The sequence below is a fragment of the Peromyscus maniculatus genome, chromosome 20 (assembly GCF_049852395.1).
Source record: "Peromyscus maniculatus bairdii isolate BWxNUB_F1_BW_parent chromosome 20, HU_Pman_BW_mat_3.1, whole genome shotgun sequence".
In the NCBI taxonomy this organism is placed as follows: Eukaryota; Metazoa; Chordata; class Mammalia; order Rodentia; family Cricetidae; genus Peromyscus; species Peromyscus maniculatus.
Window position 1 is genome coordinate 45843172 of NC_134871.1, and position 276262 is coordinate 46119433.

Below are 276262 nucleotides of genomic sequence, written 5' to 3' on the forward strand. Positions count from 1 at the left end.
ATAAAATCTTAGCCGCTTAATGGTGGCTGTAAATATAACTCTTTACCTATACTTCTGTAAGTAGCACGCCTTTAATCCCAGCACTCAGGAGGCAGAGGAAGGAGGATCTCTGAGTTCGAGGACAGCCTGGTTTACTGAGTGAGTTCCAAGACAGCCAGGGCTACACAGAGAAATCCTGTTTCATAAATCAGAATAAAATACAACCTTACAACCTTAAACTGAGCGTCGGTGGCGCACGCCTTTAATCCCAGCACTCAGGAGGCAGAGCCAGGCGGATCTCTGTGACTTCGAGGCTGAGGCTAACCTGGTCTACAGAGCGAGATCCAGGAGAGGCACCAAAACTACACAAAGAAACCCTGTCTTGAAAAACAAAAAAAAACAAAAACAAAACAACAACAAAAAGAAAAACTTAAAAACAAGTCTTGAAGACCTCTCACATGGTACCTCACATTTATAATCCACTCTCAAGAACTGTGTACATTTGAGACCAATCTGGTGACCTAGTGAGAGCCCCTGTGTTAAGTAGCAATTCAAACAATCCTCCAAATTGAAACATTCTGTTCTGGAGAGAGGTTGTTAGGACTCCAGAAGTAAACAGCATTTATAAGGTTCAAGGGTTCCTGAAACTCCCAGAGTGGACTTTCCAATACCTGGAGCTCCAGGGTGAGAATGGTGGTGCAGCCAGGGTGAGCTTTTTGTGTGTTTTGTTTGTTTGTTTGGTTGGTTGGCTTTTCAAGACCACGTTTCTAGCTGTCCTGGCTAGAAGGCTGGCCAGGAAGTCAGAGTCAGCCTGCATCTGACTCCCTAGCACTGGGTTTAAAGACCAGGCCTGACGCTAGGTGAGCTTTTTGGTGATGCAGCTGCTTATGAATCATCCTCATTCCTGTAAATATAACTCTTTACCTATACTTCTGTAAGTAGCCCCAATAAACTCATTAAACTAGTTTGCCAAGTTGAACTTTAGTGAAGTAATTTCTTTCCTCTGTTGTGATAGCCTATCTGGGGTAAAGACAAATTTGTTCATATATCCCCAGGAAGCCACACAACACATTTTCTTTTTTTTTTCTTTTTTTGGTTTTTCAAGACAGGGTTTCTCTGTGTAGCTTTGTGCCTTTCCTGGAACTCACTTGGTAGCCCAGGCTGGCCTCGAACTCACAAAGATCCACCTGCCTCTGCCTCCGAGTGCTGGGATTAAAGGTGTGCACCACCACCGCCCGGCTTTTTTTTATTTTTTTTAAAGATTTATTTATTTATTATGTATACAGAAGAGGGTGCCAGATCTCATTACAGATGGTTGTGAGCCACCATGTGGGTGCTGGGAATTGAACTCAGGAACTCTGGAAGAGGAGTCAGTGCTCTTTACCTCTAAGCCATCTCTCCAGCCCCCGGCTTCTTTTTTTGTTAAACTAAATAAATCTTTAATTTTTAAAGAAAAATTAGCAGGCGTGGTGGTGCATGCCTTTAATCCTAGCACTTGGGAGGCAGAGCCAGGCGGATCTCTGTCAGTTCGAGGCTACCCTGGTCTACAAAGCGAGTTCCAGGAAAGGCACAAAGTTACACAGAGAAACCCTATTTCGAAAAAGAAAAAAAAAAAGAAGAAAAGAAAAATTAGCAACAGTAAAGTACACAGGGTCTTTTTTATTATTTATTTATTTATTTTTCTATTATCAACTTGATACAGTATAAATTCTTATCCTAATAGTGAAATGTTTCATTGAGGCTTGCCCAGTGATTGAGTAAAACCAAAACTTATTATAATCCACAGTCATCCTAGGGTCCCCCCTGCTATGTAGCCTCCCTGGTTCTGTGGGTTGCAGTCTGATTGTTCTTTGCTTTATATCTAGAATCCACTTATGAGTGAGTACATACCATGTTTGTCCTTCTGGGTTTGGGTTACCTCACTCAGAATGATATTTTCTAGTTCCATCCATTTGCCTGCAAATTTCATGCTTTCATTGTTTTTCTCTGCTGAGTAGTACTCCACTGTGTATATGTACCACCTTTTCTTAATCCATTCTTCAGTTGACGGGCATCTAGGTTGTTTCCAGGTTCTGGCTATTACAAAGAGTGTTGCTATGAACATAATTGAGCATGTATCTTTGTGTATGATTGAGCATTCCTTGGGTCTATGCCCAAGAATGGTATGGCTGGGTCTTGAGGTAGATCGATTCCCAATTTTCTGAGAAACCGCCATACTGATTTCCACAGTGGTTGTACAAGTTTACATTCCCACCAACAGTGGAGGAGTGTTCCCTTTGCTCCACATCCTCTCCAACATAGACTGTCATTAGTGTTTTTGATCATAGCCATTCTGACAGGTGTAAGGTGGTATCTCAGAGTCGTTTTGATTTGCATTTCTCTGATGATTAAGGATGTTGAGCATTTCTTTAAATGTCTTTTATCCATTTGCGATTCTTGTTTTGAGAATTCTCTGTTTAGTTCTTTAGCCCATTTTTTAATTGGATTATTCAATATTTTGATGTCTAGTTTCTTGAGTTCTTTATATACTTTGGAGATCAGTCCTCTGTCAGATGTGGGGTTGGTGAAGATCTTTTCCCATTCTGTAGACTGTCTGTCTTATTGACCGTGTCTTTTGCCCTACAAAAGCTTCTCCGTTTCGAGAGGTCCCATTTATTAATTGTTGTGCTCAGTGTCTGTGCTGCTGGTGTTATATTTAGGAAGTGATCTCCTGTGCCAGTGCGTTCAAGAGTGCTTCCTACTTTCTCTTCTATTAAGTTTAGTGTAACTCAATTTATGTTGAGGTCTTTGATCCACTTGGACTTGAGTTTTGTGCATGGTGACAGATATGGATCTATTTTTAATCTTTTACATATTGACATCCAGTTATGCCAGCACCATTTGTTGAAGATACTTTCTTTTTTCCATTGTATAGTTTTGGCTTCTTTGTCAAAAATCAGGTGTTCATATGTGTGTGGATTAATGTCAGGATCTTCAATTCTATTCCATTGGTCTGTATGTCGGTTTTTATGCAAGTACCAAGCTGTTTTTATTACTATAGCTCTATAGTAGAGCTTGAGGTAAGGGATGGTGATGCCTCCAGAGGTTGCTTTATTATACAGGATTCTTTTAGCTATCCTGGGTCTTTTGTTTTTCCATGTGAAGTTGAGTATTTTTCTTTCCAAGTCTGTGAAGAATTGACAACACCCTTTCTAAAAAACAAAAAACCAAAGTTCTTTGTAGTGTGCACAACTTTAACCCCAGCACTCAGGAGGCAGAGGCAAGCAGATCTCTGAGAGTTTAAAGCCCTGGTCTTTGTATGAAGTTCCAAACCAATCAAGAATAATGAGACCCTTCCAAAATTAAATAAATAAAACATAACATTTATGTTATATAAATATGTAATTTACATATAACTGTATATAATATAAAGCATATTTATATAAGTTTATAAGTTCATATAAATTTATATGCAGATATCTAAATTATGTATGTTTTATGTAAATTACTTACAAACTATATTATATACACTTATATAATTTTACTTTTTTACTTATTTAATTTTGGTTCTTCAAGACAGTTTCTCTGTGTAGCCCTGGCTGTCCTGGAACTCACCAGTAGACCAGGGGTAAACGTGTGCACCACCACTACCCATTTATTGATTTTTTTGAGACAGATCTCTCTACATAGCCCTGGCTGTCCTGAATTTTTAATTTCTTTTTTTTTTTTTTTTTTTTTTTTTTTGGTTTTTCGAGACAGGGTTTCTCTGTGTAGCTTTGTGTCTTTCCTGGAACTCGCTTTGTAGACCAGGCTGGCCTCGAACTCACAGAGATCCGCCTGCCTCTGCCTCCCGAGTGCTGGGATTAAAGGCGTGCGCCACCACCGCCTGGCTAATTTCTTAAAATTATTTTTGACACAGTCACACTATGTAGCCCCAAGTGGCTTGGAACTCACACTATAAACCATGCAGGCCTGAACTCATAGAAATCCACCTACCTTCTGAGTGCTAAGATTAAAGGCATGCATCTCTATGCCTGGCCTAAGGGTCAACACTTTTTGAAATCAAAACATGTTCAAATTTAGTTTCTCCCTAGAACCTGCCTGGTTCTGGATTAGCCAATCATACAGGAATAAGAAGAGGCTGAGTGCTAACTATTCACGTGAGACACTGGACCCTTTATTAGCTATGAAAACCCATCAATATGCCACTGGACATGCTTGCTTGAACACAGCTACATACCCTTGCAGAAGTAAAATTTTTGGTCTTGGAGGCTGGAGAGATGGCTCAGCAGTTAAGAGCATAGCAACTCTTTTTTTTATTGTTGTTTTTGTTTTTCGAGACGGTTTCTCTGTGTAGCTTTGTGCCTTTCCTAGATCTTGCTCTGTAGACCAAGCTGGCCTTGAACTCACAGAAATCCGCCTGCCTCTGCCTCCCAAGTGCTGGGATTAAAGGCGTGCGCCACCACCCAGCACATTGGCAGCTCTTCCAGATGTCCTGAGTTCAATTCCCAGCAACCACGTGGTGGCTTACAGCCATCTATAATGGAATCTGATGCCCTCTCTGGCATGCAGATAGAACACCATATACATAAAATAAATCTTAAAACAACAACTTTTGGTCTTGCTGAAATGCTTTGGAATGTGTTCGTGAGAACCCAGACCCATTTCATGTGCCCAATGACAACTTGTCTTTGGTCTTCTGGCCTCCAAAACTATGAGGGAATACATTTCAGTTGTTTTAAGCACCTAGTCTTAGGCAGACGTCTATGTCAACCTCAGAAGACTAATGCAGCGGGATTTGAGACAGCGGATTCTGCCAAGAGCCGAGGAGCAGCCCCATATCAACGGGTTGTCCTTTGCACACCTCTAGGCTGGTGTTCATGACAGAAAGGAACCCTCATATATGTGAGCAATACTGGTGATGTTAGTTTTGACTGGAGACAGGAACTCACCAGATCCTGGAGAACACTGACCATTCCCCAGGCTTAATTATAGAAAAGACAAGCTGGCTATCCATAGCAAATAAAAGTAGCAAGGAAGGAGGCGGTGCCCTGCCCTAGAGCTTTCGGCGGGAGGCGCTACAAGAAGAGAATGCATTCGGTTCTAATGGACAAGAGGTCTTTATTGAAGTCAGAGCAGGGAAGTGCGAGCTGGACCCTCTGGCTACCCAGAGGATCCAAAAGTTAAAGTCTCAAGCAGGTGAAGCAGCTTAGACAGGGACGAGGACTGGGAAGGGGTAGAGCCATCAGAAGGTGATGCTGTCTTCGTACATCGAAAGCAGCAGCAGGACGGTCCAGCCGCCCAGCAGACCCACATTGTGCAGCAGGAAGAGAAGCCAGGGCCGCTGGTCCCGCACATTCATCATGGCTGGGAGCTGAGGAGAAGTGGGGCGCCAGTTCAGCAGCCAGCTGGGTGGACCCCCCCCCCCCCCCCGGTTAGTTCCCCACCCCGGCATAGGCTCTCCACCATCCTAACCATGTCACAAAGCGCCACATAAAGGAAGAGGCCGGTGGCTACCGCCAGAATCCAAGCTTCGCCCTCCTCCCCTACTCCGACTGCCAGAGCCACGTAGAGGCCAATGAATGCTGTGAGCGCTGAGGCCAGGTTCAGCAAAAGCGCATGCTTCACAGTCAGCCCAGCATGCAGCAAGGCAGCGAAGTCCCCTAGGACAGAACAAGTCTTAGTAAGAGCTCTGCCCGCCCACACGTCAGGTACAGCCCATCAGACCAGTTAACACTCTCATCCCAGACAGACACACCCATTCAAAGGCCAGGCCAGCTCAGGTCCCCCTCCCATCTCCCTGCAACCCACCCTAGCTCTAGCCACGCCCACCGACGACTGGGTGGCTCCCTTCGAAAGGCCTTGTTTCTCTCCTTCCATTGTCTTGCTCACCTCCAGAATAGATCACTCCCACTAAGCCCCGCCCATTCACGCCACGCCCCCACCGCTCACCCAGTTCGTGGGGCAGCTCATGGCAGAACACGGCCAAAGAGGTGGCCAGCCCGGTCTTCCAGGAGGATGCGAAGGCTGCGCCCACAGCGAGGCCATCAGCGAAATTGTGTACCGCATCGCCCAGGGTGATCAGATAGGGCAGCAGCCTCAGTTCTGTGGGCACGTCAAAAGTGAGTCCTGGAGGCCAGGTTCTGCACACGTGCCTAAGGGCAAACCCCAGATCTACAGCCCTCCCTCCCTTGGGGCTCACCGGTTTTCAGTCGCTGGGACTCTGGGAACAATAATTCTGGGCTCTCCTCTGTCACCTGCGGGGGAGCGAGAATGAACCCAGCCTCAAACAGGGCAGAACTAAAAAGGGGCTCCACCTTGGGTAGGATTCACCACTTACCAAATCTGAGCGGGAGCTGTCGTGGGGCTGTTTGGACTGCCAGAGATTGCTGGGTGTCAGCTGCATCGACACTCCATGGCTGTGGCCCCCATGGCTGACAGGCCCATCCTTCTCAGGATCCTGTGGGGGGGGGGAACTGTTCAGAACCTATCGAGCCCTCCCTCACCCAGCCCACCTCCTGGTTCTCCAGAGCCTGACCTGGTCCCTGGGCAAAATGAGGTTGAAGAAACTCTCAAACAGGAAGAAGATGTAGAGGCCCCCAAGGACGGCCAGCAGGCGCCAAGTAGACTGTGCACCGATGCCCACCTCCTCATGGGAATGGCCTTCCCCACCGTGTGTGTGCAGTCCCAGCACCTGAGGAGGAAGGGGGGGGTGCTGACCGGGGACTTCAGGGCCACAAGGGGCTGGGGCTGGGGCTGGGGCTGGGAAAGGGCAGGAAGGGAGGTGAGGACCCTGTTGAGTGAGGGCTGACCTTGGGTGTCAGGTGCAGAAGGGCATCGCCTGTGAGGGCCCCCACAGCCAAGCTTAGGAAGGTCTGCATGACGTAGTGGGTGACTGTGCTGCATCTGGTACAAGTCAGCAGCAGAAGGCCGAACACAGCGCAGAGGCAGATGATGAGTGTGGCCAGAGAGCCATACAGATACCCTGGGGGGGAAAACCACACTGAGAATCCCCAGCTTCCCAGAGAGGCACCCGAGGCCAGCCCAGGAGTGAGCCCAGGGGTGAGCAGGTGCTCAACACATCTGTGGGCTGTCCATTGGGGCCCTCTTGCCCCGTAAATCCACGATCCTTCCCTTCCTTACTGGCTTCTCAGTCCTCACTGCCCATTCTCCGCTCCCCCCTGGAGCCCAGTGACATGACGCCAGCCAGCACCCAGGGACTGAGCTAGCCGGGCACACCTCGGGGTAGGCACTCACTCTCGGCTTGGCTGAGCTGGTCGTGAACATGGACAGTGGGGTGGAGGCTGCAGGCCCCACTTAGCTGCTGCTGGACTAAGGCAGGGCTCAGCTGGGCCCAGGCCTGAGGGCTCACCCCAGCCTGTTCAGACAGCCCATACACAGCCATCACATCTTTGGCACTCAGGCACACCTGGAGGCAGGGGGGTAAGGCAGGAGTCAGGTGTCAGAACAGACCCGGGGAAACCCACTCTTTCTCCATAACGGCAAGAGGCTCACCGTGTCCCAGACACTGGAGCTACTGTTGTGGGTGGTGTGGTGTTCGGAGTCTTGGTGACTCGCTTCCCTGGCCAGATGATCGTGGTCATCGTGGTCACCGTGATCCTCTTCTCTCCCCACCCCAAGTCGATGCATCAAAACCTCCAGTTCTGGCAGGAAGAACAGTCAGTGAACAGTCTTATGGGCTCCGGCCTTGTCCCCTCCTCCCAGGAGCAGAGGCTGAGGATCTCAGCCTAGGCCTCACCAGCCATCGTGATATTGGGAGCCTCGCTGCCACGTTGCCGGAACACAAAGTCCACAAAGTACTGAGGGCTAGGCAGGCCTTGGAAGCAGGACCCATTAATGGCATGGTCCAGCAAGGCAGTGAGGACCAGGCCGGGGCTTCTGGAAGCTCCTGCTTCCTCAGCCTCCTCCAGCAGTTGGGGAACATCTACACAGGTCTGGAGAAGAAACTGGCCTCAGTTTCTAACCTCAGCGTCAACCTCTGGAGTCCATCCTAGAGCAGCCCACTGGATGGATTGCGCATCAAACCCCCGCAACTCACACACACACCCCTTCCCCTTATACCATAACCTAGTCCTGCCCCAGCTAGTCACAGCCTTCACTCTGGCCTCCTCTGGGCCTCAGAGCTTTCCTGACCAACACTTCCCCACTCAACAGAGGAACACCCAATTTTGATGCCCCAGACACTCCAGCCTCCCAAGTATCAGCTCGGATGCCAAGGAGGCTTCGCATGGGACATATGCCCTGCTGGAGCACCCCCCCCCCCTTGGGTCCTTCTCACTACTCCCAGGAGCCCCCTGGGCCCTCACCTCCTCCCCGGTGGGCTGGTTGGCATCATGGGCCTCAATCTTCTGCAGTAGCTGGCTCAGACCCAAGGTCATGGCCTCTGGACTCTCCAGTAGGGTCAGGTAGTTGTCCACACGGGAGGCCAAAAGGCCATTTTGGATGTCCTCACATGTTTCCTCTGGGTTGCTGAGGTAGAGGGCCGCGGCAGTACTGAGGTGGCTAATGTATCTGGACTCCAGGACTGGTTCTGGGGCAAGCCCTGGCTTGTCAGGTCTGCCTAGGGCCAAGACATCCTCCACAGTCAGGCACTACGGGCAGAGAGGTAAACAGAGTCTGGGCTGGACTGGGCCTACCAGGCACAGCCAGGGAATGGATTCTATCAGCTATCTTTTTTTTTTTTTTTTTTTTTTTGGTTTTTCGAGACAGGGTTTCTCTGTGTAGCTTTGCGCCTTTTCCTGGAACTCACTTGGTAGTCCTGGTTGGCCTCGAACTCACAGAGATCTGCCTGGCTGGGATTAAAGGCGTGCGCCACCACCGCCCGGCTCTATCAGCTATCTTAAGCCCCCGTTCTGCCCCTTGTATGGTTATCTTGACTAGGAACCTACACAGAGGGGGCCCCAGCAGTTACTCCCCCATCCTGAAGAGGGGAGGGTGGGTGGTCCTGGATTCACTGCAAATCTTGACAGCCTAGGAAGGGGAACTGTGTGTCCCAAGAGGGAGGCCAGGCCTGTACAAGCCCCCAAGAGGCCGGGGAGGCTCGGCTCCAGCCTGCAAGTAGGCTCAGACAACCAGACTCCAGACCCGCCTCCTGGAGTTTGCCCAGTTCCCTTTGCCGTCGGCCACAGGGTGGAGCGGGCAGGAAGGGGCCGGGGCTGGGGGACCCGTCGGGTGGGGCTGTTACCTTTCCACACGGCCCGTTGGTGCAGTGCACACGGTCCGCCAGCGTATTTAACAGGCGGTCCAGTGCCTGCCGATCCAGAGCACCCTGACCCGAGATGAGCAGGTTCAGCAGGCGATTGGGCTGGACCACTGCTGCTGTGACCACCAGCATGGCCAACAGGAGCCCCGGTGTGAGCCGGGCTGGGAACACCATGCCTCAGGCTCCCAAAGTGCTCCTGGCTTGTGGTGCTGTGTGGAGATCCTGGCTTGTGGTGCTGTGCGGAGACCGCTGGCGTCGGGGCTGGCTGTAGACTTGCTGGGGCGTCCTGAGGCCAGACTGGGGCTGGGCTCAACTTGCGTGGCCCTAACTCCAGGACCTCTCCCAGGTATTTCCTGCACGGCTCTGTGATTGGCTGCTGGGTTAACCATTCCAGTGGCAGATCCTCCCTGAAAGTCTGGGGGCAAGGAGCTGCTGCCTCCAGGGGCTGGAGCTAGAGCTGGGTCCCTTCCCTTGGGTGGGCGGCTTGAGCATCCCCTCCCCTGCCTGTCGCACCCAGATCGGCCACGCAGAGCCTTCCTTGCTCCGTGAAGAGCCCAGGTCACTCCCTCCTATGACCTTGCCTGTGGAGCTCAAGCTAGGGGACCAGGGGCAGATCTGCATAGACGTTACCAAGTCAAACATGGGTGTTCTGTTTGACATTTTCAGGAGAGCCCTTAGGCCCTACCTCCACCCTTCCTCAGCTGCCTCTCAGCTCAAGCAGCTCAGACAAATCCCAAGTCTTGCGATCTGGGTGGGGGTGGGGGTGGTGTTCCCGGCTCCTGGGCTATGGCCTCAGGGCCCAGCGTGAGATTTCTGAAAGGTGCTTGCTGAGTCATCGTCCCCACCCCCAGCCCTCAGGGGGAAAATCCCCAGGAAATGGCTAAAGCCCCAACCCAGACAAACAGGAAGAGAAGATGTGACCTCGGTCCTAGCCAACATCTGGCCAGCCTTTGGGGTCAGGAGGAGGTTGAGGACCTCCTGTGAGCTCTAGGCCTATGCACAGGAAGATTGGGGTAGAGCTGGGGTTTCCAGCTTTGACCCTCCCTGATCGATCCCTTTAGCCTTTGACCCAAGAGCCTTATCTCTACCCAGGTGGCAGGCTGGAGGAGGAGTTGGATCACCGGGGAGCTGACAATCCCCAGGTCACAAGGCCTTCTGAAAGGGGTATTGGGCCCTCTTCTACCTAGGTTCATAGCACTCCAGACCCTAGCCCTCTGGGGTGTGGTTTGGGTGTGGAGCTGGCAGCCTAATGCCTAGAGGACTCTGTCCCCTAGTATTCTGGAGGGTAGGGCAGGGTGGGGGAAAGTGTCTGGCTGAGTATCCTGAGCCCAGGGGTCAACTGCTTTGGACCTGCTCCTAACACACACACACACACACACACACACACACACACACACACACACACACACACACGTCAATGATTCTTAGGGCTAGGGTCCCCACAATGTAGCTTCTAATCCTGGTCCTGCGGAGGCACTATACTTGAGAACTGGGAGTGTCAGTGTGAAGACAATGAAGAGAACATTCCCACATGTCGCTTTTCTATTTCCACTGCTGGGCTGCTGGGGGTTGAGCCTGGACTGGTTTCCTTCCCCTGCAGATTGGCTGCCCACTGTTTAAGCACTCAGCTGTGTGGGACCCAAAACAGCTTGACCACACAGCTGCCATGACAGGCTTACTGGCAGGTACTACTTGGGTCCCCAGGAAAAGCCTAAGCTGATCCCACCCAGGGAGGACCAGCATCTAAGGGGAAAGTACCTGACATCCCAAACATTCTAATCCTTAGATAAGATTAGATAAGATTGCCAGATGTTGGCTGGGCAGTGGTGGCACACACCTTTAATCACAGCACTCAGGAGGCAGAGGCAGGCGGATCTCTGTGAGTTTGAGGTCAGCCTGGTCTACAGAGAGAGTTCCAGGACAGGCTTCAAAGCTACACAGAGAAATCCTGTCTTGAAAAACAAAAACCAAACAAACAAACAAAAATGGCCAGATGTCCCTGAGCCTAGCACACATCCATTTCCCCTTTTTGCCAAGACACCTCTAGACAAATGTCAGCCCATCAGGGTCCTGAACCCTGGAAATTCCTTCACCTCAACCTCTACTATGGTAACCCCCTCATCCTCTGCCCAAGCTCGGAGCTCTCTGCTCTCACTGCTGCATCAGATAGACAGAGAGTCCAAGCTTGAGTTTGAAATAAAGGCTCTTTGCTTTTGCATATGGATTTGATGTCTCCATGGTGGTCTTTGAGGGGTCCCTGTGATCTGGCCACAACATCAGCCTCTAGGGAGAAATCTTCGTGTAGGCTTGGCAGTCCAGGCTTCCCTAGATTTCTCCTTCAAAGTGGGGACCTGCCCAAGTCCTGGAAGGCCAGCATAGCCATGTACCCATGTCACTGTCCCGGTCTCGTTTCCAGCACGCTCACAGCCACTGCCACCCTTCTATAGAAAAATATAAGACCAATGTCTGGAGTAGGTGAGATGGCTCACGTGGTAAAGGTGCTTGCCGCCAAGCCTGATGAACTGAATTCTACCCTTAGGACCTCACATGATTCAAGGAGAATTCCAACTCCTGAAAGTTGCCCCCTCACTTCTGTTGTATGCCATAGCAATTGCTCCCGCAGGCAAATAAACAGCAAATGGGAGCCTTACTACATGCAAAGGTTCAGCTTGGGGAGATGAAATTGTAGAGATGAGCATCGTGTGGATGGGCTTAATGCCACTAACTGTGATCAAAATGATTATAATGGCAACTTCGATGTTTTATCACAGTAAAAATTAAAATAGAGCAAAACAACTCTACTTGGTTATCAATTCCTTGTGATCATTGCAAGCCTTAATTCAGCAGCTACATGTAATATAAAAAGAAGTGAAAACCAGGCTTCATGGCATACATCCCTAATGCCAGCACTGGGGAGGCAGAGGCAGGCAGATCTCTTTGAGTTAGAGGCTAGCCTGGTCTACCCAAGTTTCAGGCCAGCCAGAGCTACATAGTGAGATCCTGTCTCAGAAAACAATGAAAGTAGCCTGCATTTAATCCCAGCACTGGGACTGGGAAGGCAGAGGCAGGCCGATCTGAGTTCCAGGTCAGCCAGGCCTACACAGAGAAACGCTGTTTTGGAAGAAAACAAAAAAACAAAACTAAGAAAATGACAAAAGTGAAGTGGGTCAGAGCAGGCCTGATGTGGGCTTGGTGGCATACACCTGTTTCTCCAGCACCAGGAATCCAGAAGGCAGGAAGGAAACCAGGAAGGCAGACTCAGGATTGTATTTGAGGCCAGTGTGGGCTACATAGGGAGACCATTTCAAACAAAACAAAACAGAAAGACAAAGAGGGGTTGGAGAGATGGCTCAGCAGTTTTAACTCGTGTTCCAGAGGACCTGGGTTCTGAGCACCAACATAGTAGCTTATAACTACCTATAACTAGTTCCAGGGGATCCAGCGCTTTCTCTGGCCTCCATGGCATCAGTCATGCATGTGGGGCATAGACACATATGCAGGCAAAATACTCCTATTTCATAAGATTAAAAACCAAAAACCAAGAGCTGTGAATGTAGCTCAGTGGTAAAGCATTGCCTAGCAACATGCACAGGCCTTGGGTTTAATCCTTAGCACCAAAAATACCATTTGACTAGCCACTGAAGGCAGGTGCTTCAGTTAAACCCTGCCATAAGGTTGGTATTGGTGGCAAACACCAGCAATCTCAGAATTGAGGAGGTTGAGGCAGGGGTATAACCTTAAATTCAAGGACAGTCATAGCTACATCATAGCAAAACCATGTCTCACAAAAACCAAAGGCCAGGTGTGGTGGTACACGCCTTTAATCCCAGCACTCAGGAGGCAGAGCCAGGTGGATCTCTGTGAGTTCAAGGCCAGCCTGGTCTACAGCGGGAGATCCAGGAAAGGCTCCAAAACTACACAGAGAAACCCTGTCTTGAACACCCCCCTCAAATAAAAAAAAAAAAAAAAACAGAAAAACAAACAAACAAAACAAAAAACAAACAAAAACCAACCACCCCAAAGTGAATGGGCTCCTTGTTCTGACAACACAGATGCCACCACAATGGACCTTGGAGGACTACATATCACATGGCAGGGTCACAGTGCCTAACTCAGCATAGTAGAGCAGAGGTGAGCTGCCTGGGGTCTGGACTGGATTTATGGAGCCTGCAAACTGCCTAGGGCTCTCAGGTGGAAGGCAGTGATGGCAGGCAAGGAGGCAGCCACCAAGGTTGTCAGATTCCAGTCACATCTGGCCCAGTGGAGGGTCTATGCCCGTCCCACTCTCGGAGCTGTGAGGACTCACCTTGCCGCTATAATTGACCAGCTAGCATCTCCTATGGAGGCAACTCTATGTGTGAGCTGAGCAACAGGGCCACAACACCTTGTTGGTTTAGGGGCAGTGGCTTCGGGGGCAGGGCTCTGTTCCAAGGTCAGGAGAGTAGATAGAAAAAGCAGGGCAGGCTCAACATGACTACCCATGGCAGGAAGGTCAGACAGATCTTTATTGGGGGTAACGACAATATAGACATCTAGGACAGGCGTAGATACTGGGGGGCTGGGGCGGTACATCTCCGTGAGTCTCACTTCTGCCTCGGTCAGGCTCAGGCATGTAGGAAGCGGTTAAAGGCATTGTAAGCTGACTCCAGATCGAAGAGCATCTGGCGGACCTGGGAGTCATCCAGCTCATCAGAGGCCGACATACCACTCAGGGTCTGCAGCCTAGGGACACAGGCACAAGTGTGTATGAGCAGTCGGACTGTAACGTCACCACGAGGCTCCCCCTGCTCAGGAAAGCCACTCACCATTGGCTGACTGTTTGGCGGCCCTCAAAGTCTGCAGGCAGGTGGCTCATCCGGTGCATGGTCTCCATTAGCTCCCGGAGGTCTGGTTGAATCTACAGATACAGGTGCCAAGCTGAGACCCCACCTACCTTGCTTCTGTTCCCCTCCACCCAGGCCCAGGTCCCCTGCCCAACTCCTGCACCTCGTCCATGGCGCGGATCTCCAGGCGCAGCTTGTCCATGATTGTAATGAAGAGCTGGGGGGGAGCATATGCATTAGGCATCTCCTATTCAGTTGGGGTGCAGAGACCCTTTGCAGCTTATAGGCCCTTATGACAACAAGGGCCGGGGTCCCATCCATTTTCCTCCCCACACCCTGTACTCGGGGCTCCTTTCTGTCTGAGAGGACTGAAGACCTGCCTAGATTGACCTTTTGGGTCTACAGACATTTGGGGGTCACAACGGTGAGAGCAATGTGGGAATCTACGGTACAGTTCCACACAGCCCCTCAATCCATGGCTCTGCCAGAGTAGGTCCTGTGTTGTTTCCCTCCACAGCACGGAACTCAGTCAGGTGGAGCTCAGGCTCCATGGATGCTTCTCCCCTCACTCACAGCTGAGGTGATCCCTCCCAGGTTACTGCTTAGCTCCAGAAACTCCACGAACACACACTCATGGCTGACCCAGGCTGGTAGTCCCTTCCCCCCAATCCCACGGGGCCCTCCCAGGAGCTGTGGGACACACCGAGACTACGTCTGCGATGCATCGGTTAAGGTTGCCCTTGTCATCCTTGATAGTGATGGGTCGGTCTTCCTTGATCCGCTCCATGGCGAGTGGGCAGTCCAGCTAAGGAGAACAGGCATGGGTTTGGGGCATCATCAGGCCTCCAGGAGGCCAGGGTATCATCCCCACGTTCCACCACACCTTTCCTGCAGGATGGAGGGAAGGTTTGGCTCACTCACTCTGAACTTCCGGCAAAACTCGTCAATGGAGCTGATCTCTGAGCCTTGGACCTGTCGAAAGGCAGCTTTGTACTGGACCAGGAGCCTGGAGCATGCTGCAGTGTACCTAGGGAGAGGAGCAGTTGCCGCTGGAGACTGAGACCAGTCTAGCTTGGCTCACTGTGCTCTCCCTCAGCAAGTCTCAATGCAGCAGCTTTCACGGCAGGCTGGGAGGGCCAAAGGGCTCCTGATGGGTCTGTACATGAAGAGAGCTCTGGTCAAAAGCAGGGAGGTATGCCCTGTTACGGGGAATCTGTGTGGGCTGACCGGGAACTCAGCACAAGAGCCCAGATGTCTACTCTGTTTGCCCTAGGCCAAGGTGTCCGACCTCCCTTACCACCGGGCAGCTCCTGGTCCAGTCAACTGGCTTGTTATCTCTGAACAAAGCACCAGCATCCGTGCTGGCTACCTAGACTGGACAGCGATACCTTAGACTATGCTGTCCCCAGGCTGCAGCTCACTTTCTGAGGTCAGAACCATACTCACCCTTACAGAGTAGCCCTGGCTGATATGGCCCTGAAGCTGGTAGCCACCAGGAGCATAGACTGAGCTCCAGACCTACCCTTGTGCAGCCTACTGAACCCACAAGCTTCACAGAAGGGAGAAACATGCTTCTGAGGATTGGTGGCCATCAACAGCTGAAGCCACAGGCTTGCTCACTCGTTCGGGGTGACGCAGTCCTTGATGTATGCTTTCTCCAGGGCCTGCATTGTCTTCACCACCGCAAACAGCTCTGCCATGTTGTCATACCTGCGACAAAGGCATCCGTCAGGCCACAGCTCCGAGGCAGGGAAGCCTAGGCACCTGGAACCTAGGGCAGCCAACTGTTGCTCTGCAGCCATGGCATAATTCAGCCCACCTCTCATGCCATCCCTGGTAGATAATCCTCAGGCACCATCTCCCTAGCCCGACCTCATTTCCTCCCCAAACATTGGTGTGGCGGTGGGTTTGGGAGGAGACGGTTGGGCCTGCCACAGAGGCTCAGTGGGCGTGTGTGTGTGTGTGTGTGTGTGTGTGTGTGTGTGTGTGTGTGTGTGTGTGTGTGCTGGTGGCAGCTCAGATATTTGACTTACTTCTCCCGTTCCCGAGCATTCTTGTACAACTTTACTTCCTGTTGGAAAAGTGGGCAAGTCAGTCAGCATCATCAATAGGTGGTTAGAGAACCAGTGCCCGCCACGTGGTCTTTGCAGGGGCCATGGCCAGTTAAGTGTCTAGTACTCACCTCGTACAGCTCCGGCTTGTTCCCAGGGGCTGCAACAGAGCAGGCAGGGGCTGACAGGCGGTCCCAAGATGGCCCCGGGGTGGTCCCACTTTAGCTACGTCCCTGAGAATGTCTCCCATGTCATGTCCCAAAGAGCTCAGAGGAAGCGACAGAACAGAGGGTCTAGCTTCTCCTCCTACCAGCATTGCCTCCAAGAGGTTGCAAACTGAATGCTGGGGTTAACTCTCCACCCACAACAAGGTGGTCATACTTTGTCTACAGAACCACGATATGGTACAAATATAAAAAGTCTGTCACACACTTCATAACCTAGGGTTGGAGACCCAGAGATGCTCAGGACGCCAGAGGTTCTGGCCACATTGAAGTCCATTATCTTTATTCAGCAGGGTACAGCTAGGCCCTCCGAATTCCACCATAAATGGCTCTGGCACTAGTCACTCCCCAAGGCCTATGAATATGCGATGGAGGTGGCAGTGTGGTCCTTTCCCAACAGCCCTTCCCCTGCAGCAGGGAAAGCCTGGGCCCCTCCATTTCCTTCCAGCTTAGGCTCCACTCACCTCCAATGCCAGGAGTAGCTGGGATCCCGTGAAACATCCTTCAGGCCCTGGCAGCTACAGCACAGAGACCTGGGAAGCAAAGCCAACACTAACTCAAAGGGTCCCTTACACCTCAAGAACTGGACTTTGTGGGCTCAGAGCCTTGTGAATAGCTTTCCTGCTCTCTATAGAAACAACACAGGATGCTATAGGACTGTCATGGGGAAGCCAGGCTTGGAGGATAAAAACTGAGAGAGAAGGTGCCAGGGAAGTCCTGCCTAGAAGCTTGGTTAAGGTCGGGAAGAGCAGCTGATAGAAGAGTTGGGGCAGCATCTTGAGCTTGGAGGAAAATCCAGTGTTGCAACACCTTTCAATGGAAATGATCTTGGAGTGTCTAGGGCTCTGGGAGTGGGAGGAGAGGACGGTTTTACCCTAATTCTGTGGGAGCTACTGGAGGAATGAATAAAGGCAAGCTTGTTGGTTGATGCAGTCTAGAGAGGGTGGAAGCAGGGCCCAGGGAAGGTCCTGTCTAACAAGGAAGTTGATGTCAGCGGCTTAGCCAGTTAAAAACCCGCCTCAGGATTTGAAATGGAGCGAAAAGCAAACAGAAAGCTCAATGAAGGCAGGCAAACTGAGATGGGGTGGCCTGATGAGGAGCCTGAGCTACTGAGGTCGCAGGAGTTAGGGACAGCCAGCGGAGTCCCCAAAGAGAGGTGGATACCCTCACAGCCAGGGCAACCTGAGCTAGGAGCCGCCTGACAGCGCCCACTGCCGACTGAGACACGGACCGCGCGGCAAGGGCCGCTGAGCCCCAAAGGAGTCGGGATCGGGACACTGAGCCCAAAGGATTCCCTTGCTGCGGGACCTGGCCATAGCCCACTGCGTACCTGGGGCGTTTGCAGTCCCGGAGATGGCGACAGCAGCTCGGCGCTCGCTTTTTCCGCCTGTGCCTGCCGGGAAGCCCGATCGGCAGCTCGGCGCTCACTCCTGCGACTTAAGCCTACGCACGGAGCAAGCCCGATCAGTGGGTCGGCGCTCGTCCTCTCTGCCTGAGCCTGCGCTCTGAGGCCGCCACGGCTGTCTAGCATCTAAGTCTCACGTCGTCCACCCCTTCCCCAGACAGCCACACGAAGGGGACATCAGCTTAATTTATTAAGGTTTTTTTTTGGGGGGGGCGGGGGCAGAAACGACAGGGTCAGAGGCATTTAAAGAAGAGCTTGGGACCTTGGTCCAGTGAGCACGCGCCGGCCGGCAGCTTGTGACACACGGCGTCGCGGTCCCTTGGGCTCAGGTGTCTGCTGCACAGCCGCAGCTCCTGCAGCTGCACGAAGATCTTGTCCCAGAGGTCGGAGTTCAGGGGCCCCTGGATGGAGCAGCCTGGGGGGGGGGGGTGGAGGGCAGGGAGAGGTAGGTTTAACTTGCAGGCAGGCTTTTCCGCCTCGCACACAGGAGGCGTGGTGCTCAAGATCTACCGCAGCGCCTACATTTTGGCTTGACCCGACAGAAAAGGTACTCAACAGGGCTTTGAACACCTGTACATTGTGGGCCCGAGGCTCTCTGGAGGATACTGACTTGACCAGGACTTGATCATTAGCCCAGAGATCTCAGCGGGCTTAGGATATCAGGGAGCTGTCTGAAAGGGCACAGGTGCCAGAAACACCGGCGTGTAGGAAGCAGCGGGTAAGGCACAGGACGACCACAGGCGCTCCCCTGTGCTCAGGTTTTCTCAGATTTCAGCTGAGCAAGGCAATGTCTGGCCAGTCTACTTGTAAGGGGGAGAATGCCTTGGTGTAGCAAAACAAGCTCCCTCCCCTACCAGTAGGCAGGGCTTGAGTAATTCCCTCCTGCCAGGAAGGAGGAAAGAGAGAGAGCCCTTTAGTGGAGCTTGTACCACCCTGGATTCCATCCATCTTCCTACCGACAAGAATGAGGAAATAACTCTTGCTGTAAGTGACCATGGTTTGCTACTCTCCTGACCCAGAAAACCCTACATAATCATGCAAATCAAGAGGTTCACATCTTCCTGTTCGTTTTAAGAACACCTGTGAAACTGTCTAGGCCTTCAAGAGTATGCACGCACATCTGAAAAGCCACCGAGTATCTGGAAGATGGCACTTTAAAAAAGCAATGTGGCTTGGGGGTGGCGGCACAAGACTTTAATTCCAGCATTCGGGAGGCAGAGGCAGGTGGATCTCTGTGAGTTCGAGGCCAGCCTGGTCTACAGAGTGAGTTCCAGGAAAGGCACCAAAGCTACACAGAGAAACCCTGTCTCGAGGAAAAAAAAAGCAGCAAGTACTCTTAACCATTGAGCTCTCTCTCCAGTCCCCCATTCACATTTATTTTATGCTGAATTTACTCTTGTGTCATCAATTTTTCTTTCGTCTTTTTCTGTGTTATCTTTCTGTCTGTGCAGCCTCCTGGCTAGGAACAGTTTGTTCCTTTTCAGTGAGGATCATGTCATTGAGGCAGGCTCTGTCTCCCGAACGCTGGGATTAAAGGTGTGCGCCACCACTGCCTGGAGAGTGCTTGCTACCTTTGCAGAGGGTCTCCGTTGGGTTCCCTGGCGCCCCATGGTCAATTACATTCATCATTAACTCCAGTTCCAGGGTTACCAGACGCGAACATGGTGCACATGCGTACATACAGGCAAAACACTCACACAAATACAAGAAAAATAAGCAAATCTTTTTCTTATTTGTTTTGAGACAGGGTGTCTATGTAGCCCTAGCTGTCAGCTAGTCTAAATTCTGAGATTAATGGCACAAACCACTGTGTCTCACACAAAGTAAGTAAATCTTTTTTTTTTTTTTTTTTTTTTAAGTTTTTAAAAATAAATGCAATCAGGGCTGGAGAGGTGGCTCAGAGGTTAAGAGCATTGGCTGCTCTTCCAGAGGTCTTGAGTTCAATTCTCAGCAACCACATGGTGGCTCACAACCATCTATGAGATCCGATGCCCTCTTCTGGCCTGGAGGCATACATGCAGGCAGACCACTGTATACATAATAAATAAATAAATCTTTTTTAAAAATGCAAACAAGGGCTGGAGAGATGGATGGCTCAGGGGTTAAGAGCACTGGCTGCTCTTCCAGAGGTCCTGAGTTCAATTCCCAGCATCCACATGATGGCTCACAACCATCTATAATGAGATCTGGTGCCTTCTTCTGGTGTACAGGTATACTATATACATGGTAAATAAATAAATCTTAAAAAAAAAAATGCAAGCAAAAGTTTTAAAAAGAAATGAAGAAATATACCTATGGAAAAGGCCCTTAATGCTTTTTTTGGGTAATTTATGTAACTTTATTTTATGTGCATTGGTGTAAAGGTGTCAGATCCCTAGGAACTGGAGTTACAGACAGTTGTGAGCTGCCATGTGGGTGCTGGGAAATGAACCAGTGTTCTTAACCATTGAGCCATCTCTCCAGCCCCGGGTCCTTAATGCTTTTTGTTGTTGTTGTTTTGTTTTTCCAAGACAGGTTTTCTCTGTGCAACAGCACTGGCTGTTCCAGAACTCACTCTGTAGACCAGGCTGTCCTCGAATTCACAGAGATTCACCTGCCTCTGCCTCCTGAGTGCTGGGATTAAAGGAGTACACCACGACTACTTTTATTTTCATTAATTTTTTTTTTTTTAGCCAAGCAGTGGTGGCCAAGCAGTGGTGGCGCACGCCTTGAATCCCAGCACTCGACAGGCAGAGGCAGGCAAATCTCTGAGTTTGAGGCCAGCCTGGTCTACAGAGTTGGTTCCAGTATAGCCAGGGCTACACAGAGAAACCCTGTCTGGAAAAATCAATGTAAGTAAATAATAAATAAACAAACAAACAAATGAAGTCTGTTTGTATGTATACTGGTGTTTTATCTGCATGTACACCTGTGTGCCGTGTGAAATCAGTCTGCCTGCAGAGGCCAGAAGGCAGCTTCAGGTCCCCTGGAACTGGAGTTACAGCGATTGTGAGCTACCATGTGGGCCTGAGAACGGGGGTCCTCTGGAAGAGTGGTCCTTCACTGCCGACCATCTCTCCAGAGTCTCTCTCTCTCTTTTTTTTTTTTTTTTTTTTTTTTTTTGAGACAGGGCTTCAGTATGTAGCTCAGGACATGTTTGAGGGAGTCTGCCTTAGCCTCCCTAGTGCTGGGTTACAGGTATGAGCCATACCTGGTTCCTTCCCGCCGTATTCTGAGCAATAGGACAGAGGCAGTCTCACCTTGCCCCCGTCACACCACAAGGTGCCTTTCACCACGACAGTCTCACAGAGCCTGGCTGGCGGCAGTGTCTGTCTCTTCCTCTGGCAGGTCCCTGGCAAGTAAGTCCTGCGTGAGGTGAGGCATGGCAGGAGCCGCTGGGGCTTCCAGCTCTTACCTGACAAGCCAAGGAAGCTGAGGCCTTGGGGCCGCTCTTGGAGGGCAGATAAGAGCTCCTCTAGACTGGCACCGCTGACCTCAGGGTTGGCAGACAAGTCCAGAGAGACAAGTGAGGGGCAGTACGGGAGACATCTGGAATAACATGGGAAGCGAAGGGATGAGCTTCCGGGAAATAAAACCGGAGTTTTATTACCAGGGAAGGCTGACCCAGACAAACCCACAGGTCTGCTCCAGCTTGGTGCAGGTACGACCTCAACAGCACCTGTCTGGGGCAAGACTGCAATGGCCAGCTCTGGACAACTCCTGACACTGCCCTGAAGGAGAGCCGAGGCTCTAGGAGCATGATGGGAGGAGGGGGAAGGGACATTTTACCAAGGAAAACAAAGGGTAGACCAGAGAGAAAAGTTCTCGAACGACAGAGACTTAGGAGGGTTACTATGCCTGCCAGAGCCATCCCTGGAGACACTACCTGACCCGCCTCCCCTGGCCCTGGGTTGTTCCCATCAGGCTCCCTCACAGGACTGTCAGTGGCTGAGGGGTGGTATGTTACCTGCTCAGGTCTTTCACGGCCTTGTCACTCAGGTAGTTTGCAGACAGGGTTAGGTGGGTCAGAGCACAGCCTTCCTGGACATAAGCACAGAGCAGAAGGCCATGCCTAGTGGGCACCTCCCTGCCTTCCTCCCGGCAGAGACCCACACCCAAGAAGGCTGTTTGGAGATGGGAAGGGAACACCTCTCTTCTAGGCTATGGGTTATAGATGCTTTGTAAAGATCACAGGGGTGGGCTGGAGAGATGGCTCAGCGGTTAAGAGCACTGGCTGCTCTTCCAGAGGTCCTGAATTCAATTCCCGGCACCCACATGGCAGCTCATAACTGTAATTCCAGTTCCTGGGAATCTGACACCTTCACACCAATGCAAATAAAGTTAAAATAATTAAAAAAAAAAAAAAAAGGATCACAGGGGCCTGGTGTGTCCCTTCGAACTTGTCTGAAAGAACAACGGTCTGCTCCCAGAAGTCTATGGGTGTTTCCTCCCAACCCTCTAGACCTTTCCGCAGACTGCACACCACTGCATGGTTTCAGCTGTAGGGCCTGGGGTTTGGGGCCTATAATGAACAGAACATTGCATTCTGGTCTGGCAGTCCCCTCCGTACCTCATACCTTGGTCAAGTATCTGACAACTGGCTCCACAAGACTCAAGTCGCTCTTGCTGGCTGCCACGGAGCTAAGCTCCAGACGCAGGAGGGCACGGGCCGGTAAGCTCTGCAGCACCCTGGCCAGGGCGGGAGCGCCGAGCGCATTGTAAGACAAGGACAAGGCCTTCAGGTGTTCAGCATCTGCACAGTGCAAGAACTTTCGTCAAGCCATGCAGCTGCCCGCTGCCCTGTCCCTACCCTAGAGTTCTGACCCCAGAAGCCCCGTGAACCCTTTAAAGAAACTGTGTTACCCCTGAATTTTGTGTGGGGAGATTGAGAAGCAAAGCTTGTGTCCAGTCTCCTGAACCCAGTTTCCCCCATTTCCCATGTCTGGCTGCTGGGGATGAAGCTCTGGGCCAGGACATCTGTGAATGGAGGTCAGGACAGTGCTCTGACCATGGCCACCTAATCCCAGGCCCCTCCCTCTTCTGGGTGGCCCCGGTTCCCAGCCCTCTGGACTGGGGCAATGTCACTGAATCTGGGGGCTCATGAGGAAATTGCCTCAGGAAAGTAGAAAGCTTAAGCCACAGGTGTCAAGGGACTTTGAGGGCAGACATGGCCTCTCTGAGACTCTATGTGTGGTGTGTGGGGACTGGGATGAGTCCTGAGAATGGCCAAAGCTGGTTAAGAACCAATTCCTGGGGTTGGGGATTTAGCTCAGTGGTAGAGCGCTTGCCTAGCAAGCGCAAGGCCCTGGGTTCGGTCCTCAGCTCCAGAAAAAAAAAAAAAAAAAATTTCTGCTGGAGCCCCAGCTAAACACACATGTATACCTGGGTGCCAAGAGGAACTGGTCCTTCCCTCAGAAGCCAGGTCCTTGTATCCTGGGGGCCCCTCTGCTCAAGGTCCTAATTGCTGTCAACACTGGGCTCAGGGACTACACTTAACTTCTCATCTTACCTTGGAAGGCGCTACCCAGAGCAGCCTGGTGGCTCTGGAAGAAGCTGGAGCTGAAGCCACAGGCTTGTAGGCGCAGGGTGCTGAGCATGGGGCAGGCCCGCAGAAGGGAGGCCAGGGCCTGGCCACAGCCATCTCCTAGTGGATTCATGCTTAGGTCCATTTCCTCCAAGTTCTACAGAAGATAAGGGTTGGGCACCGAGTTCCCAGATACCCGTGGGCCCACCTCCCCACAAAGAGTCTGGTACCTATATGGGTCCCACTCAGGGGTCAAGGACTGCCCAGCTCTCCCAGCCGCACCGTATCACCTATGAGTGGCTCAATGGGAATACCAATGCCTTGCAGTTGATGGGCCCTCTGTACCCTGCGTCTTTACCTGTAAAGCAGCTTGGCCCGAGGAGCCTTCAACAAGCTGGCGCAGACCTTCCTGGCCCAAGTGATTGGAAGAGAGATCAAGGAGGACCAGGTTAGGCATGGTGCCCAGGGTAGCCAGCAGCTCAGGAGCACACCCATCGCCCAGTCGGTTCCCAGCAAGGCGCAGCTCCCGGAGCGCTGTGTGTAACTTGAGGGCCCGTAGCAGGGGTGTGAGCTGGGCTTGGCACAAGGCCAGGGAACAGGCACTAAAGGAAGGGCTTGAACTCTGGTGCTCCATGGCCTGCAGTACTTGCTGGTGCTCCCCTGAGAAGAGAGAGAACAGGGTTGCCAGGGGCAGGGCTTGAACCTGCCCTCGAACCCTGCAGGCAAAGCCAGTGGCCCCGGAGGTAATATTGAGGACTGAGCCCATTCCCACAAGCCTTGGATTTAGTGCAAGGAGCTTGCACATAAATCTGGGGGGCTCTGATCTCCCTCAGCCATACTCACACCTTCCAGTCTTGGAAACAAGCTTCCTGGTGACCTCCAGCCCCTCCCTAGGCTTTACCTGTGACTTAGGTGGCTTCAGGAATTCTCATTCCAAGAGCCCACGATCTTAGAATTGTCTGCTCCTACCCGTCCCCCACATGCGCGCGTGTAACAGGTATAATGCTTGGAGGAGAGTTGAGTTTCTCCAGACATGGGTATGTGCAGGGTAGATGGAGAGACTACTTGCCCAGCTCCTCTTGCCTAGGCCTCCAAATCCGAGGCAGGGCTTGCTCACCTTGCCCCAGGCTCTGGCAGGCTCTGCGGTAGCGGTCAGTTAGCGGGGGAAGGTCCCACGAAGTGACTTCAGCCAGCACCTAGGATGTGTATCTGGTGAGCGGCCCTGAAGAAGCCAGTACCAGGGGTAGCCTGTGCCCACGGCCCTGGCCCTGCTGTAGCCGTCATCACCTCATCGTTGCTCTGCAGCACATCGGGGATGGGGTCCTGTGGAGCCAACAGTGCTCCATCCTTCCGTAGGGTGAGCCTTGGAAGTAGGCCACAGGTTTGGTAGTAGCGCTGGGCAGCTTGCTCTGCTAGCCAAGCCACAGAGTGGACATCACTGCTACAGAGAAGAACGACATGCTGAGCTCAGAGGCCCTGGGGTCCTCCTCTGGGGCCTAGGACCTTCAGCTCATTCACCTGGCACTTCCATCCCTCCTCCGGATAACTAGCCTCTTATCTGGGCAGCCCAGCAGACTACCTGCTCTTCTGGCCATTTCTAAGGCCCACAGAACCTTCCTAGGCTGTGCTGAGGATCCCCGGGGCGCAAAGGAGCAGGGTGCCAACTCAGGAGTCTCTCTCACACATCCCCTCCTGATACACACACAAGGGTGCTATGTACCCACCCTACTGCTGAGAGCCCAGGCAGAGCTGCATGGCAGACAGAAGAGTCTGGGAATAGGAGAGGGCAGATGCCTTACCTGTGTGGGACAGGGATGAGGAAAAGGTTATCCTGAATTTGAACTCGAACCCGGATGGGAGGAGGCTGGACCAGAAGCTAGCAGGTAAGGACAGAGGGGAGGGGATGGTCAGAAGACAGTTTTCTACCCCGACCTGTCTCAAGCTGGAAAGACAATGCTTATGCACCCACCAAAGGCTGGCCTGCTGCACAATTTTCCCTGTTGGGTCCCGAGGTCCTAGGCATGCTGAGGTTCTCTGGAGAAGACTCTGCAGCCAAGCTGCCATCTCCCGCTTTAGTCTGTGTACCCCAACCATCAAGACACGTCAGGCGACTCTGCTTGGCACGATTCCGGCGCCTGACAGGGCATCGCTCGTGGTCTGACCCTGAGGTACTGGGCCTGTTGCTATGGGTCAGAGGTGTATCTAACTCCAGCCATTCCCCAGCCAGGTATTCCTCCTCGGGAATGAGCGCTGCCTTGGGGACAGGGACTTCATCTGAGCCCCGAGGCAGGCTAGGTACCAACCGACGGCTCTGGGCACTACCCACTCCTCGGATGGCTGCTTGGTAGGCAGCCCGGCACGCACTCGATGTGGCTGTCTCTCTGCTTTTGGACGACGGGTCAGCTGTCTGGGCTTCATCCTGCTGTGCTCTGGTAGAATGTCTCGGTCTTTTCTGAGATGGCCTGCAGGGACCCATGCTGTCCTCGTCCTCTGAGCTGCTACTGCTACTGGTTGGCCTGTGCCTATTCCTTCGAGGTCTGGACCCGGCAGACACAGCTTCCTCCAGAAAGTCCTCAGCAGGGCCTGGAGAGGCCTCTGGAGGTCTAGGGGTACCCCGGGAGGGTTCTGGACAGGGGCTTGAGCGGGGAGAGGTCTCAGGGTCAAAGAGATGGTTACGTGGAATGGTCTGGAGTCCAGGGGAGCCATGGAGGGCTGAGGAAGAGAGAAAAGATCATGAGACAGGACCCCACCTCTAGGGCTAGAGACAAGGAGAGCAAGAGGAGGCCCTGCTTACCTTGGCCTGAGGAGGCCATCTGGAGCCTCCTCTCCATGGAGGCCGCCTTCTGTCTTGTCTCAAGGTCAAGGTCCCTGAAGTACAGCTTCACCCACTGTTGCAGTGTCTCCAGGGGGCTGAGGCCCTACGTGGCACTCAGTTGAGCAAGGTAACAAGACTCCATTACAGTCCCTGCTCCCCCTGCCCATGCCCTGGCTCACCTTCCTGGTACGGAGAGTTACAGATGCTCCTCGCTCAATGAGTAGTTCAGCTACCTCAAAGTGGCCACAGGTGAGGGCATCATGCAGCGGGGTGATGCCATCACACCCCTGGCCACCTGGGTCATCCACGGCTGCTCCGTGGTCCAGAAGGAAGCGGACGATCTCTGGGGGCCAAGAACACATGGACTCAGTTCCCAGTACCATTCCCACTTACCTGCGGACTCACGTGTCCGCCGCGTGCTTGGCCTGACCGTGCTTACCAAGATGGCCATAGTTGCATGCTTCGTGTAGAGGTGTCCAGCCGCAGTAGTCTCGGGGATTCAGAGGATGGCCCTAGGATCAAGGAAAAGTGGGTCCTGGCCCGGGTCCCAGCAGAGATGGCTTCATGGTTGGGACCTGTCCCAGAACCCAGAGTGGGCCTCAAAGGTCTACCTTGGCATACCTCTCTCTTTCCCTCTTTAGGTATTACCAAAGAAAAAGGGGAGGATGTGCCTGCCCCTCCCAGTGCCTCGCTGGCCTCACTATCGTAGTAGACTCCTAGGCCGTGTGCCATCCTGTGCCTTGGTACAGATAATGCCTGACTACAGGCCTTGGGACAGGAGGGAGGATGCCAGAGGTCTCAGCCTGTCAGCCATTCCTGTCCTGGCTTGACCAGCCCACTCACGCACAGCAGGGATGCTACATGGGTACTTGGCATCTTGTCTCTCTTAAAACCAAGCAATAAAGGAGATATTGCCTGGGCCCACCGCTCCCTGAGGAAGCCAGGGCTCAACGGTCTCTCTAGTGATTTTGACTCACCTGCCTCACAAGGTCCTGGACGCGGCGCAGTTGGCCTTCGATGCAGGCTCGGTGCAGCAGGGTCTCTCCCATGTCGTTACGCCGGTTCCACTGTAAGAGGGACAGCAGTGTGAGGGGCGGGAGTGCTGCTGGGTACGGTGCTGCCAGACAACAGGGAGGGTAGGGCAGGAGGGTAGGGCAGGTCGTCCTCACCTTGTTTACCTTCCGCCGGCCCAGGCAGCCCCGAAGCTCCTCATCTTCCTCCCTGTCAGCATCGTCCTCTGGAAGAGCAAGTCCACCGACCCTCAGCCTAGAGCACACTATCTCCCCTGACCTCTAGGGCAGAGAGAGCAGCCAGAAGCTGGAAGGTAGAACTCTGGGGTCTGTGAACTCTGAAGCCAGGTAAAGCAAAGCAGACTCCCAGCCCAGCCCAACTCCACCAACAGCCCGCTCATGCATCATTTGTTTGTTTATTGATTTTATGGTTTTTCGAGACAGTGCTACCCTGGGTAGCCCCTGGCTGGCCTCGAACTCACAGAGACCCGCCCACCTCTGCCTCCCGAGTGCTGGGATTAAAGGCGTGCTCCGCCGCCGCCCCAGCCCACGTCTATCTCGCTACCCCACCACACACAGGGGCTGAAGAAAGCGCGTTACCGTTCTGCCCCATCATCAGAGCGACCGTTCACTCAACTCCTGTCTATTATGTGCGAGTCTGAAACCAGACCTGCCCTGCAGATGAGTCTCCATTATAGACTTTCTCTCTGAGGAAGCACCCTTGTCGGGCAGGGTAAGTCACCTGCTTCGGCCTGCTGCCTTGTGTGTTACTGGCCTCTTGGCTTCCCCGTTTCTAGCTATTCTTGCCAGATGCACCTCGCTAAGCATCCCTCCTGGCATCCCCTGGCCCTTTTTCTAACTCTTCTCTGCTCACTCTTGTGCCTGTGGCTACCAGCTGAACAACACTCCCTAAAGTTGAAGTACTTGACATGTACCAATCTTCAACCTGACTCATCCTCTTTAAGACATGGCCCCAATACCCAAGTACTGAGGCGCTGGACCTGTAAGTTCACACCTGAAGTCAGGCTTCCCTACAAATCAAATCCCCAAACCACTCGGCTGGAAATCAGCCCTCAGCTCCATGGCCTCCTTCCTGCTTTGTTCCATATAGCCAAGACACTCTCCCTGCTAGCACTGTACCACCAGACCCCCTCGACACACAGGCCTGGAGCTCCAGGAACAGGAGGCAGCAGCTGGATCATTGCCAACACTGCTGGAAAGTCTCATGAGGGAGCACAGCACGGCGCACCAAGCACGGTCTACCACCCATAAGGCCATCCACACACCATCTCACAGCCCCTGACACGGGCTTCTCCTAGGACCATCGTCCCAGGCTTTGACCCCAAGCAGCCTTTCCTGTCCTGATGCCCACTCTGCCTCTGAGCAGTAATTTCCTCAGAGAGCCTCTGACTACTGTGTCCCATGTCCCACAGAAGCTGCCAGCCTCCTCCATTCACTCCCGCAGATGAACTGATTGGCCTCCCTCACTTGGGCAGGCTCCATGGAGGCACATCTCCAGTACACACCAGTCCATCCCAGCCGGCATCTCAGAGCACAGCTGGCAGAAAAGGCAAGTGTAGCACACGGGGGCAGCATCTGGCCCTCACCGCTCTCTGAGAGCTCCAGGTCACTGGTCTCCAGGGCCTCACTGGCTTCTTCTTCCTCTTCCTCCTCCTCCTCCTCTTCCTCTGCACCTTTTGCCATACTCAATTCCTGCAGTTTAATTTCGGTGCCAGGGGCTTCTTGGGGCTGCAGCTTTAGTTGCACGGTATAAAGGTGCTGTAAGATCTGCCTCTGAGGAGCAGAGATGTCCAGTTCAGGAACAAGCAGGACCACAGAGAGCGATGAATGCAAGGAAAGACAGGCTTGAGGCAGGAGGATTCTAAGTTCAAGGCCAGCTTGAGCATCTTAGTGAGACCGTCTCGAAATGAAAATACAAAAAGAGCTGGGGATATACAGATCACCAGCAAGGTCCTAGGTTCAAAAGCCAGAAAAAGAGAAAAAAAAGCTGGACTTATTTTGGGATCCAGTGGTGGTGGGGTGGGCCCTTATACCTGCAGCTGGAACCGCTGGGCCCGCTGGGCACAGCTAAAAGCCTTCTGGAAGCATGGTGCTAGCAGTTCATACGCGTCCCCAGCTTCCTCACGTGACAGTGCAATATTGAACCAAGTCTTAGCTTCCTGGAGCAGAGAAAGAAAGGCAAGGTTGGTGGCTGCCTGGCCCACGCAGCTGGCCAGCCCTAAGCTGGTTCCCCTTCACTGGTCACATGAAACTGGAAGACGTGCTTTGTTCCTGTCCTGGGTCCAACGGGCAGCCCGTGACAGTCCTTGGACGGAACAGCCTTTCTAGGGGAAGCATCCGCTCACACCCACCGCTGGAGAATGGTGGGCTCAAGGCAGAGCCACAGAAATACACCCGGGGACAAGGGCATGTCACCTCCAGGGCATTGCCCTTGCGTAGCCTCAGCTCCTCTTCATAATGGTGCACTGCCTTGCGGTGATCCTTCATGTCTCCCAGTGTGGTGGCCAGGGATACATGGATGACAGCCAGCTCGACATCTGGCCTGTTCAGCAGCTCAGCAAAGTGCAACTAGGAGGCCAGCAGTCACAGTAAGGCTCAGAACCACGTTATATGTTGCTGGCACTTTTCCTCCCATCCCATGAGGGGGCGTGGCGCTCACCTGCTTCTGGTAAGCCTCTAATGCCTTTGGAAAGTCACCCGCCTTGGAGAAAAGGTCCCCCAGTTGTTCACAGGTAGCCATGGCACGTTGAGGATCCCTGCCCTCGGCCTCTTCCAGCTGCTGCTGCAGCTGGATCACGGCCAATACTGATGGAAAAAGTCTCGTGTGAGGGGTAACACAGCGCAGGGCCCCAACCACAGCCTACCACCCAACAGCCATACTCCCTTAGGCAGGGAGCCTGGGAGCCGGGGCAAGTGCCTCCATGTGACTATTGGTAAAAGGGGAAGTGGGGGAACTGACTGACCACTTGGGACTTTTGAAGGTTAGAAGAGCAAGTATGCTTAACAGCCTAGAGCAGTGCTTGGTTTGAAGATCTGAACATACTGGCCACCACTGCCAGTTTCTGGGCTACAGCATGCCATCTCTGTGCCCATTTGCTAATGTTGCTTTATGACAAAGTCACAGTCAGCTTCCCACACACCTTCTAGTGCCCTAGACACGCTGTGCAGTAGGCTTGGACAAAAGCAAGGGTCTTCAATTGGCAGAAGTCTACCCTTGCTGTCAGAGGCCCATGTTCAAGTAGCCACTTTCCCCAAGAACATAGCTTGGGTCTCTCCTGCTGGGAGAACAGAGCCCTTTTCCCACCCCTGGGGCTCAGTTCCAGGCCTCCACGCAGCCTCACCATACTTGAGACTCTGACAGACAGCCGCTCTCTGGACAGGCTTCTGGGAGCCCAACCTATAGGCCTTCTTCAGGGATCGTTTGGCAGCCAGGAAGTCCCCCAGATCTTGGAGAACCTGGGAAGAGAAAAAAAGTGAGACCCATAGACTCCCTCAGGCCCATGCCCGAAGGAGGTGAAAACAGGAGAGAGACCTGGGACACCACCATGCAGCATTCACTCTCCATGAACCTCATCTTCATAGCACGCGCACACTCCCGGGCTCCCTCCAGGCAGCGCATGGCCTGAGAATGCTGCCCTCCGCGCCAGTGGATGGCACCCAGGTTGTATCGGGCCCGGAACAGATCTTCATAGAGATGGTTCTGCCTGTGGAGGATGCAGTGACAGGAGCTCAGAGTGTGCCGTGTCCACCAGCTTTGGAACAGTGGACACTGAAGTACCTAGGATGCTACTGATGCTCAGCTAGTTATGGCTATTACCACCACCTAGGCCACAGCCTGACTGTGCTGTGGTTTCAGGCCTAAACCTGCTTCCCTCAGCCTGCAGCATAGATGTGAATGGGAAAGGAACAACTTAGACAAGCTGTCCTCTTGGAAGGATCCCAGGGGACCACTTGTCCCCTCTTGGGACGGAGATGGTGCCTCACTCAGCAAGGAAGATGCTCTTCTTGAAGTAGTCATTGCACAGGGCTGTCTGCTGTAGACTCTCAAAGGTGAGGCCCAGGTTGAGGTAGAGCCGAGTCCTCATCTCGCTCAGTTCTCGCTGGGTCAGTATCCCTGGAAGAAAACAGCTCTGGAAACTCAGCTGCCTCCTCTGGATAGGGGGTTTTCAGGTTCCCCCATTCTTTCTCCCAACTTGTACTGAGGGGACCAATAGTCTGCTGCAGACAGTATACTACACGGAAATAACAGATCCCTGATGAGTTCAAGTTGGTAATCAACACAGACCTTGGGAAGGGAGGGCCCAGGAAGCAGGATATGGGAAGAGTCCGGAGAAAGGGCACTTACCCTCTAGTTTCTCATCCACAATAGCTAAGCTCTTCTCAAAGGCAGCCTGGGCCTGCAGTAAGGCATCTCTTGACTGGCAGTGATCATACACATCTAGATGGGTGCGGCCAATGGTGGCCCAGGCTCTCTGCAGCTCGGTGTGGTTGGAAAGGGAACCAGCCAGATCCAGGTAGAGATGCTGGTGCTAGGGTGGGCGAGAGCAGCTTTTGAAAAGATCCCACTTCCAGCAAACCCAGAGGTCGGACCCCAGGGGGAGCTACCCTTGTACAAGAGAACCTTCTGTTTCCCAGATTTCGACAGAGTGGCCTATGCACATGTCGTGGTATCTTTTCTGTGCCAAGGACTGTCTATGGGGACAGCTGTTCTGCCGTGCCTGTAGCCAGCCAGGGCTGTCAGGCCAGACCACTAAGGGCTGCCTGAAGTGTTGCTCCCAACAGCAGTGGGGCCTGAGTCTCCCTCTTTCCACAGAGCAAAAGCCATAGTTCCCTAGTAGTTCCTTCCGGTTGTCACATTCATGTTCCCAATCCCCTACCGAGAGCCACCAGGCAAAGCACCCAGACCAGGCATAAGGGTGTGGCTGACTGTCAGCTATTGTGGGATTCTTATTTGCACACTGACCCTCTCTCCTCAACAAGGAGAGCCCAGAAGTGCAGGCCCTGTACCTTCAGAGCCTCCGAGTAATTCTCCATCTCGGCCAGCCGTTCTCCGATCTTGCGGTGGGCCACTGCGCAGCCCAGGGTGTCCTGGACGCTCTCAAGCAGATGTAGCTCCTGCTGGTGCTCCTCCAGAGCTTCCGTGAAGCGGCCTGCCGGAAGAGGGGAATGGAGTGCCCAAGGTGCGACAGCACCCAACCCGTCCCCAGCCGCCAGTCCGCCCTCTCGCCGCCCCGGCTCACCGTGGCCAGCCAGCAGCTCCCCCAGCTGGTGGCAGTAGACCGCCTCCTCGCGCAGCTGCCCATTCCTCTGGGCCCTGGCTTTGGCTTTGCTCAGCTCTGCCGGGAGGAAGGGAGAATCAGGGCTGACCCGAGAACCGATCCGCGCCCTGCGCTCCCGACACGCACGCCCCAAAGCACTCACGGCGAAGCTCCTGCTCCAGGGTCATAGTTACGCAGCCACTACCGCCGGGAAAATCTAGACTTCCCGCGCTTCACTGGGACCACGCCCATTTACCTCGCCCCACCCCCAACGCGCAGGCCCCACCCAGTCTTCTGAACGTATGTCTAACTCCGCCCCTTCGGTGAGAGACGTGCAGCTGCGCTTGATGGAACCGGTAGTTCTACCCGAGGCCTCCTGGGAGCTGTTGTCCGACTGGCTCAAGCGAAGTGCCATCAGGGAGCGGAATTTGTGTAGGGTTTTCCTGGCGGCAGGCAGTGTTGGCACCCAGGTAGGCGGTGTCCTTATTTAGAGACCCCTTCGGGTGGGTTCCCAGGACTACAGCCAACCTGTGAGCGGCAGGACCCTGCGGTCCTGGAGTCTACCTACCTTTTTTTTTTTTTTTTTTTTTAAATAATTTACTTAACTTATTTATTTTGTGTGCATTGGTGTGAAGGTGTCAGATTCCCCCAGAACTGGAGTTACAGACAGTTGTGAGCTGCCATGTGGGGGCTGGGAATTGAACCCGGGTCCTCTGCAAGAGCAGTCAGTGCTCTTAACCGCTGAGCCATCTCTCCAGGCCCCCTCCCTCTTCCCCTCCCCCCTCCTCTCCTCTGTCTCTCTGTCTCTGTCCCTGTCTCTGTCTCTGTCTCTGTTTCTCTCTGTCTTTCTCTCTCTCTAAGATTTATTAGCTGGAGCCGGGCAGCGGTGCCTTTAATCCCAGCATTCAGGAGGCATAAGCAGGTGGGTCTCTGAGTTCGAGGCCAACCTGGTCTATGGAGTGAATTCCAGGACAGCCAGGGCTACACAGGGAAACCTCGTCTTGAAAAAAACAAGAAGAGATTTATTTTCTGTATGTGTTTTACTTACATGTATGATGTGCACTTCCAAGTGTGCTGGGTGCCAGCAGAAGCATGAAGAAGGCGTCTGATCGCTTGGGACAGGAGTTACAATGGCTTGCAAGTCACCATGTAGGTGCTAGGAACCAAACTTCTACAAGAGAAGTACATGCTCTTAAACTAACTAGCCAGCTTTCCAACCTGCCTTTTTACTACAATTGTTCTGTAATGAGACTCCCACTTTCTCTAGAAATTAAAGCATACACCACCTATTTATATTTGTAAAAAAAAAAAATTTTTTTATGGACAGGTGCTTACTATGTAGTCCTGGCTGGACTCTGAGGTCCTCCTGCCTCTGCTTCCTGCATCCTGGGATCAAAGGCCTGTGCCACCACACCTAGCTTGTAAGTTTTACCTTTAAATTTTTTGATTATTATTTTATCCGTATGGATATTTTGCCTGTATGTGTGTCTGTGCACCATGTGTATCTAGTGCCCATTGAGGCCAAAAGAAGGCATCCCCTAGAACAGGTGGTACGGGGGCTGGAGAAGATGGCTCAGCACTGGCTGCTCTTCCAGGGGACCCAGGTTCAATTCCCAGCACTCACATGGCAGCTCACAACTGTAACTCCAATTCCAGGGGATTAGACACCCTCATACAGACATACATGCAAGTAAAACACCAATGCACATAAATTAAAAGAAAAATAATTAAAAATAAAATAAAAAAGTCGGGGGGCTGGAGTGATGGCTCAGCAGTTAAGAACAGTGTCTGCTTCCAGAGGACCCAGGTTTAATTCTCGGCACTCATATGGCAGCTCACAACTGTCTGTATTAAAAAAAAAAAATTTATTTATTATGTATACAGTGTTCTGCCTGCATACCAGAAGATGGCGCCAGATCTCATTGCAGATGGTTGTGAGCCACCATGTGGTTGCTGGGTATTGAACTCAGGACCTCTGGAAGAACAGCCAGTGCTCTTAACCACTGAGCCATCTCTCCAGCCCCAACTGTCTATATTTGTAACTCCAGTTCCAGGGGATTGGACACCCTGACACAGACATACATGCAAGCAAAACATTGATACACAGAGTAAAAACAAAATAAATCATTGAAAAACAAAATCCAACTAGTGGTGGCGCATGCCTTTAATTCCAGCACCCAAGAGGCAGAGGCAGGCGGATCTCTTAAGTTCCAGGCCAGGTCTACAGAGTGAGTTCCAGGTAGCTAGGGCTGTACAGGGCTACAGAGTGAGTTCTTGGAAAACAAACAAACTAACAAACAAACAAACACAAAAAAGGCAAGGCAATACAAATAAATAAATAGTTGGGCATGAGGACTTACCGGAGCTGTCAGATGCCCTGGGGGACAGCCGCTTGTAAAGGACACAGAAGGTCTCTGGATGTAAGAAGGAGAGTGTGCTTTCTGAACTAAACAGAACAAAGTTTCTTTTATGTGGGTATCGGTATTCCCAGAAGATGCAGTAAAGACACTTGAAAACTGTACAGCTTTGTACTGAAAGGCAAGTGAGTTACAGTCTTGGCTGGAGAACTGAAACTAATACAGATTCCTCATCTGCAAAAGGCCTGGAACTGTCCTGGGAATCCTGTGATTTGGGGCATTCTCTTCCCCATTACCTTGAAGACCAAACACTTGCCATGACTTGGAGCTCTCACCCCTGGCTATGAAGCAAGCTCACACTCAGCATCTATTGGACTGTGTACTGAGGGTCCCAGTGGAAATAATGCAGGACCCCACAAAGCCAGAGAAGTGGGACTTAGAGGAGTCTTTCTCTTTTTGAGTCAGGGTCTCTCCCCACCGCCGCCCCCGTCCCTTGGTTTTTTTGAGACAGGTTTCCCCAATCAGCCCTAGCTGTCCAGGAACTCACCTTGTAGACCAGGCTGTCCTTGAACTCAGAGATCCTCCTTCGTTTGCCTCCAAAGTACTGGGATTAAAGGCATGAGCCATCACCACCACCATTAGACCTTGAGTCAGGGTCTTATGGAGCCCAGGCTGGCCTCACGCTTAACATGTGGCTGAGGATGACCTTGAGTTCCTGATCTTTCTGATTTCACTTCCCAAGTGCTGGGATTACAGGCATGTGTCCACCACACTTGTTGGCAGACAAGTTTATTTTCTATTGTAATCAAAACAGTGGGAGCTGGGAGCACACCTTTAATACCAGCATTCGGGAGAGGCAGGTGGATGGATCTCTCAGTTCAAGGTCCTCCTGATCTACATAGTGAGTTCTAGGACAACCAGGGCTCTCTAGAGAGACCCTGTCTCAAAAAACAAAAACAAAAATAAATAAACCAACCAACCAAACCCCGCAAACCATGGAGTAGAACACCCAGCTAGATGGTAACATCTGCTGAGAAGAGTGATATGGAAGGCAGATAGGCCTAAGAAGGGCCTCCTGATCCAGCTGACTCTGTTAGCCTCCTGCTGTGGTAGGCTGGGACTGGGCAGGTTTGGGTCTTGCTACCCGAAGGCTGCAAGCGTGTGGTAAGATCTTTCTTGTGGAGTTGTGCAGGGTGAAAAAGAAATTCAGACACAGACAGGCCTCCTATGAACGGCAGCTGTTAGACTAGGTCCTGACGAGTCTCAGGATATCAGAGTAGCTAGAGGCCTGTATTGCCAGCCCTTTGTCCATCTGCCTCTGAAATCAAGTCGACTACCTAGAAGGCAGGCTGGTGAGGTGTGTGAGAGACACTGTGAGGGAAGAAGGGTGGATGGGAGGAAGGTACAGAATCAAGAGGCTTGAGACATGGAGCAGGCCCCCGGGGCTGATGGGGAGACCATAAATTCTTTCCCTCTAGCCTCAGGGTTCATAAAATAGGAACCTGATGAGATCCGGCAGCTCCACTACACTCGGTATTGTGTTGTATGAAAGTGTGTTCTCAGACTGTGCCTTGCCCTGGAAGACTGGATTTTACAAGCATTAAAAATTATTATTATTATTTTATTTATTATTATTATTATTATTATTATTATTATTATTATTATTATTATTATTATTTGGGGGCCACACATGCCATGGTAATGCGTGTTAAGTCAGAGACAACTTTGTGGAGTCAGGTTCCCTTTTGAGGCAATCCAGCTTCTCTATCCAAGTGCTTCACAGGACTGGCGGCCTGGGATGGGGCACAGGCTCATCAGCCAGAGAGTCTAGCAGAGCAGAGGACGCCCCACTCTGAGGCTGTCTTCTGGTAAGGAAACACAGACAAGACATGGTTTGGAATATTTTTTTAACTACAGGTACATACAGAAAATACTCAAAATTCAAACCACAAAACTGACATGTAAGTCATTTCCAACAACCATAAAAACACTTCTTGCTCTGCTCTTTTAGAAAATTATTTTTATTGTTTTGTAAATGTCTCACTTTGGGCCAACGGAGGGATGTGGTGCTGACAGGAAGTGGGGATGAGTCAGGTGGAAGGAAGGGGGGAAGAGGCCTGGCTTGGCCTATGCAACCCCCTCTGGCAGCCTCTCCAACACCTGCTGAGGCTGAACCCCTCTCCCATCCTCAGAGACAACAGATAAAGAGCCAGGTTAGGACAGCAAGATAACAAGATTCTGGACACAAGCCAGGAGACATGGTGTGTGCCCCCCCCCCCCCCCCATAAAGGTCCCACAGTGACGATGCTGAAAGGTTTGTACGCCAGTCCCTCGCCTAGCCAAGAGACAGACTAGTCTCCTCCCTGTCTGCTTCCTCTAGGCTGGAAGGCTCGCATGACACTGTCACTGCTGCACGTGACAGTCACAGTGCAGGGGCCCGCACTGAGCATGTCACTGAGAGTCCTTAGCAGTTCTCCTGGGTACCGTTAGACGCACCTCACCCCTACGTGGGTCTCACCTGGGCCCTGCCCCCACCCTCTGTGTGCCTCGGGGTATGTCTCTGAGCCCCTGCCACCGAGCTGGCTTGTGCCCATGGGGAGTAAGCCTCCTTTCCTGTTTCTCCCCTCCGGAGACCTTCAGGCTGCCTTCTGCGAGTGAGTCTCTCGCACATCCAGACACAGGTTATTAGGGCAAGCTGGCTCTGCCCTGCCTTTTCACACCATCACCGTGGGATCTAGAGGGTCTTCCAGGGGGGGCCTCCTCTGTTTCCCAAAGATCCTCTGCACCTGCCAGGTGAGCACACTTGAGAGGCTGTCCCTAAAGGCACTGCTCCCACGGATGTGCTGGAATCGGGCATGGGGTCCTTGGTAGTAGGCAGAAGCCAAATAGGGGCCTTCTCAACCCTCCCGGCCAGGTCACATTAGTAGAAGAGAACTCCCACAAGCCCCACGCAGTAAGCCAAACAAAGTGCTGAAAAACTTCTAAGCCCGTGAGAAGAGGAGGGCCACCCTGGCCTATTCCTGACCGTGCTCAGGAAAGCAGCTGAGGCCTGTACCCACGTCACAGTTCCTTCTCTCCATTCCTCAGCCCTCTGCCCTCTGAAAGGTCAGTGTGGGTGGAACATTAGCACTTGAGCCCACGTGGTCAGGACTACCCTGTCCCTTAGCTTGGAAAGCACAGAGCAGCTCAGGCCCAGGCAGTTTGCATGGGGTGGTAGGAACTACTGTGAGGCATGTGGAGGTCTGGTTAGGGCAGAGGAAACCGGTTCTTTGGTATTAAAGCAACAAAAAGCTATGATAGAAGAGCCTCATCTCCTAAGCAAAGACGACGGAGGCAAGTCCTCCCCTTCTCAGTATCTATCTCTGAGGAACCCAAGGAAGTGAGCGCCGGGGCCTCACCCTATCAAGCATGGCTGCTTCATATTCTGTGAGGCCCTAATACTTGTCCTGCTTACAACCACCACTCAGCATCTGTGGATGGCCCAGCAAGGGGAAGGCCTACCTTGCCTAGGCAATAAACCATGCTGCTCTGCCTTGGTCCTGCGGTGCCCCCACCTCCATTAAATGCAGGTCTCACAGACAGTGGCTACCTCCTTGGCACCCTGAGGACACCTGGCCCTCTATGCTGAGTTAAGCGAATGGACTATATCTCACTAAAATCGTATCACTTAAAAGAGCCTGTAGAGTTTAATTTTTTCCTGGAAGAGACAGAATTTCACCCTGCATTCCGAAAACATTTGCTGAGTCCTACTAGCCAAGTCCTGCTTCCTCTGAGTGGTCAACGGCTGGGGAGCCCAACCCTCTCTGGCTCACGGGCCAGGCTTTAGTCCCCACCTCTGATAAGACTGTGGGGGAGGCAGTGTCTCTTAAGTCTCTCCTGGGGGACACACATAGGAGCAGGATCGGGGACAGGCCAGGCTCAGACCACCAGGCCAAACCAAATCTCCCATGAAGTCCGTTCACGGCCACGCCTTCCCCTCCAACAAAACAGAAAGTAGGAAACAAGGCTGCCTTTTTAATTGCAATCAAATATGCTGTCTGAAGTCAGCCAGGGCCCCTGAGCCCGGCCAGGGAACCACCGTGCCACCTCCATGTGAGGATGGGAGCTGGGGTGAGGGTGGTTGGCTCCTTGCCCTCCTCACCACCTGTACCTGAGGAGCCCAGAGTACTGTTTCCACTGTGGTCAGCCCAGCCTCTGGCTGCCTGCAGGAGGTGGGAGGCAATGGGGAGGAAGGTGAGCCAGAGGCAGGGACCCCGTTGCACACGCATGCAGACTTTCTCAGTGTTAGATTTTCTTGGTTCGCCTCCTTTGCTAAAATGATCAGATAGCTGTGTGAAGCTGCTGCCAAGCTGGGGAGGGGTGGGACAGCACTACTGGACTGCAGCCCTCTGCTCCTCAGGTGTCCCGGGCCCGTCCTACTTCTGTATCTGGAACAGGAAGAGCCGCAGGTTAATGTTCTTGGCGGCCAGCAGCTTGTTGCACTCCACCGAGTCGATGATGGGCAGCGGCACGTAGTCCGTCTCGTTGCTCTCGTTGGTGAAGACGAAGTGGTAGATGACGGGGCTGATCCTCACGTCGTCGTAGGGGCCCTTGAGCAGAAGGAAAGAGCACTCCAGGGGCGCCGTGACCTTGCTCTTGAGGAGCAGCTGGAAGGAGAGCGTGCGCTTGCACGACAGGTTGGGGTTGCGCTCCGAGTCATTCACGCGGGCCTTCAGGACCCACGTCTGGTTCAGCACTGTGAACCGGGGCGTCTCATAGTACAGGCGCGTGATGAAGTCGTCAGTGCGGTAAGGCCGGAACTGAACCTCTGTGGAGACAGACAGGGCCAGACAGCCAACTGTTAGTGCTGGGGAGGGCCAGGGGGTGGCGCCTTCCCCAACAGGCCAAGGACAGGCTCAGCCAGGGAGGAAGGCAACTTACCCAGATAGCGCGTTCTACTTGTCACAAGGTAAGTCAAACGCAATTATGGCAAATGGAAGTGCACAAGCTTTGGGGAACAACTACAAACAGAATTAACACCAATTAGCTGGAGAGTCCTGGGGCTGGGGGACATTAGGCCATGTGGCCCAGGTGTGGCCAACCCACAGAGCCACCCTCCTTACCCTCAGCCCCCTGTCCCCGAAGGGGCGGGGTAAGCAGACACACAGACAGGATACAGTTCTGAGAACAAGTGCACTTTATTGGTTCTGATACAAAGCTGCCAGAAAAGCCGGCAGGTGGGCATACGGTATCTGGTCCTGCCCAAGGGGAGTGCCAAGTCCTTGAGGTTGCACTGTGGTGTGGGTTCTGCCCGCTGTCTGTGGGGCTGTCGCTCAGCAGGCAGAGCTGCCTTTGCAGTCCTGTGGCTGGCACGTCCTGCTGTGGATGTGTGGGCTCTGAGGCAGCCAGCCAGTCCTTCTTTCGTGGACAGGGCTTCCCACCCAGCCTCTGCTGTAGCCACATGGCCTGGCCCACCCAGACCCCACAGGCCACGAGATCAGCCAAGGCTACCGTTAACCAAGAGCCCGAGTTTTCTGCTGATGCAGGCCCCTGGGCCCTCTGCATCTCAGGCCTGTTTGGGCTAGTCTAGGCAGCATAGCATGACTGACTGTCCAAGACTGCCCTGGGTGCTCTGAGCTGGCCACCTGCTGTAGGCTGAGCAGTAGAGGGAATGAAGTTTCCCTGAGTGGCCCCAGTATCAGCAGGTGCTTCTTGTTCTCTGGCCCAAGTTGTGGCCTGGCTCCTGCTCCCCGACATGTTCAGAGCTGGTAGCAGATGCCTGGGGGCCATGAGATCCAGTGAGCATAGACCCAGTCCATTCTACTCCTGTGTGGGCAATCCACTCCCAGTTCTACAGTTTGAGCTGAGACCCTCAGCTTGTTCTGGAGCCCTGTCCAAGCTTCTTGCCAGCCTCAGGAGGCCCTGTGGCTTTCAGTGAACATCTGCAGACAGGACCTGACTTGATGGAATGTTCTTCTTGTTCTGTGCTCCAAAGGTAAGGCCCCAAGCCCCCAGACCGCCCCAAACACACCCCATTTTCTAGTTGGACCCAACATCCCAAATCTGTGGAGCCCCATACAATGAGGGGGAGGTCATCTTGCTGGGGAGGTGGGCAGAGACAGGGGGACAGGTGGGAAGGACCTCTGTAAGAGCCATGCAGGTGCATCCCTCTTTCTGCTCACTCTCCAACCTATCTTCTTCCCCAAGGCATCTTCCTGTCCACCTGGAGCTTGTCCAGAGCCTAGCCTTCGGCGCAGCCTGTGCCCACTGCCCAGAGCCTCCTGCCCCCCTGGCTCTTGGCTGTCAGCCCTCTAGCCCCAAACAGCAGCTGTGTGGCATGCAGGGGAATGTGGGGCGCCTCACCTGTGTAGCCAATCTTCTCAAAGCTGAGCAGGCTGAAGATGCTGTTGTAGAGCTGCATCTCCTTGCGGTGGCTCTGGTCCATCTCGTCTAGGATCTCCATCAGTTCATTGCCTGTCTTGGTTGGGTGAGCACATGCAGCTTCATGCACTGTCAGCTCATGGAAAGGGCCATGCCATGGGCAGCCAATACGCTTGTACTTGCACTGTGTCACCCTGGAAGGAGTTGAGGAGAGTGGTCAACTCTGTGGCTGGGGTAAATGGCCATGCCCAGTAGTCTTTCAGAGGCTACTTCTGCCCAACCACAAACCCTTCCCTATATGTAGGACATAATGAACTGAGAACCCAGCCCCTTAGAGCACATGTAGGCATGTATGTGAAAGACGCAGGGGAGAGTGAAGGAGAGAGAAGCACTATGCTGTTAGCCAACATGCCTCCTGTGCCCTGTACTGCTGTCCCTCTGCCTAGAGCTGTGGCTGCTGACCGTGATACCAGACCCCACACAGCCTCATTCCAGGAAACAAGTTCTTGGTGCCAGGGCCTTGCCAGGCAAGTAGCTGTTTCTATGAGCCGGGACTGGGTTGCCAAACAAAAGAGGACTCCCTCTCAAACTTTCCAGAACTTTCAAACTGATCCTGCTGTACTGGACTTTCTAAGGGCCTACCCAACAGCCACAGAGAATCCTAGAGGGCCACCATCATATCCAGAGAGCAACTAGTGGAGACCCTAGCTGTCTTTTGTGGAAAGGCATGCTCTCACCACCTGGGCCTACAGGGTTATCACTGGGCTGCCTATGTGGTCCCCAGGGCCAGCCATCAAGGCCACACCTTCACCGTGGTTACCTGTCCTGGCATTCCTCTTTCTGGTGCCTCTCTAGGAGGGAGCGAGGGAACTGGCGTAGACAGAAGCCACACTCTGAAGGCAGCTCGCTCACAGCTTTCTCCACAGCCAGGTTCCGGCAGCAGAGGCTCTTACTGATCTCACAACGACAGTTGGGACATGTGGCCTGCTCCTCCTTCAGCCGGGCATCTGCTAGTAGGTGGATAAAACAGCCAGCGCACATCAAGTGACCGTTAGTACACTGCGAAGAAGGAGAGGGAGGTGAAGCTCACAGGCCTGTGGGATGCCTGCACGCACGCACACGTGCTCACCCACACTTGCTGGCTTCAGCCAGACCAGCTGTCCTCAGGGAGTTTAGGTGGAGAGAGTAGAGGAGTACCCACTGGTTCCCAAGTCTTGCTGGTACCTAGGAAACACTGAGAGCTGCTTGGAGGGTCATGCTAGACACGGGGATAGAGCTAGCTCTGGTTTTGGGAAGAGCAGGGCCTTATCAGGTCATGGGGGTCCTGGCCACATCTAAAGCAGACCTTGATGGCAACTGACTCAATCACATCTGGGCTTGGAACCTGGCTTTTCCACTTTCCCTATCATAGAAGCCTGGTTTTTTGCCTGACCTGGAAAAGGTACCCAGCAAGCAGCTGCTCCTGGGGTCATGGTTGCTGCTGAGGCAGGCATTTCCCCTCTTGGCTTTCAAAAGGCTGTTCATGTGGGGACTAGAAATGGCTGAGGCTGGTCAACCCCGGCCCCTCCATAGCAGCCCCTGCTGATAACATAGGCAACAACTAGCAGCTGCTAACACCCAGGGAGGGCCACGACCTCCTGGGGTTGCTCCAGAGCCTATGGCAGGCAGGAGGCTAAGCTGGCTCAGGTTAAAGGTAGGTCAGACCTGGTACTGAGTTAGGCTGATATAGATGGGATCAGCAGGAGCAGACCTGCCAGCTGGAGGTCCTTGCTCACAGAGACAAAACTATTAGAACCTGGGTCTCTTATTGAGTCAATATACAGAGTACCATTAGGTGCCACAAAAGATACTGGATGGGCTGAGAACCCTATACCAGGGTGGGCTTCCACTAGGAGAGAGCCCTCTCACACCGAGAGGGACTCAGTTTTAAAGGGGAGACCAATAGCCAGGTGTGGTGGCGCACATCTTTAATCCTAGCACTTGGGAGGCAGAGGTAGGCAGATCTCTGTAAGTTTGAGGCCAGCCTTTTCTACAGAGGGAGTTCCAGGACAGCCAGGTCTATACAGAGGAACCCTGTCTCAAAAACAAAAACAAAAAATTAGAAAGAGAAAGAATGAGAGAGAGAGAGAGAGAGAGAGAGAGAGAGAGAGAGAGAGAGAGAGAGAGAGAGAGAAAGAGAGAACAATATATCATGCCTACCATTCTGAGGCTGCCCTGTACAGTGTAGTGTGCATTAGGGAAAGAGACATATGTAGCCACTACCTGGCCATGCCAGAACTGCCATGCTTAATAAACCTTAGCTGCCAACTTATTGCTTTAACAGGCTCTCTGAGCCCTCAGTGAATGATGGAATTTACATGCTGGAGACTGATGGTGATAGAAGCTGAATGCAGAATCCAGGCCTACAGGGACACCACATGATTATCTACAAACAACCCTAAGTTTGGCTGAAAAATTAAAACATGCACTATGAGGAGAGTAGCCTGGCTGAGCTGGGTCTGGATGAAGAGGACATGGTAGGGGCCAGCCAGAATGTGGGCTACCTGAAGTGGAGATGGACAACCCATCTGCTCTGTCCACCCCTAGAAGTCAATGGGAATGGGCTCAGGACTGGAGCTGGGTATAGGTATGGCAGGTGCTGACCAAGGGCTCAAGTCACAGTCCTTTAAACACCATCTGCCCAGGGACTTCCTGGGACAATGACTACTGCTCCTTCTGGAAGGCAGAAAGGACTACAACACAAAATTAAATGTTCATGTGTTTCAGAGAGGCAGTCTCGGGATGCCCCCATAGAAGAAGGGCGTGACCCCATAGCAACCTCCAAGAACTCTACCCAGACCTGAGAGTGGTGTAAGCTCAGAACTCAGGAGGCAGAGGCAGGACTGTTTGAGGCCAAGACTGGAATACAAAGTGATTTCTGGGCCAGCCCGGGTTACCTGAGACCCTGTCTTAAAAAGAAAAATAAAAAGTTCACCCAGCAAGACACCGGCACTAAGATACCCAAGGACCTTGTGGCCCACCACTCATGTGCACAGCTTTAGTCACGTTCCGGTAAGAAGCTGCCTGAGACTTAGATGAAGCTCTGGCTCAGGTCTGCAGTCACTTTTAGGGTTTAGCAGCCTGAGCAGAGGTGCAGCAGGATTTTTCCTGGCTGCAGCCTGATCCTCTCAAGGCTTCTAAGCCAGGCTGCAGATACTTGCTTCGAATCTCAGCCCAGGCAGACTTGGAAAGGAATCTGAGGTCCTCCTAATGGGAAGCTGAGGCTGCCAATCCTATCACTAACTCAGTATCACTCCTGCTCCCAACCTTGGAAGCCACCTACGTCTGGGCGGGGTCTGACCACAGGGCCTATCCTCCTGGGAATTCCAGACTCAAATCAAATTCCACACCACAGGGAAGTGGTGCCTACCCTGCTTTTCTCTGGGTCCCTCTGGGCCTCTGGGGAAGTCTACAAGGTCTGGGAAGAAAGAGTGAGGTGTCAAAGCCGTGACAGTTGGGCTCCCAATGGCAGAATGAACCCCAAGATGTTCTGTGGCACACTGGCCCAGCCAAGGGCCAAGGCGTACCTCTTGGAGCCCCTCACCAGCCATTCAAGGGATGGTTTCTAGGTAAGCACTACATAAACAATGCACAAGTCTAGCACCCTCCCATAACTTCCTGAGCAAGACCTAACTTCAAATGTAGGTCCCAGGCAGCCATATTTAGCCTTAGCTGGACACACTGCCTATCCCCTAACTTGTGCCCATTGCCTATTCAGAAGCTTAGCCACAGATGACTCCACAGTGCCAGCTCCAGTGCCTAGGCATCTCCAGAAACTGCTCCTGCAATGGCCAGGCCATGCTGCCATCCCACCATCAACCAGGCAAACTACGGACTTATATCCAAGGTAACACTGTAGGCCCTCTTGTGACAGACACTGACTTGGAGCTCACAGGGTTGAGCTCCGCCCTCAGCCTATAGGTCACCAACAGCATGATCTTGGACTTATCGTCTCTCTGCTGGTCTCAGTTTCTTCCCGGGCACAGGATGAGGTAGGAGAGGCAATGTGTCGCAGCAAAGTTTGACACTTGGATTACAGCAGCCTCGGAACAAATGCTACCCTTGAGTTATCCATGTCAAAGCCTGTAGAGCTGCATCCCCATGGGGCTGAGGTCCTAGGCTCCTCTAAATTGTCCAGAAAACAGTCATTTGCTCCTATACTTCCAGGCAAGCACCTAGCCCTTTCATCTACCAATCTATGGGCAGCTCACGTGTACTCAGACATACCCAGGGCAGGAGTGTTCTATTTGAGGTAGGCTCTCCTTTTGGGTGAGAAGAGGTAGATGGAATAGCTATGCTCATGGAGAAGCCCTAGGGACCCCTGACCCATAAGCAGGTTTTAGAAATGGGTCCTTCACAACTTATAGTTGGTTACATGTTCCCTGTGGTCAGTCGGCCTCTTTCAAGCCTGGAACATAGTCCCCGCAAATACAGGGGTACCTAGACCCATATGAACGCCTCCCGCTCAGGGTATCACAGACTCCCAGACTCTTGACAGAAGCCACTGGTACCCAAATGCACTAATACCCAAGTGCACTAATACCCAAGTGCTGCTTGGCCGCCTGAGCCTCTTTCTTTTTAGCCTTCCATGGTGTCCTGGACACAGGTAAGGTCCATCAGGCCTAGTGGCACCTTGAGGCTTGACCCAGCTTCTTGAACTTCCAGGGTCAAGCACGGGCCTGAGCAGAACTGGCTCCTTGTCCATGGGTACACAACCAGTACCGTGGAAGCGAGAACAGCACAAGAGCCTTCTGCTCAGGCTGGAGGTGAAGTCCTAGGCTAGCCACATCCAGGACTCGGGCAGGGCCCAGCAATCTCCCAGAATGAGGCTTTTACTCAGAATCGAACACTGGTTAGATTTAAAAAGGAACTCAAAATCACCAACACACACACACACCCACACACACCAAAAACCAAAACAAAAAGCCAGTAGTCCTTCCTTGGATACCTAAGCAGACCTTTTCTCAAGGCTCTTTTCTGCCTCAAAGAACTAATAAGGGACCAAAGAGTTGGCCCAGCAGTTAACAGCACCTGCTGTGTCTCATAATCATCCATAACTCCTGTTTCAGAGGATTTGAAGCCTTGTCTGACCTCCGCAAGCACCAGGCACATACATGGTCCACATACATACATGTGGGCAAAACACGCATGCACATACAAGTAAAAAGGAGGAGGAGGAGAAGAAAGAACCATCATTATTGTCAGTGCCAGGGACCCCAGGCCATGTGTGTGATGGAGCCCCTGGACACCAACCAATCTCAGAAGGGTCTTGGGGAGAGATGGAGCAAATGTTTTCTGGGCTTTTTCTCAACCGGATAGCCAGTTTCCCCTGTTCAGAGGCAAAAGCAGAACACAGCCATCTTCTGGGGCCTGGGGGTAGAGTAGGAAAGGACAGGAATCCTTGTCAAAGGGAGAACAGATGGGCCCGGATGGGTTTTGTTGCAGTCAGGCCCAAGAGGAAGCAAAGAGGCAGGCAGGGACGCGGAGAGGGCAGCACAAGTGAAAACATGTCCGACAGTGGAGTAGTGACGGGGGGCCCTGGTCACAGAGTGTCTGCGCTCCTATCAGATATAGCTGGATTCACTGTGTGCCATGACAGAGGCCCATTGAACTGATCCCTGAACTCAAAAGCCTGGGAAGGGTGGAAGAAGGGGCAGAATCCTTGCCAGATGCAGTGCTAAGAGGCTGGGCCTGGCTGACACTCAAGGAAAGGGTCAAGGCTGGGTCTATCTTACAAAAGTCCATACTGGACTACACGTGAAGGATTATAGCAGGAAAGCTAGGGCAAGTAGGTCAGGGCTCAGGCTACAGCTGCAACACTGCAGGCTGGGACTCCCCCAGACAAGGCACCACCATGTGTAGCTACTGACTGGTTACATTGCCCTCTGGCCTCACGAAAACATCCAGAACAGGGAGCCAGCACAAACTGCCTGTCCATCTGCCCAGTCTGGACTAGCTAGTTCTTGTGTGGGTTCCCTGCGGCCTTCATGCCACCCACCAGGCACCTGCCATAGGGCCTGGTTGACTTGGGAAGGGCCCACCCTAGACTCAGGAGGGTGGCTACACACCTTGCTGGGCCAGTTGCCCAGGATATACCTAGCGCCCACACAGAGAACATCAAAGCAGGCACCTGCAGTTCCTGCTGCAGCACTGACACAGGCCCCGGGCATCAGAGCTCCTTGGCTGACGGCCTCGGTCAGACAACCTGAGCAAATTTCCTAGTCTGTGACATGTCAGGGTATGAGTATGGCCCACGGGAATTGGGCCTGCAGGTCCGAAGGCTGTCTCAGGACCAGGAGGATGAGCCCACACGTACAGCCTGAGTCTGTCCCTGTCCGCTTCCCTGGCAGCACAGGTGGCGTCCGGATAATACACTCTCAAGTTACCACACACCCAGCCAACTCCAGCAGCCCATGGAGTTCTCCCCACAGTTCATGGCAGGCACAGCACGGTTACCCACTCCTTTCCACCCCAGCAGAGCATCTGAGTCAGTTCCCAGAATGCACGGCGTGGCCGGGGCCACCTGGAGCCACGTGCTCTGCTGAGGTCAGGCAAATCTTGCCAGCGAAAGCTGAAGGTGGAAACAGCCCATCACATGGGTGAGACAAGAAGGTGAGCGGAAGACAGAAGAGCTGAGCTCAGGCAGAGGTGGTGACTGGCAGCGGATCCTGGCCGGGGATAGTGACATCTGTGCTCAGATCCTGAGAAGACCAGGAAGAACCCTGAAGAGGCCTGTCCGGTACCTTGGTGGGGACAGCAACAAGACCCTCCAGAGCTACACTGCATATGGTAGGACACTGCCACAGGTGTTTCTGGCAGTATTCTAAGACACTAGGAAACTTCCTCTCTTCTTCTTCTCGTTGCACTCCCATTTTACATGGTATCTGTGCACAGGCAAAGCTAATTTGCCCAAGGGCTCTTCCAAAAATCACATGTTCTAAAGAATTCTCCCAGTCTCTGCAGGTGACAGGGAAACAGAAGAGAGATGGGAAGGGGCCTAGTGGCAGAGCCTAGAGATCAGTGTCAATGCCCATAGCTCCTCTGGGTCACCAAGTGTGCTCCAGGAATACCCTGGTACCTTCAGCCTGGGACAGGACCTGGGAAGGCAGTCCTCCATTCACACCACTCCATTACACTTCCTCAGCTGCCTAACTCCAGCTGCCCAAGCCAGAGCAATTCCTAACACAGTGTAGACTGGTTTGAACCTGCTAGTCTCATTAGTCACTCTGGACAGACGCAGGACGGCGGCTCTCTGTGTAGACCAGGAGCCAATATCATGTGGCCTATCACCATGCCAGGAACAACCAAGAACCTCCTGAAAGCCCTGGGACCCCCTTCTATGGCCTTGTCTTGCTAGACTCTCACTCAATCCTAGGAAGGGAAGAGCTCTTCCACGAAGAAGAACCAAGAAGCCAAGCCAAGACAAAGGGTTGTGAGCAGATTCTGATGCTGGATCAGAGGTAGATACTGGAGCTAGAGCCGGGCGGTGGTGGCGCACGCCTTTAGTCCCAGCACTCGGGAGGCAGAGGCAGGCGGATCTCTGTCAGTTCGAGGCCAGCCTGGTCTCCAAAGCGAGTTCCAGGAACAGTGCAAAACTGCACAGAAAAACCCTGTCTCAAAAAACCAAAGGAAAAAAAAAAAAAAGAACCAGCAGCTGTAGGAAATGTACCTCCAGTTGGCCCCAGCATAACACCTAGGAGGGTGAATGTCCCATTCAGGTCACTGGAATCTCCCCCTGCCCCAACACCCCAACACACACACACACACACACACACACACACACACACACACACACACACACACACCACCAACCTCAGGACAAGGCAAGAACAGAGATCTAAAGGGTGGGAAAATAGCCACAAACTAGACCTATGCTGGCCCTCAGCCAGGTCCTCAGTCTACAGAAAAACAGGGAAACGGCCTCACCAGCCACTTTCAGCTGCTTGAAGTACAAAGAAAGCGGACAGAGGCCGGGAACCGAGGTGGAAAGAGACCAGGGAAAGGCGGACAGACAATTCCCACTGAACCGGAGGTCTGCTCTCTTCTACCTGGGAGAGGGCATGGTAGGCCCACCCAGACAAGTATGCTGAGAACTCCTGGCACACTGGGTCTTCAGATGGGAAGGGTTAGGACCAAGTTCCTATGCCCTGACAACTTTGAAAGCCAGCTTGGCATGGGTGAGATGGGCCTGAGTAGGAAAACTGGCCAGGTGGGGGCAGGAGAAAGTACCCAAAAAGTAGGATTTGATGCAGCTGGCTTCATCCAGATTAGGACTGGGAAGGGATGAGAGACCCTTCCTTCTTCCAGTTCTTCAGAAGGAAACTGTGCTTCATAGGGCAGAAAAGGGGGTATACTTAATGTTCAGGCACGGAAGGGCACTCTTGGGGGGGGGGTGTGGCTGCCAGAATTGGAGCCCTATCTCCAGTGAAGAAGCGTCTTCATCCAGGGAGTCTAGGAGTGAGGGGCAGTGTTGATGAGCAGTAGAAAAGGTGGGAGGACACCTGTTCACAGATCTCTGCGAGGTCAGCTGAAAGGGATCTGGAATATGTCAAGGAGAGCACCCTGGGGGGAACCAGAAGACGTAGACAAGAGATCTAAAGAGGAGAGAAGAAATTCAGAGGGAGAAGTAAAGGGTAACGCAGAACACGGAAAATGAGATTCGAAGCAAGAAAAGACAAGGAGCATCGAGACAGGAGCAGGGTTTCGCAGGCCTGGAAGGTGGATGTTTGGATAGGAAAGGGTTCCCGGCCACCGGCCCCCGGCCTCCAGGCGACGCGGCGCCGGGTCGGGCCGGCGGCCCTACCTGGTACACGGAAGCCTTGGGCAGGTCCAGGCACACGGTGCAGCACAGCACCGAGTACAGCCGCTCCTCCAGCTTCCCGCTGCCCGCTGCCACCGCCGCCGCCGCCGCCTCGGCCGCCTCGGCCGCCCGCAGCCGCTTCTTGGGCGGCGCGTCAGGGTCGCCGGCCGCCTCTTGCAGCTGCCGAGCGCCGGCCAGGCCCGCCTCGTCCGGGAGCCCGGGCCCCGCCGCCTCGCCCAGCGCCGCCGCAGCTGGCCCCGCGGCAGCCCCAGGCCCGGCCCCTACCCCGACCCCGGCCGGCACGGCACCCGCGGGCCCCGCAGCCGGGCCACCCCCGCCGGCCTCCTCGGCGCCGGACATCGCGGCCGGCCGGCCCGGCGGGCGGATGCCGGCGCGCTCGCCGGCTGGAAGTTAGGGTCGCCGCGCGCCCCTGCCGGCTTCTCGCTGCCGCGGCGACCCTGCAACCTGCCCACCGCGCCGCTGCCTCAGTGGGCCTGGCCCGCGCGTCGGCCCGCAGCCGCCCCGGCCACCAACCCCGGCGCGGCCGCCATCTTTGTTTTCGCTGCGGACCCCCCCCCACGCCACCGCCCCCTCGCCCTGCTGGTCACGTGCGCCCTGCGCGAGCCAATGGGAGCGCCGCGAGGGTCCAGACGATGCGGTGGCCACGGCCAATGGACGGGCGAGAATGCCGGAGGGCCCACCCACTGTGGAAGGTGAGCAGAAGTGGGGTCCAGGAGGCTGGAGGGGCGGGGGGTAGGGGGCCGCGTGGGGGCGTGTGCGCCCCTGGAGAGGTGCAACCTGCTCCGGGGTCGGGAGAAACACCCAGACTTCGACTCCTGGCGCGTGCAAAGCGCCCCCAAGGCTCCCATGTCGGGGCGTGCCTGTGCCTTTGTCCACGGAAATTCGGGCTTGCGTGCGCCAGGCTCTGGCCTAGCTGACTATAGTGAAACACCCAGTGACTACCACTCTTGCGCGGCGGGATAAACGTCGACGGGACAGCGAGAACAGGAACAGCGAAGGGCTGGGTACACTAACCCACCCCTCGGCCCAGCCCCAGGATTGATTGGAGGCTGAAAAAAAAAAAACGAGTCCATAGAGGAAGGTGAGGGTCTTAAGTTGTAAGACGTGGCTTGTACAGACAAGAGGGTGTCAAAAGCAGGGATGTGCAGTTCCTGGGAATCACTGAGGTACAGACCTCTTCTGCCCTTTACTAACTCGGCCATCAGCTTGTGAAGGTCACTGCCCCAGAGGGCCACCTGCCAGGTCCACCAAGGATATATGCAAATCTACTTTGTCCCAGGAAACCAAGACCCAAAAACTGTCTTTTCAGCATGGAGTGTCTGTTTTTCTTCCTTTCTCTCTCTCTCTCTCTCTCTCTCTCTCTCTCTCTCTCTCTCTCTCTCTTAATACAGGATCTCACTATATGTAGCACTGGCCATTATGGAATTCAACCTATGCAGGCTAGCCTGGCCCAGAACTCACAGAGATCCGCTTGTCTCTGCCTCCCAACTGGGATTGAAGGCCTGCACCACCAAGCCCAGCACACTGGGGTTGTCTTGGCAACTCTGCCAGAATGCCAAGGTGAATAATGCCTTCTACTAGTTAAAGCACATCACCCCTTCTTTACTCAGGGAAATCAGCTGACACCCTTGGAGGCCTTAGGGAAGCTAGCTCAAGAAGAAGCAGATTCCGTACTCCCATATATTCCTAAGGTTTATTGGAAATCCGGCCTCTGACTCACAACCATGTTCCTCCCAGAATCGGGCCCCCAAGTATGCTGAAGACCTGTTGCATTCTGGTTTAGGCAAGCTTCCACACATGCACAACCAGAGAAGGGACAGCGCATCCACGCTCTGCCCCAGATTAGTGAGTCCACAGCAGCCTCACTTCCAGAGGAAAGAAATCCTATCCCTAATGGAGGCCAGGAGCAGGGAAGTGGTACCTGGAACAGAAGCCCCATCTTGCTGTGTGAGGCCCACCATCACTCCCACTGTGGGCGCTGTGTCTGCAGGGCCCTGCAATAGGCCCAACTGCCCGCAGCCAGGGCCCAGCGACAGACATCCTCCTTGGGCAGCAACAGCAGCCTGTCCTCTTCCAGGCGGCTCAGGAGCCCGGCCACGCCCAGTATGGCACCCCCCCACATCCCGTAAGTGTTGGCTGTGAAAACAGCTACAATAAGGATGGTCACGGCCACCACCAGCAGCACTGCCTGCCCAGCCACAGAGCACCCTTCAGGGCCAAGGTGGTCACCAGCCACCGCCAACACCATGCCGCCTCCCAGGAGCAGGTTGGCAGAAGAGCGGTCCCCATTCACCCAGTGAAAGTCGAAGGCCAGAAGAGGCAGACCGATGACCGTGGCAACCCAAGCTCCAGCGAGACAGTCTTCGTGTGTGTTCAGCCCCGGGGCCAACATAGCGATGGCTGCAAAGGTCTGGAGCAGGAAGCCCGCAGCAGCTCCTCGGCTGGACTGTTGACACAGAGAAGAGAGACATGTTAAGGAGTCACCGTTCTAAAGAGTTTGGGGCTGTCAAGGAGACCCTGCCTCATCCATGCCTCCTGCCACCCTCTTTCTAGTGCAGGGATCTACATGGTTTGTCAAAGTAAGAATATTCACCTGTACCGAGCTCACCGCCGCATGCAGAGACACGGCTGCCAGCACCAGGTGGGACAGGAGGGTACTCCATTCGCTCCTGGGTTTGGAGACCATGGCACCTTCAACAGTCTAGTGAGTCTGGGGAGGCAGGGAAGGGATCTTCGAATCTGGAGAGAAGAAAGCCCAGAGGCCGGCGATTTTGGAGTCCTTAGTGCCGCTCTTCAGGAATCTCAAGCTCCAGAGACCTTTGAGTAGACGTGAGACTAGATTCAAGCCCCCAAACTCTTCGGAGCTCTGAGGTCCCTGGACTCACCTACAGGGGAGAAAGACTAATTTATTGGGGAAGGGGACTGGGATTGGAATCTTGGCACCCAAGCGAGGTCCTCGGGACAGTAAGACGCGCAGTCCCTTGCTGTGGCCTGGGCCCGAGTCCTAGCACTTGGAGAGAAATGGTCTTGCACGCCCCGGTAGGGAAGGAGCGGCAGCGCTGGCCGGCGGGAACCAGCCGGCGCGCCGCACTCACCTGGCGACACCGAGCAGAAGGCCCGAACCCGCCCACAACAGTCAGCCCCGCCTCCTGGCCCGCCCTCCGGTGGCGCTGACCACAGCCGCCCGCTTACCTCCACCAACGAGAGGAGCTCCGGCTAGAGCGGCGGGGCGGGGCCTGCGGGAGGCTCTAGAGGGGTGGGGCTGGAAGGGTGGAGGTCAAGGCCAGAGGATGGTTGGTACGGGTTTGTGTGTTAGATCGGATCTCCCTGTGGAGCCCCGACTGTCCTGGATCTCGCTCTGTAGCCCAGGCTGGCCTCAAACTCACAGAGATCCGCCTGCCTCTGCCTCCCGAGTGCTGGGATGAGAGGCGTGCGCACCGGCTTCAGCACGGGTTTGCTCGTGCACCGGGCTGCTGAAGGGTCCGGGATCCGAGTCGGGGATGTAGGCGGGGTTTCCGAGGAATAGGCTCGGACTAAGAGAAGAGAGGCGGCGCTTCGAGGGGTCCAAGGCGGAGCTGTGCGGCGGGGCGGGGGTGAGGCTTTCCAAGGAGTGTTGCTGGGCTGTGGGAGGGGCGAGGATGTGACCGAAGGGGAGAGCTGGGCTGGACTGGGTCGGGCTCCGGGGCAGGGGTGGGGCCTGGGCTGGGCTACCGGGGGAGGAGAGGTTGGACACCTGTGCACCGAAGGCTGTTAAGCGTGTGCGCGTACCTTGGCGGGGGATTCTCCGCGGAGCGCGGGCCAGGATTCCCAAAAGAGGCTAGACAGCCGTTGGAGCTCTTTGCATCCACTCTTTGCAAAATAGGGACTGAAGAAAAAAAAAAAGACGCTTGACAGGGCAATAAGGACAGCTTTTGCGGCTCCCCGCGGTCGCCCCTTAGCGTGCGCCCTCCGCCCGCGGAAGATCGTCCGTGGGGGCGGCCGCCGCGAGCATGCGCATGGGCACTGCGGCGGGCGGGTGCAGAGTCCTGGTGCGGGGACGCGGGGCGGCGCGAAGCGGTGCTCTCTGCCGCCCCGCGCCCCCATGTACGCCTTTTACTCTCTGCTCATCTACATCTTCTACAGTCTTTTTCGCAGGGATGGCGGGGCTGCGGCGGCCACGGACCCCGGCGACCCCACCCAGGTGAGCGGAGTGGGCCTGCATCCCGGTCGGTTACCACCATCACCCTGAGATCTGGTCGTGGCCGACCTGTGCAGCTTATGTATGTCCTTAGGTGCCGGCTCTGGGGAATAGGGCTGTTCCGAGACCAGTTTTGTCTCTGCAGGTGTTGGGGTCATAGACCTCAGCCCAACCCCCTTGGCCCGTTTCAGAAGGGAAAGACACCCCCCCCCCATGCTGCCAGCACCCTCACTGTCGCCCCATACTCTCTTCTCAGAGAAGCGGTGGCAAACCGAGGGGTCGTCGCCGCCCCGATCAGTTCACATCAGAGCTGTGGACCGAGCTGAACAGCCTAGCGGGTAGGTGCATGCCAAGGAGCTCCAGGACAAGGGTCTTGAGGGAGCCCAGCAGTTGGAGTACTGTGACCTCCCTGGGAGGGAGAAAGGTCTAGCCTCCAACTGGTGATACACGGAATGCCTCTTCCTTCCACTACTTGGCCTCGAAGGCTGCTCAGAATCTGAGGATGGTCAGAAAGGAGCCGAGGGTGGAGCACCTGAGGTGTCTCTGGAAGAGGCGCTCATGCGCCTTGCTGAGTTCCTCTCCGTCCAGTTGGGGGCAGAAGAGAGCTGCGGGACTCCTGACCCGAGCAAGGTGAGCACACCGCCAAGAGCAGTTATTCCGTTCCCGGGCCTCTGTGCTTCTCACGCCCCCAACTCCTCTGCTCCGCTTATTTCCTTCACAGCCTGGTGAGGTCCCCCCACTGTTGACAGTAACAAGTCAGCTCTTGGCCCTTCTGGCGTGGACACGGAGCCCTAGGGGGAGGCAGGCCCTGCTCCAGGGGACACTGCCAGCCTGCCCAGGGCAGCCCTCCACTCCAGATGGTTTGTAAAGGGCACCACTGTGTGGTGGTGGTGGTGGTGGTGGGGAGCAGGGTCTATCAGAATCGTCTCTGCTCTCTAGGCCAGACATTTCCTTACTTGTAACTGGGCTCACCTCTCTTTAGGGTCTCTGTCCCAAGAAGAAAGCGCCTCTCAACCCACTCCCATCCTGGATGAGGTACCAGGGGATGAGACCCAGGAACATCAGCCTCCCCAGCTGGAGGAGGAACAGAGGGCCTGGCAGAGGCTGGAACAGCTTATTCTTGGACAGGTAAGGAGAATCAGGAGCACCGGGGACTGGACGGGTGCGAGACCCAAAAAAGGAATCCCATCCTGTCCCTGACTCCTCCGCAGCTGGAAGAGCTGAGACAGCAGCTGCAGCAGCAGGAAGAAGAGCTGAGCAGACTGCGCCTGGGAGCGGTGAGGCTTTTGGGGAACAGGGGCCCAGGGAACAGACTGAAAATCAAGGGAATTGCAGGTGAACCCTGATGGCATCCCTCTCTGTCAGGGGGTGACAGATTCAGAGAAAAGAGTTCAGCACCTCACACTGGAGAATGAAGCCTTGAAGCAGAGCTTGAGCCTGACTCAGGACCTCCTGCTGCACTGGGGCCCTGGCTCCCTCACCAGAGCTCCACAGGTACTCCATTTGGCTGTTGTGGTGTCCGAAGTCCAGGCTCCTGGTATAGTACTTACACCTCCCCGGGACTCTGTGTTTGCTTTGGTAGGGGGCCATCTCTAACGAGGGAGAAACTCTTTGCAGGGTAGCTCCGTCAGTGAGGCTGATGCTCATAGAAGACCCCCCTCTACACACACCCCACCACAATTCTTGGTCTCTTTGAGTAACCTTAGGAGAACAGAGAGACTGGACAGGGAGCCCCGCACAGAGTCGGGTACCAGGGGTCTCGTCACTTGCCACCCTTGATTTGATCTTCCGTCTGTGAAATGGAATTATATATATATTATAAGATCCCCTTTCCTGAGTTCCCGTTTGGCTCGATGGCCCACCTGGCTCCCACTCTCCTCCAGGAGGAGGCAGGGGCTCTGTTGGAGCTGCAGGGCCAGCTTCAAGAGGCCCAAGACACCACAGAAGCCCTGCGGGTCCAGGTAGGCGAGGGGACCTAGGGGTAAGGAGGGCTGGGATGCCGGGGGCGGGGTGAAGTCTGGGCAGGGCCTGGTGCCTGTTTCCTCAGTGACTGAAGTGGGCTTGGGAGGGACAGCTGGGGGTGCAGGAGAAGCAGCTGCAGGGCCTTCGAGGGGCCCTCCAGCAGCTCCAGCAGGAGACAGAGCAGAACTGCAGACAGGAGCTGCAGCAAGTTCACGGACAGCTGGCAGGTAAGGGCTGGGAGGAAACGGTCTCTGGGAAAGCTCTGGAATCTGTGCTTTTCCTCTCAATGGCCTTCCTCCTCTAGGACTTCGGGCACGGATGGCCAGCCTTCGCCAGGGCTGTGGGGACCTCCGAGGACTGGTCAGCACCTTTACTCAGAGTTGTCAGGGCTCGCTGAGTGAGGCCCAGGGCCAGGTCAGGACCGCTCCTCTCCTAGTTCCTTCGCTGTGAGCAGCCTGTTTGCTGTTCTTCCTAGGGGAGGGAGCCTCTGTCATTGTTTCTTTCTTTCTGTCCCTCACGAGCTGCCTGTACCAGCCGGTCAGTTGTAGGCACTTGGATCAGAATGATTTCTGAGTGGCCCAAAGTGTCCTCATTTCTTTCTTTTTTTGGGGGTGGGAGGAGGGGAGCAGTGGTTTTGAGACAGGGTTTCTCTGTGTAGCCCTGACTGTCCTGGAACTCACTCTGTAGACCAGGGTGGTCTTGAACTCAGAGACCTTCTGAGTGCTGGGATTAACTGTGCGCCACCACCACCTGGCTGAGTCCTCATTTCTGAGCTGTGAAAACTGGCGATTGCTGAGAAGCCCAGAAGGACAGACCATAGAATGAATATTTTTGCCTGTGATTCCTAGGTTCTGTCTCAGACTCACTGAATGATGCCCTCAGGGGTCTGTACCCATCGAAAAGTTGTGTGCCACCACAGCTGGTCCTGGTGCTCTCGGTACCCCGCTTCCCTTGGAGTTGCCTGAGGGCTTGTCTTTGTCTTTCTCACAGGTATCCTGGGCCCTTGGGGCTCTGTCAGCTGGAGGGGCTAGGACTCAGCTCCCAGAGGGGCAGCAGGGCCCCCCAGCTGGATGCTCAGGGCGGCTTTTGGAACTCAAGGGTAAGATCGGCTTTGGGAGTGGAGCAGCAGAGACTACAGGGTGGAAGAGGAGGAGCTTTCTATGTTTCAGGGCTGAGACAATCTGCTGATGTGGTCCCCACTGCAGGCAATATCCGTGTGCTCTGTCGACTGAGACCAGCTGAAGGGATACCTTCCAGCCTGGTGAGCGTAGAGCCTGGGCAAGGGGGGACCATCACCACCTGCCACCGAGGACGCCAGCACCGCTTTCGCCTGGACTGGGTCTTTCCTCCAGATGCCAGCCAGGAGGAGGTGACAGCCACCTTTGCATCTGTCCTGACCCTTCCTTAAGAGTCCCCGGGGTCCAGGAGAGGCCCATTCCCTCTTCCATGACCATCTGAGTACCTAGAAGGTGGGAGGGAGGCTGGGCCGCATCAGGGAAGGGAGCCACTGAAAGCCCTGGGAGGCAGGATTGGCTGCCCAGCTGAGTGCTAAGGAAAACGAACCTGTCCAAGGCGAGTTACTGTTTGTGCGGAACTGGCTGCAGAGCATGGATGGGAACCGCAATGGTAAAGACAGGGCTGTGATCCTAGGGACGATGGCCCGGAGCCTTTTCCACCCAGGCTTCACCGACACACCCTTCTTATGATCCAGGCTCCGCCCATCAGGGAAGGCAGAACCTCTGCTTGCTCTGTGACCCTAAGGCAGGTTAGGTGGGAACGTAGCTGATAAGTGAGCCGAGCAGCTGCCAACCCTCCTGCCTGCTCCAGTAAATCCCCCTCTTCCCTCTTCTCTGGCCAGACACCCGTGGGAAAGCCGTCTAACCCAGCTTATTTCACACACGGTCTCCATTGGCACATTAACTGTGTCCCTGGAGTCTCTGTGCCTGAGGTGGAGGCTCAGAGCTGAGAAGGGATTCGGTAAGGGACAGAGCTGGCAAAGAAGCCCCAGGCTACCTGCTGGTCTCAGAAACGGTCTAATGTGTGGCCAGCAGGGATAGATCCACCACTGACTGACTTCCCATCTATCTCCGTCTGTCCTGTACACTGTCCTGGCCTCATCTCCCGCCCCAAACTGCAGCCACGCACGGCTCCCTACACTTTTCTCCTGTACTCTGGGCAGCCTGGACCGGGTCCTCAGTCTAACAAACTGGACCAAAGGTATCTCTCATGAAGTTCCTCACCAGTATGCCTCATCTTTGTACCACCCAGTCCTGAACTTTCATCCTCACTCTGGTAATCCTAGACTTTGTTTATCTGATCATCCATCAAGACATCAGTCAGAAATGACAGCCACTCAATCTCTAGGGACCTTCTGATATGAGAGCTGGCCATGTAGATACTCAAAAGGCTATTAATTGTGTCCACAACAGTTCTGGCCGACATTATGAATGTTTCAGCCCCAGGTCTCACTCAGCTGTTTCTCAGAGCCAGAGTTCCTGTGGTCTTCCCAGGTGACTAACCCTGTACTCACAGAGGCCCTCTTGGATTTTTTTTGACCTTTTTGTTTTTAGATAGGGTCTCACTCTGGCTGGTCTGGAACTAGCTATGAGACAGGCTGGCCTCGAGCTCAGAGCTCTGCCTGCCTCTGTTTCTTGAGGGTTAAGGTGTGAACCCCCACTTCCTGCTTTGGTTTATTCTTTTCTTGTCCCGTACCACTCAGGTTCTCCAGCACACATTTCTATTAGTTGCCCTAGAGGAATGACCCGGAAAAACATAGAAAGGATGATTGATATCTGGCTTAACCTGGAAGTCCAGCCCTGGCATCTAAGCTCTTGACCACTCCCCCAGGACCTCCTAACTGGTCCCTAGGACTCTGCATTTTCTCCCAGACTGCTATCTTTTTGTGATGCCCCCTCCCCACCAATTCTTAGAGCCACTTTCCAGGGTAATTACACTTGGCCTACATTTTGTTGATTGCACTTACCTCCGGGTCTTGACTAGGGAACAGGGAAGAGCTGAAGACACTTTTCCCACCGTTTTTTTTGTCCCCAGGTCTTCAGGCAGCTAGAGTCAGCTGTGCTGTCTTGCCTGCAGGGCTACAGCGTCTGCATCTTCACTTATGGTCAGACTGGGACTGGGAAAACCTACAGCATGGAGGTGGGTTGGAGTTCACACTTGGGGGTGGGAGGTGGGGAGCCTCAGGGGTTTGTATGAGAGTCCAATGTGGCACTGCACACTGTCCTCAGGGCCCACCTGAGGACCCTGGCATAGCTCCTAGGGCACTGCAGTTGCTGTTCCGGGAGATGGGGACTGGAGGGCACCACCATGTGACCCTCAGCATGGTGGAGATCTACAACGAGGCAGTCAGGTCAGGGATGCGTGGGCGGCTCTCTCCTTGCCCCAGGGTTCTGCAGCCACCTGTAGACCCATAGATCAAAGCCCACCCTTTCTCACCAGGGACCTCCTAGCTACAGGGCCTCCAGAGCGCCTGGTTGTGAGGCAGGGGCCTGCAGGGCAAGGGGGAATTCAAGTGGCTGGCCTCACACACTGGGATGTGCCTAACCTGGAAACCCTGCACCAGGTAAGGATGCCCTCTTCAGGGCCCCTGTCGGCTTCCACCTGGGGGGCAGGGACTGTGTGTGTATATATATATATATATACATATATATATATATATATGGTATATATGTATATATCAGGTATATATATATACACACACACACATATATCCAGATGCTGAGTCTGGGGAGGAGCAACCGAGCTACAGCAGCCACGGTCATGAACCAGCACAGCTCACGCTCCCACGCCCTAGTTACGCTGACTTTGCGTGCAGCATCTCCACCTCGCGCCCAGGGTATCACAGGTATCACTGATGGTGCTTAAGTCCCCCTGCTGGGTTTCGAGATCACTAGAGGGCTCCCTCCACATGGGTTTCTTTGCACCTGCAGGCACACTGCACCTGGTGGACCTGGCAGGATCCGAGCGTGTGTGGAAAGCGGGGGTGGCCAGCACGCTACAGAGGGATCCGAATGGCGCCCGGCGCCTGCGGGAGGCCCAGGCCATCAACCGCTCTTTGCTGGCCCTAGGGGGAGTGATGGCGGCCCTCCGAGCTCGGCGGCCGCACGTACCGTTCCGAGACTCCCAGCTTACACGCCTGCTACAGCCCGCGCTTGGCGCAGGCACCACCGCAGTGCTGCTGCTGCAGGTGGGGCCCGGGGCCGGTGCAAGCCTGAAGCACTGCGCACCGGAACTATGTCTGAGTGGCCCCTCTCTTGCAGATCTCCACGAGGACCGAAGATCTTGGCGAGACCATCTGCTCGCTCAAGTTCGCGGAGCGAGTGGGTCAAGTGGAACTGGGGCCAGCCCGGCGCCGGAGGGCCCCACGCTCTGGAACCCCTTCTTCTCTCAGTACCGACACCCCACTCACTGGGACTTCCTGCACCCCTACACCATCTCCTGGCACCCCTCCAAGTCCCAGCCCCAACAGCTGTCCTGGCTTGATTCTTGAGCCTCCAGGGGACCTGCCTCCGTAGATCTGGGTCAGAGCCCCTAGGACTGGGCTTGAGCGCGAACCTCTGCTGGCAGAGGGCCAGTGAAGTTCCTATACCCCGTCTCCCAGGTCAACCTTTTTTTTTTTCTTTTCTTTTTACACTCAGGCCCTCGCTGCCCCCCAGAGTCCCACAATTTCCCCCTTGCCCTTCTGGATCTGGCCAGGGAATGTTGTGCTTGGAGAAATGATTGCCTCCACCCTTCCACCCCCAAGTGGGCCACAGGCCCTCAGCTCTCACCTTATCACCATTTGCCCTTATCACAGCACACAGCAGGGAACCCAGAGCTGCAGGAACCAGACCCCGGACCAAGTGGTTTCCCAAGTCACCACCCTGCCCCCAATATCAGACTTGGAATTAAAGTGTTGTAAATTCCTTTACTGTTGACCTCTCCCCTACTTCCATCCCCCACAAATCATGTAGGGTCCAGTCTTTCATTTCCTAACCCTCCCCCCCCAAAAGGTGCTACCTCCTACCCAGGCAGCTGAGGTGGGGGGGGGGGGCAAGACTTCAGATTGGACCCGCTTTTGGCTCTCCCTCCCCCAGCCTGGAGCCAGGAAGGCGTGGTGACAGAGGGCTGGATAGATGGATGGCATGAAGGCCTGAGAAGGTGGGATCAAGAAAAGAAGCACTACTCTAGCCTGAGCACTTTCTCCAGACCCGGTCCCTGTGTGGGGGAGAGTCGAAGGCATGATTGGCCAGATCATGTCATATCTAGCAGAGGCAACCTTTCTGGAGTAACCCAATTAAAGTTGTGGGTTTTCAGCAAGGCCTGATGTGCCTGGTGTTTTAAAGCTGTTGCTGTGGACATGCTCCTGACTCTGGTTCTCCCATCAAAATGGTATCCAGGGGTGGAAGGGAGAAGCAGCCCCTGCCTGCCTTGAACTGTTACAGGCTGTACCAGGAGAGCAGCCAGCCCGGGGCAGGAGCAGCCAGGTCCCGAGGGTGGCTGACCCACACGTCATAGATGCTCTTGTTGGGTGGTACTCCCTGGAAGAGGGAATCGAGATCACTGAGCAGGTCCTGGGACTCTTGGGATTTAGTGCCTACACTCCAGTAGGCTGGACTGCTTGAAGATGGGCACTGGGAACAAGAAGTAGGAGGTAGTGTGGCCAAGGGCATTACTACATTGGGAGTGTAGACGGGCAAGTAAGAAGTGGGGAGCTGTCCCCACAAGGGAGCCCTGCACCCCCTGTTGGACATTCCCATGGGATCTGGGGAACCCTGAAGTAAGTGGACAGGCCAGGTGCCTTGCTCTGGGGAAAGGGGGGAGGGCCTGATGACGTCCCCTTGGGAAGATTCACCCTCTATTCTCGTGGGCCCAGGAAGGGAGCACAGGGGCCACAGAGGCTTCTCAGAGGAGTTAGGGGGTACAGTGCACATCCCTTCTCCCCCCTTGGACCAGGTGCCTGCCTGAGCTGCGCTGCTCTGTCCAGCTAGTGTAGGCTGCTGGGGCCATGTTGATCTTTTCCCAGGGTCCCCTAACAGGGACTTGATGCTGAAACCTTCCCTGGATGGTGGTGGGGGACTGAGTGGCTGATAAGGCTGGCCATGGAGCACGTAGGGGCTCAGGTCCTTGACGAAAGTTCTGTGTTTGCCCCGGGTCTGCCATCGCCGGCACAGGGCAGTGTTCTGAAGGCGCAGCGCCTCTGCTGGGATCAGGCTCACATCCACCGCCCAGAAGTTGCCCTTGGCCTGGGGCTTTGCAGGGTCCCTGGGCACCTAGAGAGTGATTGGATTGGGTGTGGCTATCCCACCCAGAGGTTCAGAGTTCCCTCCCTCGCCCACACCGTCCCCAGGGTTTGACCATAGACCACCCTACCTTACGGAAGCATGGATTGGAGGACAGGTTGTGGCGAATGGAGTCCTTCCAGCCTTCATAGTCGTCCCTGAAGAAGGGGAACACTGCCTGGACCTGACGGATGATCTGAAACCAGGCAGCGTTTGCCACAGTGAGACAGGGATGAGGGCAGCGCCCTCTCCCTCCCCTACAGCTGGCCCCAGGGCACCCCTTCACAGAGAGACAGACCTCTGTGCCTGAGGGCAGAGTGGGCAGGGGTTGTGGAAGAAGAGGGGTCTTGAAGAGAGTCCCTGAGCTCTCAGGACTGGTCTCACAGGCAAGGAGGAGTGGGCTAGGTAGAGGCCGAGCGAGCCTGGGCCTCCAGTAAGTGGGGAGAGGGTCTGGGATAGGTATGACCCACAACCATGGGGGACCCTCTCACCTGGGCCAGCTTCAGCCTGCGGAAGGGTGAGGCCTGGATTACCAAGGCGATCATGGCCAAGTAGGTGTAGGGGGGCTTGTCATGCCGCAGGTATCTCTTCTTCCTCCTCTTGGGGGGAGACTCTGCCGTTGGAGGTCTCAGTTGAGAGTTGCTGCAAGGCTCCATGCAAGGAAGGCAGCCCTGGGCCGGAGTCTGGCCTAACAGGGGGCTCAAGGCAGACGGACCAGACCCTGTGTGTCGAGGTTGGGTCCCAGCCTGAAGCCATGCTGGGACAGGCAGGCCAGTCCCTCCTTTCTTTATCATTCTGATGGAAGGGGGAGGGGTGAGAGGAAGAGGCTGTGGGGGAGGGGAACATGTGAGGGCTGCCACAATTAGCAGGTTTCGGTTAATCTTGGAGGGAAGGGCAGAGAAGATTCCAGTAGGGACTTTTGGTGACCTCCTGAAATCAGTCTCCACGCCCAGGCTGGCTTTGGGTACCTGGGCATCCCTCTATAACCTGGAAGGAAAAGCCCTTGAAAAAGGTCTACCCCAGGATACCTTATCTGCCTGGGTCAGGTCCCTAGCTCCCATTTAACAGATGGGAAGTGACTTCCCCAGCCAAATTACCCCAAGAGAGATAGGGGAATTCCCAGGAATTCAAGACAAAGTAGTCAAAAGAAGTCATACCTTAGGTTGGGGGTCTGCAGCCCAGGACTTGGCTAGGGGTGGAGGGTGGACAGATGGGCAGATGGAGTGAGGGACAACTTCCTGGACCAAAAAGGCATACAGCATGTCCCCATTAACAAGGGACGGACAGAGACTTGTTATTTTTCCAGGTGTATGCTACAGGAGCCCATGTGGGCCCTACCTCTTCTCTGGCCATCTAACCGGTAGCTCTACCCTTGAGCTCAGTCACCATTTATGTTCCAAATGTTACCCAAGTTCTCCCTGGGCAGGTTTGCAATGAGGGTCTAAATCCTGGCACTGACAGCAGAGGTTGGTGCCAGAGTCAATGTAGGTCCCAGACCTACATCAGCATTAGCCACTTTGAGAATTCACCTTTTCCTGTGCAACCTCCCAGTATACCATCAAAGGACTGGACCGGGCCCCTTGCTGGTACCAAGGAAGGCACAGTCATGAGAGCAGGAGGGAAGCAGTGTGTGTGTGTGTGTGTGTGTGTGTGTGTGTGTGTGTGTGTGTGTGTGTGTGTGTGTGTGTGCGTGTGTGTGTATGGGGGGGAGGGGGAGAGGGAGGGGCACACATGAAGGATGGATGTAGTAGGACTTCCCTTCTCCTGACTCTCATACTCCTGGCTGAGTTGGGATCTTATCCCAGACTTTTTTTTTTTCAGCCCTCATCTGCCTTCCCCTGGAATCCTATCACCTCCTGCCCCTCTGCTTTCCGTTCTCAGGGCTCTAGCTGAGGGTTCCTGTGCCGTCTCGCCAGGCAAATACCGCTGGCCTCAGCCCTATCAGCAGACAAGTCATTCTCTCCTACAAGTCTGAGATCTCCCCTTTCCACTGGTCCTTCCTTGCTTCCAGGCTAAAGCCTGGCTTCTGGGTCCGACATCCAAAGGTCCACATCCTGGCTGCTTCTCCCTGACCATAGTGTCCTAGGGCCCAACCATCATGCAAACTGCTGCCCATCTCCTGGGATACGCTGTTCCCTCCTTTGAACAACGATGCTTCTGCTTTGAAGGAAAGACTCCAACCTGTCTTTCAAAGACCAGGACAGAGATCACCCTTCCGGGAACACCTGAACACGTGCCCTTCCTGCCCCACCCGAGATGCCAGTGTATATTCATGCCACAGAACAGAGCACGAAAAGCCTTCCACAGTTATCAACCAATCTACCAGGGCTGGCCCCGCCCCTTGAGGGCGCTCTTTAGGCCCCGCCCTTGTAGACTGGCTCTGCCCAGGACTCCCACCCAGCACCGCGGCTTCCGCTCCGGACACCTCGGGCCGGAAGTGTCGCGTTGCCATGGCGAGGATGGGCGCGGGGCCCGCCCCCCGCGGCGCCTGGAGCAGCGCCGGGACCCAGGGTCGGCCGGGCCGGGTCCAGGAAGCGGTTAGCCGGGCTCCAGGTGAGACGGCCGGCGGTCGTAGGTGAGGGTCGGTCCTGTGTGGGGACGTAGGAGCCGTCGGGGCGAGGCCCGGCGCGGCGCGGCGGGGCGGGGCACGGCGGGTGAGCCGGCGCTGCTGTCTGTGCGGCCCGGAGCTGGCCCTGCGGGGCAGTGGAACGGGTCGTGAGGGGCCTGCAGAAGGGGCGCCAGCGAGGCGGCCAGCGGAGGGTGTTTGGTGAAACCCAACAGCGAAGGTAGTTCTTGCAACCTGTTGGTCAGGTAGGTCGACCGACGGTCTTCATTCTGACATGAGGGCAGCGAAGGGACTTGGCTCTGCTTCGTGTGGGCTTTGGAGTTCAGTAAAGCGCACGCTAGAGCCTCTTAAGGCTTCGAGTGCCCTCGCCTGGAGGCTGTGCCTCATGGATTGTGGTTAGGAGAGGAATGTAGACCAGCCTGTGAAAAGTGTTTGGGCTTCTTTGGGTGCCTGGCTGTGCCAGTCCCGGAGGCTTGAGGCAAGGAGGATTAATTATGACGGGTGCCGAAGAGAGGTGAGTATTGGCTTGCCCCAGACTCGGGAGACAGAACAAAGCTAGCTGACCCCTAAGCATGCCTTTCTTCCTGGTCTTTCCTTGGGAGGTGCAGGTGGAGGCAAGGACATCAATACCTCAGTTAGCTCTCTTGGGTGTCTTTGCTGCCCAGGAATTCCCTTATAAGATTGGGGTTTACTTTGAAGGCTTTGCCTGGCTGCAAGCAACCTAGCTCTCTAGAAGGGCGCCTGGTTCACTTCAGGGAAACCAGAGCTGCCACTGGCCCCGCATGGGAACTGAGTTGGTTCAGGGACTGTTGGCCTGGGGAGACCTGCCCTGACGCTGGCTTCGTGTTGTCATGATGATGGGACATTTAGTGCTCTGAGGGGCCACTTGTCTGCCTTTGCTCCAAGTTTTGCTCAAGGAGGCCATTTCTTTTTCTTTTCTTTGCACTTCCCTCTCCAAATGCCTGGGTTAGGTTTCTTCCCTATTGGCTCTGGCCCTCCTGCCCCCGCTTCCCCCTTTCTTTCTTTCTTTTTTTTTTTTTGAAAGAATAATTCTTTTAAATATTATTTATTTATTATAGTTTGGGACGGTTGCAGGCCATGGCACTCATGTGGAGGTTAAGGACAACTGTGTGGAGTCCATTCTCTCTCTGTGTCTTTTTATTTATTTATTTTTGAGTCAAGATCTCTCTACCTAGCCCTGGTTGTCCTGGAATTCACTGTGTAGGCCAGACTAGCCTTGAACTCATAGAGTTCCACCTGTTTCTGCCTCCCACCTGTTTCTGCTGGTGGCTACAGGCCTGGGCCACTGCCTCTCTTCTCCATTAGTTGGTCCCCCTGCTTCTTCATGACCAGGGTTGGGTATTACTGGACGCTGTTCTGGGCTAGCAGGCGTCTTGCAGCAGGACTTCTATACTCCGAACTCCGTTTGGGAACTGAACTGTCTGAGGGATTCTGTGCTGTGGTCTGTTTCGCCAGCTGGTTAAAGCAATGGCTTCACTACAGGCGGCTGAAGTGTCTCGGTCACAGACAACAGACTCCCAGCCCTGAGGTTCCACACTTTCTCTGTCCCAACTGTGTCCCACTCCAGTGCCTGTTCCACATCCACCTACTGGTCAAAACGAGATATCCGAGGCAGCCACAGGCTCCTCCCCACCTAGGCTCTCTTGGAACTTCCTCTTATATGTCCCTTGAGCAGTAACATGCACACCAGAGTGATGTCCACTCTGTGGTGTACTCACACTCAGTGCTGACATATTGAGGGATTGTTTGTCTGTTTGTTCCTCATTTACTGAAAGCTTCCTGTAAGTCAGGCACTGGGCTAAACTCTAAGGAAACTGCAGTAAGTGAAGTGTAAGTGACATGTCAAAGAAAACATGATGACATAAGAGAGTTATAAGGTAGCCATGAGAGACTACTAAAGAGGTAATATTTAAGATTAAGGTATGACCTAGGTGGTTCTGAGATATAATGGGGGAACTTTCCAGACAGAAGCAACAGTGATTTTGAGGTGGGATAAGGGATAACGGTGGTAGTACCAGATAAATGTGACAGGCTTGGGCTCAGAAAACCTCAAAATGTTTCAGATTTGCCAGCCACATGATTCCCTTCAAGACACTTCGGCGGTTTTGTAGAAAATCAGCCCCAGACCACACACAACTAAAGAGCTCTTTCAATAAAATTTGTATTTCCTATCATATATTGAATGGTATTTTTGAATTGAATGCTACCTTATTATTATTTCTAAAATAAATTTTTAAAAGATTTATTTTATGGTCACTGGGTTTGGTGGCACACACCTTTAATCCCAGCACTCAGGAGGCAGAGGTAGGTGGATCTCTGTGAGTTTGAGGCCAGCCTGGGCTACAGAGCCAGTTCCACGACAGCCAGAGCTATATAGAGAAACCCTGAAAAATCAGGAAAAAATTGTTTGAAGTGGTCCTGTTTTTATCCTTTAATGGCCTATAGTTGTTGTAGTATGTTCCTGTGTGTGTGTGTGTGTGTGTCAGGCGAGGATGGTGGTGTTGGTTTGGTTTGGTTTTGGTGATGCTGTGGATTGAATCCTGGGCAAGAATCCCAGGGCATCTCACATGCTAGGCAAGTACTCTATTACCTACTACATCAGCCTTTCTTCTTTGTTTAACTATATAACAAGGGTGGCCTTGAACTTGTCATCCTTCTACCTCTGCTTCCTTGTTGGGATTACATACCTATGCCATTATACCCTGCCCCAGCACTCAGATTTTTATTTTGAGATGGGATCTTGCTATGTATAGCCCAGGCAAGCCTGGAACTCAGTTTCTCAAATTCTTTGGTTATAGGAGTAGATCACTATGTCTGGCTTCATTTCCAAACTCTTTGAGACAGAAACTTTCTGTTTATTAAACAAGAACTCCTGTTCCCCTCCTCCAGTGCTGGAGGGTTGTGCTGTACTCTGTTTCCTCGTATAAGTGCTCACAGAGGCTGAATCATAATAATGTGGCCTTTTATGTCTTACACCTTTGAAGCATGTGTCAGGATTCCATTCCTGTTTATAGGTGGGTAATATTCTACTGCATGACTGTGCCGAGTCTTGTTTGTTCCTGTGTTGAAGGTAGTTGGATGGTTCCCGTTCTTTTCTAGTGTGAATGCTGCTGCTGTGAATATGACCGCGTAGGTAAGCAGCCTGTAGTTTCTCTTTCGGGAATGTACCCACAAAGTAGTGTTGTTGTTCCTTTTTTTTTTTTTTTGCTGGGTTGTTAAAGCTACATTTCATTCTTTGAGGTTCGAAGTCCTGTAGTGCTAAAATGGGAACAACATCGATCTTTCTTTAGAACTAGGTGTGCAAATTAGATCATTTTTGTCTGTGGATCTTGAGTAGAAGCCATGTTCAGGGGGAAGCTGCTTTCTCATTCATCCCCAGGCCCTTGTGATATCCTGTGTAAGTTTGTTTGAGATAGGCTCTCACTCTGTAGTCCAGGCTGGTCTTGAACTCAGTATGTAGAGCAGGCTACCAGAATTACACCACATTTGACAATCTTGAGGGATTTTGTTTGTATGGATGTTTGTTTGTTTGTTTGTTGTTTTTTCCAAGTCAGGGTTTCTCAGTGTAACAGCCCTAGCTGTCCTGGAACTCACAGAGATCCGCTTGCCTCTGCCTCCCAAGTGCTGGGATTACAGACTTGCGCCACCACGCCCTGCCTGTGTTTTGTTTTGAGACAAGGTCTGTATCGTCTCGGTTGGCTTCAGACTTCCGAGGCTGACTTTGATCCTCTCTGAAGTACCCATCTGTGTGCCACCATGACCGACTTCTTTGAGATAGCTGAACTTCATCATGCTCTGTTCCTTAGTGACTTTAGGGCTAGATCAGTGTCTTGCCAGCTCCCACTTGTTTTTTTCTCCCATCTCATTTCCAGGAGTTTGCTAACTAAATATAAATGGTTTTTGTTGTTGTTGTTGGTGGTGGTGGTGGTTTTTTTGTGGGGGGGATGTCTCCGTGGATCACGTCCTGTGTATAAAGTGTATACGGGGAGTATCAGAAGCATGACCATTGTTCACTGTAGGACCCTACACTCCTTGTTCGAAGTCTGGAACCCTTAGGACTGTGCTGCTTCTGTCCACAGCTCCAAAACGCTGCCATAGCCGGCAGCTTGGCCCCCAGGGTGTTTGACCTGCCCGTGTGTATTTGAGTCACGGTCTCTCTGGGCCAAAGTTTGAGTCAGAACAATCTATTGTTTGCTCTTCAAAGCTCCCTTTTGTCACCTGTGTTGCTTTTGTGCCTGGCAGACTTTAGTTTCCAGTTTACAGGGGGTCCCAGCTCAGTGGAGAATAAGCAGGACAGTACATGGGAAGCAGTCCCTGGGGGTACTAGATTCTTCTCTGTCTGCTTCCTTCTTTCCCGCCTCATCCTCACGGAGTGTCAGTGCAGATGTCTGCGGCTAGCCTTTGACATGTCGCTTTGAGTTAATTAGATCTAGTTTGGAGCCAGATGGCAAAAGGAAGGAAGTTGACGAGGAAGATTGAAGAGCCTCCTTTGCTGTCTGGGAGGGACCTTTCCAGATTCTCTACTCAGCCCTGGGTCCTGAGCTGGCTGGAAGTATTATATGTGCATTTATATGGGTCCTTCCCATGGGACAATCAGCCCTGTCGTTACTGAGCTAAATAATGTGTCATCTCCACCCCCCCAACCCCGACAGGGTTTCTCTGTGTGTGGCACTGGCTGTCCTGGAACTCACTCTGCAGACCAGGGTAGCCCTGAACTCATAGAGATCCACCTGCCTCTGTCTCCCAAGCACTTGGACGAAAGGTGTGCGACACCACTGACCAGCAATAATGTTCATTTTTGTAGATCAAAAAATAGGGGAACATTGAATTTCGTATAGTTCTCCTGCTTATGTCAGGGGAGTGGGGACACTGAAAAAGAACACAGAGCCCTAGATGAGAACAGAAGAGCAGCTGAGACCAGAGCACGAGCAGGCTGAGAGGCGTGTGCAGCAGGATCAGAGAAGAGACTTAAAAGTCTTTTTTGGGACGGAGTCTCCCATGATCCAGCCTGGCCTCCAGTGGCTGTATGATTCAGGGGTGACCTTGAACTACTTAGCCTCCTATTTCAGCTTGGAGTGCTAGGATTGTTCCTGAAGGTAATCTCCGAGCCTGGACCCTAACAGTCCCAATAAACTGGGTTTGGTCACTCCTCCTTAAGCCAATTCAAACAAACTAGTAGTAAAACGCTGAAGGGGATGTACGCAGTGTGGCTCACTGAGAAGCAGACTCCCTTGGGAGGGGATTATCTCTGGATCTCCCTGTCCCTCTTCCCAGTGTGGCCACAAGTGAATACATCATTTTTTGCTCTTCATTTGGTTCTTTTAGTTGTTTTATTGAGTGTGGTCAAGATGGTAAAGGTGCTTGCTGCCCCGCTGATGGCCTGAGTTCCATCCCTGGGTCCTCTGTGGTGGAAGGGGAGAACCAACTCCTGTAAGCTGTCCTCTGACTTCCACATGCGCTGCATGGCATGCACACTCCTCAGGAGATAGATAGATTCAGTGATTGGCTTATTGAGGGTAGGTGGTCATGTGTGGTTTGTTAGGGCAGCCGGGCCTTAGGCTCTAACTTTGACTCCAGCAAGAGGGTTTTAGGCATGTGCCACCCTGGTACGGTTTTTTTTTTTTTTTTTGAGACAGGGTTTCTCTGGCTGTCCTAGAACTTGCTCTGTAACCAGGGTGGCCTTGAACTCAGAGTTCCACATGCCTCTTTCTGAGTGTTGGGACTAGAGGTGTGCGCCACATGGCCAGCCCCTATTTGGATTATACAATGCTGGGTATTGAACTCACCCATGTTCATGCATATCAGACAAGCACTCTACCAACTGAGATATGTCCCCAGAGAGGAAACTCTTCTTTCCTCTTTTCTTTTTCCCTGAGACGGGCTTTCTGTGTAACAGCTCTGGCTGTCTGGGAGCTCGCTCTGTAGACTAGGCTGGCCTTGAACTCATAGAGATCTACCTACCTCTGCCTCCATAGTGCTAATATTAAAGACATGTACCACCACATGGTTGTTTTGTTTTGTTTTGTTTTTTGAGACAGGGTCTCATTACATTCCACTGGCTGGCCTGGAATTTGCTACAGCTATGTAGACCAACCTTTCCTTGAACTCACAGAGCTCCACCTCCCCAGAGAGGAGACTTTTTTTTGTTGTTGTTTTTTTGAGACAGGGTTTCTCTTTGTAGTTTTGGTGCCTGTCCTAGGTCTCACTCTGTAGACCAGGCTAGCCTTGAACTCACAGAGATCCATCCACCTGGCTCTGCCTCCCGAGTGCTGGGACTAAAGGTGTGCACCACCACTGCCCCCGGCGGAGAGGCACAGGCGACTCTTGATAATGCACAGCACACAGGTGGGCTGAGGTTCAGGCTGGTCCCTGACTGTGAGCCAAAGGGAAACTGGAGCCTGGAGTGGACTCACATGGAGATGGGAACGTCACAGCCACCTGAGTGGCTACGGTTGGGTTGCAGAGATGGACAGAGTGCTTTGAAGTCTGGTGTACTCTGGCTAGACACAGATCACTCCCAAATGTAGTGTTTTTAAATCAACATTGAGCTGGGTGTGGTGGCTCAAGCCTGTAATCCCATCGTGTAGGAGGGTCAGACAGGAAGATTCCTGTAAATTTGGGGTCATCCTGGCTTCCATAGTTATAGGCTAGCCTGGGCTACAGTGAAGGGACCCTGTCTCAAAATATTGGGGGTGAGTTGGAAGCTGGACATGGTGGTTCATGCCTTTAATTCCACTACTCTGGAGGCAGAGGTGGAGGCAGGATCTCTGTGAGTTTGAGGCCAGCCTGGGCTACAAAGTAAGACCCTGTCTGAAACAACAACAAACAGAAATTTGATTATTCTGAGGACTTTGTGGTCAGGGATGTGAGAAATGCTCAGTTGGCTGGTCTGGCTCTCTTCCAGGATTGTGGTCATGCTGCCAGCTAGGACTGTGTCATCTAGAGGCTCACCTGGGGCTGAGGGTTTGCTCTTAGGGCTGTGAGACAAGGTCAGTGCCTCCAGTGGACCTCCCTAGGACTAGGGGTGTCTCTAGGCCAGTTGGCCTCTTGCAGAGTGAGTGGTCTGCAGGAGTGTAGGGAAGAAGCCATAGGCTTTTGCTGGCCAGACACACTGGGTTCTTTACATGATGGGCACATTTGAGCTCTGTGCTGGTCCCTTAAATGATTCGGGGGCCCAGAAAAAACCCACATCTCAGAGGAAGAGGTCTGCCTTAGGAAAAGGTTGAGCTCAGAAAGCACTTAGGGAGTGAATGAGTGATGGAATGAATGAAATAGGAAGAGCAGAGGACCACCCAGGTGGTGGTCACAGTGATGGAGTTGCAGAGATAGAGTGGAGGGACTCGTGGCAAGGACCCTGATACTGAGGACACTTCAGCTGTGAGCTCAAGTCCATTGCCTGGTGAGTGGTTGAGGCTGAACATGGGGAGCCACAGGAGCTATTGCTCACGAGTTACACATCAGAACTTCTGCAGGGGTCTAGAGACAGGCAGGCAGAAGTGGAGCCCTACTGAAGAAATCGGGGGGGGGGGGGGCAGCGGTGTCAGACAGCAGGTGTCTTAGGGTGTGGGGGAAGGGTCCTAATGGGGCTGCTAACCAGCCTCCTTTGCTGGCTTGACATACCTGTTGGCTTGCGGCCGTGGTTGTGAAGTTGCCTGGACTCTACAGGGTGAGCCCAGAAACCTAAGCCTCTCTCTTGTGGATTCTCAGCTTTCTCTGGCTTGAAACTGGGATACTTATTCTGACGTCCCAGGGCTTCCTTCAGGTGCCTTCTGATGGCAGTTCTGTTCACTTGGGGTTCCATGACAACTAATTCTTTTCCACAGTTCTGCTGCTCAGACTATCCTGTTGGTCCTTATTTCTGGTGAGACCAGGCACTCTGGAGGTTATTTATGTGTAGACGGAGGCAGAGTTTTCTGTCCCTACTGCCTGTTCCCAAATACCCAGCAGCTGCTTCCCAAATTACCACACAGAGGCTTATATTAATTATAAATGTTCGGCTCATGCTTAGACTTATTACTAACTGGCTCTTACATTTAAATTAACCCATTTTTATTAATCTATGTTTTGTCACATGACTGTGGCTTTACTAGTCCTCTTGAACCTTGCTTCTTGACTCCTCCCCTCCTCATCCTCCCCCTCCTCATCCAAGTCATCAGTTTGATTGTTCTGCCAGTTTGATTGATCTTATCCTGCCTTGCCATTGGCCAAACAGTTGTATTATCAACCAGTGAGAGCAACACATATTCACAGTGTAGAGAAGGATCATCCCACAGCACTTATCCTTGTGACTTATGTATGTGAGAGGAGCTTTCCACATCCTCTGTGACGACACACTATGGAGCTTCAGTGAGCCTTGTGTGGGAAGCCTGGACCTGTGATTCTGTAGAGCAGCACCTGTGTGGATGGCTAGGCCATGCCTCTGTCCCACAGATACCTGTGTGGATGGCTAGGACATGTCTGTGTCCCACAGACACCTGTGTGGATGGCTAGGCCATGCCTCTGTCCCACAGACACCTGTGTGGATGACTAGGCCATGCCTCTGTCCCACAGACACCTGTGTGGATGGCTAGGCCATGCCTCTGTCCCACAGACACCTGTGTGGATGACTAGGCCATGCCTCTGTCCCGCAGGCACCTGTGTGGATGGCTAGGCCATGCCTCTGTCCCACAGACACCTGTGTGGATGACTAGGACATGCCTCTGTCCCACAGACACCTGTGTGGATGGCTAGGCCATGCCTCTGTCCCACTGGCACCTGTGTGGATGGCTAGGACATGCCTCTGTCCCACAGACACCTGTGGTGGCATGAGAAGTCTACAGTCATTCATAGCTCCCATGGTCTAGTCTTTGTTGTTTGTAGAGACAAGGTCTTAGTATGTAGTTTTTGCTGGCCTGGCGCTTGGTATGTACACTAGGCTGGCCTGGAACTCACACAGATCCACCTGCCTCCAGAGTGCTTGGATTAAAGGTGTACACCACAGGGTCTGGCCTAATCATTTGGTCTTTTAAGTATTTGGTGTTGCTTTTTCTTTTTCTTTTCTTTTTCTCTTCTTTTCTTTCCGCCCTCCCTCCCTCCCTCCCTCTCTCCCTCTCTTTTTTTTTCTCGAGATAGGGTATCACCCTATAGCCCAGGGTGTGAGGGTGAACCTGGAACTTACTATGCAGCTGAGACTGAGGTTGGGCTTGAACTCCTGATCCTTACTTCAGCCTCCTGGGTTCTGTTCTGTGATTACAAGCTTTAGCCATCACAACAGCAAGAACTTCTTTTTTTCTTTCTTTCTCTTCTTTCTTTCTCTTCTTTCTTTCTCTTCTTTCTTTCTTTCTTTCTTTCTTTCTTTCTTTCTTTCTTTCTTTCTTTCTTTCTTTCTTTCTTTCTTTCTTTCTTTCTTTCTTTCTTTCTTTCCTTCCTTCCTTCCTTCCTTCCTTCCTTCCTTCCTTCCTTCCTTCCTTCCTTCTTTCTTTTCTCTCTCTCTCTCTCTCTCTCTCTCTCTCTCTCTCTCTCTCTCTCTCTCTCTCTCTCTCTCTCCCTCCCTCCCTCCCTCCCTCCCTCCCTCTCTTTCTTTTTTGTAAAGTCTTGTTTGTGGCCCAGGCTGACCTTGAACTCCTGCCTAAGCCTCCCAAGATGTTGGCATTACATGTGTCTTTTTAGATTTTTTATCTTATGTATTTTGCCTACCTGTACATCACATATGTACCTGCAAAGGCCAGAAGAGGGTACTGGATCACCTGGAACTGGAGTTAAAGATGTTTGTGAGTTGCTGTGTGGGTGCTGGGAATTGAACCCGGGTCTTGTGGGAGAACAGCACTGGGTATGTGCCGTGTTAGGACTACTCTACCAACAGTCTCTTTTTTTTTAGAGACAGGGTGTCTCTTGTAGTTCCAACTGCCATGCAACTCGCTCTGTAGACCAGGCTGGCCTTGAACTCAGAGAGATCCACCTGCCTCTGCCTCCCGAGTGCAGGGATTAAAGGTGTGCGCCGCCGCCGCCGCCGCCGCCGCCGCCGCCGCCGCCGCCACCACCACCACCGCCCTGGCCTTCCACCAACCATCTTACAGCATACCACCTTTTTGCTGCCAGCATCCATCTAGACCATACTTGACAGCTGGAACAGACCACAGTTTCTGTAGCTGTCCACCTCTTCCGGACAGGCTGTTTTCAATTCTAGCTGTTAGAAATAGAGCTCTTGTGAACGTTCGTGTATAGATTGGAGTTTTTAAAGTTTTACTATTATTATTTATTTATGCATGTGGTGTGTGTGTGTGTGTGTGTGTGTGTGTGTGTGTGTGTGTGTGTGTACATGCATGCCCAAGAAAGTCCAATGGGGGTTGCATCTCCTGGAACTCAGGTTAGCTGCCCAATGTGGGAATGGAAGAAAAGTGTGTGTGCTCTTAACTGCTGAGCCACCTCCCCTGCCCCGGATTGTTTTATTTCTTTGAGATTAATATCAAGTATAGTTTTGTTCCTGTGGTGGCTGCATGTTTAGGTCTTTTTTTTTCTTCTTTCTGGTTTTTCGAGACAAGGCTTCTCTATGTAACAGCCCTGGCTGTCCTGGAACTCACATTATAGTCCAGGCTGGCCTCAAACTAGCAGAGATCCTCCTGCCTCTGCTTACCGAGTGCTAGGATTAAAGGTGTGTGCCACCACCGCCCAACCTACCTGTTTTTATAGGCAAGATCTTGATGTGTAATCTTGGCTGGTCTAGAACTCTATGTAGATCAGGCTGTCTTCAAATTTATGGTGATACCCCTGCCTCTGTTTCCAGGATACTGGGAATACTGATATGAGCCACCGTGCCTAGTTCTCACTGGTTTGTTTAATTTATTATTATTATTATTCATTGCTTCCCCCCCCACCCCCCTGAGACAGGGTTTCTCTGTGTAGCCTTGGCTGTCCTAGAACTCACTCTGTAGACCAGGCTGGACTTGAATTCACAGAGATCCTCCCGCTTCTGCCTCCTTAAATGCTGGGATTAAAGGCCTTTGCAGCTACCACCTGGCTTTGTTTATTATTTTTTTGAGACAGGGTCTTATGTGGCCTCTGATGGCCTCAAACTTACTGTATAGCCCAGGATGACTTTTAACTTCTGATCCTCCTTCCTCTACCTCCCACATGCTGAGATTAATAGGCATGCACTACTTCACTTGATTTTATGACATGCTGGGGGTTGAACTCAGGGCTTTGTACATGCTGGCCAAGCACTCTACCAGCTGTGCTACATTCCAGCCCAGGTTCACTTTGTGTGTGTGTGTGTGTGTGTGTGTGTGTGTGTGTGTGTGTGTGTGTGTACAGTGGTGTGTGCACGTGTACAGTGGTATGTGTACACACGTGTGCATATGCATGGAGAGGCCAGAGGTTGGCATTATCCTTAATTGTTCTCCTTTATTTATTTATTTATTTATTTGTTTGTTTATTTATTTATTTATTTATTGACACAAGGTCTCACTGTGTAGCCCTAGGTGGCCTGGAACTCACTATGTAGACCAGGCTGGCCTCAGAATTCACAGCAATCTATTTGCCTCTACCTCCTGAGTGCTGGGATCAAAGGTGTCCACCGTCATGCCACCTCTACCCTATTTTTTGAGACAGGGTCTTTAACTAAAGCTGAGCTCAGTAGCCTGGTGTTGGTGGCACACATCTTTGATCCCAGCACTTGGGAGGCGGAGGCAGATCTCCGAGTTCAAGGCCAGCCTGGTCCACAGAGCAAGTTCCAGGACAGCCAGGGCTACACAGAGAAACCCTGTCTCGAAGAACAACAACAAAAACCTGGAGCTCTGTGATTTGGTTAAACTGGCTGGCCAGGGAGCTACAAGATCTGCTTGTCGCCCGACTCCACTCCGCTGGGGTTGCAGACACACACCTCTGGCTTTATGTGGATGTTGTGGATCGTAACTCAGATCCTTACGCTTGCACAACAAGCACTTGGCTGACCGAACCCCCTCCCCAGCTCCCCAGCTCCCCGCTTTGTTTCTTTATCCTTCAGCAGACACTCAGGGGCTCAGTTACTGAGTTCATAATAAACTGTAATATGTAATAGCATAGGTGGATCAGACTCGCTTGTTCAGGATTGTCCTGCTTGTTCCATGCACATTTGCATTGTAAGTTTCAAATGCACTGTTGGAACTGCACAGACTCAGACGAACTCGGGGAGCACTCACTTTACAATTCTGAGTCTTCTGACCACAAATGAGGTGTCTCCCTGTTTACTTAGGTCTTGTCTCTTATCTGTCAGTATTGTTTTATGATTCTCTGTGCAGGCCTTTTGTTAAGTTTCTTAGTAAGTATTTGTGTTGCGGATACTCTGGTGATAGCAGACTGAGGGTTCCTCTGATGCTGTCTTTTCGAGATGCACGTTTCAGTTGAGGGCAGGGAAGCAGTGAGATTTCTATAGCATCTAGGCTGTGACACTCAGGACCAGACAGCTCTGTCCGTGTTAGGAGCTCTGTTGGTTCCCTCAGTGATGCAAGAGGGTCAGAGAGCTCAGAACTGAGGCTGGTCTGGGTGCAGGGAAGGAAGTGGGATAAAAGCAGAACTGTGTGTGTGAATGCTGGAGTGTTGGGGTTGGGTTAGGGGCACAGGAATGGGAAGGAATGGGGATTTGCATTGAGACTATGGGGGGGGGGGCATGTACTCTGGTGACTAGGTGGAGGATACAGTTGGGACAGAGGCATTAGCAGGAAGAGGTCACGACTGCAACTGTGAGGTGGCAGAGACCTGCAGGATTATCCATGACAATACTCAGACCATCAAGAATTCAGCTACAGTATGGGACAAGACTCCATGGAGAGGAGACAGTGTTTTGCAGGTATAGTAAGGAACAAAGCGTCCATGTGGGTGAGTTAGTAACCCACTGAGAGGGTGGTGGCTGGGATGGGAGTAGCACTAAGAAACTGCAGTCCCCAAGAGAGGGTGTGGCCCACCGGCAACCATTAAATCAGCCCGGAGGTGGTGGTGGTGGTGGTGGTGGTGGTGGTGGTGGTGGTGGTGGTGGTGGTGGTGGTGCACACCTTTAATCCCAGCACTTAGGAGGCATATCATTGCTTAGGTAGAGGCCAGCCTGGTCTACAAAGGACAGCCAGGGCTACATAATGAGAACCTGTTTGGGAAACATAACAGAACACATTCAAAAACTTATTGTTGGGTTTTAGGCCTTGGGGACATGTGGGGCATAGGTCAAAGCTTCCTTCCCATTTAGGCTAATGCTGTGGTGAGGGATTCCCTCTGCAAGGCTGCTGCTGAGCTGCAGGGATCTACCTCAGCATGCTGAGAGCTGTGAGGGTCTCTGTGCTGCCTGTGCCTAAGTCCAATGGGTCAGGATCTGAGAGTGCATGCTATATAATGTTATGTAGTAGATATAATGTTCTGGCTGGCCTTGAACTCACTGGGATCCTCATCTGAGCCTCCTGAGTTCTGGATTTACAGGTGTGAGTCACCTTACCTAGTGTGCCATATAGGTTTTATTTTGTCTCCTTTTTATAATGCAGACATGTGAAAACTAAGGGTAATCCGATTTGTGGGATTTCCTTTCAGTTTCTGGGTTTTGTGTCATGTTAGAAAGCTCTGTGGTGTGTGTGTGTGTTAAGCTTATGAAACATTTTCTTCCTTCATCCTTTACTCTTTTGGTTTTTTTTTTTTTTTTTAATGTTTTTGTTTTTCAAGACAGGGTCTCACTATGTAGTCCTGGAATTCACTCTGGAGATCAGGTTGGCCTCGAATTCCCAGAGATCCGCCTGCCAATGCCTCCTGAGTGCTGTGATTAAAGGCGTGCGCCACCACCCCCTGGCTGGCTTTCTTTTTCTTAAGGTCATGTGTATGCTGTCTGGAGTTAGTTTGGTGTGAAGAGCGTCTTGTTTCCCAGGCAGCTTCCACTGCCAGCACTTGAAGCCTTCCCCAATTTGGGTCTGTGTGGACCTCGTGTGTCTGTAGGGGGGCCATGGGCTCTGTCTATACCCCTGATGATCACTGCCATTTGGGCACTTTTCTAGACTTGGAAATGCCAGCAGTCTGTCTCTGAGGGCTCCTCCATCTGCCCTCTTGGCCCCTTCCTCCCATGTAGCTCTCTATTGTTCCCAGTCCTGTTCCTCCTAATGTGTACTGTTCCCCTGGAATGTCTTCCTGCCCACTTCCTGTGTGATGGCTCCTTGCCTTACCACCTCACGTCCCTCAGTCTCTGCCATCTCACTGTGTCTCTCATTGGTTCGAGAAGTCGAGATGCTACATGATGGCTTGGCTGTCCAGGTGGCCTTACCGCATTTCCTGACCTTTCCTTGCCCAGTGCCTGTGGGCTTTCTTCCTCCAGGTGCTAAAGTAGACCTGTGCAGGGGCGGTTGACACTCACCTTGCCCAGTACAGAGCTCTCAACATAGTTTCTACAGAGAGTAATCTTCATGTGGTCTAAGGTCAGCTACTCTGTACCAAGCACAAGTACTTCCCCATACCTGTTCCCACTTCTACTTATTCTTGTGGCTGTTTCTCATGTTTCCCATTATAAATGCACAGACTGTTGCTGTGTGTGTGTGTGTGTGTGTGTGTGTGTGTGTGTGTGTGTGTGTGTGTGTGTGTGTGTATGTGTATGTGTCTATAACAGTGGGGATTGGACCCAGGATCTTGTGACTACTAGACAAGTACTCTACTATAGAGCTGCACCTCCAGCCCTTACACCGTCTTTGAGATGGCATCTCAGTATGTTTCCAAGGATGGGCTGAGATGCTTGGCCTCAAGCAGTCTTTCTGCCTCAGTCCCTCAAGTTCTGGAGGTCACAGGTTCACTGCTGTGCTCCACCCTGAACTTTTATGAAAGCTTGCTTTTGTACAATGTATTTTTGTGTGTTTGGGTATTTTGCCTGCATGTTTATATGTGTACCACATGCATGCAGTGCTTTCAGAGGCCAGAAGAAGGTGTCAGTCCCTGGTACTGGAGTTATGAATGGTTCTGAGCCACCATATGGTTCTGGGAATTGAACCTAGGTCTTATGGAAGAGCAGCCATAACTGCTGTTCACTACTGAAAAATACCGATCCATCTCTCCAGCCTTTATTTTTTAATATATCTTTAAAAAATAGATTTTTTTTTTTAATTTTTGGGGACAGGTCTCACTATGTAGGTTTGGCTGACCCAGAACTCACTATGTAGACCAGGCTAGCCTCAAACTCACAGAGATCCGCCCGCCTCCTGAGTGCTGGGATTAAAGTTGTGTATCATACCCGGCAGATTTATTTTTAGTTATGTGTGAGTGTGTTTGTGTATGTGTGTGCCGTGTCTTTAGAGGGCAGAAGAGGGCTTCAGATCCCCTGGAGCTGGAGTCACAGGCTGTTGTGAGCTGCCTGAAGTGGGTGCTGGGAACTGAACTCGGGTCCTCTGCAAGAGCAGCCAATGCTCTGAACCACTGAGACATCTCTCCCGTGCCTCTCTCTCTCTCTTTTTTAAAATTTATTTATTATGTATACAGTGTTCTGCCTGTGTGCCAGATCCCATTACAGATGGTTGTGAGCCACCATGTGGGTGCTGGGAATTGAACCCAGGACCTCTGGAAGAACAGCCAGTGCTCTTAACCGCTGAGCCATCTCTCCAGCCCCTCTCTGTATATTCTTCTCTCTCTCTCTCTCTCATTCATTCATTCATTCATTCATTTTTTTTTTTTTTTCAAGACATGGTTTCTCTGTGTAGTCTTGGCTATCCTGGAACTCGCTTTGTAGACCAAGCTGGCCTTGAACTCTGGGATCCACCTGCCTCTGTCTCCTGAGTGCTGGGATTGAAGGTGTGCATTACCACTGCCTGGCCTCTGTGTGTGTGTGTGTGTGTGTGTGTGTGTGTGTGTGTGTGTGTGTGTGTGTGTATTTGGCTTTTCAAGACAGGGTTTCTCTGTGTAGCTTTGGAGCCTATCCTGGAACTCATTCTGTAACCCAGGCTGGCCTCAGACTCACAGAGATCTGCCTGGCTCTGCCTCCCAAAGTGCTGGGATTAAAGGTGTGCACCATTTATTCTTTTTATTTATGTGTATATGTGTGTAGGTCCCCACAGAAGCCAGTTGGTGTCAGATTTCCTAGAATTAGAATCACAGGTGGTTGTGACCTGCCTGATGGCTGCTGGGAACTGAGCTTAGGTCCTGAACCAAGTAAGTTCTCTTAACACTGAGCCATCCCTCCAGCCTGATCTTATATCTTTTCTGTTTGTTTGTTTTGTTTTTCAAGACAGGGTTTCTCTGTGTAGTCCTGGCTGTCTTGGAACTAGCTCTGTAGACCAGGCTGGCCTCGAAATCAGAGATCCACCTGCCTCTGCCTCCCAAGTGCTGGGATTAAAGATACACACCACTGCCTGGCATATCTTTTTTTTTATTTTTTATTTTTAAATAACTGAGTAAGCGCTGTTTCTTAGAGCTCTCTTCATCATAGTTAGGTTTTATCTAGTTAGGTTCCTGTTGCTGTGATAAAACACTGAGCAGAAACAACTTGAGAGAGGATACAGTCCATCATCTAGAGAACCCTCAGAGGAACACTGCTCACTGGCTTGATCTTTATGGCTTACGTAGCTTGCTTGCTTATGTAACCCAGGACCACCTGCCCAGGGGTGCCACTGCCCACAGTGGGCTGGGCCCTCCCATATCTGTCATCTGGATAAGCAAATCCACTTTCTTTTTTTTTTTTTTTTCTGGTTTTTCGAGACAGGGTTTCTCTGTGTAGCTTTGCACCTTTCGTGGGACTCACTTGGTAGTCCAGGCTGGCCTCGAACTCACAGAGATCCACCTGGCTCTGCCTGGATTAAAGGCGTGCGCCACCACCGCCCGGCGCAAATCCACTTTCATTTCACACCCAGGAGTGCTGTCTGGGAGTAGAAATGGTACAAGGAAGTCTCAGGGGGCTGCTGGCCGTACGGAGGGCACAGGTGGGGTCATCACTGTACTGCTTGGCTTTACCATCAACACCACACAGACGAGTCGCCTGGGAACTCCAAGCGGGAACTCCCACCTGAGAAAATGCCTGTGCACACGCCTGCGGGCCATTTTCTTGACTGCTGATATTTGTCTATCCAGAGTCTTGTCAGCTTCTGCATCCATGCAGCATCTTGCAGCCATCTCCGCAGACACTGATCTGCACAGACTTGCGACAGAAATGAACATATAGGTATTATTCTACAGAACGGTGTAACCTTACGGCTTCTGGCTTGCCCATAAGTATGGATTTCTAAGGGGGCACCTTTCTTGCTATGGACCAAATAAACTCTGCTGGTTGACTTCATCTTGTCACAGGCAGGGACTCGTTCATCAGCTGCCACATTGCTGCCCCGTGTCTTAAGGTGCCAGCTTCCCCTGTGATGTGCAGCCAGAGGCATGAGGTCTCTCTCTCTGCCTCCGTGACTTGCTGAATGGGCTTTAGTGATAGGGGGTCCTAATAGACGGTGTCAGAGAGAAACATTCCAGGTGTGCACTGTGTGGTCCATCTGAGCATTGGAGCCTGCAGCAGGTGCACTGGGTTGCTGCCCCACTCTCTAGCTGAACTCTGAACGTTTCCCTCCTTTTCTCTCATCTCGTCTGTCCTTTCTCTGGACACCTGTCCTTCGTCCCCATTTCTGGGTCGTCTGCCCCCACCCATACCATTCCTCGTTCCCCATGTTTAGGCTCCTTGCAGCTGCCAGGCCGTGGGCTCACTGCAGACACATGTGGCGGGTCAGAAGGCGCTGTGCTGTGGTGATTAACAGGGCCGTGCTGGCTGCACATGGGATGGGAACTGTCAGTGCAGGACAGTGGGCCACATTTGGACAGCTGATAAAGGATTCTTGGTGGGACAGGGCTATCTCAGCAGCCCGTCCGTCCGTCCCTCGGGTCTGGAGTGCTTAGACCTACCGGAGTCAGTTCCTGTAGCTTTCTCAGCCAGTGGAATTGTGGTTTTTTGGTTTTTTTTTTCTTCCGAGACAGGGTTTCTGTGTAGCTTTGCGCCTTTCCTGGGACTCACTTGGTAGCCCAGGCTGGCCTCGAACTCACAGAGATCCGCCTGGCTCTGCCTCCCGAGTGCTGGGATTAAAGGCGTGCACCACCACCGCCTGGCCTGGAATTGGTTTTGTCTGTAGCTAAGGCTATAATAGCTTGGTTTTCCTGAGTACAAATTGGGGGTGATAGTAAGTGCTTCCTGAAGGGCTGTACAGTTGGGAAGGGTAGGGAAGGTGAGAGCCCCCAGAGATTGGCTGTGTTCTCGTTGGAGCTGTGGAGAATGGGTTGGGGCTAGGGTGCTGGCCTTGTGTGATGAAGGCCAGCTGCTCCATGGGGCACTCTGTAGACTGGGTCAGGCTGAAGGGTGGGGATTGGGGTCAAAGTCCTTGTAGGAGGCTTCCCTGTGCTGGGTCCCACATTCCTGGTTCAGATCAGCCAGGCTTGAAGCCCAGATCTGGAGTAAGTCAACCAAATTATCTCTGTTTGACATTCCAGAGAGGCTCTGGGAAGGACTTGTGAGGTCGGGCAGGAGCTGCCCAGCTCAGCCGGCGTTGGGCCTGGGTGTGGTGTTGTGGCCATTTGGTAGAGCTGCTGGACTGGCCGTCAAGCCTTATAGGTTAGCTGTCTTCATGACCTTGGCAGGCTAGGAAGAGGAACCACACCGTAGTCAGGGTCAGCGGGGTCAGACAAGACTCAGCTAGGAGTGGGTAGCTTTCCTCCTAGAACTTGAGAAGAGCCCACTGGCTTTCAGCTGCCCTGTTCCCTTTGAGGCTAGCTTCTGGAGGAAAGCCAGCTAGACAGCTCCTGGAGTCAGGGGACTGAAAGCTTAGAGCTCAGCATGTGCTGGAGCTGGGCTGGACTGCCCTTGGAGTAAGGACTCTTTCGGTGGGCTCTATGTGTGGTATGCCCGGACTCCCTGGGCTCCCCTGTGGTCCCATCCCAGCTCACACAGTCTGTCTTCAGACACGTTCCAGAAAGATCAGAAAGGTGGGTCCACAGGAATTCCCCTATGTAGTGGGGAGACGGCCTTGGGGCAGTCTGGGGCAGCTCCCTGCTTATCTCCCCACTGCACCCGGCTGGCCCGAGAGCTGTCTGCACATGGGGCTAGACCAGAGACCCAAAAGCCAGCGTGCTTTCTACTTGAAAAGCTGTTGTTGGCCGCGGAGGTTTTCTCTTCTTCAGGACAAGGGCGTCAGGACATCTCCCCTTTTGTGTAGCGATGGGGGCAGGGAGATAGCTCGTAGTTCCTCTTCCGTGTGGATGCCGGTGTCCCCATGACTTCAGCTGAGTGCCACTCAGGATGGCAGAAATACTGACTGGCCTGAACTGGCTCCGGGACGGGAGCAGGGCAGATGCCAGGCCACAGTGGGGGGAGGCAGTCTGTCAAGCCCATTTGCTATCTATCATGGAAGAACCCTTGCCCAGCCCAGCCAGGACTCTGAGTTTGGCCCTGGGAAGGCCTTGGACAGCCTAGTAGGCAAGCCTCCTGGTTCTTTTTCACTGTGTAGCCTGCACAGCCTTTCTGGAAAGGATGGATAGGGGTCTGAGATCCCCCTTGTCCTACTCTTCCCTGAGTGTGTGGGGAGGAAAGGGTAGAGGGTAGAGCACCCCAGGATACATTGTTGACTCTCGGTGTGCTGTGGGCAGAAGGTGGGTCCCGCGCAGGACTCCTGGAGCCCCCTCACCTCTTGCCGTGACTGACCTCGCTGTGTTTCCTTATTCGTATTTATTCCTCAGGTGTGTGTGACGTCTGGAAGGGGAGGCTCCCTTGAGAAAACATTGACAGGTCTCCTGTCTCCTAGCTGCCTAGAGACTGTCACCCTTGGACACCGGAAGCTGGGACCCCAGGACTGACCATACGCCTGGCCTTTGCTGCCCGCCTCCTTAGACTAGCTGTGCGGACTGGAAATGAGCCAGAGGACTGAGGGCAGCCAGCATGGAGGAAGAGCAGGGGCTGCCAGGGGCTGCCAGGGGCCTGCTGCTGATTGGCCCTGCCCTCCATTCTCCTAGGCAGGGTGCCAGGAAGCTGGAACTTTGTTATCTGGGTAATTAGCTTCAGACCCTGGACTGAGGCCGGCCGGGTCTTAGGGCTACTTCCCACAGGCTGTGTGCACCCTGACCCCAGAGGGAGGCGAGGCGCTGTGTGTCAGCTGAGGTGTCAGAGCGGCCTGGGGAACGGCGGCAGGCTCCCCCCCCACCCCCCCACCTTCCACCCCACCCCTGCCACGCTGCCCTCCCTGCCTGGGCTCTGCCCCGTAGGGCAGCTGGGCCTGGTCATAGTGTGGGGCCTCCCATCTCAGCCTTGTCAGGGAGAGAGGGCACCAAGTCTTGGGAAGGGGATGCCCCCAAGGGTGCCAGTCCAGCCAGCTGCCCCACCCTTCAGGCTTGGCCTGGCCCCCCAAACCCGAATCGTGGTGCCCCAATCAGCCCTGTGGGCAGACATCCACCACCATGGCCGAGCACCTGGAGCTGCTGGCAGAGATGCCCATGGTAGGCAGGATGAGCACCCAGGAGCGGCTGAAGCATGCCCAGAAGCGACGTGCCCAGCAGGTAAAGATGTGGGCCCAGGCTGAGAAGGAGGCCCATGGCAAGAAGGGCCGCAGGGAACAACCATGGAAGGAGGTGTCTGGCCTCGGGCCTCGGAAGCAGGTCTTCTTCCCTCCCAGCGTGGCACTTCTGGAGGCGGCTGCCCGAAACGACCTGGAGGAAGGTGAGTGAGTCCCAGGGCAGGGCACACACAACAGGCACTCCCCTCCGCCTGGGTGTGGCCTGCTGGGTGTTACTCAACCTGGCCTCGAACTGTCGGTAGCCCCTGGACTCTAGTCCCAGCTCTGCTACCAGTAGTCCACTGTCCTTAATAGGGGTGCATGCAAGGGGTCTTTGTGTGAGGAAAGCCAGTTATGGGATGGCTGGAGCACAGGGTAGACATGGGGTTACAGAGTAGTGCTTGGGCTGACAGCCATCACTACCTCCGAACAGTGCAGGGCTGCCGTGAATCCATCCGTTCTCTCCATGCACGGCGCCCACGCCCTTCTCTGCAGAGTGGGATGGCATTGCTCACCTCTGGTTAGAGGTGGGGAGCAGATGTCGGCCAGGTCCAGTGTGGGTCCGAGAGAGAGCACACGTGGCCTGGCACTGCAGCACACTCACCCAGGCCCTGCTTTGACTGCAATCTCCCTAGTGTGAAGACAAGCCTAACCTTAGCAGGCCCCTTTCTCCTCCTGTGCCCCGTGCTTGTAACTCCTGGGGCCTGGAGGGAGAGGCAGCTGCTAGCTCTTGAGGACCCCTCCTGCCTTCCCCTTCTTGCAGTCCGCCAGTTCCTTAGTAGTGGGGTTAGCCCCAACCTGGCCAACGAGGACGGCCTGACTGCACTGCACCAGGTGAGCCCCGCAGGAGTCGGGGGTGGGGGGTGTTGGTGTGGCTCGGGGTCAGGGGGTGGGGCTCAGGTTGCCTGTTTGCAGTGCTGCATCGATGACTTCCAAGAGATGGCCCAGCAGCTCCTGGAGGCTGGGGCTGACGTCAATGCTCGGGACAGTGAGGGCTGGACGCCGCTGCACGCTGCAGCTACCTGCGGCCATCTGCATCTGGTGGAACTCCTCATTTCACGGTAGGCCTGCTGGGTGTCCAGGTGGTGGTCAGGTGACCCCTCTGGTTTGCTTCCTGTCTTTACCTCCTCTGTCAACCTCCCTGGGATCCAGGGGAAGAGTGTGTTCACTGTGCTCCTTGACCTGCTCGGCAGGCTAGACCTCCAAGGGGCTCTCCACAGCTTACATAGGAAGGTGCCATTTGGTCAGTGTTGGGAAGGAGGGGAGGGGAATGGAGAGACCATCCACCGAGGAGGAAGTGCCAGGGTGCAAGTGAGGCCTTCACCCCTAACAAGGAAGGGGGAACAGAGGAGGCTTCTCTAGATTCAAGAGCTTCTCTCGTGGGTCAGAGTATAGAAGCGTGGTCACTCTTGTGTGAGCAGAGAGTCTCTGTCACACACAGGTACCCCAGTAATGCATCAGGGGTGTGTCGCTAGCAGGTTCCCTGGGCTGCTCTTGGAGCTGGTGATGAACTGCAGGCATCCCGGTTCTGCTCTTCCACCAGGCATAGGCACCCCTTCTGTGTTCTGGGGGCCCCAGAGTCCTCGCACATCTGCGGTTGCCTCTACTATGTTTATGGGGTGGATGGGTGTCATAAACCTGACGCCTCGGTGGATAGAGACTGCTTAGTCCAGCTTGGAGTCAGGATCTAGGGCTGAGGGCTAGCAGCCAGGCCCGAGGCCAGCGTTTCTAGCAGGAGCTGGAGCTTGGATTTCCTCTTGCCTGCCCTCTCTTCCTGAGGACAGTCCCAGACTGAGGGCCTCTGTTGAGTGGAACTTGCTCTGGGGACTGAGGACTCCTTGAGTGAGGAGCTGTTGTCTGGAAGTACCGAGGCGGTGGCTTGTCAATCTTCTTGTAGTGGTGCAGATCTCCTGGCAGTCAACACCGATGGGAACATGCCCTACGACCTGTGTGAGGATGAACAGACACTGGATTGCCTCGAGACGGCCATGGCCAATCGTGGTGAGTGTGCGGTGCCTGCCCACAAGGGGTGATGCCCTAGGTCATGCTTTCTCTGAGCCAGCTTGCCCCTCAGGTATCACCCAGGACAGCATTGAGGAGGCCCGGGCAGTGCCAGAGCTGTGTATGCTGAACGACCTCCAGAGCCTACTGCATGCTGGGGCCAACCTCAGTGACCCTTTGGACCATGGGGCCACTCTGGTGAGGACTCAGTCACTTGGGGGTGTCTGTCCTGGGCAGGTACTTGGAAGGGGGGTGGGGCTGGGGGCTGGGATGCAGGGCTGAGTGGTCTGCCTGCAGCTGCACATCGCCGCTGCTAATGGGTTCAGTGAGGTGGCTGGCCTGCTGCTGGAGCAAGGAGCCAGCCTGAGCGCTAAGGACCAGGATGGCTGGGAGCCTCTGCACGCTGCAGCCTACTGGGGCCAGGTGAGTGTGCGCAGGAGCAGGGAGAGGGTCGGCTCCTGCCTCCAGTGGAGCCCTCAGCCAAGCAGCTGCTGCTGGCTGCCTGCAGGTGCACCTGGTAGAATTGCTTGTGGCCCATGGGGCTGATCTGAATGGAAAATCTCTGGTGGACGAGACGCCCCTCGGTGAGTGTGGAGTTGCCTACATCTGGCAGAAGGGATAGGCCATGGAGACGCCTGTGACACCTCTGTCCATCTCTTCCCAGATGTGTGTGGTGATGAGGAAGTGAGAGCCAAACTGCTGGAGCTCAAACACAAACAAGATGCACTCCTGCGGGCCCAGGGCCGACAGCGCTCCCTGCTTCGCCGGCGGACCTCTAGTGCGGGCAGCCGTGGGTAAGCCTCCCTGCCTCCCTCCCTCCCTCCCTCCCTCCCTCCCTCCCTCCCTCCCTCCCTCCCTCCCTCCCTCCCTCCCGCTGCAGGTCACTGGGGTCTACCTGCCAGACCCAGGCTTTGCCCCGGGGGATGTCAGCTGGCCGCAGAACCCCATAGGACGTGTGGGCAGAGGTTGTGAGCTGGGTGACGATGTCTCAGCTTCCTCTCTCTCCAGGAAGGTGGTGAGACGAGTGAGCCTGACACACCGCACCAACCTGTATCGCAAGGAGCATGCGCAAGAGGCCATCGTGTGGCAGCAGTCACCACTCACCAGTCCAGAACCTCCAGAGGATGAGGACAGGCAGACAGATGCTGAGCTCCGGCTGCAGCCCCCGGAGGTGAGCATGCAGCCTCTGTCCTGTCCCAGATTTGGAGCCGTCTGGGCATGCGGTCTTGTTATTTAGTACCCAGTCCTCTAGCCTCGCTAGCCCCCTATGGAGGTGATAGGCCCGGTGACCCCTGCTCCTCATGGGCTAGTGCCTCAGGTTTTCGTCGGCTGCTGACCTTCCCACTTTCAAGTCCATCTGCCCCCACTTCACATAACCTGAAGCCCAAGGCCGCTGTAGGTGAGAAAACCACCTCCTGACGGCCTCTGGGCTCCCGGCTCTGCCCACAGGAAGACAGCTCTGAGGTGGCCAGACCACACAATGGCCAAGCAGGGGCCCTCCCGGGGAAGCACCTGTACTCTAAGCGTCTGGACCGGAGTGTCTCCTATCAGCTGAGTCCTGCGGAGAGCGCTGCCCCTGAAGCCCTGGTCCGGGACAAGGCACACCACACACTGGCAGAGCTTAAACGTCAGCGGGCAGCTGCAAAGCTCCAGCGACCTGGCCCGGAAGGGCCCGAGACCTTTGAACCTGGCCTGCCTGTTGACACTGAGACCTCCCAGCCTGACTGTGGCTTCAGGACAACTGGGGACCCACCCCTGCTCAAGCTCACCGCCCCCTCGGAGGAGGCTCCTGTGGAGAAGAGGCCATGCTGTTTGCTCATGTGAAATGTGATTCCTCAGTATGGCAGGGTTCAACCCCATGCCCAGCCAGAGGCTTCCTCATGATCTCTGGCCTGGTGGCCCACTCCAGCACGTGCCCAGTGCTGTAGGGGAGCCAGCACAGAGCCTGTACCCGCTTCCAGCCCAGGACACTGGCCACCTTGCTCAGGGATGGACTATGCAGAGCTGTACCTGTGGGCCTCGGGCCACAGACTGCTTATCCTGTGACTCTTGATAAAGGCGGTTTGCCACTGAGTCTCCCCGCGTGTCTCACTGGGGAAGGGGCAGGTCATGCTGCTGGGTTAGGAGCCACCCATGCCCAGGAGCACCCAAACTTGTAGGTGCATGCTGGCATCTTGCAGATGGCAGCCCCAGCTTTTGTGGGAGGGAAGCTGAAGGCCCCAGGCAAGGAGCCCAGCCTTTACCTCCACCTCTGCTAGCTGGTTCAGCGTCTTGGAGGCTTCTCTGTAACCCTTTGCTTTCCTGAAGGCAGCAGGAGAGTTTGGAAGAAGACTCTTCATGGGGAGTGTGGAGGGTAACCATGCAGAGATGGCAGGGACCCTGACTAGTAGGGACACAGTGTTTTCCATAGGATTGGGCCAGAGCCAGCAGGACGAGACAGGCAGAAGGCTGGCGTAGGCTCTTCCCAGGGTCATGGTCTCAGTTCCTGGCACGTAGCCCCGATCTTGGGGCATATCTGCCAGCTTCCGCCTGGGCTGGTATAGGTGACAAGCACTTGGCCACTCAGGCTGTGCTGGCTAGGCACAATGCATCAGAGAGGGGCCCTTTAGGGGCCTCAGGCTGGAGGGAAGGAGGCAGTTCTAGATCATGCCCATTGCATTTGGCTTGGCTTGGGCACTGACCTGGCCAGCCCCGTGCCCATCTCCAGGGCCTGTCCTTCCTCTAGCACCTGTGGTTGGAGGGTTAGTGTCCTTGGGAGGGCCTGGGGGAGGGCTGGTGGTGGCTGCTGGTTAAATTTAGAGTGACTCTGTGCTGCTGCCTGCCGTCCAGCTGCCAGCATTACTGCTCCTTGGGCCCTGCGGGAGGCAGGCAGGGCCAGGCTCTGTCAGGGCCAGGCCTGTAGTCATCTGTGCTCTGGTCTGAGGGCCAGGGAGAGGCCAGTGAGCCGGGAGGCCACTGTGGCACCAGAGCCAAGAGATCAGAGGTGAGTGTGTCCCCACAGGGCCTCATGTGGTGTTCCTTTCAGCCTGCAGGATCAGAGGGATCAAGGCTCACCTCAGGCCTTCCTATTTGCCTGCTGCCCAGCTTAGAAGTCAGGCTCCCCAGCCCTCAGCCTGAGCCATAGATGGGGGGGTGGAGAGCAGTGGGGGGACACTTAGATGACCAGTGCTGAGCGTGGCCTATAGGCTTCCTGCGAGGCCAGTGGGAGTGGGGTTCTCTGGGCTTATCAGAGCTCACTTCCTGCTCTCTACCAATCAGGAGCAAGAAGGAAGGGGACTTAGTTACTTTTGGCCTGGGCTGTGGCCCTAAGGGCAACCTTAGGCTGATATGTATTGAAAGGACACGAGGGTAGTCCAGGGGTGAGGTGTCCAGGACTCTGTGTCCTGTCTCTAGTCTCTTCCCCTCCCCCCAAACCCTTGCAGAGCTCATCAGGGACCAAGGTCCACCCATAGCACTCGGGCAGTCCCCATGGAACCCTCCCCTCCCCCAGTGCTCCCCAGATTCCTAAGGCCCGGCCTAGTTACCTAGGCGACAAGTCCACTTAAGTAAAGATGGGGTATGTATGTGTCAGGTCTGAGAGAGCTAGACCTCAGCTGGGCCTGGCTGGGGTCAGTCTCCAGTGGTCCTCACTAGGCCCATGTGCCGAGTGCCCTCTTTGCCCAATATCCAGGGTGTCAGATGTCAAACCGTCCGTCTGTCCCTACTCCCCAAGTGGGTCTCCTGCTCCCTCATGGGGACACTAGGCGGCACTGGGCCTCGCCCCAAGCCCCGCCTGCCGCCTTACCAACTCCCTCCGGCTCCCTGGGGCAGATCTGTGCCCAGACTGGTGGGGCGGGGCCCACGGCACGGCACTCCGGCTCCTTCAGTCCTTTCTGCCCCTTTCAGTAGGGCCAGGAGGCTGTGGTGAAGAGGGTGGTGTCTTACCTCGGCAGACTTCCCCATTCCCAGCCCCGATTCCCCATCTGGACCCTTCTACTTCCTGAGCCAGTGTCCTGCCCCGGGCTGAGCAGTCATGGCCTCAAGAGTGAACGATCAAAGCCAGGCTTCAAGGAATGGACTCAAGGGGAAGGTGTTAACTCTGGATACCATGAACCCATGTGTGCGGAGGGTGGAGTACGCGGTTCGAGGACCCATAGTGCAGCGTGCCTTGGAGCTGGAGCAGGAGCTGCGGCAGGTACTCCTTTGGGCCACCTGCTGCCCTTCTCTACACTCGGGTTGCTGAGTTGGTCCCCAGCCCAGTGGAATGTGGGCCAGCGGCAGTACGGTGGTGGTGCCACATCTCACTGCCTGCTCCCCTTCTTCCCCAGGGAGTCAAGAAGCCCTTTACTGAAGTCATCCATGCCAACATTGGAGATGCACAGGCCATGGGGCAGAGACCCATTACCTTCTTCCGCCAGGTTAGGCTGCTGCCCTGCCTGTGGTCACCCCCCTTCCCCCCTCCCCAAATGCCCTGGCCTCAGTATTGGGTTCCCCCAGGTCCTGGCCCTCTGTGTCTACCCCAGTCTTCTGAGCAGCCCTGACTTCCCAGATGATGTCAAGAGAAGGGCAGAACGTATCTTGAAGGCATGCGGGGGTCACAGCCTGGGTAAGCGCCTGCTCCAGATGGAGCCCAAGCCTTAGGGAGGGGCAGAGAGAGACGGGTCCCTTAGGAGGGTTGCAGGACTTGCCCGGCCCCCTCACTAGCTTGTCCTCTTTCAGGTGCCTATACCATTAGCTCTGGCATCCAGATGATCCGGGAAGATGTGGCACAGTACATAGAGAGGCGAGATGGAGGCATCCCTGCAGACCCGAACAACATATTTCTGTCCACCGGCGCCAGCAACGCCATCGTGGTAGAGTAGCCCCTATGTGTTGGCTAGATCAGGCTCAGTCTGGTGCAGCGGCAGCGGCAGCGGCTCAGGGCAGCGGTGGGGTGGGGGCGGGGTGGGGCGTGCAACCCTGGTTGCACTAACGCCGTGCTCCCTATCCCGCCCCCAGACAGTGCTCAAGCTGCTGGTGGCCGGCGAAGGCCGTGCCCGCACGGGCGTGCTCATTCCCATTCCTCAGTACCCACTGTACTCGGCTGCGCTGGCGGAGCTGGACGCCGTGCAAGTGGACTACTACCTGGACGAAGAGCGTGCCTGGGCTCTAGACATCGCCGAGCTGCGGCGCGCTCTGTGCCAAGCACGTGACCGCTGCTGCCCTCGCGTACTGTGTGTCATCAACCCTGGCAACCCCACCGGTATGCCCCCCTATCTGCCCCGCCCCATTCAGTCTCAACCCTTCCCTGCTAGCCCCGCCTCCTCGCGCCCCTCCCCCCAGCCCCGCCTCTTCCTCTGAGACCTGGCCCTAGCTCTCCTGACCCAAGTGCGCCCCCGGGCTGAGCCACAAGTGAGCTTGGTTCTCTGCTGCCCATGGCTGCCCCTGTCAGTGCTGCATCTCCACACTGCAGGGCAGGTGCAGACCCGCGAGTGCGTCGAAGCCGTGATCCGCTTTGCTTTCGAAGAGGGGCTCTTCCTGATGGCTGATGAGGTACATTCGCCGGGGTGGGGGGTGGGGAGTAGGGGGGGGGTGAGGACTCCTGGCCGCGGACAGCAGGTCAGCAGCCAGCCTGAACAACGCCGCCGCCCCTGCAGGTCTACCAGGACAATGTGTACGCCGAGGGCTCTCAGTTCCATTCATTCAAGAAGGTGCTCACGGAGATGGGGCCACCGTACTCCACTCAGCAGGAGCTCGCCTCTTTCCACTCGGTCTCTAAGGGCTACATGGGCGAGTGCGTACAGGCGCAGGTGGTGGTAGCGGTGAGGCTGGACGGGCAGAGGGCTTTTTCGGGCCAATGCCACGGCTCAACACCCTCTTCCCGGGCCAGCCTGAACTCATGTTGTCCCCGGCAGATGCGGGTTCCGTGGTGGTTATGTGGAGGTGGTGAACATGGATGCTGACGTGCAGAAACAGATGGCGAAACTGATGAGCGTACGGCTGTGCCCACCAGTGGCGGGCCAGGCCCTGATGGACATGGTGGTCAGTCCGCCGGCACCCTCTGATCCGTCCTTCAAGCAGTTTCAAGCAGTGAGCAGACCAGACCAGGCCGAAGACGCCTGGTGATCCAGCTTTGGGTGGAACTGTAGGGGGGGGCACATTGAAACCCTCTCCCATAATTCCCTCCTGTGGTTGCAGGAGAGGCAGGAGGTGCTGGCTGAGTTGGCAGCCAAGGCTAAACTCACGGAGCAGGTCTTCAACGAGGCTCCTGGAATCCGCTGCAACCCAGTGCAGGGTGCCATGTATTCCTTCCCCCGAGTGCAGCTGCCGCCACGAGCAGTGCAGCGTGCTCAGGTGGGGAATGCAGGGTCATGGGGGGCTGAGCGGGGTGTTGGCCTGGGTGCTGTGACCTGACCACCCTGCTGATCCCCAGGAACTGGGCCTGGCCCCTGACATGTTCTTCTGCCTGCGTCTCCTGGAGGAGACTGGCATCTGCGTGGTACCTGGGAGTGGCTTTGGCCAGCAGGAAGGCACTTATCACTTCCGGTGAGACCTGGTATGTGTTGACCCCACCACACACAGGCCTGTGTCCCAGGCTTACTGTCTGTCCTTTTCAGGATGACCATTCTGCCCCCTCTGGAGAAGCTGCGGCTGCTGCTGGAAAAACTGAGGCATTTCCATGCCAAGTTCACCCAAGAGTATTCCTGAAGCCACTGCTGGGACCACACTGGACGGCCTCTGACTGAACAAACTGAGGGGCCTTGGGAGCTTCAGTATTTGCTGCTTTTGCCTAGGGCCTGGGTACCTGTCCCTGCAGGTCCCTAATAAAGCTGGGTGTCAGCCTGACTTGAAGTGGCTGCCTGGGGGACCCCAGCTTTTGATTTACCTGATTGGCTTTGAATAGGCACATGGACCCCACTCGAGGGACACTGGACACCTCATCTAAAGGAGTCGTTAGGGACGGCTCCCAGGAAAGGGCCCTTCAGACTGTCACTCATCCATTTGTCTTAAGAGACAGGTGCATCTGTAGGCTAGGTCTTCATTATGGTTTTAAATGTGGGGCACGTGATGACCCGTGAAAATCAACTAACATATAAGTAAAGAGTGTGAAGGCAGGTGTGGATCACATCTGCCTTTTGGGGCCACTCCAGAGGCACTTGGGAGGGGATGAGTTGCAGGGAATCCCAGGGGAGAGAGATCTTAGAGGTTGCGTCAGAAATAGTAACTTCCCTAGGATACACAAATGTGCGCCTTGTTCTGGGCACTTCCTGTGCCAACCACAGGGTGGAGCTGTTAAGCAGGGTTACAACCAAGTTAAGGGTGACAAGGGCTAGGGGAGACTGGTGCCCAGCAATGCAGGGGAGGGTCTTTGCAAACCACCTCTCGGAACCCTAGGGGCAGATGGGTGCTAACGGGAGGAAACATCCTGGGGTGGAGGCTCAGGAAAGTATGCGCCCCTGTGCACAGCAGGTACTGCTGTATTCACTTGTGGGGCCTGCGGTGGTCCTCTGAGGGAGGCAACAGCAGGCATCCCTCACCCCAAGTTATTTGTGGTGCTAGGGACTGAATGTAGACCATTGAACTATTTCCTGCCCACCACCCTTCTTCAGTTTTAAGACATGGTCTTGCTAAGTTAATCCAGTCAACCTTAAATGCATGATGCTCTTGCCTCAGCCTGAGTAGCTGAAATGATAGGTGCTCACAACCATGCCCAAAAGTAGAACCCATTTTATGGATAGGAAAACCCGGACCCTGAGACTATCTGGAAGCGACAGGACAGCCTCTCAGTGGAAGCAAGGCAATGCCGGGATGCTCAGACTTGGACACAAAGGCAGTACCCAGTTGTCCTCCAGGGAGTCAGTTCTTAACCCAAGGTCTCATTGAACAGCCTTATTGTGGCCTTGGGAGGGCACAGCTCTGGGAAGGGGGAAGAGATTGGGCATGAGCCTTCCTTGCAGGGCCGGAATCATGTGTGCCCGATGAGCTACCCTCACTAAACACTGTAAGGGAAGCAGGAGTCATGGGCAGAAGCTGATTGGGTCCTGACCTTTCCCACAAAACTCTAGCATCTGAGGTAGCACTGCCTTGGGGAGGAGGCTCTGACGCCACAGTCATAGCAAGGTATGGGGAGCCGAGTATTAGAAATGCACACGCCGGGGTTGGGGATTTAGCTCAGTGGTAGAGCACTTGCCTAGCAAGTGCAAGGCCCTGGGTTCGGTCCTCAGCTCCGGAGAAAGAAAAGAAAAGAAAAAAGAAGGAAGGAAGGAAGGAATGCCCACGCCTTTAATCCCAGCACACAGGAGGCAGAGGCAGGCAGATCTCTGTGAGTTTGAGGCCAGCCTGGTCTACAGAGTGAGTTCCAGGACAACAGGGCTACACAGAGAAACCCTGTCTCCCATAAATAAACAATCAAACAAACAAACAAATAATTTTAGAAAGTGCTTCTGGAACGAATCTGGCAACCACTGAGCAGAATGGAAGATCCCTGTACCTCAGCTTCCTTCCCAGGTACTCACTCCTACCGGCGGGGAGCACGAGAAGCAGGCGTCTGTGTTCCGGTTTGTCACCAGGGGCGCCAGAGCAGATGTTCTTGGTCTGCGAAGGTTATCTGTAGGGAGTTGGCTCCACCCTCAGCCAGAGGAGCCCCGCCTCTCCCTTAGCCTGACCCCTGCGCAAAGCATGCTGGTAGCCAATGGCTGCGCGCAGGCCCATCGCGCTCAGATCTGTTCCTCTGCGTTTTCTCCCAACTTCGGTACTTCCGGGACATTGGGGGCCCCCGGTGCGCACTCGGGATCCCGGCCTGATTGTTCCTGACCCTATGTAGACGGACTAGACCGTGACTTCCCACCCTGAGCCATCTGAACCACGATCTGGCCATGCATGGGAAGCTGCTGCTGCTGGCCGGCCTCTATCTTGTGCAGGGTCTGCCCTATGGACTGCAGTCCAGCTTGCTGCCCATTTTACTGAGGGGCCATGGTCTCTCCCTGACGCGTGTGGGTCTGACCAAGGGGTTGTATGTTCCATGGCTGTTAAAACTGGCGTGGGCGCCACTGGTGGACAGGCGGGGCTCCCCTCGGGTCTGGTTAACACTCAGCACAGTGGCCCTGGGCCTGGTGTGTGGACTGCTGGCCGTGTTCCCGCCCCCACAAGCTGGCCAGGCAGGGCTGCCCATCATCATGATGGGGCTGCTGCTGCTGCTTAATCTGGGTGCAGCGGTGCAGGACGTGGCCCTGGACACAGTCGCTGTGCAGCTGCTGGAGCCAAAGGAGCTGGGAGCTGGGAACACTGTACAGGTGGTGGCTTACAAGCTGGGGTCAGCACTGGCTGGGGGTGGGCTGCTGGTCCTCTTCCCGACCCTGTCCTGGCCATGGCTTTTTCTGCTCCTAGCTGCCACCTACTGGCTGGCTGCTGCCTTAGCCTGGGCTGCACCAGCCTTGGGACAGCTGCCTTGGCCTCAGGTCTCCGAGCAAACCACCCCCACGTCCTATCTCCTACAAGATTTGCTGGCTGTGCCTGGGACCCTCTGGACAGCAGGCTTTGTGCTCACCTACAAGCTGGGTGAGTGTGGCTTTGAGTCAGGCAACACCAAGCAGGAGCCCTAACTTCCCTGGGGCCCTGAAGCCCACTTAGGGTTCTGCCCTACTCTGGGGTATCAGCGCAGCACTCCCCAGAGCTCTGCCGCTCAGTCTTGCCTCACCTCCCGACTTCCTCGGCTTCAGCCACAGCCCACTGGTAACCTGGATGGTGCCTCAAACTAACTGGGCTGGAAGGCCCGGCTTTTTCTAACACCTGGGGCCCGTGAAAATGAAGGCGAGCAGGGGCCTGGGGGTTAGAGCCCGCCCCAGGAAGGGAGAAAGGAGGGGGGACCATCCTTGCTTATGGTCTCCTGCAGGTGAGCAGGGAGCTGGCAGCTTGTTCCCACTTCTCCTGATGGACCACGGTGCTTCTGCCTCAGACCTGGGGCTATGGAGTGGCTTGGGCGCTATGACCTGCTCCATTGCTGGCTCCTCTTTAGGTGGGGCTCTGCTGGCCAGGCACTGGTAAGCACTCCCCAACCCTAATCCGACCCTCATCTCCACCCGTCTCCTAGGGAATCTTACCATATCCAATTCCCACCCCAGGCAGCCTCTCCCCCTCCTGAGGTCAGTGCTGCAGCTACGCCTTGGGAGTCTGGCCTGCCAGATGGCTCTGCTTTTCTACCTCAGTACCCCAGGGGCCAGTCTGGACCCTGGCACAATCACGAGAGGTGAGAGGTTAGCCTCGAGGAAGGAGGGAGGGGCCAAGAGCCTGGGGCCCCACTGACCTTTGCTCCCCCAGGGACAGCTTTCCTGAGCCTGTGTCTACAGCAGTTTCTGGGCGGTGTGGTCACCACCGCCACCTTCACCGTGATGATGCACTGCAGCCAGCTGGCACCCAGAGCCCTGCAGGTAAGAAGGCGGGGCAGGGATGCCCGGGGGCCACAGGGCGAGGGAGCCACTTAGGCCCTGATCTGTATTACCACCCCCAGGCCACGCATTACAGCCTCCTGGCCACTCTGGAACTGCTGGGCAAGCTGCTACCAGGCACCCTGGCTGGCGTGCTGGCTGATGGCCTGGGCCCGCACCTCTGCTTTGCTGCCTTCCTTGTCCTCTCAGGGTTGCCCATTCTGGATCTCAGCCTGGCACCCAGCAACCTGACCTGAGCTGTCCGTAAAGCCAATAAAGCTATGGACGGCCGGGCTGTCTGAAACATAGAGATGTAGCTATCCTCAAACTGAGGACCGTGTTCCCAGAAAGGACAGAAAATTCCTGAATGCTTTTTATTTGGCACTTTGGATCTTCTTGTTCCCTGCCTGTAGCTGGGAGGTTTTTGCCTACTGGTCAGTCATGGCTACATCATCGCCTTGATGAGCAGGTGAACCCGACACCCTCTCTGTAGTGGCCACAGTCTGGCTTGCCTCATGTCTCCATCATGGAGCCCTCTCCCATGGAGGGTGGTTATCGGCCTATCAGCAGGAGCTCCTCTGTAGCCAGGCGCATCAGGGTGTGGAAGTTCAGATGTAGATACTTTCTCCAGAAGCGCCGGTCCTGCCCATATACCTGGGCTGGGTAGCACGGACTCGCTATGATGGAGAAGAAACAGAGGCTTGAGGAGTCAGCTCGACTCTACTGCCCAGCTCCTGCCCACATCAGGCAGCCCCCTGGCCCTCACCAATGCCATGGAAGATGCGGGCCACAGCCCGTCCTGAAAACCTTTCCTCTGGCCTCACGGACAGGAGCTGACGGACATCACGACGAATATGGTCCTCCCAGTCCTGAAGCTGTGGGAGGATGGCATGTGACCTCCCCTCAGCCCTCATGGCATCTGTCACATAAAACCACACCCCAAGCAGCCCAAGAAACCTTGGGCCAGGCAGGGGTTGGAGCGTGGGATTGGGTTGTGTGCTGGTATGTCATTCTTCTTGGCTTTGGGAATCGTCCTCAGGGGGGTGGCACTTACCTCATTCTGCCCGGGCTCTGGACCCTGCTCATCCGCCACCGATTCCTCTTCCTCAAAGTAGTGGCTGAGCAAGGTCTTCAACCGGTTGCTGCGCTCCTCATCGGACTGCTCGAGACAGGGTCCACAGCTGGGGAAGGCCACACTGGGGAGGGGCAGATCTGTCAAGAGCGCCCATGGGGTCGGAGTGGGCGGCCTAGGCCCTGCCTCCCTCCTTCCCACCTGCGAAAGGCCTTGGATATGTGGCGCAGGTGGGCCAGGGCCTTGCGTTCACGAGCCTGCACGCGGCTGTACAGAAAGTCACAGATCTGGTCCTTCTCCTCATCTGTCAGGTCTCCAGGACTGAGCAGGGAGAAGGCCAACTCGCTGAACTCCACATGCACCCCTGTGCCGCGCGGTGCACCTGTGAGCGAGTGTGCCGGTCGGAGGCGGCCAGGCGGCTCGCACCAGCCCGGCTGGGGAGGGACGGGCATACCTCTCTTTGGCTGTTGGTCCGATTGCAGCTGGTGCAGAGCCCGCCGTACGGAGGCCAGCTCCCAGCCCATCGAGTCGGCCAGCTCCACCATGTCAAACTCCAGGGAGCTGCTGCCCTGACGGGTCTCTTTGGGTGGCCACTTGGCCCAGCCTGCGGCCAGAGGGGGACACCTGTGCCCGAGGGGACAAAGGAGTATGTGGCCGGCAGCCCGGGTTCTCGGCTTTAGCCTTGGCCCGAGGGGAGGTATGCTCACCTGTGGGCCAGAGCTTGCAGCTGGGCACAGCCCCCGGGGCAGCGCAGATGGCAATGGGCATAGGTGCATGGCAGCAGCTGCAGCCAGCGGCGAGGGTGGAGTTCCAGGTAGCACAGCAGAGTCTCGATAGCTAGAGACAGAGGGAGGCTCAGGCGCTGGGGGGGGGGGTAGCCTCTAGCCCTCCCACCCCCGCATCTTCGCGGCTCCTTACCCTCCTCTGTCATGTCCAGAGCCTGTACTGTGGACTGCACTGGGAGCACCCGCTTGTGGCCCGGGCAGGCCGGTCCCACTCCAGGGGTTGCTGGCTGGCCATTGTGCTCTCTGGCCTCCCCCAGCAGGGAGTTGGTCACGGGCCTCGAGGCGCACATGCAGGGCGGGAACACACGCTGCACCAGTCTCTTCACAGCCCAGAAGTCGGTGCCATCAGCATGGGCATGTCTGCGCAGTTCCCAGAGGTCTTCACCCTGCACCGAGACAGTCACAGGCACACGGCTGTAGCCCTCGGGGCTGGAGTGGCGGCTGCCGGTAACACAGGACGGCAGCTGCGACTGAAGCGGCAGGGCGCAGGAGCGGCGGAACCCCTGGGTCTAGCCTCGCCTGGGGGAGATGCGGGTGCCGACCTGGGGCTGCAGGAACAGGTGGCAGTGGGCAGGCTTCCCATCACGTCCCGCGCGGCCGATCGCTTGCACGTAGCTCTCGAAGCTTGGGGGCAGCCCCAGGTGTAGCACAGCCCGAACATCTGGCCGGTCCAGCCCCATCCCGAAGGCTACGGTGGCCACCACCACCCGCAGGTGGCCCTGCATGAAGGCCTGCTGCACTCGTCGCCGTTCCTGGCCGCACATGCCAGCATGGTATGCTTCGGCCACAGCCTCAGGGCCACAACCTTTAGAGGAAGGTGTACAAGCGGTTGAGGGGACCACAGCAGGCATGCAGAGGAAAGGGCCTCTGGGGGCCAGACCCCACACACGCCTACCTTTAGGCCTTGGATGCGTCACCACAGACAGGCAGGTCCGGAGGAGGGCAGCCACCCGTTCTGTGTCCTTCCGCCGAGTGCAGTAAACGATGATAGAATCCAGGGCGCAAAAACGGTCACCCCGCAGCAAGGTCACCAGAGCCTGGCAGGAAGGAGTGATTGACGTGGCGGGGGTGGGGTGGGGTGGGGTGGCTCCTGACGGGGTCCCTGGTATGTACACACCTACCTGGTCTGAGTCTCTGTCCATGGACACGGAGAGGTGCAGATTGGCAGGGATGGTGGCCAGCCCACTGAGCTCAAGCTCTTCGGTTATGCCCAGGTGCTGGGCCACATCGCGCGCAGTGCTTCGCGTGGCTGTGGCTGTGAGACCCAAAAAGCAGCGCACGCCCATGTGCTCCCGGAGTACCTGAAGCAGGGACAGGATCGAGTCACGTAGCCCACCCGGGTCCCGGTCCACCTCCATCTCGACCCCGACGAAGGCTCACTTTGCAGACTCGCAGGTAGCAGGGCCGGAAGTTGTGGGACCACTGAGAGAGGCAGTGGACCTCATCAATGCAGGCGAAGGCAACTGGAGGCAGCTGAGTGGCCTGGGGGAAGTTGGCCCCACACCCGACCAAGGCCTCGGGGGACACAATCAGCACATGCACCTGGGCTGCCTTCACCTGAAGGGAAGAGGGTTGTGGACACTGCCCGGGTGGATGCCCGCTACCACCCGTCCACGAGGGCCCTCCTGACCTTTTTCAAGACAGATTCTCGTTGTTTCTTGGTCATACCTGAGTGGAGGCAAGCTGCCTTCAGACACAAAGGCAGGTCAGACACCTGGAAATGCAATGTTGTCATAGCCTAGCACAGCTCAAGCTGCTACTACCTTCTCTCAGAGCTACTCGACCCACAGGAAGGAAAAGCATCAGACGCCGGGTCTTAGGGGGAAAAATTCAGTGCCAGACAGCCACCTATGGGCCTGGGTACCCCAGAGATAAGGAACTAGATGGTAAACACTGGGCACTCGGCTGTGCTAGCCTTAGGAAGGTCAGCTGGCCACTGGTGTGTTCAAAGAACGAGAAGCCCCGAAGGGTACCAGAAGTGTCAGTTTTCAAACTTTTCAGGTACCTGGTCATCCATGAGTGACAGGAGAGGAGAGACCACCAGGGTGAGGCAGGGGCTTCGCCGGGCATAGAGCAGCGCAGGAAGTTGGTAACAGAGAGACTTGCCAGCACCCGTGGGCAACACTAACAGAGTGGAGATGCCTGGACAGGACAAAAGGCAGCTATGAGGCCCGATGGACCAGACACAGCCTGGTGCGGTTCCTAGGCAGCCACACCTACCAGAAAGAATCCGCATGACTGCACGTTCTTGGCCGGGGCGGAAGGCTTGGTGCCCCAGCTGCTGTAGGGCCTGGAACACCTCAGCAGGGCTTTCTGTGGACACAGTTGTGGTGGTTTGGTGAGAATGGGCCCTATAGGTGCATCTATTTGCAGGCTTAGTCCCCATGTGGTGAACTGTTTGGGAAGGATCAGGAGGTGTGGCTTTGTTAGAAGTGTGTCACTAGGGGTGGGCTGTGAGGGTTTCAAAGGTCCAGGCCAGGTCCAGTGTGTCTCTCTGCCTGTCGATCAGGATGTAAAGCTCTCAGCTACTTCTCTGGCACCATGCCTGCCTTTCTGCTTCCCACCATGATCATGGACTAAGTTGCTGAAACGGTATGCAAGCCCCAATTAAATGTTTTATAAGCGCTGTCGTGGTCATGGTGTCTTTACAGCAATAGAACACTAAGACATGTATTGGTAAAGACTCTGGACCAGCCGGGCGGTGGTGGCGCACGCCTTTAATCCCAGCACTCGGGAGGCAGAGCCAGGTGGCTCTCTTGTGAGTTCCAGGCCAGCCTGGGCTACAGAGTGAGTTCCAGGAAAGGCTCCAAAGCTAAACAGAGAAACCCTGTCTCAAAAAAACCAAAAACAAACAAAAGACTCTGGACCATTAAGTTTCACTCACCTGCTACCTGCCCCAAGGGCCCTGGTGGGTAGAGGGGCAACATTGGGCGGGGCGGACAGGGTACTTGTAGCTTTGGCCCATCAGGTTCTGTGTCCTCACCTGCTTAGATAGGCAAGAGAGGGTGATGTGGGAGCACCAGAATAGACAGAGCCATCCGGGCATGATGGCCTCCCCTTCACCCATTCCCCCCTCACTCACCAGAGAGGTGACAGGAAGTAGCGCCTGTCATCTGTGCCACTTCTTCCAAAGCGGAAACGGGCTGTTTGTCATCCCTGCCGCCTTCCTCCTGGAAGGTCTGGGTGGAGCCTGGACCAGGGTTAAGAGCTGGTAGAACCTTTTCGTAAGTAGTTCCCCCCATCCCCACCCCAAGTGGTTAAATGATCCAATACTCATGGCAGAGGCTCACCTGGCTGGGAGCACTGGGATGCCCAGTGACCAGACTGTCCACACCGGAAACAAGTGTCCTTGACTGTGGCTCTGGGTCCACTTCCCCCAAACTGCTCTCTTTTCTTCTTCCACTTTTGCTTCCATACCTGGGGGAGGTCCCCAGGGAGTCTTTAAGAGGGAGATGGGGGGAGAGGAAAGGTTGGCTTGTTCCACTCAACCCTGTCTCACCTGCTTTCGGAGAAGCCTGCCTCGATTGGCCCCAACTCGTACATAACACTTCTGTTTCATGTTGAGCCGAACGTAGTTCCCTCTGTCCAGGAGAGCTGGTCGCGGGGAGCTGTGGAGCTGGGCTGTGCCCTTGGCCTTCTCTGTCCTGGCCTGATTTGAGGACTCTCGGGGCTGAGATGCATTCCCTTGTGCATGCTCTCCCGGAGGGTCTTTCTCATGGGCTGCAGCCCTGGCTCCCTCAGATAGCAGTTCTGCTTGGCTGCTGTCCTGGGCTTGTGCAAAGTCCTCGGAATTCTCACTCCATTTCCGTTTCCTGTCTTTATTGTTGCTGGATTTGGGGCTCTGTGGCTGCAGGGCTAGGGCCTCTGAGCTCTGTGAAGATCCTTCTGAATGGATCCCAGGATCAGGGACATTCACCTTGCCTGGTATCTGCGGTTGTGACTCCTTTGCATCCAGGTCAAGCCCACAGGCACTGGGAGCCTCTGAAAACCCGTCCTGACACCGCTCCAACCAGCCAGGGTCTAGGGAACTCAGCCTCAGGCTCAGGGAGGCCTGAAGCTGTTGGAGCTGGCCTAGCCTTGGCTGGGGCTCAGGAAGCCGAGGAAGTTCATCATTAGTTTCATCTGGACAGGTCCCTGGGTCTGGCGGCCTTAGGGTGGGCACCGTGGACAAGGATCTCTTCTGAGGCTGGAGTTTGGGGCTCAGGGTTGGCCTAGTCTAGGTTGGGAAAGACAGAACAGCAAGTAGGGTCTCAGGACCCCGGGGCTACTGCAGAAGTTTGGGACAGACAAGAAGCGGAGAGTGAGGTACCTGTGAGCACCTTAGGAGCCTAGCCCCACTTAATACAGGAGTCTCTCTCTCTCTCTGTGTCTCCCTCTCTCTCTCTCTCTCTCTGTGTGTGTGTGTGTGTGTGTGTGTGTGTGTGTAAGGAAGGGTGGACACAGAGGGGCCCTGGCAAACCACCCCAGAGCCAAAGGCAGTTCTGGGTTCCCCTCCACTTCTTACCTGCAGCTTTGTTTTTTTCAGATTGGCTTTGAGCCTCTTCCCATAGTCTTGTACTGAACTCAGTGGTCTCTGCCTGGGCATAGGCTGTGTATTCTGGGTTGCAGCTCGATTCAGGTGGGGACCCCAGCAGCTTGGCTCCCGCGCCTGCAAGTGGACAGTAGCGGCCTAGACCAGGTTAAAAGATGGAATGGGCACAGACGTGCCTCCAGAGCTTTCCTTTAACCCCCCATGGGAGGGCCTGGCCACCCAACTTTTGTGCCCCGTGGAGGCGTGGCCGCAACAGCCCTTGGCTCCTGCCATTTGACCATACCGAACGCTGACAGGGATCAAGGGCCAGTATACCTCCTCAGCTGCCTCGGCGGCAAGAGACTGCTCTGGGATGCGGCGGCGTCCGTCCTGAGCCTGGCGCACTGCCTGTTTTAGGTTCCGGTACTCACGGTAGAGCGCTGAGAAGGCAGGGGTCGGGGGTCAGGGCACACCTACCACCATCAGCCCTGTCCCAGGCCCGCCAGCCCAGCGCTCACCGCGGGTCTCCTCGGGTGCCGCCTCCACATCCTCCTGGGAGAGAAGAAGCTGGTCAGCCACAGGCTGCACTTGGGTCCCCACGCCCAGCCCTGTCCGGCCCCCAACCCCCACCTCACCTGCGCTGGCCGTCTCCCGTGCAGCCGTGCGAAAGCGCGTTCCCACTGCTGCAGCCGGGCGCGGACGCTCGCCAGCCGGTCCATGGCAGCCGGAGCCTGAGTCTCGGGAAATCTCCCGCCGTCGTGGGAAGAGTCTCGTTCTTAGCCAATGGGAGCTGGCGCCGGGCGGCGCCGGGCAGCCAATTCGCTGGGCCCTCGAGGGGCGGGCCATGCGGGGTGCTGCGTCATCGCGGCGCGCCACGCTGCTGCGCGGCGCTGGGCGAGGCTTAGCGGTGGGGCTGGAGGGTTTGGTGCTGTCGGGGCGGTGCGGATGAGTTGGGGCTGCCCGGCAGGGATCCGAGCGGGGCGAAGAGTCGGCAGCCGTAAGGGGCACGGCGCTTGGACGGCCGCATCGACGGGGGCTGGCGCTTGAAGGCCGGGGCTGCCGCGGATTTTCGGGAGGTGCCGCTGCGCGGGGATGGGCCCGGGTGAGCCCCGCAAGAGCTGGGCGACCTAGGGGCGGGTGAGGATGTTCTCCACCTGCAAGGAACATGCTCACCTGGGTTAGTTGAGGTTCCGGGCTTGATTCTTGAAGGATCTGGGCGTGCGGCATTACCCCCAGAAGCAATCCTTGCTTGGAGGCCAGGCCGGCTGCTTTCTTCTTTTGACAGCGAGGCAGTCCTGGCGAGATTACAGTAAGGTAGAGGCCAGATCGAGGATAGTCATGCGGGGTTTCCCAGGGACCTGTCCCTGAAGGACTTTTTCAAGATGTGAGAAGCAAGCAGACCCCGGAGTTCTACAGCCTTTCTGCACCCCACCCCTTGTCCGGTGCGCTAACTTTGGACAAGGTGTAGTAGGTCTTAGTTTTCCAATCCGTTACAGGGTGAGGGGCTGTAATGTGGTTCTGATGGTAAGGTGTTTGGCCCACAGGAAGTATAATGACCCTGTGTATCAGGAATCCTTCGGCCTTAGGGGTGTTTTGCATGTGGCTTCTCATCTGGAATGCTTCGACAGTCTCCGGCATGAATCTTTCTGAATTCCATGCATTTAAGACTTGGTGGTCTCTCTGTACAATGGTTTCTCAGTGAAGAGAGGATTCCCAAATAGGAGGCAAAGACCATAGAGGGTGAGAGTTACTTTTCCTCGGGGATTTCTGGGCCTACTTATCCTGGAAAACTTGTTATCTCTGGAGTTCACACTTAATGGCCTAATCTCATAGGCTGCACGGCATCTGTGCTGGGGATCTTTTTAGAAAATCTAATCCCAGCACTTGTAAGCTGTGCTTTGATTTCCTTAAATCCCAGGGCACATCTATATGGAGGGTTAGGCTGTGGCCACTGGCTCTGTGGAAATCCTCCATCCGTTCTTGTGCTGATGGGAAGAGAGGCCTGGGCTCTATTTTACTTTAAAAGTATTTACTTCCCTTTAGTTGTGTATGTATGTCCATGTCGGAGTGTATGTGCACACGCCATGTGCATACAGGAGCCCTCTGAGGTCAGGCAAGGGCACCTGCATCGGACCCTTGGAACTGGAGCTTCAGGAGGCTGTGACACACTATGTGTGTCCTGGAAACCAAACCTGGGCCTTTTGGAAGATCAGTAAATGCTCTTAACCACTGAGCCGTTTCTCAACCCCTTGTCTAACAAACAAACAAACAAACAAACAAACACCCAAAGCTGTTAGAACTCAAGTACAAGATCTTCCTGTTTTATGCTGACTCCAATGCTGGATTTCCAGAGGTGTGTTACCCAAACCCTGATTTTACATAGGCTCTAGGATCTGAAGTCAGGTCCTCACTTTTGTTTGGTAAGCACTATACTGAAAGGAATCCCCAGTCCCTTATTTTCCTTTTTTTTTTTTTTTTTTTTTTGATAGGATGCTACTATGTATGGATAAATAGATTAGGCGGGCCTTGAACTCACCAAGATCCACCTGCCTCTTGCCTCCCCTGGTGCTGAAATTGAAGGTGTACAACTTCATGCCTAGCCCTTCTTTTTTTTTTTTTTTTTTTTTCCCTTTTCTGTCTAATCAAAAAGAAGGTTTTTATTTTAACATAGTAAAATTACATATAACAAAATAGTTATCAAGCAAGAATTACAGTTATAATACCTAATCTATTTGTATTTGGCACAATTAAAGAAAATATTCTATCACCTATCCTATTTTTATGAGTTTAAAGTTTTATATCTAATTTATCTTTTTTTTTTGTGATATATATTTTTTATTTTACAATACCATTCAGTTCTACATATCAGCCATGGGTTCCCCTATTCTCCCCCCTCCCACGCCCTCCCCTTACCCCCAGCCCACCCTCCATTCCCATCTCCTCCAGGACAAGTCCTCCCCCGAGGACTGTGATCGACTTGGTAGACTCAGTCCAGGGAGGTCCAGTCCCTTCCTCCCAGACTGAGCCAAGTGTCCCTGCATAAGTTCCTGGTTTCAAACAGCCAACTCATGGAATGAGCACAGGACTTGGTCCCACTGCCTAAATGCCTCCCAAACTGATCAAGCCAATCAACTGTCTCACCTATTCAGAGGGCCTGATCCAGCTGGGAGCCCCTCAGTCTTTGGTTCATAGTTCATGTGTTTCCATTCATTTGGCTATTTTTTTTTTTCAATAATTGAGTAAAACTGAAATTTATTATATGCCACAGTCGTCCTACGGACCTCCATGCTATATATATATAGCCTCTATGGTTCTATGGGTTGTGGTCTGATTGTTCATTTTATATCTAGAATCCACCAATGAGTGAGTACATACCATAACTGTCTTTCTGGGTTTGGGTTACCTCACTCAGGATGATATTTTCTAGTTCCATCCATTTGCCTGCAAATTTCATGCTTTCATTGTTTTTCTCTGCTGAGTAGTACTCCATTGTGTATATGTACCACATTTTTTTCATCCATTCTTCCGTTGATGGGCATCTAGGTTGTTTCCAGGTTCTGGATATTACAAATAGTGCTGCTATGAACATAGCTGAGCATGTATCTTTATGGTATGTATCAGCATTCTTTGGGTATATGCCCAAGAGTGGGATGGCTGGGTCTTGAGGTAGTTTGATTCCTAATTTTCTGAGAAACCGCCATACTGATTTCCATAGTGGTTGTACAAGTTTACATTCCCACCAACAGTGGAGGAGTGTTCCCTTTGCTCCACATCCTCTCCAACATTGGTTGTCATTGGTGTTTTTGATCTTAGCCATTCTAACAGGTGTAAGGTGGTATCTCAGAGTCGTTTTGATTTGCATTTCTCTGATGATTAAGGATGTTGAGCATTTCTTTAAATGTCTTTCAGCCATTTGTAGTTCTTGGCCTAGCCCTTCTTTTACTTTTGAGAAAGGATTTCTGAGTCCTAGTTGTGACTTGGGCGGCCTAAAGTATCCCTGTTGGGCCCCGCAGGGCAACAACTGTTCATCAGAAGGCCACACACCAGCAGGTTATTGACAGTGCTCTACTGTTCATGTTCTGCTGGACGGCTGCTTTTCCCGGGCTTCTGCGGTATGGACTCGTCTTCTGTCCACTCTGCACGGCTCTAAGAACGTCCTAGGGATTACTCCTGCCAGGAGTGATGGCACCGGCTTGTAATCCCAGAAGAGGCAGGAGATTTGCTTCAAGTCCAAGATAAGCTTGGGCTACACAGAGAGACCCTGCCTCGAACCAAAGAAGTGTTCCTTCGTGCAACTCTCCTCCCCTGTCAACTCCATGTCAGACACCGTGGTGGGCTTCTGTAGCACGGATAATGTGGAGAGGGTGTGGCCCGGTACCGTCTTCCCTAATGAAGATCCCTCTCCTGCAGGTGGCTGTCTGCCCAGTCCAGCACCATGCACACGCTTGTGTTCCTCAGCACACGGCAGGTGCTCCAGTGCCAGCCGGCTGCCTGCCAGGCCCTGCCGCTGCTGCCCCGGGAACTCTTCCCCCTGCTCTTCAAGGTGGCCTTCATGGACAAGAAGACGGTTGTACTTCAAGAGCTGGTGCACACATGGCCCTTCCCGCTCCTTAGCTTCCAGCAGCTGCTGCAAGAGTGTGTCCATTGCAGCCGAGCCCTGCTGCAGGAGCGGCTCAGCACAGAGAGCATGCAGGCTGTGATCCTGGGCCTGACTGCCCGGCTTCACACTCCAGAAAAGGAGGCTGGCACGCAACCCCTTTGCAGGTATGCATTTATCCGAGGGGCCCACGGGCTAGGGGTACAGAGAGGATTCACTGAGTTGGCGCCAGGCTGTGGTCCTGAGGTGAGAAAGAGCGTAGGATGGGAATTGTCATATTGGTTGCTTTTGTATAAGGTGGCTGGGAGGGATGTGGGCCTTGCCCCCTCATTCCCCGCTTCTGGCCGTCCTTGTTCCCAGGAAGCATGCATTGCGGGTACTGGACATGACTGGTCTTCTGGATGACGGTGTGGAGCAGGATCCTGCAACCATGAGCATGTGGGACTGCACAGCAGCTGTAGCCAGAACGTGTATTGCCCAGCAGCAGGGTGGGACTGCTGAGCCAGGGCTGTCACCGGCCCCTGTGGAAGTTCGCGTAGACCTCCGGGTAAACCGGGCCTCCTACACGTTCCTTCGTGAGGCCCTCCAGAGTAGTGTGGACAGCCCGCTTCGGCTCTGTTGCCGGGACCTCTGGGCTGAGGATCTGCCCATGCGCAACACTGTGGCCCTGCTGCAGCTTCTAGACGCAGGCTGTCTACGCCGCATAGACCTGCGCTTCAATAACCTGGGCTTGCGTGGCCTGTCCGTCATCATCCCACACGTGGCCCGCTTTCAGCACCTAGCTAGCCTGAGGCTGCACTATGTGCATGGGGACTCGAGGCAGCCCTCTGTGGACGGCGAGGACAACTTCCGCTACTTCCTGGCCCAGATGGGCCGCTTTATCTGTCTCCGGGAGCTCAGCATGGGCTCTTCTCTCCTTTCAGGCAGGCTGGATCAACTGCTCAGGTGAGTGGTTTCTGCCATTGCTCTGCCCCTCCTCTCTGTGAGGACACTCCCCTTGGCCTACCTGCCCACGACCCCTGTGTCTGTCACCCCTTTGTCCCTGCAGCACCCTGCAGAGCCCCCTGGAAAGCCTCGAGCTGGCCTTCTGTGCCCTGCTGCCTGAGGACCTCCGCTTCTTGGCCCAGAGCTCCCATGCGGCCCACCTCAAGAAGCTGGATCTGAGTGGCAACGACCTGTCAGGGAACCAGCTGACACCCTTCCAGGGTCTGTTGCAGGCTGCCGCGGCCACGCTGCTGCACCTTGAGCTGACGGAGTGCCAGCTTGCTGATGCCCAGCTGTTGGCCACACTGCCCACCCTGACTCGATGTGCCAGTCTCCGCTACCTTGGTCTCTATGGCAACCCTTTGTCTATGGCAGGCCTTAAAGAGCTGCTTCGGGACTCTGTGGTGCAGGCCGAGCTACGCACTGTGGTGCACCCCTTCCCCGTGGATTGTTACGAGGGCCTGCCTTGGCCACCACCTGCCTCGGTGCTTCTGGAAGCCTCCATCAATGAGGAGAAGTTTGCCCGAGTAGAAGCTGAGTTGCATCAGCTGCTGTTAGCTTCAGGCCGTGCCCACGTGCTCTGGACCACAGACATCTATGGGCGCCTGGCTGCGGACTATTTCAGCCTCTGATCTCCAGGGTCCTGATGAGGGCTAGGACAAGAGCCTTGGGGACTCTGCTGGAGGCCCGACACAAGGCTTTCTGAGGTTCTCTGCAGTTTGCCTTGCTCCTGGGTGTACCTTGAGTCACCCAGGTTTTGCAGTATCCTTCACCTGCTCCCACCTGTCTGGCCGACTGTTGGTCTCTTAGGACGCTACTCCCTCACCCTGTGTGGCTGCACTTGATGGCTCTTCTGGGTGGCAGCCTCTCTGCAGAAAAGAGTCCCTGGGCACATCCCAGGCCCTTAGAAGGAGTGCAGTAGATGAGGTAGAGATTAGGATGATCTGCTTTATGGAGTTTTGGGAGTACCCCATGCAGTCTGGGGCCTCATGCTGTGTATCCTGTCTGGCACCTGAGACACTCCATTACCCGACTCTGTGGGGTGTGAGCAAGGTACAAATGTGCAGTATCTGGAACGTGAATCTATGGGCTTTTTGTGGTGTGTGTGTGTCCTAACTGGATAGGAAAGACTTGCCTACATTGCTGGTGTTGCCTCATCATGGCAAGTTGCCAAGCATCACCCAAGCTACTGGCCCCACTTTGTTATCACGCTAGTCCTAGTGTCCAGAGCCAGCGTGGACTGCCGGAGCTGGCGGCTGGGGACACCTTATCCACGGCCCCGGTCACCCACAGACCCCCGGTTCCCGACCTGACAACCCCAGCACACACACCTCTGCAGCGCGATTCCCGACCTGAAGCCCCCCCAACACACAGCGCTGTAGCGCGGCTTCAACTTTACTAATGAGCATGTGCAGGGCTGCACCGGCCAATCCCCAGTGCCCACGTCACTGACCCGCGCGGCAGGCTTAGCAATGGATCTCATAGGCGACGCGTGGAGGGAGGCGTAGCCCAGACATGAGCCCCTCGGGAGGAGGGTTTTGTTCGGGCGGCTCCTCGGGCGGCACCTCTGCGAACAGGGGCTTGGAACGGTCAATGACGAACATCTCGTGTCCACGTTCATCGCGGAATTCCTCGAGCTGCGCAAAGGTGCAAGGCCCGTCTGAATAGTCGTTGACGAATAGTGTGCCTTCCCCCGGCGGCGCAGGCACCTTTTTCCGCCGGCGCCGGCGCCGGCAGATCATAGCAGCCAAGAGCAGCGCCGTGAGCGCCAGCAGCGCGATGGCCGCTGCGATCGCCGTCTGCGTTGCTAGGCCCAGGGCACGGAAGGCCATGCTGCCCGTCTCGTGCCGGGGCTCGTGTCCCACGGGGCGTGTAGCCGGGGCCTGCGGGGCGGGTGGCTGCGGTGACTGCTGCCGGGACGCGTTGACCAGGAGATGGAAGGGCACACGCGCTCTGCCCCCAGCATTGGCGGCCTCGCATTCGTACTTGCCGGCGTGAGCCAGTGTGATGTTGGTGAGGAAGAGCATGCCGCTGCCGGTGTCACGGGTCGCATGCCCACCCAGGCCCGATGTCCCACCTTCCAGCTGGGCTTGCGCTTGAGGTTTGCCATCGCGAGGCTGGGGCACCTTTCTCCAGACCACCAGGGGCTGTGGGTATCCTGATGCCTGACAGGCTACCTGCAGGTCTTCCCCCAGGTTAGCTGTGAGCTCCGGGGGCTCCACGTTCACAGAGGGAGGGATGCAGATGAGGCTACCACCAGATACTTCTAGTAGACTCTGTAGCGCCAGGCGAGGGGGCTCTGCACATGTGATCTTCTTGTCTCTGGAGCTCAGCAGCCGGCGGCCCCCCTCTTTGATCCAAGAGCCCAGCCAGTGAAGGGCACAATCACAACGCCATGGGTTCTCTGTGTAGGGCAGAATACAACCTAGGTAGATGGGGTCCTGCTGATCCAGACAGAAGCCCTTTTCCACCTCTTACAGATGCCTATGGAGTCCCAGAACCCTTACCACCTCTTCCCTCAGTCCAAGTTCCTAGGAGTGTGTGTGATCCCAGATCCCAGTTCCTGAAAGAGCATCAGCTTCTCTGAAGTCCCATTTTGCAAGCCTCCACGTCCTTGCATATTCCAGCCGCACTGAAACCCTGTTGTCAAATCCACTCTCAGGTTTTTGCCTGCCTGACCTCTGATGACGAGTTGCAGGAGCCTCAGTTCTGTTAAGTTACTCTGTGGAACTGGTACTTGTCTTCCTTACACGGTAGGGTGCATGAGCACTCTACCAGCACCCCCTGGTGGTCATTTACCAAGGCTGCAGGTTCTGGTGTGACCCTGCAGAGTAATGCCCATGGACTGCCATAGTGAGGCAAGACAGAAGGGGGAAATTATAGGGACACAGGAAGTCTCCATAGAATCCGGTTGAAGATTCTCACCAAGTGAGACTCAAGGATTACGGCACAATTAACATTTGCTTTGAAGATTGCCAACGTAATAATATTCCTTTTAAATATAGAATGTTCAAGTAGCAGTGAACCATACTTAAGGCCCAAGCATATATAAATATGATCTTCAAGAATGACCTCACTCCTTTTGTAGGTAATTTCTGGGGGAATCACAAGACTAAACCTTTGTTTACAGTAAGGGCATCTTCCCCCCGCAACCCCTGTTTCCTGGGGAGTTGCACTATCATCTGTAACACCATCCAAGGCAGAGGAACCACCCTATGGTCTCACTTAAGTTTTGTTTGTTTTATTTTCCAGACAGGGTTTCTCTGTGTAACCCTGCCTGTCCAGGATCTCGATTTGTATACCAGAGTAACCTTGAGCCCAGAGATCCTCCTGCCTCTGCCTCCCGAGTGCTGGAAGGAAAGGCTTGCACCACCGTACCCAACTCACTTACGTTCTTTAACCATCCTTAGAGATGTAACTTCTGAAGCCATCAAAACCAGTGTATGTGGCTGCTGTCAAGGCGCTCGTGACTGTAAACTCCACACCAGTGCCCTTGTGTGTCTTTCGTCCACAGCACCTGTCTTAACCCTCTGTTAATGTCCCCTTTAATAAACCCCAACTCTGTTACATCTTGGCTTATTCTGAAATTCTTTTCTGCAGTGAAGTGAAGAACCTGGCTCCGCCTGAGTCAGGGTCTGTAAAAAACTGAGAGAACTCCCCAGGTCGATGTGGCCACAGTGTGGAGTGGTCTCTGTTCCTACCACATCTGACAACAGGGACCCCCTGTGTACCTGAGCCTGCTTCTTCCTACTGGTGCAAGAAGAGACCCTTGGCCAAAGGAAGTTACCTGTGAGGCGCAGGACTTGTAGGCTGCTCAGAGGCTGCAGGGCCTCTCTGCTGATGGTGCCCAGTTGGTTCCGGCTGAGGTCCAGCAGGGCCAAGGAGGAAAGCCCAGCCAAGGCCTGGTCCTCCAGTAATTCAATGCTGTTTTCTTGAAGATGCAGCTCCTGCAGTCGCTGAAGTAGGGACAGCAGAGCATCAGGAAAAGGGACCCCGAGAAGCTAGACAATATTGACCCCCCCCCCCATTGACATCACAGCAAGATCCCGCACTTTTGGCATTTGTCGCTCACCGGCAGGTGCAGGAAGGTGAAATCCAGCAGCTTCGCCAGCTGGTTTCCAGCCAGGTAAAGCACGCGTAGCTGGACCAAGCCCACAAATGCCCCGCCGCGCAGTCCCCGAAGCCGGTTGCCGGTGAGCGCCAGTTCCAGCAGGCGTGGCTGTGCGCGGAAGGCGCCGGACTCCAGCGCCCGAAGGGTATTGTTGTGCAGGTAGAGGTGGCGCAGGGCAGCGAGAGGCGCCAGGGCGCCCTGCTCCAGGTGCGCGATGCTGTTGTCTTGCAGGAACAGCGTCTGAAGGTTGTGGGGACGAGAGGATTACTTCACTGTGGGGCATGCCCCATTCCCGTGGAGCTCACCATTCCACATGCCTACCTCTGCACCCTAGTGACCTTCCACCACCCCTCTGATGCCCACACAATCTCCTCCATTGCGGTGGGCACTTGTAGCCCACTACTCCAACCCAAGACCCTCCAGTCCCACATAGTGCCCACCTGCGTCCCTGGGGGGATGCCCGGTGGTACGACACGCAGCCGTAGGGCGCCGCACTCCACTGTGGCGCTGTAGCAGCGGCAGGCGGCGGGACAGCCAGTGGCGCGGGGCGGGAGTCCGGGCAGCAGCGGCAGCAACAGCAACCCCAGAAGTAGCAGCAGCAGCGGGGGAACCCCTGAGGCCATTTCCGAAGAGCCCCACCGGGAAGTTGTGGCTTCCCGCAGGGACTGGACCCAGAATGGGATGTGTCTCCTGAAACAGGTTAGCAGGCCAGTGCTAACATCAGCCAGCCAGCGCATGGGCAGGAATGAAATGCCAGGCATGGGTGGGTCACGCTTTTCATCTCAACACTGGGAAGGCTGAGGTAGCAGGCCTGGTGTGAATTCAAGGTTAGACCTAGACAGAGTGTTCCAGGCCAGTCTGGCTGGACTGCAGTGAGACTTTGTCTCAAAATATAAAACAAAAGTAAGAAACAACTAATTAACACGGATGGAAGTCTACAAACAACCCCCGTGTGACTTCTGAGAAGTTAAGAACAGCACTCAGGAGGCAGAGGAAGGCAGATATCTATGAGATGAGGCCAGACTGGTTTACACAGTTAAGGCTCCATATTTTTTTTTTTTTATTTATTTATTTTTTTAAAGCCTGATTTCTTCCCTTGGTAAAATTTGTATGAAGGCAGGCAAGATGGCTGCACAAGTGAAGGCCCTTGCCTGGTAAGCCTGATGGAAGAGAATTGATTCCACAAAGGTGTCTTTTGACCTCCATGACCCCCCCCCCCCATGCGGGAAAACAATATTTTGAAAAAGGGAAACAAAACAAAACTCTTTCTCTGAGGTCCCTACCTAGCCCTGGCTTTCCTCCTGTGCCCCGAGAGCCTCCTGCTCCTCACCGGCAGGACACCGCCTGGCTCACCTGCACCTGTTCCCAGATGCAACAGCACATACTATAGGCCTGGGGACTGCCTGGGCTGGCCAAGTCCAGGGCCCAAACCCAGGCCTGGGCCAAAAAGAGCAGGATCTGGGCAGGCATGTCCCCTTGGTCTCACTTTGTGGGTACTGGCATCAGCATCAAGTTCAGTTCTGAGCAGAAAACTCTGTGCCCCGTCACAAGAGCAAGGAGCCCCACTTGACCTTGACCCACATAACCCCACCTTATGGTCCATCTGTCATGATTTGAGGGGCTGCTCGGTGCAGTCCGTGATCCTCCTGTTGTAGGGATGGAGGTGAGTGGACAGCTTACTTAAGAGTTAGGCTTCTTCCTCAGGTAACTCATACTTTTTATTTCCTTTTAAATGGGGTCTACTGTGTTTCGGGGGGTGGCCTGGAATTTATTATGTGGACCGCAACAGCCTCAAGACCCAGAGCTCTTAATGTCTTCGCCTCTGAGCGCTGACACTAATGGCCCGTGTCAACTATGCCCAGCTTCCTTCTAATTCTTTTTTCCAAAAAAACTTTCATTTAGATTTTTTTTAATTTATTTTTATTTTATGTGCATGGTGTTTTTTGCCATGGATGTTGGGTCCCTTGGAACTGGAGTTACAGACAGTTGTGATCTGCCATGTGGTTGCTGGGAATTGAACCCGGGTCCTCTGGAAGAGCGGCCATTGCTCGTAACCCCTGAGCCATCTCTCCAGTCCCTAGATTTATTTTATGCATATGAGTGTTTTGCCTGCATGTATGTATGTGCATCTCATGCATGCCTGGTGCCCTCATGTCAGAAGGACATCAGATTTCCTGGAACTGGAGTTAGGATGGTTGTAAGCCACCATGTGGGTGCTAGGAATCAAAGCTGGATCCTCTGGAAGAGCAGCCAGTGTTCTTAACCATCAAGACCCCCTTGAGACAGGGTCTTTCTCTATGTGGCCCTGACTGTTTTGGAACTCGCTCTGTAAATCAGGCTGGTCTTGAACTCACAGAGACCCACCAGCCTCTGCCTCTCTAGTACTGGGATTAAAGACCTAAACCATCACACCTGGCTGTCACTTCTAGCTTTTTTGAGTCAGGGTCTTGCTATATAGCCTGTGCTATACTTGAACTTGAGATGCTATTGCTCATGCTCCCAAGTGGCAAGGTTACAGGTGTGCACCATCACACCTAGCTTTCTCGGGTCTTTGTTTAGAGAACAGAGGGGTAAGACAGAGAAACCAGTTCATAGGCCAAGAGCCTGTCCCCCAGCCCCACAAGCTGGTTCCCAAGGAGCCTCTATCTTTGGAGTAAATGGTGTGTGTCCTGGCTGGGGTGTGGGAGGAAGCCTTAGGCCACCATCTGCCCACCCCTTTCCCCCTTCCTTCTGGGAACTGACCTCAGTGTCTCCTGCCATGATACACTCCTGAATTTCACTCCTATCATGCCTACTGGGTATCTAGCTTCCTAAGTACAATACAGGAGCAGTGACCTCTGAAACTATCAAGAAATGCATTCTACAGTAGTTTATTGCATGTGCCTGTGACCCTAGGGACAGGAGGACTAGGGTCTGGTTCTAGGCACAATGCTGTTTTTAATGGTGGTACCAAGGCAGAGAAGCGTGCTTTCCTAAAGTTAAGGAGGATAAGAGAGAGGGTGCACCGTTTTCCTCACTGGCACGGTCTGCCGCGTTTAGCACCTGCTCATTCACTAGGTCTCCTTCCTTGCCGTGTGTCAAGTTGAACTGCACTAGGTGGCCTTGGTGTTTGTTTCAGTTTTGCACCAATTGTAAGTTACATCTATGCCATTTAGAGTCAATAGAGATGAGGCAGCAGAACAGTAAAGTTTTAATGGAATAGCTTTGGCGCAGGCAAAGGCAGTTCCTAGATATCTCAGGACATGTGGAGCCCCAAGAAGCTGGGATGTTTGCTAGGCTTCTGGGTTTAATCTCCCGGAGCACGAATCACGGCTTGGTCCCTGGCTCCAGACCTTGCGCATCTGTCCAGCCTTCATTTGCAAAGCCTTGATCTGTGCACTAGGGATCAGAGCTGCTGCTCATGCAGTCGCCCAGATGTGCATCAGTGCAAGACAGCCATGACAGGAACGAGGGCCCCTTACTAGAGGAGCCCAGAAATCCTTTCATCGGAACGTGAACCCCCTAATCCTAGGCAGGAGCGGGGCGTCAGTCTCCTGGGTGCTCATCTAGGCGGGAAGAGGATGAGTGGAGAGGAGCCCTGTGTCCTCCCTCGGGCGCAGCACGAAGCCCCAGCTGAGGTCTCTGGCAGCCCTTGCAACCAGACGCCTGGAACCAGCACTACCTCCCCTAACCTCCCCCTCCCGCCCCAGTGAGTCCGAGCCTGCTCGTAGAGGGCGTGGCTTCCATCCCCTCCCCGCAGCCAGATCGCCTGACCTTTCCTTGGTGCTGCAGTCAGAACCTAAAGGGCCCCGATCCCGCCCCCAATCCTGGTGACCTTGGGCCAGGATCCCCCTCACCTGCTCCAGGGGCGAGCGACTCCCCGCGGTGCTTGCGGCGGCAAGACTGGAGAAGCGGCGGCGGGGGGTGGGCGCGGGCGCGCACGCGCGCACCGGCCCACGCGCGCCTGCCGCCCCGCCTGACGTGACCAGCGCAGGCCAATCCGTGGGATGCAAGGCCGGTGTAAGGGTTAGAGGTGGCGGAGAGAGGACCTCGGTAGGGACCGAGGATAGCAGGGCCGCGCCAGAACCTTGGACAGCGCCAGCCTAAGGAAGCCCAAAGCGCCTCTTGCGCGCACGCGCACTCAGTCACCGGCAGGTGACAGGGGACATCTGGGTCGACCTGGAGCCGTGGGACCGGGGGGTAACCTGCGAGTACTACAAAGCCCAGTATTTGCCTTAACCCTCCCCACCCAGTCTCAGCCGGAGGCTCAGGGCGGCGGGGCAGTGGGCAGCAGCGGGGCCAGATCCATAGTGAGGGCGATGCGGCTACCTTGCCAGTGCACGTGAGAGGGGACCGCGGGGGAGCCAGACCCATACTCGAAGCAGGCACTGAGCTCGAAGGCCAGGGCCGAGCGCACTAGGCCCACGCCGCCCGCGCGCGCCGGGGCCGGGTGGTACAGGCGCCCGTTGGCCGCCAGGGGTAGCAAGCGAGCCGGCTCGAAGGGTACGGCCAGGGCCTCGCCGCCGCCGCAGAAGGAGAGGCGAGGGGCCGCGCTGTCGGGGGCCAGCAGGTGCGTGAAGACCACCGGGCGGTCTTCACAGCGCAGGAAGTTACGCTCTCGGCCGCAGAGAGAGAGGAAGGGGAAGGATGCCTCGTAGCGCCCGCTCTGGTTAGGTCTCAGACGGGAGAAGAAAGTGACCAGGAACTGCAGGTCTGCGGGAACAAAAGGCGCGACTGTGCACGCTCGGTGGGCACGCTTCCCAGGCGGGCTGCTCTTCCTGGGCACGCCAGCAGTGGCACGGGGCTGCCGGCCCCCCCACCCCCCGAGGGTGGGAGCTGCCTGCGGAGAGGGGGAGCTGGAGGCTTTGAAGGGCGGAGGGAGAGCGGCATGAGGGAGCAGTGCCGCCAGCGGTACCTTTGAAGCAGGTGACAAAGTTCTTCATTTTGGAGTCATCCAGGAAAAGCTGCAGACAGAAGGGACAGTGGACAGTCAGTCCCGGAAAGCAAGCCCTGAGCCCAGTGCTGTGTCGCTGTTCTTGCTTTCCTGTATACCGTGTTCAAGGGGCATGTGGAAGGGCCCTGCAGACTTAGCTCACGCCTACTTACAGGTTTCCAGCGCTGCACCCCCTTTTCCCCCCCTTTTAAAGCCCGCCTGACCGCCGCTGCCCTCCAGCGACCGCGAGCGTTCAGCTCAGGGATTGGTGCTAGGAAGCCGGCGTGGGGCGGGGCTGCGATGCCGTGCAAGCGGCGGCCTCTGGGCTTTCGGCTCCAGCCTGGGCTTTGAAAGTCGGGTTCACCACCACGCGCAGCACCTATTCCTTCCTAGGTTTCGGCCCTAGAACTCTTCCCCGCCCCAGGCCGACTCTCCAGCTCCCTCGGGACCCCTCCCTCTGTCGGGCGCCAGGCACACCTGGCCCTGGTGATCCACGTAGTAGAAATACTCGCGGGTTCTGGGCTCCGGGCTTTGGCCCTGTGTGTAGGAGACACGTTCGTCCCCACTGCAGGCCCGAGCTCCCCGCGACCTCGCCAAGGCTACAGCCAAGTTGCGCAGTGACCTGCAAGGAGGCCACATCCTTCCACACCGGAAACAGGTCACACAGACGATCCAGCGCCTGGTGCTTTGGGTTCCGGCGGCAGCACGTGTTCGGCGGGGCGGGGCGCGGAGCCCCGCCCCCGGGGAGGAGCCACACTGTGTGGACCACGCCCCCACCCCCCCTTCCCCGCGTCGAAGTAACCAGGCACAGGCAGTTGAGTGTGCATTTGAACTTTATTCACACCGAGCGCTGTCACCTCTGTCCACACGTCGGAGGGAGCGCCTGCGGCAGGGACGCCGGAGAGGTCCAGGATCCGCCCCAGGGGGCTACGGGCCTCGCCAAGGCGGGACTTTTGTTTTTAATAAATAAAAACAACTCTAAAAATATATATATATATATAAACGGGAGAAATTAAGTTTGACAACTGTTGGAACTCAGATTCCAGGATGGAAAAGGCGGACGAGTCCAGGTCCCATCCGCAGGCCGCCCGCCCGGGTGTGGAGTTTGGTCAGAGGCCGTGAGGTCAAAGGGTGGTGGTAACTTGCTCAGCGAGAGGACGGCAATGGCAGTTCAAGAGATAAATAGCATCTGGTTAAAACTATGTCCTTAGCAAACTTAATTCTGACATCTGTCGTTCTATTTATATCTTTATACACAAGTAGGCTGGGTGCGGGTTAGATTCTGGACTCACACCAAAAACAAAAACCCAAAACAAAAACAAAAAACCTCTCACCCTCCCCCACCCGCCCCAAGAACGCCTGCCTAGCCCTGGCCCCACCCCAGAGGGCTTTGGTGTGGGGCCTCCCCTTGCACAAAGACCTATTAGGCATTAGGTCGACGGGACTGCGTCCGAGTGGTGGCCAGCACAGCTCTCTAGAGCGCCTCTAAGCCTCCTTCAGGCCCGGGCCAGAGGCCTCTAGACTAGGGTAGGAGGGGTCAGGGCTAGAGTGCCTGGGTGGCAGACTGCCCTGGAGAGGGGACGAGGTCGTGTTGCCCTGAGCAACGCGGCATGTGCTTCGGCCGACCAGGAGGGCAGTGTCGCTCGGCTCCGGCAAACAGAAGGCACTTCTCGGGGCTGGCCTGCGGCCGGCGGGGCGAGCCGGTGCCCGCAGGAACTGGCCGCGAGATATGGCGCGGCTGCTTTGCCCAGGAGGGTCTGGGGCGGGGCAGGGCGGGCGTCTGGCGGGGCTTGGCATGCTGCCTCGCGCTGGGGCCTTCCCTCCCACCTCCCCGGGTGTCACCCTAGCTGGTGTCCGTAGCCCGCGTGCTATAGAACGCCTTCCATGAAGCTGGTATCTAGATGCTGAATGAGCACTCGCAGAAAGGACATCTCCTTTCGCGTGTTCTCAAAGATGACGCGTGGGTCATCCGACTGGCAGCGCAGGCAGTTGGGTGCCATCACCATGGCCAAGTTGCTGACGTCCATTTTGGTGATGGCTACGTTGGCTGGCTGCACGAACACCTAAGTGGGGGGAGCGGAGAAGGGAGAGGAGGAGAGCAGAGTGGAGGGTGGGCGTGGATATTAAGGGGTTAGCAGGGAAGGCAGGTTGGGTAGGGTGAAAGGTGGGCACTGGCGTGGCATTGGGGGCAGAGCATGCATACCTGGAGGAAGCGAATGAGGTAGCACAGCACCATACGGTTGATGCGCGGTAGCGAGTGCACCACGGCCACTGCAGCCTCCGGGCTCTCGTAGTGCGCAATGCATTGTTCGTAGAATTCGTGAGGAATCAAGGGCTCCTCCAGCTCCCGATACCACAGCTTCAGCAGCGATGCTGAGGATAGGAGTGGCTTAGATGGTTATGGTCTGAGGGCCCCTAAGCCAAGCATCCACCAGAGGCCACATCCAGAGATGCAGGGGGAGTGTAGTGTGTGCCAGGGTATAGAGCAGGCTGGAAAGGGGCCCCTTGGCCAAAGCTGTTGAGACGGAGCCCAGATCCCAGAGACACTAGCTGCTGGAGGACCTGGGATCAATCTTGGTGGTTTAGGTGTATGTAGGTCCACAATGACTACAAATAGACTTTGTCAGAAGGGCTGTGCAGCTGCTGAAGTAGCTGGATGAAAATGCCCCAAGAGCTGGGGGCCGGGCTGCTCTGGAGGGGCAGAGCCCGGGGTGCGTCAACAACACTGGCATGTCCAGTGGGGGGATGTCTGAAAGCGATGGGGAGACATCACTTCACTAAGAGAATGCTTCTGGAGGTAGGTTCCAGGGTGGAAGAGGATGGTGAGATGCAGCCACAGAAGGACAGAGGGACAAGGCCATAGGGTGATCCAGAGGTGGATGACTAGACAGGGATCCTGGCCTGAATGGTGATCTACTTTCTGGGATATGCATGCAGACCAACACCCACCCAGCTGTTAAGTATGTTTGGGGCTCACCAGGGACGTGGGGGTCCTCCAGGCCTGTGGGCACCTTCCACTGGTCCACCTGCAACTTCAGGGCATTCACCTCATCAATGTCACCAGGGACCCTAGAGCATAGGGCAAGTGTCAGACCAGAGGAGATCATCTTGCCCCAGTGCTCAAGTCTGGAGGGGCAGAAAGCTTTAAGGTCCCACCAACCTGACTAATTCTCTCATGGAGGGTGGGATGAGTCAGGACTTGGTTGCTCTTTTGGGGGCATCCTGCCCCGTGCACTTGGGTCAGTGGTGTGGGATTCTCCTGGGGCCTTCTCCCTTCAGGGACTCTGCTGGTTTCTCTGTGCAGCTGTCTCCCTCTGTCGGCCACTAAAGCCCAAACCTAGGCCCTTGGCTTCCCTACTTATCCTTTGGGGGCTTGAACATCCCTGGTCCTGACAGGCAAGTCATTACAGTGGCTGATACTGCAAAGGCAAGTGCCACCCCAGGGGACGGTCTGTCACATCCTGTCCACACAGGGTGAAGAACTGGGGATGATGAGCTGCCTGGCCAGCTTCAATGCCATCTTTGAGGCTCTTATCAAAGGTGATGTCCTTGCTGGTATCCGGGTCACTCTGGACCCCTATTGGCTGTCTCTCGTTGGCCATGTTGCTATTTTGGGCAGTGACACAGGCACCTTGCCCCCTATGGATGGGACATCGTCTTGTCTCTTGGGGTGCATGGCCTCTAGGCTTTATGGTCCCTGATAGTCGAGATCTATAGTGAACCCACCACTGTGCTCTTTCCCCACCCAGTCTGGGATTGGCAAGGCACCTGAAGATGCCCTCTGTCTGGTCACCGTTGAGCGCCAGCACCTCCTCGGAGAGGCGCGTCTGGACCCAGGGCAGCTGCCTGTCAGGGTAGCGCTCTTTCTGCATGCTCATGACCTCCTGCAGTGCACTGCCGAACATGGACGGGCTGAACACTGCGTTCTTGGCATGCCGTATTTCCTCCACGTTGGGTTTCTTCAAGCCCTGTGAAAACAGCCCAGCCATCAGGTCCTGCTGTAGTCCAGCCTCCTCCTTTCATCTCTTCTCCCTAACTCTGGGCCTTGGCCCAACAAGAACCAGGGACAACCCAGACCCTAATCCAAGTCACTAAGGTGGGGTGTCTCCCATCAGGCCATCTGCAATACCCCCAACCATGGCTATGTAGAAGGTGGAGGTGAGGATCCCCACCACAGGCTTGCATGTGGCAGTGCCTGACTGCTGCATTTCACCATGCCAGGAGTTCTTAGGGAGCAGTGCAGCCAGGATGCTAACCCAGGCTCTGGGAGGCTGAGTATGGCCAGATGGATGGAGTACCTTACTCAGGGCGGCTACCTGACGCCCTGTCTAGGATGTGTACCCGTTTGCACTGCTCCTCAGCTGGAGGCCCAGGCATGGGTCCGGGGCCCTCGAAGGGAAAGAGACTGTGGCAAGTGCAGGTGTAAGCCTTCCTAGCCAGCCACTACCACGGGCTTGGGCACTCTGCCAGCCAGTGCTCTCCTGAGTCTCACTCTCCCTCCATCAGGCTTCTGTGTGGTCTGCAGGGGAGCCATGTGCCCCAGCCTGCTTCTCCCAGAAGCATCTGTACCTTCTTGGCCCCAGTCAGCGCCGCCTTCTGCAGTTTGTGGTAACAGTACTTCGCATAGGTGCTTATTGCCACCCCTGGAAGAGAGAGGGTGGCAGTCAGCCAGTGTGGACATGTGGGGTACAGGGGATGAGAACAGCAACTGTAGGGGTTCGGGGACGTGGCCAGCCTCTCGCCCACCCCTGAGCTACACAGTAGCCCATACTCTCTCACAGGCAGTCCGTCAGAGCAGAGACCCAAGAGGAGAGGCAAGAGGCACTTCCTCCACCTCTAGGAGCTAGGGTAGGGTAGGAGAAATCCCTCTGCCAGCCTTCCTACAGCCACCTAGGGAAAACAGGTTGGGAACCAAGCTGCTTCCCTAAAGGAGTCATAGGTAAAAAAGAGCACACCCTGGGTCTAAGGCCTTCAAACCCTACTTCCTTTCCTCCTTAGGTGACCCTAGCAAGACCTTTGGGCATCCCTGGACCCAGGGGAAGAGGCTTCTGGATGTAGCATTTGGTGCTTTTGGCCAGCAGCCCTGGCTTCCTCAGGGAGGGAGTGAAGTTGGAGGCAGAGTGTCAGGGAGAGAGTGGCCAAGGCTTGGCTCTTAGAGAAAGACAGCTTGTAGAAGACGCCAGTGTTGTGTGCCAGCACGCGATCTAACAGGAGGGTAAGATGATGGCGGCCCGAAGCCTGGCCTCCTCTCTAAAGGTAGGAAGCGTTCTGGGTCTCGTGCCCTGCAGGAGCTGGTGCCACTGGAGTGTTGGGAGGTGATAGACTAGAACGGAAGATGATGTCATGTGTCATCCACCTGGTCCCAGCAAATAAGGAGGGAGGCAGGCGACAGACAAGGAGTCATGGACAGACCAGCCACCAGCTGCGTGCTTCCGGAAGGTCCTGCCTCTACAATCCCCAGCTTACTACCTGCTGGGGCCCATGAAGCCTGTGATTGGGAGTACCTTTGCCTTTGAAAGGAGACAGTTTCGTAGGGACATCTGGGGTCCTTAGATCCCCCAACTTATAGAGGGATATAAACATATACTTATTATATATGATATATATATATATATATATATATATATAAAAGTATATTTATCCCATAAGTATATATTTTGGCCCATGAGAACCCTTTATCACAAAAGTTTTATTCACATCTGTAAAGTGGTTCTTTTCTAACCAAAAGAATTATAAATTTCTCAGACATGTAAGTTTTGGACAATCTGCCCCAGGTCAAGTGATCCACAACCTTGGCAGATCACCTTGGTTTTTGCCTCAGCTACCTGGATAGTGTATCCTGCCCTTCATGACTGCTGTGAGGCTGCCCTGTTTCAAAGGATGGAGAGTGCTGAAGAGCTTCCCCTGCCCTGACCGCTCAGCAGATGAGGTCTGAGAGCAGCGGAAGGGAAGGGTCGTAAGCTTACCCACCCCTGTCTGCCCACAGTGCCGCCCTGAGGAAGAACGCAAAGGCCCTCATCTGATACTTGCTCAGGACAGAAGAACCTCTACTCAGATCACCTCTCAGCTGGTAGTGGGTGTGAAGAAAGCTCTCTGGGCTTGCCTCTCTGTAGGCTAGCCTGAGATACCGCCTGTCTCACGGAAGCCTGGGAGCCAGTGGAAAGCTGACAGTTGCTGGCATTCTGGCGCTAGCAGGCAGACCAGGACTGTGGCTGTGCACGTGTGGCTGGAGTCGAGGAAGCTGTCCATGATTTCTGCTCTGTGTCAGCCAGTGTCACTGCATCATCTCATAGAACTTGTAAGAGGAGGTCTGCTCTGGGCCCCCAGTCTAGCCTTGTTGAGCCCTGGCAAGAACCCACCAGGCTGCAGGTCAACAGTTTTATGTGTGAGAACGGCTTACCACAGACTTAGGAGCAGCACTCCAGAGATTTACCATTGTAGCGGGAGTCTGGGTAGGCTAAAGCCTCAAACACTGCTGGGTGTGCCCAGGGCTTGTGTGTCTGCTGTTGCTACCCGGCATGGTCCAGGGAGAGTGCGCTCTGGTTCTCTACCTGACACAGTCTGAGCTTCAGGGCTCTGCCCAGTTCCGCTCCAAGTTCCACAAGAACTTGACCCCACCTTGTTGCCCACAGCTCACAAATGGTTGCCATCCATGCAGCTCCCATGCCCCTGGTGGTTAGGCAAGCAGGCTCTCATAACTTCCCACTACTATCCCCATGAGCAGTCTGAGCACAGGCTGCTAGGGCTATGGAGGCCCCAAGCAAGGACAAATTCCCAGCCCTACAGATGCCATCCTGGCCTAGGCTGCAAGGGTCATCATGCTCTCTCTGCAGCTTCCGGCTGGCCCCGTTTGTCCTAACAGACCTCACCTACAGAAAGCTCCTGGCCTTGTCCCTGGGCTCCAGTGGGTGGCATACAGTAGGCAAGAGCTTCATGAAGAGAGAAGGGCAAAGGACAGGAGACAAGGGTTCCAGACACTGCGCCCCGGGCCTGGCGTTGGCAGCTCTACACAGAGGTGGTGCAGGACGGCCAGAGCTGCCTTGAAGCCTCGTGAAGAATGGCAGTGCGGAACTGAGAGCTCTAGACAGGGAGGCACAGCCTGCCCTGGAGTTCAGCTGAGCAGAGTGGTCCTGAGACAGGGCTCACGGGAAGAGCAAGGATGCTGGTGGAAGACAGCAGGCAGAGAAACTGTGGACTTGAGAAGGCTTTGCTGGGGCCACCATGGGAGAGGGAAGATTCTCTGACCATACTAGGGTGGGCTTCCCTGTCCCCAAGAGGTACTAGGCTAGAGGACAGGACTAGGGAGGCACTTGCCACAAGACAACCAGCTCCTCCACCTGTGGGCCTCACCCCAGTGACAGGCCCACTCACTCACCTGGGGGTGATTCCAGGCCTTCACAGGTTAGTCCACCAAGAAGCAAGTTGTGGATTGTCGTGGGTACTGCCAGAAGAGGTGCGGGGGGCACGCACCGTTTCTCTAGGGTCATTTTGGCACCCTAGACCTCCGGCTTTTGCTTGCTTGGGAGGCCCCAAGCCTGAGGTTAGTGTCCCTCCCCCAGCCCAGAAGCGGTTAGAGAAGGCCAGGCGGCCATGGCTGGAGAGCGGAGCGGTGCAGAGCAGCGCCCAGGCTGCAGAGGCCCTACCATCTGGCTCTTCAACATAAGGCTTGGCTTTCTTTCTCAGTTTGGACTTCTTCTTACTGTTCCTTTCCAGAAGCTCTTTTATGTGCTGTGTCACTGGGGAGCAAACAGAACCGTGAGGACCACAGGACACAAGCCAGAAACCACTGCCCATGTGGTTCCTACACTCGGTGGCAAGAAGGCCCCTGGGCCTGCAGGGGTCTGTCCCATCAAGCCGATGGCCCCGTGTCTCTGGGGCCAGGAGGCTGGGGCATCTCTGGAGTTGGATGAGCAGAGGGCGGAGGGACGCACTGATCGGGGAGATGAGGCGCTGATAAAGCCTGGGTTCCTGAGCTTGCGTCTGCTCCACAGACCCACCTACTACAAAGTCAACAGAAATGGGTGAACGGCGGTGACAGGATTGCCACTGGGCTCAGGTCATGCCTGTCAGCTTTCTGCGCTGGGAAATTACCTTATCCCCTTCTCCCTTCATGTACTCTTTGGAATATAGTCATGAGGGAGGAATGTGTTAAGGATATTTATTTCATACTTTTGTTTACGCTTTACCACTGGGAAGTGTTCATCAGGCTCATGTTCCTCAAGAGCTCCCTTTCTCTCCCTCCCCAGGCCTCCATTGTCAATACTGGTGACTGAACACAGAGGTTCAGTGCAGGCACTGGACACTGAGGGACAGGTCTAGCCCTCTTTTACTTTTTTTAATTTTTATTTTTTCAAGACAGGGTTTCTCTGTGTAACAGCCCTGGTTGTCCTGGAACTCACTCTGTAGACCAGGCTGGCCTTGAACTCGCAGAGATCCACCTGCCTCTGCTGGGATTAAAGGGGTTGCCACCACCCCCCGGCCTCTCTGGGCCTCTTTTACCTTCTTGTATGCTTGTTTTGTTTTTTGAGACAGGTTTTTTCCCCCTTTTGGCTTTTAAGAGTTTATTTATTTTTATTTTATGTGCATTGGTGTTTTGTCTGCATGTATGTCTGTGTGAGGGTGTCAGATCCCCTGGAACTGGAGCTACAAACAGTTGTGAGCTGCCAAGAGGGTGCTGGGAATTGAACCCCAGTCCCCTAGAAGAACAGCCAATGCTCTTAACAGCTGAGCCATCTCTCCAGTCCCTTGGTTTTGGTTTTTCAAGACAGGGTTTCTTTGTGTAACTCTGGCTGTCCTGGAACTCTCTCTGTAGACCAGGCTGGCCTTGAACTCAGAAATCCCCCTGCCTCTGCCTCCTGAGTGCTAGGATTAAAGGTGTGTGCTACCACCACCTGGCCTCTTTACTTTTTTGAGACAAGATCTTATTTAAATTGGTACAGTTGGCCTTGAACTCTTGATTTTGCCTTAGCATCCTGAGTAACTTGATCTAAGACTACACTACCAAGCATGGCTGTACATATTTCCTTTTTATTAACTTTGGGTGCTAGGGACAGAACCCACAGCCTTGTGAATACCAGGCAAGTGTTTTGCACTGAGCTATAACTTCAGCCCTTGAATTTTTTTTTTTTTTTTTTTCCGAGACAGGGTTTCTCTGTGTAGCTTTGCGCCTTTCCTGGAACTCACTTGGTAGCCCAGGCTGGCCTCGAACTCACAGAGATCCACCTGCTTCTGCCTCCCGAGTGCTGGGATTAAAGGTGTGTGCCACCACCGCCCGGCCAATTTTTTTTTTTCTGACCACAAAAGTAATAATTTGTTGGAGCCTCTGGTTACAGAGTTTTAGAATCCAGGTGAAATAGCAAAGCCATGGTGGCAGGAACAGAACACAAACGTAAATAAGCCCAACCCACAGACATACTTCCTCCAGCAAGGCCATACCTCTTAAGCTCCCCCAAACAATACTATCTACTGAGCACCAAGTATTCTCATTCAAATCACAGGTATTTCCATTTTCTAGTATTTTAAATTCTGAAATACTAAACTTCAGAATCCTAAAGTTTTCATATGAGAGCTCATCGTGGTTTGAATGCGAACATGCCCTTGAATATTTGAGGTCTTGAATTTTTGAGCCCTTGCTGTATAGCTCTGGGCTGACCTCAAACTCAAGATCCTCCAGCCTCAAGCCGTCTCTGTGCTGAGATTTACAGACTTGTGCCGGCACCCCAGCCACCTTCCATATCCTCCACACTAGGATGAAAGCAACCATTTCTCAAAAGGACTATTCTTTTCTTCCTTTTTCTTTTAAAGTACCAGTTATTTTTCTTTTCCTTTTTTTTTCTTAAATTTACTTTTTTAATGTATGAGTGCTGTCTGTACAGTTGCAGGTCAGAAGAGAGACCCAGATCCCATTATAGATGGCTGTGAGCCACCAGGTGGTTGCTGTGAATTGAACTCAGGACCTCTAGATCAGCCAGCCAGTGCTCTTAACCTCTGAGCCATCTCTCCAGCCCCAGAACTATGGTTTCTTAGAATGAAAAATTATAGTTAGAAACCAGAAAAATGGGTGTAATGTTTGCTTGTTGCCATTACTTTATCCTTGCTTCTAAGGGTCTCTCAGCCGACAGAGCAGCAAATACATGTCCCTATGTGCACATACGTCTCTCTAAACCCTTCTGCAGTTATTGAGCTGTGTCTTTTCAGAGTACATATGAGTTCATACTAATGATTACACTTTAACCCATAACCACATACATCAGTCTACACGGCTTCTGCTCTCTGTCTGCAGCCTGTATAACTGGCTGTATTCCCCACTCTCTTAGGGGCAAGATGCTGAGGACTGAGCTCAGAGACTCACATGCTCTACCACCGAGCTACACTTAAGCTCCTTATTCTCTTAACAATATCTCATTGGACATCTAATTTTGATAGTTCAATTTTCCAATGGACAGTGTTTTTGGTATTATGTAAAAGTTACTGCCTAATCCAGGAAGACAAAGACTTTCTCCTATGTTGGAAGTTTTATAGTTTGGAGTTTTATGCTTTGGTTCATGACTTTTTTTTTTTTTTTTTTTTTTAATTTCTTGAGACAGGGTGTCTCTATGTAGTCTTAGCTATCCTGGAAATCCCTCTGTAGACCAGGCTGGCCTAGAGATCCATTTCCCTCTGCCCCTGAGTGCTAGGATTAAATGAGTGTGCCACATGCCTGTCTGGTTTATGACCCATTTTGAGCTAATTTTTTGTATAATGCAAAATGAAGGTTGGGATTAATTTCTTCCATGTTTGAAAGTCCAGTTCTTCTCAGCACTATTCAAGAAAGACCTCCCTTTCTTCAATGACTAGCTCTTCCACCTCTGAGGAAAATTGACCTGCTTTTGAGTGGGACGGTTTCTGGGACCTCTGTGATGTTCATAGATTACCATCTACCTCACATAGACCAGACCTGTAACAAGCTAGTGGTGGGAGGCCCTCCAACACGCTCCTCTTCTTCTTCTTCTTCTTCTTCTTCTTCTTCTTCTTCTTCTTCTTCTTCTTCTTCTTCTTCTTCTTCTTCTTCCTCTTCCTCTTCCTCTTCTTCTTCCTCTTCCTCCTCCTCCTCCTCTTCTTCTTCACTAATTAGTTTCAGAGGTTTAGTTATTATCAGTGTGACAGGGAGCACAGAAATGCTTTCCTTTGGAGAGTTGTCTTAGGGGCTGGAGAAATGGCTCAGAGGTTAGGAGCACTGGCTGCTCTTCCAGAGGTCCTGAGTTTAATTCCCAGCACCCACATGGTGGCTCACAACCACCTATAATGAGATCTGGTGTTCACTTCTGGCACGAAGGTGTGCATGCAGGCAGAACACATAATGAATAAAGAAATCTTAAAAAAAAAAAAAGTTGCCTTGGTCATGATGTCTCTTCACAGCAGAATAAGGTCTAATTTCAAGGACTTTTTAAAAAAAAGGTGTGTGTGTGTGTGTGTGTGTGTGTGTGTGTGTGTGTGTGTGTTGTATGTTCATGTAGGTGCGCGTATCCACAAAGGCCAGAGGCCAGAAGCATCAGGTCCCCTAGAACTGGAGTTATAGTTGGTTAGGAGCCACCAAATGTGGATGTAAGGAATTGAACTTGGGAACTCTGCAAGAACACTATACACTTTTAACCACTGAGCCACCTTTCCAGACCCTGCTCATGTCTTGTTTTTGGGATTGTGTCTTGCCATGTAGCTTTTAACTATGTTAGAGTTATTATGTTGACTTTAAATTTATGATTGTCCTGCCTCAGTCTTCCAAGAGCTGAAATTACAGTCGTGCACCACCACAGACATCTTTTCACCATCTTTAGCTAGACACTGGAAATTCATTCATTCATTCTTTATCCGCCCCCCCCCCCCCAGCTGAGGACTGAACCCAGAGCCTTACGCTTGCTAGGCAAGCACTCTACCACTGAGCTAAATCCCCAATCCCATCTTTCTTAAAACTATGGAGTAACAAGGGCTGGAAAGATGGCTCAGAGTTTAGAAGAGCTGGCTGCTCTTTCAGAGGGCCCAGGTTTAATTCCCAGTACCCATATGGCAGCTCACAACTGTCTGTAACTCCAGTTCTAGGAGATCCAGCATAGATCACACAGACATACACATAGGCAAAATACCAATGCACATAAAATAAAAATAAACAAATTACTTAAAAACATATGGAGTAGCAGCCTGGCAGTGGTGGTGCATACCTTTAATCCCAGCACTCGGGAGGCACAGGCAGGCAAATCTTTGAGTTCAAGGCCAGCTTGGTCTACATAGTGAGTTCCAGGATGGTAGGGCTACACAGAGAAACCCTGTCTCAAACACACAAACAAACAAGAAAACAATTCAATTCTGTCTCTGCCTCCTGAGTGCTGGCATTAAAAGTGCCTGGCTAGGACCCATGTTCTTGAACAATGCTGTTTAGGCCTGTTGAAAAAGGGCTGACCAGCTTGTATGTAGAGGCCTCTTCTGGGCTCCAGGCCAAGCAAAGCTCTACATAGGCTAACTTGAGGCAACCCAGGGATGGAGATGAGGGTTTTGACGGTGAGAGCAGCCCAGGCCCCACAGCCTAGATGCAAGCCGCCTGTTGGTTGCTTATCATTTAAGAGTCCAGAGGTAAGGCTTTATGAGCCTTAAATGGGGTGCTGTCAAGCCACAGACCCCAGGCTAAATCCATTTCCTTCTTTTGTGTAAGCCGGGACAGTACGGGTCTAACACACTGGGAAAGAGGCGTCTGTGTGAAGGGCAGCATCCCAGAAAGTCCTACAGAAATGGCCCAGTTACATTCTTCCTGGCCAGCTGACCCAGGGATTCCTAGGCCTCTGACCATCTCCCAATCTTCATTTGCTCACTCTCTCACTCAAGTTCCCTCTTTGGTGTGTGTGGGCCTCATACTGCACTAGGAAGTGAAGACACATCTTCATAGCCTAGAGCTCAAACTGACAGGCCCTTGGAAGAGGACAAGGAAGCGACCAATGAGGTCAACAAAACACAGCTCCCAGGAGTCCCCCTACTTCTAGAAAGGCTTAAGAGGACCAAAGACTGGGGTTCTTGAGTTCCCCACTAAAGCCTATGGTAGTCCCAAGCTGCTTGGAACCTGATTTTAGTCCTCCGTGTAAGTATGGGAACATAGACCACATGCCAAGCTACACATCTGCCAGGACCTATTCCAAAAAGAGCGTGCCTGGGGCAGAAATCACATGGATTCTGAAATGTCACTCACAACTGGCTGAGGTACTGCACCGTACCAATGCTTTGCACACCTTCTCCAGGAGGCTGCTCAAGCCATGAGGTTTCTGCCCTGTCCTCCTGTGTACACATTAACCCCACAGCATTATGAAAACGGCTTTCCCCATACCTGCTGGGGACAAGGCCTAGAGGCCCTGAACAGTAAGTACCTCAGTTTCTAGTCCAAGATGGACTCTTTTCCTCCCAGGGAGCAATGTAGAGCACTGTGTGATCTAGCTTGCAAGCATGTGTGTGTTTGAGCCTGTGGGTGTACATCTAGACATCAGTTCTGTGGCTATATTACACCGGTACTTAACAACTGCTGAGGTGGAAGACGACCACACAGCTACCTATGTTCTGCCGTGTGGCCACTCCAGCTAGCCCAGGGCTCAGAGCAACTACCCAGCTGATACAACTATGGCATATCTCTGGGGACCTTGTACTTGGCCCCAGGCAGCCATGGGATCTGTGATAGTACCACCTTCTGCCCTCACAGGGCAACTCAGCTCATAATGGCCACTAGCTGGGAACTCCCAGACTTAAGTGATGGGCATGTGGGCTGGAGCTTGGTGGCACATCCTGGCCACTATGCTCTTCCTTGCTTAGGCCAGTGGCCCAGACCCTACACAGAAGATGGCCTGAGCCTCTCCAGGCATCTTCTCTAACAACAGGGTAACAAAACCGAGTGCAGTAAGGGTACAGGAGCTTGACAATGCCTGCCCCTAGCCATGGTAGGTTTGGAGCAGAGTGGATACACAAGGCTCTACGTCTTATCTCTGCCAGGCCTGCCTGGGCTCTTCTCAGAGTTCAGGTAGGATTCTCTGAGGATGCCCACAAAGCAGAGGATAAGGGGTCTGGGGTCTTCCAGGGGACTGTATATCTTCTTGGAACTGGCCGGTGTTACCCAGCATGGCTAGGAGCCCTCTCCATAGCCCTTAACCTCAACAGCAGCAAAGCTGGGGTGCTGAGGGTCCCACATGCTGGGCCTTACCTTTGGTGTCATTAACGGGGTCCATATGCCGGTAGATATAGCCCTCTAGGTAGGAGTGGAACTTGGGGGTAGGTGGGAAGAAGGCCAGGCAGATGGCCATGAGCTCCCAGCCACGGGCCAGGCTCTCCAGGCGGAAGTTCTCTGTGGTTTGCCGGCATAGCTGGATGTACAGCTCATCCCGTAGGCCCTGTGCGCTCCAGCCTTTGGTGGCAATCTCCAGGGCCACGTGCAGGGGGTCTGCCTTGGCCCGTCTGTCGCCCATGTACATTTGGATTAGCTTGAAGATTTCACAGGCCTCTTTCTTCACATGCCGGTCACTGGTCACGATCATGGGTTTCTTGATGGATTCGCTGCTCCAGGCCAGCATGTTGGCTATGGACACCTTTCGCCGGAAGAGACCCTGGGTGTGCTTGTTGAAGTGCTTGGAGGCCCAGTTTTCGATGTCCGTCTCGGAGGAGGGCTTCCGCAGGGTGAATGTGGGGAAGACACAGCTGGAGCTGGGCACTGCACTCCGGTTCTGCCGGCTGCTCTCAAACTGCGCGCAGGCACCGAGGTCCTCAGACTGGGAAGGACAAATGGACTGGGCCATCAGAGGGTGGGCTGGGCAGGCAAACAGGCCCAGCACGACTAGAGCCCTAAGAGGTGTGAGCCAGCCAGGTGAGTCTCAGCTTGCCCAGGAGACATGACCAAGAGGCTGAGGATAGAGTAACAGCCTTGGTCTTTGTTCTCAGGAAACCTGACTGTGGGTGAGGGTGGTACATGACATCTTAGATGGGGATGCCATCTCGACACCTTTAAGGACGGCTAGCATCCACCTCCTATAGGCAAAGCTACTAACTACCAGCCCCATTCCTACCTCTGCATGACCCTGTGACCCTAGTGCTGGAGGACCTGGCTCTTTTATCACTTGTCTGGGGCTTGACCCTGCAGGTCCCTCCCTCTGCCTATATAACCAGAGCCCATCCTCTTATTAAGGGAAGCATTGTCCCTGATTATTCTGTTTCCCACAGCCTAGAGCAGGTCTCAGAAGCCATATGGGGACCCAAGACAGCTGCTGCTCAGAAATTACTGAAGCCGTCCCCAGTGGGTAGAGATAAACCTGTCACACCATCTTGAGGAGGCCCCTGGGTTCTAACTCGACCCTCTGTAGGCTCTGGTGCTGCTGGGCAGGAGCAGAAGACCAGCATGGATAATGGAGTCAGTCTGAAGCAAGACCGAGAATATCAGTGCCAGGATTCCAGAGGGCAGAGCCGTGGAACTATGCCCTCAAGCCTTGTGTGGCATCCTACAGTGGTACCTCACTGACAGCCGGTCACGGGGCCTTAGACTCAGGCTCTAAAACCCCCAAAGGTCACACCCATGCCATGGGTTCTGCCCTGTGATGACCTGATGTCTGGTGGGCCCAGAGATCCCATCCACCCTACCCTGTGCCCTCACCTGTGAGGGGTGGAGGTAAGGCTCCGGCGAGGCCAGGTTGGTCTGCACAGAGATGCTTTTTTCCAGCAGGATCTGGGGGAAGCCCAGCTTCTCAAAGGTGCTCCGCTTCCAGTGTTTGCTGTCCTGTTGAGCCAGTGCCTCGTCCTCACTGAATGCTCGCACCACGGGCCCAGGCATGGGCAGGGGGACAGCGCCGTCACTCTCGTACCCGGAGCCATCTTGCTGGGAGTCCCAGCTGCCCCTCTGCTTCATGTGGAAATGGGCCTGCTGTGCTTCCCAGGCCAGCCGGGCCTGCGCCAGGAAGGGCTCGGGTGTGCCTCGCACTAGGTCTGCCTCAGCCTTTACTGGGGTAAGGCTGGACCTGCATGGAGAACGCTCTTCAGTCAGAGGCTGCTCTCCTAGCAGGTCGCCAGGACCATCAGTGGAAGAGGTGCTAGGGACCTGGCACAGAGAGGGCTTTCTGTTCTTCCTCTTACGAGTGCCTGGGGAGTAGCCTGTGGAAGACATGGTGTCCTGCTGACTGGACCAGGACATGGCATCCTCCTGGGCTTGGGGCAGTGGTGTGGGTGGTTGGCTTGGGCGAGACTCGGGCCCTTCCATGGTGCTATAGTCTCCAGACCTGACCCCCAGGCGCTGGTCTCTCAGCAGGCAGGGGCTAGGCTGCAGGGAGTAGGTGCCACCACCTGGGTTGGGTGCATACTTGTGCCTGGGCCCAGCTCTAAGCTTGGGGCTGGAGCCTGCCTGCTCCACATACACCAGCTGCCGTACATACTCCTTGCCTACAGGACTATATTCCAGGCTCAGAAAGCGCTCTGGGCACTTCTGCTTGGTGCGCATCAGCTGTTGGCAGGGTGACGTTGGGGTCTGTTTAGTAGTTTGCAGGAATGGGTGGGGCTTTCGGCCTGGTGACCTCTGTGGTGAGCCAGTCTGGTAGGGGCTGTTGGCTTCAAACTGCACATCCATGGGGGGTTCATCATAAATGGGGGCCTGGTACTCCACTGGAGGCTCCTCATAGAGTGGGGGCTCGTAGCCATAGCGTGGGGAGGAGGGCTGTGAGTCACTGGAGGGCTTTCGGGGTTGTATCAGCAGTGGTGAACAGTTTCCAGAGGGCTCAGCCCTCCTTAGAAAAGGTGACGGCCGCCTCTCCGGAAAGAAGACAGTGCCATCAGTGTCGGGGACAAAGGTCTGCAGGCTAGGGGAGGGCTGGCTGCCAGAGGGTCTGCGGTGGTGCCCCCCCAGCTGGCTGTCTGAGGGATAGCCATTGCCTTGGGGAGTGAGGAAGCTGGGTTCACGGTCAGCAACCTTGATGAGCATGCGTTCCTTGTTACCAGAGTTCCATCGCAGTGAGGAGGTCCTGCGTGGAGAGCGACACCCAGTTATTGGCAGAGTTAAGTCCAGCCCCACCATCCAGCCTGAGTTTCCCAGCATCTTCCTCCTTTCGGAATGATCTTGTGCTCTGTTTAGAGGTCTTCCACCTCAGAGCTGTTTCTTGCTCAGTCTAATACCAGGCAGACAGCGGCTTCTGGAGCTGCCAGTCAATGGCTCAGGTATCAGAAGAGCCCAGCTCCGTACCATACGAGCACCACAGGGCCCGGTTTCGATAGAAGGCTCCTGTGATTCTCCCTTGCTTTGGTCCCCCAATCACCACTTTTACTTTGACAGAAACATACTTGTTTTTCCCTCATCTCTTTACGAATACCTAGGTCAAGGGCACTCACAAAAGTCATAATGCTTCAATTCTGGTCCCTTACCAGCAAGGTCACAGTGGGTATCTGGCATCTTCTGCTTACTGATGAAGTAGGTGTCACTGCCCCTAGGGACATCAGACACAACGCTCACCTATGTCCTGTCCCACAGGCCTGAGGTCAGGAAGGGCCCTGCACCTCATGGCTATGCTTGAAGTAGCAAGAAGCTGGACCTAGAACAGTGTTCCATGAAAGAGGTTCCTGTTCTCCCCCCAGACCGCGGAGTGTGACCCTCTGACCAGGAGTTCTGCACCTTTTGATTGTCACTGGATAATCTTGCATGGCTTTTTGAAAACTAGCTATTGTGATTTCAAATATCACATTTACTTTGTTTCTCTTCTTCTGGAACTCGAGTTACAATGTACTATGCACCACACAGTTTTCACAAGATCTAATCTCTCACCTCTCCATCCTTCAGAGTTCCTTCTCCTCTGTCTTCTATTTATCAGTGCTTTACTCAACAATGCTGTCTGCTTGTTTAGAAAGGCTGGGTGGCTATGTCTGTTGGAATTTGAGATCCTCTGCCTCAAGTGCTGAGATTAGCGGTGTATGCTACTACACTCATCTCAATCTATTTTTTTTTTATGTGTATGGGTGTTTTGTCTGCATACTTAGCTGTACAATATGCACATGCAGTGCCTGTTGGGGCCAAAAGAGGGCAGCAAATCCCTAGTACTGGAGTTAAAGACCCTTGTTAGCCACCATATAGGCACTGAGAATTGAACCCAGATCCTTAGGAATAGCAGCAGTCTCAAGATTAACCTGCTTAAAAACCATTTTGGAGCTGGAGAAATGGTTCAGTGGTTAAGAGCAGTGTCTGCACTGCCAAAGGACCTGGGTTCAATTCCTATCACCCATATGGCAGCTCACAACTAACTGTAACTCCAGTTTCAGGGGATTCACTGCTTTCTTCTGGTCTCTGCAGGCACTAACCATATATATGGTACAGATACTTGCATGCAGGCAAAACACTAATATAGAAAAGCAAAAAAAAAACTATTTTTGTCCATTCAGGGTACTATAACAAAGTGCTGAAGGCTGGGTGGATTAAAAACATATTTAGGCTGGGTGTGGGAGTGCACATAATATCCATCCATTCACCAGCCAAATCCCAGCACTTGGAAGCAAGCCTGTTCTACACAGTGAGGTTCTGTCTTGAAATATAAAGGAAAATGCATGGAGATGTGACCAATGAAAAGTGCTTGCTTACATGCGTATAGTTCTAGGGGTGACTCCCAGCAACCCTCCCCCAACAAATGCAGCAAACGAAATCTGTGACACCAGACATGCATCTCTACACCTGAAACTTTTTTTAAATTTTTATTTCATGTGCACGGGTGTTTTGCCTGCATGTATATCTGTACACATGTGCATTCATGCCCGAGGAGGCAGAAGAGGGAATTAGAACTGAAGGTCCTCTGGAAAAAGAGCAAGTGTTCTCAACCACTGAGTTACCTCTTCAGCCCCTGATGGTTTTTTTAGACTGGCTTAAATCTTAGTAATTCACCATCATCATCATTTGATACCCAGGATAAGTTGACTTCTTGCTGAAGTGTGCTATATGAACACCCTGACGACAGTCAAGGGTGGGTGAGGAAACTTACACAGTGAGGTGACCCTGTCGCTTTCTGTTCTGACACAATCTTCTCCCCTCCTTCCTCCTCACCTTCCTTTTTTTGAGACAAGATCTCACGTAGCCCAGGCTGGCCCCAAACTTGTTATGTAGCTGAAGTAACACGGAACTCTTGATCATCCTGCTTCCACCTCCTAGGTGCTGAGATTACTGGCCTGTGCCACTGTACCCAACTTATTATTACAATTTAAGAAGTGGTTAAGGACCTTGAAAGCAGGATAGTCCCACATATAATATCCATCCACTCACCTGCCAGATACACATGACCCTGATCTCCTTCAAATTGTTTAAGTGTTCATCACTCTCAGATGACAAAATGTCTGAAGAGTGACAATAAGTGGGCCCCTTTCTCCCACAGTCACTTCTTCAACCACCTCATCAACAGCTCTTCATTTCTTGAGCGACTTTCCTTTTCCAAAGAGTTAATGCAGCTCAGTCACAAACAATTTCTGAGAAAGGTGGCTTACATTTCTAGGTCTGTTCAGTTTATTACAGGTGAACTGACACGTGCCAATGAAGAACTCAGCGCTGTCACACAAATCAGGCCTGGGTGAGACTGCCCTGCTTTGGCCCACACCTGTCCATGCACATTTCCTCAGGATGCTCAGTCACCTGCTGTATCAGCTGCAGGAGGTGCTGCCCCCCCCCCTCAGTGAAGTGGTGTGAACGTGGTGTTTGCCTCCCCTTTCCCTCTCCCCGTTTCAGGAAAGAAAAGGAGAATCACACATAGTGTTCATTAAAGTGATTTTCTGGTAACTCTAAAATGTATACATGATGATCTGTTTATATTTATTATTTTAAGTATTGTATTTGTTTTTGAGTGTTTTGCCTGCATGTACGTATACATGTGCATCATGTGTGGGCAGTCCCTGTGGAGGTCAGACAAGGTTGTCAGATTCCCCTATAACTGGAGTTCTGAGCTGCCATATGGGTTCGGATTCTCTGCAAGAGCAGCAAGTACTCTGAAGTGCTAAGACATCTCTCCAGCCTCTTTTGTTTTATTCTAAATATTTTTTCTATTTTATTTTTGAGATTTTCATCTGAGTACTGTATTTACATGATTTCACTCCTCACTCTCCCCTTACCAACCTGCGCTCCTAGATTCATCCCCTGTTTTTCAATTATTGTTACACACACATATACACACACCCTGCTAAGTCCATTTAGTGTTGTTCATATGTACATGTCTTTAGGGCTGACCATTTGGGATTGGAGAACCTATCAGGGAGCTTGCTTAGAAGACTAATTCTCCCTTTCCCAGCAGCAATCAATTGCCTGTAGTTCTTTGTGCTGGTTGTTTTTTTGGTTGTTGTTGTTGTTTGTTTGTTTGTTTGTCATTTTGTCACAAACTAGGTTCATATGGGAAGAGGGAACATCAATTGAGAAAATGTCTCCATTAGACTGGCTGGTAGGCAAGTCTGTGAAGACATTTCTTGATTAATGACTGATGTCATATGGAACCATAGGCAGGTTCCTTCTCTGCAGACCTCAGTGCTTCTCCTGCTTCTCACCTGTAATTAGAGTTTCTCTACCCCAAAGGCTGAACTCCCTGTGTTCCCATCTTTTCAATGCCCATCCTTGAATGGCCGCCCATGTTGTAAATGGGCATTGGCTTGCAAGATGCCATTCCGTCACACTGCCCCCACATTCTGCTACCTTTCCTTTCCTTTCCAGAACTGCTGTTCCTCTCTCCCTGTGTTCCCCTCTCTGCGACTTCTCGTCATAAGAAACCCAAAGCTGGGGCCAAGATGAGGATCAGAAAGACAAGAACCACAGACTGAGGTGCTAAGCAGTAGGACAATGGCACACATTGGGCACTTCTAACTGCAAATGCTATTCTTGGGCCAGGAGCAAGTTAGCAAGCTTTCTGCACCCAGGAAGCAGAAAACACTGTATTCACTTTCTCTTGAACTGTGGGCAGCTTCACTGCCTGGGGGTTGGTCAGCTCTGACTCCTTCATAATTTGTTTCACAAGTGCCTGGATTTCTTGCCATTGCAGGTCGTGCTGATCTGTGCTGTGCAGGACAGCTTGTGAGACGAAGTACTGGGCTCCCTCAGGCACAAGGTAGGGATTCTAAGGCCAGAGTGCAGTCCGCCGGCTCCTGTCTTCTGCAGCAACCCTTGCTGCAGGTCATCAGGTTTGGTGCCAGCCGGGTCACTGGCTCTACTCTCTCATGCCCAGCCATGTGGGGTGATACCTTGGCCTGGAGGAAGCCTTTCTCGGGGGCACTCGCTATTCAAGAATCATTTGGAACTTCTAGAACTGAGTGACTCTGCCCATACCTGTGTGTTGTACAGGCTCTAAGGACAGCAAATTCCCCTTCTCTGGAGCCAAGATGATCAGATGAGGATGCATTCTCAGCAGAGAGGATCAAGTGCATCTCTGGGTGAGGTCTGACCCTTTTTCTAGCCTTCTCAAGAGGTATTCAGTCACCCAAGTCACAGAGATCCCACTAAAGCAAACCTCTGGCTCTAGGGCTCTTGCAAAAGCACCAATATCCTCTTGTGATCCTACCTCTTCTCCAGATGTCACTGGTGTTTGTGCCAAGGTCTCAGTGACGGGGCAACAATAACAGAATGGGTGTTGAGTGTGGCTTTTCCTTGTTGGCATTCATGGTTATTCCGTCATGGTCTTGGAGTAGAGTAACAATGGCTTGGTAGTCAAAGCAATGGAATAAGTAGAACAATACAGTGATAGGCTGATATATGGGAATGGTACCCTTTTCTTGGGGGGGATAGGGTCTCATGTCCATAATAGGACTATTAAGAATCCCTAGTAGGAGGAAAGGGGAGGGTCATAGGACTCTGTCCTGGAATCCCAACCATCCCTCCCATTGCTCTTTTCTGTTTGCCCTCCTACTGCAAGGGATCTTAGGAAATGTGAGAATATATAGGATGTGTGTGGGGCTCAATGACGCAGCTTCCATGAAGTCATCATTCATGACGTGGTAGACTTTGCAGTGATGCACATGTTCTGGGTATCTTATACTCCTGTAAGTAAGCCCATAAACTCACATATTCACTCAGTTAGATTTGGGTGGACTCCTTCCCGAGGTCGGACAGACAGAAAAGCAATACAACAGGGGGAAGGTCGGGCTGCCTTATGTGAAGCAGCCTCCAGCCCGAACCTGAGATCAAACCATCTCCCTGCTGAGGGACAGCACACTTGCCAGGCTGAATCAGACATCAGTAGCCTGGGCTGGTCATTGGAATGCAGCAGAGCCCAGAGAGTCTCCTGGTTTAGAAATGTAGCTGTTGGCTCTGTGCTGTCCAGGTCTACCTGGGAGACCATATGGGGTTCTAAAAGGAATTTCCAATGATATCACTGTAAGCAGGGAAAAGGAAGTGACTGCCAAAGATGATGAAAAATGCAACACAGATAGTAGCTAACAGGGCTGGAGACCTGGGGGCAAACAGCTGGAGGACTTTGAGGAGGGCCTTTAGGCCTTTAAAGTGAGGCTGGTCATGTCAGCTGGGGTGGCTGATGTGTTTTTTAGGGCTGAGAGTAGTTGAACTGCTATCGTGGGGACTGATGGGTGGAAGGACCCCTGAGTGGCTTGCTTCTCCCATCTGCCACCCATACCTAAGGGATCCAGAAAGGCCTAGAGAGCCTCTTCCATCTCCTGGGACTTGTGGCTGTAAGGGGCCCTGCTTCCCTGAAAATGCTACAGGTATTTATTTGCAGATGGTGATGGGCACGTTACTAATGAGGCAGCCCCCTGATTTTGAGGGGTAATAGCTCCCTGGGGGTGGCAGGATTGTGGCAGTGCTTGCCAACCAAAGGCTCGATGGGCACATCTGCCATAAAGAGTGCAGCTCTCTGGCCCACTGCCGTGTTTGAAGGGTCGTGGAGAGTCTCAAGCCTTGTGGCCAGAGCTGAGATTTGATCTGTCCCCATGTAGGTAAGTATCTACCAGACCGTACTGCTGATGGGGTAATGAAGCCCAGGGAAACCTGGGACACACCTGTAGTTACATGGCCACATGAAGGACCAGGGCAGACTGATTCTCTTCCACATCTGTCTCTACTTAGGAAACGAATCAATGGGCTAAACTCTCAAGGCCTGTCAAGTTGTTCAACTTCTTCCCCAGGACCCACGCTGTTCCTGGTGCTCTGTGATAAGGACCCTGACCACCCTCAGGGATAATACGCTGCTTTATGCCCTAGAAGTGTCCCACAGGAAAACAGTCACCAACAAAGAAGGCTATAGGGGTCTGCTACATTTCTGTCTGAGGACTTGGGGCCGAGAAGCCAGAAGCTGCTTCCTCCCTATGACTACCTTGGGTCTCCTGACTGGGCCTGGCAAGTGTTCTCAAGGACGTGACCAGTATTGCACAGGGGTGGAACACACATTAAGGATCCCTCACATGCTGTGGGATGTTCTGTATGTTAAATGTGCTGCTCTGATTGGTTAATAAATAAAACACTAATTGGCCAATAGCTAGGCAGGAAGTACAGGCGGGACAAAGAGAGAGGAGAATTCTGGGAATTGGAAGGCTGAGGCAGAGAGACGCCATGAAAAGTGAGATGTAAGGTACCGGTAAGCCATGAGCCACGTGGCAACTTATAGACTAATAGATATGGGTTAATTTAAGATATAAGAACTAGATAACAAGAAGCCTGCCACGGCCATACAGTTGTAAGCAATATAAGTCTCTGTGTGTTTACTTGGTTGGGTCTAAGTGGCTGTGGGACTGGCGGGTGAGAGAGATTTGTCCTGGTGGCGTGGGCCAGGCAGGACTGAAAAATCTCCAGCTACACTCACACCTCATCCTTCTGCCACAGGCTGAGGAGAGCACCAAGGTTCTTCCAAAATGGAATTCCCAGTGAAGTTAGGGCAATTCTGAGTGTCCTCTGCCCACACCCATGGTGCCGGTGGTCTTTACAGCCTCTCCTGGTGCTCCTATTACATCTTGCTCAATCAGACTCTGCTCCAGCTATTTCATCACCAGCCCACCCAGGAACACTCGGCGGATCAGCGGACAGGTGTGTCCACCATCAGGCAGGTCTACCTGTAGTGCAGCAGCTGGCCGTCAGCACTGTAGTCCCGGTAAACTTCATAGTCCTTCTCCAGGAGCACACCCGGCGGCGGGGAACAACTAAACACAGCAGAACGAAACAGAGCTGAGTGTAAGTGCAGGACTTCAAGCACACAGAGCTGCCCCCCCCTCCCCACTCCCGAGACGAGCTGAGTGGCACTTCATGCATTCCTTCCCTTCTTCTCTTAGTTACAGACAGGGTCTCACGCTGCAGCCTAGCACTCACGGAGATCCATCTGCTTCTGCCTTCTGAGTGCTGGGATTACAAGTCTGCATCACATGCTCCTATGTTCCTTTCTATGGTCTAAGCAAGAATTTCCTTCTGTCCTATATCCATCTCTTCTGAGTAAGAACGGCCACAGCATCCTGCCTAGAGGCCACTGAACAGGCAGGCCAGGGCACCAGCCCTGTCCTAGAATGGGACTAATCCCAGAGATAGGATTAGTGAGAGTTTCAACCAGGAATGACAGACAACCAGGGGAGACATGCTACAGAGACTTTGCAGGGTACTATGATTGTCTGACAGCAGACATGAAGACACTGGAGAGAGATCTGAGGCCACACCTAAACAGGTGATTATCCCTGTCAGCTATCCAAAGGCAGGTGATCAAACTAATACCCACTTGTGATTAAGATGAGGCTTTAGTAGTCTAGAAGAAGGAACTTATTTATTCTGATCAAGATTATCTATACTAGGGCTGGAGAGATGGCTCAGTGGTTAAGAGCACTCACTGACTGCTCTTCCGGAGGTCCTGAGTTCAATTCCCAGCAACCACATGGTGGCTCACAACCACCCGTAATGAGATCTGGTGCCCTCTTCTGGCCTGCAAGGACACATGCATGCAGAACACTGTATACATAATAAATAAATAAATCTTAAAAAAAAAAAAAAGATTATCTATACTAAACTCCAGGCTTTCATAACCCTCAGGCTGAAAGCAGACCCACGAGAGTCAACATGGTAACGTGGATTCTTGCCACCAGTATGTAATACGGTTTTGGAAGGCTAGCCAGCGCAGTAAGTAGAGGGGGGATTAGCTGAGTTGGTGTTTGGACGAAAGATAAAATTCATCAAGTGTCAGTCTTTATTATTTTTTGAGACACGGCCTCCCCATGTAGCCCTGACTTGTTTGGAACTTGCTATGTGGCCCAGGCTGACCTCAAACTCACTGAGCTCCCTTTGCCTTTGCCTCCCCAGTGCTGGAATGAAGTGTGTGCACTACCACACCCAGTTCAGGTGTCAGACACAGAGTATAGAGACCTCACGGGCACACTTCATAAAGATGGACACAGAGTATAGAGACCTCATGGGCACACTTCATAAAGATGGACACAGAGTATAGAGACCTCACGGGCACACTACATAAAGATGGACACAGAGTATAGAGACCTCACGGGCACACTACATAAAGATGGACACAGAGTATAGAGACCTCACGGGCACACTTCATAAAGATGGACACAGAGTATAGAGACCTCACGGGCACACTTCATAAAGATGGACACAGAGTATAGAGACCTCACGGGCACACTTCATAAAGATGGACACAGAGCTCCCTGTCTCAAGAATGCAGCACAGGGAGCTCACAGATGCTGAAACTCACCAATACACATGCTATGTTTTGTTCACACCAACTCACACAGCACATGCTATGTTTTGTTCACACCAACTCACACAGAAATTTGGTTCCAACCTAAGGAAAGGCAAAGTCTTGAAGAGGGATGAGGTAATGTGACCCCTGCCATGAGGGCGCTGCTGAGTGTCTGTCGGGGTAGAGTGCTCTTAAGAGACCTGTGAGAGCAAGGCCTTGCAGGCTAGGGCAGCTCCTTTGTCTCTCATGCCTTCACTTTACCATGAACCAAAATAAGCCAGTCTCCTCTATGAATCACCCTGCTAAAAATACCTTACTATGGGAGTGGAAAATGGCCTGAGGCAACATACAAGAATTTAGTCAACAGCAATAGAAAATTAGGAAGACAGCAAATATTCTAGAAAGAAGTCCTATGTCTAAAAGCCAAGAAAGCACACTGTTTACAGTGAGAATGCAATGGCTAAATGTCATACAAAGCATGCTCTCCGCCTCTGCCTCCTCCGCCTACCCTTCGGATGTGTGCCATTACATCTGGCAGAATGCTGTACAATATTTCAAAAACTGCAAGAATATGTACCTGAAAATCATATTCAGTAAGAGATGACACTAGGGTGTTTTATTTTTGCTTCTGGATGGTCATGTATTTCAAAAGACTGAATGAATGAGTGGCAATTATTAACAAAAGCTAGCAGTCAATATCTTCAAATATAGAATTATGATATATAGTAGAAAGCTAGAAAATAATAAATGAAATATGTAAACATAACTCTAGGATACCTATGTCCATATCTGTTTCAGGCAGGGTATCCATCCTGTTATGTCTGGCTGGTCACTAAATGTCACAAGACCTTTTAGAGCATGGGACTCCGTCATCAGGCACCCTGCAGGTCCCCCGTGCTCACTGCTGTGTCACAGCAGCAGGGCACACGGGCACAGCACACTGTGTGCTTCCTCCTCCTTAGGCTCATGCCCCTCTTCTCCCAGGAAACACATGGAAAAGCCATTCCACCTGCCCGCTACTCTAGTCAGTACTCCAGGACTCCATGTTTCTGAAGGCTGCTTCTAACATTGGCTCATACATTAAGGGCACTCGGGACCTTCAGGGCTGATGCTCCTTCTACATCCCTCCTCCAGCCACCAGGGCCTAGGTAGGAGGAGTCAATATCGACCTGGCCTCTACCCTTTTGCCAAAGGTTGGAACACATCTCATATCCTCATTAATCACCGATGCCAGGTTAGCCCTGAGTTGGGGTAGGAACAGAACAGTTCCTACTCCATGGGGAGTCTGCTAGATAACAAACCAGATCCTCAGGCATCCACGGGGTGAAGACAGGGAGCAGCAAAGGTCAGGAGCGAGGGAGGTTTCAGCGGAGAGTAGAATAGGAGTGGGAGGGGCCTGTCATAGCCTAGGAAATGAGCCTTCAGGTGAGGCTGACAGGAGGTCAAGCCACATCTGGGGGCTCTCTGGGTTGGCTGTTAAAAAAAATGGCTGCAGTTTAAATCAGGGGTCAAGAATTACAGCCAATTTTAGTCTGCTTCCTATTTTTATAAGGCCGTGAGCTAAGAATGGGTTTTGTATGTTTTAAATGATGGAAAATACTTTATGGTGTGGAAATTGCATGGCATTCAAATTTCTTAGCACAATGACTTCCTCCTATACTGTATGTGGATGCATCTGTACTGAACAGCAGAGCTGAGCAGTCAAGAGAGAGACTCAACATGGTTCTTATAACTCATGTATTGCCCAATGGCAGAAAATCACAATGATGCTTAACAGCATTAGTATCTCATCATGATGTTTTATTATCAGAAATAATTATAACATCAAAACAGTCAAAGAAAAATGGACCCTAAACGTCATGTTCTTGAGCACAGTAAACTGGGTTGGATGGTTAACACCATGTTCATGACAGTGATATGCCGCAGCACTAAGAGAACACGTTAGCATTACTGAGCACATGTCACAACATTCTCAACTTATATAATGATCCCAGGGGTTTTAAATGGAAAGAGAAACCTTAAGATGGATGATCTCATTATAGCACATTTACTGGACAAAAAAGAAGATCACCATTAGAAAAAAGAAAATTCTCAGTTTCTCTGTCTTTCATGGGTACATGTATATAAGACCAGAAGTTGACATTGTGTCTTGCTGGATTGCCTTCCACCTTATAGTCTGAGACAGGGTTTCTCACGAAGCCAGTGTGCATCACTTAGATAGAATGACTGATCAGAGAGTTCTACCATCTTCATCTCCATAGCACCAGGGGATAGGTGTATTTGACCATGCCCATAGTTTTTATATAGGTGCTAAGAATCTGAATTCAGGTCCTCATGCCTGGAAGGCAGGCACTTACCGACTAAGCCATCTCCCCAGCCTGAGGGGCTCACTTCTTAGGTAAGCAAGGAAAGCTGATTCACTAATGATGAATTAATTAAATTGTATTGATTGCAGTGGCCCAAACAGTATGTCCAGATATAATAAATTTGCCCAAGACCGTTAGCCTTTGGCACAGTTTCTTCTATAGGTGAGGTCCACAAGGGACATATAGCAGTCATGTAATTCAATGGCTTTCTTTGGCTCCTGATGGCATAACATGTTACTGACACTGATCAATTTATCATGAGTCAGAGCTAAGCTTAAATAATAAGGAACTGCCCCCTATAAACTGTTCATGTAGAGAACTGCAGCAGAGACTATGTTCAAATGAGCCCAGTCCACCAGTTATCAATGTGATAAAATAGCAGACGTAACAGGAGGAGAGGGTTATTGGCTCATGATGTGGAGTTCTGTCCGTGATGAGCTAGGTCCACTGTGTCTGGGTTCTGGAGAGACAGAGCACTACACCCGAAAGGAGGTAGAGAGCAGAGTTGTTCAGCTCTTGGCAAGGGATGGAAGGAGACACGTGCAAGGACCAGGAACAAGATATACAATACAAAGCTGGTGGATGGTGGCGCACACCTTTAATCCCAGCACTCTCGTGAGTTTGAGGCCAACCTGGGCTACAGAGCGAGTTCCAGGAAAGGTGCAAAGCTACACAGGGAAACCCTGTCTTGAAAAAAACAAAAAAGAAAAAAGAAAAGATATCTGCTTCAAGGAGAGACTCGCAGTGACCTAGGTCTTTAAACAGGCGCGCCTCCATTACTTCATTAAGTTGTGACTTCGTTCCTGGACTGATGCCCTCAGTGCCCTTGTAATCTAATTATCTGTCAACACCACCACTAGGTGGGGACAAAGCCTTCAACACATGAGCCTTTGAGGAGAAACACGTCATACCCCAAAACAACACAGATAAACCACTAATTAAGCACAACCTCAAGTAAAAACTGCCAAAATGTGTTGCAAATAATAATGCTAAGGTTAAGAGTGCATTAGAGACTTAGGAGACCAGTTAATAAAACTTGAGAAAATGTAAGCTCATGTAGAAATATAAGCCCAAGGTTATTATACTTTTCAGCAGAAGGACTCTGCAGAAAAACAAACAAAACTGAATCTATCATGAACCTATGGAAATAACAGTGTCAACAACAAATTTCACTCATGCTCATGGACCTAGCTTTAAATATTTAAAAATTCCACTAAGATTTTCTTTTTTGTTAGAAATAAGAGCTAAGTATTCTTGACATGCCCTACCACACAGCATGCTAAAAGCTTGGAAGTAGTAAAATTATGATTTCTTTTTAGACTAAGAGAAAACATTGAAATTTTCTAAATGAGAAAAAGTTTTCAGTTATATAGCCTAGGCTAGCCTCAAACTTGTGATTCTCCTGCCTCAGACTCTCGAATGCTGATTTTAGAGATGTGTACCATCACACCCAGCATTGCTGATATTTCTTTCTTTCCTCTTTTTTGGTTTTTTGAGAGAGAGTTTCTCCGTGTAGTTTTGGTGCCTGTCCCAGATCTTGCTCTGTAGACCAGGCTGGCCTCGAACTCACAGAGATCCACCTGCTTCTGCCTCGCTGAGTGCTGGGATTAAAGGCGTGCATTACCACCACCCAGCTTTCTTTTGCCACTTTATGGGTATCTCTGTGTGTATGTATGTGTGCATGTGTGTGGAGACCAGAGGGTGACATCTGATGCTGTTCTTGACCAGTGTTCACACCTTAACTTTTGAGAGAAGGTCTTTCACTGAAATGGGCTAGACATACTAGCCAGCAGGCTCTGGAGACATCTGTCTCCATGACCATGCTAGGTTACACTTATGCTAACTTATATATGCATGCCCATGCCTGATTTTGTTTTGTATCTTGAGATAAGATCTCTCTATGTAGGCTTGGTTGGCCTGGAAACCACTCTATAGACCAGATTGGCCTTGAACTCATAGGAATTCTCCTGTCTCTGCCTCCTGAGTGCTGGAATTAAAGGCATATGCCACCATGCCTGGCTTTTTTATGGGTGCTGGTCTCCAAACACAGATCCCCATATTTTCGTGGCAGGCAGCTTGCTATCTGAGCCATCAACCAGGCCCTACCATTGGTTTTGATGTCAGAGAATGTCAATGCTTCTGTTCCTTGGAGCAGCCACACTGGCTACCTGCTGCTCGCATGGTGCCTTTGGAGCTCTCTCAGAACACGGCCCGAAGTGCCCTCTGCTGGGGCAGATGCCCTGCTTCATGTGTGGCATGCCTGTCCTCCTAGGGTAGCACTCTGCTTACACAGTGTTCTGCAAAGAGAACACCCAGTCAGCTGAACCTGGCCCAGAATGAACACAGATGGTGAAATTAGCAAGGGAAGGCACTAACGAGTAATTCAAAGTGCATTCCATATGCTGAAAAGGTTAGAAGGGAAAAAAAGCCGAATAGATTAAGATGACTCAGCAGATAGAGACACTCACCTGATGACCCGAGTTTGATTCCCAGAACCCAAGTAAAGATGGAAGGAGAGCATCCACTCCACAAGATTGCTTCTGACATCCACATGCACAATGTAGCACATGTATGCTACTCTTACATACACACACACACACACACACTCCAAAATAATAATAAATAAAGTTTAAAGAGACAAAGTGTGACTGCACATGCCTACAATCTTAGGACTTGGGAAGCTGAGACGGAGGACCGCAAGTCCAAGGTCATCTTCTGGCTACATAATAAGTTCAAGACCAGTCTGGGTTACGTGAGACCCTGTCTCAATCAATCAATCAATCATTGAATGTTGGGCTGGAGAGATGGTTCATCAGTTAAGAGTGCTTCCTGCTCCTGTAGTTAAGTTCCTAGCTTCCTTTTAGCAGCTCACAAGGGTCTGCAGCTCCAGTTCAAGGGAATCTGGTGCCCTCTTCTGGTCTCTGAGAATACTACACACACACACACACACACACACACACACACACACACTGCACACATGCAGACAAAACATCCGTACACATACAAATAGTTTTAAAGCAAAAACACTTCTTTAAGAAGTTATAGAGACGAACGTTCCAATTTACAAAGTAGAAGATGTCCTGGGAGGGCTGCAGAGATGGCTCAGTGGGAAAGAGTTGAGTGGAGCTGGTAAAGGGGAGCTAGAGGAGGTGGCGCACACCTTTAGTACCAGCACTCAAGAGGCAGAGGTAGGCAGATCTCCGCAAGTTTGAGACTAGCCTGGTCTAAATAGTGAGACCCTGCTTTTAAAAAGAAGTATGTACTGCTTTTATAGAGAACACAAGTTCAGTTCCCAGTACCCACACTGGGTGGCTCACTATTACATGTAACTCTGACTCCAAGGGGATCCTATACTTGGTGCCTCCAGAGGCACTTGCATTCATATGCACATATTCAAACACAGTCGCTAATTAATAATAATAACAATAGGAGCTGGAGAGATGGCTCAGTGGTTAAGAGCACTTGTTGTTCTTTTAGAGAACCTAACACCAACACAGTGGGTCAAAACCATCTGTAACTTTAGTTCTAGGAAATCTGACACCCTCTTCTCATCTAAACAGAAGGAGAAATCTGGGAGGTGAGATCTAGGAAAGAAGAAGTAGCCAGAGAAGGAGGAGGACTCCAGGGTTTAGCCACCCAGCTACACAGCAAGCCACAGAGTAAGAGTAAGATTTACAGAAGTAAGAGAATGAGAAAAGCCCAGAGGCAAAGGGTAGATGGGATAATTTAAGAAAAGCTGGCAAGAAACAAGCCAAGCTAAGGCCGGGCATTCATAAGTAAGAAAAGGCCTCTGCATATTAATTTGGGAGCTGGGTGGTGGGCCCTCAAAAGAGTAAAAAACAACAAATGACAAGAGTAGTCTTTGCCTAGCATGTGCGAGGATAGCTCTAAGTTCATTTCATTCTAAGCATCACAAAAACTGGATGTGTTGGCCCATAGTATAATTCCAGTACTCCAGAGGTGGAGGCAGGAGGATCATTCAAAGAAGAGTTGGTTCAGCAGTTAGAAGCACTTGCTGACCAGGCATGGGGGCACATACCTTTAATCCCAGTACTACAGAGACATAGGCAGGAGGATCTCTGTGAGTTCAAGGCCATCATGGTCTACATAGTGAATTCCAGTTCAGCTAGAGGCATACAATGAGACCCTGTCTCCAACAACAACCAAAAGAAGTAAAGTGGGTTGGAGCAGGCCCAATCTGAGCATCACAGTGCATACCTGTTATTTCAGCACTGGGGAGGCAGCAGGATCAGGACTGTGTTTGAGGTCATAGTGGGTTACATAGCAAGACTATCTAAAAACCTACACTAAGGGATATCATTCAGAAGTGCTGATACATAGAACATGTTAAATAATAAAAAGGAAGAGAAGACAGACAAAGGGAGTACACAGGGTTTAAGTTCAGGTGAAATTCCCCACAATAAATTAACTTCTGTAACAGAAGCAGATCCACAGTCTCAAATGTGGTGGTGAAGAAGGAGGGACATGAAGATCAAGGGAACCGGGTGATAGAGGCACCCATCCCTCCCCCGTTGTGATATTCATGGTGCACACATATGCATGAGAATTTACCATAATGTATACACTAAATATGTGGGCCTCTTCCTCTGGATTTTCTCTCCATACAGAGGTTTCACATGGGAAGGAAGGATTCAAGCAGGACCCGAGGGCAGATGGTCATCGGATGTTAATCCTTGCCAAAAAATTTATTTCTTCTTTTTTTTAAAGATTTATTTTACTTTATGTGTATGAGTGCATTTATATGTATGTGTACCACATGTGTGCTTGGTGTTCAGCAAGGGCAGAAAAGGGTGTTGGATGCCCTAGAGCTGGAGTGATGGATGGTTATGAACTACCACATGGGTACTGAGAATTGAACCTGGGTCCCCTGCAAAAGTAACAAGTGTTCTTACTCTATCCAGCCTCAAGATTTCGTTTCTTTATACCCTCTTGCTGGATCTTATTTGTGAATGTCTGTAAGGTTTTTTTTGTTTTTTGTTTTTTTTTTGGTCTGTTTTTTAGGAGAGGATCTCACTAGGCTGACCTTGAACTCCTGGACTTACTTCAGCTTCTCAAGTGCGGGACTATACATAGGTCATAAACCTAACTTGTAGGAAGTCTGAATCCTACGTCTCTGCCATGTCATCTCTTCTGGAAATTTCTGCTGGAGAACAAGGACTTCTGGCTGTCTTGCTCTGGATGTTCCATTGGGATGTTTCACAAACCCACTTGCCTGGCCCACACGGAGTTCTTTCATGTGTCAAACACACATGGATACCACTGGGGTGATTAAACACAAGCTCAAGGATGTTTCAGTGTAAGAAAATTAGGTTCAATGGAAGAAATATACCACATTAATAGACTGATGAAAGCCCACACCATCATATCAGAGAACCACACCCTTTCCTGATAAGATCCCTGGAGAACAGAAACCAGAGGAAATTCCCTAACACGATGATCCTTATGAAAAGCCCAGTTATCTTCAGCAGAAAACTACTTGCTGGAGGGAGGCAGAATATAATCCTTGTGGACAGTCTGGTCCTCTTGGTCTCTAACTTCTTCACTGCCTGCCAGGCCATGCTATGCCCTACACCACAGTCTAGCTTCCACAGGCTACACCAGCTCCTTCATAGTGTCCCCCTTCCCCGGCTGAGGCTCCAGACCTGACCTCTCTCTGGACTGGTCCTGGAGGGCCTAAAGTAGCACTCTCTGTGGTCAGCACCTCATGTCTTACACTTCAAATGAGCCCAGACTCTGAGAAAATCCAGCCTGCCCTGTCCCTTCTTTCCAGTACTCTACTGTCCCCGAGATACAGCAGCTCCTGGAGGAAGTCCCATGCCTCAGTAGCTCCTTGCAAACCCAGGTTCTGTTAAGGACTGTTTTATTGCTATTTCTGGGGAAATCCTCCACTGAAACAGCAAAAAATATGACAGCAACATCTCAAAAAGACCCCCAATGCTCTTCAAGGCCAACTAGTATACCATAGCCTTATTTCCACCAGAAGAAAAAAGGTTACAATGGCACCCACACACACACACCAGCAGAGTCACACCTGGTGTGCTCCACAGCTGGAGACAGCTGGCTCAAGGGCTCCATTGCAGCCCTGTGCTTCCCCTGTTTGACCATGCAGACTCGGGCCGCTGCCTGAGCCACAGTCTCTTCACCTGCTCAAGCAATGAACAGAAGGACTTCCTTCCTGGGGGAGCTGATTCCAGGAGAATCAGTTTGGCTCAGATACAGGCAGTGCCAGGAATATCATGGTCCTCCCCGGCTCCAGACGGGCTTTTCCAAAGGAAGGCAGCCCCTCCATCCCTCCTGCTGCAGGAATCAGAGGCCGTCCCTTCATTCTCCGTAAGTTACTCAGTACCCAAAGACACAACCATTAGCAGGAGTGTCCCCACTGAAGGTACACCCACAGCCTCTGGAAAGGAGTGCAGGGGCTCCAAGGGTCTGCTCTTCCTCCTCCGTGCCTTTCTCCCTCCCTCCCTCTCCTGTTTGAATCAGGCTCTCACTTATCATAGGCTCACCTCATATCCTGATCCTTGGCTGCCTCTGCCTCCCAAACGCTGGGCTAACACATGTGCAACACCACACCTGGCCTCACTTGACCTTCCCTTCCTCCAAGGCTTGGTTCACTTCCACAGGTGACTAATGACAGTCAATAAACCACAGAGGAAGTGGCTGGCTGGCCTGCCTAATAATCTGGGCCCAGCAAAGACTTTAGAATCCCGTTACTGGACAACTAACAGTCTTGCAAGCTACACGCAGTCCTCAGCCACCTCAGCCCTTCTCTTCTCAGAACCCTCCCCAGCCCATTTCCCCGCCCTGCCTCCTCACCTGCTGCTCTCTTCCTTGGAGGTGACCAAGGCTGTCGCCCGCCCGCTGCGAACCGGGAGCTCCTGTGCCCTTTCCTCGGGCTCGGGCTCCAGCGAGGAGCCGGTGCTCCCATCGCGGCTGCCCCTTCCCGGGCTGCTGTCTGCAGAGGCGCGCGGGGACTCGGTGTTCTGCTTCAGCGTCTGCAGTTTGGCCAGAGGGATGATGTCGCAGTTCTGTGGGCGATGCCACACGGTGCGCTGCGAGGCGGCGCTGTAGTAGTAGAAGCGCGACGTGTTGGGGTCGAAGAGCTCCCACCACTGGTCCTCGCTGGTGCGCTTGATGCGCACTCCGGCCGGGGGGTCCCACACACACTCCCCGGTGACCAGGTTGGCGTACATCCGCTCTCGAGTGCGCGGTTCGATGATCTCCACCCACTCCAACCTGCAGGGGACACGGGAATCAGCCAAGACCCCAGCTCTCACCTATCTACTGGACGGGGGCTGCCACCAGCTGCCGAGTGCTCCTGCACCTGGTGCTATTTCCTAGGAACCCTCAGGGCAGGAGGACCACAAACCACTGCCCCTGTCTGGTCCTCAGCCTGCAGCCCTGTAATCCTTTTTCTTTCTAAAAATGTAAAGCACTCCAAACAAGGCCATGTTATCGAATACGAGTATGTTTGATATCAGGCTGTAAATGTTTAAAGACTGCTTCCAAGTTTTTGTTTATTTAAGGTTCATTTTATTTTTATTTATGGGTGTGCATGAGCATATATGTGCAGTGCTCTAACAGGCCAGAAGGGGGCGGAAGCTCTCCCAGAGCTGGAACTACAGTCTGGAAGCCACTCAACATGAGTGCTGGGAGCCAATTCTAGAAGAACATCACTCACTCTTAACCACTGAACCGTCTCTTCAGCCTCCAGATTTCAAAGTTTTAAAGATGCAGTGGCCATGCTTCCACAATGCAGCTGCACTTGCATTAGGGCTGTGCGGCACATCACTAGAGCAGTGTTCTGGGGAAGGCCCTCCCTCTTTGATATAGGTCTGATTCTGTGGCCCAGAATGGCCTAAAATCTTGTAGCGATCCTCCTGCCTAAGCTTCCCAAGTGGTGAGATTACAGACATGAGCCACCATGCCTGGCTCTGAAAGTGTCTGAATGTAAATACAAAGAGAGTGTCAGGGAAGGCCTGCCACAATCCGTTATAAATAAAGCTGTACAGCCTTGTTTGCAAGCGATACATCCTCATAATCTGTGACTTCTGTAGGAAGTCACCAGACAGGAAAGCAAAAAGACAAGAGGTTGGAGGCTGGAGAGATGGCTCAGTAGTTAAGAGCACTTGTTGATCTTGTAGAGGACCCAGCCCTGTTCCCGAGCACCCACATGACAGCTCACATCTGTCTGTCCAGTTCCAGGGGATCTGATACCCCTTTCTGACCTCCGTGGGTACCAGGCATGTATATAGTGCACAGACATACATGCAGGTAAAACACACATACACATAAATAAATTTAAAAAAGGGGGGGGGTCGTACAGGAATAGTGGAATTGGTGCAGATTTCCCACTCCTCCTCCTCCTGCTGTGTGTGTGTGTGTGTGTGTGTGTGTGTGTGTGTGTGTGTGTGTGGTTACAACTGTATGTATGTATGTATGTATGCTCACACACCCCCAGCATATTTGAGATAGAGTATCTCCCTGAACCTGGAGTTGGCTGTTCTGACTAGACTGTCCGGTCAGCCCTGGGGAATCCATTTATCTCCATCTACAGTGTTGGGTTAGAAGCACACATGCTGCGTCCAGCTTTTACGTGGGGTGTAGAGGATCTGAACTCAGGTCCTCGCTTCACCACAGAGCCAGCTTCTCAGTCCACGACCTCTGTCTCTCTTTGAAGTGATCTGCTTTTTTTCAGACTTTGTAATAAAAAATTTCAAACGTGAAAATACAGCAAATGTAACAATGATTTCTACATATGTGGTTTTAATTTTTTGTGATTACTAATGTAGTCAAATACTTTTCTCAAACTCCTGAAAACCTCATAAGGAGCTGATATGTAAAATTAAATGAAATTATATAAAAAAAAAAAAAAACCCTCACAAGGAGCCTAGTTTTTTCTTTGTTCCTTACTGATCCACAGGAGCTTCCTTTGAAATGCGTGTTCTAGACAGACACTCTGTCAATGACATGTCACGAGGGTCTACTTTGTGATTTGTCTTTTTATTCTCTTTTGAAGAAAACAAATTTTAATCTTAACGAATTGACTTTATAAATCCTTCATGGTTGCTCCCTCTTCTTTCTGGTTTAAGAAATCTGCTGTACTTTAGATCAAGCATATCCTCTTATAAACTGGCTACTTGAAGTTTTATAACGTTGCCATTTATACTGAAGTCTTGGCTCTGCCTGAAGTGATTTTGTTTCTTGCGACATTTCATCTTGCTAAACAGTATCATTTCTTCCATGATGAATAAGAGCAACTCTGCCGGGTCCAGGTTTACAAGTGAATATTTCTGTCTGTCTGCAATCCTGTCTGGCTTTTCCAATCAGTCCAGCTGTGGCTCAGCAAGTACCTTTATTAGGGGAGCATAATAAAATCAACAACCTTGGGGGCTGGAGAGATGGCTCAGAGGTTAAGAGCACTGGTTGCTCTTCCAGAGGTCCTGAGTTCAATTCCCAGCAACCACATGGTGGCTCATAACCATTTGTAATAAGATCTACATACATAATAATATATATTATTTATTATATATAATAAAAATATCATTAAAAAATCAACAACCTTGTCGTGCTTTGGTTAGTATCTTTCTTCTGTGTGAGAGATGAACCTGGGGTTTTGCATGCAGTAAGCATGCATTTGCTCTGTCACTGAGCTATGTCTCGGTTTCTATTTCCCCTTTTCAAAGACAGACTTACTATGCAGTCCAAGCTAGCCTTAAATTCATAATCCTCTTGCTTCAACCTCTCAAACAGCTGGTGTTACAGATTTGTGCCACTGTACCTAGCTCTAGGCTATTCTTTTTTAGACTACATTCATATTTATTTGTGTGCATGTGTTTATTTGGGTGTTTGTTTGGAAGTCAGAGGACAACTTGTAGGAACTGGTTCTCTCCTTCCACCTTGTGAGTCCCTGGGATCAAACTCAGGTCGCTAGGCTTGGCAGTAGGCACCTTTACCTACTGAGATATCCTGATAGTCCTACTTCTCAGCTATTCTTAACCTGTTTTTAATTCCTCATGAATTTTAGAATTGGCCTGCCAACTTCCATACACAACCCTGTTGGGATCTTTGTGACACCTGAATTGATACTACTGACTGACTCACAGAGAACAAAGACATCTCTATGGCACTGACATCATCCAAAGTCCAAGAGCCTGAGTGCTGCGGCTCTCATACACTCTTCTCTGGCTGTGTCCGACTGCTGATGCCTGTTCAACTCTCTGCAGTTCCTCTTTGAAGCCCTTGTCCTCCAGCTCCCACATTCTTCGACTCTGGGGTTTCACACCTAGCATTCCAATGCTTGCACTGTAATTCACTTGAAAAGCCTCTTTCCTTGTGTCCTGGGTCACCACACTGGCCTAGCTCTCTCTCTTCTCCTACTAAAGGTCCTACCCTCCTGATACAATGCAGAACTCTCATGTTCTTAGCCAAGAGCAGTATACATACATCACTGTGAAGGTTTGAACCCCATAGGCTCATGTTTGAATAATTGGTCTCCAGTTGGTGGAACTATTTGGGAAAGATTAGGAGTGTGGACTTGTATCCTCGTAGGTGGAATCTGAGGTTTCAAAATTCCCAGTTAGCACCCCCCTTCCCTGCTTCATATCTGTGGATCAAGGTATAAGATCCTAAGACCTCGCCGGGCGGTGGTGGTGCACGCCTTTAATCCCAGCACTCGGGAGGCAGAGCCAGGCGGATCTCTGTGAGTTCGAGGCCAGCCTGGGCTACCAAGTGAGCTCCAGGAAAGGCGCAAAGCTACGCAGAGAAACCCTGTCTCGAAAAACCCATAAAAAAAAAAAAAGATCCTAAGACCTCCCAAATATGTCTTCTAGTCTGTCTAGTCTGCCCCTCCTCTACAGTGTGGGGATGACATTAATGACACAGGCTTAGGGCCCAAGCAGTGGTCACAGTCCCGCTGCTTGGTGATTGAACTGGGGCTACCTTACAAAGCATAGTTCTTCAATATTGGGCAATGGCTATAAAAATGTAGCTAATGAATGTTAAAGTTTCTCTCCCTCTTTTGTTTTTTGAGACAGGGTTCTCCTGTGTAGTTCTGGCTATCTTGGAACTTGCTCCATAGACCAACCTGGCCTCAAACTCAAAGATCCACTTGCCTCTGCCTCCCAAGTGCTGGGGTTAAAGTTGTACACCACCACCGCCCAGCTGGATGTTCAAGTCTTACAGTGAGTTTGTTCCAGATGCCTGGCAGTTCCTGACCCACAGGCTGGAGGAGTATAATGCAGGGCCTGCCATGGCACAGGGCAACAGCTACAAGACAGGAACAAGGTAAGCAAAACAAAAGGACATTCTACATAATGCCTAGCTAGTCCTCAAAACTGTTACTGCTCAATGTATCCAAAGGGACACAGTGTCATGTGGGTTCTCGAGACACAAGGGACATCAGGTGAGATGGCCTCAGGTGAACAGACTGACAGAGAGACAGTGTTGACACTACTCAGGACACCTGTGAAGACACTGGTACAAATGCCACATCATCGAAAAAAGCTTTAGCTGGGTGGCGGCGCACGCCTTTAATCCCAGCACTCGGGAGGCAGAGGCAGGTGGATCTCTGTGAGTTCAAGGCCAGTCTGGTCTACAAAGTTCCAGGACAGCCAGGGCTACACAGAAAAACCCAGTCTTGAAAATCCAAACCAACCCCCCCCCCAAAAAAAAAGGCCAGGCTGTGGTGGCGCATGCCTTTAATTCCAGCACTTAGGAGGCAGAGCCAGGCGGATCTCTGTGAGTTTGAGGCCCGCCTGGTCTACAGAGTGAGATGCAGGAAAGACACAAAGCTACACAGAGAAACTTTGTCTCCACAAAAACAAAAACAAAAAAACAAAAAAAAAAAACCTTTAAATGTTCAGTTTATATCTTATGAGTTTATGTGGTGAAGACAATCTACCTCCTCCCACAGCTGGAGCAGGGTCTGTTTGACCTGGGTTCTCTGGGTCAGGCACAGGAATAGAGGGCAGCAGGGAACCCATAAACGAGCCCCTCCAACACTGATGGGTGGCACAGGAGCTCAGCACTCCAAACCCAATCTCCTGCCAACCCCAACCCAGCGGATAGCTGGGTACTGGAGGTCTGGAGTGCAGGGTGAGGGTATCTTACAGGTACAGATGCAGGGCTGTGGTGATTCCCCTCATTGGCTTAAAGCTGCATCATTTCTGTAGCCTTTGGCGGAGATATCTCAGGGTGGCCCCAAGTATGTCTAGATGTCTGTACACTGGGGGGCTCATTCAAGAGTCTTAGGACAGTGGGAGGAACAGATGATGTGGATAAAGGCTCAGCATGAGTCGAAGAAGGTACAACATACCCATATACCAGGAGGAATATGTGCACTACCCTACCTTAGGGCCAAGACCCTCTGAGGCCACCCAGCTACAGGTCACTCACTTCTCTGCCCTGACTGTAAGGCTGCATTTACTCCATGTTCACCCCACATGTGGTCATCATTCAGAAGATCCCAACTGGGCTTGGCAGTGGTGGCACATGCCTTTAATCCCAGCGCTCAGGCAAACAGACACAGTAGGATCTCTGTGAGTTCGGGGCCAGCCTGGCCTACAAGGAAAAGTTACACAGAGAAAGCCTGTCTCAAAAAACAACAAACAAACAAACATACAAAACCAAACCAAAACAAAAAAGAAGGTCCTGACCTTACGTAACATGAGCCCCTTTGGGGTCCCCAACTCTAAACCGAGGCTCCTGGCCCTCCTAACACAAGGACGGGGTCAGAGCAGAGATGCCAGCGACAATGCCAGCAATAGGCGACTAGTTCCTGTGTGAAGCCACTCCATGTTTCCCATCACCAGTGACCCCCACGCCACTGTGACCCCCAGCACGTGCAGACAAGCTGTACCGTGAGTCCAGCTGGCTCGCCGACGGCCAGGTCACCTCTAGTCTCCTGTGCTCTCTGCCCAGCTAGTCTCTGATTAAAGCTGGAGACAACTTTTAGGATTGGAATTGGGTCATCTTCATCTTAGACCCCTTCATGGCTGGCTGACGCCAGAGTGAACTCCCAGCAGAAATCACAACATTTAATTCCTAGACCTGACGGCTCACGTTCTCTTCTTCAATCTGAAGCCCATGACACAGGCAGTGTACTTTGGATGGACACAAGCACATGTTCATGGCAGAAAGAATATTCTCCACAGAGGTCATACCCTGGAACCATCACCCTCTGTTCTTGTAGGCATGGACCCCAGTTTTGCAGTGACAATCTTGGCCAACAAATAGCTCAGGACTTGGTTGGAGCAGACAGAACACTGAAAAGGAAAATCGAGCACAGATCGGAAGACAGATGTGCACAGGGGACTCCATAGAGCTCCTGAAGTAGCGCCCTGAAGGTAATTGTCTTGGGCCTAGTATTCTCATGGAAGGTTGATAGGGAACAGGGTTGTAGCTTCTAGATATGGAGATGTTAAAGTAGAGAACCTGACAGGTAAGAGGGGGCAGGGAACTGGGGAAGTAAGTAAGAAACAGGGCCACATAGATCCGGGGGCCGAACTTGCTATACACACTGACAAGGGCTAAGACAACCCAGCGGGTAAACTTGTCCCACCCTGTCAGCATAGCCTTTCTACAGTGATGATGTGGCAGGGAGCTGCCTACAGTGCTTTGGGAGACCTTAAGGCACCTCCTTCCTCTGGGTGACCTCTCCCCACCAACCTTCTCCCTCACCTATATTAGATTTTATCAAAGAATCTTTTTGGGTGACAAAAGAGAGCTATCAAGCACAGAATAATCTCTTAATCCCTAAAAGAAACAATTGTAAGTCTTAGTTTTGTTTAAAAAGCCCTTTCAAATGAATGCAATTCAATAATGCTCCCTCCACAAAGAATGGGGTTTTATTCCCTTTGTACTGCACTCCTGTGCGTGTGGGCAGAAGCCCGGCCCTTTAGGAACATTCTTGGCATCTCCTGGGGGGTGACATTCAATCAAGATACCCAGAGAATAAAAGGTAGATGAGGGTGGGGAGCCCAGGAACTGACATCCAAAGCCAGGCGTGGGTGGGATCTAAAGATGTCCACAGTGAGTGGCTTCAGAAAAAAGGAGAGCCCAGTCTGGGAAACCCCATGGACTATGCGGACCCTGAGGAAAGGGAGGGACCCAGCAAGTGGTCACAGATATGTATAGGCCTTATGGGCAAGTTGCGGGGTGGGAGTGGGGGGACCATGAACTAAGGAAAGCAGCCTGTTCACAGGGTTGGAGTCGGGTGTGTAACAGACATTCTGTAGCAAGTGAAGTAGATAAGAAAACTGGTTAGCTGTTTCGGAACTGCTCACAGCGCTTCCCAGCTAGCTAGGACTCAACCTCATAAGCTACAGGGAGGCACCAATGCTTAGCAGACTCCTACTGACTCAACTGGAGATATAGTGGGCAATGTTGATTGGGTAATAATGTTTAAAATCGGTTTTGATGGAAAATAAGCCATATGGTATCTAAGGAGGAATGATAAAGATGATAATCACAAGTTGGGAAAAGGGGCATGGACACTTAAGGCCTTGATGGCACAGCGGGAAACAGGCCCTTCTGAGCCGCCCCAGGTATTGGATGGGAAGCATTCTGGCTCTGTGGAGGCAGCATGCCTCTGTTCTTGCCCTAGAGAGGCTCCAAACAAGTCTCCCCAGATGAATATGAGGGCCAAGTACACAGAAGGTGAAGTGTACCAGGTGAAGGTTATATTCCCTGTTCTCCAGATTCTAATTGCGACAATTACATGGGAAAAGGATAGTTTTTCAGTGACTTTGCTGTGACAGATACCCACATGCAGAAGAATGAGGCTGGTTTCTACTTTAGGCCAGACATAAACATTAATTCTATAGACAGATCAAAGACCTCACTATAAGAGCTAAAATTACAAAATGCTTAGAAGAAAAGATAGGGGTAAATTTTCATGATCTTGGAGAGGGGCTTGGTCCTTCCTCAACTGAATGTACCAGGCTTTGCTGACTCCCTATGGGAGGCTTTACCCTTTTGGAGGAGGGGATGCGGGGTGAGCTGGAGGGAAAGGGAGAAGGGATAAGATGGGGATCTGTGGTTGGTATGTAAAATGAATAAAAATTCAAGGTCTTGAATCTGCAGTATGTTCTTAAACATCACATCAAAGTGTGAGCTATAAGAAGCAACAGATAAGTTGGATTTCATCAAAGGTAAAGCTTCTGTGCCAAAAACAATTAAACTAAAAAGTGAAAACAAAACCACATAATGTGAGAATACATTTGCAAAACATATATATGTGATAAGAAACTTAAATCCAGAACATAAAAAGAACACATAATTCATAATAAAAAATAATTAAAATATGGGCAATAAAGCTGGGCAGTGGTGCCACATGCCCTTAATCCTGGCACACAGAGGAGGCAGAGACAGGTAGATTTCTGAGACTGAGGCTGGCCTGGTCTACAGAGTGAGCCAGGGGTACACTGAGAAACCCTGTCTCGAAAAACAAAACATACAAAGAGAGAAAGTATATTTTTTAGCTGGGTGTGGTGGTGAATATCTTTAATCCTAGCACTTGGGAGGCAGAAGAGGGTGAATATCTGTGAGTTCCAAGCCAGCCTGGTCTAGAAAGCAAGTTCCAGGACAGCCAGGGCTGTTACACAGAGAAACCCTGTCTAGAAAAAACAAAGAAAAAAAGAAAAAAGTGTGGGCAATAACGATGGGACTTAGTTTAACAGAAGTCCATGTAGCACATGCCAGGCCAACAGCCCGACCTCTAGCACCAAGCTGAGCGTGGTGGAAGACGCCTGTGATTCCAGCTCCTCAGGCAGGAGAACTGCAAGTTCAAGGGCAGCCTGAGCTATGGAGTGAAAATGTCCCCAAAACAACAAAAAACAACTCACAACAAACAAAGGTCCAAAAGACCAAACCCAACAATGAGATAAGCAGCCAGGAGATACCATGACTTCCATAAGGCTGAAGTGACCGAGAGGCTAAGGTAAACGGCACCTTCTGGAACAGAACGAGTTCCAGGACAGCCAGTCTTGAAAAAAATCCAAAGGAGAAAAGGAAACCAAACCAAACCAGTAACAACAAAGAAGAATTGCATTTCAGTCTACTTCCAGCTAAAATCCCCAACAGACTACCTGTCCATGGGGTCCATTTCACTGGGATTGGAGCAGATGGATTAATGGACAGGAAGCCTTTGTTGTCCCTGACAGAGCTGCAGGCTGGAGCGATGGGAGGTTCACAGATTACTGAGGCAAGACTCCAGCCAGGATTGCTGGATGCTAGTGAAAAAACATGTAGATCCACACAGATTGATGAGGAACGTAAAAACCTAAAAGCCTACAAAGAACAGCCATGAAGCAGGAGAGGGCTTCTTCATCAGCACACAAAACTCCAGGGGAAAAGTGACATGTATCTAACTTATCTGCCAAGAAAACCCACCAAACCAACACCAGCTGCGTGGGAACACAGCCCAGACAGAGGCAAACCCTATGGTATCTCTAACAGGCACTGCTCTCCATAGTGAGCAGGAGCCTACACACCAGAAAAGCCAAAGCAGCCTACCTAAGGGAAGACATTTCCAGCAGAGCAGACGGAGGAGCTGGAAGCTCAGTTCCATCAGGAGTGTGAAGACGACACTAAATCCACAGGCAATGAACCACTTGGCTGGGAGGAGTCCTCTGGCCAGAGCAGGGTGTCAGTGAGAAGGAATCAATAGAGAGCACAACCAAGAATGTCTGCCTCCACAGGCAAGCTGGATACACAGACAATGGAGCCACAGCAGCCGTGAGAGGAATGAGCGCGTCCACACTGCATGGCCCAGGTACGGGCTCAGTGGTTTACCTGTAGGGCCTGTGTACACTATGTGCAATAGGGAAACTTGGGACACTGCTATGGGGGTGACCGACTACCCAGACTGAGCCATGTGAGGAAGAGCGGACAGCGAGGACCAGAGGAAGGCCTGGAAGCCGCACAACAGCCACCATCGTGACATCATCGAGTGTAGCCGGACCGTGTCAGCGGTGGTGCACACCTTTAATTCCAGCTCCCAGGAGGTATGGGCAGGTGGATGTCTGAGTGCAGGGCCAACCAGGACTACACAAAGAGAGTCTGTTTCAAAAACCCAACTCAACAACCAAATGAAGAGGCCAATGGAAGTACATGGGTTAACTAAAGTACCCCCAGTGCCATAAAACTCTCAGAATATAATCAGACAGTGTGAAGTCTCAGAAAGGGGAAAGGCAGTCTTTAATAAGGTACCAAGAAATTGGGTCACAGCTGGTCATAGTGGCGTACATCTTTAATCCCAGCACTTGGGAGGCAGAGCCAGGCCTGATTTTGAGGCCAGCATAGTCTACAGAGTGAGTTCCAGGAAAGCCAGGGATACACAGAGAAACTCTGGCTCAAAAAAACCAAAACAAAGGGAAAAATGGGGTCATATTTGGAGTCCAAAAGTCAGGTCTACACTTCATGCCATACTTGAGAACAGACTCTAAACTGATGCGCTCTATGGGCTGGGCAGGACTCAGTGCTGGAGCACCTCAGTGGTGGAGCATTTGTGGAGCATCCATGAGGCCCTGCATTTAACTCACAGAAGAAAAGAAAACAATAAAAGCTGGTACTGGAAAACTAAGTAAAAGATAAAAGAAAGTCTTAAAATCAACCGTGACATATATAGGAGGGTATATTGGTCTCCTGTCAGAGGCCTAAAATCTAAGCTGCACAAAGACCCAGCCCTCTCAGCAGGCGCTTGACTGAATCCTCTAAGGGGCTGTTAGACTGTGGTGGGTATACACATAAGCCCTGGTTTTATTATTGTTGTTTATTAATTTTATTTTATTTTTATGTGTATGGGTATTTTGTTTAAATATGCTTGTGTACCATGTATGTGCAGGACCTGCAGAGGCCAGAAGACAGTTTTGCATCCCCTGGAACGGGAGTTATAGATGGTTGTGAGGAGACATGTGGGTGCTAGGAATCGACCTTGGTCCTCTGGAAGAGTAGCCAGTGTTCTTAACTGCTAAGCCATTTCCCATCCACTTTTTTTTGTCTTTTGAGACAGAGTCTTATGTATCCCAGGCTGGCCTCAAACTTGCCATGCAGTTGAAGATGACCTTGACTTTCTGACCCTCCTGTCTCCGATTCCCCATCCTAAATAACAGGCTTGCACCACTAGCCCACTCTGTGCAACACTGGCGATCCAACCCAGGGTTCTGTGTGTCAGGTAAGTAACTCTAACCAGACGAGTCCAAGATACTTTTATGTTGGTTAAGGGCACAAAAGCCACGGGAAGGCTATAGAAACCACCTAAATTAGAAAAGGCTAGGGAGAGTCAGAAGGCAGAGGCTGGTAGAACTGGCAGAATTCTATACTATACAGGTGTAGAAAGTGCTATAAAAACAATAGGGAATTGGCTGGCACTATGGTTCAGGGTGGCAGGGGTGATCAAAGCCTTGGGTCAACATCAGATCTGATCTGTGATATGTGTCCTGGCTATATGAATCACTTGACAGACACAGAGTCAAGGATTAGAGGCCTAAGGCACAACACATGTGGCCTGTCCAGAAGTAACTGAGAAAGGACAGGTGACTGACTAACAACTCAGGGCAGGAACTCATGAACATTCCTGGGACTGCTCTTATCTTTTTTTTCCCTGTAAGTGTGGAATTATTTCCAGATAAAAAGCTTGAAAATTAGAAAAATAAAAATGAGGTGTGACTACTGATATCTATGTGGATTGATGCCCGGAGTGCCTGAGGAATTGGGCCCAGTTCATCAGTCCAGCCGAAACATCAAAGTTCCTGAACAGGGATGCACTGGCCTCTAGCCAGTGTGCAGGTTTGACTGCAATGAGTGCCTGTGCTGAGCACACTGGACCACAGAGACAGAAGCAGGAGTAAACACTGGCGAGTGCTGTGGATATCGCTCTATATAAATAAAACACTGGCCAGTGACCAGGCAGGAAGTGTAGGCGGGACAAGGAGAGAGGAGAATTGAGGGAACAGGAAGAAGGAGGGGAGACACTGCAGCCACCCCCAGGACAAGCAGCATGTAAAGACGCCGGTAAGCCACAAACGACATGGCAAAGTATAGGTTTATAGAAATGGGTTAATTTAAGATATAAGAACAGTTAGAAAGAAGCCTGCCACGGCCATACAGTTTATAAGTAATATAAGCGTCTGAGTGATTATTTTATACTTGGATTGTTGGACTGCGGGGCTTGGTGGAACCTGGAGAGAAGCTCTCCAGCAACAGGCGAGGCCCTCTGAGAAGGCATGTGTAAGTGGGCAGCCACATACACATGACTGGGAGAACTACCAGGGGTGTGCCAAGAGCCCTGGAACCCACTGCCTTTTCTGTGAAGGGTTGTTCTCTCCCACTGCCCCAGGGCCTGGACCACTCGTCAGGAGTGGACACTGCCTCCTTACCTGGTGCTCGACCCTGGAATCCTGGGCTCCTGCTCATCAACATGGTGGCTTCTGCATTCATAATCCTGTGTCTGTGACATTGCCATCTGCTTCTTAGTGCTGAGGTGAATAGTTGTCAGAGGACCATCAGGTTGCCTCCTCCAGCATCAGACAGGAAGAAGACACACTAGAGAGAAAAGAAGTGGCTAAGTGCTGATGGAAAATCCGGGTATCAGCTGATAGATAGCCCACACCACAAACAAGAATTACAGCAGGCAGCTGGCTCAAATGGAAAGCAATCTCCAATCCTCAAAACTCCCCAGGGAGGCCACTCCCAGGGAAGTGCTCTTAGCACCCAGCCATCTTCTTATACATAGGGAGTACCTGCTGGCTAACTCCCACTGCTGAGACTCCATTTGGGCCAGGGCAGTGCACATGACCCCAAGAACTGCGAAGCTAGAGGATGCACTGGACTACCCAGGCTCACTTGGACCCCCAGCTCAGGATGCCACCCCATACAGGGAAGTTGTTGTGGAGATGAAAGGTGAGCATAATACACACAAAACACAGGCTATGCCCCATGCAGAGCAGGGCTTGGACATGTGAGGCACACACAGATTTCCTGAGACATACTGTGCTGACTAGAGATGCACTTGGAAAGGGACCCTTGACCCTATGCTCATTCAAGATCTAAAGCAGTCCATGCTGTAAATGCGAATGCTGAAAAAACCCGAGCTTTTAGGAGAAAACTTGGTTTTACAGAGAGGACAATCTCTGAGACAGTCACAAAGCCAGTTCACAAAGACTATAATAAAGTTGAGACTGAGAATACCTATTTATCAAGAAACTAAGAGTAGACTGGGTATGGTGGCCCATGCCTTAATCCCAGCACTCAGGAGACAGAGACAGGCAGATCTCTGTGAGTTAGAGGACACCTGGTCTACAGAGTGAGTTCCAGGCCAGCCAGGGCTACAAAGTGAGATCCTACAGAGAGAGAGAGAGAGAGAGAGAGAGAGAGAGAGAGAGAGAGAGAGAGAGAGAGAGAGAGAAGAGGGACGAAGGGAAAAGGCTAACTCAAAATGAAAAGCATTTGCTACACAGAACATCCACAGGTATGGCACACTAAACACACAAAACCCTACAGATGAAGAGATAAGGAAGGATAGATAAAGCAGCAGAAAGTAGATAGCAATCATGGAAATGGCTCAGTTCCATTCTTCAGAGAAGTGCTCATTAAAGGCATAATATGATAGAAGGCATCCAGCAAACTTACTAAAACAGGGAAAATAAAAACTACTAAGTGCTGGCAAGGACAAGGAAAAGAGCACTTACATTCTACTGCTAGGTTCTGAAGGGTTACCACTCCAGATGGTGACTCAACAGTATTCCCTAAAGAACATCTGCATCCACCTGACCCAAGGCATCCTTAGAATGGAGGCTGCAACTGTTCACAGAGGCCACTGTGACAATGCCAGCAGTACTGTCCCAACAGACATGGAAGAGGCACTCCAAGCGCACCCCAATTCCTCAGTACACACTGGGGTTTCCTTCCATAAAGTTCAGAAGCAGTTGCTGCTACTGGAATCAGAACCAACAGGCTCTGGACCAGACAGGGCCAGGACAGGACCAGGGGCTGCCTGCTGTCTCCAGCCAAGGCACTGCTGCCATGGTGCTGGCTGGGGAAGCCCACAGAGCTGTAAGCAGCTGCGTTCACCTCTCTCTACACATGCCCCACCACACCAAAGCCTACAGCCCTGTGAGCAGAGTATCAGCGGGGCCGTGTCTCCTTACTCTCCACCACCTCCCAAGTGGCGTTAGGATTAGGCCCTCCTTCACATCCAAGACAGTCCATGGACACTAGCCGCTAATTAAGAAGAAATTTGAAAAGATTCAAAGTACCACCTGGAGAAGTGGCACATGCTATAATCCAAACATCTGGATGGATGGATGGATGGATGGATGGATGGATGGATGGATGGATGGAAGGAAGGAAGGAAGGAAGGAAGGAAGGAAAGAAGGAAGGAAAGAAGGAAGGAAAGAAGGAAGAAAAAAGAAGGAAGGAAGGAAGGAAGAAGGAAAAGAAAAGGGAACCATTATGACAGAGAACAATGAAATTCAGAAAATCATTAGGTCATTCCTTAAAAACACATTTTACTAAACTGGAAATCTAAAAAAAAAAAAAAAGTATGAATTTCTAGGTATATGACCTAGCACATTTAAACTAAGATGAGATAAACAATTTAAATAAATCTAGCAAAAAGCAAGGATCTGGAGAGATGGCCCAGCGGTTGAGAGCACTAGCTATTCTCTAGAGGACCCTGGTTTGATCCTTGGTACCACGTAGTGGCTATCAATCATCTGCAGCTCTAGTTACAAGGGACTCACTGCCTTTCTCTGGCCTCAGTGGGAACTATACGTGGTATACACACATGCAGGCAAAACCCCCATACACATAATACATAAAAATTAATTAATTAATTAAAAAGATTAAAAATCTCCAAACTAAAAAAGCTCATGGCCAGAGAGATTCACTGGGGGAATTTTACCCGATCTTCAAAGAAAAACTACCCATGCTTCTCAAATTAGTTCTTAAGCTAGCAAGACAGCTATGCTCACCACCACCACCACACCAGTCTATAACACAGGAAAAGGAAAGGACAGAATACAACCAAACTCTTTCTATAAAGCTGGCATTACCCTGACACAATATCAACACCACCAATAAAAGAAAATTATAGACCAATTCCCTGGGGAGCAGAGATGCAAATATTCTCAACAAAAATACTTGCAAACTGAATTCAAGAACTGTGGGGAGTGGAGAAAGCCCTGACGGAATAGGTAAAGAATGGATAAAGTTCTGAGTGAATGAGTACTGCTGACATGGGCACAGCATGTCAAGGACAAATACCTTCCGTGGGTCAAGCTTGCAATGGGGAAGCCTTCCTCTGGTTCAAGTATGAGCTTATGAACGACTGACCAAGTGTGTGCAAAAACTAGCAAGCCCAGTTTACTCCCCCGGATGGTTACAGCCCCCATGTCTACAGAGACTGACTGCCTATGGAGACTGCTAGCGCCTCCCCCCTGGGCTGGACATAGAAAACAGGCTGAAATTATGCATTGTGGTACGTGGTTGGCCTGCTGATCTCAGCTGTTTTGTACATGTATCTGTGTATCTTTCCTTTCTTCATTCTCTCACCGCCCCAGTCAGGTTTCTGAGACCCAAGATGCTCAGGACACGGTAAAGAACACATCAAAAAGATCATTCTTTTTTATAAAGTTGCTTTATTCCAGAGAGGCTGGGATTACTCAATAGATGCAAATCAATAAATGTTATAAATTACATAAATGATCAAGGACATAAATCATATATATGATCATCTTGATAGACAAAGAAAAAGCTTTTGATAAAAATGCCAACATCTTTTCTTGATAGAAGTCCTGAAGAAACTCAGAAGAGAGGGACATATCTCAACATAATAAAGGCTCTATACAACAAGCCTATAGCCAACACTATATTAACAAGTAAAAAAGTTTTTACATTAAAATCAAAAGCAAGAAAATACATTTTCTCCACTTACACTAATATAGTACCGGGAATACTAGTTAAAAAGCAGTAAGGCAAGAGAAGAAACAAAAAGACATAAGTAGGAAGGAAAGAAGTCAAAGCATCCTTATTTGCAGATGGTCTGAGTCTGTACACAGGAGACCCTGAAGACCGTGAGAATTTATACGAACTTTCAGTAAAGTAGCAGGGCACAAAGCTGACATAAGATCAACAGCCTTCCCAACCAATGACAAATACACTGAGAGAGAAAGAAGGAAAACAATTCTATTCACAACAGCCTTAAAACAAACAAAACCTTGAAATAAACCTAATTAAGGAAAAGAAAAACCTCTAACACGAAACGTTCAATACACTGAAGAAAATGAGAAAGACACCAGACACCAGACGAAATCCCATGCTCATGAACCAGAAGATTATTGTGGAAATGGCCATCTACAAAAGCAATCTACACATTCAATGCAATTCCCATTAAAGTACCAACACCATTCTCATCTCAACACAATATTAAAACAATATTAAATTCCATAAGCACAGAAGAATTCAGATAGCCAAAGCAGTCCTAAACAAAAGGACACTGCTGGAAGATCATCATACTTGATTTCAAGTCATACTAAAGAGCTGTGGTAATCAAACCAGCATGGGGCTAACAAAAACAAAAACAAAACCCAGACACACACAGAGATCAATGGAATAGAATTAAGGACCCAGATATAAGATAGCCATCTTATATCTGGGTCCTTAATTCTATGTAGAGTCACCAATTTAGATGAGGATATAGTGATCTAGGACTTGGGTAGACAGTCACCAATTTTAGGATATCCAAGTACAGACAGGAGAAAAGAATATCTTCAACAAATAGTACTGGGGAAACTAGATACATAGGAATGAAACTAGATCTTTCTTTCACTTTGCACAAAAACCAACTCTAAATGGATCAAAGATGTCAACATAAAACCTGAAATTCAAACTGCTAGAGAAAAAAAAGTAGGAAAACACTTCAAGATATGTGAATAGCTAAGAACTTTCTTTCTGTCTTTTTTTTTTTTTTTTTTTTTTTTTTTGGTTTTTTGAGACAGGGTTTCTCTGTGTAGCTTTGGAGTTGTCCTGGAACTCACTTTGTAGATCAGGTTGGCCTCAAACTCAAAGACATCCGTCTGCATCTGCCTCCCAAGTGCTGAGATTAAAGGTATGCACCACCACCACCCAGCCAAGAACTTTCTAAATAGAAGAAATACAAATTGTTTTTTTATATTTATTTTTATATTTGAAATTTTATGTGTGTGCATGTGAGTACAGATGCCTGTGAAGGACAGAGGGGTTATTTCTCTTAGAAACGGAGTTATAGATGGTTGTATGGCACCTGACGTGGGTATTGGGAACCAATCTCAAGTCTTCTGGAAAATGAGCAAATTACTCTTAACAGCTGGGTCATCTCTCCAGCCACAGAAATACAAATTGTTAGTAAACACTTTACAGGTGTTCGACATCCTTATCTATCAGGGAAATGCAAATTAATAATATGTTGTGAATATATGCTGCTTTCAATGTTTAATAAATAAAGCTGCTTTGGCCTATGGCAAGGCAGGATAGAGCCAGGCGAGAAATCCAAACAGAGATACAGAGAGAAGAAGGGTAGAATCAGGGCAGAAGCCATCCAGCTGCCCAAGGAACAAGATAACAGCAGACTGGTAACACCACAACCACGTGGCAAAATATAGATTAATAGAAATGGGTTAAATGAAGATGTAATAGCTATCTAGCAATAGGCCTGAGCCATAGACCAAACCGTTTGTAATTAATATCAAGCCTCTGAGTGATTATTACAAAACGGCTGTTGCCCAGGCGAGATCCGATGGGACCGAGAAACTTCCAACTACAATAATATTTTGAGATTCTATCTGATCTTAGAATGGCTGTTGGAAGGAAACAGGAGACAACAAGTGCTGGTGAGAACGTAGGAAAAGAGGAATGCTTATCCACAGCCAGTGAGAATTTAAATTGGTGCAGCCACTGTGAAAATCATTGTGGAGGTTTCTCAAAAAGCTAAAAGTAGAACTGCCAAAGGACCCAGTTCCATCACACCTGGGCACAGACCCAAAGGGCTCTATGTCCTACTACAGAGATACTTGCAAGTCCACGCTCACTGTCACTCTAGTCACAGTCTAGAAAACACAATCAGTCTCCATACCTGTTAGATAACCAATGAATGGATCATGAAAATGTGGTACCCTGTGGAATGCAATGACGTTTACTCAGTTGTAAAGAAATATGAAGTTTGGGGCTGGAGAGATGCCTCAGAGGTTAAGAGCACTGGCTGTTCTTCCAAAGGTCCCGAGTTCAATTCCCAGCAACCACATGGTGGCTCACAACCATCTGTAATGAGATCTGGTGCCCTCTTCTGGCCTGCAGGCAGACATGCAGGCAGAACACTAAATAAATAAATAAATAAATAAATAAATAAATAAATAAATAAATAAATAAATAAATAAATAAATAAATAAATAAATAAATAAATCTTTAAAAAAAGAAAGAAATATGAAGTTTGTAAAAGAAAGGACAGAACTAAAAATACACTGAGATAGGCAGCCCAGGCTCTAAAGACATATGCTATATGTTCTCCTCATATGAAAACCCCAGCTTTGAATGTTTGGATTTGTATGTTTAATTCGGAGTGCCTGTAGAGGTCAAGAAGCCGAGAGGGCCCAATGAGATGGGGAGAAGAAGCCTGGGGTGGGAGGTGTAGAACACACATGATATTAGAGTAGATGGGGGAAATATAGGAGATGGGAAGGTCTAAGCATGAATGCAGGCAAGGGACTAAGGAATAGGAGAGGGCTCGGGGAGGGTTAACCAAGACTAAGGATGTATGAAAAGGCCTTATGGTAATCTACTACCTCGTAAGCTAATTTAAAATAGATAATTTTCAAAAAGAGAGTTTGGATGGAGGCACCCTGTGTGAATGAAGAATGTTGCTCCCAGAACCAGAGGTTATTAGATGAAAATCCAAGTGTTCCTATGGTGAAATGGGAGACAGAGGCAGGAGATTCTTTAGAGGCTCAAGGGCCAGCTGGCCTGGCATATGCAATGACCAACAGAGAGACCATTTCAAACACAGTGGAAGGCATGGGCTAATACTTCAAGCTGCCCTTTGACCTCCACATGCTCACTGAGGCATGTGCACACATATACAAAAAAGAAAGTCAGTATCCACTGGACTTGGTGTTTTATATATAATCTTAGCACCTTGCAGGTAGGAGCAGGAGGAGGATTATGAGCTCCGAGTAAACTTGGGCTACAAAGAAAGATCCTTTTTTTTTTCCTTTTTTCTTTCTTTCTTTCTTTTTTCTTTTAGGTCAGCTGTTGGTTCCTTATCAATCCCGTGTGCTAGGTTGAAGACATTCCCTTGAATATTGTTACTTTTTGAATCAGGAAACAATAGTGAATTTTGTAAAACGTTTTTGTTTATTGATATTATTATTTCTGGATAACAATTGAATTCCAGCAATTTGTGCACCTCTATCTGAATGGAGAGGTCAGAAGGAACATTTGGTATCTTCTCCATCATTCTCCACCTACTCCTCCGAGGCATGGTCTCTGAACATGGAGCTCACATTTCCTCTGCTAGGCTGGAAGCCAGCAAGCCCCTGCTCTGCTCTCGTCCTTATGCACTTCTAAGCTGGGGTCACAGGCGTGTGGATGCCTGGCTTGTTGTCTGAGTACTGGGACCCGAACTCTGGTTCTCATGATTGCACAAGTGCTCTTAACCACTGAGCCATCTCTCCAGGGCCCCATCAATAAATTCCTAGTAAACTAAACACATCATGTTGGGGATTTAGCTCAGTGGTAGAGCGCTTGCCTAGCAAGTGCAAGGCCCTGGGTTCGATCCTCAGCTCAGAAAAAAATAAAATAAACACATCATTCCTTGTAGAAGCCTAAGTAGCTATGATGTATATTCTTCCATTTTATATATTCTTGAATTCATCTGCCTAAACTTTTGTTAAGAATTTTTACATCTATGTTTATGCAGGTCAATGGCCTATATATATTCTCTTCTTGTCATTTCTGTATTTGGGTAGTTAGGTAACAATTTTCTCCTAGAATAACCTCCATCTTGGAGGGAGGCTGGTGAAGACACAGGATGTTCTAAAGGGAGATGAACCATTCCATCCTGCAGGGAAGCTCCTTAAGCTCAGAGAGCACCCAACTCAAGAGGCTTCAGAAAGTCCCTGAAACTGACCAGCTACACTAGGACCCTCCCTCAGCAAGTGCAAGGACCACTGAGAGCCACTCCCAGACCAGTTAAGCCACCTGAAAGAAACAGAGGCAAGTTGCCTAGGTCAGACTTGTCTCTGCAGATGTTTGCTCCCAGCTCCCCAGAATACTGCCACATAGCAGACAGCTGTGGAGGAATGGCATTGGCCTAATGAACTGGGAGGAACTGCTTCACATCAGTGTTCTTGGAAGAGTATTATAGTCTGCTATCATCTTTTCCTCAGTAGAATGCGCATCGCAGGCACGTGGGTATGTTTTTCTTTGTGGGAAGGCTTTCAACTACAGATTGAATTTATTTAATACAGAACTATAATGTACATTATATTGGCAAACTGTCATGTGTTATTTGAGCTTACTGATAAGCTGGATCTGGAAGTGGGGTTGCCTCCCCGTCACCTCAGACGAAGCATTTTGTCTCCGCGTACTCATTTTGTCAGGAGAGGCTGACTCCTCCTAAGTCTGTGATAGGAAGAAAACTATGAAATGGCTCAGGAGTAAAAACACTGTATCCTCAAAAGTGCTAAAGCTGGCACGGTGGCATATATGTTTACTCTTGTGAGGCAGAGGCAGGGGCCAGCAGATCTCCATGAGTTCAAGGCCAACAACAACAAACAGCAGCTAAAAAGTAAATCCTGTCCAACTCAGGTCACTACTGTTTATCTCATGGTATAAAAGTACCTACAGTGGGAAAGAGAAACCAAAAGTTTTTTTTTTTTTTTTTTTTGGTTTTTCAAGACAGGGTTCCTCTGTGTAGCTTTGCGCCTTTCCTGGAGCTCACTTGGTAGCCCAGGCTGGCCTCGAACTCACAGAGATCTGCCTGCCTCCGCCTCCCGAGTGCTGGGATTAAAGGCGTGCGCCACCAACGCCCGGGCATACAGAGCTCATGCACAGAGAAAGCTCAATCGGGAGCTGCAGCTGACTGCCTTGACTTGCCCAGGCAGTCTCTGCAGGATGCTGTGAGCACCTGACTTGATGCCCTTTCCGCTGCCCTGTGTTCTTCCACTTAGAAGCCTCATGGCGGGTAGGGGATGGAGCCACGCTCTGCCTGGGACTGCAGCTGACAGTCTCATCTCAACGGGACTTCCCCAGTCCATTTCTAATGGATGTTTTGAACATCTGAAGTGATATTTTGTTGTCTATCTCTTGTTATTTATTCTTTTATTTGCTATGTACTTATTACATTCACTTAAAACCAAAAGTATGGCTATTGTAGGTAGTTCTTCAGACTATAAAGAATAAGAACTAAGTGCTTTAAACTGTTTTTTGACATTTCTATGTGTGCCACATGGACCATGACAGGTATGTGAAGGTCAGAGGACAACTTGCAGGAGTTGGTTCTCTCTCTCTCTTCACATGAACTCTGGGGATCATACCCAGGTCATTAAACTTAGTGGCAAGTGTTTTACCCACTGGGCCATATTGGTAGCCTCCCTAAGCACATTTTAAAAATCCTTTTCAAGTAAGTGCTAATGGTTCCTGCCTTTCAAGGGACTTACCTACTTCCTAAAAGATACCAACATTTATTGGCATCAAGTTGCTACACAATCTCTTTGTTATTATGATTCACACACTCTGCGGTATGAATCATAAATATCAATATCAGCTTTAATATTGAAAAATTATAGCTTTTCTGGTCTTCTCTAATCGATCTGGCTAGAAATGGACTGATTTTGTTGATTATAAAACAGCTTTTAAACTTTTTTCTTGTTTTAATACCATTTTATTTCTTTCGATTTTTTTTTAGCTTTTTTTCTTCCTTCCTTCCCTCTCTCCTCCTCCCTCTCCTTTCTCCTCCTCCCTCTCGTCCCCCCTCTGAGTCAGGGTCTGTCTATATACCCCAGACTGGCATCAAACTCAGAGATCCCCCGGCCCCTGCTCCCAAGTGCTGGGATTAAAGGCGTGTGCCACCCCTGCCTGCTGTCATTCTTGTAGTTTCTTAAAAAAACATTTTTAGATCTTAATGCTTTATTTTATGTTTATAATTGTTCTGCTTGTGCAAAAACTTGGTCAGAGGCATTGGGATCCCCTGGAACTGGAGTTACAGATGCTTGTGAGCTGTCATGTAGGTGCTGGGAACTGAACTTAGGTCCCCTGAAAGATGCTCTTAACCGCTGAGCCATCTCTCCAGCCCCTTCTAGTTTCTTAATATGGAAATAGAGTTTAATGATTTGTGCCTTTAAAAAAAAATCCAGGCACTAGAGACATGGGCCAGTGGTTAAGAACACCCATTGCTCTGGCAGAGGACCTGGGTTCAATTCACATCATCTATATGGAGGCTAACAACTGTCTCTAACTTGAGTTCAAGGGAATCTGATGACTTCTGACCTCAGGCACACATGCATGCAAAAACACCCATACACATCAAATAAAAATAAATCTTAAAATAAAAAAAAATCCAAGCTGGGCATTTGGGTGGACACCTGCAATCCCAGCATTAAGGAGTTAGAAGTGGGAAGATCAGGAGTCCAAGGATAGTTTTGGTTACACAGAGAGTATGAGGCCAGCATGTACTCCATAGCCCTGTCTCAACACACATACTCACTTCAGTTTGGATGAGTAGTGTTAAAACTTCTCTCCTAAATAGCTTTCATGGCTCAGGACATCCTACCAATGTGGACATGCTATATTTTCATTTCAGTCAAAAAGAAAACTTTCTGGGGGCTGGAGAGATAACTCAGTGCCTAAGAGCACTGGCTGCTCTTCCAGAGGACCTGGGTTCAGTTGCCTGCACCCACATGGCAGCTCACAATGGACTGTAACTCCAGCTCGGAAGATACAACATTCTTTTATAGCCTATGTGGGCATTAGGCATGCACATGGGTGCACAGACATACATGCAGGAAAAACATCCATATGCATAACATAAAAATAAATCTTTTATTAAAAAGTTTTCTGATTTATATTTTCTCTTTGATTCATGGATTATATATGTTATCCAATAACAGCCAGTTTTCTAGAATTTTGTTTTGTTTGTTGAGACAAAGTCTCACTATATATATAGCCCAGGCTGACCTGAAATCAGCTCTTAGCACCTATGTTGAACAGTTCACAAATATCTGTAACTTCACCTCCAAGGGATCTGACACCCTCTTGTAACCTTTGTGAATGAACACACACACACACACACACACACACACACACACACACACACACACACACACGTCTTTAAAAAGATAAAACATAAAAAGAAGAAATTGCCTGGATCTCCCCAGGAAAGCCATGAAATTTATGCTGGCCTGGGCATATACACACTACTAAAAACGGTTCTACACACAGTGATCTGTATCTACAGTCTGCTACACAGGCACTCATACCGATGTCTCCAACTCTAATCTGCTGCCACATGGATCAATATAGAGTCCTCCCCTTGCTGACATCTCCCATGTCTCTCACGTTAACTGTGAGACCCCCCCCTCCACCCATCTGCCATTGTTGTGCCTGACTGTCTAGTCCCAGTGTGCACACATAGCAGTTGACACACATTCCCATGGAAAATATCACTCAGGTCCAGGGCTCACATATAACCATATTTATAACCATAATTGCTATTCCTTATCTAACTGCAAACAGGCAAATTCAGAATTAACAAGATCACACTAAGTTTTTTTTCTCAAAGTTAAAGTGATTAAAACTTAGCCTTTCATTTTATTCACTTTAGACATTTATCTATGAATATCTGTCTTTGAGAACTGAGGACAGAGAACTTATATTTCCATTCCTTTCAAATGCCAATTTATTGATTTCCTATCATCATTTTAAATCATTACATTCTCTTCTGTATGCACAGCTTTTAGTTTCTCAGTCTCAGAATCACAGCCTAAGGCTGTATAAGATGGCTCAGTGGGTAAAAAAAGTGCACGTGCCTCCAAGTCTGATGACCTGAGTCCAATCCCAGAAACCCACATGGTAAAAGCAGAGAACAATTACCACAGGTTATCTCTGGCACAACATATCCAAACTTACAGGACACAAAGTGGTGCTAAGAGGAAAGTTCATAGCACTGAGTGTCTTCATGAAGAATTTGGAGAGATTTCATACTAGTGACTTAATAGCACACCTGAAAGCTCTAGAACAAAAAGAAGCAGACACACCTAAGAGGAGTAGATGGCAGGAAATAGCCAAACTGAGGGCTGAAATCAATAAAATAACAACAAAGAGAACAATAGAAAGAATCAATGAAACAGTTAGTTCTTCAAGAAAATCAACGAAACAGATAAATCCTTATCCACACTAAAAGGCAAAGAGAGAGTATCCAAATCAACAAAATCAGAAATGAAAAAGGGAACACAACAACAGACTCCAAGGAAATACAGAGAATCTGGCCAGGCGGTGGTGGCGCACGCCTTTAATCCCAGCACTCGGGAGGCAGAGCCAAGCGGATCTCTATGAGTTCGAGGCCAGCCTGGGCTACCAAGTGAGTTCCAGGAAAGGCACAAAGCTACACAGAGAAACCCTGTCTCGAAAAACAAAAAACAAAAAACAAAAAACAAAAAAAAGAAAGAAAAAAAAGAAAAAGAAAAAGAAATACAGAGAATCATCAGGTCATACTTCAAAAACCTGTACTCCACAAAATTGGAAAATCTAAAAGAAATGGGCAGAATTCTTGATAGATATTACTTACCAAAGTTAAATCAAGATCAGATAAATAATTTAAATAGACCAATAACCCCTAAGGAAATAGAACCAGTCAGTCATTAAGTCTCCCAACCAAAAAACACCCAGGGCCAGATGGTTTTAACACTGAATTCTACCAGACCTTCAAAGAAAAGCTAATACCAATACTCTTCAAAGTATTTCACAAAATAGAAACAGAAGGAACATTGCCAAATTCTTTCTGTGAGGCCACAGTCACTCTGATACCCAAACCGCACAAAGACTCAACAAAGAGAATTACACACCAGTTTCACTCATGAATGTTGACGCAAAAATACTCAGTAAAATACTGGCAAACCGAATCCAAGAACACATCAAAAACATCATCCATCATGACCAAGTAGGCTTTATCCCAGATATGCAGGGATTTTTCAACATACAAAAATCTGTCAATGTAATCCCCATATAAACAAACTGAAAGAAGAAAACCACATGATCATCTTGGTCCTGCTCTTTTCAACACGAAAGACTTACACCTTCTGTGGTGGTTTGAATGAGAACGGCCCTCATAGGTTCGTGATTGGCATGCTTAGTACCCAGCTGGTGAACTGGGAAGGATTAGAAGGCGTGGCCTTGCTGAAGGAGGTGTGCCACTAGGGGTGGGCTCTGAGGTTTCCAAAGGCCACACCAGGCCTACCCTCTCTGTCTGCTGCTCTCAGCTACTGCTCTGATGGCATGCTTGTCTGCTTCCTGCCATGATGGACTAAGCCTCTGAAACTGTAAGCGAGTCCCAGAATGAAATGTCTCTTCGCAGCAACAGAACAGCACAAGATGCCATCAGCCCGCTCTTGCGTTCATCTTCCCTTCCGTCAGTGGAACTATTTCTTCTCCACATCTGGACAGGAACCACAGCATCAACCTCTGCTGTCCTGGCCCTTCTGCCTGGCCTTGTTTCCCAAACTCTCCACTTCTCTCCACATAGCATGCTTTCCAATGGCCTGTTCTCCAGGGACTACTATTTCTCTCATTCTCCTGTGTAGTTTACTATCTACTTTCCTCAGCTCCCAGCTCACGTGTCTACTGACATTGTTTGAGCCTTTTCTCTCTGTTACAGATTTCAATTTTGTAGAGTTTGTAGTACACATAGAGGGCTCCGGGTAGAATTCCTCTGTTTCCTGAGTTGACTCTAGATTTCTCTTTAGCTGTGTTCTTTCCCTTTATTCTCCTTCTCTCAGAGTCTACACAAGAGTACCCCTTTGTTCTGAATTATCTCTTTTATTTATTACTATTATTTGCAGTCCTGGAGATGGAATCCAGAGCCTTATATATGCTGCACAATGCTCTATCACTGGACCACACCCCAACTTCTACAGGGTCTTTTAAATGAGGAAGGAGCAGGATTGACCTAGGGTGGCCCCAAATTAGATGCTGTTCAGAACCATCTTCTACCAAAGCTTCTCCCAGGCTCTACCTGGGAGTTAAGTTTCTGGTATTAGCTTATACTGCAGTCATTCACAACAAATGCCCGACTCAGGCCAGCAGTGGCCGAAGGTTCACTTGGACTATGAAGCTGCAAGAAACCCTAGGCAGGTTCTCATGACCCTCACCTCAGGCTCTGTTTTGCCATGGTTTGGGTCAGGCTGTGTGTCACTGGCAGTTTGAGACTCCAAATCTACCACACAGCAACACCTCAAGGACAGACAGTCAAGAAGTTCTTTCCCTGGTGGTTCAGGGAAGGAAGCCTCCAGGACGCTTCTTTCTTTCTCTCAGTAATGTGTGTGGGTGTTTTCCCCACAAGGACGTCTGTGCACCACACGTACATAAGCCTGGTGCCTGCCCTTGGAGGCCAGGAGAGGGGGCTGGAGCTGCTGGGACAGTTGTGAATCAAACTGTCCTTGGGAAGAACAGTGCTCTTAATCACTGAGCAGTGTATCTCTCCAGCTTCGCCTCCAGAAGATTTCTGAGCAACTAAGGCAAGGAAATGGGCTATAGAACGTTTCCTCTTAGCTGAGCCAATCATCTGCTGGGAGTTTAAGGCATTGACTGCCTGGGCAGGCCAGTGTATCTGCTGGTGACTGCACTTGGCCCACTTGGGGAGGGAGAGGGAGGGAGGGAGGGAGGGAGGGAGGGAGGGAGGGAGGGAGGGAGAGAGGAAGGGAGGGAGGGAGGGAGGGAGGGAGGGAGGGAGGGAGGGAGGGAGGGAGGGAGGGAGGGGGAGGACAGCGCCACTGGTCTAAAGAAAACGTGTGCAGCTCCACAGCAACTTTCTTCTCCTCTCCTTCCTGATTTCATCCTGAGAGTACGGATCTTAGAGAGCTGGGACACTCGGTCCTATTCCTCCCCAGATGCTGCAGTGCCCCTCTTACAAGGCTCCAGATGAACCACAGACCCCATTCTAAGCAAATGCTCACTCTCCAACAGCATTCCTTAAAGTCACTCCTGCTCCACAAGAGCCTGGCTTTTCGGGACTACACTGACTGCAGCTCTTCTTCTCCATCTGGCTGGCATCCTCTTTGGTCTATGGCTGCTCTCAGATTCACTGAAGAAGAGATCTTGTTGCTGGCTTTTCACTCTTTTTGTTCATTTTAGTGAGTTTCAAGGAAGAATTAGAATGAATATGTCTTTGGTTACCCAGCATTTCCAGAAGGCCTGAGGTCCACTCCCAAGGCCATCTGTAGGGAGCTTTCCAAGTCCCGCACAAAGAACTGGTTCACAGTTCACATTCTGAAAGCACAACTGTGTGCTGGGCACACAATGCCTCATTCTCCAAGCCCGATGCTGGCAACCCACTTGAGCACAGAGCAGCCCAGTAAGCAGCAGCAAGGGTACATACAGCTCTCCAAGCCTCCCGTAGCTGTTCTCCGTGACTGCTCTCCTCAGGGCCAGCCAGTTAGCAAACTACAGGACAGTCAGCCAAGACCAGCTTTGTTCTTAGTTTTGTTGCATGTTTTTTGTTTTTGTTTGAGAAAGGGTCTCACTCTACAGACCAGGCTAGCCAAGAACTCACTATCTTGTCCAGGCTGGCCTTGATCTTATAGGAATCCTCTTGCCTCAGTCCTCTGTGATGGGACTACAGGTATAAATTACCATATCTAGCTTCAGGACCAGTCTGTCAGTCTGTCTGTCTGTCTGGTCTCTCTCTCTCTCTCTCTCTCTCTCTCTCTCTCTCTCTCTCTCTCTCTCTCTGTTTTCTAGGATCAGATCTTAAACTTTTCTGAGAAGGGGAAAAGAGGAACTCAGACACCACACTCAAGCATGAAGACTGTAGTTGTTGCCATGTATAAGGATTTCTGACTCCAGTAATAACTGGCCACACATTTGAATGGCCACTGTTGGGCCTGAGTTCAGCAAGGATCATGAGGCTAGTAGGTGAACACCTCACTCCAGTTCGGATTGGGTCTTTGCCAGAGACCCCACTTAGCCCAAAGGAAAGAGAGAAAGAAAAATCCTCTTCAAAGAACAAAAAGCAGAAAAGAGCCAGGCATGGTGATGCACATCAACAGTCCCAATGTTCAGGGGGCAAAAGTGGGAAGAACTTAATCCCAGATCTGCCTGGGTTAGCTGGCAAGATCTGGCTTACAAAACAAAAACAGGGCCCAGAGAGAGTTCAGTGGGTAGGGCACCTGCTGCTGCCAAGCTTGACAACAGGAGTTCAGAGTTCAATCTCTGCACTCACACAGTGGAAGGAGAGAACCTACTCCCATAAACAGTCTCTTGACTTCCACATGTGCACCATGGCACACGTATACCCACACTCACACAAGACAAATAAAGGTAAATCCAAAGCAGAATACACACATGATAACCAGAAAGAAGACAGGAGTTTTGTAAGCCACTGTGCACCTTTGCTTCCCCGATGGAACTTCCTCTCACACACAGGCTGCTTTCACAGGACTGTCTGTTCTTTCCTGTACAGTTTTACATTCTGCTTATGCCTTCTGCATTGATTTTTAAATTCTATTTTCAACAGTGATGTGTTGATTTATATTAGTGTCCCTATGCTCATTCCGTTCTCGTTTGTTTTCTTGGGGATCTCTCACTTTCCTGTCTGGGCTCACCCATCCCAGCTGGCCTGGCTCCTTAGGCCTGGACTCTTCTTGTGGACCTGAGGCATGGAGGTATACAAGCATCTGCATTAGGCCATGGCCATGGACACTACTCTTTGCTCTTTTCACAGCTGCTACAAGATAGGAAAGAAGTACTGCTGTCCTGTCAGAAGTACCCAACTGTTCTGATGGATTCCATCAAAATATTTATTGATGGAATACTAGGGAGACACCTTCCAGTGATGCCAAGGCCTAGCTACTTAATGAACTAGCCCTGAGAAAGTCCATTTTACACTTTTGACACAGCTGAAGGACCAATCACTGCCAACTTCCCTTCACTGTCAGAGGATGGGCGACCTTGCCAGGCAGGACTAGGCTAAGAAGATACCATAAAGGGTCAGGCCTCAGAATGACTCACACAGGTCACAGTGGGCAGTAGACTCAGGGCTCAGCATCTTGTTTCCTGTTGGAGGGGATAAGTACTTACTCGAAGGGTCCCAGAGCTGGACACTGCTGTGCCTGGGACATCCTGGTATATTTCGCCCCTACGCTCCTGTACCCACATGGTTAATTCTGGACTTGATGTTTAGGACCTGCAGAATATATAGAAGCTGTCAAAAAAGGATGTAGCTTTATCTTACAGCTTCCTGCTATTATTGCTTTTCTTTCTTTCTTTGGACAATGTCTCATGTAGTCCAGCCTGGTCTCAAATTCACTATATACTGGAGAATAGCCTTGAATTGCTGGTTCTCCAGCCTCAGCCTCTCCAGTGCTATTATTATAGGTGTGCACTACCATGCCTGGTTCTGTCAATCTTCTTTAGAGATGCCTGGTATATAGTGGAGGCAATATTCAGGTAGGAATGGCTTGCATCACCTAATAGTGGCTACCCTTTCCTGGGCATTTTATCATACTTTTTACTGCCATGTAGGATGTAGTTGGAGGCGGGCAGGCCTTTTCCGTCTCTATCTGACTTATTAGCAGAGAGTAACCACAGTTAAAGGCCTGTGTTGATGTCAAGACAGCTGGCAGATAAGGGAGACATAGCACTCAGAGCCAGGGCCTGTTTTAGGAAGGTCCCGTCCAGAACACAGTATGCCCACTTCCCAATGAAGGACAGACTTGGTCACAGCACACTCTAAGGCTTGAGACACCTAGGGAGTAGGCCAGATGCCACTCACATGACAGCACCAGGGCCTCTGATTACCAACCTCCCTCCCCAGTGCTGATTGCTCCTCCTCCCATCCCTCACTGTGGGAAAGTTCCGGTCATGAGTGGGCGAGAAGGTTCTCAATTCCAACTTCCTACACGGAGTTCTGGAACAGAGGACGCTCTGTGCTGGCTCCTGATGGGGTCTGTTTGGAGAATGAGCCCCGGAAACAGCAATCTGTTCCTAGTGCCAGCAATACCCTCACGCAGCCAGCTCTTCTTCACTATCTCCAGAACTGGTGGGCTGCACATGAGTACATGCTCGGGTGGCCATGCCTGTGTGACTATGCCAGCACGTGACCCTCCACAGAGGAGCCTGACATTGAGGGAACAGTGAACTGATGAGGATTAAGGACAACTTTAGTACCACCTTTGAGACCCTCTCACACCATCTCCATGTCTGCACAGGACACAGGATCCAGTGGTAACTGTAAGGTCAGGAAAGGAGCCACAATACTGACCAGCAGGAACCCTGTGGCAATAGTCTCTGAAGTAGCCATTGTGTCTTGGGGTGGGTTGGGAAGGAAACAGCCAAAGTGATCAACACGATCTTTCCTGCTCTCTGGAAAACAGAGCAGTACCTGAAAATGCTTGGGACAAGAGCCATCCCTCAGGAAGAGCTGGTGAGCATCCTCAAGGCCCACTTGGTAGAACAGTTGAAGGAGGAGCTGCTCACCACTGACAACCCCCCACCCCCGCTGGCCAGCCACTGCTCTATGCTGCCCTGGCTGTCACCACAGTGACCTTGGACCACCTCCTGATCAGTCCTCCTGTCTTCCGCTAGGACCACACATGACTCTCCCCTGACTCGGAACTTGCCCAGGGTCTCCCTAACTAGTTCTTATGCTTGCACAGAAAACACCAACCTCCTAACGAAAGTGCACAAATTGTCAGGAACAGAAAAACCCATATAAGTCAGCCTAGAAAAGACCCTGAGGCAAGCAGCAGTAAACAGCACCGGTGAGTACCAAGGTTAACCAGGATGCTTCTCAGAAATGGAAAAGAAAGTCATTTCTGGGCTTTCACACAATCCACCACAGAGCTCCAGTCACGCCTTCCCAGTCTCTGTTGATGGAGAAGGTACTGATCAAGTATGACTGACCACAAACTAAAAGCTCATGTCTAGCTTCCCTAAGGATAAAACAACTCTAGCTCTAGGCCAGAACCAGGCTGGGTTTAGGGGTAGCCTGGCATGCTCATCTCCTTTGGAAGTAGCGACTGAAGACAGTCCTGCAGAGAAGACAGAGCTAATGGAGGAGGTGAGGCTGTCATGAAAGTAAACTTCTCGTGAGAAAATAATAGGAAGAGACGCATCTCTCCTGTAGCGTGTAGGACCGAGACAGGTGACATGAAGGATGCAAACAGAAAATGAAGACCACACACCCACCGCTGTGCTCCAATAGGTACCTCTTTGTACCACAGGTGCCCGGGGAGGCTGAGGCCATGCTGCCTTCTACCACCTCTGAGAAAGTCACTAAAGATACTGAATGAAAGTTCTGGAACACTGATAAACATGTCCTTACAACACACAGTCAACTCTTTCAGGAAACTCATCTGTCAGTCTTTTTTTCTGTGACATCTTCAGATAAGCAGAAGCTGAACTACAGCAAGTAACCCTGCCAAGCAACAAGAAGGAACTGGAAAGGGCCATGAGAGCTGCCAGCCCCGGTTATGGAGCCTGCTCTACTCTCGGACTGCAGATCAGTGCTAACTAGGAGATAACCGGATTAAAGAGAACATTTGCATGGCCAAGTACTGCTGTTGGATAGAGACCTGTGAGCAGTTAGGAATGCTCCGAGCCCAAGAGGCCAAAGACTAAGAAACCAGCTGATCCCAGAAGAGAGAGGGGACCACTTGTGCTGCCCCCTGAGGCCCTGGCTTGTAGCTGACCTTGCACTGTGCTAGCCATATTAAAAAAACAAAAAAAGAATGGATGTGGAGGAGACTCCAACCTGGTAGAGTATGTATGGTGAGAGAGAAGGATGCTGTCCTGAACTTGGGGCCTACAGAAATCAATGCCATGGCCTGGCCCTCAGAATCAGGAAAGTACGCATGTAATAGTGTGACTAGAACAGCAGCAGCAAGGACAACCAAAGGTGGGACAAAGGTGAACACTGGTGGGCCTGAGAGTTCCAGGCTGAGACATTTGAGGAAGGCCAAAAATGAAGATGAATTTTAGATGTTTATTTTTTGGAGCAAGATCTCATTCTGTAGTCCAGGCTGGCCTTGCTGATCCTCCTGCCTTAGTCTCTGGAGTACTAGGGTTACAGACATTTGTCACCATACCCAGTTAAATTCTTGGTTTTGATAAATAAATTCTATATTTTAAAGTATCCATTATGGGAGCTGAATAAATTCCAATTTATAGTTGGGGGAATATAGTCAAAAATGGGCCCAAAAGGAGGAAAAATATGGCTCATTCCTAAAATTCTAGACAGAGTGCAAAGGTGGCAAAACTATGTTCAAACACAGTATAATTATAATAAATGCAAATGAACCGGTGGCCTAGCTAAGAATAAGGTCATAGGCAAGGTATCTGGGGACAGGATCCCACTATGCAGCCAGGGTGCCCTTAAGCTTACAGAGCTCCACCTGCCTCTGCTCGGAGCGCTGGAGTGAAAGGGGTGCACCAGCACACCCAGAGTCCGGCAGTGTTTTTAAAGATGCAGACCCAGCTGCAGACAGCTGCAGACAGCAATGGCGGAACTGTGACAGCCATAGCCTGGCGATGCCATAGCTGTCGTCACAGAAGTCCACTCTACGGGGTTAGCATGACAAAACAGCCTGATCATACACATCTTTGGAACGTATGCTCCTTGTTAAATACTGTGTGACTTCACAAAAGGACAAGGAATTCAGAGGGCCACGAGTAGAAAGACGCTGGGTGGCTCACTGGTGCTGGCAGGATCCCTCCTTTATACAGACAAGGGGACTCCAGAATTAGTCCATGGCCTCGCAGACAGAGAGTAAAGGGCCAGACTTCAAAAGAGAAGCGGGATCTACAACTGTGATTGGCAGGAGGCTGTGACCCAGCTAACCGGAACCCATCTGGTGGGTGCAGAGAATGCTGTTCTTAGGAAGCAAGACACTGCTTCTTTGAGCAGCTCGTGGAGCATTTCTGAAACTGACCACATACCAGGGGACAAAGTGAGCTCCCAACAAATGTCAGAAGACTGACGCTACCCTACCAAGCTCCCTCCCAATTCAAAGACAAAAAGAGTGAACCGAGCCAAAAGAAGACAACAAATAAAGGCCTCCCAGTCAAGAAGCCAAGAGCCAACTGAGAAGACAGGGTCTGAGTCAGTCATCTGCTAGCATGGGGAAAGAGCCAAGTGAAAAAGCAGCATTGTACCCAAAGTAGGAGCAGCATCAGGCAGACTCAGCAGCCCTGGGAGTCCCTGAGAACTCAGCACAGGGCTCACAGGTATGAGGATCTCAGAGCTGGCAGGATCATCACAGGCTGTGCCCAGATCCTGGTGGCTGTGCTGCCCGTGCTGAGTAAGCTCAGACTTCCTGTTGCCAGGAAACAGCTTCCTTGGACTTTTTCTTTCCGTGTGTGTGTGTGTGTGTGTGTGTGTGTGTGTGTGTGTGTGTGTGTGTACGTACGTGTGTACAGGGTCTCTCGCTATATAGCCCTGGCTGTCCTGGAACTTGCTATGTAGACCAGGTTGGCCTTGAACTCACAGATTTCCCTGTCTCTGCCTTCTGAGTGCTGGGATTAAAGGCGTGTGTCACCATGCCCAGCTCCTCCCTCCACTTACTTTGAAACAAACCAACAGCCAAACAGAACTCCCATAATAAGCCAAACTACTGACTATACTATGGTGATATTTTATTTGTGCTGAAATGTGATTTTATTTGTATGTTAATAAATAAAGTTGCCTGGGGATCAGAGTTAAGAACAAGCCATTAAGCAGAAGTCTGGTAGTGGTAGCACACACCCTTAATCCGATCACATGGCAGGCAAAGTCTGGTGTTCAAGGATATAGCCAGCATGGTGACACATGCCTTTAATCCCAGTACCACATAGAGACCTGGAGGTCTGCATAGACAGGCAGTGACGAGGAAGTCATGTGGTTGGGTTTAGAGCCAATGAGGAAGGCAGAACATACTATACAACTTGCTAGACAAATCAACCTCATCACTCAGCTGCATCAGCTGTCATGATGAGACTGCCTTGTAGGAAATGTATACTATGTATGATACATTGCTGAGTTTGGACAAAAGAATAAATCAGTTAGCTATCCTGTCATGGCTAATTTTTATGTTGACTTGACCCAAGCTAGTCATCTGAGAGAAGGAAACCTCAATTGAGAAAATGCGTCCATAAAATTTAGCTGTACAAGCCGAGCATGGTGGTGCACACCTTTACTCCCAGCACTGGGGAGGCAAGAGGCAGGCGGATCTCTGAGTTTGAGGCCAGCCTGGTCTACAGAGTGAGTTCCAGGAGAGCCAGGGCTACACAGAGAAACCCTGTCTCGAAAAACCAAAAGGAAAAAAACAAAACAAAACAAAAACCCAAGCCAGCTGTAGCAAGCCTGTAGGGTATTTTTTAGTGACTTGATGTGGGATGGATGGTACAGTCAATTGTGAGTGGGGCCACCCCTGGGTTGGTGGCCCTGGGTTCTATAAGAAAGCAGGCTGAGCAAGGCATGTGAGCAGTATTCCTCCACGGCCTCTGCATCAGCTCCTGCCTCCAGGTTCCTGCCCTGTTTGAATTCCCGCCTTGGCTTCTTCCTTCAGTGGATTGTGATTCAGGATATATAAACCAAATAAACCCTTTCCTCCCCAACCTGCTTTTGGTCATGGTGTTCTATCACATCAACAGAAACCTTAAGACCTATCCCAATAAGTAAGTTCATATGAATGAAGTGTTGACTGTACTTGACCTCAGCTGAGACCGTGACAAACCAGTCTTGCCTCAGCTGCTTCATTTATTATACATCTACTAATACCATGTGATGCTCAGCGTATTAGCTACTTTTCGCACCTCTGTGACTAAAATATCTGACAGAAAGGAAAGGGTTTTTGCTCCTGGTTTCAGGAGGATTTCAGTCTATCATGCTAGGGAAGGCATGGCATAAGACATGTGGCAGAGTGGCTCTTCACATAATGGCTGAGCAGGAACAAGAGATTGTGGCCAGATCTTGAAAGCAGTCTTGAAAGGCCTTAGTAACCTACCTCCACTAGCCCTGCCCCACAGCCTTGAAAATGGTTCTACAAGCTAGGGACCAAGCATCAAAACACAAGGCTAAGGTCCATGTCAAAAGCTCAACATGTGTCCTCTAGTTATGAAGCCCCTAATGCTCCCATGGAGCCCTTCTGATATGTTCCTCTGTCTCTCCTCTTCCATAGGAGACCCCCTCCTTCATGGTGCCCCTCTTAGCATTGGAGTGGTCCCCTTTGAGCATGTGGCCATAAACTGGACACAGTACCAAGTTGGGTCAATGGGTACGGTTCCCTACAACCACTTGAAGTCAGCCCTCACAGAGGCCACAAACGGGGCTGGGAATTGTAGTTCAGTGGGTAGAGTGCCAGTTTAGCACAAACAAAAGCCCTAAATTTGATTCTCTAGTATTTTCTAAACTGGGGCAGTGACATATAGGCCTGTTCTCTTCCTGCTACAAAGGTATAGGCAAAAAAATCAAGAGCTCAAGGTCATTCTGGCCTCAGGCAGCTCCCATCCCACCTGGGCTACACCACAGTAGAAAGAGCAAAGGCACCAACAGAGGAGATGGACTCAGGCTTGGCTGCAACTGTCTCCAACAGCTAGACTCAAACCCACTCCCATGGTACTTTAACTTCTATTGTACTGGTGGCCTTTGTTTTCTCCGTTTTTTTGCCCCCAGAATTCTAGTTACAGACCTGTTTAGTCTTGCTTTTCACTTCCTATTTAGTGTGGCTGGGATGCATATCCCCCAACATTCACACACTAGAACTGAAAACCCAATGATGGTGTGAAGAGGTAGTGATACAGGGCAGTGGCTGAATACAGAGAGCCTCTTCCCTTCTACCTAAGGACACAGGGAGTGCCATCATGGTCTAGTTAAAGGCTTCTAGTTCTTCTGGTGCTGGCTGGATCCCTGAGAAGCTGCTGCAGAGCAGAAAAGCCCTGGCTGACGGAGTTCGGGCATGGCCTGCCAACCTTACCCATGTTGGGTACCACGGACAGGATCTAAGCTTCCAATGGCCTTCAGCATTCAAGTTAGGAAAGCCAGTGCTTTGAGCCTTTAGCTTTCACGCTTTCCCTTCAAACAGTGACACTGCCTCTCCCTGACCTTGCATCCCTCCTAGCCAATCACATTTTGGTAAGCTTGTCTTTATTAAAAAGGTTTTACTGACATAGAATGTTCTTAATTCAAAACCCACCTATTTTTGCCAGGCGGTGGTGGTGCACGCCTTTAATTCCAGCACTCAGGAGGCAGAGGCAAACGGATCTCTGTGAGTTTGAGGCCAGCCTGATCTACAGAGTGAGTTCCAGGACAGGCTCCAAAGCTACTATACAGAGAAACCCTGTCTCAATAAACACACACACACACACACACACACACACACACACACACACACACACACACACACAAACACACTTCATCCATTTTTAAGTACACAATTCAGTGAATCCTATGAGTTTGAGTGTGTACTATCATCAGTACTAAGAGACTGCAGTGCCTGTGGAAACCACTGGACCATGGTCCTCTCTGACCTTAGCTTGGTCTCTTTTGATTGTACTGGAACCCCTGCTATTACTGGAGCTTCCTTGACTATCCCCACATTAACCTAGAGACGTGGGTGTACCCATGCTGTTTCTTGTCTGGAAGCATGAAACTATGCAGAAGCTACAGGTTCCAATGAGAATGTGGCTTATGCTCCTCTCAGAGGACATGTGGGCTGGACTGTGGCAAAGCAGAGCCTGGGCTGTACCTAAGACCACCAATCCTATGGGTTCCCAAGAACTTTGGTGGCAGGCACTGCTGTCTCTCCAGGACAGAGCAACAGGACCATTACAGCCCAGCCATTCTTTCTATGGGGCTGGTTGCTCAGTAGGCATCTCAGTAGCTGCTAGAGAAGGAGCCAAATGGTGCCTAGATAATTTATGCTTTGACTAATACTGAGTGCTACATTTCCAAGCAATACTCAGGAGGAGGGCCACTGATATTTTCATAGATCTGGGTCTGTTACCCAAGCCTTGGAAATTCAAAGAGAAAAAATAAGAATACTCCATTGATTGTGTCTCACAATCATGTTACTATAAATTTATTTTTCAAGCCGTATAATCCCACTTCAATTCCACCCTAGGAAGGAAAAGACAAGTAGAGTTCTGTGAATTCAAGGCCAGTCTGGTCTACATAATGAGTTCCAGGCCAGTTAGAGCTACATACCAAGACTCTGTCTCAAAAACAAAAAACAAAAAAACAAAACTTTTTCATTTAAGATGAGAACTATGTGTTCAACTCAGAAGTCTTCCATAAACCCCAGCATTTCAAATACCAGCTACTTATGATTTTTAGCTAGAAGCATTATAGTTTATTTTGAATTTTGAGTTCATGTTCAAATCATACTCTGGTTAAAGTATTCCTATAAAGCAGGAACCATTTGAACAGAAAATGTTGGTGCTTGAGTTTTGTTTTTTGTTTGAGCAGGGTCTTACTACACAACCAGGCTGGTCTAGAACTATCTTCCTGCCTCCCTTCCCCAAGTACTGGGATTACAGGTGTGTGCCACCATGCCCAGCTTCACCGACCCTTTTTTTGTTTTGGTTTGGTTTTTTTGGTTTTTTTCGAGACAAGGTTTCTCTGTGTAGTTTTGGTGCCTGTCCTGGATCTCCTCACTCTGTAGACCAGGCTGGCCTCGAACTCACAACAATCTGTCTGGCTCTGCCTCCTGAGTGCTGGGATTAAAGGTGTGCACCACCACTGCCCAGCTCACTGACTCATAAATTTGATCTTACCTCAGCAAAAAATAGAAGCAGCGCCTTCTCCACATGAAGTAAAAAGGAGAAATGAACACAAATGCTGTATACCTTAAGGGAAAACAAAACATATCATCCAATTAAAGGAGAGATGAGTATAAGGGTGTCTTCAGCCCAAGACATTTTCCATAGCAGGACAGCCAGACTTCACATCTCATGGGACCTTGTGCTCCCAGCCCTGCAAAGGTCTCTCCAGTCCTCCCTAAGAGCAGTGTGGTTAGTCTGCAGGAAAATGTCCACTAGTCAAGGCAATGGTCATTGTTACCTACTATTTTGTTTCTGTGGTGGTTTGAATGAGAATGTCTCCCATATGCTCATATGTTTGAATGCTTGGTTCCCAGTTAATGGAACTGTTTGAGAAGGATTAGGAGGTGTGGCCTTCTTGGAGGAGGTGTGTCACTGGAGATGGGCTTGGAGGTTTCAAAAGCCCATGCCAGGCCCAGTGCTCTCTCTGCACCTGTTGCCTGTGGATCGGGATATAAAGCTCTCAACTACTTCTCCAGCACTATGACTGTCTGCTTCCTGCCATGATGATCCTGTACTAACCCTCTAAAACCATAAGCAAACACCCAGCTTCCTTTTATCAGTTGCCTTGGATATGGTGTCTCTTCACGGCAACAGAACAGTAACTAAGTCTCCCAGGAGAACACTTCGGCTTCTTAACCCTCTTGGTTTCTGCAAACTCTCCCCACTGTCCAGGTGATGTACATATTTCAAAATCCATCTATTGTAAGTATATAATCAGTGAATCTTGTGAGTTTCCTGAGTGTTGTGCCCTCCTTGGTAAACAGGCTCTCCCCATCCTCTACCATTAGTACCCTACAGGTCTGCTTTCTTTCAGAGTGGATTGCAACCACTTCCACAGAGATCAACCAAAACGAGCTAGTTGTCAGAGGGTCAATGATAAGTTTTAAGCCTCCTGAAGGCCTATCTGCTAACGCAGCAAACCGAATCAGACCCAACTGGAAAGTCCAAGTTTAATGGGTGAACATTCCTGGGTGATTCCCTGGCCCCTCAGGGAGGAGTCGGGCCGAGAGACCAGAAGAATCACATGTCTGTTTTCTGGGATGCTGCCTATATACCCTGTGGGAATGGTCTTGAGCCTCCCTGGGGGAGGAGCTGTGTTTGGCAGGCTTTGAAGGGACAGGTTTAGGGAAAGAAATGGGGAGAGGAGTTAAGGTGGATCTTCCACCAGACTCCTTCCAAGCATTCCAGACTCTTTGGTTATAGGGATGCCAGGGTGCCAGGGGTTGAAGTGGAGCTCCCACCCAAGCAATAAGTTCATCCTTCAAAGTTTAATTTCATTACCTGACTTCCTGTAGCCACATCATGGCTGCCTCTGCTGCCATTTTCAGCCTAACTTTCTTTCTATTAAGATTTATTCCTGGTTTTTATGTTTATGAGTGTTTTGCTTACATGTATGCATGTACACCACATGTGTGCCTGATGCCACAGAGGTCAGAAGAGGGTGTCAAATGCCTTGAAACTGGAGTTGATTGCAGATGGCTCTTAGCCATCATGTGGGTGCTGGAAACTGAACCTGGGTCCTGCAAGAGCAGCAAGTGCTGTTAACTGATTTTTTTCTCTCCAACCTCAGGCCTAACTTTCTACACAGACTATGGATTGTGAGAACTGGCCTGAATGACTATTTCCAGCATCTAGTAGTTGCCAGCAGGATGCTGCTTTTCATGCCTCACAATATCTCAAAGGGTTTCTACAGATGCCGGAAAATGCCAGCTACTTGTACCCACAACTCTAACATCTAAGCATACTGCCGTGAACTTCAAGACCCAAGAGCCATCACCAATTGGCCTTTAAAAATCTACCTAACCCTATGTGGCTAATTCAAGCTCCTCCTTCCTTGTGGCCCTCCCTCGGGACACACAGTATCCAGTCCACCACTCAATACAATGCATGTTAATTAATTCATCTGCCACTCATGCCAACAGAACCCAGAGAACCCATGTGAGCAGCTGAGACACAGAGAGTTGTACAGGATGCCCCACACTCTCTGGGAACTTAACAGCTGGAGGAAGGTGCTGAGCATTAAGACTGACTACACTGCTACAAGTCTTTTGAACACTGACATACATTAACTGATTATGAAAGGGGGCGTTATTTTGAACGAAGCAATAACTGGTTCAACTGTTTGTAGTGTTTGCTACTGGGATAATTAGAATTTCTAACATTAAGGTGCCATAACTATATACGCCTGCAATGTGAAGGAAAGACTATTTCCTCTGCAGAGGTTCGGGAGGTAACGATAGCTTTGCTCTGCCACCATGGCCCTGGAGGCCACAGGCTTCGTTCTTCAGTAAAAGGGACAGTGACTCAGGCAGACTGCAAAGACCAGCTAAGGAGTACAGTTGCCTAGCTCTGTGAAGCTATGCAGCAGAAATAAACTCATAAAGGCCACAGTGATGCTGGCAATACAGACACATCAAAGAGAAGCTGGAAAACATGTCCTTTAAATGAAGAGAGAAAAACAACCAAAAAGAGAAAGCCAAATGCTGAGACTGCTACAATACATGGCAAAATTAATCTTCTACTTGTGAAATTGTAAAGTGAAAAAAAAGAAATCTGTGCTAGTTTTCCTGTTCATCACGAACTGCAGAAATTATGGCCACAGTATATGTGCCTGTTAAGATGGAAAGGCTTTAGATGTATGAGTGTATGCATGCACACATGTATGTGAAAAGCCACTATATATAGGATTGGCACTATCCATAGTTTTAGGTATCCATAATGGTCTTGATATGTATCACCATGGATAAAGGAATTATAACCTGTATTCCCATCAAGTATAAATTTGAATCTTTTATCAATTCCATAACTTTCTTTAGCTAACATCTCTTTAAATATTTCATTATCCTGTTTTCTCTTCTTCCAGGATTAAAAGCAAGTGTTTCATTTTCTTTTGTGATTGAGTCTTGCTCGGTAGCTCAAGCTGGCTTCAAATTCAGTTTTCCTGCCTCTACCTCCACCTCTTGGGTGAATGATTGACATTCAATCTTCCACACCCTCAATCAACCTCTTTGTCATGCCTTCCATCTTATTAACTGTCTTTGCTGTGTTCTTGATGTTTTTTCCAGTCATTTCAGTCTTTTCTCAACCATAAACAGATTTCTAATCTGTTGGTGCAAAGCTTTTTAAGTTAGTGAATCTGAGGCTAACCTGGGATACATTGAGATTATCTTAGAAAGAAGAAGGAAGGGAGGAAGAAAGGGAGGGAGGGAGGGAAGGAGGGAGGGAGGGAGGGAGGGAGGGAGGAAGGAAGGAAGGAAGGAAGCAAGGAAGGAAGCAAGGAAGGAAGCAAGGAAGGAAGGTTGGAAGGAACAGTGGGGGCAAATGGGAGGGAAGAAGAACAAAGAATGGTTGATTTTCAAGAATCGATCACCAATATTAAAGAAGAAATACCATAACATTTGCCCTCTACCACATATATTTCAAGTGCCATGCAGGAAATATGAAAACCTTTTCTGCCAAAATACAGACCAGAGAATCTGTGTCTCATCGGGTTCTCTGGTTCAGGGATTTTGCTAAATACTGACAAGCTCCAACAAGCTGTCACTCCATCTGTGAATGCCAGGATCCTCATAGCACATTCTCTAAGACCACTGCCACATGGACGGGGCAAGAAAATGGAGCGCTGCAGTACAGAGCAGTGTCCTCCCTGCTTCCTGTCCTGTCCACACTGGGAGAGAGGAGCATCCACAGGCACTTTGTCACTTCAGAGTGTCATCAACTTCAGTATCTGCAAATGTTCTGTTCTGTTCTTGTTTCCATCAAACTTGAGGACAGGAGCTATTCCTTGACCTACAATGAACTTACACCCTAGAAACTCATCCTAAATTGAAACTGAGTAAGTCAGAAGTACCCTAAATATATCTACAAGCATGTCTATCTGGATCTCACCCTGTGGCCACACACACACTCAAGTCTTGGCTAAAGAAGCTCATCAGACACCCAGCTATACAGCAGCTGTTCTGTAGATCTGTGGGAACAGCATGCAGACCCTGCCAAGCTAGTCCTCTCCCCAAACCCCTGGCCATCCTGTTGTCTGCACCACACTCACAGGACTTCTGTCCACACTGCACACTGGACCATCCTGGCCCAGGCTCACTGCTCTATTCCCTATGGCCCTTGGCCAGTCATGTTCCCACATCTCTTGCTGTCCAGCTTAGACTTGATCTTTGAAAGCAAAGCCCAAAGAGAGAATTTGGGGGTTATATTCAGGAAGTAAACTAGCAAAGAGATGATGGTGTTCTGGGTCCAACCTAGCACCTTCACAGAAGGGCTGCCTTTATAGGAATTTGAGAAGCCCAGAAGTATGCCCAGGACAGGGAGGCTGGTGCATTCGGCACAACCATGTCCCAATTGACTCCTCAGCTGTGCTCATGCACCATCCAGGACTGAAGTACAGCGTTAGCCTTACAAGTGTAACACCAGTCACGGGCCTCCTCAGCCCTGCTCTCAGCACAGGACACATTCACCCACATAACCAATCTCACAGGAGCTACACCACTCTCAGTCACACCAGTCTACAGAGCAGGAGGGACAATTCTGTGCTCTTTCAATCTGTGGCAACTTCGTATGACAGCCAGTAGAAATCCTACACAACTATCTTCCTCCTTCCCAGAAAGTTTATGCTATCAATTATTCCTTGTCCTTCTTTCTTCATTCCTATTTAAACACCTGTCCATTTTAAAAGCAGGAACGCCGAGACATGGCTCCTCAGTCCTCTGCAACACGACCCTATAGCCACAAGAGCATCCCTAATCTTGCCCCTTCTGTTGCTGCCTTAACCTTCACATCTGGACCGTGTGATCTGCTCTTTCCAAGTCACCAGTGACTTTAAGTTGTTAAACTGAGTACAGAAACTAGCATTCAATGTCATGAAAGACCAAGTTTTCTCAAGATGCAACACTCAAGGCACATGAGAGGGAAAACATAAAACTAATCAAATGTAAAACTTTATGCTTCAAAATGTACCATCAAGAAAGTAAAAAGATGAGGTTAGGGAAATGGCTCTGTTGGCTAAGAGCATTTCCTGTTCTTCAAGAGGACCTGAGTTTGGTTCCTACCGCATCATCAGGAGGCTCACAACCACCTGTAACCTAACTACAGGCAATCGGATGCCCTCTTCTAGTCTCTGCAGATACCCAAATACACATGGCATATGCACACAGAGACACATATGCACATGGCACACAGAATTTGTGTGTCTTTGGTTTTTCAATACAGGTTTTTTCTGTATAACCCTGGCTGTCCTCAAACTCATTCTGTAGACCAGGCTGGCCTCAAACTCACAGAGATTCACCTGCCTCTGTCTCCGGAGTGTTGAGATCAAAAGCATTTACCACCACTACCGAGCAGTCAGAACTTTTTTCCTTTTTTTGTTGTTGTTCTGAGACAGGGTTTCTCTGTGTAGTTTTGGTGCCTGTCCTGGATCTTGCCAGGGTGCATGTCCCACCATAAGGCAGCGGCCTGCAGCAGGGCCCCAAGCAAACCCTTTGACACTAAGAGGATAACAGCCAAGTCAATATTGTGGCCAATGGATGATCCGGTTTGGAGTTTTTTTCTCAGTGATTTTCAGGTATGACTAAAACCCCCTCACAGACAAATGGAAAGCATGAAAAAAGGCCTTACACAGCCAGGTGCAGTGCCACACAGTTGTAATACCAGTATTCGGAAGGCTGAGGCAAGAGGACTGTGAAGGTTCAATGAAGGTTCAAGACTAACCTAGGCTACATATTAAGTTGTAGGCTAGCCTGGGCTACAAAGACTGTCTCAAAAAATAAAACAAAGTCTGGGAGAAACAGCTCAGTGGTTAAGAGCACTTGTTGCTCTCCTAGAAGACCTAGGTTCTATTACAAGCAAACACATAGTGGCTCACAGCCATTTGTAATTAGTTCTGGGGTATCGAATCCGTCTTCTGACCTCTACAGCACAAGTCATGAATGTGCTACACATACATACATGCAGGCAAAACACTCATACACACAAAATAAACCATCAAATCAAGACAGAAAACTTTCATAAAACAATAGAAAGCACAAAGGCATTAACAGAACTTAAAGAACTGGCAGACAGCTAGGAAATAAAGTACCATACTAGGCCAGATGCTTGACCAGCCTGCTCAGAAAGAGCTGCTGCACCAAAGGCAGGAGCCCCTTGGAAGGGCACTACCCCACCCAATTCCTACCACCAGAAGTGCAGCATTGATCTGCTTTCAATCACCTTCTTACCTCCGCCCACCAAATGCCCACCACAAAAGAGACTTGGAAAGTCAGAGCTGACCTCTTCTTTCTTGGTGAATCTGCAGCTAACCCCTCTGCTGCAGAAATTGACCTAAAAAAATCTAAGAACCATTCCCATGGTGGTGGGAATTGAAAGCCTGACAGGACTATGACTACACTTGGCCTCCAAGGAGTTGACTGAATACAGGCAGCATAAAGCCTTGGTAAGTCAGAGCTGACCTCTTCTTTCATACAGCATATGACTAAGCATCTTCTTGTATTTTTTTATTTATTCATTTTGATTTTTTTTTCAAACAGGGTTTCTCTACAGCTAACCTCTCTGCTGCAGAAGTTGACCTAAAAATCTAACATCTGCTGGGCAGTGGTGGCGCATGCCTTTAATCCCAGCACTCAGGGAGGCAGAGCCAGGCGGATCTCTGTGAGTTCGAGGCCAGCTTGGTCTACAGAGCGAGATCCAGGACAGGCACCAAAACTACACAGAGAAACCCTGTCTTGAAAAACCAAAAATCTAACATCCACACAGATGAAATAAAAATACATCTTTTTTTTTTTTTTTTTTTTTTTTTTTGTTTTTCGAGACAGGGTTTCTCTGTGGAGCTTTGCGCCTTTCCTGGATCTCTCTCTGTAGACCAGGCTGGCCTCGAACTCACAGAGATCCGCCTGGCTCTGCCTCCCGAGTGCTGGGATTAAAGGCGTGCGCCATCACCGCCTGGCTAAAAATACATCTTTTAAAGACAAGATAATAAATTTTATGCTATGGAACAAGCCACTAAAGCATTTTAAGCAGCAGAGAGAGTCCCATGATATAATTTAAACTAGTGAAGAGGGACTGATGAGAGCATCAGAACTTGGACAGACCAGTCTGCCCACACTGCACATATGATGACTGAATGGGAAGGGCCCACTACACCACTCACAGCAGTCTGCATGCCAGCAAATGGCCAGAGGCCAGCCTCTAGCCTTGAAGCTACAGGACAAGCCAGAGTGTAAGTTGCCTGCTCAGATCCAACACAGGCCACAGAAGAGCAAACGCCCAAGAGCAGCATCTGGACATGCCCAGGACACTCAGCACCTAACTTGGCACCTGCGACTGGTGGTCTCTTCTCCCTTCACCTTCCTCTAGTCCTTTCCCTGTCACCTCTGGCTCATCCTTCCACAGACCACTCCAGGACTTCCTCCGTTTTCTTATCAACTCTCAAAGCAGTAATTCCTCCCTTTTGCAGCCCACACCCCTTCTGAATAATTCATTCATCTCTTAGGGTTTATTCACTCAGAAGGAAAAAAGAAAATGGAAATAGTCAATCATCCCACAAAGCAAGTAAGTCATAACATGGATGAGGTCTACAACAACAAATCACTGTCTTGTGCTTCCTTCCAGAAAAAAAGAACAAAGTCTATGTACAGATCTTGATAGGTAAAAGTAGTATTCTTTAAATATACATAAATGTCCTGCTGGGTATGATGGCACACGCCTTTAATCCCAGCACTCTAGGGGCAGGGGCAAGGGCAAGTGGATCTCTGTGAGTTTGAGGCCAGCCTGTTCTACAGAGTGGGCTCCAGGACAACAGGGCTACACAGAAAGACCCTGTCTCAAAAAACAAAAAACAAACAAACAAAAAAAAAACCACACCCCAAATGTCTATCACTCACGTTTTTTTATTTTGGGATATTTTTTAATTAAATTAAATTTTACTTTATTGAGACAAGGTCTCAATATATTGTGTTGGCTGACCTGGAACTCACTATATAGACCAGGCTGGCTTTGAACTCACAGAGATCCACCTGCCTCTGCCTCCTGAGTGCTGGGATTAAAGGTGTGCGCCACTCACGTTTTTTTAAACCTTCCTTCTACCCTCTTATGGTTAGGTAGCCTCTACAGGAATAGGTGTGAATATCTTATGTTTAGGTAGCCCCAGCATGAATGGGTGTGAAGATCTCGTTTTGGTAGCCCCTACAGGAATGGTTGTGAACACCTTATGTTTTAGTAGCCCCGGCATGAATGGGTGTGAAAATCTTGTTTCGGTAGCCTCTGCACGCGTGGGTGTGAACATGCATATCCACACATGCTAAAGCTCCATTGTTCAGCCTTTTCATGACAGCTGCTTCTGAGAAACATGGAAATCCATACACAGCTCCAGAAGAAAATATGGCTCTTAGTTCAAGTTCCATATCCAACCAACCTGCCTTTGTGTCCAGACACAGAAACACTGACCCCCTTCAGTGCTCATGCTCAGAGCAACCGCCCAAGGCCCTGCCACTCTTCTGGCCAGGAGCACCTTGGAACAGGATCCTCTACTCTTCAAAGAGGCTTTGAAGTGACACTGACCTAGTGTGTCTATCACAGTCCCATGGAGTTTCAGGGGTTCTTGGCATCACCTTTGGAACATGAATAAGTTTTAGCTTTCTATCACTATAATGAACTATCCAGTATCATTGACTTACAGGAAAGAGAGAATTATTGAGGGCTGGGGGGTGACTTGGTGGGTGAAGTCATGGAACTTCACCCACCAAGTCACTCCCATAGGGAGCTGGATGCAGTGGTACTCATCTTTAATCCCAGTGGTCAAAACTCTCCAACACTGAGCAGGCTGGTCAGCCTGCTGTACACGACATAAGGATCTCTTACTTAGTTTCACATGCTAAAGGTCTCCTGTGGTGACATATTGTGTACCCTAATAAAATTTACCTGAAGATCAGAGGACAGAACAAGCCACTACATTAAACATAGAGGCCAGGCAGTGGTGGCACACACCTTTAATCCTAGGACTCAGGAAGCAGAGATCCATCTACAACTTTGTGAGTTCAAAGCCACCCTGGACTACATAAGATTGACTCAGTCTAGGAGAGAAAACAGAGGCAGGCAGTAGTGGAAAAGAAAATACAGGATGCACATGTGGATCATTTGGATCCAAAACTTAATTGCATTTTGGTTATTTTACCCTCTAAGCATTCTCCTACAGGAATTTAATGCAGAGCAAAGATATTATATTGGAATGGATATTTCTATCAAATAAACAGAGTAAAAAATTAAAAACTTATGTGGAAAAGATCTCTGAGTTGATTTTAAAAGGAAAATCAAGACTTTGTCAATTAGCAGAAATTGTAGTACCTTTAACTAATAATGAAATTGACAAATTATGGGCAGAAAGTGAACCTTAGCAAAGGGCTTACAGTAATTTTTTTGGGAGAGATTAATAACAAATATCCCAAAAGTGATAAAATTAAACTTATAAAAAGAACTAACTGGATCCTGCCTCACATTGTATGGGAAACACCGATATCTGGAGCCCCTACATTTTATACTGATACAAACCAAAAAGGAAAGGCAGGTTACAAATTAGAAAATTTAAGTAATGTGGTTCAAAGTCCTTATAATTCTGTCCAAAAATCAGAATTATATGCCATTCTGATGGTATTATGGATTTTTCAGAAACTCTTTTTTTTTTTTTTTTGAGACAGGGTTTCCCTGTGTAGCTTTGCGCCTTTCCTGGAACTAACTCGGTAACCCAGGCTGGCCTCGAACTACAGAGATCCGCCTGGCTCTGCCTCCCCAGTGCTGGGATTACAGGCATGCGCCACTCTTAACATAGTTACTGACTCTCAGTATGTGGGAAGAGTGGTCTTATACATTGAAACTGACGAATTTATCCCTGATGAGTCAGAATTAACTTCATTATTTATTCAGTTACAGGAAATAATCAGGAATAGGAATCATCTCTTATATATAACTTACACTCAATTCCATACAGGTCTGTCAGGCCCTCTAGCACAAGGTAATGATAAAATTGATAAATTATTGTTAGGAAATTTGCTGGAGGCCTCAGAATTTAAAAAATCATGTAAATAGTAAGGGTTTAAAAAAGGATTTTTCCATAACCTGGCAACAAGCCATAGAAATTATAAGGAAATACCCTACTTGTTCTTTATACAATCAAAATGCACTACCAGCAGGATGTAACCCAAAGGATACTCAGAGGAATGAAGTCTGGCAAGTGGATGCCTTTCATTTGTAGAATTTGCAAAACTGAAATATGTACACCACCCCATTGAAACCTCAGGATTTCAATGGACAACTGCTCTGAGTTCTGAAAAGGCTGATTCTGTAATCATGCATTTGCTAGAAGTTATGGCCATCCTGGGTATACCTGTACAAATTAAAACTTACAATGCTCCAGCATATGTCTCTGGTAAAATGAAACAGTTTTTTTGCTTATTACAATATAAAGTATATTACAGGTATACCACACAATCCTACAGACCAAGCAGTCATAGATAGGTCAAATTGTATTTTAAAGGATATGCTAATTATATAGAAAGGGGTGACAAAAAAATCCCAGAAATAAATTACATAATGCTTTATTAACTTTGAATTTTCTCGATGCTAATGAGAAAGGAACAACAGCTGCAGAGAGACACTGGATAACAGAATTAAATCAGCCTGTATACTTTAAAGATGCGCTGACCTCACAATAGAAACCAGGATATATGTTCTGTTGGGGACAAGGTTTTTCTTTTGTTTCCACGGGAGAAGAAAAGCTATGGATACCATCAAAATTGATAAAGGTTCGATTTGAACAAGAGAGACCTCTTAATTAGAAGAGTTCATCAATCAGCATGACCATTCAATTTAAACTAACTTATATCACTAATAAATGCTTTTCATTTGATCAGATATAATTTGCCAAAAGAGAACCCGCCCAAAGTTAGGGCTGGGGAGGGGTTTTGTTTTTGTCTTTTGGGAGAATGAAGGTTAAGGAATCTGAAGACCACTGGACAAATAGAACATCTGAAGAAAAAGGACAAATCATCCAGAACAAAAGTCCTAAAAAAAAAAAAAAAAAAAGATTTTCTGCAGTGAACAATGACCACACCTAATAGCGACCTTTGCCGTCTTTGAAAAGATGTTGTGATCCCACAATGATGATTACACATGGACTATGATAACATCATCAAGCTGACAAACACCACCCAAAGATCAGCTTTGGACGACAAACTGCTCAGGACAATATCGAGATGTCTAGCTGAGTTGGTACAGCCTCACAGACTACTCCAATCAGGACTCGACCATAATCCTAAATATTCTTTGTGTCCCCATAAGACTACCCGCACCCCCAATCAGAAGGAAATAATCTAGAAAACTATGCCCACACTTCCAAAAAATGGATTATGGATGTTGGTCTATATTTAGGTGTGGGATGACTCATCCCTAACAGGCTTGAGGGCCGGCGGCCCAAACCAGTAAAAAAGATACTTTCTGAGAGCCAACCTGGGTCTGCCTAAGGGCCTCAGCAGCAGCCCCTGAGACATGATCTGGAGATGACCTGGACCAATGAGAGGCAGCCATGTCACACCAACAGATGAATATTCACCAGACCATCCCCCAGGGTGTGGTGGAGGGTTTATAAGGCTTGCCTCTTCCTAAATAAATTGAGTTTGTTATTTCGACATTCTCCTCGAGTCTGTGTGGTTTGACTCAGAGCCTATTTGGTCCCCTCCCCCAAAGGGAACAACAGAACAGGTCTCTGCCACATTCGGGGGTTGGTTAAAAACGGTTATTGGAGCCAGGTGGTGGTGGCACACACCTTTAATTGCAGCACTTGGGAGGCAGAGCCAGACAGATCTCGGTGAGTTCGAGGCCAGCCTGGACTACAGAGCAAGATCCAGGACAGGCAACAAAGCTACACAGAGAAACGCTGTCTCAAAAAACCAAAAAAAACCTGTTATTGGTCATAGTCAATCTCTTTCTAAAAGAAGAAGGGCGATATGATATAGAAATGTATTATACAGAAACAATAGGATAAAAGAGTAGATTATTGAATCTACTCTGAAAAGAAAAAACAGGAATAAATATAAGATAAAAAGGTAGATTATTGAATCTACTTTTAAAAAATAACTATTAGTTTTAAATATTTTACATTGAATTGGATTTTTGTATATTATATACAAATTTTGTATGCTGATACAAATTTGAGATTAATTTTGTTAGAACATACTGTGCATATGCTTAGTACCTTGTTTAAGGTATTGTACCTATACAGCTCATTTAACAATGTAATGCAATTTTCTAGTCCTTGAAAGTTATTATTACCAATTAATTAGGATATAAAGAAAGGAAAGTTAGTAGTTAGTCACTACAAATTTTTATTGGGTATGTTTTCAAGGTCAAACAGATATATTTTAGATAGATCATCTTCAAATATTTCAGAGATCTACAGAATATGGCATTTAAGATGTTTTAATAGCATGGAATCTTTTTTTTTTTTTTTTTTTATGACAATGAGACATGTCTGTTCCTGGCAGCACCAATCTACTTCAGAGAAGATGATGAGCATCAAAGAAACTCCATACAGAGTTTACTTTCTTTGTGGCAAAAGTTAGCCACTGGGCAAGAAAGTGCCCTTACCTCGACTACTGACAGTATGCTGTCCAAATGGACAAGCAGGACACAAAAGAAAGAACTGCTGAACCTTGTCAAGACAAAGTAGGATGACCCTTCAGAAAATCCTGCTTCACAGAAAAGTCTGTCAGATATGCTAGGCCTGTAGGCTGAAGATGATGCCCCAGTGCTGTAGAGGAACCTTGGGTGACTGTCTAGGCAGCCAGCTGTTCCTGTCATTTCTCACATCTTTTTGGATTTCGCTTGTTTGTACTTCCTACTTACTTAGGTAATATTTCCTTCTTGGGTCTCTGATGGAGTTGAAGACTAGATAGTTATAGTTAGTTTTCCTTGTTAACAAATTCAGAAAAGAAACTCACTAAAGAGGTGTCAAGTGTGTAAGTTTGAAGACATCAAAAGATAGTTTTGGGTTGGTAATACAAGTTAGGATAGGAAGTGAATTAGGTACAACACTTTGGACTCACCAAAATAGGATAAATAATGAAGTGTTTTCTCTGAATCTGTCAAATGTTAACAGACTAGACATTGTTAATATAATTCTTGACTGTATATATTATATATACTTATTTTACTTACTGTATATAGTTTTTCTTATATTAGTTATAACCTTCTTTTATTATTTTAGCAAAAAAAGAAGGAAATGTAATAGATGGTGTACCCTAATAAAATTTACCTGAAGATCGGACAACAGAACAAGCCACTAGATTAAACATGGAGGCCGAGCAGTGGCGGCACACGCCTTTAATCCAGTACTGGGAGGCACACAGGCCTTTAATCCCAGGAAGTGATGGCTAGGCAGAGAAAGGTCTCTAAGGTGTGTGAGGAGATGAGAACTAAGGCTTTTCAGCAGAGGTGTCCCTTTCGGCTGGAGGCTTTTTCGGCTGGAGCCTTACAGGTAAGGACTCCGAGGATTCAGTTAGAGGGACATCTCTAATCTTTCAGCATTCCCCCAATAGCTGGTCCTGGGTTCTTGTTAAAAGACCTTTAGAAACTCTACCAACAGTCTCCGCTCCACTAACGACATTCTGAGGATCAAGCCTTTACACAAGAACCCTTGTAGGACACTCAAGATCCAAACTCAGGGCCGAGTGTGGAGGCGCACGCCTTTAATTCCAGCATTCAGGGGAGGCAGAGGCAGGGGGATCTCTGAGTGTGAGGCCAGGTTCGTCTGCACAGTCAGTTCCAGGACAGCCAGGGCTACACAGTGAGACTATGTGCCAAAAATGAGAAAATATCCTAACCACAGTGCAAACCAAGTGTGTGGGTCCCACCACAGCTGCTCCCTCTTACACCACCACGGCCTGCCGAACATGCCATCTTCTCACCCCACACCCAGCACCTCCGAGCTCGGCCGGTGGAATCCCACCACTCCAGTGCTCAGCACCTCCCCACCCAGGACCCCCCAGCCTGCACGCACGGAGGCAACCCCGTGTCCAGATTCTTGGCATCAGATTTTCCCTCCTCTCCCTCACAGCGCTCCAGATCCTTGGCTAATCAGGAGCTCCCCTTCCTATACGTGCAGTTAATGCAACCGCAGGAAACGACAGCACAGTCTCTCCTTCCGAGCCCCAGGTCAGTCATGCTGAATACCCCTCCCAGCCGGTCTACCCCATCAGGCAAGCCACAGTCCAGTGGAAACCTTGTCTCAAGAAAAACAGGATTAATCCCAGCACTCGGGAGGCAGGGGCAGGCGGGTCTCTGAGTTCGAGGCCAGCCTGGTCCAGCCTGGTCTACAGAATAAGTTCCAGGACAGTTTCCAAAGCTACACAGAGAAACCCTGTCTCAAAAAAACATTAAAAAAGAAAGAAAGAAAAATAGGAAAAATAAACAAGCAAAACCAAAGTGATTGGCACAGGAGAAATGACACCTGAGACTGTCCTCTGGCCTACTGTCCTCTGGCCAAACACACGAACATGCACACACACACACACACACACACACACACACACACACACACACACACACACAATTAAAACAAATCATCTAAGAGTCCTATCACCTACTCCATCGGCACTTTGGTGGAGGCCCTACTCCATGTTGTCCTCATGCCCTCTACACAAGGACAGCTGGAGCTGTGGGCTTTGCAGTGTTCTCTCTCAGGAAGGATCCCTCTTCTCCAGCTGGTCTGCCTCCTTCCGCTCCAGCTCTGTTCAAATCATGTTCTTTGTGAGCCCTCCTCCATGTGTCTGCCACTCAGGCACAGTCTCTCTCCTCCAAATGCAGGAATGCAGGGACAGGGAGAGCAAAGAGCGGTCAGCATCCTCACTGCGACAGCTCAGCAGCTGGGAGACCCAGACACACAAACTGTGCATTTATATCCTGGAGTCGGGGAAGCAATAAGTGACTCAAGTACAATTATGGTGAAAAGGGAAAGCTGTGGACTCATGACACTTGGAACTTGAATACAGGCTCTTCTAATTAGCTGTGTGACCTAGGTCTGTCACAACCTTCTACAGCCTTATACCCTAAGCTATTACACCAGGCCAGGAGCACAAACCACACAGCCTGTTCAGAGTGGCATATATGAAACCTAGTATGTGTCCAGAACGCCATGTAGAATATATGAATCGGAGTACAACAATAACACGCAACGTTTATCTTTAAAATATTTTTCTAGATTTTACACACATTGACAGCATTTCCTGACAAAGCAATGCTGAAACCATTTCATGAGCAATTCCTGGGGAATCATATTTACAATCCCTCCCTACTTTTTTGAGATAGGGTTTATGTAACCCCAGCTGGCCTCAGACCAGTGCTGAGATTACAGGCATGTATCATCACCCCTGGTCTGTAACAGCCATCTCACCCCCTTTAAAACCGCTTCTTAGAAGAAAAAAAAAAAAGCTATGGAATTATTAAATACCTGAAAACTTACAAAGTAGAAGGTTATAAGCCAGATTTGTTTACTTCCCATTTTTAAAAGATTTTCTTTATTATTTTATGTCTATGTGTATGTTTTGACTGTATGTATGTCTGTGTATCATGTATGTACAGTATCCATAGAAGCCAGAAAAGAGCATTGGATTCCCTGGAACTGGAGTTACAGATGGTTGTGAGCCACTATGCAAGTGCTAGGAATCGAACCTGGGTCCTGTGGAAGAACAGACAGTGCTAGTGCTCTTAATCCTTGAGCCATTGTTCCAACCCTCAAAAAGAATTTTATTTAATGAATGCACAAAAAAATTTTTACATGCAGCCGGGTGGTGGTGACACACGCCTTTAATCCCAGCACTCGGGAGGCAGAGCCAGGAGGATCTCTGTGAGTTCGAGGCCAGCCTGGGCTACCAAGTGAGTTCCAAGAAAGGCACAAAGCTACACAGAGAAACCCTGTCTTGAAAAACCAAAAAAAAATTTACATGCAAACCATTTTAAATGACCATTATTGTCGATTTAGAACTATTAATCACAAGGAGAAAAAGAACATCCACCTGCATTGAAGTACACATATATTATATATAATACATCCTTACTAGGATAAATGAGACTTGAAGACAGCTAGCTGCTGCCAGGGAGGGAACCTGGACAATTATGGTATAAGGAAAGAAGACTTTTCACTACCAGCCTCTCCTCCCTTTTAAAACTTACTTTGTCTGTGTATGTATGCATGCTGCTGTGTGCATGTGAAGATCAGAGTAAACTACTCTTGTAGAGACAGTTCTCTTCTCTTACCATAGGAAGGATCAACTCAGGTCCCCAGACTTAGCAGCAAGTGCCTTTACCCACTGACCATCTTGCTGGCACCTCTTTAATCCCAGTACTTGGGAAGCAGAGGCAGGTGGATCTCTGAGTTCCAAGCCAGCCTGGTCTACAAAGCAAGTTCCAGGACAGCTAGGGCTACACAAAGAAACTGTGTCTCAAAAATCAAGAAAAGAAAGAAAAGAACAACGTGGAGACTGGGAAGATAGCTGAGTTGGTAAAATGCTTGCCTTGCCTTGCAACCATGAATATTGAGTTTAGTTCCTAGAACCCATGTAAAAAAAGCCAAGTGTGGTGGCAAACACTTTATAATCCCAATGCTGGAAGGCAGCCTGGGGCAGAAGGCCAGCCAGCCTAACCTACTCGGCAAATTGCAGGCTACCAAGAGACCCTGTGTCAAGACAAAAAATAACAAAAAACAAAACAAAACAAAAAAAAAAAAAAAAAAAAAAACACAGTTGGGAGCTGGGGAGAGAGCTCAGCAGTCAACAGCATTTGTTTCTCTTGCAGGGACCCTGGTTCAATTACATTCTCTGCACCCACATGATGACTGACAACCATTCATAACTCCAGTTCCAGGGACTAACATCCTCTTAGAACCTTCAAGGGCATCAGGCAACGTGCGGCACACATAGTATATGCAGGCAAAACACTCATACACACAAACTTAAAAAAATCTAAAAAAAACAAGGGGGTGTGACCTGAGGGATGACACTTGAAGTTGTCCTCCAGTCTACATACACACATACACACACACACATACACACACACACACACACACACACACACACACACACACACACACAAAACCTTGAACGCATACAAAAACACACATAAAAAGAAAAACCTTTAAAAGGATCACTTGAAATGGAAAATCTAAAAATAAAATCTGGAAAACATATAATATCAAAAGGGATATTTAGGAATAAATTTAACCAAGTACAAGAATTGAACAATGAAAATTGTAAAACATTGTTGAAATAAATCAGAGACAAAATAATGGTAAGACAGCCGGGCGGTGGTGGCGCACGCCTTTAATCCCAGCACTTGGGAGGCAGAGCCAGACGGATCTCTGTGAGTTCGAGGCCAGCCTGGGCTACCAAGTGAGTTCCAGGAAAGGCGCAAAGCTACACAGAGAAACCCTGTCTCGAAAAACCAAAAAAAAAATAAATAAATAAAAATAAAAAAAAATAATAATGGTAAGACATCCCATGTTCATGGACTGAAAGATTAAACATTATTAAACTATAAACACCCCACATTCACCCACATATTAAACAACAGTTCCTGCCAAAGTCAATCTTGTATTATTTGAAAAAATGGCCAGGCTGACCCTGAAGGTAACATGGAAATTGTAGGACCCAGAATTGCTAAAATAATCTTGAAAAGCCGGGCGTTGGTGGCACACACCTTTAATCCCAGCACTCAGGAGGCAGAGCCAGGTGGATCTCTGTGAGTTCGAGGCCAGCCTGGTCTACAGAGTGAGTTCCAGGACAGGCTCCAAAGCTACACAGAGACACCTGTCTCAAAAAACCAAAAAATAAATAATTAATTAATCTTGAAAAAGACAAAGTGGTGGACTCAGACTTTCTGACTTGGAAACCCACTCCAAAGCTACTGGAGTGAAGACAACAGGGCCTGGCACAGAACCAGACAGGACAACATGGAGAGTCAACGTCGGGAAAATAAAACGTCCATTTACAGACAGGGGATTTTTGACAAGGGTGCCAAAACAATTCAATGGGGAATTTTCCCAACAAATGAAGCTAGCAAAGATCAATAGCCACACACAAAAGAATAACATTGGACCCTGACCTCAAAATCTATATTAAAAAAAATTAACTCTGCTGGCCATGGTGGTGCATGCCTGTCATGTCAGCTCTCAGGAGGTAGAGGTAAGAGAATCAGGAGTTCAAGGCCAGCCTCGGCTACAGAGTGAGTCTGAGGCCAGCTTTGGCTACATAAGACCCTATTTCAACTCTCCTTCAATTCATAAATAAAAATAACTCAAATGGACCAAATAGATAGAGGCAAAGATAACATACAAAACAACATATAAAGATAAAAATGTCAGTGCATGAACTAAAACCATACAATTCTTAAAATGAAAACATGGGCCGGGCGTTGGTGGCGCACGCCTTTAATCCCAGCACTCGGGAGGCAGAGCCAGGCGGATCTCTGTGAGTTCGAGGCCAGCCTGGGCTACCAAGTGAGCTCCAGGAAAGGCGCAAAGCTACACAGAGAAACCCTGCCTTTGAACTCATTACACACCCAGACTGGTCTTGAGTTCGCAGCAAACCCCTGGCCTCAGCCATCCAAGTGCTGGAATGACCAGGCATGTGTCACCATTTCTGGTAGAAATGAATCTTTGTGGCCTTGCATTAGGCAGTGCTTTCTTAGCTACAACACCAAAATACGAGCAACTAAAGACAAAGTAAGCTAGATTTCATCAAAGTTAAAATGTTTGTGCTCTCAGTGATGTTATCAAAACCGTGAAAACCTTCTAGGACGACAACTCAATGGATAAAGCACTTGCTGTGCAAGAATGAGGTTTAGAGTTTAGATTCCGGAACCCATGGAAGCATCAGAGAGGCACAGCAGTCACCTGAATCCCAGTCCTGGGGAGGTGGAGTCAGGTCCTCTGGACAGGCTGGCTAACAAGAGCTCTGGGTTCAGCAAGAGACCTTGTCTCAGCAAATGAAGAGCAATCAAGAAGGACATACAACGTATCAATTTAAGGCCTACACACACACACACAAACACACATACATGCACATGTATATCGCACACATATATACACACATACAGTGAAAAGTATCTGTAAATCATGTATTTGAGCAGGAACTTTTATACATAAAGAACATATAGTTCTGTAATAAAGATAACCAACTGAAAACTGGGCAGGGCTGTGAGGACAGCTCAGAGGTAGGGCATATACTTCACACATGCCATAGATTTGACTCCTGGCACTGTAAAAATGAAAAGGCTTGGGGGCAGAGGGGGTAGTATCAGGAGAATTAGAGTTCAAGGTCATCCTCAGCTTTATAACAAGTTCAAAGCCAGTGTTCCTTGGTTGTTTTCTTTTTTTCCTTTTCTTTTTAATCTGCTGGGGGGTCCAGCACTATTTGGATGGGGTGGCAATTAAGTTTCATAGAACCGTTGCCCTAGAATACTACTGGTAGTTTTCTGTTAGAGTCCTCCCTGCCATTCCCTGGGGCTCTGGTGGAGGGCACTTTCCCAGCAGTCAGGACTGTGCTCATACCTACACAGGACAAATTCCTCCAGCCCACGGGTCTCTTGTTATTAGGACATCAGATTGCATGCTGCATGTCTTATGAGTCACGGTGAAGTAGATTCCAGAGCTCTGCAGGCTGCTTTTCTATTGTTGTGATGTGGGTCTTTTGTTTTATAATCAGTATTTGACTGTGCTATGAAAACATCTGTTCTTTTTTTTTAATAGTTGAGGAGAAGGTTTTTTGTAGACATGAGAGAGACAACAGCAGAGGCATCTGGGAGAGTCCAGAGCAGGGAGAGAAAGTAGTAGATGGGACATGGCCAGTAGACTGAACCAGCCATGAGAGGAGAGAAAGAGAGGGAAAGTGAGAAAGAAAGAGGAGAGGAGGGGAGGGCAAGAGGAGCAAGAGGGAGCCAAGGACCAAGAGGCCGAGAGCGAAAATCCTTTTCTTGTAGCCAAAAATAAGCAGCTCTGGTTTCTAAAAGCTGAAAGGTATAATGCTGTGGGGTCCCAAAAATCATCCTGTGGGTTCTCTTTAGGGATGTGCATCTGCCTCAGGTGTCTCCTGGGAAAGCACAGGGCTTCCTGCCCAAGGCCACTTGGCCAAGGACAGTCCTCGTTCAGCAACAGAACCCTTTTCAATGGCTGGGCAGGGTCCCAGTGCCTGGTTCTGTTTGTCAGGTCTGCTTGCTGTCACTCCAACTTCAGTCTCTCTTGACACCTGATGTGTACCAGCCACCTGCCACTCAAGTACCCAGAGGTGAGGGCGACAGTCCAGGTCTCTGTTGGGGACACAGGACTGTATTGTGCTCACAATCTGTGGGTGGCATGGCTAGCAGCAGCCTGAGGTTGTAGGCAGACACATAGGAAGCTTTGTGGCCTAAGGGTTGTCAAATTTAACCTGGCTTCTAGGCAAAGGTGGTCTCATTACAGAGGGCTGTTGGTGACCATGCCTGAGCTATTGAACAGGCCACAGAAGTATATATCTTAATAGGTGGCGGGGAGGAGCCAGCAGGCAGGAGGTCCACCCAGCAGCTTTTGTGTGGAGTCCAATGTGAGGAGGAGAGCAGGTATTTGGGACATTGTTTACAGAAAGAAAACAAAAGCCAGGGTGGTAACTCATGCCCATGATCTCAGACCTTGTAAGGTGAGTGCCATGTCAGCCTGGGCTACAGTAAAATCCTGCTTCAAAGGGGAGGAGGAAGGGAAAGAGGAGGAAGAGGAGGAGAAGGGAAAGAGGAAGCAGAAGGAGGAGGAGGAAAAAAGGAAGGAGCCACCATGTAAAACACGGGAAGGCGGCTGGGAAGAGGGCTCAGCTGGTAAAGCAAGCGCTGGCCACACAAACGGTTCAGGACCTGAGTTTCTCCCCAGCACCCACGGAGAAGTCGGGCACAGTAGGACATACCTGGAGCCCAGCACAGGAAGCTGGAAAGAGGAAGCTCTCCGGCCCTTGCTGGCCAGAGGCCCTAGGCATCAGTGAGCTCCAGATGTAGTGAGATTGTGTTTCAAAAAAATGGGGTAGGGAACAACTAAGAAGACACCAGCTGTGAACTCTGGCCTCTACACACATGCATATACGAGTGTACTTGTGTGCATACGCATACACACACACACACACACACACACACACACACTCACACACACACACTCACACACACACGTGCATGGAAACGTGAAAGGAGGTGGTAAACAAAGACTGGAACTTGGTGGGGAGGGACTGTCACATCCACACCAACACCTGGGGGCAGCTGCACCCCCACACTCCACTTCCGTTCACACTCTGTACACTGTTCCCCTAAGACCAGGCTGCAACAGGGCAGAAGTGTTCTGTCGGCTCCTCAGTCTCCTGGTGAAACTCATCCACACCTCTGCCTCACAGCAACCCAACAGTAGACAGGAAGGTGGTCTAATCTACACATGAGAGCTGAAGCTTAGGTGGTAATGTGATATACGTGATCCACGACAAAGTGCAACCCAAGGATTCTGCACCCAGACCGGCTTCAAGCAAACACCTTAGAGACTTCTGCCCTGACACAAACCCCAGACTACACCAAGGCCAGAGCCTTTTGACTGCCAACTGTGGAATGTTTCCTTGAAAAATCGTAGTCATGAGCAGGGCGGTGGTGGCGGCGGCGGCGGCGGCGGCGGCGGCGGCGGCGGCGGCGGCGGCGGCGGCGGCGCACGCCTTTAATCCCAGCACTCAGGAGGCAGAGACAGGTGTATGTTTGTGAGTCCAAGTCCAGCCTGGTCTACAGAGCAAGCAAGTTCCAGGGCAGCCAAAGCTATACAACTCTGACTCGAAAAACCAAAAGTTTTTTAAAAAGCCAAATAAATAAAATCATACATGCGTCTGGCTCCTTTCACTAGGCATAGTATTTTCTTTTTTTTTTTTGTTTTTTGTTTGTTTGTTTGTTTTTTCAAAACAGAGTCTCGATTTTTCTGTCCTGGAGTTCCCTATGTAGACCAGGCTGGCCTCAAACTCACAGAGATTCATTCATCTGCCTCTGCTCCTAAGTGCTGGGATTAAAGGCTTACACCACCCGCCCTGGTTAGGCATAGTATTTTCAAGGTTCATGTATGTTGTAACAGGAATCAATAACTCATTTCTTATATTGCCAAATAACATTCCTTGCTATGGATCTATCACATTTTGTCCATCTATCCGTTGATGACATTATGGGTTGTTCCACTTTCAGCTACTGTGAATATCTGGCCACCTTTTGTGCAGAAGTGTGTTTTCCTCTTTTTTTTAGTTACATTTATTTATTTACTGTATGTGTGTACATATGCACCCACCTGTGTGTACATGCTATAGCATGTGAGTGCAAGTCAGAAGACACTTTTTGGTTCTCTCCTTCCACTGTGTGGGTTCCAGGGATCATACTCATATTCTCAGGCTGGACAGTGTTGGGGACCCCCACCCTCACCCCACTGCAAGCCTCATGGCCTGTGGGGGGAACTATCTGGGAGGGGTGAAGAATGAAACTCAGGACAGTTTCATCTTTGTAAACACTGGGTCCTAGCCTTCCCGAGACTAACCTCATAGTCTACTTTTCTTACATATTTCAACACAGTATAACTTGTGACCTCTGACCTTTACGATAAGAATAAATTATATTGGTTGATAAACAGAACTCAGGGCTGGGGCCTAGAGGAAGGATCTGTGATAAGCATAAGGACAGATTCCATTAGTGCAGGATAAAAAGTACATGGGGCCTCTTTCATAAGGATGTGTTCTATTACTTCAGGATTAGGGTCTAACCAGTGCTCAGGATATTGGGGGGATTCAGGTGGTGGCCAGCTCCTAATAGAATGGTAAAGAATCACCAGGTTGTTGGCCATTGTTCACTCTGGCATTCCAGGTGACTAGGCATTATTCACTTCCTTCCATGGAGAATAACAGGCCCAATGGTTGACAAGCCTGGTTCTCCAATACGCACTCTACATTGGACTTCCTACAGCCCACAAGCACCTTCACCTGCTAAGACATCTCACCGGCCCGTGCTTCCCTTCTTGACCATAAGAAAACACAAAATGGTGACTCTGTTCCAGTGGAGAAACTCGTTTGTCTGAACAACTATAACATTTAAAATACAAAGAGGTAGACACTGGGGGAACAAACGGACAAAAGAAGCACAGAATTAAAGACATATGAGATAAAACTGAGCTGGGCGGTGGCGGTGCACACCTTTAGTCCCAGCACTCAGGAGGCAGAGGCAGGGGGATCTCTGAGTTCAAGACCAGCCTGGTCTACAGAGAGAGTTTCAGGACAGCCAGGATTATACTGTCTTGAAAAGACAAAAACAAACGAAGAGATAAAACTGCTACCATAGAATGACCGACTAAAGAAATACATACTACTTCTCAAGGAATGTCTCTAGATACATTCATACATTTGCAAAACTGCCTAACGCCTTGATTAATTTCACAAGATTCACCAGCAGGAGCTGGTTACATAAGTTACAACATGTACCCTTACTACAGAATACCACACAGCCATTTTCAGCACTGGAAAATGTACTGATACGGGACAACCTGCCAAAGAGCAGAAGGGGCAAGGGTCATGGGGTGATGTGAATGAGAATTTAAATATGAGGTCCCACAGTCTCATATATTTGAATGCTTAGTCACCAGAGTGTCAGTATCTGAAAGGATTATAAGGCATAGGAGGTGTGGCCTTGTTGGAGGAAGTGTGTCACTAGGGTGGACTTTGAGGTTCTCTCTCTTGAGCTGCAGATTAGGATGCAGCTCTCAGCTAGAGGCCCAGCGCATTCATGCCACCATGCTCCCCATGATGTGAACCTCTGGAACTGTAAGCAAGCCCTCAAGTAAACACTTTCTTTTATAAGAATTGCCTGAGCTGGGCGGTGGTGGTGCACACCTTTAATCCCAGCACTTGGGAAGCAGAGGCAGGCGGATCTCTGTGAGTTCAAGGCTAGCCTGGTCTACAGAGTGAGTTCCAGGACAGCCACAGCTACACAGAAAAACCTTGTCTTGAAGAAAAAAAAAAAGAATTGCCTTGGTCATGGTGTCTCTTCACAGCAACAGAACAGTGACTAAGACAGGTCAGAGACATTTACATACACACGAGCACTTTCAAAGTGTCTACAGGAGACCCTTTGAACCAGGGAACCAGGCTCCCAACTTCCACAAGAAACCAGGAGGTTTCACCAAGCACCTGCATACTTCTCCACCATGTGACTGACTACATTATCTGTTTTAACTATTAATAAACAAAATTTAAAAGTTTAGGAAGCAAAATAAAGCACATGAACCCAGAATCAAACAGGCTAAACTTCAGAAAGTAAAAGAAAAGAAAAACCCCAGTTAACTGGAAGCAGCCAACACAGAAGAAATGAAAGTCATCTCCTAACACTGAGAATAACTACAGCTCCTACTCACCTATCTTTACTGACATTAAAGACCAGATGTAACAAGATATAAAAATACATATCTTGCTGAGCACACACCTTTAATCCCAGCACTCAGAAGGCAGAGACAGGCGGATCTCCGTGAGCTCTAAGCCAGCTTGGTCTATATAGCAAGTTCTAGGACAGCCAGGGCCACAGCCACATGGTGAATCCTATCTCAAGATGGGGTGGGAGTTGGAGAAAAAAGAGCCACAGAACTAAGGCCCCGCCCACTAGCCAAACAGTTGTCAAGGGAGAACGACAGACTACAGACTACGGACACTCAAGGCTGTAGAGAGCAGTATAGGAGACCCTGGGAATCCAGGAGGAACACAAGGGTGACAAAGGGATAGTTATCAGCATCCCTGTCCCCACAAGTCCCTGGCCATGCCCTCCCAGAAGGATAAACAAAACTAGTTCCTGATAGTGTCAAATGCCCGAGAGGAGTGGGCAAAACCACGCCTGGATGAACATATCAGCAACAACGCGGAAGGGGGAGGACTCAAGGCCAAGGGTGCTATGAGTAACTAAGCAGACTTGTGGTCCCAAAGCACAGAGACAAAGACTGACGAGGGGGAGGTGAGGTTTACGAGAACCTTAGTGGCTCTTGTATGCAGATGGACTGATTCTACCATCCTAGGCTGAGAGAAGCCACCCAAGTCTAGGTACACCTCACTTCTACCCAACTGAAACCACACACACACGGCAGGGAGCATGGTAAGCCATTTTCCGTGGAAGCACGATAATGTCTCCAATCTCCATCTGCCCCTCCGAGAGAGCTGTACACCCTACCCTGCTGTGGCCCATAGAAGCTGAGGCACCAGTTCAAGATGAAGCTTGACCAAACTCAGTGAGCTCTTGCTACCTATTGAAAAAAAAAAAAGTCCCAAATAAGCAGGTGGCCTAGTCTGGAAACAAGGATATAAGCAAATGAAATGTGAGCATGAAATAAGCTCTTCAAGATGACCTTCAAGTCCTGATCCTCCTGCCTCCACTACCCCATCCTCACCCTGGGCCCCAGTGCTGGGATACAGGTATGTGCCACCACACACAGCTTTCCCTTTATACAAAGTTAAAGCTCTAAAAGCCATCTATACCCTACTTTTGTGTCTTTGCTTCCAAAGGTGAAGCACCTATCTACAATGCTGTGCTATCCTTCCTTTCCCAGATTCAATCTCACTGAGGGAAAATGAGCCTTCCCTCACGACTGTAGTCTCTGCAATCATTTGCCCTCTAAATTTCTAGAGCAGGCCAGTTCTGTACATACGTGAGTAGCCTATCGTAACTACTCAATTCTGCCAAAGCAATCAAAGCAATCAAAAAATGAACAGGAATGGCTGAGTAGCGATAAAACTTGATTGCCAAAAGAGACCAGGGAAGTGGGGGAAGATAGGAAGTATCTACTTATAGATTATAACTTCTGACCCCTAGTCTAGAGAACTACTTTGGCCTTTTGTTCTTTCTGTTAAGGTTTTGTTGTTGGTTTTGGGTTGGACTTCTATTCATTTGTTTCGAGATTTTACTTATTTTTACTTTATGTATATAGATAGTTCTCTGCATACACACCTGTGCATCATATAGTGCAGTGCTGGAAGAAGCCAGGAAAGGGCATCAGATCCTCTGGAACTGGAGTCACAGAGGATTCTGAGCATCCATGTGGGTGTTAGGAACCAAACCCAGGTCCTCTACAAGAGCAACCAATACTCTTAACCGCTGAGTCATCTCTCCAGCCCTGTTTTGGTTTTCTCTGAGATGGTGTCTCACTATGTATCCCTGTCTGGCCTGGAACTCACAGGATCTGTCTGTCTCTGCCTCCCAAGTGCTGGGATTAAAAGTATGTAGCACCCACCACTCCTAGCTTGCTGTTTTTCTTTAAATCACACCTGTATGTATGTATGTATGTATGTATGTGTACGTGTGTGGGGGTACATGCATGTGGAGGCCAGAGGTCAACTTTTGGGAATCAGTTCTCTCTTTCCACCATGTGTATGTTGAACTCAGGTCATCAGGCTTAGCAGCAAGAACCTTGCTAAGCCATCTCACCAGACCTGTTTTGAAGGTTGTTGTTGTTGTTGTTGTTGTTAATGTGTCTGGTGTTTTGTCTACACGTATGTCTATGCACCATGTACATGCACTGCCCACAAAGGGCATCAGATCCCTGGAACCAGAATTACAAACAGTTGTAAACTACCAGTCAAGTGCTGGGAATTGAACCCAGATCCTCCAGAAGAACAAAACCTTAACCACTGAGCCATCTATCCAGCCCCTGAAGTTTTTAAACATTTAATTTTTCTATTATATTTTCATTTATAAAAAGAGGAGAAGGCATGGTGACAGACACCTTTAACCTCAGGACTCAGCTGCAGAGGCGGATGAACTCTGTGAGTTTCAGTCCAGCCTGTGCTGCAGTAAGGACCTGTCGGGTTCTGTGGCTTTTGTTTTTTCCCTGAGACGGGGTCTCTCTATGTAGACTAGGTTGGCCTCAAATTCACAGAGATTACTGTCTCTGCCTCCAGAGTACTGGGATTAAAGATGTGTGCCACCATGATTGGCTAAGAACCTGTCTTTAAAAAAAATATAAACACACTGCCAGGCAGTGGTGGCACACACCTTTAATCCCAGGACTTGGGAGGCAGAGACAGGCGGATCTCTGTGAGTTCGAGGCCAGCCCGGTCTACAGAGCGAGATCCAGGAAAGGCGCAAAGCTACACAGAAAATCCCTGTCTCGAAAAACCCAAAAACAAAACAAAACAAAAAACAGCCAGAGGCGGTGGTGGTGCACTCAGGAGGCAGAGGCAGGCAGATCTCTGAGTTCAAGGCCCGACTGGTCTACAGAGCGAGATCCAGAACAGCCAGTGTACACAGAGAAACCCCATCTCGAAACATACATGCACACACACACACACACACACACACACACACACACACACACACACACAGAGGCATGCAGCACATACATACGCACGCACACATCCAACTTATTTTATATATTCATGTGGAAGTTAGAAGACATCTTCTGGGGGTCAGTTCTCTCCTCCCACTATGAGAGTGCTGGGAACTGAGCTAAGGTCATCAGGCTTGGTAGCAGGCACTTTTACCCTGAGCCATCTCTCCAGTCTTAAAATTTTTATGTATTTTATTATTATTATTACTTTGTCTATGTGTGTGTGTATGAGAAGGGGGGAAGTGGGGGTGGGGTGGGGGGAGGAGATGTGCACCCTGGCAAAAAGTGTAGAAGTCAGAGGACAACGTTCTGGACCGAGTCTCTCCTACCTTTATATGGGTCCCAAGGATTGAGCTCTGGTCATAAGCATTGCTTCATCCAGCCAAAGTGCCTGCTGGTGTGATTTCTTTCTTTTTAAATTCCACTTATTATGCCGGGCGGTGGTGGCGCACGCCTTTAATCCCAGCACTCGGGAGGCAGAGCCAGGTGGATCTCTGTGAGTTCGAGGCCAGCCTGGACTACCAAGTGAGTCCCAGGAAAGGCGCAAAGCTACACAGAGAAACCCTGTCTCGAAAAACCAAAAAAAAAAAAAAAAAAAAAAAAAATTCCACTTATGTGTTTACTCTGTGTATGTACGTATGTGAATGTACATCCCAGAGCAGCATGTGGATGTGAGGACAACTCTGCGGAGTCACTTCTCACCTCTACCAGGTGGGACCCAGGGACAAACTCAGGAGGGCATCAGGTTAGGAGAGCCGTCTCTCTTTCATTCCCCCCCCCCGCTTTTATTTATTTATTTATTTATTTATTTATTTATTTATTTATTTATTTATTTATTTATTTATTTATTTATTTATTTATGCTTTTCAAGACAGGGTTTCTCTGAGTAGTCCTGGCTGTCCTGGAACTCACTCTGTAGACCAGGCTGGCTTCGAACTCTGATCCACCTGCCTCTGCTGGGATTAAAGGTGTGTGTCACCACATCTAGTGTTAGGAAATCAAACCTGAGGCATTGTTTATACTAGGCCAACACTCTACTGAGCTACATCCTCAGCCCATGTCTGGCCTGTCTCCTTTCCAAGCTCCATGTTTGTGGCACTAAAATGCATATACAAGTAATTGCACATAGATTAATTGTTCAATTTAAAAGGTAATGAACAAGCAATGCTTGGGGAATACTTGTATGGAATATTGGAAAATATTTCTAATGCTATTATGATTTTGCCACCAAAAACTTAAAATACACACACACACACACACACACACACACACACACACACACACAGGAACAAAACAGATGATGCCAGGATCTTCTCAGCACACACACTGTAAAAAGCTTAGTATGGATTCAACACAAGACCATGAGCAGAGAAGAGCAGTTACACATCACCGTAACTAACAGCATATGCCAATGAAGTTCACTTATGTCGGGGGCACACTTCAGGGATGGACAGCACAGTAGGCAGAGCTAACCTGCTTGAGTTCAAGAAGACACACCCTGTAAACATCAGCCACTGGGCTCCAGTTCTTTATCACTGCAGAAGCAGACATGGGCAGTGCTAAGGCCAGGTGAGGAGAAACTTCCCAGCAGGATGGCACCGGCTGCCCAAGGACCAAGTCCAGGTCAGACCCTGTCCCTGGGCACAGGGAAGACCTGGGACATAAAGTTGGGAGCAACTCAAAGGGCCAATAAGAGAAGGAACAAGGAGGCACAGGAACCTCAGAGAGATTAATACCTAAGGGTAAAGTCCCCCAGGCCCCCCCCCCCACTTCAGTTTTTTGAGACAGGATTTCTCTGTGTAACAGTCCTGGCTGTCCTGGAACTCATTTTGTAGACCAAGCTGGTCTCTGACTCCCAAGTGCTAGGATTAAAGGCATGTGCCACCACCTGGCAAGGGTAAAGATTTTTATCTAGAGAGGCAAGAAAGACAATGGGAAAAGGGTCTCATGAGCAGGTAGCCAACACTGTATGCACATGGCTGCATATCTAGTCTATGTCAATGAGCAAAGCCTTGTGGCATCCTTATGGAGTGCCAAAAAAGTCAACTGTGAGCAGAGGGGTCTTGTTGGTAAAAGTAGAAATTTCAGCATAGGCACACAGTTTGAGGATTTTTTTTCCTCAATGGCATCAAGGAGTCAAGACACCTGAGGAGAGGCTGCACCAGCTAGACTGTGATATTGTGCAAGGACCTGTGAGTCTTTGTTATGAGTAACTCATAATCCATGACCTTTGCCCCAGCACACATATGGCAGAGGCCAGAATGAAATGGGACTACCTTTTTCTTTTGTTTCAAGACATGGCCTCATATAACTCAAGTGGTTCATATAACTCAGGTTGGCCTCAGTTCTCCTACTTTCATCTCCAAGTGCTAGACACCTTTTCCCAAAAAAACAAACATCCTCACCTTCAGTCACACAAATCTCAAGCCTTTACTTAATTTTCCTATTTGAGTATAAATGAAATTTTGTCATTTTCAAGAATAAATCTGAGCCGGGCATGGTGGCACACACCTTTAATCGCAGCACTCGGGAGGCAGAGGCAGGTGGATCTCTGAATTCAAGGCCAGCCTGGTCTACAGAGCGAGTTCTAGGACAGCCAGGGCGACAGAAACACACACACACACACACACACACACACACACACACACAGAGTAAAGCTGAGATAAACAGGGGAAAGTGATCAGATTCAAGGCAAACCATATCCTTGGAAAACATGGAAATTTCCCTCACTTTGTTTTAAAGCCTGTCTTACCTTCTTCCAATAATTTACCAAGGCATGTTACTGTGCAACTAATGCCAAGCTCTCATTTTGTTACTTACATCTTCAGTGTCAAAGTTTATCTTAATAAAATGGCCTTTCTTAATTCAAGGGTAACTCAGTGACGTTGAACAGTGGCTCTGTGGACCAGGAACTGCATACATCTTTTTTTCTGGCAACACCATCTCATCTATCCCAGTCAGTACTGTGGTATTCTATGGTAGCTCATGAGATGCTTGCTTGTTTGCTTTCCAAAAATAAATTTAAAAAACCTCTACACAATTTATATAAGTATTGGCTGTTTTACCTTTATAAAGATTTGCTTCCAGTCAGCTAGATGGCTCAGTGAGTAAAGGCACTCTGATCTCATTCAGTCCCTGGAGTCCATATGGTAGGTGGTGAGAAACAGCTCCTGAAAGTTACCCTCTGACCTCTACATGCCTGTGCTGGCACATACAACACACAATGCAAATAATTTAAACACACAAAATAATTAAGATGTTTTAAGCCAAGCATGGCAGTGCATGCCAGACAAGATCATGAGTTTGGAACTGCCTGAGCTACATAGCAAAACCTTGTCTAAATCAAAATTTAAAAAAAAAAAAAAATTGTTTCAGTTTATGCACTCTGTAGCACCTAATCCAATCCACAGCCAGCCCTGACGGCCTGCAACTTAGTAGCAAGAACAATTCCTGACAAACACTCAAAACTTCCAGGCGTGAAATTTTTACAAGTCTTAAGTCACAGAGTCCTCACAACAGCATTCTGAGACCAGTACTATTAGTGTACCCATTTTATAGCCAAGAAACCAAAGGCAAAGAGGACCTTACCTAATACCACAAAGCCAGTAAAGGAGGAGTCATGACTCAAGGGCGGTCAGTCTGGCTCCAGAACCAGCACTCATTTTCACCCTGCTCCAGCCTCTGGCAAGGCAGCTGATTAGACCACAAGCTGGAAGGAGCCACCTCTCCATTCCCTCCTAGGCACGCGGAATCCCTTAAAGACTGGCTCTTCCGACTATCCAGTCACACCTCTCCTCCTTCTAATTCCCATCCCCCTCGTTCGTTGTAAAAAGGGGGGAGCCATGGACAAAACCACCTGCTGTTTACAGACTGCGCCCAGGACACGGTGCTCAATTGCCCTCCCTAGCTACCCACAGACAAACGTCCGTATTGTCTGCGCCACGGGAGGAACTGAAGCCTCGCAACTGTACGTTTTTCTGCAGAGGTCACCGGAGGCCTGGCCAACCCGAACAACACTGAAGGGGGAGGGGGGGCCCAGCCGCATTTTTGCGGCTGAAGGTTGCGTAGCGCCCACAGCAGCTGCGGCGAGCAGCAGCATGGAACACACCCACAGCTGCCGCGCCCGAAGCGGGCAGCACGTTTTAAAATAAAGACAGCCTAGCCGGGACGCATAGCCTGCCGGCTCGCAGCCCCCACCCACCCCACGCCTGCTCACAGCAGGCGCCCAGGGAGTTCCAAGACTGAAAAGGCCGGGTTAGAGGACCACCCGAGCCTGCCGCAGAGGCCCAACGGCGAAGCCAGGGAGCACCATGCGCAAGCAAGCCATGACCCGACCTAGAGACGCCCACCGACTCCCGGGCTTCGCGGACAAAGCCTGGCCCGCAAGATCCTCGCCCGGCAACACCATCGCTCACCACCCGGACTACATGGAACAAACGGACGGAGTCTAGCGCGTAGGAAGGGCACATGCACACCGGCTCTGGGCCTGGCCACACACAGACGCTCGCACACCTGTCCTCGGGCTGACTACACACACCTGTCTGCAGGCCAGACACCCCTCCCCTCTCACACCCACCTTCAGGTCCATCACAAACCCAACCACCTCAAGCCAAGAGCTCTCACACAACTATCTTGGGCAGGGACACACACGCACTCACACCCATCCAAAGGCCGGGCACGCGTGCAGACCATGGCACTCTCACACCCACCCTCCGGTCCGTTCTCTCACGCAAACCCGCCTTCCCCCTTCCTGGCCCTCGGCCGCGGCACCCTCGCGCGGACGCTCCCTGACCGGGTCACCTGGGGGCCCCGATTCCTAGCACGACTCGGCTGGGGGGGCCTCCGCCCGGGCCAGGCCGTGGGGCCGCAGCGAGGCCTCTCCGCCATCTTCCCGGCCCGCGCCGCCCACCTCCCGCGCTCTCACCAGCCGGCCCGGCGCCCGGCGCGCCGCCACAGCCCCTCATCACCGACCGCACGCTGCGCCCCAGCTCCCAGCGGCTCCCGGCCGCCGTGGCCGCCGCAGTCAGCGCTCCAAGTCCTGGGTCTCTGCCGCTGGTCCAGTGCGCTGCGGCCGCGCGTCCCCCGTCACCAAGCGCAACCCCCCGCCTCCGACTCCGCCCCCGCGAGGACGCTGCCGCCGCCAGGGGGCGCCGCCCGCGTGGGGGGGGGGAGGACTGCAGTGCGCCTGCGCCACCGCGCAGCCCCTCGGGAGCCTCGGCGAGCCTGGCCTCGGTCGGAGGCCCCGCCCCCAGGGCCCGCACTTGCCCGCCGTTCGGCTCTCACCTGTGCCCGCCCACTTCGGGCGGTCTGGGTCACCTCTCAGGTGTGCCCTGGTGTGGGTGTGGCGGGATCGTACTCGTTCTAACCCCTGCCGGTGTTTCTCTTCCTTGACTCTGGAAAGGTAGCCATTGTCTAAAATAGCCTGCGTGCTCCTTCCTTCTAACTTCCCTTTGTGATTTCCCCTTCTTTTATGGTCCTTAACTGTTCTCGCGGTGACATCAGGCACAGCCTTAGGCGTGCTTGCTCTCTTTTCTAGTTTCTTGTTTCATGTGTGTTGTGTGCCAATCGTGTCCGTGTGGAAGTCAAGAGGACAGCGCCTTCCACCCTGGGTTCCAGGAACGGAACTCACATCCTCGGGCTTGCGCAGTGAGCACTTACCCACTGAGCCATCTCCTTACCCTTTTACATTTTTGTATTAGTTATTTATTTTTATTTGAGACATCATTTTTATATAGCCCAGGCTGACCTTCAACTTGCTATGTAGTAGCCCAGGATGACTTTGACATGTTTACCCCTCCCGCCTTTATCTCCCCACTGCTGGGATTACGGTCATGTGCCACCCTATCAGGTTTATGCTGTGATAGAGGTGGAACCCAGCGTTTTGTGCATACTAGGAAAGCTCTCTACCAACCCGGCTACATCCTCAGCGGACTTTTGGGTTCTTTTGTGTTTGTTTCTTTCAGATGAGATATTGCTCTGTGTGCCCAGGCTGGCCTCAAACTTAAGATCTACCTGCCATTTACAGATTACAGGTGTGTGTGTGTGTGTATGTGTGTGTGTCACACTGCCAGGCTTTGCTATCTTCTTTTTAAAAACGTGTTACTGGGTCCTGGAGAGAGGGCTCAGCAGTTAAAAGTGCATACTGCTCCTCCAGAGTTCAGTTTCCCATGTCAGGTAGCTCAAACCACCTATGACTCAGCTCCAAAGGATCCATGCCTCCAGCCTTTGCATTCATGTATACAGACACAAGAAATTTCTTAATGATAAAAATAAACCTCAAATTATTTTACTTCCTTATGTTGTGTATGTGTCTGGCTGCATGTATGAAGGACTCCATGTAGATGTCAGCAGACTACTTATGGGAGTTGGTTCTCACCTACTGTTTGGGTCCTGAGGGTGGAACTGAGGTCAGCAGGCTAGTGGCAAACACCTTCACACCCTGAGCCATCTCCCCAGCTCCTGTCTTCATTTCTGTGAGTTGTACTTAAGTTCCATTTGCAGCCAGATAAAATGGCCCAAAGCTCTTCCAGGGCCGCACAGCATTCCATCTGTGTCCAGCTCTCTTTCCACACACAGCACTGCTGCAAGCCCATGCCCTGTGGCTCTCCGTTAGGTTCACACTTACCCTCCTTGCTCCATTATGCTCACACTTAACCTTGCTGAGTCATCTCATACTGCACCCTTACATACGGACAAGGGCTTCTTTTCCCTCAGCAATGCTGTTGAAAAGAAACATTCTACATGTTACACACATAAAAACAAAACAAAACAAAATACAAGCACACCAAGAGCAAAAGCAAGTTGGCGAGGCAATTTATTTTTGCAAAAAAATAAATTAACCTGCTCAGCAAGTACACTAGAGGCAGGAAGTTCACTTCATTCTTATCCTAGGGGAGGTGGTGACTGTGTCTTTTTCCTACTGCCTGGGGTCACCTCATAATCTTTCCTGCTTGGCTGACTTTTAAGTGAATCAGCCCAAAGGAAATGAAGGAAGAAGGTAAGGTGTTGGCTGCTGCAGATCATCAAGTTTGGGAACTGGAGGAGGGTGGGGGCTGTGTGTAAGGAAAGGTTTTACTAGGTAGGGGAGACTAAAAGGTTTGGACTTCTTTACATGACAGTATTAGAGGGTGAGGGAGACTCTGGCCCTTGGTGAGCATTAGTTACCGTTGATAGGAAAAAAAAATTATTTTCATCATTCACCCACCTGAAGTAAGGTGACCTGGATGAAGCTAGGCCATCTCCTCCCTGCTGCTGAAGAAATATCACCAACATGGCTGACTGGATTCCTCTTGAGTGTTTTTTGTTTTGTTGTAATAGTTTTGAAATGCGTATTATTTTTTATTTCATGTGTATGAGTGTTTTTCATGAATGTGTGCCACATTCATGCAGTGCCTATGGAGGCCAGAAGAGGGCATCAGATTCCCTGGGATTGGAGTTACAGACTGTTGTCAGCTGCCCTGTGGGTGCTGGGAACTGAACCGACATCCTCTGAAAAAGCAGTAAGTGCTCTTAACTGCTGAGCTATCTCTCCAACACCCCCCACCTCACCAATATTTCCCTTTGAGCCTTTGATCACAAACTTAAGATGAACACTGCACACTCCCATGAAGTCTTGTGTTTTTCTTTAAGAGGCTGTTTCCCACTTTCAAAAATGGCTGCTTCATAACTTCTCAAATCCCTTTATTTAGGCTTTCTATTGGAGATCAAAAGCCTCCTATTACCAAACTATAGGGCTGCCCATATCTGTCCCTGGCCTCCCACTTCCCCTGTGGAGTGTCTGTGGGCTATTCTGTTCTTTTGAAGATTGGGCTAGAGATCTGGATTCATTTCAGTCCCTTGCAGTATCACCATGTCCATTTCTATTGAACAGTTTTCAAGAGCATCCAGAGACATTCTAGCATTATTCTTTTTGTTTATTTCCTCTGTATTTTATGTGCATGGGTGTTTGCCTGCATATGTCTGGGCACTATATTTGTGACTGGTGCCTGTGGAGGCCAGAAAAGGGTGTGAGATCCCCCAAGGTATGGAGGTACACACAGTTGTGAGCCACTGTGTGGGTACTGGGAATCTGACGTGGGTCTTCTGCAAGAATAACCAGTGCTCTTTAGCAGCTGACTCTGTAGCTCCTCTGGCGTGACTCCTTATAAAGACAAAATGCCTCCTTTGACTCCACCCTCTGCTTCCTACTACACTCTTATTCCCTTGGTGACTGTGTGTCCTGGAAAAACCTGCCTACACCTCAGTATCATCTCGTTTTGATTTTTTAGTCTCCTTTTTCACGAATTCCATGGATGTATTCATGTTTAGGTTACTTGTTGAATACCGTGCATCCTTCTGTTATCACCATTTTGTTTTCCCGTGAGGAATACTCAACACCTTGACATTGCATTGCCTTTGTTGGTGGGAGTTCTGATGCTTAAATTGTCGAAGTGAGTAGGATTAGGTCCTGAGTTCAATTACCAGCAACCACATGGAGGCTCACAACCACCTGTAGTGAGATCTGGTGCCATCTTCTGGCCTGCAGGAATATATTCAGGCAGACCACTGTATACATAATAAATCAATGAATCTTAAAAATTAAAAAAAAAAATGCTGTTAAGAAATCAGCAGAGGTGCTGGAGAGATGGCTCAGGTTAAGAGCATTGGCTGTTCTTCCAGGGATCCTGAGTTCAATTCCCAGCAACCACATGGTGGCTCACAACCATTTCTAATGAGATCTGATGCCCTCTTCTGGCCTGCAGGTACACATGCAGGCAGAGCACTATATATACAATAAATAAATAAATCTTTAAGAAATCAGCAGGATCTCCATGACACAGGACACCAACAGGATATCCAAGAGGTGCCCCCATTGAGAGCACATTATCAGTGGTGAAGCAGAAACCAGAGGCCTCGAGCCAGACCAATGACTCATGGAAAGGAACACTTGGAAGAAAGGATGAACAGACTAAAGAGTAAATGGTGTGACTCAGTGGGCCACACTACAGCTTCCATGACAAGAGACAAGTCTTTTTTGTTGTTTTTCTTGGGTTTCCTTCTTGGGTTTGGGTTTTGGTTTTTCTTTTAAATTTGGTTTTGTTTTGGGCGTGGGTTGCAAGGGCAGAGGGTGTATTCGAGGGACCATGGAGATAAGTGGGATCAGAATGCATGATATGAAAATCCACAAAGAATCAATAAAAGTTAAGAAAGAAAGAAAGGGAGAGAGAGAGAAAGAGACAGACAGACAGACAGAGAAATGCCCCATTGATGTGCGTGGTGGCATATCCCTTTAATCCTAGCACTTGGGAGATAGAGACAGGTGGATGAGGTCAACCTGGTCTACATGGTAAATGCTAGGCCAACCAGTACTGCCTAACATGATCCTGGCAGAAAGAAACAGGAGGGGAGAGAGAGAGAGAGAGAGAGAGAGAGAGAGAGAGAGAGAGAGAGAGAGAGAGAGAGAGAGAGAGAGAGCTAAAAGAAGAGGAAGAGAGCCAGGTGGTGGTGGCACATGCTTTTAATCCCAGCACTCAGGAGGCAGAACCAAGCAGATCTCTGAGTTTGAGGCCAGCCTGGTCTACAGAGCGAGTTCCAGGACAGTATCCAAAACTACACAGAGAAACCTTGTCTTGAAAAACCAAAAAAAAAAAAAAAAAGAAGAAGAAGGAGGAGGAGGAGGAGGAGGAGGAGAAGATGTGCCCCCTAGGGCATACTTTGGGAATTTCTGTGATGGCGTTTCCTCAGAAGATTAAGGAGGGAAAACTGGCCCTGAAAATGGATGGCACCATGCCATGACCCGGAGTCCGGAGAAAGGAAAACGCTAGATGAGTTCCAGCATATCCTGTGCTCTGCTTCCTGACCACGGAAATGTAAACAAGAAGCCTTACGCTCCTCCACAACTGCAAGCTGCCCCGCCCATGCCTTCCCTCTGTTCTTTCAAACTGTGAGCAGAATGAGTCCTCTCTCCCTCGAGTTGCTTTTTCTCAGACATTCAGTCACAGCGACAAGAAAACCAACGCAAAAGCACCGAGTGTAGCAGTCTAGGGCTCCCAGGAGTTGACCCTGTCTGTTGTCCACACATGGCACCACAGAATGTCAGCAGTTGAGCTGAGGGCACCAATAATCGTGTGACACAGTTGAGGAAAGTGCCACGGGTGTCTTCTGGTGAGAGGACTTCTGTGGCAGGGGCATTGTATGACCACCTTTTGGATTTCACCATGGATAGAAATATAAGTAAGGACCCAGACCCTGGAGGGGGGTTTCCTTAGAAGAAGGCATGGATCCATGTGTCAGTTTTTTTCATCGCCGTTACAAAATAGCTGGTAGAAAGCTGGGCACGGTGGTGCACACTTATAATCCCAGCACTGAGGAGACAGAGGCAGGAGGAATCACAAGTTGGAGTCTAGTCTGGGGTATATTGTAAGTTCAAGACCATAACAAGGCTGCATCTCAAATGCACAGAAACAAAAACTGACATAAACACCCACCAACTACTGAGGATTTATAAATACACAAAAAGCAAAGCAAAACAAAATGGAGACCAAACTTTTAAAATAAGAACAGCCAAAGAGGGTGGAGAGATGGATCATCAGGTAAGAGCACTGGCTGCTCTTTCAGAGAACCTAAGTTTGGTTCCCAGTACCCACATGGTAGCTCACAACCATCCATAATTCCAGTTCCAGAGGGTCTGGCGCCCTCTTCAGGCCCCTATAAGTACTCTACACACATGGTACACAAACATACGCAGGTAAAACACTCATACATATAGAAATAAACAAATATAAAAATATATACTGAGTCACAATATTAACTTTAGTGGACCATTTTTACTTAAACTTTTTTTTTTTTTTTTTGGTTTTTCGAGACAGGGTTTCTCTGTGAAGCTTTGCGCCTTTCCTGGAACTCACTTTGGAGACCAGGCTGGCCTCGAAATCACAGAGATCCGCCTGCCTCTGCCTCCCGAGTGCTGGGATTAAAGGTGTGCGCCACCAACGCCCGGCTTTAAACTTTTTAAATACAGTATATTTTGACCATGTTTTCCCTTCCCCCAAGTCCTCCCAGATCCTCCCTTCCAAAAAAAAAAAAAAAAAAAAAAAAAAAAGAAAGAAAATCAAAACAAAAAAGAGTAAGACAAAAAAAGCTTCCTACACACACAACCCCCCACAAAATCCTCACACACACAAAACACACACACACACACAACCGCCCCCCCCCACAAAATACACACATACAAAATCCACACACATACAAAATCTACATATACACAAAACACACACACACACACATCTACACATATAAAATACACACACACACACACACACAAATCATGGCAGCTCTTTTGTGTTTGCTAACTACTGGGCATGGGGCCTGCCCTAGAGTGTTGTTGATACAGCCAGTAACACTCCGTTGGAGAAAACTGATTTTCCCCTCTCTAGCAGGTAGCAAATGCAAATATCCTCTTGGTTAGAGACTTTGCATTCACTTCCTCTTTTCTGTGCTGGGATTTTGTCTCATCAGAACCTATGTAGACCTTGTGCATGCTGTAACAGTCTCTGAGTTCGTATGTGTACCAGCCTGGTTGTGTCTGGAAGATGCTGTTTCCTTGGAGTTGTCCACCATCTCTTCCACATAGACCCCTGAGCCCTGAGGGTGGGATTTGATGAAGACACCCCATTTAGGACTGAGTACTCCAAAGTCTCTCACTCTCTGCATATTGTTCCGTTGTGGGTCTCTGTGTTAATCACCATCTACTGCAAAAAGAAGTCACAGGGTTTCTCTGCACAACAGCCCTGGCTATCCTAGAACTCACTCTGTAGACCAGGCTGGCCTCGAACTCACAGAGCTCCACCTGCCTCTGCCTCCTGTGTGCTGGAATTAAAGGCATGCCCCACCATGCCTGGCTAAAATAAATCTTTAAAAAAAAAAATAAAAAAAAAAACAGTAACAAATTTTGGAGAGGATGTGGAGAAAACCAACATTCACTGTTGGTGGGATGTAAACTGATGCAGTGCCATGAAAATTAGTCTGGAGATTTCTCAAAAAACTAAAGCTAGAACTCCCACATGGCCCTGCCATGCCACCACTGGGCACACAGCCATAGGACTGTATTTCCTACTATAGAGCTGTTTGCTCATCCACATTTGTTGCTGCTTTATACGCAATAGAAAGAAAATGGATTCTGTCTGGAGTGTTCATTGTCTGATGAATGGGTACTGAAAATAAATGAAATGTACAAGTAAACAGATGAAACTGGTGTCTTGGTCACTGTTCTGTTGCTGTGGAGACACCATGACCAAGGCAACGCTTATAAAAGAAAGCACTTAATTGGGGCTTGCTTACCATGATCGTCATGGCAGAGAGAATGGTGATGGGCATGTGAGCGTGGTGCTGGAGAAGTAGCCGAGAGCTACATCCTAATTCTCAAGCAGAGAGAGAGAGAGACTGGGCCTGGCATGGGCTTTTAAAACCTCAGAGTCCACCACCAGTGACACAAATCCTCCAACAAGGCCACACCTCCTAATTCTTATAATCCTTTCAAATACGGCCACTCCCTGGTGACGAAGCATCCAAACAGATGAGCCTGTGGGGCCATTTTTATTCAAACCACCACAACTGGAAAATACATATTAAGTGAGGTAACCCAGACTCAGAAAGACAAACACCAAATGTTCTCCTGCATATGCAGATCTTAGCTTCTGGCTTTTATATATGCACATCTATGTGGGAGTGAATGCATATGGATGCCAGGGAACTAGAGAAGGACCCAGGAGACAGGAAAAAGAGGCTGCCAAGGAGAGAAGTAAGGAGGGCAATAAAACATGTGAGGGGAAAGGGAAATACTGAGGGTGGGAGAGTTTATGTGGAATGGGGGCCTGGGAGACGCAGGCGATGAGAGCCTGGGGGATGGACTGTCAACCAACACCTAGTAGGTGCAAAAGTGCCATCAAGAAACCTGCTGTTGCCACGCAGTGGTGGTGCAGGCCTTTAGTCCCAGCACTCGGGAGGCAGAGCCAGGCAGATCTCTGTGAGTTCGAGGCCAGCCTGGTCTACAGAGTGAGTTCTAGAACAGCCAAGGCTACCAAAGAAACCCTGTCCCCAAAAACAAAAAAACAGAAAACAAAAAACAAAAAACAAAACAAAACAAAAAAAAAACAAAGAGAGAGAGAGAGAAACCTGCTACTTTGTAAGCCAAAAACTAATTTTAAAAGGTTGGGTATGGTAGCTCAGGCCTATAATCTTATCACTTGGAAAGCAGAGGAAGATGGATCTCTGTGGATCCAAGGCCAGCCTGGTTCACACAGTGAGTTTCAGGCCGGCCAGCCCTACATAATGGGGCCCTGTTTCAAACAAGCAAAGGCATCAGGCTGCAGAGATGGCTCACCAGTTAAGACAAATGGCTGTTCTGTAGAAGCCTTGAGTTCCCTTCCCAGTAACCACTGGGGCAGCCCATACTGGGCTATAGCTCCAGCTCTGGGGAATCTGACACCTTCTGTGGCCTTTCCCAGCATCTATACACACACACACACACACACCCTGTAAATCTTTTTTAAAAATAAATCTGAAGCATGGCATGGTAATAACTGGCCTTTGATACCAGCACTCAGGAGGCAGAGGCAGGCAGATTCCTGTGCGTTAGAGGCCAGCCTGGTTTATAGTTTCAGGTAGCCAGGCTACATAGAGAGACCCTGTCTCAAAAAGCCAAAAGGAAAAGATAAAGGAATATAAAGAAAAAAAGCAAAACCTTTATAGCTCAGTGGTGGGGAGGATATGTCAAGCCAGGAATTCTCAAGCACTCAGTGGAAACAGAAATGGATTAAGACTCCTGAAAACATGGGTTGACAGCAGACAGCAGAGATAAGCATGCATTCATCCTCGAAGCCTGGAAATCCTTCCAGGATGTGTGATCTAGTACACTTCACACAGGTCCTCACAGACCATAAGAAGATGACCATCACAGCCCCACTTTCGGGAGCAGAGACTGCGGGCATCCTGCTGTTCTTCATTGGGGGACAAGTGACCAAAATGCTGAAACCTGGAGTAAACATGCAGTAATTAGAGACGAAAGACAAGCTGTGCAAAGAAGAGACCCTACATTGAAGAGCTGCGTTAAAATCGGAACGAAATGATGCTTATTCGTGCACTATGGACTATAGTGTTCCGAGTGGCCCAGGTGTCAAAAAACCTTACTCTGCAGGGTGAGGCTAGTGGAATATGGCAGAGACATTAGCAGTGAGGGCCTAGTGGGAGGTCTTCATATCACTGGGGTTGAGCCTTGGGTGGGGAGTTGTACGATCCTTTCTTTTTCGCTCTTACTGCTCAGCCATGAGGTGGGCAACTTTACTCCACCACATGCTTCCACCAGGAAGTGCCTGCCATCTCATTGCAGGTCCAAAAGCAATGGTACCACCTTACTGTTGACTGAAACTTTACGATCGTGATCCAGAATCTGACATGGAGGGGCTGGAGAGACAGATCAGTGACGTGGAGTGCAGACAATTCTACCGGAGGACCTGAGTTCAACTCCCAGCAACCAGATCAGGTGGCTCACAACTGCATGTAACTCCCTCCAGTCCCAGGTGATTCAGTGTCCCTAGCCTTTGGGAGCAGCTGCACTCATGTGCACATACCCAAATACCCACAGACAGACAGACAGACAGACAGACACACGCACGCACGCACGCACGCACGCATGTGCACCTGACTAAAAATCAATAAAGATGAGGCAGTAGAGGAAGGTCAACAGAAATGAAATGAAAACTGAACTTGCTACCCAAGAAGTAGGGTCATTGCTATGAGAAACCTACGTGTTTCTTAGACCACCTGAACTATTTTAGGACTAGGGTGTGGAAAAGTTTGGAATGCTGAGCTAAGAACGCTGTTGAATAATGTGGGCTGTTCTAGTGGGAGCTGGGAAGACAGTGATGCAGGCAGGGGAGGCGTGGCGTGGCTCATGAATTTCAGTGGGGAACAAGGACTCTGTCGGGAACTGGGCTGGGGGCCAGTCATATGATATTTTGACCAACAATGTGGCTTCACCAGGTGGTGGTGGTACACCCCTTTAATGCCAACACTCGGTAGGCAGAGGCAGGTGTATCTCTGTGAGTTCAAGGCCAGCCTGGTCTACAGAGTGAGTTTCAGGTTAGCCAGGCCTGTTTTAGAGAGAACCCCTGCCTGGGGGGTGGAGGGGGAGAGAACGTGGCTTCATTCTGCACATGTCCTGAGAATTTGAGTGAAGCTGAATTGAGGAATGGTTGACTGGAATGTTGGGTAAAGGAAATTTAAGGACAGGACAACATTCAGGCTGGTGCTGAGAAAGCAGTCGGAATTGATCAAGAGATCACCACCACCACAGGGGACACTTTCCCACTATACCAGGACAATAGTGAAGCATTTCTTCAGGTTCAGTCCCCAGAAGCTGCTACAGCTGTGGTCCAAGGGAGCTGGACGACATCTTGAGCTGGCAGCTGAACCCTGCACTATTGTAAGCATCAGCCAAGTGGCACTGGTTTTGAAGGCAAAGACGCCGAGATTTCTGGGATCAAGGAGAGCAAAGGATGCCAGGTGCAGTGTGGTTGGAGTTCCTCCACGGTGACGCTGTGAAGTGAATCCTCAGTTGCAGTGAAAACCCCGGAATGTTAGAGATGCCAGGACTGCAGGGTGCCCACTAAGGGCGGCAGCACCAGCTGTGGAGTGGAGCTGGCCTAAGCCTACAAGAGAAGCTGTGTGTCCTGCAGGTCTAAGGATGGAGAGGCGGGCTACCCAAGTCCTTTGTAATGTAATGTACCACTAGGGGTACATTACAAACCCTAGATGCCAGACATTGAACCACAGATTTTGAACTTTGACCTGCTAGACTTTGGTTTGGCGTTAAGTGTGGTCACTGATTTGTTAGTCACAGTCTTTCATCTTGAAAAGGGAACGTTCATTCTGCCACCATATGTTGGAAGTGTACACTTGTTTGTTTTTACATGAGCTCACATCTAAGAGACTTTGGACTTCTAAAGTGTTGGATTTTTTTTTAAGTTTCTTGAGACAGGCTCTCTCTATGTAACTGCCATGGCTGTCCTGGAACTCATTTTGTAGGCCAGGCTGGCCTTGAACTCAGGGAGATACACCTGCCTCTGTCTCCCAAGAGCTGGGATTAAAGGTTTTCGCCACCACCACCAGGTAAGTGTTGGAATTTTTAAAGACTGGGGATTGTAGCATGAATCTTCAAAGTTCTTATTAATAAAATCAAACCTGAGCCCAGTTATTGGGGTGAAATGCTGGAAGATCAGAGAACCAGAACAAGCCACAGCTACCTCACCTTGCCAGACCCTCAGCTGGTCTTGTTTCCTCAGACTGGAGGCTTCTGTGTCCTCATATCCGAATGGCTCTCAGCTGAACTGTGCTGCTCAAAAGCCTGAAAGTTTAACCAGCCAAATGCTTAACCAGGCCAAATGCTTCTAGTTCCTGGTCCTCACTCCTTATATACCTTTCTGCTTTCTACCATCACTCCTTGGGATTAAAGGTTCACTTTCTGGGATTAAAGGTGTGAGTCACCATGCTTGGCTGTATCCTTGAACAAATGTGGATTTCTGCCTAGCTCTGCCTCCCAAGTGCTGGGATTAAAGGCGTGTGCTACCACTACCTATCCTCTATATTTAATATTGTGGCTGTTCTGTCTCTGACCCCAGATAAATTTATTAGGATGCACACTATTTCGGGGAACACAATACCACCACAGGGGATATATAAAGTTGGACTGGGTTTTACATTATGAAGTAAACATGAGACTTTGGGAACAAGGAGTAGGAGGTTATAATTTAAAGTGATCCTCGGCTGGGGTGGGGAGGTGGGGGTGGGGGGAGTGGGGAGTGCACGCCTTTAATCCCAGCACTCGAGAGGCAGAGCCAGGTGGATCTCTGTGAGTTTGAGGCCAGCCTGGTCTACAGAGCCAGTTCCAGGACAGGCACCAAAACTACACAGAGAAACCCTGTCTCGAAAAACAAACAAACAAACAAACAAAGTCATCCTCGTGTGTCAAGTTGACAAGGGGTGGAGCTGTGATGGCTAGTTTTAATTGCCAACCTGACACAGTCTAGAATCACATCCAAGGACAATCTTGGAGAGGATACTGCCTAATCAAACTGGCCTGTGGGCATGTCTGTGGGGCATTGTCTTGATTACATCAGTTAATATGTGAAGCTGACCCACGGAGGGAGACAGCACTCGTGGGTTTGAGCCAAGTGTGTGGGCACTTGTTCCTCTGTGCCCTGGACTGGGGTGTGATGTGGTCGCTGCATGAAGTTCCTGCTGGCTGGACTTCCCTGCTATGCTGGACTGGAACCTTCATAGGCTAAAACAAACCCTCTGTCCTGTAAGGTGCTTTTTGGGCAGGGTATTTTTATCACGGCCACAGAAATGACACAGAGGCCACCATACAAGAGAGACTATGGCCATGGATCACGGTCACCGGATGCTGATGACTCCACACACTTGGAATACAGCATGCAGATAAATCAAGTTGGAACTAAGCTAGAAACCTGTGCCACGTTGGCCAGGGTCAGTAGCATCAGGAGGGGTTATACAAGCTGCTAAGGGAGAAAAGGCATCAACAGTCCTGCTCTGCTGTTGATCCTATGTGCTACCCTATCATTCTGCCAAGCAAGACGCTCCTCCCGAGAAACAGCATGGTTGCTTTGCTTTCTGATTGGACTGGAGGTCACTCTATGGGACGAAATACATACCTAGTACCGTAAACCGGGACAAGTAACCCATGGCTGTGGAAGTCACAGGTCCAAAAGGAGGACCCGGCTACTCTGATAGGAAACTAAATGGATATGCAGCCACACTGCCTTCTAAATATTTATATTTATACTCTTAGACAAGTGCAGTTATCTGCCTTGGCCAGAGAGGCTTCTTTTTGCAATGGATGATGGTTAGTACAAAGATTCATAACAGGTTAAAATGTTAAGAATAGCCGGGCGGTGTTGGCGCACCACGCCTTTGATCCCAGCACTCGGGAGGCAGAGGCAGGTGAATCTTTGTGAGTTCGAGGCCAGCCTGGGCTACCAAGTGAGTTCCAGGAAAGGCGCAAAGCTACACAGAGAAACCCTGTCTCGAAAAACCAAAAAAAAAAAAAAAAAAAATGTTGAGAATAAATACCTGTTGAGCCAGGCATGGTAGCACACTCCCAGAACTCAGGAGGCAGAGGTAGGCAGATCTCTGTGAGTTCGAGGCCAGCCTGGTCTACATAACAAGTTCCAGTCTAGCTAAGGCTACATAGTTAGACTGTCTCAAAATGAAAATGAGTGCTCAGCCCTAAAATGGGAATCTAAACTACTTCCTTCAAAGGGCTTGCATTTCATTCCTTCCACACTATTCTAGCTAACTTCCATCCACCCACAGGTTTTGTCTTGGCCAGTGCTTCTTCCTTGACACGGGGCAGGAGATAAACGCACAGCCATGGAACTCTGGTCTTCTCTGCCAGGGAGCAACAGGCTAGGATCAGGAGATCGACAGGGCACTTGATTTGAGGGAAATATCTGACCAGTTTGTGCCTCAATTTACTCTTCTGAAAAACCAGTATGTTAAGATTAATGATGAGACAGAGACACCTGTGTTCATTGGGTATTTTTTCTTTCCTTTTTTTTTTTTTTTTTTTTTTTTTTTGACAAGATTTCTCTATGCAGCCTTGGCTGGCCTGGAACAGACTGTCCTGGAAGTCACAGAGATCCACCTGCCTCTGCCTCTGGAGAGCTGAGAGTAAAGGCATGCGCCACAGTACCAGGTCTACTCTTCCCTACATCCCCCAGCCTATGGTGGATCTCTGAGTCCGAGGCCAGCCTGGTCTACAGAGCGAGTTCCAGAACAGCCAGGGCTAAACAGAGAAACCCTGTCTCAAAGCAGAAAACAAAATCTTCAGCCTGCTTTGCACATAGATTGAGGTGGCAGGACTTTCTGGACAAACAAATGTGAGGAAGTATGTTCACTTCCTATTGGATAGAAAGATGTCAAGCAGTTTCCATCTTGAAGGGAAGCTCATTAAAACTTAGAATGTGAAAGAGAAGGTAAAACAGGAGATATATTTTGGGGTTTTGAGACAGGGTGACTCTGTGTAGCGATGGCTGTCCTGGAACTCACTCTGTAGACCAGGCTGGCCTCAAACTCACAGAGATCTGCCTACCTCTGCCTCCCGAGTGCTGGGATTAAAAGTGTGCACCATTATGTCCACCTAGATATTTCAGGACAGTATGTTTATAGAGATATGAATCAGGATGCTCAAAAGCATTGGTTCTCAACCTGTGGGTCATGACCCCAATGGGGAGGTTGAGTGACCCTTTTACAGGGGTCTCCCAAAGTCATTGGAAAACATGGATTTCATTTGTTTGTTTTTCAAGACAGGGTTTCTCTGTGTAGCCCTGGCTGTCCTAGAACTTGCTCTTGTAGACCAGGCTGGCCTCAAACTCAGAGATCTGATTGCCTTTGCCTCCCAAGTACTGGGATTAAAGGCATGCACAACCACCACAGCCAGAAAACATGGATATTTACATTACGATTCATAACAGCAACATTACAGTTATGAAGTAGTAATGAAAATAATTTTATGGTTGGGGTCACCACAACATGAGGGTTGCAGCATTAGGAAGGTTGAGAACCACTGCTCTAATGGAAGGTGAAACATTCTAATCTTCAGGGAAGTTCATTAAGCTCAGGAAGTCAACAATTCAAAATATCTTCAGGAAGTTCTGGAAACTGAGCAGATTCACTTGGCTTTTCCTTCCCCAAGCATACATACGCTGTAAAAACTGCTAAGACACACCCAGATAAGACAAGCTGAGCCACCTGGAAGAAGCAGAGATCAGGTGATCTGCCTGGAAAAGGCTTGGACCCACCAGCTGAACTACCTGGAGAGGATACTCTCCAATCTGTTGAACCACCTGCAGGCTAACTGGTGAGCTCCAGGTTTTCAGCTTACATGAGCTGTCACTCACGCTGGGGTGCCTTTGGTGATGCAGCTGCCTTTGAGTAACTGCTCCTGAAAGTTAACTCCTCACCTGTATTCGTATAAGTAACATTAATAAAACTCATTGGCTCACCAAGCTGGACTTAGAGCCTTACTTTGGTCGGCTCCCAATCTGGAGTGAGTAGGTGTTTGTTTACTTCTCCTGGGAACAGTGTCACACAACGCTTCCTTAAAGAAGTCGCTGCCATTCTTATCCATTCCCGGTTGGAACAACCTGAGGAGACTAATTTCCATAGTGGCACAGCTGTAAGGTGATGGCGACCTGGGCTGAATCACTGTTGATAGAGAGGCACTCAGGAACGCTACCCAGGCTCACTAGAGTTTGCAAGAAAGAGAACCTTTGTTGTGTAAAGTCTCTTAAAGGACTATTGTTTACTGCATCTACCCAGGTTTACATTGAAAAACAGCAAAAAATGCAGCATTAAGATACAAAAAAAAAATGTGTAGTTTGGCAACTAACGTTTGAAGTTGAGTTCAAGATGTGTACTTAAAAAGAGGTTATAACAGCTAAAGAGAAATCTGTTTTGTACTGGGACAATAGGAAAAGTGTCCTGAATGCAAGATCTCATCTACCAAGGCTCTAATGTATGAAAAAGCAAATTTATTTGAAAGCAAATAGACAATAGACAGTTTTTAAAAATACATCTATCTAAAGGGGCTCCTTGCTCAAAAAAGTGTTTCATCAGGGTCAGCATGAAAGGTACACAGAGGTTGCTACCTACCATTGTGGTCCAGGAGGCCAGGCTCCATGCTGAGCTGGCAGCATTGTCCATATGATGGTACAGCTTTAAAGGCATAAAAGGGGCTGGAGAGATGGCTCAGAGGTTAAGAGCACTGGCTGCTCTTCCAGAGGTCCTGAGTTCAATTCCTAGCAACCACATGGTGGCTCACAACCATCTGTAATGAGATCTGGCGCCCTCTTCTGGTATACATGCAGACAGAACACTATATATGTAATTAATTAATTAATTAAAAAAGGCCGGGCGGTGGTGGCGCACGCCTTTAATCACAGCACTCGGGAGGCAGAGCCAGGTGGATCTCTGTGAGTTCAAGGACAGCCTGGTCTACAGAGTGAGTTCCAGGACAGGCTCCAAAGCTACACAGAGAAACCCTGTCTCAAAAAACAAACAAACAACAAACAAAAAGAAACAAAAGAAATTTGTCTTTAGCTTTAAGATTTTATTTTTTTTTGGTGGGGGAGTTTCGAGACAGGGTTTCTCTGTAGCTTTGGAGCCTGTCCTGGAACTCACTCTGTAGACCAGGCTGGCCTCGAACTCACAGATATCCACCTGCCTCTGCCTCACCGAGTGCTGGGATTACAGGCATGCACCACCACCACCTGGCAAGATTTTATTTTTAATTGTGTGTGTGTATGTATGTGGGGGGGGGGGGTATTGTGGGTATGTGCATTTGACTACAGGTGCCAGCAGAGGCCAGAAGAGGGCATCAGCTGATCCTCTGGAGCTGGAGTTACAGGTGGTCTAAGCTGCCTACCATGGGTACTAGAAACCAAACTCAAGTCCTCTGGAAGAGCACCAACCACTTAACTGCTGAGCCATCTCTCCAGTGCCCAGTGTTGAAATTGTTCAAGACCATGAGGGCTTTCAATGTTGGAATAAATACATTTTGTGTTATGAGATGGCCATGAGCCTGGAGACATAGAAAGTTATGGCTTAAACAGTAATGTGTTTAGGTGTTAAGTTGATAAAGGATGGAGTTGTGATGGTATCTTAGTTACTTTTCTATTGTTGTGAAGACACCATGACTAAGGCAACCTATTAAAGAAAGCATTTAATTGAGGACTTACAGTTGTAGAGAGTGAGTCTATGACCATCGTGGCAGGAAGCAAAGTATCAGTAGGCATGGTGCTGGAGCAGTAGCTGAGAGCTTACATATTATCTGCAAGTTGGAGACAGAGGGGAGTGACTGGGCCTGGCTACGGCTTTTGAAACCTCAAAGCCCACCCTCAGTGACATACCTCCTCCAACAAGGACACACCTCCTAATCCTTCCCAAAACAGTTCCACCAACTAGTGACCAAGCATTCAAATATATCGGCCCATGGGGGCCATTCTCATTCAAACCACTACAGATGGTAATATTGTCAACTACATAGTCATTTAGGTGATAGAGATGCAGCTGTGAGGGATTGTCTAGACTAGGTTAACTGTGAGTAACATCAGTCTATGGGCTGGAATCTAGGCTTAAAAAAAAAAAAGGGAAGTTGAATTCATCTCTCTCTGCTTCCTGACCGAATGCAATGTGACCAGCTGGAACCTTGTTCCTATCACCATGCTATCTCTGCTGTGATGGAATGGTCCCCTCAAACTGTAAGCTAGAATAAACCCTTCCTTAATTTGCTTTCTGCAACAAGAAAAGTAACTGTAATAAGACAGTAATAGTGACTACTGTGGCCTAGCCCAACTAGCTTAGTTGCACATTTTGTGAATAGAATATGCACATATCTTTTCATTATCTGAAATCATCACACATCATAATCAGAGACTTCTTGTCATTGCTGTCAGAAAAGGTTGAATTCAACTTTTTCCAAAGACAATTTACATTTACTTCTATTGATTACTTGGACATTGTGGTGGTGTGAATAAGAATGGCTCCCAGAGGCTCATAGATTTGAATGCTTATCATCAGGGAGTGGAACTATTTGAGAAGGATTAGGAAGTGTGGCTTGGAGGAAGTGTGTCACTGGGGGTGGGATTTGAGCTTCCAAAAGCCTGGACCAAGCCCAGTTCTACCTCTTGATCTTCAGATCAGGATGTAGCTCTTAGCTACCTCTCCAGAGCTGTGCATGCTGCATGATAATGCACTAACCCTCTGACTGTAAGCATGTTCTTCCCTCCCTTTCCTGGATTAAATGCTTTCTTTTATCAGAGTTGCCTTAATCATGGTGTCTTGTTGCAGCAACAGTGACACATATATATCATATGTAATATATATTATATATAAAATATATATAATATTTTAGCTCCCCCTATGATTTTTTTGTTGTTGTTGTTATTGTTTGAGACAGGGTTTCTCTGTGTAGCTTTGAGCCTTTCCTGGAACTCACTCTGTAGCCCAGGCTAGCCTTGAACTCACAGAGATCTACCTGGCTCTGCCTTCTGAGTGCTGGGATTAAAGGCATGTGCCACCACCGCCCGGCCCCTATGATTCTTTAAAGTTAAAGTCTGTACCTTCAAATCAACTTTAGGGATAATTTTTATTTATTTATTTACTCATTTATTTATTTTAATGTGTATGGGTGTTTTGCCTACATGTTTTTCTGCTTACCACTCATACGCCTGGTCTCCTCACAGATCCCCCAGAACTGGAATTACGGGTGATTGTGAGCCGCCATTTGAGTGCTGGGATCAAAACCTGAATCCTTTGGAAGAAGCCAGTGCTCTTAACCATTGAGCCATCTCTCCAACCCTTAGGGATAATTTCTATTTCACAAAATCGTCATCCATGGTGAGCACATAGTTCAGTGGTTATATTTAAGTTGAAACAGTCCCAACACCTTCAGAGCATGTCTGTCACCTCCAGATGCACGGTGTGCCCATTGCATCTGATCCTGCTCCCATACCTGTCTAACTCACTGTGGAGAACAAGCTGTCCTCCAACTCGAGGGTTGATTCTCCTGCCTCTGCTTCCTGGATGCTTGGATTAGAGATGTATGCCACCACAGCCCTAGTTTACATTCACGGCTCTTGATGTCTGCTTTTCTTTTTGTTTTTGTTTTTCCAGACAGGGTTTCTCTGTGTAGCCTTGGTTGTCCTGGAACTTGTTCTGTAGACCAGGCTGGCCTCAAACTCAGAGACCCACCTGCCTCTGCCTTCCGAGTGCTGGGGTTAAAGGCGTGTGCCACCACCTCTGGCTTGATGTGTGATTTCTTAAAAGATTTCACCATCATTTTAGAAGAAAATTCTGTTAATCATGTGGAGAAAATGTGGGTGATCAGGTTCAAGTATTGAAACTAGAGCAGGTTCCTCCTGGGGAAAAGCTCACAGCTTCACCCTACCGGGAGCAGACTTGCCACCTCCACTCAGTGTAAATTTTGAGGTTCAAGGTGGGTGGAAATGTTTGCAGATAGTGCCGTCAATCTTCAACTACCTTAGCTGTGTGTGAGAATGGTTCATAACTACACATGTGCCTCTTTTGGGGAGCTGAAGACAGGCAGAACTGAGGCAAGGTTTCAGGTACCAACCTCAAAACCATTATGTGGTGAAAGATGATCCTCTGTCTCCGCCTCCCAGGCGCTGGGATTACAGGCATGCATCATCACCACGCCTGGCTAAGTGTGGCTCCCGACAGCCGTAACTGGTTGAGCTTGTTCCTTAGGAGAGAGATGCAAATTAAAATTTACAACCAGATGAAAGACCTTTACATGTCAACACAGGACATGAGAGAGCCAGCAGCGGCTGCTTTTGTCCTCTGTCTGCCACTTCTCTATCGCAGGGCTTGGCACACGCCTGCATCAAGGCTGAAAACCCAGAACTGACACGCAAGTGAGGCCAGCAAGCAAGTGTTGAGAGCGGCCCAAGCGCGCGCACGTGTGCAGACTCCGCTGGGTGCCCCTTCTGTAGGGCACGGTCGGCATGCACCACTTGTCCCAAACACCTTTATTCTTTGCATGTTCTTATTTGGATGTATTTACCCCGTTGCATGTCTTCCCGTTTTCTTCCTTTTCTGGTCACCCTGGCCTCCTAGCTCCATCTCCTGGAGTCACTGAGAATGCCCAGTGCCCCTGTTTGCAAGGGGGTGGGGTTTTGTTGTTTTTCCCTAGCCCTCCTACGTAGTGGGACAGACTCAGACTTTGGGCTCCGCTACAGCTTTACACAAAGGTCCACTGTAGTTGTGGAGTCATCCTGGCCGTATTTCGCTCATACAGAGGTGGTAAGCCGGTCTTAGAATGATCCTAGAATCACTTTCCAAGATTGAAACATTGAGTTCCATTTGTTTTCACTTTAATGTGTTTGCTCTCTTGGTTGTTTAGTCATAAACTTTCCTAACATCTCTAGTCCCAGGACCCACAATAAGAAAAAGATCCAGTGTTACCGAGCCAAGCCTTTCCTGATGTTTCTGTGAACTAAAGTTCCCTTATAAAAAATTGAAAAGCCACATTGATGCTAAGGTATTACAAGGATGACTGGTTAACTGATAAGAACTTGGTGATTGTATAGTCAGAATGTTGCAAATGTAGAACCAAATTACCTTGGGCTTCCTTGAGTTTCCTTAAGAGCTCTTTATTGCCCACCTTTGTGAGTTAGCATCCTTCTAACTAACAGCTAAAACCTTCGGAATATATCAGTTTAATGACCTCCACCTTCTACCATTACACAAGTGATATTAAAACCAATGTATTAATGCAATGCCTTGATCTGTGATTTCCCTTTGTTCTGTGACTATAAAAGTTCATGTAACCACGTTAACATTGGAACTGCGTAAACCTATGTTCCAGGCCATGGCCACTCAAAGTTGACTCAAAATAACCTCTGTTACACCCTTTGAGGCCAGAGCTGTTTTGCATCAACACCTCCCATGAGATCTGGGGGCCCCAACGAGCGTAAGCTGGGGAATGGCTTTAATTTACCCAGTGTATTTCCAGGACAGAAGACCCGCAGGAACACAATGCCAAACAGAATGTTTTATGGTTATTCAAATGTGTTGCTGCAATTCTTTATTCCCTCATTTTAGTCGTTCTTCCTTCCCAAATAAAGCTTAGATGTTTTTTTCTACATCATGTGCTTGAGAAAAAAATGTGCCTAAGATAAAACTGTCTGTAGGGTGCCTAGTATAACGCGCATAAGACTCTGCATGCTTAAGACTCTTAAGTTTGGTTGTTAGCTCCACACAAACCAGACTTGGTGCATGCCTATAATAAAGCATTAGAGAGGTAGAGCTAAGAGGATCTTAAGTTCAAGGTCACCTTTGACTACACAGCAAATCCCGGGCCAGCCTGGGCTACACGAGACCCTGTGTCATAAAAAGAAAAGCTCTAGGGGCTGGAGAGATGGCTCTGCAGCTAAGAGCACTATTTTGTCCATACAATCTACAATCACCTGTCGTGTGGTGTGACTTCCCCACAGTGATGGACGGAAGCCTACAATGAAGATGAATGAACTCTTTTTCCCTAAACTGCTTAGTCGGGGTATGTGGTGGTTTGAATGAGAATTGATCCCCTAGGCTCATGTATTTGAATGTTTGGTCCCCAGTTGGTGAAACAGTTTGGGAAGGATTAGGTGTGGCCTTGTTGGAGGAGGTGTGTCACTGGGGAGGACTCTGAGATTTCAAAAGCCCATGCCAGGCCCAGCCTCTCTCTCTCTGCCTGCAACTTGTGGATCAGATGCAAGCTCTCAGCTACTGCTACAGCACCACACAGGCCTGCCACCATGGTAACTATGGACTAACCCTCTGAAACTGTACGCAAGCCCCCAATTAAATGCTTTCTCCTGTAAGTTGTCGTGGTCAATGTGTTTCACTACAGCAATTGAACAATAACTAAGACAGAAGTTGGTACCAGAAGTGGGATATTTCTGTTAGAGGCTTGAACATGCTGTTTGTAGGAGAAATATGGAACCTACTTTTCTTCCAACTCCTCATCTCCCACTTCCAGCTATCCCACTCCCAACACCCTTCCAGAAGTCCCTCTTACCCCAACTTAAGACTGGAGTTAGAACAATGTAAGAAGGATGTAGAAAATTTCATATTCCAATATCCCCAAAGCTCAACCACACAAGGTCCCTCCCCAGTCAGTGTACCCACCTGTCAGTGGGTTCCCTTAGGGAGTGGTGAAATTGGATTTGTGAATGCTCTCCTTATTAATTTTCAAGTAAGAAGACTTACAAGAGTGTAAACCTTTTCTAGATGATCTCTTTGGAATATGAAATTCAAAGATGGGTCTTCATTCAAAAAAGCAATCAGCTGACTTCATACAACTATGCTACATTCATAGCTTGTAGGAAATTTGAAAACAAACACTAAATAATTCAAAGGTGTGTTGGTGGATGTTTAAATGCTCACTTATCCTTTTTGAGTTTTTTTAGTTTGTTTTTGTGTTTTGATACAGGGTTTTTCTCTGTAGCCCTGTCTTGTAACACACTCTATAGACTAGGCTGGCCTCAAACTCACTGAGATCCGCTGCCTCTGCCACTGCCACCACCACCACCATCACGGGCCAAGATAGACTTCTTAAAGCCTGTATGTCCCCCTTCCGTACCTTAATCCTACCAGTCAAGAAGTACAATGGTTCATGTTGAATATATTGCCCAAAATCTTAGAGCAATTAATCAGATTGTTAAAAGTAAACACCCTGTGATCCTCAACACATACATCTCTTCAGAAAGAACTATGACCACAGATTTAAAAGATGCCTTTTGGGCCAGGAGGTTGTGGCACCCATGTCTAATGCCTGCATTTGGAAGGCAGAGGCAGGTGAATCTCTGTGAGTTCCAGGCCAACCAGGTCTACATAGTTAATTAGTTCCAGGACAGCCAGAACTGTACCACTGAGAAACCCTGTCTCAAAAAACAAAAATGCCTTTTGGACTTGCACTCTTCTAGCTGATGGCAGAGACCTCTTTGCCTTTGAATGGGAAGACCTCATTCTTGGAGAAAGCAACAATATTAATGAGCTTCAGTGATTCTCCTAACCTTTTTGGTGAACAAATTTTGGAGAAACTCAATCTCCATACTCAGATGTGCCCACTTCAATATGTGGATGATCTTCACCTATCCGAGAGAAGAACCACAACACCAGTTAGCTTCCTTGGCAGTCAAGGGTTGTGGACATCAAAAAATATATAATTTGTAGAAAATGAGGTTAGATAATTGGGGCATCTAGTCAGCCAAAGCCAAAGGTAAGGCCCTGAAAGAACTAGTTGGGACCACGTCTAGTGCTCTTCACTCCCTCAGCCGAGTGTGGTACCACACAGCTCACCTGCATGTAACAGTATCATCCACACAGACAACTTTGTTTTCCAGGATGAATTCCCCCATGTTTATTTTAAATTTTAATATGACTAGCAATCTCTCAATTGCTTGCAGGCACTAATTATTTACCTAGTTGGTTTTGTTTTGTTTTGGATAGGGTGCTGTGGGAAGTCATTCTGTATGCTGTGAATGTGTGTTGTTCTGACTGGTTGATAAATAAAATGCTGAACTGGAGGGCTCCTGTTGCAAATCACCCTCTGGAGTGATGGAAGGATCTTCCTGCTGACACTTGGAGGAGACCTGATCTGGTATTGATGTGGGCCTGGGGTTCTGTTTATGTCTTTCCTCAGGACAATGAAGTTCCTCTTTGGATTCCGGAGCACTGAAGTGCACCATGTAGCCCCTGCTGAAGCCCAACATGGCAGAGACCTATTGGGCCTTCGTGAAAAACTCTCCCTTTCTGATGCCAATGGGGATTGAGAGCCCAATATGGCCAACTTTGGCAAGCATTAATGTAAGCCTAGGAACTGTAGCCATGCAGTTGGATTCTCCAGAAGAGCTGCTTGATTAAGTCGTGCTGGGATCAAGAAAAATGGACCTTGGTGGTTCGTGTTTCTGGAGTTGTATCCATGTCAGTGGATGCCCACACACTCCAGAAAAGAATTTGATATTGCTGCTGCCATTGTTGCTGTTATAGCAATGGCACACACCACTGCTACTGTTTCTGGGATTACCATTTCATAATTGCTCACTACAGCTAGCACAGTGGAGACCCTGGCAGCAAAAGTAGCTACCACAGTTAATCTTTCATTTTATTGGGCATTATAAATTTATTTCAATAGTTATATACATTTCAATTGGCTTTGAAAATTATAAATTTATAAACTCAAGTTCCATTTGCCTTTGGGATACCATCTTACAAGGACTCCAATTTACGGTAAGGCTCGTTAAGGAAGGCTCAGTTGCCTTTAGCCTACTGGCTATGGGTGGGTTAGGACTTGTGTTGGTCTTTTCTGTGTCGAACACACAGATTGCAAGCCCAGCGCCACTTTGAGATCTTTGGCAGCAGTTAACTCTGCAGCTCACACACAATTGAGCCTGTATGATAATGAGTATTCAGAGATGGTAATACCTGGGGGGCGCTCACCACCTAAGACAGAGCACCTGTGCAGGCGTCTCCATGACGGGTAAGGTGACCTGCTGATGTCCCATGCAACCTAAGTCAGAAGCTCATTTATTAATAAAAGGGGGACCTGTAGGGCCCTGGCCCGTGTTTTGGATAACTGTTACCTTGCTTGCTGACCTTGACATCCTTCCTATGCCAATTCCCTCCCGGGTTTCACCCTCCTGAATGCTTAAGGGAAGTTCCTTGTCTGTGTATCCTGCATAATGGGCGTTAACAGCTTAGATGCAAGATTGTAAAACATCTGTAGTGAACTTCTGCCCTCCAGGGTTCTCCCATTGTGCTGTAAGCCTGTATTTAAGACCTCCTCCCTCCTTCAATAGACGGCATTCGGCATTAAAAAATAAATAAATAAATAAAATGCTGATTGGCCAGTAACCAGGCAGGAAGTATAGACAGGGTAAGCAGACAAGGAGAATTCTGGGAAGAGGAAGGGTTGAGTCAGGAGTTACCAGCCAGACACAGAGGAAGCAAGATGACAAGGCAGAACCGAGAAAAGGTACCAAGCCACGTGGCTAAACATAGATAAGAATTATGGGTTAATTTAAATGTAAGAGCCAGCTGGTGAGAAGCCTGAGCCATTAGGCCATGTAGTTTGAAAATAATGTAAGCCTCTGTGAGTTTATTTGGGTCTGAGTGGCTGCAGACTGGGCGGGACACAGGAAAACTTCCGGAAACCTACAATGGGGTCTCATATAGCCTAGGTTGGTCTCAAATTTGCTATGAACTTATCCTTCTGCTTCCGTATCTGGAGTGCTGAAAGGAAAGGTGTGTACCAAAATGCCCAGTTGTTAGTGCTGGCATCAAATCAAGGGTTTTGTACATACGAGGCAAGCTCCGTATTGACTCACACCGCGTCCCTAAAGATGGAGAGATTTCAGTCTTTTAATTGGCTCCATAAAACCGAAGGAAACCAGGTATAAGAACTCCTCAGCCATTGCAAATACAACATCCATGGCTTATTCATACATCTTCCAGTAAAAAAGTACAATATAAATAAACATCATCAAGACTCTCCCGCTGTCTGTACTGACTGACACTGGGGCACACAGCATGGTGGGTGTGCAGGCTGGACTCAGGCAGGCCTGCTGCCCACTGCTGTCCACCCATGCTTCACTGAGAAATAGTATATGGAGTTGGAGAAAACCACAGCTTGCTCAACTTCCAAAAAAATAGTAGATTCAGAGTCCATTTGCTCTCAGAGAACTGAGTGAAGGCACCCAACCTCACTGGATGACCCCAGTAGATAGTGAAAAAAGGCAATACAACAAACCCCCTCATCCCGCCCCCCCCCAAAAAAAAAAAACAGTAAAAAACAATACACACAAGAGTGCTGACAATCTTTTAGGAAAAAAACAAAAACAGAAGTCATAGTAAAAACAAAAAGTAAAATCTGAAATGCTTTTCAGAACTTTTTTTCTTTTTTTGAGACAGGATCTATGTAACTGGCTGGTCTGAAATCTCAAAACTCAGAGATCTGCCTGTCTCTGTGGCTCAAGTGCTTAGAAAACATTAAAGAAACAAAACAAAACAAGAAAAAGTCTAGTGATGAGGATACCTGGGGGCCAGCAGCAGTCGGGCTCTGTTGGCAGGAAGAGAACACAACGGAAATACAAGACTTGTTCACTGACGTGACTATTCAGTGGAGATTGAAGCATCTTTAAATTACAGCCACCAGAAAAATCTCCAGCAGTCTTACTCTTCATAGCCGTCCTTATCACTGTCGGACTGGCCCTGCGCTCTGGCACCATAGCTGTTACTCTGTGTTGATATCTCTGCAGCCCCCCACTCCTTGCCTCACAGTGGATGCCTTCCCCCCGAAAGCTTCAGTCTCCTCTACACCTCGAGAACCTTTATTTAGCCCAGCCACTGGCAGAGCCACCTCGGTCCCCAGACCATCCACATACTTGCCATTCATGGCCAAATCTTGTCCTTAGCATCATTAATATCTTCAAAGGTGACAAACCCAATTCCCCAGATCTCTGGGTTTCTCTTTTACAATCACCAATGAAGAGGTTTGTCATACCCTGAAACTTTCCATCAACTGCTCTTTAGTGTTGAGACTCAGCCCTCTGATAAAAACCTGAACTTGACCTGATGCTAAGGTGGCCTGCTGTACTGAGTCAGTCAAGACCCTGGGCATGGGGAGTGGGAGGATGGAGACAGTAGCCACATGGGCTCCAGCCTCCTAACATGCAAGTCTGCTAGTCATAGTTTCTCTCATTTTCATTATGCCATTCTACCTAATATAAAACAAAGTTTCTAAATTGTTTTCCACATTTATCACATTAAAAATGTCTTTCTTGAAGAATCTTTTTGATGTGAATTAAGTATCTCTCAGATCCATCATTCAGTTGTGGTTTCTCTCCAACACGAGTTACATGGTGTTGAGTATGGGAGGACACTCCACTACCAGCTTTACCACATTCTGGGCATTTACAGGGTTTCTCCCCAGCTTGAATTTTCTGGTAGTCCACGGGTTGTGAGGAGGTGCTGAAAGTTTTCCCACACTCATGACATCCCTGGGACTTTTCACCACTTCTAATTGTCCACTGGAGAACAAGTTTTGCGCTGTGGCTGAAGGCCCTGCCACGTCTCTCTCCAGTGGACAGGTGGCTCGAGTCATACACAAAATCCGGGCCACACTCAAACCCCTGCGGGCTCTCTCCCAGGTGAATCCGCTGATGCTGAGTGAGGGCTGATCTCCGGCTGAAGGCCTTCCCGCAGAGCCCACACTCATAAGGCTTCTCTCCAGTGTGAACACGCTGGTGCAGGGTGAGCTGGGAACTCTGGATGAAGGCTTTCCCACACTCAGTGCACTGATAGGGCTTCTCCCCAGTGTGGACTCTGCGGTGCTGCATGAGCGTGGAGCTGCGGCTGAAGGCTTTGCCACACTCACTGCACACGTAGGGCTTCTCCCCAGTGTGAATCCTCACATGCTCAGTGAGGTGGGAATTGAAGCCAAAGGCTCTTCCACACTCACTGCACACATAGGGCTTCTCCCCAGTGTGAACCCTGTGGTGAAGAAAGAGGCTGGAGCTCTGACTGAAGGCTTTCCCACACTGGCTGCACTTGTGGGGCTTCTCTCCTGTGTGAATCCTCTGGTGCTGAATAAGGCTTGCATTTCGACTGAAGGCCTTCCCGCACCAACTGCATCCGTGGGGCTTCTCTCCCGTGTGAATCCTCTGGTGCTGAGTTAACTGAGGACTCTGGCTGAAGGCTTTCCCACATTCATTACACTTGTAAGGTTTCTCTCCTGTGTGTATTATACGATGCTGAATAAGACTTGAACTTCTACTGAAGGCCTTCCCACATTCATTACACCCAAAAGGCTTTTCTCCAGTATGAATTCTCTGATGCAGACGGAGATAGGAATTGAGCCCGAAAGTTTTCCCACATTCCTCACACTTAAATGGTTTGTTCCCAGTGTGAATTCGCTGGTGAAGAATAAGATTTGAGCTGTGAGTAAAGGCCCGCCCACATGGACCACACTCATAAGGCTTTTCCCCAGTGTGACTCCGGCGATGCCGACTTAGGTCTGAATTATATTTAAATGTTTTATTGCATATGTCACATTTAAAGACTCTCTGCCCTGTTTTATCTCTTTGAATTGTAACAACACTTTGGCTTGGATTCAAGTGTCTGTCAAATGCAGGAACCTGGGCATTTTCTGGAAGCTGCTCCCTACATACGGGAGAGTCCTCTCTAGCGACTCTCTTCAAACTCTGAGTAGAACTTCCTTGGTTTCCTTCTCCCTGACCTTCATGGTCCCAAGCTTCCTGGGATTCAGGTGTTTGTGACTTAGCCCTTGGGAATTTCTGTGATGTTAATTCTGGTGTTTTTACTTCTTCAGAACATTTCTGGTTTAAAATGGATAGCTCCTTCTCAGCCTCAATCTCAGAATCTGTTAAACAAAAACCACAAATAAATTACTAGAGGTAATCCTTTGTCAGCAGAAGTCACAATCTGTTTGATGTTCCCATAAGCTATTATGCCCCAAGAGTGAAGACACACACCTTTAATCCTGGCACTTTGGAGGCAGAGGCAGGTGGAACTCTGTGAGTTTAAGGCCAGGCTGGTCTACATAGTGAGTTTCAGGACAGCCAGGGCTACATAGGACCCTGTCTCAAATAAATAAATAAAAATAAAGCTATTATGCAAAAGTCAGACCATTCAGTAGAAAAATGTGACAGAATCCAGAAATAAAGATGGCCAACAAGCAGAATGAAGACTGTAACATTCACTAGTCACCAAACAAACTCCAGTGTGAAATTAGCGAATCAATTCATTCAATAAATATAAGACCAAGCTGGGCGGTGGTGGTGCACGCCTTTAATCCCAGCACTCAGGAGGCAGAGCCAGGTGGATCTCTGTGAGTTCAAGGCCAGCCTGGTCTACAGAGCGAGATCCAGGACAGGCACCAAAGCTACAAAGAGAAACCCTGTCTCGAAAAATAAAAACAAAAAAAAAAAAAGAATTTATCTTATGTGAATGTTTGTCAAATGAATGAGCATGGCAGTCACTGACATAATTTTCATAACTGCAGAGAGATGAGAAAGGATATAAGTTCAAAAGCCAGACTACTGTCTAAACCCACCTCTTCTCATATAACAAAATACCTTTCTATATAGTAATGGAACAGCACATAATTAAAGGAAAGTCTATGATATATCATAAAAATGAATAAGTTCCAAAATTTGATATACAGAATAAACCAACTTTTGCTGGAAAAAAAAAAAAAACCCACATGGATGTGCTATTTCTTCCTTAAATGTTTAGTGTAAATTGGTGAAGCCATCTGGGCTTGGCAATTTCTCTAAGGAAAAGTTTTAATTACTGAGTCAAGACTGAGAATTGAATGCAGTGGTACTTATGGAACCTCAGCATTTGGGAGATACAGGCAGGAGGACAGTAATTCAAGGTTATTCTTGGCTATCAAGCATGTTTAAGCCCACAAGACACTGTACCTCAAAATCAAAGGAGGGCCCCCAGACGGCTTAGTAGGTAAAGGTACTTGCTGCCACGTCTGAAAGTTTAAATCTGGTCCCTGAAGCCTACATATCGGAAGGAAATAACCGACTCCAGCGAACTGTCTCACTTAACACACACACTGTGGCACAATCCGCCCCATCCCTGCAACTCACCAACATCAAATAAATGCCAAACCTTAAAAAGAGATAAACAAAGCAAAGAGGACTGCAGCAGTAAGAAAAAACACTTTTTGGTGTGTTTGAGATTTCCTGGGAGTCTCAAGCTCTGGCACTCCTCCTGCCTCAGCCTCCTGAGGACGAGATTATATGCACACATCACTATGCTCAGATAAAAAGGTCACCCTAATGATTTCTCATTTATTTATGTATCTGTTGTGTCTTTTCCCTGCATGGACACACGCATCGCCTTTGTGCTTGGTGTCCTGAATGGTCAGGAGAGGGTGCCAGATTCCCTGGAAATGGAGTGACTGGTGGTTGTGAGCCACCTGAAGTGGGTGCTCAGAACTGAACTTGGGTCCTCGGCAAGAGCTCCAGGCCCCCAAAATAATTTTTAACATCTATTTACTGTGTGTGTAGGTCAAGAAGACAACTTATGACAATCTAATTTCCTCCTTCGATCATGTGGGCCCTGTGGCGCAAACCCGGGTCCTCAGGCTGGCCAACATGTGCTTTCCCTGGTGAGCCGAACCCCCCAGGCCTACAAGATATCTTCTGAAAACAATAATTTTAAAAAGCAGTACTGCTTTCTGGACTGTACCATGGGCCCAGGTGGCCAGTCCTGGGTATTGCAACTAGAGCATCACTTTGGACAATGATGACAACTTCAATGGTAATGACTGATGGCGGGAGACAAAAACAGGGCTGGGTTACTTAGGAAGTACCTAGAAGGAAAGCCGAAGCATTGGAATCCTCTCGTTTTTGGGGAACAACCGCAAAGCCAGTCATAAACAAGTATGAGTGTGAGTTCATGTGTTGGCCACCTGAACACTCCAGGTACTGATGTATACCCCTGGGATGGTGCAATTGGAGTGTGATCCAGACCCTTTCCTCACTAAAGATGCCCATGACCTCCATCACTCATTGCTATCTGTCAGATGGAAGCCGGAGTTGTCCTCCTAACTAAGACAACTTACATTATATGAGGAAAGACAAACGACATTTCAATCACGGCTCCTAAAGAAGCCTCAAATGCAAGCAAACAAACGAACAGCAACAAAACAGAGCTTACAGGATGGGAGAAAAAAATCTATCACACTATACACCAGACATCAGTTTAGTATCTAGAATACATACAAAATTGCAAAAATTAAGGGGTTGGGGATTTAGCTCAGTGGTAGAGCGCTTGCCTAGCAAGCACAGGCCCTGGGTTCAATCCTCAGCTCAAAAAAAAAAAAAAAAATTGCAAAAATTAAACAATAAAACCCCTGAAACCATCCTCATATTAAATGAGTTAATGAACTAGACAGTTCTTAGAATAAATAGAAATGGTATCAGGTTTGTTGGTCAGACCTGTTATCATAGCAGTTAAAAAAGGACAGGAGATCAAGGTTATTCTCAGCTACATGATTTTCATGCCAAACTGAGCAACACGAAACTCTGTCTCAAAACAAAATACAATATAAACAAAAGTAAATGACTAATATTTGAAAAGATGTTCAGGTTTCTCGGTCAACAGTGAAATGTAAACTGAATGTGCTTTGAAATTCCACCTCACTCTAGAATGGCTATCATCAGGAGAATAAGTAACTAATGCTGGTGAGAATTCGGAAAAAGAGCAACCCTTAAATACTGCTGGTGGGGAGATAAATTCAGTATGGAAATCAGTACAGAGCCTCCTCAGAAATACTAAAGATCTCTGCGAGTTTGAGGCCAACCTGGTATACAGAGCAAGTTCTAGGACAGCCAGTGCTAAATAGACTGTTTCAAAAAACCAAACAACAAACCCATCAAAAGCTGACGCACCAGAAACCCGGTCATCCCACTCTTGATCATATACTCTTGTCACAGTAGTCTCAAAGGCTGGAAATGAAACCAGACAAGATCCAACAAATAAACGGATAAAGAAAATGTGGTACATATACACAATGGAATTTAATCTAGCTGTAAAGGAAAATGGATGGAACTAGAAATCATTGTGTTTAGTAAAATAAGCCAGACACATGGTAGCTCACAACCACCTGGAACTCCAGTTCTGGGGTATCTGATGCCCTCTTCCGGCCTCTGATTGCAGGCCTTCAGGCATGCAATGGTGAATATCCACACATACAGACAGAATACACACATAAAATACATCTTTAAAAAATATTAGTATTTCCCTATTTTCTAAGATATTAATAATTTTTTCTCCAGGTGAAATTATTTGACATAAAGATTGACATCATGAAGCCCTTAGTTTGAAGAAGTTTAAGGTGTGTTTAGTCCCTTTATTTCATCCTATTCACAACTGAGAGGCTGATGAATCTCTGGCAATTGCAGAGGGGGAGACATTTTGGTGTTGTAGCTGCCCATTGGGCAAGCTCCTGTCCATAACCCCTCATCCATACTCACGTAAGTAACCCCCAATAAACTCATGATTCCTTAGACAAGTGGAATTATCATCTTTGATGTCAGTGTCATATCTTGAGTGTAAATAGATGTTTATCCGTGCCAAAGAATTCAAGGTGTGGGGGCTGGAGAGATGGCTCAGTGGTTGGGAGTGCTGGCTGCCCTTCCAGAGGACCTGGGTTCAAGTTCCAGCACCCACACGGCAGCTCATAACTGTCTGTAATGCCTGTTCCAGGGGATCTGACACCTGCACACAGACATATATGCAGGCAGAACACCAATGTATATAAAATACAAATAAATAAATAATCAAAAAAAAAAAAAGAAAAGAAAAAGAATTCAGAGTGTGGCTACCAATTAGAGTTCATAATGCACTGGGATAGCCACACTCAACGTGGTCACCAAACTCATTACTGCAAAGAGAATAATGATTTCCCTTTGAAGTGACATTACTGAGGATCTACCCAAGGGGCGCAGACACCTACTAGCTGCCATGAGGCCTAACCCATCAGAAAAACCATCATTAATGCAGCATCCCTTTTCACCAAAGCAACCCCAGCTCCATGCTTCACACAGAAGCAACCACAGCTCTGCAAATGCCCAGGACTCCCCAATCTCACAGCTGTGGTAAATAGGATGCAACAAAGGGAACACACACAACTTAACCTTCTCCAAATTAAGGGCTGTATGATGTCATCTTTTAGGAAGCAAGTAATTAGACATGAGAGCTAAATACCGCTCTGGGATTCTCCACCTAAGGTGGGTCTAACCATCTACAACAACCTCACTCTTCTAGAAGCTTGTAAGGCTGAAAGGTTAATGGAAAAAAATCCATGTTCTGGATACCTAAGATGTGGTGAGGTTGGAGAAAACTGAACAGGCACATGTATGTGATAATCATATAAAAACCCCCCAAATCTATTCAACAAATTTCTTTAGATTTTATATTTTTGAATGTTTTTATCTGCATTTATGTGTATGTTTCACATGAGTGCCTGAGGCCCAGAGGTCAGAATGCAACAGATCCCTTGGAACTGGAGTTAGAGATGGTTGGGAACCACCATGTGGGTGCTAGGAATCGAACCTGGGCCCTCTGGGAAAGCAAGGAGTACTCCAACTGCAAACCTACTTTTGAAATTTGTTAGAGAAGGTGCTACACGTCAAACCTGTAAAAGCCAGAGCTGTGCTTTTTGTCAGCTGTTGTGCAGCAATGTTCTCAGAAATAAACCTTCTCGGAGTGAAGCTCATAATGCAGGATGCTCTAAAGAGGTGAAACATGCCTCGCAGTGGTGGCGCACGCCTTTAATCCCAGCACTCAAGAGGCAGAGGCAGGTGGATCTCTGTGAGTTCGAGGCCAGCCTGGTTTACAGAGTGAGATCCAGGACAGGCACCAAAGCTACACAGAAAAACCCCGTCTCGAGAAACTAAAAAAAGAAAAGCGGTGAAGCAGTCTCTCTTAGTATGGAAGCTTCGTAGGATCAGGAAGTAAACCACTCAACAGTGCAGTGGGATAGTCCTCTTGTGCACTGTAAAGATTTGTTACTTGAACTGGTTTAATAAAACGCTGATTGGCCAGTAGCCAGGCAGGAAGTATAGGTGGGACAACCAAACTAAGAATGCTGGGAAGAGAAGAGAAGAGTCAGAAGTCGCTAATCAGATGCAGAGGAAGCAAGATGAGAATGCTAGTTAGTAATAAGCCTGAGCTACTAGCCAAGCATTCATTCATAAGTAATATTAAGCCTCTGAGTGGTTATTTGGGAATTGGTGGGTAGGAGAGAACCATCCATTTACACAAAGGCTTCAGAAAGTCCCTGAAAAATGACCAAATACACTAGGCCTCTCCTGCAAGCATACGTAAGCTGTAAGAACTACTGAAAGCCGTTCTCAGGACAACTTGGCTAGAAGAAGGAGACCAGGGGCTAGAGAGATAGTGCTGTGGGATGGTCTGTATGTCAAATCTGTTGCTCTGATTGGTCAATAAATAAAACACTGATTGGCCAGTGTCTAGGCAGGAGGTATAGGTGGGACTAACGGAGAGGAAAAAGAAAGAACAGGAAGGCAGAAGGAGTCACTGCCAGCCACCACCATGACAAGTGGCATGTGAAGATGCCAGTAAGCCACAAGCCATGTGGCAAGGTATAGATTTGTGGAAATGGATTCATTTAAGCTATAAGAACAGTTAGCAAGAAGCCTGCCACAGCCATACAGTTTGTAAGCAATATAAGTCTCTGTGTTTACTTGGTTGGGTCTGAGCGGCTGTGGGACTGGCGGGTGACAGAGATTTGTCCTGATTGTGGGCAAGGCAGGAAAACTCTAGCTACAAGATAGTTCAGTGGTTAAGAGCACCAGGTACTCTTCAAGAGGTCCTAAGTTCAATTCCAGCACCAATATGGCAGTTCACAACCATTTATAACTGTAGTCCATGGTATCTGATAACCTCTTCTGGTATGCAGATGGACATGCTGACAAAACACCTATATATATACCTGGATCATGGTATTTTATCACATCAATAGAAAAGTAAGTAATACAGACTCTCAGGCCCCATAAGTAAGTGATACTAAGTAACTTGGCACTGATAACTAATAATTTGTTAGCAGATAATGAGAGATGGCTCAGGGGTTAAGAGCACTAGCTTCCAAAAGACCCGGGTTCATCCCCAGTACCCACATGGTAGCTCACAACGGTCTGTAACTCCAGTTCCAAAGGATCTGACACCCTCACACAGACATATACACACATAAAATAAAAATAAATTTTAAAATATATAAATATCACTTAAGCTTACATTAAAAATGTTCTTTGTGTCAGGCAGGGGTGACATACATGCCTTTAATTCCAACCCTTGGGAAAGAGGCAGGTGGACCCGAGTTCGAGACCAGCCTGGTCTACACGTTCAAGGACAGCCACGGCTACACACAGACACACTGTCTCAAAAAACAAACAAACAAAAAATTATCTGCAGGAGCCAGGGAAATGGCTCAGTGGGTAAGCGCACTTGGAAGCATGAAGAACTGAGGTTATTTAAATCTGTTAACATCCATGCCAGGCAGTGGTGGCGTATGCCTTTAATCTCAGCATTCTAGAGACAGAGGCAGGCAGATCTCCATAAGTTTGAGGCCAGCCTGCTCTACAAAGTGAGTTCCAGGACAGCCAGAGTTGTTACACAGAGAAACCCTGTCTTGAAATAAACAAACAAGAAATCCCTAACATCCATTTAAATTACCATCCGTGACTATAAATGCCTGTAATCCTCACACAGGAGGATGGGGGTGAGCTGGGAGGATCTTCAGAGTGAAAATGGCAAGCTTCCCAGTTCAGGCAGCGACAGAGGAAGACTCCTAACAATATTCTCTGGCTTCCACATGCACGCCCATGGGCATGCACATTCACATACTCACACACATGCAACACACACACGTACACCATTCAGTTTGGGAAAAGGCTCATTATCCTAAAATACTGAGTGAAATTTAACATGTAGATAAAAACAGAAGATATGGGCTCGGGCTGTAACTCAGTAATGTGGCACTTGCCCAGTATAAATGAATTCCTGGATTTAATCCCAACACAGCAATACAAAAATAAATAAAACATTAAAGGATATGTTATAGTTGATGTGCTGGTACATGCCTGAATTCATAGCACTTGGGAGGAAGACAAGAAAAAGCAGGAGCTCGGGATCAGCCTCAGCTACACAGTGAGTTAGTCTGATTTACATGGAGACCTCTCCCTAAGGGCGGGGTGTGTGTGTGTGTGTGTGTGTGTGTGTGTGTGTGTGTGTGTGTGTGTGTCTGATGACCTGTGTTCCATCTCTGGAACTTATGTAAAGGTGGAAGAACAAAATCCACTCTACAACACTGTCTTTCAACGTGTGTACCACGTGCTATGGTGGGTACCCTACCACAATACATACAATGATGAGGTGTAAGTTTATGATATCTTTTCTTCAATGAAAAGATCTTTTTATGAAAGAAATATCATGCACGTATAGACATGTTTCTAAGTGTGGGTAAATGCACATGAGTGCAGCTGCCTGAGGAGACCAGAGGCATGAGGTCCCCTGGAGCTGGAGTTACTGATAGCTGAGAGCCACCTGACATGGTTGCTGGGAACTGAACTCTCTCTCTCTCTCTCTCTTTTTTTTTTTTGGTTTTCGAGACAGGGTTTCTCTGTGTAGATTTGCGCCTTTTCTGGGACTCACTTGGTAGCCCAGGCTGGCCTCGAACTCACAGAGATCCGCCTGGCTCTGTCTCTCAAGTGCTGGGATTATCTCTTTTTTTTTCCCACATAAAATTATCATTTTATGCTGGGTGGCGTCGGCGCACGCCTTTAATCCCAGCACTCGGGAGGCAGAGGCAGGTGGATCTCTGTGAATTCGAGGCCAGCCTGGGCTACCAAGTGAGTTCCAGGAAAGCCATAAAGCTACACAGAGAAACCCTGTCTCAGGGAAGAAAAAAAAAATTATCATTTTATTATTTTTTAAAGCATTTTGTAGCAGAATTTCAAATTGGAAAATCTTTTCTTGACTATCACAGTTAATACCCACAATTAGGCTAGAAGAACTGCAACAAGTATTCTTAACTGCTGAGTCACCTTTTCAGTCCAAGTTTGTGATATTTTAATGGTTAACTTAAAAATCATCCAAAGCCGGGCGGTGGTGGGGCACACGCCTTTAATCCCAGCACTCGGGAGGCAGAGGCAGGCGGATCTCTGTGAGAGGCAGGCGGATCTCTGTGAGTTCGAGGCCAGCCTGGGCTACCAAGTGAGTCCCAGGAAAGGCGCAAAGCTACAGAGAAACCCTGTCTCGGAAAAAAAAAAATCATCCAAAAGAGCTGGGTGGTAGCGCACGCCTTTAATCCTAGCACATGGGAGGCGGAGCCAGGCAGATCTCTGAGTCTGAAGTCAGCCTGGGCTACAGAGTGAGTTCCAGAACAGCCAGGGCTACACAGAGAAACCCTGTCTCAAAAAATCCAAAAGAAAAAAAAAATTAACCTAAAAGACAGATGTCTGAGTATCTATGAGGCTGTTTCCAAAGAGGAGGTTTATCTGAGGGAATACCCATCCTGAATGTGGACAGCAACATCTGGTGGGTTTAATACAAAAGAGTGAATGGGGCACCAGCACACTCTTCCCCCATGTTTCTTTTTTGAAACAGGGTTTCTCTGTGTAGCCCTGGCTGTCCTGGAACTCACTCTGTAGCCCAGGCTGGCCTTGAACTCACAGAGATCCGCCTGCCCCTGCCTCCCGAGTGCTGGGATTAAAGGCGTGCGCCACCACCAGTGGGCTTCTCTCTGCTTCTTATGGGCACAGTGTGACCAGCTGCCTGACTCCTGCGACCTGACCTTGCCCTCCTCACCAGGGCAGACTGCACCTCCTCAGACTGTGAGCAACCACACGTCCTTCCTCGATTTGCTCACCAGGTATTCTGTCACAGTAACCAATACAGTGTCACACACATCTGCAAACCTGGTGGCCAAGAGGGGAGACACCCAACCCTGCCTGCTGCCACTGCCTCCGGTTTCCCTTGTGTGCACGTTCATGCACACGCATGTGTGTGTGTAAGCTAGAGGGCCCCTTCGGGTAGCTTCCTTTAGAAGCTGACCCCCTTGTTTGCTGAGACAGGGCCCCTCAGTGGCCTGCAACTTGGTGACAGGCTGGACCGGTGGGGCCGAGAAGCCCTAGGATCTGCTCATCTCTACCTCCCCGCACCAAGACTACAAATAGACGTCTGCCTTTCCAACGTGTCTAGGGATCCGACTCAGGCCCTCGGTTTTGCAAAGAAAGCTGCCTCCCCAGAACTTGCCCCCCCCCTTTTTTTTGTGAGACAGGGTCTCACTATGCAGCCTAGCTAGAGCCTCAACACAGAGATCCTCCTGTCTCTTACCTCCTGAACTCGGGGATTAAAGGTCTGTGCCACCACACTAGGCCACTTGACGTGAATTCCATACCAGTATAAGACTTCTTTGGCTGCCTGTATTCGTGACTGTTTTATTCCTATATGTAAATAACTTATAAAGGGAAAACCTAACTCATGATCCTGAAGGTTCTAGCCCAAGATGGGGAACTGCATTGCTCAAGGTGGCCTCAGGTCAAGGCCACCAGATGGCAGCGGGGAAGGAAGTACTTGCGAACCACAAATCAGAGAGAACCGGCTGTGTATCATGGTCCCTTTTGAGGACATGTCCCCAGTGACTTACGGGCTTTCCAAGCCTTTAACACAGGGAACTTTGAGGGGCACTTGGACCAAACCATAGCATGGTCTGAATTCTGCAACTGTTCCCTCAAAGTCCTGGCACGGAAGCCAATTTCCCCAGCCCTATTCCATCTCTAGCTGGCTAACTGTAGACCAGGCTGGCCTCGAACTCACAGAGGTCTGCCTGGCCCTGCTTCCCGAGTGCTGGGATTAAAGGTGTGTGCCACCCCTCCACCCCCGCTAAACTGGCTAATTTGAAAACCTAGATTAAGCCACTAGCAAAGGCTTTATCATGTTTGAATCCTTTTGTGTTGCCTCAGCTCCCATCCATGTCTCTGCCATAGCCCTGAACCCCACATAGTGTTGAGCATTCTGGGTCCCCCTAGGTCTGTTCAGCCTTTTAAAAATGTTTTTTGTGTGTGTGCGTGTGATGTGTATGGGTGGGAACACGTGCCATGGTAAACAGATGAGGATCAGGACAACCCTTAGGAGCTGGTCCTCTCCTTCCGTCCTTCCAGGGGTTCTGGGTATCAAACTCAGGTCGCCAGGTTTGTGTGTCCAGTACTTTTTCCACTGGGCCATCCTGCTGGCCCAGGGTTCAGTCTTGATGCTGTACATCAGATGGGTTTTGGCAGGGCAATGGCGTGGATTCCCCACGGCAGCACCATGCAGGGTTTTGATGCTGTGACGTCTATGCTCCACCCAGTCACCTCAGCCCTCTCACTTCTCCCTAGCAATCGTTGTTTTCCTGTCCCTACTTGTTTTACTTTGACGGAACGGGGTTGATATAATAAGATCTCATGTTGCCAGGCAACATGCTGTGGCGGTGCACACCTTTAATCCAGCACTCAGGAGGCAGAGGCAGGCGTTATCTCTGGGTTCCAGGCTAGCCTGGTCTACAGGGCGAGTTCCAGGATAGCAAGGAGAGGCCCTGCCTCAAAAATATCAAAAACGAACGAACAAAAAAATCCCATGTTATTCATGCTAGCCTCGACTTGCTACGCGGCCCAGAATGAGTCTTAAGTCCTGATTCTCCGGCCTCTGCTTTCCAAGTATTAGGACAACAGATGTGTCTATCAATCTTGGTTATACAGCTTTGCCTGCCGAGGGTCTTATGAAGAGAGGGAGGAGAAATTGTATGAGCCAGGGGGGTCAAGATCATGATCATGGAGAACCCAGAGACAGCCGACTTGAGCTGTGGGAGCTCACGGACTCGAGAACAGTCAGGGAGCCTGAATAGGACCGACCTAGGCCCTCTGCGTGTGATGACAGTTGTGTAGCTTGGTCTATTTGTAGAGCTCCTAGCAGCGGGGGCAGGATCTGACCCTAACGGATGAGCTGGCTTTTTGGAACCTATTTCCTATGGTAAGATGCCTTGCTCAGTCTTGATGCAGCGAGGAAGGAGCTTAGTCCTACCTTAACTTGATATGCCACACTTTGTTGACTCCCATGGGAAGCCTTACCCTTTCTGAGGAGTGGATGGGGGAGCCGAAAAAAGATAGGGGGAAGGAATGGGGGAAGAGGAGGGAAGGGAAACAGTGACTGGTATATAAAATAAGTTTTAAAACATTAAAAAAGAATGTCACAAAGGGTCTGGAGAGATGGCTCAGTGGTTAAGAGCACTGACTATGCTACCAGAGGGCCTGGGCTAGGTTCCCAGTACCCAAGTGGTGCCTAACAACCATTTGTAACTCCAGTTCCAGAGGACCCAGGGCCCTCTTCTGGCCTCTGAGGGTATTGCATGAATGTGATGAACAGACAGACATGCAATAAAATACCCATAAACATAAAAGTAAGATCTTCAGCTGGGAAGTGGTGGCAAACACCTTTAATCCCAGCACTTGGGAGGCAGAGACAGGCAAATCTCTGAAAGGCCAACTTGGTCTACATAGAGTTCCAGGAAAGCCAGGGCTATATAGAAAGATTCTGCCTTAAAAAAAAAAAAAAAAAAAGGCGCACACCTGTAATCCCAGCACTCGGGAGGCAAAGGCAGGTGGATCTCTGTGAGTTCGAGACCAGCCTGGTCTACAGAGCTAGTCCAGGACAGGCTCCAAAGCTACAGAGAAACCCTGTCTCAAAAAACCAAAAGAGAGAGAGAGAGAGAGAGAGAGAGAGAGAGAGAGGACTTGGAGGGGGCAGATTTCTCCACCTACCATGTCAGGACAAAGTGAGGTTATCATCATTACTGAGATGATCTACCTGAGACTTTCAGCCTCCAAAACAGTGATAAAATAATGCTTTGGCTAAGCAGTTAGTTATAGCAGCAAAATAAGTATGAGCAAACCAAGACTTGGTTTTTTATCTTTTTTTTAATTGGCACGAAGACATCTAGTATATTCTTTCTCCATTGTGAACCTGTTCCCTTATCAAAGGTCGGTTGGTATTTATGTAGTCCTTTATACCTGCATTGTCTATGCTGTTCCAATGATTGTGGGTCATTTCATTTATCTTTGCCAATACCCCACTGCCTTGGTAATTAAGCTTTATAGTTAAGTCTTGAAATCAGGTAGTATGAGTTCAGTTTTCTTGCTTCAAAAGCAAGCTACTTTGCTATATAAATACTGAAATGTTTGTTGATGGCCACCAAATAACATAACCTGCTGATATTTTTATTTGGATTGTACTGAATCTATAGATCAAGTTGGAAAAATTAATACCTTGACAACATTCTTTTATATATAAACATGGACTCTTTCTTCATTTATTTCCTCTTCTGGTGTATTTTTAACAGGGTTTGGTATTTTTCCACTTAGATTTTGAATGTATTAGGTGAGTACATTTTGAATGTGCTAAGAATTTCACCTTTGGAGTGCTTACATAATTTAACATTTTTTCTCTTTTAAAAGATGGAGGGGCTGGGCACAGTGGTGCATGCCTTTAATCTTAGCACTTAGGAGGCAGGGAAGGTCTTTGTGAGTTTGAAGCCAGCCTGATATAGTTTCAGGACAGCCAGTCCTCCATAGTGAGACCCTGGCTAAACAAAAAAGAAGAAGAAAAGAAAAAGAAAGGTAAGAGAAAGGTGGGGGGCATATTTTCAAGACTTGGTTCTCTCCTTCTACCAAACAGGCCCTGGGGAGCATACTCAGGTCCTCAGGATTGGCAGCAAAGCCTTTACCTGCTGAACCATCTTGCCTACCTTTATATTGTTTTAATTTAAACTGCATTTGGCATGAGGACACGCACTTTTGATTATAGAACTCAGGAAGCAGAGGCAGGGGGATCTGTGTGGATTGGAGGCCAGCCTGGTCTACACCGGACTTCCAGGCCAGCTAAGGCTAGGAAGTGAGAATGTGTCAACCTCTCCTCCAAACAGGAAACAGCAACAACAACGGTCAACAAAACCAAAAGTGTCGTTCTCCACCCCCCACCCCCACCCCAGCCGGCACTTGTTCATTTCAGGGGCAAAGAGAGCAGCTGACTTACATACACTGTGTCACGAAGCTTTGTACTTAGTTACAGGAGTCCTTTTGTTCAGATTGTCTGTAATCATATCACATGTAAACAAGTTTGATACCTTGTATGTAATTTATGTCCTTGTCTGATATATTAACAAGGACTTCTCAGTGAATGGCTGGTGACAACTTATATTCTTGATCTTAGAAAGCTTCATGGAGCCGGGCGGTGGTGGCGCACGCCTTTAATCCCAGCACTCGGGAGGCAGAGCCAGGCGAATCTCTGTGAGTTCGAGGCCAGCCTGGGCTACAGAGTGAGTTCCAGGAAAGGCACAAAGCTACACAGAGAAACCCTGTCTCGAAAAACCAAAAAAAAAAGAAAGAAAGAAAAAGAAAGCTTCATGGTTTTGTTTTTTGTTAACAGATTATGGAAAAGTTAGAAATAACTCCCAAGAACAAGAAGGGAACCCAAGGAAGGTATATTCCCATGCAGGTGTTCTTTTTGTACATAGTTAAACTTGATTTGCTATTGCTTTCTTGGGAATTGTTCCATCTGTGGTCATAAGTGATACCTGTCTGCAGTTTGCTTTTCTTGTTTCATCTATGATTTTGCTGCTAAGATCCTTGAGACTCTCAAGTAATTCCAATGATACATTATTTTTCTTTTAGGAGGGGAGTTTGATATCCACAGGATTTCTTATTTTGGACTTCAAAATAAGTTGGGATTTCCATATAAATACTTTTTTTTTTTTTTTTTTTTTTTTTTTTTTTTTTTTTTTGGTTTTTTGAGACAGGGTTTCTGTGTAGCCCTGGCTGATCTGAAACTTGCTTGGTAGACCAGGCTGGCCTCGAACTCACAGAAATCTGCCTGCCTCTGCCTCCCGAGTGCCAGGATTAAAGGTGGACACCACCACTGCCCAGCTCTACATAAACACTTTTCATACCTATTCCTGGCATTTTTCCCCCCTGGGCCTTACCACATGGGGACCAGAGATGTCAAGATGACAGCCCAGACTGACAGCCATAATCCAGTACACTGTCCAGGAAATAAAGAAAGATCACTGGTTTCTGTCCCCGCCTGATGCCTTTGTTGGGAGGCTACATCTCCTCACTGCTCATAAGGGAATTTCTGTAGTTTGTGGTACTCACCAGAGGGTGGGTCACTAACAGCTAAGGAGCCAACAGCCACTGGGTGGTCCCCAATCAGAGGCGCTGTTCTCAGGCTCCAAGAGTACTGGCTGCCCAGGTTATGTCTTTAGAGGTTTCCAACCCATGCCTTGAGTTCCCATATTTTACAGATGAGAAAAAGCTCTGGTCCCTGTTTATGGGTAGATGAAGCTGCTAGAGTCTTGGTTCTGGATATAACCATATCTACCTAATCCAATACTACCTAATACAAAGTTCATCAAAGTTCATCTATTCTTGGCTTCATAGAGTTTTTTGAAGTAGGCTGGTCATATGTGACGACACAACATTGCAGGCAAAGCCTTAGTAACATAATCATCTTTGCTAACTGTACCCTGGATTAGTAACGAAGACCTTAATGCAAAACAGGAAAGAGCTTCAAATCTGAGGGAGATCTATTTATAACCCAAGGGGGGTGGTCAGCAGGGCCTTTTCCATTCCTCAGGGGGTCACATGGCCTCACACAGAAGGGAAAGGCTCAACAGAGCACGTGGGAAGATCAAGTCTCACAGGAATCCATTAGGGACCTTGTAAATTTCAAAACAAGGACCAGTGAAGTTCAAGTTAACATGGTTTCTAGAGCAGGGATCCAGTCAATTGAGCAGAGAACAGAAGGCTGAGACGACGGAACAAAAGCACCCCTACATCAGCCAATCAAGCTACCTACTACAGAGCTAAACCACAGGAGGACAGTGTGCCTGCCTACCCCAGGACCAGAGGAAGGACCCCAGCCTAGCCAATGTAAGCCCCACCCGCCTGCCCCCGATCTCCTCCAAGGAAAACTGCATAGAAAAACACAACTATGGATCAGAGAGACAAGGCCATGAGATCTTTCTGGCATACTCCTGTTTCTGTCTTAAACTGTTCATCAGCCCACTCAGTGCTACTTCAGCTTGTCAAGCCATACAAACCTCTCTTCTCTTATACAAGAGAATACGCATTTGCTAATACATTTCTATACAAAGTCCCGCTTCCATCGCACTCCACACATGTTCGTGAGTGGAATTCTAACTCAGTGCAAAGTGTTTTTAAATCTCTGAGATTGCTTTTTGACCCTGTATACAGCTGACCCAGGTGGAGTGGTGCCCACCTGACATTCCAGCAGTCAGGAGCCTGAAGCAGGGATTACCAGAGAGGCCAACCTGACCTATAGACGAGTGTGTCTCACAAGAAGGAAGAATACTTCCTTGCCTTTCGACTTCTGTTGCTGGTGAGAGAGCAACATCGAGCAGGTCTCAGCAATGTGCTCAGGACCAGGGGAGGGGAGAGGGCCACAGCACAGGTGAGCTCAGTTTCTGTGAGCTGGTGCTTCAGATAGCTCCACACACAGACTGGCTAGAGGGCGCCGGAATTCTCCTTCCTTAGGTCAGTGGGAAAACTTTCTTTGTTAGGTCAGGATGCTCTAGCATACTTCAGAATGGTTTCCCTTCCTTTACTGTTTTTTACTGTGAGGTCCTGACAAAGCTTCTGGAGGTGAAACTCAGAAAAATGCTCCCTCTTTCCCAATGTCTCTTTGGGTTCTGTTTTTCAGTGTTGGTTTTTTTTCCCCTTAAATGTGTGTATTTATTGTATGTGTGTCTGTCCTATGGAGGTCAGACAACTTTTGGGAGCGGTTTTCTCCTTCCACCCTGTAAGTGGGTTCCCGTGATTAAACTCAGGTTGTCGGGCTTCCATGCGAGCGCCTTTCCTCACCGAGGACTCTCGCTGGCCTGCCATGGAGTTTTCAACTCAGGTAGTCCCCACTGAGCCTCCAGAGAACTGTCAGTTACGGGTGATATTCCTGACTTCACACACTTGGTCCTGCCTCAGTTCTCCGAGAGCCACAGAGGGTGTTGAGTTTTCAGTGTGGCTGGGCTTTTTTTTTTTTTAAGTATTTGAGACAAGGTTTCTCTGTGCAGTTTTGGTGCCTGTCCTGGAACTCACTCTGTAGACCAGGCTGGCCTCGAACTCACAGAGATCCGCCTGGCTCTGCCTCCTGAGTGCTGGGATTAAAGATGTGCACCACCACCACCTGGCCTGTGCCTGTGCTTTTTGTTTGAGACAGGGTCTCCTAGAGTCCAAGCTGGTCTCAAACTCACATAGCTGAGATTAACCTTAAATTTCTGCTCCTTCTACCTCTACTTTCCAAGTGCCAGAATTACAGGTGTCCACTATCCTGTCTGGTTTTATTCCATACTAGACTCAGTTTTAGAGGTCTGTCCAGTCACTTGGCCTGCTGCTTAGAGCCTGTTGCAGGCAGTACATCATGACAGGGTGGATGAGGCCTATTTACCTCAAGACAACCACAAAGCAAAAAGAAAGAAGAAGAGGTCAGAGTCTCAATATTTCCTTCATCAGGAGGTCTGGCAACCTTTCGTAGGTCCCAGTTTCTAAGGTTCCCAATACCTCCCAGCGGTACTCTAACTTTCAACACAGGCCCTTTGGGGAACATTTCAGGTCCCAACTACAGCAATTTACCATGATTTGGCTGAATACATTTTCATCTTTTCTGTCTGTTTTGAAACAGGATCATGCCATATAGCCCAGACTAGCCTGGAACTTAATAGTCCTCCTGCCTCTGCCTTCCATGAGCTGAGATCATAGATGTGTGCCACCACACTTGCTGACTTTTTTTAACTTTACAATGGTGCAAAAGTGGTATGTATGCAATAGACATCTATTTCATATTTTGAATTTTGATATTTCTAGGCTATCAATATGCAGTATGACCATCTCTTGCTATCCCAAGCAGTGGCAGCATGTCACAGCTCCCCGTCAGGCTAAACAACTAAACTCTAGTGTGCTGTGATTAAGGCAGGATGTCAAGAAAGTAGGAATAAGAAATGCATTTTCAATGTATGATCATTGCTATTTACAGTATTTATTAGGACTCAACCTCACTGTAAATCATCAACCGTCTGTTAACTGTTTAAAATTACAGTACTATATGATGAAATTTAAAGTTGTATGTGTATGTACACACACGTACACATATATATTGCATATAACTAAAATAAAGGATGGTAGGATGTTATAAAAAGAAAAAGGAACCGAGAAATAAAAAATGTTCAAAAAAGGAAATAAGTGCAAAACATGTAGGCATGGTAGCTAATTCCATAACTTGGGAGGTGTAGGCGGAAGGGTCAAGAGGTTAAGGCCAGATTCAAATACATAATAAGCATAAAGCTCTCCTGGGCTGCAAGACACCCTGTGTCAAGAACGAAAACAAGAAGTTGGGTGCGGTGGTGAATTTGGGAAGCAGACACAGGTCTCTGTGAGTTCAAGGCCAGCCTGGTCTACATAGTGGTTCCAGGAAAGCGAGGGCTACATGGAGAGACCCTGTCTCAAATCAAAGTAGAAAACAAACAACAAAGTTAATATCTACTAAATACTGCATTACGGCTAGAGGTGCAGCTCAATGCTAGAGGGCTTGCCTAGCAGGACAAAGTCCCTGGGTTCCATTCCCAACACACTAAAGCAGAGGAGGAGAGAGGAAGGTGTGGAAGCAAGGAAAAGAGCTGAACAAACATTAACAGACTGCACACAGCAATGAAAGGACAAAATGGACAGGAAATGGGACCCAACCGTGTGCTATCTGCAAGACGGACACTTTAAATATAAAGACACTGCTGAAATTAGACAGATGGAAACGACACTCCACCCTAACAAAAACAGCAAGGAGGCTGGAGTTGCCATGTTAGCATCACCTAAAATGCAGCTCATACATGAGAACAAGTCAATGACACAGCTTCAAAATAGAGCCCGCACGCAGACACTGAATAAATCCAAGGGAAAGACGACTTCACATCCTTGGATATTCTTAGCAACTGAAAGAATAGTTAAACAAGCAAACAGACAACAACAACAACAACAAAACTCAGGAAAAGCACAGGGAAGATCTGAACCACACCATTAGCCTTAAATCAAATGACATGTGTACAATCCTGTAACTACAGAACACCCATAACACCATCTTTTTTTTTTTTTTTAACATGGATATTGTGGTTTCAGTGAGAAATGTCTCCCACGGGCTAATGTGTTTGAATACTTGGCCCCCAGTTGGCGGTACTCTGGGAGTTTAAGGAGGTTATGGAACCTTTAGACGGAGCCTTGCTGAAGGACTTCCTGTCCCCATCCATGTTTCTTCCCACCACCTCCTTTTGCAGATGAAATGTGATCACTCTGTGTCCTGACTGGCCTCTCGCTCCTGCTGCTAGGACTCTTCCTCCATGGTGCCCTCTATCCCCTCTGGGACTCCAAGCCAAAATAAATAAACCCCTTTCTTTTCTAAGTTGCTTTTTGTCAGGGCATTCAATCACAGCAACAGAAAAGTTACTAATATACACACAGTATGCTTACCAAGAGACTTGGAAGTCATAAGACATCTAGCAAATATAAGAATAAAACCATACATACTTATATTCCTTGACCACAGTGGAATCACACAGTAAGTTAACAACAATAAGATAATTAGAAAAAAACAACTACTTAGAAATTCACACATGTCCAAATATTGATTGGGCCAAAGAATTGTTTAAAAAAAAAAAAAAGGTATTTTGAACTAAATGCTAATAAAGCCTATAGAAAATTCATGAAATGTATCTGAGCCTGATGGTGCAGGCCTATAATCCTGGGTACTCAGGAGGCTGAGGTTAGATCACAAACTCAAAGCCAGCCTAGACTATAAAGTGAGTTCAAAGCCATCAAGAGCAACTAAGACCCTGTCTTAAAAAAAAGACACAAAAAAGGATCACAATATAGCTCATTAGTAGGGCACTTGCCTAACATACATTAGTTCAATATATAGTACGTACACACACACACACACACACACACACACACACACACCAAGCTAGAGAGATGTATCAGTCAAAAGCATATACTGCTCTCCAGAGGACCTGAGTTTGGTACCCAGTACCCTCACTTGACAGCTTACAATGCCTGTAGCTTCTGCAGATCTAATGTCTCCGACCTCTGCAGTTACCTGAGCGAAAGTACGCATACCCCAACACAGACATACACAACAGTAGTATGTGTAAACATGTGAACTGTATTTAAGGCTGTACTTTCAAAAGCCTAGCTGTAGACAGCTTTAAGAAGAAAAATTACAAATCAACGATCTAAGTCCCCAATTTTAGAAAAGGCTTCATGTAGCCAATTTCAAATGTGTAAAAATTCGGGGGTATATTGTTCAAAAGAGCCCTTCTGAGTCAATCACTCAGAAATGATGTTACAAGATAAAATAACAGCAAGTGTGAGGCCGAGACTGATGAAATACTATATGTTCTCTGACAATGAGGCACAGTACATGGGACAGAGCAGGACAGAGAGGAACAAGAGAGAAAGCACAGGAAACAGAAAGAATCTCAGCAGCAGCGGGGAGTCAGAAGACAGAGCTGGTCACTAAAGCAGAACCGCGACAGTACACCTCCAAAGGGCCTGGTGTGGTTGCCCACGCCTGTAATGTAATCCTAGCACTGGAGGGGCAGAGGCAGGAGGATCAGCAGCTCAAGGCCGTCCTCATCTACACAGAGAGCTCAAGGCCAGCCCGGGTTACAGGAGAAAGCTGAGGCAAGGGGGAGGGAGGGAGGGATCCAGAGACATTATAAAGAATGCTATCGGTCCAGACGCGGTGGGGCATGCACTTTTAGTCCCAGCTATTACGGAGGCTGAGGCCCCAGGAGGGATGACTTGATCCGTGGTGTCTGAGACGTGTTGGAGCAACACAAGAAGACCTGGCCTCCAGAAAGAGAAAGAACGAGGAAGTATTGCTGACCAAAATTGAGGGTTGAAGAGGAAGCAATGAAGGAGAAAGGAGCATGATACAGAACCTGTAGCTTGCATGCAAAGAGAAAGAATATTCTACAAAAAAAGTTCATGAAGGTGTGTGAAAGAACAAAACATGTTACGACCAGAAACTATAGTCTTGGTTTGGTTTTGCTTGGGTTTTTCTTTAGGGCAAAGCAAATGGACCAGCAATGGAAAACCTTTCAAGCATGTGCATACACAGGAACTGTCTTCCTTTAGAGAGGGCTGGAATGTATACCATCACCATATCTGCCTTCACTTCTAGCCCTCACGCCAGCTGCCAAAGGCAGGACTGGGGGGGGGGGGGCATTCCTGAGACCAGCCTCTGGCTTACGCTTACCTCTCTGGCAACTTCTTAAGACTTCTGGTTCTTCAGCCCCCAGGAGATCCAGGACCCACAGCTCCTCCTCTTGCTCCAGCTGGGAGATCAGCTCTGGCTTAGGGACTGGAAATCCTGTTAAGGATGAGGACCCTGGGTGAGCTGCTTCACCCTGGGGGCATGGAGCGGGACCCTGCCTGCTGGGTCCTCCATAACAGATAGAGTATTCTGCCTGCATGGGCACACCGGTCAAGGGAGACCAAGGGGCAAGGGAGTTTAAATGCCTAAGAACTCTATTATTAGATGGGGAAAGGGTGACACTGTGAGGTCATCGGCAACACAAATAGTCCCTAGAACTAGGTAGAATGGTAATTGGGGACAAGAGCAGGATTCTCTTTTCTTTGGGAATCTAAGAGCCAAATCAGCCCCAAAGTCCCTTCGAGACTCCCCAGTGTGAGCCAGGACTCCAGGGCGGTTCTCACCCAGTGAGGCCACGTTCCCATAGTTCTCCAACATCACATCCCGGTAGAGCGCCCGCTCCTGGGGGCCCAGCTGCTGCCCTTCTGCCCTGGAGAAGTACACAGCCACATCCTGGAAGGTCAGAGGCATCTCTCCCTGGAATGACAATAGGCTGAGAGTGCACCAGGGGTGTGGCTTCTTGGGTTCTGACGGGGTAGCAGAACTGAGACCAGTGGGGGACCAGGCAAAGACCAACTGAACACAGAGCACTATCCCTATGAGAGGTTGCAGTCTGCATCCTGGTTCTTCCCACAGTCACTATGAGGAGAGAGCTTGTGATCAGGGCAGTAGGCAGAAAGAATAACTCACCAGAGCCCCGGAGCAGGACTTGGCAGCCATCTGGGCCTTGAACCACCTTGGAATCCGTGGTAGGTAGGAGGCAGCCCGGGTCTGAGGCCTCCCCAACTTACTCTCAGGGAGAGAAAACAGACCAACTTGGCCCCATTCAGCTGGGGCAGTGGACAGGATGGTCAGACGAAGACCACAGCCCTGGCTTCTGAAGTGGCCTTCGGGGGTGTACTGAAGTCGTGAGAGCCAAACGTGTGACCTGTCCCGCGCTGCTATCCAAACTGAGAACTGCCCCAAGCACGGTGCAAGCTGGAACTTCCAGCCATGCACCAGGACACCAGGAATGGGCGCATAGCACCGCCTCAGCCTTAGAGGGAGAGCCTGGAAAGGGCTGTGGGACTCATCCCGGTAGGCCTCAGGGGTTGCGGGTGCGAGAGGACACAAAACAGGCGGCGAGGGTCAGCTCCGGGCCAAACCTAAAGGCCATCGTCCTTCACAGCCATGCCTCCCAGGGCGGCGTCGCCGCCAGCGGCTCGTCCCTCCCACCGGTCCTCCCGCTGCTGGGTGGCCCGTCTGGCCGGGACCGCTGCCTCCTCCTCCACTATCCCTCCTCCTCCCAGGTGTCGCAGCATCATCAGCGCCCTGGGCCAGGAGCGGAGGCAGCCAGCCCGAGACCCGCCGGGTCCCTGGGCTCGGCGCGGGCTTCCCACGACTCGGCGCCCTCGCACCTGCGGACCGGCCGGCCGTGCCCACCTGCAGAGCGACAGGACCGCGGGAGCCTCACCTCGGTGGCCGAGCCCGCGGGACCAGCCACCCACCTACAACCGGGCCGGGCCCGCGCTCTGGGGGCAAGCGGACTGCCGACTGGGGGCGGAACAGCCCAGCTGCGCACGCGCGGCGCCGGTGGCCGCGCACTTCCGGAGCTCCTTTAGGGTCTCGGAGAACGGCGCCCCTACGCACGGGCTGGGCGGGGCCCGGGGATGCTCGCCACGCCCCTGCCGGTGCTAGCAGAATCCACCGCGTTTTCATAAACTAAGTCGCTAGGAAAGCACGGGTTCAGTAACTAACACCTGAGCTGAGTGTTTGGGGCAGGTCTGTAATCCCAGTGCTTGAGAAACTGAGGCGAGAGGATTACGAATTCCAGGCCAGCAATGAAATATATTGCAAGACCCTGTCTCAAAAAAGCCACGACAGCTGAGCTTAATCCCTGCACTTGAGAGGCAGAGGCAGGAGGATCTCCATGAGTTCGAGACCAGCCTGGTCTACATAGGGAATTCCAGGACAGCCAGGGCTATGGAGAGACCCTGTTTTTAAAAAGAGAGAGAGAAAGGGGAGAGGAGGAGAGAGGGAGGGAGAGAGAGAGAGAGGGAGGGGGAGGGAGGGGAGGGGAGGGGAGGGGAGGGAACTAACTTGGTAAAACAAAGGAGGCAGAGTTGGTGGCTGGGACAAAGAAAGATTGTTTAAAACTAGAACTATCATTCGCCCAAAATAATTTTCACACTGTGCACACAAATTTGAGCCGGCGGAGATTAGACAGAATATTTACTGCTGAGCCATCTCTCCAGCCCTCCAATTCATTGCCACAGTGTAATGTTTTTTAAAATGTGGAAATTGTTGGAAAATTGATGTAATCTCAATTGTACCTGTGGGCGTTTAAGCCCCACAGAAACAAAGCCTTTGTTTTTCAAACAGACATGATGAAGCCCTGGCCAGCCTTGAATTTGTACAATTCTTCTGCCTGGGTCTTCTGAATAGCCTCCTGGCTACAAAGCTTCCTTTGATGCTGTTTCTGAATCTGCAGGTTCTTTTCTCACTCGGTAGTACTGCTGGCAAGGAACCAAACAGTTCCTGAGGCTGACAACATTTTACTTAATGGTCATGAATAGAGAGTTAGAAGGTATCCTCTTCTCCCAGGGTAGATCTAAGGCCCGAGTCTTTGTGTAACAGTGAAAGAGAAAAGATCAATTGTTAGAGACTGATCTGTTGACTTATTTAGTGCTTTACTTGAAACACTGTTTGTACTGCCGATTTGCCAAACATGACATTATTCACTACCTGAAACAGAATGACCTGGAGAGGTAGCTGAAATAATGGGCCATTGCTGCTTGCCTGCCCCACCTTGTATGAAACGAGTATACAGACTGGACCCAGGATGGAGGCCTTTCAGGAGCTTTCCTGGCTTCAGTCAACAGGGGACACCTTTTCCGTTCTCACTGGTGTCAGAGCGGTCATTCCAGAAAGATTCCCACAACAGCGGTTGCTTTATAAAGACAGGCTCTCATGTTCTACCCCATACATATTTTCCTAGAATTCACTAGCTCAGGCTGGTCTTGAATTTGTGGTGATCGTCCCAGTTCAGCCCCTTGCCCAGTGCTAGGATTACAGGCCTGTGCCAGCCTGGGTTTTTACTAGGACTGGATTATGAGAATTGTGGCATGAATGCTATCATTGAAATTTTGAGAGTTTTTGTTTTGAGACAGTTTTACCCAGATTGGTGTGGGATGCTCAATCCTTCTGCCTTGGCCTCCAAAGTACCATGATCACAAGCATAGCCTCCATAGCAGCCATGTCCTAGTTCTTTGTGAAGAGTTCTTTCCAAGGATCACGGTGCCACCTTTATTCTTTGCTAATTTGGTTGCATCTCTCAGGGAGCCTGTGGGTGGTTTTCATCATTATAATGAGATGATAATGATGCCAAGGTTATCTTCCAAGTGTCCAAATGACCTCCAGACTAGATGGAACCTGTCTGATACCTCC

General features: G+C 49.9%; 16 protein-coding genes and 1 long non-coding RNA gene across 62 annotated transcripts; 5 read left to right on the forward strand and 12 right to left on the reverse strand.

Annotated features, from left to right (window-relative positions):
- Window positions 1-5059: 5059 nt before the first annotated feature.
- Window positions 5060-9817, reverse strand: Slc39a4 (solute carrier family 39 member 4). Its single transcript, XM_006989388.4, has 12 exons — window positions 9164-9817; window positions 8286-8570; window positions 7718-7913; window positions 7474-7622; window positions 7216-7387; window positions 6771-6943; window positions 6497-6652; window positions 6299-6418; window positions 6161-6215; window positions 5911-6063; window positions 5434-5621; window positions 5060-5332 (listed from the first exon to the last, which is right to left on the reverse strand). Exons 1-12 carry the CDS (start codon window positions 9353-9355, stop codon window positions 5204-5206), a joined length of 1968 nt encoding a protein of 655 aa, XP_006989450.1. The 5' UTR covers window positions 9356-9817; the 3' UTR covers window positions 5060-5203.
- Window positions 9818-13662: 3845 nt separating this feature from the next.
- On the reverse strand, window positions 13663-17740 carry Vps28 (VPS28 subunit of ESCRT-I). Its single transcript, XM_006989362.4, has 10 exons — window positions 17610-17740; window positions 16744-16812; window positions 16187-16215; window positions 16038-16075; window positions 15625-15714; window positions 14926-15031; window positions 14708-14809; window positions 14168-14221; window positions 13987-14078; window positions 13663-13903 (listed from the first exon to the last, which is right to left on the reverse strand). Exons 2-10 carry the CDS (start codon window positions 16778-16780, stop codon window positions 13786-13788), a joined length of 666 nt encoding a protein of 221 aa, XP_006989424.1. The 5' UTR covers window positions 16781-16812; window positions 17610-17740; the 3' UTR covers window positions 13663-13785.
- Window positions 17741-17857: 117 nt separating this feature from the next.
- On the reverse strand, window positions 17858-32550 carry Tonsl (tonsoku like, DNA repair protein). 4 transcript variants are annotated; one of them, XM_006989363.4, is made up of 26 exons: window positions 32455-32550; window positions 32274-32369; window positions 32041-32183; window positions 31379-31562; window positions 31018-31147; window positions 30566-30737; window positions 30375-30489; window positions 29693-29838; window positions 29449-29601; window positions 29067-29192; window positions 28620-28806; window positions 27172-27239; window positions 26980-27069; window positions 26442-26514; window positions 26182-26345; window positions 25982-26105; window positions 25157-25899; window positions 24987-25063; window positions 24475-24625; window positions 24305-24383; window positions 23546-23847; window positions 23173-23344; window positions 22241-22416; window positions 21631-21704; window positions 21079-21212; window positions 17858-18099 (listed from the first exon to the last, which is right to left on the reverse strand). In XM_006989363.4, exons 1-26 carry the CDS (start codon window positions 32477-32479, stop codon window positions 17918-17920), a joined length of 4086 nt encoding a protein of 1361 aa, XP_006989425.1. In that variant the 5' UTR covers window positions 32480-32550; the 3' UTR covers window positions 17858-17917. The 4 variants fall into 4 exon arrangements, with proteins under 4 accessions (XP_006989425.1, XP_006989426.3, XP_076412292.1 ...); XM_006989364.4 differs by having other exon boundaries at window positions 24475-24628; XM_076556177.1 differs by lacking the exon at window positions 17858-18099 and having other exon boundaries at window positions 20758-21212; window positions 32455-32534.
- Window positions 32551-38642: 6092 nt separating this feature from the next.
- Window positions 38643-50354, reverse strand: Zftraf1 (zinc finger TRAF-type containing 1). Of its 4 annotated transcripts, XM_076556211.1 has the most exons (5): window positions 49851-50354; window positions 41829-42067; window positions 40991-41202; window positions 39569-39648; window positions 38643-39455 (listed from the first exon to the last, which is right to left on the reverse strand). In XM_076556211.1, exons 1-4 carry the CDS (start codon window positions 50205-50207, stop codon window positions 39602-39604), a joined length of 855 nt encoding a protein of 284 aa, XP_076412326.1. In that variant the 5' UTR covers window positions 50208-50354; the 3' UTR covers window positions 38643-39455; window positions 39569-39601. The 4 variants fall into 4 exon arrangements, with proteins under 4 accessions (XP_076412326.1, XP_076412325.1, XP_076412328.1 ...); XM_076556210.1 differs by lacking the exon at window positions 39569-39648 and having other exon boundaries at window positions 49851-50351; XM_076556213.1 differs by lacking the exons at window positions 38643-39455; window positions 39569-39648 and adding an exon at window positions 39802-40569.
- Window positions 50355-50523: 169 nt separating this feature from the next.
- Window positions 50524-61324, forward strand: Kifc2 (kinesin family member C2). 5 transcript variants are annotated; one of them, XM_076556193.1, is made up of 19 exons: window positions 50524-50560; window positions 53991-54048; window positions 54302-54383; window positions 54530-54675; window positions 54767-54905; window positions 55028-55173; window positions 55257-55322; window positions 55411-55539; window positions 55929-56006; window positions 56120-56234; window positions 56312-56421; window positions 56998-57106; window positions 57213-57376; window positions 59059-59163; window positions 59253-59374; window positions 59464-59587; window positions 59740-59869; window positions 59955-60211; window positions 60285-61324. In XM_076556193.1, the coding sequence occupies exons 4-19, from the start codon at window positions 54604-54606 to the stop codon at window positions 60537-60539; spliced, it is 2121 nt and encodes a 706-aa protein (XP_076412308.1). In that variant the 5' UTR covers window positions 50524-50560; window positions 53991-54048; window positions 54302-54383; window positions 54530-54603; the 3' UTR covers window positions 60540-61324. The 5 variants fall into 5 exon arrangements, with proteins under 5 accessions (XP_076412308.1, XP_042121266.1, XP_006989428.1 ...); XM_042265332.2 differs by lacking the exon at window positions 50524-50560 and adding an exon at window positions 53321-53461; XM_006989366.4 differs by lacking the exon at window positions 50524-50560 and having other exon boundaries at window positions 53816-54048.
- Window positions 51543-53199, reverse strand: Tmem276 (transmembrane protein 276). 3 transcript variants are annotated; one of them, XM_006989365.4, is made up of 3 exons: window positions 53061-53199; window positions 52462-52753; window positions 51543-52314 (listed from the first exon to the last, which is right to left on the reverse strand). In XM_006989365.4, the coding sequence occupies exons 2-3, from the start codon at window positions 52552-52554 to the stop codon at window positions 51829-51831; spliced, it is 579 nt and encodes a 192-aa protein (XP_006989427.2). In that variant the 5' UTR covers window positions 52555-52753; window positions 53061-53199; the 3' UTR covers window positions 51543-51828. The 3 variants fall into 3 exon arrangements, with proteins under 3 accessions (XP_006989427.2, XP_042121270.1, XP_015863132.1); XM_042265336.2 differs by having other exon boundaries at window positions 51678-52314; window positions 52462-52607; window positions 53061-53198; XM_016007646.3 differs by lacking the exon at window positions 53061-53199 and adding an exon at window positions 52754-52892 and having other exon boundaries at window positions 51678-52314; window positions 52462-52607.
- Foxh1 (forkhead box H1) lies at window positions 60914-64765 on the reverse strand. 4 transcript variants are annotated; one of them, XM_076556215.1, is made up of 5 exons: window positions 63443-64692; window positions 62777-63006; window positions 62377-62481; window positions 61968-62276; window positions 60915-61544 (listed from the first exon to the last, which is right to left on the reverse strand). In XM_076556215.1, exons 2-5 carry the CDS (start codon window positions 62939-62941, stop codon window positions 61443-61445), a joined length of 681 nt encoding a protein of 226 aa, XP_076412330.1. In that variant the 5' UTR covers window positions 62942-63006; window positions 63443-64692; the 3' UTR covers window positions 60915-61442. The 4 variants fall into 4 exon arrangements, with proteins under 4 accessions (XP_076412329.1, XP_076412330.1, XP_006999094.3 ...); XM_006999032.4 differs by having other exon boundaries at window positions 61315-62276; window positions 62777-63080; window positions 63443-64710; XM_042265334.2 differs by having other exon boundaries at window positions 61315-62276; window positions 63443-64708.
- Window positions 64709-89411, forward strand: Ppp1r16a (protein phosphatase 1 regulatory subunit 16A). 5 transcript variants are annotated; one of them, XM_076556205.1, is made up of 12 exons: window positions 64738-64838; window positions 77513-77674; window positions 84529-85501; window positions 86101-86171; window positions 86253-86398; window positions 87235-87338; window positions 87412-87536; window positions 87636-87761; window positions 87847-87922; window positions 88003-88132; window positions 88347-88509; window positions 88788-89411. In XM_076556205.1, exons 3-12 carry the CDS (start codon window positions 85243-85245, stop codon window positions 89160-89162), a joined length of 1575 nt encoding a protein of 524 aa, XP_076412320.1. In that variant the 5' UTR covers window positions 64738-64838; window positions 77513-77674; window positions 84529-85242; the 3' UTR covers window positions 89163-89411. The 5 variants fall into 5 exon arrangements, with proteins under 5 accessions (XP_015863118.1, XP_076412318.1, XP_076412320.1 ...); XM_016007632.3 differs by lacking the exon at window positions 77513-77674 and having other exon boundaries at window positions 64709-64838; XM_076556203.1 differs by lacking the exon at window positions 77513-77674 and having other exon boundaries at window positions 64714-64860.
- On the reverse strand, window positions 85357-88386 carry LOC121824503 (uncharacterized). Its single transcript, XR_006066416.2, has 3 exons — window positions 88234-88386; window positions 85853-87283; window positions 85357-85491 (listed from the first exon to the last, which is right to left on the reverse strand). It is a non-coding gene; the product is annotated as an uncharacterized LOC121824503 (long non-coding RNA).
- Window positions 89412-89907: 496 nt separating the features above from the next.
- On the forward strand, window positions 89908-94142 carry Gpt (glutamic--pyruvic transaminase). 2 transcript variants are annotated; one of them, XM_016007639.3, is made up of 12 exons: window positions 89908-90321; window positions 91327-91512; window positions 91646-91735; window positions 91815-91923; window positions 92037-92170; window positions 92316-92559; window positions 92770-92849; window positions 92954-93090; window positions 93212-93386; window positions 93495-93650; window positions 93730-93842; window positions 93914-94142. In XM_016007639.3, the coding sequence occupies exons 2-12, from the start codon at window positions 91351-91353 to the stop codon at window positions 94002-94004; spliced, it is 1491 nt and encodes a 496-aa protein (XP_015863125.1). In that variant the 5' UTR covers window positions 89908-90321; window positions 91327-91350; the 3' UTR covers window positions 94005-94142. The 2 variants fall into 2 exon arrangements, with proteins under 2 accessions (XP_015863125.1, XP_015863126.1); XM_016007640.3 differs by lacking the exon at window positions 89908-90321 and adding an exon at window positions 90791-90894.
- Window positions 94143-95677: 1535 nt separating this feature from the next.
- Slc33a2 (solute carrier family 33 member 2) lies at window positions 95678-98707 on the forward strand. The gene is made up of 5 exons (XM_006989371.4): window positions 95678-96854; window positions 97189-97336; window positions 97418-97542; window positions 97614-97723; window positions 97804-98707. The coding sequence occupies exons 1-5, from the start codon at window positions 96173-96175 to the stop codon at window positions 97975-97977; spliced, it is 1239 nt and encodes a 412-aa protein (XP_006989433.1). The 5' UTR covers window positions 95678-96172; the 3' UTR covers window positions 97978-98707.
- Window positions 98081-104909, reverse strand: Recql4 (RecQ like helicase 4). 10 transcript variants are annotated; one of them, XM_076556184.1, is made up of 22 exons: window positions 104723-104907; window positions 104606-104639; window positions 104424-104527; window positions 104082-104225; window positions 103077-103793; window positions 102868-102994; window positions 102660-102767; window positions 102462-102560; window positions 101798-101890; window positions 101583-101719; window positions 101208-101291; window positions 100958-101134; window positions 100699-100878; window positions 100473-100614; window positions 100120-100382; window positions 99711-99963; window positions 99500-99629; window positions 99247-99416; window positions 98994-99156; window positions 98775-98916; window positions 98487-98595; window positions 98081-98397 (listed from the first exon to the last, which is right to left on the reverse strand). In XM_076556184.1, exons 1-22 carry the CDS (start codon window positions 104804-104806, stop codon window positions 98273-98275), a joined length of 3585 nt encoding a protein of 1194 aa, XP_076412299.1. In that variant the 5' UTR covers window positions 104807-104907; the 3' UTR covers window positions 98081-98272. The 10 variants fall into 10 exon arrangements, with proteins under 10 accessions (XP_076412299.1, XP_006989432.1, XP_076412298.1 ...); XM_006989370.4 differs by having other exon boundaries at window positions 98994-99174; XM_076556183.1 differs by having other exon boundaries at window positions 104082-104246.
- A 54-nt stretch (window positions 104910-104963) lies between these two features.
- On the forward strand, window positions 104964-110884 carry Lrrc14 (leucine rich repeat containing 14). Of its 4 annotated transcripts, none has more exons than XM_016007635.3 (4): window positions 104964-105189; window positions 108498-108851; window positions 109045-109629; window positions 109733-110884. In XM_016007635.3, exons 2-4 carry the CDS (start codon window positions 108523-108525, stop codon window positions 110298-110300), a joined length of 1482 nt encoding a protein of 493 aa, XP_015863121.1. In that variant the 5' UTR covers window positions 104964-105189; window positions 108498-108522; the 3' UTR covers window positions 110301-110884. The 4 variants fall into 4 exon arrangements, with proteins under 4 accessions (XP_015863121.1, XP_015863122.1, XP_006989434.1 ...); XM_016007636.3 differs by having other exon boundaries at window positions 104972-105264; XM_006989372.4 differs by having other exon boundaries at window positions 104972-105827; window positions 109733-110750.
- Window positions 110885-111016: 132 nt separating this feature from the next.
- Window positions 111017-117722, reverse strand: Lrrc24 (leucine rich repeat containing 24). The gene is made up of 5 exons (XM_006989373.4): window positions 117616-117722; window positions 114220-114469; window positions 113741-114019; window positions 113456-113624; window positions 111017-112072 (listed from the first exon to the last, which is right to left on the reverse strand). The coding sequence occupies exons 2-5, from the start codon at window positions 114400-114402 to the stop codon at window positions 111135-111137; spliced, it is 1569 nt and encodes a 522-aa protein (XP_006989435.1). The 5' UTR covers window positions 114403-114469; window positions 117616-117722; the 3' UTR covers window positions 111017-111134.
- Window positions 117723-117889: 167 nt separating this feature from the next.
- Window positions 117890-119330, reverse strand: C20H8orf82 (chromosome 20 C8orf82 homolog). The gene is made up of 3 exons (XM_006989374.4): window positions 119169-119330; window positions 118674-118722; window positions 117890-118471 (listed from the first exon to the last, which is right to left on the reverse strand). The coding sequence occupies exons 1-3, from the start codon at window positions 119328-119330 to the stop codon at window positions 118026-118028; spliced, it is 657 nt and encodes a 218-aa protein (XP_006989436.1). The 3' UTR covers window positions 117890-118025.
- A 176-nt stretch (window positions 119331-119506) lies between these two features.
- On the reverse strand, window positions 119507-224492 carry Arhgap39 (Rho GTPase activating protein 39). 14 transcript variants are annotated; one of them, XR_013046459.1, is made up of 13 exons: window positions 224112-224310; window positions 166110-166275; window positions 153547-153966; window positions 142725-142811; window positions 134335-135688; window positions 132898-133459; window positions 126335-126427; window positions 123261-123334; window positions 122460-122659; window positions 121669-121760; window positions 120895-121064; window positions 120470-120754; window positions 119507-120060 (listed from the first exon to the last, which is right to left on the reverse strand). XR_013046459.1 is itself a non-coding variant. In XM_076556185.1 (13 exons), exons 3-13 carry the CDS (start codon window positions 166193-166195, stop codon window positions 120560-120562), a joined length of 3333 nt encoding a protein of 1110 aa, XP_076412300.1. In that variant the 5' UTR covers window positions 166196-166275; window positions 183052-183157; window positions 191722-191793; the 3' UTR covers window positions 119507-120559. The 14 variants fall into 14 exon arrangements, 8 of the variants coding, with proteins under 8 accessions (XP_076412300.1, XP_076412304.1, XP_076412302.1 ...); XR_013046461.1 differs by lacking the exons at window positions 126335-126427; window positions 224112-224310 and adding exons at window positions 183052-183157; window positions 183776-183822; XR_013046463.1 differs by lacking the exon at window positions 224112-224310 and adding exons at window positions 183052-183157; window positions 183746-183819 and having other exon boundaries at window positions 119507-120754; window positions 126067-126427.
- Window positions 224493-249151: 24659 nt separating this feature from the next.
- On the reverse strand, window positions 249152-273872 carry Znf251 (zinc finger protein 251). The gene is made up of 4 exons (XM_042265345.2): window positions 273527-273872; window positions 273181-273313; window positions 272720-272833; window positions 249152-252188 (listed from the first exon to the last, which is right to left on the reverse strand). Exons 1-4 carry the CDS (start codon window positions 273554-273556, stop codon window positions 250573-250575), a joined length of 1893 nt encoding a protein of 630 aa, XP_042121279.1. The 5' UTR covers window positions 273557-273872; the 3' UTR covers window positions 249152-250572.
- Between the last annotated feature and the right edge of the window lie 2390 nt (window positions 273873-276262).

Coding starts and splice junctions, on each gene's coding strand:
- Tonsl (XM_076556176.1), bottom strand. CDS start 32,479: ATGACCCTGGAGCAGGAGCTTCGCC. Junction 32,184..32,273: donor GGAGCTGCTGGCTGGCCACG/GTGAGCCGGGGC, acceptor CTCTTCCGGCAG/GCCGCTTCACGGAAGCTCTG. Junction 26,515..26,979: donor TCCAGGACCTTGTGAGGCAG/GTGAGTCAAAAT, acceptor CCTTGATCCTAG/GGCCATCCTCTGAATCCCCG.
- Vps28 (XM_006989362.4), bottom strand. CDS start 16,780: ATGTTTCACGGGATCCCAGCTACTCCTGGCATTGGAG. Junction 16,216..16,743: donor AGCTACTCCTGGCATTGGAG/GTGAGTGGAGCC, acceptor GCTCTGTTGCAG/CCCCTGGGAACAAGCCGGAG. Junction 13,904..13,986: donor CGCCAAACAGTCAGCCAATG/GTGAGTGGCTTT, acceptor CTGTGTCCCTAG/GCTGCAGACCCTGAGTGGTA.
- Gpt (XM_016007639.3), top strand. CDS start 91,351: ATGGCCTCAAGAGTGAACGATCAAAGCCAGGCTTCAAGGAATGGACTC. Junction 91,513..91,645: donor TGGAGCAGGAGCTGCGGCAG/GTACTCCTTTGG, acceptor CTTCTTCCCCAG/GGAGTCAAGAAGCCCTTTAC. Junction 92,171..92,315: donor GCGCCAGCAACGCCATCGTG/GTAGAGTAGCCC, acceptor TCCCGCCCCCAG/ACAGTGCTCAAGCTGCTGGT.
- Lrrc24 (XM_006989373.4), bottom strand. CDS start 114,402: ATGGCCTCAGGGGTTCCCCCGCTGCTGCTGCTACTTCTGGGGTTGCTG. Junction 114,020..114,219: donor GCATCCCCCCAGGGACGCAG/GTGGGCACTATG, acceptor CACAACCTTCAG/ACGCTGTTCCTGCAAGACAA. Junction 113,625..113,740: donor TCACCTTCCTGCACCTGCCG/GTGAGCGACAAA, acceptor TCCCTACTTCAG/CGACTGCAGGAGCTGCATCT.
- Foxh1 (XM_076556214.1), bottom strand. CDS start 63,079: ATGATAAAGAAAGGAGGGACTGGCCTGCCTGTCCCAGCATGGCTTCAG. Junction 62,482..62,776: donor GCAGGCTGAAGCTGGCCCAG/GTGAGAGGGTCC, acceptor GCCTGGTTTCAG/ATCATCCGTCAGGTCCAGGC. Junction 62,277..62,376: donor CCAATCCATGCTTCCGTAAG/GTAGGGTGGTCT, acceptor ATCACTCTCTAG/GTGCCCAGGGACCCTGCAAA.
- Kifc2 (XM_006989366.4), top strand. CDS start 53,950: ATGTACGCCTTTTACTCTCTGCTCATCTACATCTTCTACAGTCTTTTT. Junction 56,007..56,119: donor CAGAAGCCCTGCGGGTCCAG/GTAGGCGAGGGG, acceptor TGGGAGGGACAG/CTGGGGGTGCAGGAGAAGCA. Junction 56,235..56,311: donor AGTTCACGGACAGCTGGCAG/GTAAGGGCTGGG, acceptor TTCCTCCTCTAG/GACTTCGGGCACGGATGGCC.
- Tmem276 (XM_006989365.4), bottom strand. CDS start 52,554: ATGGTCTCCAAACCCAGGAGCGAATGGAGTACCCTCCTGTCCCACCTG. Junction 52,315..52,461: donor CGGCGGTGAGCTCGGTACAG/GTGAATATTCTT, acceptor CTGTGTCAACAG/TCCAGCCGAGGAGCTGCTGC.
- Recql4 (XM_042265342.2), bottom strand. CDS start 104,806: ATGGACCGGCTGGCGAGCGTCCGCGCCCGGCTGCAGCAGTGGGAACGC. Junction 99,630..99,710: donor TCTGGACATGACAGAGGAGG/GTAAGGAGCCGC, acceptor CTCTGTCTCTAG/CTATCGAGACTCTGCTGTGC. Junction 98,398..98,486: donor CCGCATCTTCCATGGCATTG/GTGAGGGCCAGG, acceptor TCTCCATCATAG/CGAGTCCGTGCTACCCAGCC.
- C20H8orf82 (XM_006989374.4), bottom strand. CDS start 119,330: ATGTGGCCTCCTTGCAGGTCACTGCGCAACTTGGCTGTAGCCTTGGCG. Junction 118,723..119,168: donor ACGTGGATCACCAGGGCCAG/GTGTGCCTGGCG, acceptor TTCTGTCTGCAG/CTTTTCCTGGATGACTCCAA. Junction 118,472..118,673: donor CTTTGTCACCTGCTTCAAAG/GTACCGCTGGCG, acceptor TTGTTCCCGCAG/ACCTGCAGTTCCTGGTCACT.
- Arhgap39 (XM_076556186.1), bottom strand. CDS start 166,195: ATGGCAATGTCACAGACACAGGATTATGAATGCAGAAGCCACCATGTT. Junction 133,460..134,334: donor CTTACCTCCACCCCTCACAG/GTGAGGGCACAG, acceptor TGTCCTTCCCAG/TCTGAGGACCTCGGTGCCTG. Junction 126,428..132,897: donor CCCCGTTAATGACACCAAAG/GTAAGGCCCAGC, acceptor TTTGCTCCCCAG/TGACACAGCACATAAAAGAG.
- Slc39a4 (XM_006989388.4), bottom strand. CDS start 9,355: ATGGTGTTCCCAGCCCGGCTCACACCGGGGCTCCTGTTGGCCATGCTG. Junction 7,914..8,285: donor ACCAGCCCACCGGGGAGGAG/GTGAGGGCCCAG, acceptor TTTCTTCTCCAG/ACCTGTGTAGATGTTCCCCA. Junction 5,333..5,433: donor ATGTGGCGCTTTGTGACATG/GTTAGGATGGTG, acceptor ACTTCTCCTCAG/CTCCCAGCCATGATGAATGT.
- Znf251 (XM_042265345.2), bottom strand. CDS start 273,556: ATGGCTGCCAAGTCCTGCTCCGGGGCTCTG. Junction 273,314..273,526: donor AGTCCTGCTCCGGGGCTCTG/GTGAGTTATTCT, acceptor TTGTCATTCCAG/GGAGAGATGCCTCTGACCTT. Junction 272,834..273,180: donor TGGGAACGTGGCCTCACTGG/GTGAGAACCGCC, acceptor CATCCTTAACAG/GATTTCCAGTCCCTAAGCCA.
- Zftraf1 (XM_076556210.1), bottom strand. CDS start 50,207: ATGTCCGGCGCCGAGGAGGCCGGCGGGGGTGGCCCGGCTGCGGGGCCC. Junction 42,068..49,850: donor CCAAGGCTTCCGTGTACCAG/GTAGGGCCGCCG, acceptor CCTTCTTCGCAG/TGTACTAACGGTCACTTGAT. Junction 41,203..41,828: donor AAAGAGGAATGCCAGGACAG/GTAACCACGGTG, acceptor AACTCCTTCCAG/GGTGACACAGTGCAAGTACA.
- Lrrc14 (XM_016007635.3), top strand. CDS start 108,523: ATGCACACGCTTGTGTTCCTCAGCACACGGCAGGTGCTCCAGTGCCAG. Junction 108,852..109,044: donor GGCACGCAACCCCTTTGCAG/GTATGCATTTAT, acceptor CCTTGTTCCCAG/GAAGCATGCATTGCGGGTAC. Junction 109,630..109,732: donor AGGCTGGATCAACTGCTCAG/GTGAGTGGTTTC, acceptor TTGTCCCTGCAG/CACCCTGCAGAGCCCCCTGG.
- Slc33a2 (XM_006989371.4), top strand. CDS start 96,173: ATGCATGGGAAGCTGCTGCTGCTGGCCGGCCTCTATCTTGTGCAGGGT. Junction 97,337..97,417: donor GCTCTGCTGGCCAGGCACTG/GTAAGCACTCCC, acceptor TTCCCACCCCAG/GCAGCCTCTCCCCCTCCTGA. Junction 97,543..97,613: donor CCCTGGCACAATCACGAGAG/GTGAGAGGTTAG, acceptor TTGCTCCCCCAG/GGACAGCTTTCCTGAGCCTG.
- Ppp1r16a (XM_016007632.3), top strand. CDS start 85,243: ATGGCCGAGCACCTGGAGCTGCTGGCAGAGATGCCCATGGTAGGCAGG. Junction 86,172..86,252: donor GCCTGACTGCACTGCACCAG/GTGAGCCCCGCA, acceptor GCCTGTTTGCAG/TGCTGCATCGATGACTTCCA. Junction 88,510..88,787: donor TCCGGCTGCAGCCCCCGGAG/GTGAGCATGCAG, acceptor CTCTGCCCACAG/GAAGACAGCTCTGAGGTGGC.